General features: G+C 42.5%; 2 protein-coding genes across 12 annotated transcripts; both read left to right on the top strand.

Annotated features, from left to right (window-relative positions):
• The first annotated feature begins 6,905 nt into the window (after nt 1–6,905).
• On the top strand, nt 6,906–56,889 carry LOC139376044 (extended synaptotagmin-2-B-like). 11 transcript variants are annotated; one of them, XM_071118156.1, is made up of 25 exons: nt 6,928–7,099; nt 7,416–7,836; nt 21,905–21,946; nt 22,848–22,982; nt 23,383–23,459; nt 23,560–23,632; nt 28,129–28,218; nt 36,271–36,326; nt 45,872–45,992; nt 46,212–46,388; nt 46,626–46,711; nt 46,840–46,888; nt 46,990–47,079; nt 47,748–47,843; nt 48,611–48,712; nt 50,060–50,122; nt 51,365–51,439; nt 52,532–52,618; nt 52,873–53,022; nt 53,325–53,701; nt 53,881–53,976; nt 54,465–54,596; nt 54,702–54,807; nt 54,986–55,035; nt 55,204–56,889. In XM_071118156.1, the coding sequence occupies exons 2-25, from the start codon at nt 7,423–7,425 to the stop codon at nt 55,250–55,252; spliced, it is 2,793 nt and encodes a 930-aa protein (XP_070974257.1). In that variant the 5' UTR covers nt 6,928–7,099; nt 7,416–7,422; the 3' UTR covers nt 55,253–56,889. The 11 variants fall into 11 exon arrangements, with proteins under 11 accessions (XP_070974259.1, XP_070974257.1, XP_070974262.1 ...); XM_071118155.1 differs by having other exon boundaries at nt 6,950–7,214; XM_071118158.1 differs by lacking the exon at nt 50,060–50,122 and having other exon boundaries at nt 6,906–7,099.
• Nucleotides 56,890–58,529: 1,640 nt separating this feature from the next.
• Nucleotides 58,530–203,108, top strand: LOC139376045 (receptor-type tyrosine-protein phosphatase N2-like). Its single transcript, XM_071118167.1, has 25 exons — nt 58,530–58,781; nt 65,204–65,254; nt 82,031–82,150; nt 88,261–88,384; nt 89,111–89,255; nt 90,362–90,734; nt 91,271–91,383; nt 91,558–91,741; nt 92,044–92,090; nt 93,304–93,468; nt 93,834–94,051; nt 96,964–97,050; nt 102,626–102,705; nt 136,624–136,688; nt 161,436–161,648; nt 168,452–168,658; nt 173,313–173,460; nt 173,894–173,967; nt 185,335–185,412; nt 186,970–187,089; nt 187,461–187,627; nt 194,762–194,815; nt 197,693–197,757; nt 200,088–200,161; nt 201,110–203,108. The coding sequence occupies exons 1-25, from the start codon at nt 58,697–58,699 to the stop codon at nt 201,179–201,181; spliced, it is 3,129 nt and encodes a 1,042-aa protein (XP_070974268.1). The 5' UTR covers nt 58,530–58,696; the 3' UTR covers nt 201,182–203,108.
• The last annotated feature ends 28,519 nt before the right edge of the window (nt 203,109–231,627 follow it).

Genomic DNA, 231,627 nt, shown 5'->3' on the forward strand with positions numbered 1-231,627 from the left:
ATATAGACCACTACTTTTGATCAGGGCCCATAGGGCTCTGGTCAAAAGTAGTGCACTACATAGGCAATAGGGTGCCATTTGGGACGTAGGCGTGATGCAGCCAGGGCCCTAAATCCCAAGGTATTTGGATCTCATAAGCAGCAGGGGGGCTGTTCTGGATAATATTGCTGATCACAGATGGCAACGGGGGGGGGGGATAAAATAGAATAAAACAATATGACTGTTTTTTAATATCCAGAAGCATTTACATATATGGACGTCTAGGTTTGCAGTAGTACTGTAGGTCCAAATCCCTATACTACATTTAAAATCAGTGCACTCCTCCTCTCAATCATCTCCCAGGGTGCGGTAGTGAGCTGAGCCTTTCCAGACAGCACTCTGCAGGGGGGAAGCACTGATTATAGGAGGATGGAAACCTACTTTAAAGGCACAATCTGCAGCCAAACTGCAGCCCCACAACTTGGTTTTATATTGAATGAAGCTGAGGGTTGAGGCTGGAGAAAGGTAACCACTAAAGGTTGACACGGGAACAGGACTCCCACAGGTCTTGTGGGTCCCACAGGATTCCTGCAGGAACAGGAGTGAAAGTCAAGTTCGGAACAGGACCGGACACGAGCAACAGTCCACAGGGAAGGGCAGTACAATAATTATTTTAATCTGAGTTATTTTAGTTATAAGCAGTTTTAGGAGGACATACAGTGGCAAGAAAAAGAATGTGAACCTTTTGGAATTACCTGGATTTCTGCATAAATTTGACATAAAATTTGATCTGATCTTCATCTAAGTTACAACAATAGACAAACACAGTCTGCTTAAACTAATAATATACACGTTATTGTATTTCTCTTGTCTATATTGAATACATAATTTAAACATTCACAGTGTAGGTTGGAAAAAGTATGTGAACCCCTAGGCTAATGACTTCTCCAAAAGCTAATTGGAGTCAGGAGTCAACTAACCTGGAGTCGAATCAATGAGACGAGATTGGAGATTTTGGTTAGAGCTGCCCTGCCCCATAAAAAACACTCACAAAATTGGAGTTTGCTATTCACAAGAAGCATTGCCTGTTGTGATCCATGCCTCAAACAAAAGAGATCTCAGAAGACCTAAGATTAAGAATTGTTGCCTTGCATAAAGCTGAAAAAAAAAGTATCTCTAAAAGTCAGTCCACGGTAAGACAAATTGTCTATAAATGGAAAAATGTCAGCACTGTTGCTACTCTCCTTAGGTGTGGCCGTCCAGCAAAGATGTCTGCAAGAGCACAGCGCAGAATGTTCAATGAGGTCTGAATGCTCGTCATACTCTGTATTCTTGAAAAGCTTCCCATTCACCATTATCATACATGCAGTTTGCAAGACTGGATCTCCAATGTTGACTTTTACGTTGGCATTGTTCTTTGGTATAAAGATGAATACATAATGGAGAGATGAGTTGGTTTTAGTCATGTTTCTGTGTAGAATAACCAATGTAAAGGACTAGGGCTGCAAAATTCCTGGAACTTTCAATAACTTCCCTGGTTTTCCTGAAATCCTGGTTGGATGTTCCTGGAGTCAAATCAAATCAAAATCAAATCAAATGTTATTACAGTTAAATACAAACCCTTAACCTACACTGAGGGAATAAACAGGAAATCCGGAATCATCCAACCAGGATTTCTGGAAAACCAATTTTGCAACCCTATTCAGGACTATGTACTTTATACTCTGATGTTCCTCCTTTTATGTTATACAAATATAATTAGTAAAGTAGTACTGTTCGTGATCAATGTAGGCTATAGTCAATGTAAAGATAACAATTTTGTCATCAAAAATACCAAGATAAAGTGTCAGTGTAATGCATTCATGTATTCTGTACAGGACTTATGACGGTTAAATAAAATGTATGAGATGGTCTATGTGCAGAGCCTGTCCTTCAGAAAACTTCTCTATTCATTATTCAGCTTGATAATCTCTCTCATACTGACAGAAAAGTGATGTATCTTCTAAAATAGAATTTGAATGGGAATGCCTAGCATGTCTTTCACTGTCACATGGTGAGTCTCCATAGAACTCCATATAGATACCATGTGACTCTCATTGTTCCAGTAGCAACACTTTTACTTACATTAGAAGCTTACTTTACTTTTTTGCGTTTTCTGCTCAGTACGGTTCTCACAGCATCATGTTCTCATGAGCATTATGCTATGAATAAGCACAGAACACATTCATCAATTGCAATGTGAGAAACAGTGTTGTCTACTTGTGTAATTGTTCACTCGTCATCAACAGTAATACACAGAAGTGAAAGATCTAATAGTGTCCTATTGCATTTAATCACATTGTTATTTTCTTTAATAAAGAATGGGTCCTTCATCCCACAGGCAATCTAGTAACACACACACACACAGCCTAATTTACTATTCCATTTATGGAAACAATCCCCATTAAATTGTGCCAAACAAAAGTTACTCCCCCCCCACACACACTACTAGACAACACCTCCAGCTATGATAAAATGAACTCCAATTCAATCAGTCACAGGGCCCTTGAACTGCTCAGAGAGATCAGTGATGAACACAGTAAATTTTCCTTTGAAAAGGATGCAGCGTTTTACCAGGAAACCCTCAATGGTTAGGAAAGAACCCATAGAGATTCTATAATTCCATAAAAGAACCCCTAATAAATGTAGGCCTACAGGCAGGCAGATGGAATCTTTCCTCTACTCTTCTGCTGTGCTCCGCTGCTACCCTCATGGGTTGCATAATTCATAACAATATTGTTTTCAATGTTCTTTAGGAGACTGACTCCCAAATGAGCGAACTTGTTAATGTTTCATCCAACGTGTACACTCTTAGAAAAAAAGGTGCTATTTAGAAACTAAATGGGTTCTTCAGCTGTCCCCATAGGAGAAACCTTTGAAGAACCCATGTAAAACCCTTTCGACAGAGGGTTCTACATGGAACCCAAAAGGGTTCTACCTGGAACCGTAAAGGGTTATCCAATGGGGACAGCCGAATAAACCTTTTAATCATAATGGAGCGGGAGGGGATGGCCGCCGTTATACGGGCTCCTAACCAATTGTGCTATTTTGTGTGTTTTTTTGCATTGTTTGTAACTTATTTTGTACATAATGTTGATGCTACCATCTCTTATGCCTGAAAAGAGCTTCTGGAAATCAGAACAGCGATTACTCACCTCAAACTGGATAAAGATATTTCTTTAATGAGTCTGAAGCGAAGGATATAATGCTGCTCCCAGACAAGGCCCAAATCCCCATCATTCACATGAAGAAAAGAAGGAAATGCAGGGAGCCGGAGATCAGAATTCGTTGGCATGTAGATAACCCGTCTCTACCATCCGTTCTATTGGCCAACGTGTAATCGCTGGAGAATGAACTGGATGAGCTCCTTTCCAGACTATCCTACCAACAAGACATTAAAAACTGTAATATCTTATGTTTCACCGAGATGTGACTGAACAACGACACGGATATACAGTTGGTTGGATTTTCCATCCAATGGCAGGACAGAACAGTTACGTCCAGTAAGACAAGAGGTGGGGGTGTGTGTCTATTTGTCAATAACAGCTGATGCGCGATGTCTAATATTAAGGTAGTCTTGAGATATTGCTCACCTGAGGTAGAGTACCTCATGATAAGCTGTAGACCACACTATCTACCTAGAGAGTTTTCATCTGTATTTTTCGTTGCTGTAGATAAGAGTACCTCTTACCTCATGATAAGAGTACCTCATGATAAGCTGTAGAGAGAGAATGGCTGATGTTATATTTTGTTTGTTTTTTTTGCGTTGTTTGTACTTCTTTTTTAAACTTATTTTGTACATAATGTTGCTGCTACCGTCTTTTTTGACCAAAATAACTTCTGGACATCAGAACAGACTGGTAGAAGCTTTTTCCTTTAACGAGTCCGACGAGTCAGACTTGAAGGATATACTGCCTTCCCGGGAACAGTCCCACATCCCGTCATTTGCGTGAAGAGAAGACAGAGAAAAAGGAGGCGCAGGTCGGGCTGCCTTCTCAGAATTCGTAGGAAAGCGAGTAAAACCCCACTTCCATCCGTTCTATTGGCAAACATGCAATCATTGGAAAATAAAATTGATGACCTACGGGTAAGATTAAACTACCAATGGGACATTTAAAACTGTAATATCTCATGTTTCACCAAGTCGTGCATGAATGACGACATGAACATCATACAGCTGACGTGTTTTACACTGTATCGGCAGGATAGAACAGCAACCTCTGGTAAGACGAGGGGTGGCGGTCTATGTATATTTGTAAATAACAGCTGGTGCATGATATCTAAGGAAGTCTCAAGGTTTTGCTCACCTGATGTAGAGTATGTCATGATAGGCTGTAGACCACACTATTTACCTAGAGAGTTTTCATCTGTAAATTGTCATAGCTGTCTACATACCACCACAGACCGATGCTGGCACTAAGACTGCACTCAATGAGCTGTATACCGCCATAAGCAAACAGGAAAACGCTCATCCAGAGGCGGCGCTCCTAGTGGCCGGTGACTTTAATGCAGGGAAAATTAAATCCATTTTACCAAATTTCTATCAGCATGTTAAATGTACAACCAGAGGGGGAAAAAAACTCTAAACCACCTTTACTCCACACAGAGACGACTACAAAGGTCTCCCTTGCCCTCCATTTGGCAAATCTGACCATAATTCCATGCCCTCCATTTGGCAAATCTGACCATAATTCCATCCTCCTGATTCCTACTTACAAGCAAAAATTAAAGTAGGAAGCTTATATGCTCGCTTCGAGGCAAGCAACACTGAAACATGCATGAAAGCCTCAGCTGTTCCGGACGACTGTGTGATCACGCTCTCCACAACCGTTGTGAGTAAGACCTTTAAACAGGGCAACATTCACAGGACGTGTACTCCGAGCATGCGCTGACCAACTGGCAAGTGTCTTCACTGACATTTTCAACCTCTCCCTGTCTGAGTCTGTAATACCAACATGTCTCAAGCAGACCACCATAGTCCCTGTGCCCAAGAACACTAAGGCAACCTGCCCAAATGACGACCGACCAGAAGCACTCACGCTTGTAGCCATGAAGTGCTTTGAAATGGCTCACATCAACACCGTTATCCCAGAAACTCTAGACCCCTCCAATTCGCATACCGCCCCAACAGATCCACAGATTATGCAATCTCTATTGCACTCCACACTGCCCTTTCCCACCTCGATAAAATAAACACCTATGTGAGAATGCTATTCATTGAATACAGCTCAGTGTCCAACACCATAGTGCCCACAAAGCTCATCACTAAGCTAAGGACCCTGGGACTAAACACCTCCCTCTGCAACTGGATCCTGGACTTCCTGACGGGCCTCCCCCAGGTGGTAAGGGTAAGTAACAACACATCTGCCATGCTGATCCTCAACACAGGGGCCCCTCAGAGGTGTGTGCTTAGTCCCCTCCTGTACTCCCTGTTCACTCATGACTGCACGGCCAGGCACGACTCCAACACCACCATTAAGTTTGCCGATAACCCAACAGGTAGGCCTGATCACCGACAACGACGAGACAGCCTATAGGGAGGAGGTCAGAGACCTGGCCGTGTGGTGCCAGGACAACAACCTCTCACACAACGTGATCAAGACAAAGGAGATGATTGTGGACTACAGGAAAAGGAGGACCGAGCACACCCCATTCTCATTGACAGGGCTGCATTGGAGCAGGTTGAGAGCTTCAAGTTCCTTGGAACAAGCACACCAAGACAGTCGTGAAGAGGACACGACAAAACCTATTCCCCTCAGGAGACTGAAAAGATTTGGCATGGGTCCTCAGATCCTCAAAAGGTTTCACAGCTGCACCATCGATAGCATCCTGACTGGTTGCATCACTGTCTGGTATGGCAACACCTCGGTCTCCGACCGCAAGGCACTACAGAGTGTAATGAGTCCAGACTCTGTCGCAGCCGGCCGTGACCGGGAGACCCATGGGGCAGCCCACAATTGGCCCAGCATCGTCCGGGTTAGGGGAGGGTTTGGCCTGCAGGGATGTCCTTGTCCCATCGCGCAGTAGCGACTCATGTGGCGGGCGGGGCGCAGTGCACGCTGACACGGGTGTAAAGTGTTTCCTTCCACACATTGGTGCAGCTGGCTTCTGGGTTAAGTGGGCACTGCGCATATATATTTAATCCACTGCATCAGTCCTATGAGGGCTCTATTCAGGATGTCTATACCTATACTCTATCAGCTTCCATGTATGGTTAATGTAGCTGGAGATGTATACATTGTCATTTCAACATTTGAAGACCATCAGATTCTTTGACATATTGTATCATACATACTCTACCATTCAGGGACTGCTGTCCTGTCAACTATTTGAACTGATAGCCTATTCAAAATATCCTATATGGCATAGGCAATGGACTTTGTAGTGATACTATCACAGGGTCACTATATTGTAGCCTAGATCATTGGAATCTATCATTCTAATAATTTCAGTATGATTATACCTTGGTAATGAATTATCTGTTCCAACTACTATTATCCATGCAACTTACCAACTGGTAATTGGTACATTCAATAGTGCTTAGTTATAGGCTACAGCACAGTATCAAGTCTCTATTGGCATCTAGTGGACAACATACCTTAGTACATTGTTTTGTGCACGGTGTAATCATAGATGGCAGGTACAGTACACAATAAAAAGCCACTGCTGCATCCCATACTCTCTACTAGTTGTACTACCATACTTTTATAGCAACCCTAAATATTTGATGTTGGAAAATAGATTATTAGACTATTCTGTATGGTTCAGAATAATAATTAATTGCGCTGTACGAGTGTGCACGAGCCAAGTATCCACGAGATGGCGCTTGGAAATCCTATTTTTCAAAAATCCCTCCCTGTGTTTGACCTATCTTGACAATGACAATTTCCTGTTAGAAAAATTAGAAGGGGGCTGGTCATATTGTGTTGTGTGCGTGGAGAAGAGAAACGCACTCGAAAGCAGGATGTGGTGAAGGGATTGTTGGGCTACATTGGAAACTAAACCAGTCGAAGGAACCCATGCAGTGTACGGGACTGGTACACTGAATTCAAAGGATTACGGATGTCGAATACAGAAACGGGTGAGGAAGAGTATTTATGTTATTTAATAAAAAAGGTTAACACAAGTTTGGCGAAATAGCGGTTAATTTGCGACTGTTAGGAAACTCCTTCATAAACCACGATGCAGATTGACAGGTCGCTGAGCCCTTCGCTCTGAACTAACTACTATGATTACATCAATCATAATTATTCCAGCGGCTGTGGTTGCAACATTTTCACAGACATTAACGTTTGTCATCGTGTTGTTGTTACATTGTAGAATATACATTGTGTATGTAAAATGTTTTCTGTCTGTGTCGCTTATTCTGCTCTCTCTATTCTGAAACTTATTTGTAGAGTGGAAATGAGAAGAGCGGCAGCGGCAAACAGTGGAGCTCAAGGGGCGGATTCTGGAAAGACAATTTCCACAGGACCAACAACAGCCAAGGAAAATGGACCGACAACTCCGAGCCCTCCAGTCAGCCCTACGACCCCAATCGCCCCGGTGGATCTGGGAGATGAGCCACAGTCCTCCGTCACAGACGCCACTCGGATGTGGATGAAATTTGCCAAGACCTTCATCGTTATTTTTCCCATTTATGTTTTGGGATATTTTGAGTTCAGCTTCAGTTGGGTTCTAATAGGGCTTGCCATCTTTTTCTGGTGGAGAAGAAATCAAGGGCATAAAAACAACAGACTGACCCGTGCCTTAGCGTTCTTGGAGCATGAAGAGAAAACTGTCAAACAACATTTGTCGACCTCTGAGTTGCCACCATGGGTAAGAATGACATTGTTTTGTTTTATTGAGTTAAACATTTTAAAGCTTCTAACATAGCTAACAACTTTTTTTCCTGGTCAGGTGTTACAGATGAATAGTATTGTCAATGGTATCCCCCCATCCAGATTAGTGTTGCTAATCAACTTGATTGTTTCACAACTTCAAACAGCAGTTCATTTTCCCCACATCACTGTGGTTGACAGTATACTGCTCAACAGCCCTCATGGACAGTCGAATTGTAAACGGTCCATATAGCCCATGGCAATCAGAGTAGCTATCTAGATCTGTACTGACCCCTGTACCTGCTTTGTCAGAGTAGTTCTGAGATCCTTCTGAGGATGGCCTGGTTTACGTTACACTATAAGGGAGGGAGGAGATTATGGCTGAACTCCAAAAGATTGAGCTTCGGCAATATATCAATCAAGCAACAGTGTGACACTAAGAGGTGATCCACAGCTCCTTTTAACTGGCTTAAGTAAAAAATAAAAAAGTTTTATGCTCAAAATTTGTCACATGCATCATAAACAAAAGGTGTAGACTAACAGTGAATAGAAAGATACAATTAAAAAGTGATACATGGCTATATATACAGGGAGTAGGATTACTGAGTCGATGTGCAGGGGTACGAGGTAATTGAGGTAGCTATGCACATACAGTGCCTTGCCAAAGTATTTGGACCACTTGGATTTTTTCACATTTTGTGTTAAAAAGTGGGATTCAAATTGATTTAATTGTCATTTTTTTGTCATATATATATATATATGATGAATAAAAATGAAATAACTAAAATATAATTGTTGCATAAGTATTCAGCTACCCGTGTTGACAGAGGGAATTGAGGGGGGGGATAAGGACAAATATTACACAATCCAGGTGTGCAAATGTTAGAATCACCTTTGGCATCGATCAGCTGTAAGCCTTCTTAGGTGTCTAGAAGAGCTTTGCACACCTGGATTGTGTAATATTTGTCCTTATTTCCCCCCCCCCCCCCTCAATTCTTCAAGCTCTGTCAAGATGTTGGGGATTTTCAAACAGATTTAAGTCAAAACTGTAACTTGGCCACTGTCTTCTTGGTAAGCAACTTCAGTGAAGATTTGTCCTTGTGTTGTAGGTTATTGTCCTGCTGAAAGATTAATTCCTCTCCCAGTCCCTGGTATAAAGCAGGTTTTCTTCAAGGATTTTGCCTGTGTTTAGCTCTGTTTCTTTTTATTCTGCAAAAACTCTCCAGTATTTGCCGATGTCAAGCATACCCATACTGTACCATGTCAAGCATACCCATACTGTACCATGTCAAGCATACCCATACTGTACCATGTCAAGCATACCCATACTGTACCATGTCAAGCAGCCACCACCATGCTTGAAAATAAGGAGGCAGGTACTCAGTGATGTGTTGGATTTGCCCTCAAACATAAGGTTTTGCATTTAGGCCAAAAAGTGTATTCCTTTGCTGTGTTTTATTTAAAATAATTCACTATTACTTTAGTGCCTTGATGCATACAAGATGCAGGTTTTGGAATATTTTTTATTCTGAATATTTGTATTTTGTGCAGTCACTACAGTGTTATTTATCCATCCTCAGTTTTTTCCCATCACAGCCATTGAACTCGAGCTGTTTTAAAATCACCAATGCCCTCATGGTAACATAACTGAACAGTTCCTGTCCTGCAGCTCAGTTCAGAAGGAAGACTATCTTTGATGTGTCTGGGTGGTTTAATACATCATCCACAGCATCATTAACTTGACCATGCTTAAAGAGATATTCAATGTCTGATTTGTTTTTGTTACCCATCTACCAATCACTTGTCTTTGAGGCTTTTGAAAAGCTCCCTGGTCTTTGTAGTTGAATCTGGGCTTGAAATTCAATACTTGACACCTTACAGATGTTCTATGTATGGGGGACAGAGGAAGGGTTAGTCATTCAAAAATCTTGACAACCACGATTATTTCACACATTGATTCCATGTAACTTATTATGTGATTTGTTAAGCCACATTTTACTCCTGAATGAATTTAGGGTTGCCTAAACAAAGGGTCTGAATACTTATGCAGTGTGTGCATGCGCACGCTAGGGCTCTGATAGGCTATGTGATCTGATGGGATTATTACTTTCTATTCTCCCGAACCCACCTAATTTATTCAGGTATTCCTATGCCCTGTAATGGGTACTTATTGTAGATCTGACAAGTTTTGACATTTCACTCTAAGCTAGGGCAAGTACAGGCAGCTTTGGTTAAGTATATAGCACAATCAATTCCAGACACAACTTCTTGGTTATTGTCAGAAACCTGCTCCAGAGTCTGCCGTTTAAAAAATCAGTAGTAAGAAACCAGCACTGTCTGTCAGGAGTGGTGGCATGGATTGTGATGTGATCCACGATACAATTGTTGGAACTTTATTTTAAAAATGCAGCAGGCCTTGGTGTTGGTGAGCCATGCCCTCTGACTGTGTCCAAAATGGCACCCTATTCCCTACATAGTGCACTACATTTAACCAGAGTCCTATAGGCCCTGTGCATTACAAAAAAGGGAATAAGGTGCCACTTGGGACACAAGCATGCTAGTTGTTTCAGCAAATATGCCTGGAATGAGGCCTGGAATGTGTTAGTTTTGTGGACTGTTTTGTTAAAACAATTTGACAAAGAAGCACACACTTCCCAAGAACTGTATTTTCTGCCTAGAAGGCCAGCATCCTGGAGTCACCTCTTCACTATTGACATTGAGACTGGTTTTGCGGGTACTATTTAATGAAGCTGCCAGTTGAGGACTTGTGAGGCGTCTGTTTCTCAAACTAGACACACTAATGTACTTGTCCTCTTGCTTAGTTGTGCACCGGGGCCTCCCACTCCTCTTTCTATTCTGGTTAGGGCCAGTTTGTGCTGTTCTGTGAAGGGAGTAGTACATAGTGTTGTATGAGATCTTCAGTTTCTTGGCAATTTCTCACATGGAATAGCCTTCATTTCTCAGAACAAGAATAGACTGACGAGTTTCAAAAGAAAGTCTTTGTTTCTGGCCATTTTTGAGCCTGTAATCAAACCCACAAATGCTGATGCTCCAGATACTTAACCAGTCTAAAGAAGGCCAGTTTTATTGCTGCTTTAATCAGGACATCAGTTTCAGCTGTGCTAACATAATTGCAAAATGTTTTTCTAATGATCAATTAGCCTTTTAAAATGATAAACTTGGATTAGCTAACACAACGTGCCATTGGAACACAGGAGTGATGGTTGCTGATGACGGGCCTCTGTACGCCTATGTAGATATTCCATTAAAAAATCAGCCATTTCCAGCTACAATAGTCATTTGCAACATTAACAATGTCTACACTGTATTTCTGATCAATTTGATGTTATTTTAATGGACAAAAAATGTGTTTTTTTTTTTTTTTTTTTAAATGACATTTCTAAGTGACCCCAAACTAAATGGTAGTGTATATGTACAGTACATTTGAATATCATGTTAACATATTATAATATTGCTATTATACTATGAAGCTTTATGTTAGAATATTATGTTATCCTTCTGTGAACATAAGGCACAAAAGCAATGCAGGTAGTAGTTGGCAATCTTAAGATTGGCAAATTAGATTTCTGTCTTCACTAAACAATATGTTAAGATGATGTACACTGCACTCAAAGTTTGAGACCTTCTAAAAGGCAGACGATTGATATCTGAGGGCAGAGCTCAGGTCAGTATAAATCCGGTCATGACTGGCCTGTCTGTCCCTGGTTACTGGGCCTCAGTTCTTTTACAACAGGATCGCTGGACTGTAATTAGGTCAAACTGTCAAGGAGAAAAAAACTGTTAAAGTGTAGCAAAATACATCCTCCAAAATATAGGTCTAGTCTAGCGTTTCCCAAACTCTGTACTCGGGACCCCAAAGGGTGCAAATAATTCAAGTTGGATGATAATTTGAATCATCTTTGTAGTGCTAGGGCAAAAACCAAAACATCCACCACTTGGGGTTCCGTGTACCAAGTTTGGGAAACACTGGTCTAGTCAAATGGTCTATATGGAGTAGAGGTTTCTCTCGTTCTGTTATGCTCTCTAATGGTGTGTCATAATGGCCATGGATGGGGTCTCCCTCAGTGATGTGCCAAAGGGTGGGCCAATCAGTCCAGTGGAATGTAAAAAAATATATATATATTAAATAATTGTGTGTCGAACAGAGAGCCTTGTGCTGCTGTGCTCTGCCTCTGACTACAGGGAGAATAGGCCTTGTTTGATTCTTTCAAATATCCAGGTCCTGTGCTGTTTTATGACCGTGACTTCCTTCAGTCTCATGGGAGCAATGACTGTTGAACAGAGCATTGTGCTCTTGAGTTCTGCCTCTGACTAAAGGGAGTAGAGAATAAGCCCTGTTTAACTCGTTCAAACCTGCAGTCATGTGTTCAAACAGAGGTCGTGTACTGCTGTTGCATATGACCCAGACCCCCTCCACACACAGTCTCCTCTCATGGGAGTGATGAGACTGTCAGGGACTTTGGAGAAAAGGACAGTCCAGTCATCAGTGCTCGCTCACTGGATAATGTGACTGTGACAAGTTTATGGATGACGTCGGGAGAACACACTCAGCAAAATAGAGAGCTCTGACGAAAGCATCTCAAAGCTTTTACAGGCTTGAATTTGAGTTGATAACGGATAGATATTTGTATCACATTTCAAACGATCCAGTAGGTCTATCATGTTCTATTTGCTAGGCCTGTATTGTTAGCTTGTGGCACTGTGCTTTGTGACTTACCAAGAGCAGAGGTGTGTCACACACACTGTCTTCTAAGCAGGCAGGCAAATCAGTAACTTAAGCAAACAAATGAAAGTTTATCACTGAAGTGGAAGGGAGGACACTTAGACCTATGTGAAGTTAGTTTTACAAGGGGATTTAGATCCTTGTTAAATTAGCTATTTTACTATCTATCGTAAGCTTAAATCCCTTTCCTGGGTTGTCTGTATACAGCACAGTGCATTCGGGGAAGTATTCAGACCCCTTTACTTTTTCCACATTTTGTTACCTTAGTGCCTTATTCTAAAATTGATTTAAATTACATTATCCCCCATTTTTGAAAATGTATACAAAATAATTAACTAAAATACCATGTCTACATAAATATTCAGATCCTGCTATGAGACTTGAAATTGAGATCAGGTGCATCCTGTTTCCATTGATCATCCTTGATGTTTCTACAACTTGATTGGAGTCCACCTGTGGTAAATTCAATTGATTGGACGTGATTTGGAAAGGCACACACCTGTCTATAAAAGGTCCCACAGTTGACTGCATGTCGGATCAAAAACCAAGCCTTGAGTTCGAAGGAATTGTCCATAGAGCTCCGAGACAGGATTGTGTCGAGGCACAGTTTTGGGAAAATGACAAAAAAAATTCTGCAGCATTGAAGTCCAGTGGCCTTCATCTATCCTTCCTTCTTTATTAGAAAAAGTTTGGAACCACCAAGACTCTTCCTGTACAATCAGGGGAGAAGGTCCTTGGTCAGGGAGGTGACCAAGAACCTGATGGTCACTCTGGCAGAGCTCCAGAGTTCCTCTGTGGAGATGGGAGAACCTTCTAGAAGGACAACCATCTGTGCAGCACTCCACCAATCAGGTTTTTATGGTAGAGTGGCCAGACATAAGCTATTACTCAAAAAAAGGCACATGACAGCCAGGCTCCCGTGTGGCGCAACGGTCGAAGGCACTGCATCTCAGTGCTAGAGGTGTCACTACAGACCCTGGTTCGATTCCAACAAGATTCTCTGGTCTGATGAAAACAAGATTGAGCTCTTTGGCCTGAATGCCAAGTGTTATGTCTGGAAGAAACCTGGCACCATCCCTATGGTAAAGCATGGTGGTAGTAATATCATGCTGTGGGGATGTTTTTCAGCGGCAGGGACTGGGAAACTAGTCAGGATTGAGGGAAAGATGAATGGAGCAAAGTACAGAGAGATCCTTGAATCTGCTCAGAACCTCCGACTGGGGCACAGATTCACCTTCCAACAGAACAACGCAGGAGTGGCTTCGGGACAAGTCTCTGAACGTCCAGCCAGAGCCCGGACTTGAACCCTATCGAACGTCTTTGGAGAGACCTGAAAATTGCTGTGCAGTGACGCTCCCTATCCAACCTGACAGAGCTTGATAGGATCTGCGGAGAAGAATGTGAGAAACTCTCCAAATGTGTGCCAAGCTTGCAGCATCATACCCGAGGTTGTAATCGCTGCCAAAGGTGCTTCATCAAAGTTCAGAGTAAAGGGTCTGAATACTAATGTAAATGTGTTATTTCAGTTTTATTTGTAATAAATGTGCTAAAATGTCTAAAACCCTATTTTTGCTATGTCATTATCGGGTATTGTATGGTGATTGATTGGGGGGGGGGGGGACTATTTAATAAATGTTAGAATAAGGCTGTAATGTAACAATGTGGAAAAAGTCAAGGGGTCTGAATACTTTCCGAATGCATTGTTATGTTGTGTGTGTGTGATCTAGTTCTACTCCTGTTGCTCTAATGGCACGGTATGGTACATACTGGGCAATTCCACTGAGACTCAGATTTTTCACTCTAAAATGTTTGCTAAACAAAAACCATTGATTTCAACGTTTAACAAACCATACAACTCTATTTGCTTCTTAAAAAAACATTTACTGGAAAAATTATACGGATGCTATTGGTAATAGAATTATGGTAAAGTCTTCCTCAGTTTTATTCTGTTACAACTTTATCTGCACAGTTCTTCCTGTAAATGTGTTTTTCTAAAACTTTTAGTGTAAATTGATAAGTACTCATTGTGCATAGCGTTGTATGATTTTGATAAATCAGTGGTTTTTGTTTGGTATACATTTTAAAAATATAATCTCAATCTCTGCATAATTCTGTTACCATGTAATTGCCATGTAATTGCCATACTGTAGATCATGTACCACAAAGGCCCGTGAAGTTCTGCCTGTGATTTGATGCTCCCCACAATGGCTCTCTTTGGTTCCTGTGGTGATTATGGGTCCCGCCCCACCCTGAGGGCCTAAATATAGGTGGGAACAACTGTCTTGTGATATAGTATGTCTTGTCCTGCGCTATTGACCGTCCACCAATGATATATTGCTATCCGACTGGCCTGACTATTTTCCACGGTACAGAAATTGCTGAATGTGCACCTTCTGATTGAGTTTGGGAAGATTCTTTAATTGGTTTTGCGAACTCCTTCCTGTCCTTGCCTCTTTTTGAAAAATGTAATCGAATAGAGGAAACAAATGTGCTTGTATGTAATGGCTCTCCTTTTCCACTTGTGCGTCATCAGGCAAATTACATTTACAGGGGTGGAATACCAAAATAAATGTGTAAAATGATAAACAAATGTTCTGTAGGTAGTTGTGCAAGGCATTTTTAGCGTAAAACTTTTAAATGTGTGCGTGCTTTTCTCCTTTGACAACAGCTGATTTTTAAAGGGGATATGGATGATTATAAAACACTTCTGCGCTACCTGCCGTGAGGATACTGTTGTGAATCCTCTGAAGTAGGTAATGGAGGAGGGGAGCAGCCTCATTTGTTCGCCTATAAACGAATTGACTCTCTCCTCAACCACTTATCGGTTTCCGGGTCATGGAGGAGAGAGGACAAATGAGAATCTCCCTTGGAAGTTGAGCAGTCACCTTTGACCTGATGATCTGTAATGCCTCTGACACAGTTAGGGCTACTGACTTATGACCTTGTAACAGAACAGAATATATGAGTGTGTGTGTGTGATAGTTTCGTGGCACTAGGACCTTTATTTTGGTGAAGCCATGGCAATCGGATGTAATAATACTAGCCTCGTCTTAAGCTCGCGAGATCAGGATGGTTCGTACTAGGCTATAATAATACTGACCTCTGTCACAAATTCATTATTCTGAGGGCAACACCAGTCACATGTTCTGTTCTCTCCTACCCAACAAAATGTAAATAGCTGGTGAGAGCAAGACGGTTTGTATTGCCGTGTCTAGCCCTATACAATATTACAATTTCATTTTGTTATACTGTATAACAGAAATTAACTTGTAATATACTGTAAACTCGTAAATTACTCCTCTAATGGTAAATGTGCACTGATTAGCGTGGTATTGCATAGTGTTTGTGTGTGAGTGAAGGAGGCGATGACCCCTATCTGGCTGCCCTGGTCTGGATTTCTAAACAGCTGTTCTGTGGGATTGTGGTTCCACCAGTCCAGCACGACTCCCATGGGCTGTCAGAAGGGCTTCTTCCCAAATGGCACCCTATTCCTTATATAGTGCACTTGTTTTAACCAGGGCTCTACGCACAATATGGGAATAGGGTGCCATTTGGGAAACATCCCAGCTTGATTCTCCCATGAGCTGTCATAAGGAGAGGGATGACCACATTGCTCCACTTCATGGCTGCTGAGATGTGAGATTAGTATTATATTTACATACATTGATAAGACACAGCTCCATGAGCTATTCAGTATATTCATACTGGCTAAGATTAGTCAGGGTTGAATGAGCCTTCTAAATATCCGACAAGTTTCTGTTCAGAATCAGAAAGTTTTAGCAATTGCATTGTGACTTGTGTGACAGTTTTCTGTTATTCAGGCTACTCTGTTAACTGTGGTGTGTTGTCCGGGGTACTAAAGCTGACGCACTCTGAGTCTGTTGGTTGGAAACCATATTCCATCAGACTAACTGTTCAGTCAAACCAGGAAATAGCTTGACAATGAGTCAGAGCTGCTGGCTTTCCTCCTGTGAGGAATTACTGTGAACCTCTGCTTTTCTTTTCCACTAGCTGTGGGATCTCAAACTCTCAAGGCAGGCTGGAATATGCTGCTAGGCAACCTCTACTGTTCTACAGACCCTAAAAAGGAGTGAAAAGTGGTCTGGCAACGTGTAATTGAAGGGGGAACTATTTTTTTTAAATGTATCTGTGAAATGAATCGGTTTCCTTATTGTGTCACAGCATCGGAGTTGTCAAGGAAAACAAAGAAATGTCATTGTACAATATTATGCAGATTTAGGCCAGGCTATTTGGATTTGAGTTCATGGTATTGCGTTTTATAAACATGATCTAACAGCCAAATAAAAATAGCTTCTTAGCGAGAGCAATTTATCAAGCAAGAATTTGGTAGGACTGGGAGTGGTCTGAGTTGGGAGGGGGAAACAGAAAACAAGCTGTTATTGGCAGAGAGGTTTGGAACTCTCTTTAACTAATTTACCTACTGGTGTTGTCACCAGGCAGACCAAAACTGCATCCCACCAAAACAGGCTGAAATTAAAGGTGGTCTTTTCAAACAGCTCTTACACTAAAATGACATATATCATAATTTTCCCAATTTCTCATTATTCCAACCTCATCGTGTGGAAACAGAGTGTACAAAACATTAGGAACTATTTTTTTGACATAGACCAAGGATCATCAACTAGATTCAGCCGCGGGACGATTTTATTTATTTTTTCTTCTAATTTGTAGACTGGGCGTCTTGTAGTCAATTTGCAAACAGATGTAATGTTTCACTAAAACAAAATAATTTCAAACCTTGCTTAAATTTGTATACTGTCATGCCTCAATTATGCGTGGGAAGGCTTGGGAACAGATTTCTTAAATTAAAATCACTTGGAGCTGATTTCCTGGTGTTTTTATTCTTATGTCCAACAATAAATTCCACACCAACAAAATGTTTTTTTTTTTTTACTTTGGAAACTTGGGAAGGGGGCAAATAAAACCACCTTGCCTCGCGGGCTGCAAGTTGGGGAACACTGACATAGACGGACCAGGTGACTCCAGGTGAAAGCTATTGTCTCTTGTTGATGTTAAATCTACTTCAATCATTGTAGATGAAGGGTAGGAGACAGGTGAAAGAAGGATTTTTAAGCCTTGAGACATGGATTGTGTATGTGTGCTATTCTGAGGGTGAATGGGCAAGACAAAAGATGTAAGTGCCTTTGAATGGAGTATGGTAGTAGGTGCCAGGCATACTGGTTTGTGTGTTAAGAACTACAATGCTGCTGGGTTTTTCACACTCAACAATTTCCTGTGTGCCTCAAGAATGTTCCTTCAGCCAAAGGACATCCAACCAACTTGGCACAACAGTGTGAAGCATTGGAGTCAAGATTTAGATTTTATTTACCCTTTATTTAACTAGGCAAGTCAGTTAAGAACAAATTCTTATTTTCAATGGCGGCCTACCAAAAGTCAAAAGGCCTCCTGCGGGGACGGGGCTGGGATTAAAAACATGGGCCAACATGGGCCACCATCCCTGTGGAACGCTCTTGAGACCTTGTTGAGTCCATGCCCCAACGAACTGAGACTGTTCTGAGGGCAAAAGGGGTTGCAACTCAATATTAGTAAGGTCTTCCTAATGTTTTGTACACAGTGTATATAAACACAGGAATATCACTTTTTAATTTAAAAAAAATGTTTACCCCTTTTTCTCCCCAATTTCGTGGTTAGTCTAACTACCCAATTGATAGTTAGTCTTGTCTAATCGCTGCAACTCCCATACAGACTCAGGAGACGCGAAGGTCGAGAGCTGTGCGTCTTCCGAAACACAACCCAACCAAGCCGGACTGCTTCTTGACACAATGCCCACTTAACCCGGAAGGCAGCCGCACCAATGTGTCGGAGGAAACACCGTACACCTGGCAACCGTGTCAGCGTGTACTGCTCCCGGCCCACCAGTGCACGATTGGACAAGGACATCCCTTCCGGCCAAACCCTCCCCTAACCCGGACGATGCTGGTCCAATTGTGCGCCGCCCCATGGGTGTCCCAGTCACTGCGACAGAGCCTGGACTCTAACCCAGAATCTCTAGTGGCACAGCTGCCACTGCGATGCAGTGCCTTAGACCACTGCGCCACTCGGGATGCCGACTATCACGTTTTTGACTGCACTAGGCCTTTTAACCTTTATTTTGATAGGGAGTCATGCTGAGACTTGCATTGATGTGTATGTTTGGCTCATATGTTAGTTCAATGCTAACACTTCATCACTACTACTACAGTGCATTTGGAAAGTATTCAGACCCTTGACTTTTCCCCCATTTTTTTTACGTTAGCCTTATTCTCAAATGGAATGAATAAAACATTTCCTCATAAATCTACACACCATACCCCATAATGACATAGCGGGAAAAAAAATTGCGTAAGTATTCAGACCCTTTGCTATGAGACTCAAAATTGAGCTCTGAGTGCATTGATCATCCTTTGTTTCTACAACTTGATTGGAGTCCACTTGTGATAAATTATTTTGATTGGACATGATTTGGAAAGGCACACACCTGTCTATATAAGGTCACACATTTGACAGTGTGTGTCAGAGCAAAACCAAGCCATGAGGTTGAAGTAATTGTCCGTAAAGATCAGAGATGAGATTGTGTCGAGGCATAGATCTGGGGAAGAGTACCAGAAAATGTCTGCAGCATTGAAGGTCCCCAAGAACCCAGGGGCCTCCATAATTCTTAAATGGAAGACGTTTGGAACCACCAAGACTCTTCCTAGAGCTGTACACCCAGCCAAGCAATTGGGGGAGAAGGGTCAGTGAGTTAACCAAGAACCTGATGGTCACTCTGACAGAGCTCTGTGGAGATGGGAAAACCTTCCAGAAGGACAACCATCTCTGTAGAACTCCACCAATCAGGCCTTTATGGTCGAGTGGCCAGATGGAAGCCACTCCTCAGTAAAAGGCACATGACAGCCCGCTGGGAGACTGGGAGACTATTCAGCTTCAAGGAGAAGATGAACGGCGCATAGTACAGAGATCCTTGATGAAAACCTGCTCCAGAGTGCTCAGAACCTCAGACTGGGGCGAACGTTCACCTTCCAACAGGACAATGACCCTAAGCACACAGCCAAGACAATGCAGGACTGGCTTCAGGACATGTCTCTGAATGTCCTTGAGTGGCCCAGCCAGAGGCCGGACTTGAATCCGATCAAACATCTCTGGAGAGACCTGAAAATAGCTGTAGAGCAACGAGGAGAATGGGAGAAACTCCCGAAATACAGGTGTGCCAAGCTTGTAGTGCACTACCCAAGAAGACTCCAGGCTGTAATTGTTGCAAAAGGTGCTTCAACAAAGTACTGAGTGAAGGGTCTGAATACTTACAGTACCAGTAAAAATGTTGGACACACCTACTCATTCCATGGTTTTTCCTATTTTCTACATATGATATGATAACTGGCTCTCATGAGGACTGCCACAGGAAAGGAAGACCCAGAGTTACCTCTGCTGCAGAGGATAAGTTCATTAGATTTACCAGCCTCAGAAATTGCAGCCCAAATAAATGCTTCACAGAGTTCAAGTAACAGACACATCTCAACATCAACTGCTCAGAGGAGACTGCATGAATCAGGTCTTCATGGTTGAATTGCTGCAAAGAAACCACTACTAAAGGACACCAATAAAAGCGACTTGCTTGGGCCAAGAAACATCAGCGATGGACATTAGACCGGTGGAAATTTGTGCTTTGGTCTGAGTCCAAATTTGAGAATTTTGGTTCCAACCGCCGTGTCTTTGTGAGACGCAGAGTAGGTGAACGGAAGATCTCCGCATGTGTGGTTCCCACCGTGAAGCATGGAGGAAGAGGTGTGGGGGTGCTTTGCTGGGGACACTCAGTGATTTTCTTCGAATTCAAGGCACACTTAACCAGCATGGCTACCTACCACAGCATTCTGCAGCGATATGCCATCCCATCTGGTTTGCGCTTAGTGGGACTATCATTTGTTTTTCAACGGGACATTGACCCAAAACACACCTCCAGGCTGTGTAAGGGCTATTTGACCAAGAAAGAGAGTGATGGAGTGCTGCATCGGATGATCTGGCCTCCACAATCACCCAACCTCAACCCAATTGAGATGTTTTGGGATGGGTTGGACCGCAGAGTGAAGGCAAAGCAGCCAACAAGTGCTCAGCATATGTGGGAACTCCTTTAAGAATGTTGGAAAAGCGTTCCACATGAAGCTATTTGAGGGAATGCCAAGAATGTGCAAAGCTGTCATCAAGGCAAAGGGTGGCTATTTGAAGAATCTCAAATATAAAATATATTTATTTAACGCTTTTTTGTTTACTACATGATTACTTCCATATGTGTTATTTCATAGTTTTGATGTCTTCAATATTATTCTACAGTGTAGAAAATAGTTTTTTTTTAAATTAAAAAAAAAATACTTGAGTGAGTAGGTGTGTCCAAACTTTTGACTGGTACTGTATGTAAATGTGATATTTCAGTTTTAATTTTAAAACATTTGCAAATATGTCTTAAAAAAACACTTTTTGCTTTGTCCTTATGAGGTATTGTGTGTAGATTTTATGAGGGGGGAAACTATTGAGTCCATTATGGAATTAGGTTGTAACCTAACAAAATGTGGATAAATGAAATGGGCCTGAATACTTTCCGAATGCACTGTATTTAGGGAATTGTATACCCTTTGGGATTCAGCCTAAGCCTGCCTGCAGAAGCTCTGTCTGTCAGGTAGTTATGTAAATCCAACTGCTTATCTGTCACAGTCAACTCCCTGCCTCAGCTATCTCTGAGCGGCTTGGTGCTGTTCTCATACTGTCAGCCTGAGACCCCAAATACTGCAGCCTCGTCTTTGAATCAATGCACAGAATCAGCCCTTTCCTCTGAGCTTTAGACGTGCGGGTTTAGCACCATTCAACACTACTACCAAACCAAGGTGATATGTTGTTTCATATAGGTGTAATTAGACTGTATTAGTAGTATACAATCATCATACAACTCAAAGTACAGGTGTATCCCGTTTATGTAGCCAAGTTATCGTTACTCATTGTGTATGTATTCCTTGTATTAATGGAACTTTTTTTTCCTCTGCATTGTTAGGAAGGGCCCGTAAGTAAGCATTTCACTGTTAGTCTACACCTGTTGTTTACGAAGAATGTGACAGATTTGATTGACAGGATCAATCTGTCAGTTGCGTTACTCTCTATTGCCCCTATAGTCTTTATTGAATGTCTGTTTTAATGTCAAACTGTTGACCAACCTGTAATGACATTGTGACATTGTTTTCATCTACCCCACAGCATCTCTTCAGACAGCTCACATATTGAACGAATATGAACTGATCCATTATTCTCTTCATTCCAGGTTCATTTTCCAGATGTGGAGAGAGTGGAATGGCTCAACAAGGTACTGAACGTCTTCACTGCAGTGCGTTGTCCTACAGTACACCAACCAGACCTGGGTTCAAATACGATCTTTCAAATGCGTTGAAAATCGTTCAAATACTTTGTTTGATCTAGCCTGCCTAGAGTGCCAGATTAGTCCCAAAACTGCAAAACCCCACTATCGTATTGGTCCATCAAGCCAGGCAAGCTCAGTCAAGCACAGATAACATATTTGAAATGATTTCAAGTAGTATTTGAACCCTGTCCAATACCAACTTTCCCGGCAGCAGCACTTGCCCTGCTCTAGATAAGTGGTACAGTGTGGAGGCAGGGAAGCGGGCGGGAGGGCAGCAGCCTCTTATAAATAGGCCCTTATCTGGAGCTCTGCTAACCCAGCTCCAGTACCAGCCTCCCTGGGGACCCTTCTAACTCCAGGAACTGGGAGGAGTCATTACTCTTACAGTTACTGTAAAAAACAGACTTATGGGGATTTAGTCCACAATGTTTCAAAGACGCATTAGATAATAAAACGAGAGATTGAGCTCTATTTGTTTTGCAGGAGTGTTATAGATGCTATTGTTTTTGAAGTAGGTTTATGGGGTAAGGAGTTCATGCATCAGTACTTAAAGTAGAGCCCATAAACTACACTAGGGCCACACCCAAACCAAATAGATGTGTCAGTTGAGGTAATGTTATGTGTGTTGGGCAATTATGAGGGCATCTCCTACCTATTATCTATGACAAAATTATGCTAAGAATTTTCCCTCTGGGATTAATAAAGTATTTCTTATTTTAATTCAGTCTTATTCAATCAAACCATGCAGAGAACAGGGCCATTACCTATGTAGTGTCTCTGTCAGACATTGAGCTTTGAGAATATGACCTGTGTAACCCTGAGTCTTCCGCTCTGTCTCCCTCCCCAGACAGTGAAACAGATGTGGCCGTACATCTGTCAGTTTGTTGACAAGCTGTTCAGAGAGACCATCGAGCCGGCTGTGAAGGGGGCTAACGTTCACCTCAGCTCCTTCTGCTTCACCAAGATCGACATGGGGGACAAGGTTAGACTGAGGCATTTAGATATACATGTATGTTTCCAGTGATGAGTTCTGGGGTCAATGTTACTGTTGGTTAGGTTCCCACTGTTATGTCGAGCAGTGTGGAAAATGTTCTATATCTTCTTATATGTTGTAGGTGTTTATTCTGTATAATATAGTTCATAGGTGTTTGTTGTTTACCGTCATTAGCCGTATCAACAATGTCCAGCAATTTATTCCTGTGTGTAAGTTTTCAAACTTGTTAACCTTGTAAGGGAACTTAGGAAACGCATGCTTGAAGTATGGTTGGACAAGCGGTTTGGGTTTGAGCACACAGAGGCACCTGTCAACCATTGGGTCCTGCTTTGTCACCCTATCCTCTCTCCCACTCTCCCTCCATCTTTCTCTCCTTCTCTCTCTACAGCCTCTAAGGGTGAACGGGGTCAAAGTGTACACTGAGAATGTGGACAAACGACAGATTATAATGGACCTGGAGATTAGGTATAGTCACATGCACTGTGGTTCTATTTGGAGATACCTTTTTATATCATTACATATCAAGACTATATATATATATATTTATTTATTTTAATCTTTTCAGCTTTGTTGGAAATACAGAGATTGATGTTGACATCAAGAAATACTACTGCAGAGCTGGTATAAAAAGTATACAGGTAGTAATATTTTTATATCATACACATGCGTACACTACTTTCTATTGGGAAATGTTGTGACTTTCTCTGACTAAATCAAATCAAATCAAATCAAATTTTATTTGTCACATACACATGGTTAGCAGATGTTAATGCGAGTGTAGCGAAATGCTTGTGCTTCTAGTTCCGACAATGCAGTAATAACAAGTAATCTAACTAACAATTCCAAAACTACTGTCTTGTACACAGTGTAAGGGGATAAAGAATATGTACATAAGGATATATGAATGAGTGATGGTACAGAGCAGCATAGGCAAGATACAGTAGATGGTATCGGGTACAGTATGTACAAATGAGATGAGTATGTAAACAAAGTGGCATAGTATAGTATAAAGTGGCTAGTGATACATGTATTACATAAGGATACCGTCGATGATATAGAGTACAGTATATACGTATGCATATGAGATGAATAATGTAGGGTAAGTAACATTTATATAAGGTAGCATTGTTTAAAGTGGCTAGTGATATATTTACATCATTTCCCATCAATTCCCATTATTAAAGTGGCTGGAGTTGAGTCAGTGTCAGTGTGTTGGCAGCAGCCACTCAGTGTTAGTGGTGGCTGTTTAACAGTCTGATGGCCTTGAGATAGAAGCTGTTTTTCAGTCTCTCGGTCCCAGCTTTGATGCACCTGTACTGACCTCGCCTTCTGGATGATAGCGGGGTGAACAGGCAGTGGCTCGGGTGGTTGATGTCCTTGATGATCTTTATGGCCTTCCTGTGACATCGGGTGGTGTAGGTGTCCTGGAGGGCAGGTAGTTTGCCCCCGGTGATGCGTTGTGCAGACCTCACTACCCTCTGGAGAGCCTTACGGTTGAGGGCGGTGCAGTTGCCATACCAGGCGGTGATACAGCCCGCCAGGATGCTCTCGATTGTGCATCTGTAGAAGTTTGTGAGTGCTTTTGGTGACAAGCCGAATTTCTTCAGCCTCCTGAGGTTGAAGAGGCGCTGCTGCGCCTTCTTCACGATGCTGTCTGTGTGAGTGGACCAATTCAGTTTGTCTGTGATGTGTATGCCGAGGAACTTAAAACTTGCTACCCTCTCCACTACTGTTCCATCGATGTGGATAGGGGGGTGTTCCCTCTGCTGTTTCTTGAAGTCCACAATCATCTCCTTAGTTTTGTTGACGTTGAGTGTGAGGTTGTTTTCCTGACACCACACTCCGAGGGCCCTCACCTCCTCCCTGTAGGCCGTCTCATCGTTGTTGGTAATCAAGCCTACCACTGTTGTGTCGTCCGCAAACTTGATGATTGAGTTGGAGGCGTGCGTGGCCACGCAGTCGTGGGTGAACAGGGAGTACAGGAGAGGGCTCAGAACGCAACCTTGTGGGGCCCCAGTGTTGAGGATCAGCGGGGAGGAGATGTTGTTGCCTACCCTCACCACCTGGGGGCGGCCCGTCAGGAAGTCCAGTACCCAGTTGCACAGGGCGGGGTCGAGACCCAGGGTCTCGAGCTTGATGACGAGCTTGGAGGGTACTATGGTGTTGAATGCCGAGCTGTAGTCGATGAACAGCATTCTCACATAGGTATTCCTCTTGTCCAGATGGGTTAGGGCAGTGTGCAGTGTGGTTGAGATTGCATCGTCTGTGGACCTATTTGGGCGGTAAGCAAATTGGAGTGGGTCTAGGGTGTCAGGTAGGGTGGAGGTGATATGGTCCTTGACTAGTCTCTCAAAGCACTTCATGATGACGGATGTGAGTGCTACGGGGCGGTAGTCATTTAGCTCAGTTACCTTAGCTTTCTTGGGAACAGGAACAATGGTGGCCCTCTTGAAGCATGTGGGAACAGCAGACTGGTATAGGGATTGATTGAATATGTCCGTAAACACACCGGCCAGCTGGTCTGCGCATGCTCTGAGGGCGCGGCTGGGGATGCCATCTGGGCCTGCAGCCTTGCGAGGGTTAACACGTTTAAATGTCTTACTCACCTCGGCTGCAGTGAAGGAGAGACCGCATGTTTTCGTTGCAGGCCGTGTCAGTGGCACTGTATTGTCCTCAAAGCGGGCAAAAAAGTTATTTAGTCTGCCTGGGAGCAAGACATCCTGGTCCGTGACTGGGCTGGGTTTCTTCCTGTAGTCCGTGATTGACTGTAGACCCTGCCACATGCCTCTTGTGTCTGAGCCGTTGAATTGAGATTCTACTTTGTCTCTGTACTGGCGCTTAGCTTGTTTGATAGCCTTGCGGAGGGAATAGCTGCACTGTTTGTATTCGGTCATGTTACCAGACACCTTGCCCTGATTAAAAGCAGTGGTTCGCGCTTTCAGTTTCACACGAATGCTGCCATCAATCCACGGTTTCTGGTTAGGGAATGTTTTAATCGTTGCTATGGGAACGACATCTTCAACGCACGTTCTAATGAACTCGCACACCGAATCAGCGTATTCGTCAATGTTGTTATCTGACGCAATACGAAACATCTCCCAGTCCACGTGATGGAAGCAGTCTTGGAGTGTGGAGTCAGCTTGGTCGGACCAGCGTTGGACAGACCTCAGCGTGGGAGCCTCTTGTTTTAGTTTCTGTCTGTAGGCAGGGATCAACAAAATGGAGTCGTGGTCAGCTTTTCCGAAAGGGGGGCGGGGCAGGGCCTTATATGCGTCGCGGAAGTTAGAGTAACAATGGTCCAAGGTCTTTCCTCCCCTGGTTGCGCAATCGATATGCTGATAAAATTTGGGGAGTCTTGTTTTCAGATTAGCCTTGTTAAAATCCCCAGCTACAATGAATGCAGCCTCCGGATAAATTGTTTCCAGTTTGCAGAGAGTTAAATAAAGTTCGTTCAGAGCCATCGATGTGTCTGCTTGGGGGGGGATATATACGGCTGTGATTATAATCGAAGAGAATTCTCTTGGTAGATAATGCGGTCTACATTTGATTGTGAGGAATTCTAAATCAGGTGAACAGAAGGATTTGAGTTCCTGTATGTTTCTTTCATCGCACCATGTCACGTTAGTCATAAGGCATACGCCCCCGCCCCTCTTTTTACCAGAAAGATGTTTTTTCCTGTCTGCGCGATGCGTGGAGAAACCTGTTGGCTGCACCGCTTCGGATAGCGTCTCTCCAGTAAGCCACGTTTCCGTGAAGCAAAGAACGTTACAGTCTCTGATGTCCCTCTGGAATGCTACCCTTGCTCGGATTTCATCAACCTTGTTGTCAAGAGACTGGACATTGGCAAGAAGAATGCTAGGGAGTGGTGCGCGCTGTGCCCGTCTCCGGAGTCTGACCAGAAGACCGCCTCGTTTCCCTCTCTTTCGGAGTCGTTTTTTTGGGTCGCTGCATAGGATCCACTCCGTTGTCCTGTTTGTAAGGCAGAACACAGGATCCGCGTCGCGAAAAACATATTCTTGGTCGTACTGATGGTGAGTTGATGCTGATCTTATATTCAGTAGTTCTTCTCGACTGTATGTAATGAAACCTAAGATGACCTGGGGTACTAATGTAAGAAATAACACGTAAAAAAACAAAAAACTGCATAGTTTCCTAGGAACGCGAAGCGAGGCGGCCATCTCTGTCGGCGCCGGAAGTATTCAGTTGATATACCAGACCTCCTAAGCTTGATGAAAATCTGTCTGTTGCATGAGACGAACCATTAGCCACCGCCGTATTTGGCATTATGAAAATTAACGTTTTTTTTTTCAAAATGTTCTTTTTTTTTACATAATATGTTGACACTTCATAGATAAGGGTGAAGGTTGATTATACAACATTACAAGAGGTTGCCCTTGCAAACCACTAGCATATTTGCTGATCAGAGAGAGACAGTTGTATGCAGGGTAGTCTACAGTAATCATTGCGAACCCATTCTGATTGGCCAGGTTTGAGACTGCAGTCTCAGGTGGTCAATGTGTCCACTCTGGTAGGCTGTTTTGGAATCAGTCCAGATTTCATACGGTTTTGTTAGCTCCTAATAGATGGCTGGCTTTTCACTGTAACCATTTTTGTTCAGAATGAAGCTCTTAAATGTGGCAATCTGCAATCTCATATGTTTTGTTTTGATTCTGACCAAGCCACTGTTTTGAGTAAATGTGAGAATAAGACTACAGCAGTATGGTAATCAGTATGGCAGTATGGTTAATCAGTATGGCTAATCAGTATGGCAGTATGGTTAATCAGTATGGCAGTATGGTTATTGAAAATGTCAAATTTTTCCATTTCATGTTAAGGGATGTTTAATTGCTCGTCCTTGCAACCAAATTTGTAGCTCTAGGCAGTGTCTACATTTCTGAGTAAAGAGTCACTTCAGTCAGGATGGATACTAATAAAAGCAGTGGAACATTTAGTAATACAACTCAGGTCAGACTTTTCCTTGAGACAACAAGAAGACAGTCATGTAGAATTTGTCAAATAGATTAATCAAAAGTGTATTGTACCGTTGTTTCCTATGTAATAAGATAGAGACCTATAAATTGTATGTTACAATGATCTGCAATTGAAAAGTCACTGATTGGCATGTTTTCTGCAGCTTCACGGTGTCTTGAGGGTCATCATGGAGCCCCTGCTCGGAGACATGCCATTGATCGGAGCCCTGTCAGTTTTCTTCCTGAAGAAGCCTGTAAGTATTGGCAGCCATTTTGACTTATTCTAGAACTACTGCAGTGGTTGGAACCTCTGAGGAGGGAATGGTCAGCAGACCGCTGGATGTGAAGGATGTTGTATTGAGCTCCTGTTCCAGAAAACCCATTCCCACCAAGCTTAATTATAATTAGGCTTGCAACCCAAATGGCTACCAATTCCCTTTTATAGTGCACTACTTTTGATGGGCCCTGGACAAAAGTAGTTAAATTTATAGTGAATAGTGTGCTATTTGAGATTCAGCCTTAGTCCATACCCTGCTCTTTAGCAGCTGTCTTCCTGTGGGTCAGCATGTGTTATAGATTGAGGGTTTGATATGGGGTCCCTTAGGAGGAGGATACATTCCAGTAAAAGGACAATGAGGGGGCACTGTAGCTTCCTGCCGGATTCATTACAGCTGAAAAGATAATCAACTGGTGTACAATAGCTTGGATATATTTCCTAGATGGGTAATAATGCTCAGGTCTTATTTTAAACAGACCCAGTTTGGGGCGGTGTTGATTACCAGTCCAGTAGTCACACGTCATTTGTCTTTTTGACCATAGATGTTTTAGTGCTTATTTTTAGTGCTGTGAAGTTATGGGTCTCAAGGAGCATTGCTGTGCTGTTATTGTCAAGATATGGGTCGTATCGCCTCTGTGTCTCGGTCATATCGTCCCTGTGTCTCGGTCATATCGTCCCTGTGTCTCGGTCATATCGTCCCCATGTCTCGGTCATATCGCCTCTGTGTCTCGGTCATATCGTCCCTGTGTCTCGGTCATATCGTCCCTCGTCCCTGTGTCTCGGTCATATCGTCCCTGTGTCTCGGTCATATCGTCCCTGTGTCTCGGTCATATCGCCTCTGTGTCTCGGTCATATCGTCTCTGTGTCTCGGTCATATCGCCTCTGTGTCTCGGTCATATCGTCCCTGTGTCTCGGTCATATCGTCCCTGTGTCTCGGTCATATTGCCTCTGTGTCGGGGTGGGGAGAGCAGATTTGCTTTATCTTAAGCCTCCTCTGTGCTCTTTATGCTGTCGAGGCTGCGTCTTTCTCTCTGGGTAGGATTTATGTAGACTGTCCTCTATGCTCATTGCCTTGTTATTACTCGGTAAAGGTCTATGGTAAGTCAGCTGGACATCCAGTCTATACCATCTCATACAACTCTCCCCTCTTGGCCTAATACATCTTAACCCCTTAATGAACTACAGTCAGTTAGTGTTGGGCCAATGCTGTGAACGGAGTTGAATTATGTCTTGCCAGTTTAGTTAAATTTGATCATCTTCACACAGTCCAGTCCTGCTAGTCTTGATGACAACAATAGCATCCTGCATTTTCCCAGACAGTCTATAACGGTACGCTCATTGTAAAACATAATCCAATTCACTGTTAGTATCAGAGCTGTGATGCACTTACATAGTATAATACAGTACAGTTTGAATAGATATGTTGCATCAGGGATAGAGACTGTCATCATCCCTAGAAACACAGACCAGGCTGAGCCACAGTTATTTCCCCCTGGTGTAGTCAGAGGCCTGGTTAGAAGTCCTGGGATAAAGACTGGGGTGTAATGACAGTCCTTTAGAGTGACAGACAGCCATCCAAGTCTTATTTTAACTGGAGTTCTATCTCTCCTCAACTGGACTGTTTTTAACCTGGTCCAAGATCTGTTTGTGCTCTCTTGACAGATCTGGGACATTGTTCTTGTCCACAATGGCCTCTGACCTGTGGTCCAGTCATGGAGACCTTCTTAAGAATGAATGTAAGGTCTACCCTGTCTTGAATTTGTTTTTGAATTTACCGCCCCTTGAAGAAGGTATTACCTGTAAAGCGTTGTGCCTTCATACTCCTCCTGCCCTTCTACCCTGACAGACAGTCTATCTGTCCCCTGAGTTGTGTAGACGTTTGTTCTCAGAGTTACCATCAGTGGGGAAAGGCAGCCTATTCGACTGGCTGGTAAACAGTGCCCCGTCTGAGCTGGAGGCGAGGGAGGAGCGTGCCAAGAGTGTGGTGTAAATGTGAGCAGCGTTGCTGTGGCTACGTAGCGTAGCGGCTGTGTGTTTGAAAGTAGAGCAGAGCAGCCAGCCAGGATAAAAGGCCTCACCAGGACTGTTTGATGCTGCAGCATTCTCCTGCCATGCGGTCAAAACCAAAGAGGAAACCACCTTTTCTTTCCACTGACTAATGGATGATATTTGTTCAACCCAATGTAATTACAGTGAGATACCCATCATGTGCTCTCATTTATAAACATCACTGAATGTTGTTGTTAAAACAATTATCTTTGGATAATCAATGTTTTTTTTACTGGTACTTGGTTGTTGTTGATAGGAGTTATGACTTAGTTTGTACAGCCAGGTACAGTGTGTTACAGTGTTGTACAGAAGGCTTAGTGACAGGGTCTGTGCAGAAGCCCTTGCGTGTTCATGTTTGTCTGTTCCTGTAAGCGCTAGCACAGTGTGGTGGTGTGGCCTGTTCTGAAGACTAAGTGGTGCACACAGGAAGTGCACGCACACTCTGCCACCCCGCCCTGCCTCGCCAGATAAAAGCCGGCAGCGGTTCGTATCGCTGTGCAGCCTACGTGCCAGTCACTCTTTATATCAGTCAGGACAATGGAGCAGGCAGTAAAACTCATTTGTGTCAATATCTGGAGACAGGAAAATCATCATAAATGCCCTGCCCATGTCTTCAACAAATGATGAGAGCGTCATCACTTGATGTTCACAAGCTGATCTTCCTTCCCTTCATCACTATCTCACGTTCCTTCTTGTGTCCTGTTTTTATGTTGTGCATTTTGGGGTAAGGCATCATGTGCCACTCCTTGCATGACAAGACAATATACAGTGAGCTCCAAAAGTATTGGGACAGTGACAAATGTTTTGGCTCTGTACACCCGCACTTTGGATTTATATACATTTTTTATTTAACCTTTTATTTAACTAGGCAACTCAGTTAAGAACAACATTCTTATTTTACAATGACTGCCTACCCCGGCCAAACCCTCCCCTAACCCAGAAGACGCTGTGCCAATTGTTTTATATATTTATTTAGCTGTTATTTTACCAGGTAAGTTGACTGAGAACACGTTCTCATTTACAGTAAAGACCTGCCCTATGGGACTCCCGATCATGGCTGGTTGTGATACAGACCCGAGATCGAACCAGGGTCTGTAGTGACGCCTCTAGCACTGAGATGCTGTGCCTTAGACCACTGCGCCACTCGGGAGCCCAAATAGCTATGAGGTTAGCTTTAATTTTAGTGTATTTTCATTCATATCGGGTGAACCGTTTAGAAATTACAGCACTATTTGTACATAGTCCCCCCCATTTTAGGGGACCAAAAGTGTTGTTAAAAATTCACTTATGTGTATTCAAGTTGTAAAGAGTGAAGTATTAGGTCCCATATTCATAGCACGCAATAACGACATCAAGCTTGTGAATAATGAGTGAGAAAGTTAGACGAACAAAATTCATATGCTAACCTCTCACCATTACATTAACGGGGACGTTAGCATTTTGGGTGGGTATGACATTTGTGCGTCTATCCGTAATCATGGTAGCATCTATATTAATGTAGAAGTGTTTAGAAACATGTTCTATTCTTATTTACAATGAAAGTGACTCCAAAATGGCACATTATTTACCATTTAATTTCTATTGGGCACAAAACAATCTTAAACGAATTCAAAACAAACAGCAAATGCATCCAACAAATTTGTAGTCACAAGGTTAATGTAGCCATTGCGTGCTAAGTATATGGGACCAAATACTTGACTTTTTACTACTTAAATACACATGTAAGTGAATTTGTCCCAATACTTTTGGTCCTCTAAAATGGAAGGACTGTGTACAAAAAGTGATGTAATTTCTAAATGGTTCACCTGATATGGATGAAAATACCCTCAAATTAAAGCTGAAAGTCTGCACTTTAACCTGATAGTCATTGTATCACTTCAAATTGCTGGAGTACAAAGAAAAACAATACTTTTGGAGCTCACTGTAGGTGTGAATCGGCCTTTGTTCTCTGTGAAGTCGGTTCAGTTCACTCTTCCTGGTTGTATTCTGAACAAGTAGGCATGCTTCTCATTTAAACATTACTGGGTTGGCTTGGGCTTATGTTACCAGAATTCGGGATACCGGAGTTTATCCTGACATAGATCTCTGGATTGATTTTAGAAGTTGAATAACATGATCATTCTACCTGTTCACCTTGTGTAGCCTAGGGCTAGGTTATATTAGAGCTTTATGGGAAGGAATGTTGCTGTGTCGCAGTCAGAATATAATTGTGTCAAAGCTTGTGCCTGCAGCTCTTTACTTGTTAGAATGTGGGAGAATACATGTTTGAATGTCACCTCTGGTCTCTGGAAATGTTTCTTTGACAATTGAACAAACAGAAATGATTGACAAGCCTGAATTTAGCCATAGGCTATATCATGCGCTCTCGTTCCATAGCCACACACATTTAGACAGTATTTTTAAGGTGTACTTGAACAGCTTTATTCTTCATACTAAGTATGTCTGTGCTTATGGACGCTATAAGTCAAATCCTCATCTTAAATCACACAAATGTTGACATTCTGATTTGCTTAATGGCCTGTTGCTCAACTTTGCAGATATTCTTAAGTGAGCAGCTTAAACGTGAACAAAGTTAGAAACGTAATCTCACCCTGAGTCCCCTGACACACACACATCCCACAGTTCAGAGGCATATCCCTGACCACTGGCACATGAGACATGACATCATATTACCCCGTGTTTGGTTTACTTGTATTTTGTAACCATGACAACTGGTAGACTGTTGGAGCTAGGAACACAAGCATTTCGCTACACCCACAATAACATCTGCTAAATATGTGGATGCGAACAATAAAATGTGATTTGATTTGACTAATAAGTCCTTTTATGGTAAGTAGGTTTTGACTATCCTAAATGATGTGGTAGGAAACGTTAACGTGACAATGCCATGATTCCTTGCCTAGAATTGGGTTAGGCCTACCCTCCCTATTCAAACACCATGTCTGTCAATGTTTTTATTTTTAGATACAGAGAACACTGAGTTAATTTGATGTGCTAGGTAATAGTCGTAGATTGCTTAACTATCATTACATTTTCTTTATTGCAACCATGACTCATAAAGTAAGAGAGCATAGCCTAGATGGAGACATTCAGTGCCCTATGATTCAGTGGGCAGGACTCCTGGCTTGGTTACTGGCACAGAGAAAAACATGGGCTGCATCCCAAATGGATGGAAAAGTAATGCACAATACAGGGAATAGGGTGCCATTTGGGGTGCACAGACTAACGCTGTAACATAGCTAGCCAGGTCATGTTCCCATAGACTGTCACGACATAGCATTCTCAGAGTTTGATTCCTTCGGTTACGTCCCTGGAACACTGTCCAGTGCCTACTCATTCCTGAGCCTACTAAATGTTTACCATTGTGCTGAGTGGTTTTGCAGTCTGTGTAGTATTGTGATGCTTTAGTGCACTGTTGCTGCACACAGACTCTGGCATTGTCCTGAAAACTTCTAGTTGGCGTTACAGTATTTGTTTTGCTATCCAATCCGCACTAGGAATGTGTCCCATATGACACTTTATTCCCTGGTAAAAAACCCTGGTCAAAAGTAGTGAAAAGTACTACATATGGAAAGGGGTGCCATTTAGGATACAGACTATGCTTGCCACATACTGTACAGCCTACAGTCATCCCTTCCATAAAACCTGTGCAGAATGAACAGTTACTGATTCGGTATAGTTTGCCCTTAGTAGTGAGAATCTTAGAAGCCTTATGTCTGTCTCCTGGGCCTGTACTGTATTGCATTCTTTTTTCTTTTTTGAATGCTAATTTTCCTCAAGAAATTGCTTTCCGCTCTAGACTGTGTTTTTAAGGTTAATGTCCGTGTTCACTGTTCAGGTCAAAGTGATAACTGTCTTACCAGGTACTGGAGTGGTCATTGTAGCAGTCTTCAAAGATATGACATGATGAAAGTAGATAACATATTCTATTATAAAGTATAAATCAATGCTTTGCTTTGGAAATGTCAGTTAGAACCAATTCAAATGAATGTATTTTGGATAGTTAAAAAAAAATTCTGCTGTGAATCAGTGCATTGTTGTTTCATTAGGAAACTGTACTCCTCACGGGCTGAGAGCTTTCATTAGCTGTTGTTTCATTAGGAAACTGTACTCCTCACGGGCTGAGAGCTTTCATTAGCTGTTGTTTCATTAGGAAACTGTACTCCTCACGGGCTGAGAGCTTTCATTAGCTGTTGTTTCATTAGGAAACTGTCGTCCTCACGGACTGAGAGCTTTCATTAACTGTTGTTTCATTAGGAAACTGTACTCCTCACGGGCTGAGAGCTTTCATTAGCTGTTGTTTCATTAGGAAACTGTACTCCTCACGGGCTGAGAGCTTTCATTAGCTGTTGTTTCATTAGGAAACTGTACTCCTCACGGACAGAGCTTTCATTAGCTGTTGTTTCATTAGGAAACTGTACTCCTCACGGACAGAGCTTTCATTAGCTGTTGTTTCATTAGGAAACTGTACTCCTCACGGGCTGAGAGCTTTCATTAGCTGTTGTTTCATTAGGAAACTGTACTCACGGGCTGAGAGCTTTCAATAGCTGTTGTTTCATTAGGAAACTGTACTCCTCACGGGCTGAGCACTTTCATTAGCTGTTTCATTAGGAAACTGTATTCCTCACGGGCTGAGAGCTTTCATTAGCTGTTTCATTAGGAAACTGTACTCCTCACAGACAGAGCTTTCATTAGCTGTTGTTTCATTAGGAAACTGTACTCCTCACGGGCTGAGAGCTTTCATTAGCTGTTGTTTCATTAGGAAACTGTACTCCTCACGGGCTGAGAGCTTTCATTAGCTGTTGTTTCATTAGGAAACTGTACTCCTCACGGGCTGAGAGCTTTCATTAGCTGTTGTTTCATTAGGAAACTGTACTCCTCACGGGCTGAGAGCTTTCATTAGCTGTTGTTTCATTAGGAAACTGTACTCCTCACGGGCTGAGAGCTTTCATTAGCTGTTGTTTCATTAGGAAACTGTACTCCTCACGGGCTGAGAGCTTTCATTAGCTGTTGTTTCATTAGGAAACTGTACTCACGGGCTGAGAGCTTTCATTAGCTGTTGTTTCATTAGGAAACTGTACTCCTTACGGGCTGAGAGCTTTCATTAGCTGTTGTTTCATTAGGAAACTGTCGTCCTCACGGACTGAGAGCTTTCATTAACTGTTGTTTCATTAGGAAACTGTACTCCTTACGGGCTGAGAGCTTTCATTAGCTGTTGTTTCATTAGGAAACTGTACTCCTCACGGGCTGTGAGCTTTCATTAGCTGTTGAACTGCTTCCAAGTAACTGTATTTTAGCCATCGGAAATTCCTCTTCTCCTGATAATGAGTCACTGAGAACCGATCTTAAAGTGCTTTGAAATTACTCTCTTTGTTTGGACTTCGATTTACTATTTGCCTACTCTATTGCTTCCCGTATTAAAACAGAGCTAACTCATCAATATTGATTAGTCTCGATTTTCTCAGTTTTGCGAATGTTTCTGCTTTGTTAAACTTGTATGTAACAATTTGAAGTATTGCACTAATTGTCTCTTCTGTCCTCATTTCTAATCCGTTCATGACATTTTATGACGATGACTAGCTAGATGAGAACAGTAGCTGGACTAGAACCTCATAAAGATGTGCTGCAGTAGCTTTATCATTCAGTGCTTAGGAGCCCAGTGAGTGATGCAGACCAAGGCAGGAGACGCACAGAGCTAGAGCCTGCCCACCATACACATGTCCTCTCTGCATTGTACTGAAACAGAGTCTTATTGATTAGGAGTTCCATGGAGCAGGCTGCTGCCCTCTTAGTGAGAATGCTCTCCCTACGTTTAGAGGACAAAAGCTAGTTTTGGAGTCACTTTCTAAATTAAATGACTAATGAATTCAATGAAATAAAATGACTTGTGTTTGTGGTCCACGTGTGTTCCTTGTATGGGTTTATCAACGTTTAGTTTTTTTCTCTGTCATTCAAGGCATGTTTTCTTTTTTTCTTCCAGTTGCTGGATATAAACTGGACAGGCCTCACAAATATGTTGGACATTCCAGGATTGAAGTAAGTGACAACTGCAAGATTGCAAACCCTGCTTGTAATGGGTCTCGCTTACATAGCTTCTGTCAGCACTACCAAGCCCTTATCACTCTCTCTCACTCCAGATGGGTGGGGTGTAGGTTTGGGCCGATATACCGATTTTATTAGATTTAATCACATCATATTTGATATTGACGATTTATAGTGATGTGGAAGACTATACTCTATTTGAACTTTACAAATCAAAACTGTGCATATGTATCTGTTAGCCTCTATTAGTATGTTGAAAATGAAGTCTAAATGAATTAACTAAGCCTATTTTTCGCCATACAAAATATTATTTAATGAGAATGTGACCATAATATTGTGAATACGCACACAATTTTCACAGTCTGGAATGATTTTGTCATTAATGGTACAAATTATTATATCGGATATCTCGACATTTGGAGTAACATATCGTAGAAGAGGTCTCCCCAAATAGTTAGAACTGGCCTAACCCACAATATAGAGTGGAAAGTATTCAGATCCCTAGACTTTTCCCACATTTTATTATGCCTTATTCTAAAATTGTTCAAATTGTTTTTTTCCCTCAATCTACACACAATACCCCACAATGACAAAGCAAAAACAGGTTTTTTGAAATATTAGCAAATTTATTAAAAATCTAAAACTGAAATATCACATTTACATAAGTATTCAGACCCTTTACTCAGATCTTTGTTAAAGCACTTTTGGCAGTGATTACATCCTTGTCTTGAGTATGACGGTACAAGCTTGGCACACCTGTGTTTGGGGAGTGCCTCCTGTTCTTCTCTGAAGATCCTCTCAAGCTCTGTCAGGTTGGATGGGGAGCGTTGCTGCACAGCTATTTTCTGGTCTCTACAAAGATGCTCAATCAGGTTCAAGTCCGGACTCTGGCTGGGCCACTCAAGGACATTTAGAGAATTCTCCCTAAGCCACTCCTGTGTTGTTTTGGCTGTGTGCTTATGGTCGTTATCCTGTTGGAAGGTGAACCTTCGCCCCAGTCTGAGAACCTGCTCCAGAGCGCTCAGGACTTCATCAAGGATCTCTCTGTACTTTGCTCTGTTCATCTTTGCCTCGATCCTGACTGCCGCAGCCGCTGAAAAACATCCCCACAGCATGATGCTGCCAACACCATGCTTCACCATAGGGATGGTGCCAGGTTTCTTCCAGATGTGATGCTTGGCATTCAGGCCACATAGTTAAATCTTGGATTCATCTGACCAGAGAATTCTGTTGTTCCTGGTCTGAGAGTCTTCAGGTGCCTTTTGGCAAACTCCAAGCGGGCTGTCATGTGCCCGCTTTTATTGAGGAGTGGCTTTTGTCTGGCTGCTCTACCATAAAGGCCTGATTGGTGTCGTGCTACAGAGATGGTTGTCCTTCTGGAATGTTCTCCCATCTCTACAGAGGAACTCTGGAGCTCTGTCAGAGTGACCATGGGGTTATAGGTCACCTCCCTGACCAATGCCCTTCTCCACCGATTGCTCAGTTTGGCTGGGCGGACAGTCTTGGTGGTTCCAAACTTCTTCCATTTAAGAATGATGGAGGACACTGTGTTTTTGGGGACCTACAATGCTGCAGAAATGGTTTGGTACCCTTCTCCAGATATGTGCCTCGACACAATCCTGTCTCAGAGCTCCACGGAGAATTCCTTCAACCTCATGGCTTGCTTTTTGCTCTGACATGCACTGTCAACTGTGGGACCTTATGTAGACAGCTGTGTGCCTTTTACAAATCATGTCCAATCAATTTAATTTACCACAGGTGGACTCCAATTAATTTGTAGAAACATCTCAAGGGTGATCAATGGAAACAGGATGCACCTGAGCTCAATTTCTAGTATCATAGCAAAGGGTCTGAATACTTATGTAAATAAAGGTTTTAATTATTTATTTTTTTAACACATTTGCAAAAATCTCTATTTCGCTTTGTTATTATGGGGTATTGTGTGTAGATTTCTGAGGATAAAAAAAAACTAATACATTTCAGAATAAGGCTGTAACGCAACAAAATGTGGAAAAAGTCAGGGAGTCTGAATAGGGAAATTAGTTCTGGTATTTGTTTACTCAGAGGGTGTTGTTTACAGTTACAGTACACATTCATTGTAAATGGATATCTGTATTGCATCCCAAATGGCACCCTATTCCCGAGTGTGCACTATTTTTGTCCAGAGCTCTGAGTCCTGGTAAAACTATTGCACTATATAGGTAATATGTTGCCATTTTTGGACACACCTTGTTATCAGTCTAAATAGGCTAATAGATTAGAGGCAACCAGTTTTTTTAATGTGATCACCAATTACCAGGGATGAAGGGAGGAGGTAGAGAAGGGAAAGGTATCTATATCATGAAGTTCATTGTGTCAGTGAGAGCCTAAAGGCTAAGGTTTACTAGGCTGTTTACGGCTCCTGTGTTAGGCTTAAACAACTCTGTCCCTCCAGTGTTGACAGATCCTGGTCAAAAGTGTACACTATATAGGGAATTAGGATGCTATTTTGGACTCTACCCAGGCAGCACAAACAGACAGGCGCTAGGGGACATTAACATGAAGGCCTCATTTTTGTGGAGAGAGAGAGCCAGGTGGCAGCTTTCAGGGCTGGAGGGAGGGAGGGAGTGCACCCATATGCGCATGCCTGTGCTTGTATGGCACGCATATGCGTACGTGTTAGTATAGTAGCATTTTACTGTGTGTCGGTAATGACACCATGGCAGGTATAAATGACTAACAGCCAGTCCACTTTCTCAGACAGAGCTGCAGTCTGTGAGGGATAAGGAGAGAGAATGGTCAGCATAGCTCTCCCTGCTTGCATCCAAAATGACACCCTATTCCCTATATAGTGCACTACTTTTGCCCCGGGCCCATAGGGAATAAGGTGCCATTTGGGAAGCTGGTCCTGTAGCTGTGTGTTAAAAGTAGTCCTACACCACTGTGAGGTCATGCAAAGCAGCCATGTGGTGGAGGGCTGCAATTAGAGGACAAGAAGCCATCACATGGATATACTACTGGACCCCATAGCTTGTTTCAACATCTCACTCTTCAAGTTCTGTCAAATGCGGTCACTGTCCACATGTGATATGCTCACTTATCCCAAAAGTGGGATCAAATGAAACACAGCTAAATGGACCAATGGAAATACAGTGGTCAAGGGTAGTCTCCCTGAAAAATACTGTTAGAAGTCACATGAGAAAAGGAAATGAGCAACTAACTGGGCGGCCAGTAGCCTAGCGGGTAGGAGCGTAGGTTGTTGGATTGAATCCCAGAGCCGACAAGGTAAAAATCTGCTGTTCTGCCTTTGAGCAAGGCAGTTGACCCCCAACAACAACTGCTCCCTGGGCGCCGATGACATGATGTTGATTAACGCATCCCCATGTACCTCTCTGATTCAGAGATTCCCTAACCACACAGACAGGATCCCCATTGTAGTGATGTGGGCCCTCCATTTTCCTTTGTTTAATTTGATCTTTAAACTATAAATAGTCATCTAAACCGAGCTAGCCCTCCCCCTGAAAAGCCCCTGGAATCCCTTAGGGTGGCTATTGAAATGATTGAATTAATAGATTAGAATGGGGATTATAACTAGTTTATTTGATCTAAGTGTTGATATTTATAGAAGTTGATGATGGAATGGTCAGAGAAGTTGACATGTGATTCAATAGGTGGTTGTGTTTTGAAGCTTGGATGGGATCTGTGTTAAAATGCTACAGTGAATGTTTGGCCATTTGAATATACTAAATTCAATGAAGAGCCATGCAGAGATACAGGTAACTGCCAAAATACAGGAAACACTTGAGTAAATAAGGGATACAAAGTATATTAAAACCAGGTGCTCCCACACAAGTGTGGTTCCTGAGTTAAGCAATCATCATCCCATCATGCTTAAGGTCATGTATAAAAGTGCCCAGTTGCCCATATTTTTTTCTACCATGGCTAGAAGAAGAGATCTCAGTGACTTTGAAAGCGGGAACTCAAAATAGCATAGGGTGTTTAAAGGGTGCGTGTGTCAGTCACCAGATCAACCCAATTGAACACTTATGGGAGATTCTGGAGCGGCACCTGAGACAGCGTTTTCCACCACCATCAAACAAAACACCAAATGATGGAATTTTTCGTGGAAGAATGCTGTCACATCACGTCAGCAGAGTTCCAGACACTTGTAGAATCTATGCCAAGGTGTATTGAAGCTGTGGTGGCCTAATGCCCTGTTAAGACACTTCATGTTGGTGTTTCCTTTATTTTGTCAGTTACTGTATGTTTAGGCCTATATGGCAGTGGTTTGATAGTAAGTTAAGGTCCCTGATCGAGGTCCACAGTTAAACAAATAAGTATGGTGCCTGATGTATTTGTTTTTGTATGACACTCCTTCCTGTGAAATGTAGCCTTCCTCTTTATATGGGTTTGCAGGAAACAATTTGAAACCGGCCTTGCCTCAAACGCTCTCTCTCACACACACACACACACCCACCACACACACAGTTGCCCCCCCCCCCCCCCTCCTACACACAGACACGCTCTGAGTCTAAAGAGTCTGAAAAGTTTAATTGTAGCTTACCAGGAGAGAGAGTGTGTGTGTGTGTCTGAACAGACAGAGGATTCTGTGTAGGAGGCTCACATTTCCTCTGGTATGATTTGCATCTCACTCTCAAACAGCAGGCACCTCAGCTCACCCCTAAGTGTGTGTGTTTGGCCCCTGTCTGGGACCACTTTTTTCATTACTGGAATGGAAGTGGTCTCTCCTCCTCCCCCAACACACAGACCTGCTCTGAAGATATAAAGTCTGGAAAGTTGAACTGTAGCTTTGCTGATCTTTTCCTACAGACAAAAAGTATCAATTATAATTTAAGTCAATTGCAGTTGAACACCAGCAATAAATACATTCCTTCTGCAACAAACCCAGAAATGAGCGGGCTGGCCTCTACATATTTCGCATCCACACTTTTTTTCCCCAGCACCAAAAACAACCTCCTTTTATAGACAAGATAGAATATGTCGTAACCTCAGAGGAATCTTGAGGACGGGATGGGGGAGGCCCGGCTGCACCATTAAACCCAGCTCTGAGGGAGTAACACACCCACTTAGGGAGTTCTCCATTCACTACAAGGCTGCCATCTAGTGGGTGTTAGAGAAACGTAACATTGACTGTTGTTTTGATTCCCCGTTTACGATAAGCTTCGTCTTGGCTCCAGTTTAAATACAGGATATCCATTTTCCTGTAAGGATTAGTAGTGGAGCCATTGAAAGTTGTGGGATACTACACTGAGCCCATAAATAGACTATTAGGAAGTGGAGAAGTTTCTGTGTGTGCACACCACTGTCACATGTCTAGTTTCAACTTCAGACAGATGGTGCCAGCTGCAGATGGTAGTGTAATGTCTCTTGGCACAGGTCTATGGTATGAGTCAGGTGGGGGTGGGAGCAGGGAGGGAGGTTGGGCCTCTGGACTTCAGACTGTGACAGTGCCCTTGACTTCTGCTGTCAAACACAGTGACACATAGGGCTTGTTTCAAATGGCACCCTATTTCTAATATAGTGCACTACTTTTCACCAGGCCCCATTGGGTTCTGGTCAAAAGTAGTGCACTATAGGGGATAGGATGTCATTTGGGGCATAGACGGTGACCCCTCCCCCCTCCTCTACACCTGCCAATAGGTCAGAGTTGTATAGGGCTACACCCCCCAACTCCAACACTTTCCACCCATCCAATTTTCCCTCTAAGCTACCCTGTGTGTGCGCCGGCTCCCAGGGACTGCCATGCAGAAGAATTATCAGCCAGCGCAGAGAAACACGAGATTGAACTTCACTCAACTTTCTAGAGTTTTCCCCGTTAACACTTTCAACGTTTCCCTTTATTGTAGGAATTGTGATCGAATCAACACAATATTAGCCACTTTCAATGCAACATCCCGAAACAAAACAAACTATGCAGACTTAGTGTGCAAAACTAGCTATGCGAGAAATTTTGTCCAAGCAGAGCACATCAGAGTAGGATTTTTTTGCATTGAATAAGGCACACTCTGGCCCTTACTCTACACAGACTGGTGCACCATAACCAATCAGAGCCGTAATTAGGCCTATATGCAAATACACCATTGCCATATATGGATTTGTGCCATTCACTTTAAACTGGATGGTTTTACAGCATGAGCAGTCGCGATTGTTTTGAGATCAAAGCAAGAACTGCATGTAGCCACGTATGCACATTTGTTAATATTATTTGCTACTTATTAGCCCAGTTATAGCCCAAATATCACTAGGTGATGGGATTGCACCCCTCTCCACTATGGCCACATTTCTGCAAACATTTTGGAGAAAATTAATTAACATATTGGTCAATCTTAATGTATTTTTAAGAAGTGTCACTAGTACCGAACATCTAATATATCAAGAAATATGTCAAGTACGGTTTTGTGACTAAAATATGTTTGCTGGTATGTACATCTGTCCAAATGAAAGATAGCCAGCCATATGTTAGCTATGGGGAGTCTTATAAAGTCCAAAATAAATCAAAATGTTCACAACTGAGACAATTGACACTAGAGATAATGTATGTAGAGGTCTCATCTTTGTGTCTCTGCTATTAACGATTCTGTGACTGCGTGGGCAGCGCCATTGAGGCTATCTTCAATTTTATGTTGCATGAGCCATGCTCTACCTACTGAGCTACAGAGGACCACTGTGGGTAGTGGAAAAATGTAGAGTATTGAAATTCATAGCCAGCAGGGCTAAAGTCATAATTTACACATATAACATTGTTACGAATCCCTTTTGGCCCGACAGTCTAGGGGGGATGGTAATGAGACGCGTAACATAACTCATGCAAATTATAATTGTGACAAAGTAAAAGTGTGAACGTAATAACCAGGACAACTGAAATCTACCGTCAAACTCAAGGTTTATTTGATAAACACACGGTAATGGAGGGAGCAGGAAAAGGGGCTGAGCTGGACCCAAGGAAAGAAACAAATATGCAAAAACACCCCTAAGCTAGACTAGCCTACTTTAACAACAGCTAACTAACCAAAAATACAGTGGGTGGTCCGCCCAGTTCTAACTAGTGTTTTTAACAAAGTTTACCTACGGGTAGTGTATGCCCATGGGCGACTTGTCTTGGTTTCCCCTTTTCCCACCAGCAATTAAATACAAACACCATAACCAAAAACAATACTCACAGGTGATGACAAAGTGCTATGGAGGTGCTCAAACAAAAGGAGAGGTTTAAGCCACAAAAAGAGAGTGAAACACAGAGATCTACAAACATGGCATTTACAAAGAGATTGAGCTCCTGAAATCTACGAAGAACAGAGATCTACAAACATGGCATTTACAAAGAGATTGAGCTCCAGAGCAAACAAATGATGGGGTTTTTAAACCATGGGGAAGGAACTGTGATAGGGTAGGAAACAGGAGGAGGTGTGTCTTCAGATTGATGATTGATTGTTGACTGATTGGGGAGTGATGATTTTCACCTGTGAGGGGAGAAGGAGAGAAAAGAAACACACACACACACAGGATACACACACAGGATACCTGTATCCGTAACAAACATAAATAATTAGATGCTGTTAGGTTCTAATTTTCAATAACCCACGGACACTAGAGAAGCTTAACCAAGTTTAATTCTTCCCAAAGGGCCGATATACAGCTGTAATTCAGACACAGACATGGCTTCCCCTGTGGTGGTATTCATACCCCACATTGGGTGGTCTCCTCATCTCGAAACATTGCATCATTATTGTTGAGCAGGGAGCTAAGTGATATGATCCTTCAACAGTTTCTCCCCTTATCAGTACTGCCTCATGCGATCGTGTTCCCTGCACTCAGCCCCTCCAAAGCTTCATTATGGCTCCCCTCATGTCTCTTTCCTAACTGTTCCTATACTTCTGAGTATAACCATGTTCAGCGTTTCACCCAGAATCCAACAATGCATAAGTTATTAAATCAACAAGTTTCAGATTCATACAATCAATAATGAACATTTTACAGAAAACTCTCAATTAAATTTAAAGGTTTGGAAAGTCTGGTTAAAAATCATGTTTTTTACCATTTTTGTAAATTTTTGTATCCAAATGAAATTCATAAAATGAGTATTATAATAGGTTTATCAAAATGATCACTACTGTGCATGGTTTTCCCTTTTTATTGCAATTTGTAATTTTATTCAGTAATGTTTATGGGGTGGTAAGGAATTCAGGTAAATAGTTCAAATATGTAATCCAAAGTGTGTAAGTAGTATATACTGTATACTGTCTACCTGACGTACACGACATGACCAAAAGTGTGTGGACATGACACCTGCTTGTCGAACATCTCATTCCAAAATCATGGGCATTTAATATGGAGTTGGTCCCCCTTTGCTTCTATAACAGCCTCCGCTCTTCTGGGAAGGCTTTCCACTAGAACCATTGCTGCGGGGACTTGCTTCCATTCAGCCACGAGTATTAGTGAGGTTGGGCACTGATGTTGGGTGATTAGGCCTGGCTCGCAGTCGGTGTTCCAATTCATCCAAAGGTGTTTGGTGAGGTTGAGGTCAGGGCTCTGTGCAGGCCAGTCAAGTTCTTCCACACCGATCTCAACAAACCATTTCTGTATGGACCTCACTTTGTGCACGGGGGCATTGTCATGCTGAAACAGGAAAGTGTCTTCCCCAAACTGTTGCCACAAAGTTGGAAGTACATAATTGTCTAGAATGTCATTGTATGCTGTAGCATTAAGATTTCTCTACACTGGAACTAAGGGGCCTAACCCGAACCCTAACCCGAACCCCATGACAAGCCCCAGACCATTATTCCTCCTCCACCAAACTTTACAGTTGGCGCTGTGCATCGTCCATCATACTGCCAGATGGTGAAGCGTGATTCATCACTCCAGAGAAAGTGTTTCCACTGCTCGAGAGTCCAATGGCGGAGAGCTTTACTCAACTTCAGCCAAAGCTTTGCATTGTGCATGATGATTTTAGGCTTGTGTGAGGCTGCTCGGCCATGGAAACCGACGAAAAGTTCTTGAAGCTCCCGACGAACAGTTATTGTGCTGATGTTGCTTCCAGAGGCAGTTTGGAACTCGGTAGTGAGTGTTGTAAGTGAGGACAGGTGTTTTTTTTTTTTTTTTTTCGCTGTTTCAGCCATCATTTCCGCTTCACAATAACAGCATTTACTGTTGACCAGGGCAGCTCTAGCAGGGCAGGAATGTGACAAAAGGTGGCATCCTATGACGGTGCCACGTTGAAAGTCAATGAGCGCTTCAGTAAGGCCATTCTACTGCCAATGTTTCTATGGAGATTGCATGGCTGTGTGCTCGATTTTATACACTTGTATACACGTGTGCTGAAAGTTTGGGAAAAATAGGATACAAATGTGATAAAAAAATGTTTACCCCCAATTTACTCCACTTCTGTAGACCCATATAGGGATTAGAGTGCCATTTGAGATGCAGAATGTTGGTTGAAACAGGATGGAGGTAGCAGCAGCCTGAATGGAAGATAGATGTTTTCTATCAGTGTCCCCTGGACTGTGTGTCTTATAACCTATATACCTGTCTGTGTTCCCTGTTAGTGGCTTGTGTGATAACCTGATCCAAGACATCATCTACAGCTACCTGGTCCTGCCCAACCGCATCACCATTCCTCTGGTGGGAGAGGCTCAGCTGGCTCAGCTACGTTTCCCAATACCTAAAGTAGGGAGGATTCCCACTCACCACCGAAAGCAAAACACATATTCCACTATATGAAGCCAAGCCTGATAAATGAATCAATGTTTTTTCTACTGTTGTTATGTTCAAATGCAACCCATCCTTTGTGGCATTATTGAATTCCAATGTAAATGTAATACATGAAATCACTATGATATACAGTATGTATGAACTTAGTGTTTTGTCTTTCTCTCTCTCCTCTAGGGTGTCCTGAGGATTCACTTCCTGGAGGCCCAGGACCTGTTAGGGAAGGATAAGTTTCTGGGGGGTCTGATCAAGGGCAAGTCAGACCCGTACGGTGTCCTTCACATCGGCAACCAGCTGTTCCAGAGCAAGGTGGTCAAGGAGAACATCCATCCCAAGTGGAACGAAGTCTATGAGGTAGAGAACATTTTAAAGTGTCCACAGGGAGGTTTGAGAAGTGTTCTTAGGATGATTCTTATGTCGGCAGTATTAGAGAGAATGTCTTATTGAAGAAACTGAATGGGACTCTCTTACAATGTTGGAGTGGGTGGGTTGTCTGACATTAGAGACATTTTTACAGTACATTACCAATATGTTGTCCTGTATGCCACACAAAAGGTCTGTAAATACTGTATGTGTGAATGTGACCCTCAGGCTTTGGTGTATGAGCACTCAGGACCACAGAACCTGGAGATAGAGCTATTTGATGAGGACACGGACCAGGATGATTTCCTAGGAAGGTTAATGATAGATCCAAATCCTTTGGGGTCCTTCCTCAGCCATCAAAATCACTTGAACATCAAGCGTGACCTCTGCTGTTAGCCCCTCTCTCCAACGAAATCACAGCATTTGTATATTTCCCTTGCAGTTTACTGATAGATGTGGCTGAACTTCAGAAGGAACAGAAAGTTGATGAGGTAAAGTTTTATTTATTTTATGACTTCTTTCGTTCTTAATAAAAACACTCAATTGTTAAGACCGTATATGCGATCACCCAGCACAATGTGTTCCATTCCAGTGGTTTGTCATGGAGGAGGTGAACACCGGAAAGCTGCATTTAAAACTAGAGTGGCTGTCTCTGCTCCCCACTCCTGAAAAGCTGGATCAGGTACACCTTTATCAACTCTGCATCCAAAATGGCACCCTATTGCCCATGTAGTGCACTACTTTTGATCAGGTCAAAAGTAATGCACTATATAGTCTTTCTGAGTGCTACTTTAGATCAGTCTCTATGTTAACATTAATGGGTCTACATATTCCCCTTCTACATCCACGTGAGAGTGAGTAAATGAAACATGCAGATTAGAGGGATAGGTTGGGGAATCCAAGAGGGAGTGCTCACCCTGTTTGAACTAGTGCTGTGGTGCTTATTTAACATCTGTTCCATTAGTGCACTCACAGATCCCTGTAACACCTGATGCTGTGGGTGTTGCCCAAATGGTACCCTATTCCGGTCAAAAGTAACGCACTAAATAGGGAATAGGGTGCCATTTGGGACACACAATGCATTTCTGCAGTCCATTATATCAGCTCTGAAGCCAAGAATAGATAACTCGTATCATTCTATGTTTGACCAACAGTACAAATTGCACCTCCTACAGTATTGGCTAAAGCGCAGCATTCATTCTTTGTCTCCTATTTACTGCCTCTGTGCCTGTTTGAAGCACCGTTATAACCCTAATACCATTGTCCTAAGGGGACAAATACAGTTTGAATTGAGTGACAAACTGTAACTATTGATTATGGTCTGGTCCTCTTCCGCTCTCTCTCTGCTAGGTGCTGACCAGTATTAAGGCTGATAAAGGCCAGGCTAACGATGGCCTGTCGTCTGCCCTTCTGGTGGTCTACCTGGACTCAGCAAGGAACCTTCCAGTAAGTCACTTCACCTGTGGTAAACTCACTGTAAGAATAGGAAGAACGACAACAGCTACTATATCCTTAAGATTGATCATCCGTTCTGCTGGAGCCTATGTGTACAGTAGCAGAGCTTAAACATCAATCATTGGCCCCATTTTAAACTATAACTTGGATGGGAAAACGCACTACATTGCATTAACTCAGCACAGCTTCTTTAATGCGTTAGTTAGGAGATGGTAATGTAAAGTTTCCTCAAAGGCCATAAAACAAGGTATTATTGTGCCAGTCTACCAGTCATCAGACAGTATGAGCCTCCCAGTTCACCCCAGCTTCTCTCACCTGCCTCCTCTTTCTCCTCTTCTTCTGATTGTTCTCCTGCTTGAACTCTTTCCCTTCCCACTCTCATCTCCTCATGATAATGTTAATCTTTATCCTCGTTTCATGTTATTGATCCTCATGCTAATGTTAATATTTATCCTCGGGATCATGTACATTTTTATCCTCGTGATAATGTTAATATTTTTATCCTCGTGATAATGTTAATGTTTATTCTCTACCTCTCTTCCCTCCGTCTCAACTGGCCACTCACACTAATAGTCTGCCAAAGGGCTACATTATTGTAGCTGAAGTTGATATACTGTTCTATAATACCTGTGAGATCACAGAATTATTTTGGACTATTTTTGCATAAATGCATAGCATAGGCAAACCCTGCTTCACATGTCTTCTTTTCAGCCTCTTCTTCTTTGCTTTCTTCTCTCCGTTTCCCTCCTCCTCTGAAGAGTGTGTTCGAGGGGAACTTGGGTTCTGGCTACTTAAAAGAGAGGAGAGCTTCGGGCCTAGTCTTTTGTGAGAATACAGCCTCTCTCTATAGGACCTTATTTGTGAGTCCTCTGGTATTTTGCATCCTAGTTTTTTTTCACAGTGTGATTTTTGTTTGTAATTATGACGATTGAAATGAGAAAGAAATTCCAATAAGCATGTTGACTGTCGTATGAATGACTTATGCACGTATAAGTTCTTAATATTTTGCATAAAACATACAGTGAGGCTGTCAGTCATAACTATGAGGCTAGGACTTCGGTGAGAAAGATATCGGTGCAAAAGAGCCAGAGGCATGTTAGGAGGCTTGTCTGTAGATTGCTTTCCCTCCATCCCGCTCACCCAGCCATTACCTGCCCGTTAGTGGGTTGTTGCCCCAGCAACAAATGCTCTCTTACCTGTAACACGGGCGTCCTCAGGACACTGACCCTGCCCCGCCTTGTCTCAAACTCCAGACATAACCAGTCATCTCAAAGCATCTCCTGATGCCAGTCTCCTGTTACACATGCCTCCCACACTACTCAGTCCAAAAGCAATGGCATGACTTGTCAAGGCATGGTCTGCATCCCAAATGGCACCCTTTTCTTTATATAGGGATTAGTTTGCCATTTGGGAAGGAGTCAGTGACATGACCTGTCAAGACATGTTAACAATTCTCCAGAGATGTGTAGCTGACAACAAAAATATCATTTTTAACAACAGATAATGAATAACTAATGTGATACAGAATGCAAGGATATGCTACGTTCTAAATGAAATGCTTCGCTCTGTGGATGAACTGTAGATGTATTTGTTGATAGAAATGATGTTGTCTGTGTTGTACGAAAGTACTCATCAAGAGAATGACTCCATTCCATTTACCCATAAAGAGATGATAATGTATCTGGAATCTCATAGATAAAAAGTACAAACGTGAATATCCCCATTTGTGGTTGGAGGACTCACAGATTCCGTCCTATCCTTGGAATCCTCCAACTGGGATTTTTAGAAAACCTACGAATTTTGGGAAAGTTACTAGAATTTTGCAACCTTACCCCCAATTATTATTCTCTATTCACAAACACCATCTCACTCCTGTTACTGGACAGCCTTGTCAGGGTTGGAATGGTCCTTCTGTTTTCTCCATAATGAATGCTCCTCTTTATCTCCCATTGGGTTTTTCCTGGGTATGTCGTTGTCAATACACTTCATGATTTATTAACCTTGTGCTCATCATGTTGTTTTTGTCTCTGTCTCTACCTGTTGCCCTGGCGTCCTGGTTTTGGGGTCGTCTGGTGTGTGGTCTTCATCGTCGCTCCAATCATGATTTAACCTCCTCCTCTTCTTCCTCCTGCTCCTCCTCCTCCTTGCATGCTCTCTCCTAATAACCAACCTGGTGTGTTCATTCTCTCCTGCCCTGGGGGAAAAAGCGCAATCCTTTAGAATTCAACCATGACGGTTTGAAGAAGGCCTCAGTCAGTAAGGCCATCAAGGTAATGTAACAACCGAGCATGCAGAGCCATCCAGACAGACAGACAGAGGAAGAATAAAGGCCCTGTTAAATACTTTTAAATAAAAACACCCTTCCTGTAATACAGTAAGACTGGTGAAAGCAATGGGGTGGAAGCTATGTTTTCATCTGTGCACTCACTTATAGATCAGTGATTTAAGGATGAATTTAAGGTATTTGAACAGGGCCTAGAAACACACTGCTGTTTACCCTGTGACCAGAGAGTTCCACTGTAGTACGGGAAGCACGTAAAGTACTGTGCTTTTTCTATTAGGAAGTGGATTTAGTGAAAAGCAATTCAGTTTACCATTTGGCATCAACTGTATCGATTGATTCGATCCCCGTGAGTAATATTGCTTTCAAGTTGTTCCCCACCCATGTATTTCTACAGGAGCGCTGCTGGAGCATTAAAAATGCCTTGCAAGTTGATTTGCGTTCCTTGTTTTGTGAAATTAATTATTAAACTCTACTAATTGTGTTTGTGGACTAAAACTGCATCCCATGCACTATATTCTAATATTCTGATGTATATAAAAAAATGTGTTGTATGAGATGATTAATGCACCAAGAAAATATATCTTTATGTAAGCATTTCCTCTCTTACAATTTCAACTCTATTTCCTGTTATGGGGTTCTTCTATATACATTTATGTAACTTCAACACTTCCTGATCTCAAGTCTTTATGCTGCCATATTTAGCCAATGAGGGATCAATCCACATGGTTAGTTTTACAGAAATCACTTTGAACATAACCTTTATTTCACAAATATAGAGCATCTTCCTTATAAATACATTTGAATTATATTGTTGAGAATGTACCCATTCTACATAATGAAATATATTATTTAAGCTACAATTCTTAATTGGTGAAACTGCCACATCAGTTCGGGATATTACAACACCAAAGAAAAACTGCTAACAACTATTGTTAGTTTTTTTAGCTCGGAAATCATTGCACGTGTGATAGAACAGCAGAATATGTACTGCAATTTTTTCTACCATGCTGCTGGACACACTTCTGCATTTCATCAATAAAACAAAAACTGTAACAAAGGTATTGGGGGGCGAACAGTGGCGCTGTTTCCCCAAATGCGGAATTGATCTTTAAGTGATTAGATATTTAAATACTGAACTTGATACTAGGCTAGGGTGATACAGTTATGAAGTTAACATCTCACAGGGCTAGAGGTTATTATGTGTTTGAAACCTGTTCTTGTTTCACAGTCTGGTAAGAAAGTGAGCAGTGTCCCGAGTCCCTTTGTACAATTCACAGTCGGCCACAAAACCTATGAGAGTAAGGTAAGCTCAAGCAAAATAACACATTTTTTAGATCCTACATTTGTATGTTTACATTCAGTAAAAATACTTTAAAGTACTAAAGTATTTTGGGGAGGTATCTGTACTGTACTTTACTATTTATATTTTTGGAAACTTTTACTTCACTACATTCTTAAAATCTCTGAAGGACCTGTCCCTTTTTTTCAATTTTCTCCTAAATTGACATACCCAAATCTAACTGCCTGTAGCTCAGGTATTGAAGCAAGGATATGCATGTTCTTGATTTGAAAGGAAAAACTTTGAAGTTTGTGGAAATGTGAAATGAATGAAGGAGAATAACACATTAGATCTGTTAAAGAAAATACAAAAAAAAAAAAAAAATTGGGGGGGGGGGGTTACCACCTTTGAAATGCAAGAGAAAGGCTTATGTATTATTCCAGCCCAGGCTCAATTTAGATTTTGGCCACTAGATGGCAGCAGTGTATGGGCAAAGTTTTAGACTGATCCAATGAACCATTGCATTTCTGTTAAAAATGTTGTATCAAGACTGCCCAAATGTGCCTAATTGGTTTATTAATAACTTTTCAAGTTCATAACTATGCACTCTCCTCAAACAATAGCATGGAACTATTTCACTGTAATAGCTACTGTAAATTGGACAGTTCAGTTAGATTAACAAGAATTTAAGCTTTCTGACAATATCAGATATGTCTATGTCCTGGAAAATGTTATTGTTACTGACAACCTCAGGCTAATGCGATTAGCATATGTTAGCTCAACTGCCCTGTGGGGGTCCCACCGATCCTGAAGAAGTTAAAGAAAATAATGTAGTTTTTACTCCATACATTTTCCCTGACACCCAAAGGTACATAAGTATATTTAAAACCAAATACTTTTAGACTTTTACTCAAGTAGTATTTTACTGGGTGACACTTTTTTACTTGAGTAATTTTCTATTAAGGTATCTTTACTTTTACTCAAGTATGACAGTTGGGTACTTTTTCTACCACTGGTTACATTAACCATATAAAAATAGGTATTTCCAGTGCAATGTGAATAGAATATGTCCTTGCTGATATACAGTCTCTAACATTATCCTCCTTCCCTAACCAGACGAGGTATAAGACCAACGAGCCTGTATGGGAAGAGGCGTTTACTTTCCTCATCCACAACCCCAAATGCCAAGAGCTGGAGGTCGAGGTACATAAGCATGATTTCCCTCCTGAGGGACCTCAAAATGTCAGCTATTTAGTATGGCAAATGTGTCTGATTTAATCTCTGTGGCTATGATGTGAGATGGAGTTGATTTTGCCTGCTGTTTTAAATCACACTCAATGATTTTACTGTTTTAAGACATCTTTGCCTCTAGTTTGCCTCATTTAATTGTTTTGCTGTAAATTTGATGCAATTTGTGCTGTGGCTGTGTGATTGTGTGTCCCATTTCCTCTCCTCAGGTGAAGGATGAGAAACATGAGTGTTCTCTGGGGACTCTGAACCTGCCCCTGGTCCGTCTCCTAGAGGCTGAGGACATGACACTACACCAGCGCTTCCCTCTCAAGAACTCTGGGCCCAGCTGCACCCTCAAGATAAAGATTGCACTGAGGGTAAGGGTCCATGAGGGTCTGAATAGGGCTCTTTTACATTGTCTATGTCCCAAATGATCACCCTATTCCCTATATAGGGCGCTTCTGTTGTCCAGGCCTATGCAGGGAATAGGTTGCCATTTGGTACGTAGTCATATTCACATTAGTACTCTCCCTGCTAAATGTTTAACCTGACTGCAATTATTTTACATTTTTGCTTAAAAATAAAAAACGATATACTACACATTCTTCAATAAAGACAAGCAATGTGTCTCGTATGATTATTTTTAACCCTCTCCAACCTCTATGTCCCACTTGTGCAGGTTCTGTGTCTGGAGAAGCTGATAGCGTCAGACCAGACGTCCTCGGTGCAGGTTCGTAAGGCTAGCACTAGTAACCCCATCCCCATGAAGAGACCGTCAGTCTCCGAACCCCCCAACCCTGTCCCTGTCTTGGACCTCCCCAGCTCTGTGGCCACCTCCACCCAGGAGCTCCACAGGAGAGGGGGGGATGACGAGCCCTACTCAGGGGGACCGGTAGGCATCGGCCTGGCCGACGCAGGTAGGAGCACCTCCAACCTGGCCATCTCTGGTTCTCAGAAACACCTGGCACACAGGGGGTCAACCCCCAGCATCGCCTCAGACATCTCCAACCCCTACGCCACACAGGAGCTCCAGCAGAGGCTGAGAGAGCTGCAGAAGTAAGCATGCATGAAACCAAGCACACACAAAAACACATACACGCAGGCTTGTGCACATACACAACACATTGTGACATAATTAAAGCATAGAATACAGATTTATTGACTAACTTGCAGATTATATTACAGACCTAATGTGATCAGAACAAAGAGACTAATGTGTGTGTCTCTGTCCACAGTGGCTCAGCCAGTAATTTCCCCCTGGGTGAAGTGCAGTTGACTGTCAGACACAGCTCTCAGAGAAACAAGCTCATCGTGGTGGTGCACGCCTGTCGGTAAGTGACATGATGGGAGATTTAGGCCGAGTCCCAAATGGCACCATATTCCCTTTATAGTGCACTACTTTTGACCAGGGCAAATAGGGCTCTGGTTAAAAGTGGTGCACTTATATAGGGAATTAGGGTGCCATTTGGGACAGATACAGGACTGTAGTTAGTCTATACACTAAGTATTGGACAAGGCGTCGTTTGTATCAGCTTAATCCACTCTATTTTAAATGTACAGTACAAGCTTCTTTTTTTATTTTGATAGTTGTTTTCTGTTAACTCAAAGGATATGATCCAGCTAACTTAATTGTGTCAAACTACTCAGTTTGCAATAGGACATTGATTTACACTTCAGACTCCAGGAGGGCACATGTAATGAGATGACTGATGAGCTACAGTAGCCGCCCTGAATGGATCTATTCTATCCCTGGATCGTCCACGTTATCGGTCTGTCCTGCTCTATTCCTGTGTTTTCATGTCTCTCTCTCTCCCCACAGAAACCTGATTGCGTTCACAGATCACTTGTCAGATCCATACGTGCGGCTCTATCTTCTACCTGACAAGCGACGGTCTGGGAGGAGGAAAACCCACACGCACAAGAAGACACTGAACCCTGTCTACGACCAGATGTAAGTTTCGACATTCCTCTTTACTACTCTTACCATCGGACATCAATGGATTTACTGGTGGTGTACTGGTAATCATTGTGTAATTGTGTTTGTGTGTGTTGTCAGATTTGAGTTCAGTGTGTCGATCGTGGAGCTACACAGGAGGACTCTGGACGTGGCGGTAAAGAACGGAGGAAATATCTTCTCCAAACACAAAGGGCTGCTGGGAAAGGTGAGACTGGACCTGTCCTCTTACAACAGCACTGTGTCTATACATGCATACCTTGTCCATTATTGGATGACATAACTGTGACTATACATTATTGCTGATTCACAGGGAAACTTTGCAATCACTCTTTCTAATTTACCTGTCCATGTTTCACCCTTCCTCCTTCATGTCATCCTGACAGGTTCTAGTGGATCTGACTTATGAGGATATCGCAAAAGGATGGACACAATGGTTAGTGAAAATAACTGAAAAATACAGTCATGTTTACTTGTTCTCAAACAAATTGAGACATTATTTGCTCTCATCACATCATTTGAGGTACAAAGAATTAAGCGTAGTTAATGTAAAGGTGTGTTTGTTATTCCTGCTTTATAACAATGTGTCTGTCTTTGCCACTAGGTATGAGTTGAGTGAGGATGGTCTGAAAAAACCTCTTCAGCAGCTATAGACTACACCATGAGAGTTAAAGGAGGACCTAACCAAGTCTTCAACCATGTATCATTGCCACTAGAGTCCGTATGTGTCAAGCATCTCAGAGTAGTGCTGATTTAGGATCAGTTATGCCTTTTAGATCAGAATAAATAAGATAATATGGACATGAATCCATAATAAATAAGATTACATAGACAGGGGGGACATGATCGTAGATCAGCACTCCTACTCTGAGACACATGAGACATACATCCCAAATCTTTTACAAATGTAACTGCCTTTTCCATACAGTTGCTTTTAAGCCCGTGGGCAAATCTACTATTTGTTTTCCCTTTTTTAATTACGGTTATTATTATTTACATGACTCACAATTGTAAAAAAAAAAAAAAACTTTTGATATTCATTTATACACATCAGTTGCATCGTTATCGCTGCCCACTCGGAAACTCTCCAGTGCAATAGTAAGAAAGGGAGTATGTGGTGTTAAAATGAATGAAAAAAGAATTCCATATTTAAAGAGGAAATTATTGAGGACCGTAACAAAATATCTATTTTCCTGCTATGGCTGTGACAGCGGGTTTAACTGCCTTGGTTTATGTGGGGAATGTACAACATATATGTACAATGACAATGAGGACTAAAGATGTGGTTTATTATAGTGTTAGTTGAGGGAGGTTTCGCTTAGTCAAAATTACCATTTCATTTTTATAATTAAACAAACTACATATAAACTCTACAATCTAAAAATATTAACTTGGTCAGAGCATGGCGCTACAAGTTGACAGTCTCTCCTCTAAGTTAAATAGTACACCTAGTACAGTACTTGGCCACCAAAGACACAAGTGTTTCATTTTATTGCCTACATGGGGTTTTAACTAAGCCAAATATGTATGCATGTTTGCACAGTATTTGTTTCCTTATTTAAAGTCTTTCAAAGCATAGTGTTTAGGAACAGTAATAATAACAGAACTTGCTCTAGTTAACCTCAAATGAATATTCCAGCCTTCTTCAAGTCATTGTGGCTTATGGTAATTGATTTTCCAACTCTGAAATCAGGACAGATCAGTTATGTATGGTTGGTGAACTATATGTATCATGTTTGTGATCAATAAATATACCAGTCTTAATTCTGTTTTTGTATTACGAACACATTTCAGCATGCATATCTTATTAAAAGCTTCTCTTTAATGCAATCGCTTGCAAAAGAAAAACACATGATAAGAATTAAGGAATTGTTTTGGTTTACGTTGTGGGTATGACCATATTGTATCCGGTTACCACATTAATGATGCATATTAATGGAAAACATTTTAGATTGTACCATGTTTAGACTGTACCATATTGGCGTGTAACCTAATGTATTAGTTATGATTTGTGTTCTCAAACCTCTGTCCTTTTTTAAACTAGTTGGATGCCTACCTATGTGTAAGCCATCAAATGAAAACGGTCTCTGAAGTCAAGTTCCTGTCCTCTTGTTCTGAACTGGTTCGCCTTCTCCATGTACTTTATTTATCTTGTGCCTTAAATCCACAAATATTAAGATATTTTAAAGTATAAAGAAGCTGTTACGGTTTCCATGTTTGAGCATTTCTACTTATGTCTTTTAAATAATAAAGAGCTTTTGCTGTATGCACAGCAATAAGCTGTATATTACTTTGACTCCATGGACTTCATTCTAATGTCCCACTGTTATCAAACGTTTATTTCGCTGATTTTGCACTAATGCTTGTTTTCATTTATTTGCCTTGTTTTCATTCATTTAATCGTATTCGTGTTGTTTTCATCAAATCAATGTAGGTGTATTGATGCCATCTTGTGGGCCCTTTCAATAATGCACAAGCTTGCTCATCGCAAACGATGCTGTGTTCATGTCTCGTCTGAAACTCGGGACCTCCTAGTTAGTTTTAACGTAAGTTATTTGCTTAGGGCTTCCTGTTGGTGGATTCTGATACTTCCCAATTGGGACACTCGGCTATCATGTGCTGCGTTTACAGGCAACCCAATTCTGATATGTTTTCTCTAACTGGAAAGAGCTGCTTTGAAAATATCTGAAGTGATTAGTCAAAGATCAATTCGTGGGAACAACATGCAGAGTTGTGGTCCTGTGTAAACGTAGCGCTCTTTCTACAATGAGTAAGCAAGTAATATATTTCCAAATGTCCGATACGATGTGAACACGAGTCACAAGCGCCTTCAAAAATATGTAATGTGCAAACATTTCGAGGGATAGTTATTTGTAAATGGTGTGCTCACGATGACTGACTCCCTGATTGGATGACTCAACCATTGACGCACTTGTATTACCTTGGTTTACCTTGTCATTCATTTCAGGAAGATAGATATATCAGTCAACTCAAACCACCTGACTGTTCTCCATTCCCACATTCCTCAGCTCTCTCTTTTCAAAGTCTACAGTAGGTCTTCTAACCGAGGTAACGGTTCTATTCATCTTCATAGTCATGGCATGCTTGATTCAATAGCTATTGACGAGAGAAAACACATCTCCCGAATATCTTATATAAAACTAACTTGACCTTGGTCTTCTACAGAACGTAAGGTCTCAGATTGAAGAGGAAACCAAGGCAGGTCGCGCAAATAACAGATGTGGTATTGCATAATAGAGAGGGAACCTATGCGCTGCCACGGAACGATGATGGGGTGTCACACGCTGAGCTTAGGGTATGAGAGGGAGAGGGAATCATGCTAGAAAGGTATCTAATGTTCAAAGGGATTTCCTGGAACAAATGCTGTTCATTGGGATTTTCTCCACGTGCCCTCATAGTATACATGCAGTAGGCCAACTGGTTATACTTCCTATAGTACATCAGGTCCTTTAAAATTCAGGTCCTGGAGGGCCAAAACACTTGTTTTTTTCTACCTGGTAGTTAATTGCAACCACCTGGCGTCACAGGCCTGAATTAGTCCGTATTAGACGGAGAGGATGAAAACCAGAACTGTTTCTGGCCTTCAGGACCGGCATTGAATAACCCTGTCCTACATTATAACAGAAGGCGCATATTGGCAATTGGCACATATTAATTCGGCTGTTCTATACTTTTCAGGAACATTTTCACAAAGTGAAACAGTCTAGGTTACTTAGTACAGTACCAAACTACAATCATAATATCACTATTTTTATTATCAGTGGACATCTTCTATTGACATGTGCCTCTTATAATTGGTTAAAGACATTTAGGTAAGCTGTGTTATGGTGTACGCGCAGGTGCGCTTCTGCTTGGCGTCAGCTAGGAGGGGCCAACGCTTGTCTGTTCATAGTGCTGATCATCGTAGTGAGACTTACTGCAGGAGCCGAGACCAATAGAGCTGGCTGAATCGTCCTGCATCCTCCCCATACCTTCCAACCTCCATCTCTCTCCCTGATTCTGTCTCTCCTTTCATAAAACAAAACGAAACCATAGACATGGATTGTTAACTACCGCATGTGTGTCATGGATCAAGAATGAGAAACATGGATTCGATGTACATTATTCTCGTCCTCCTTGCTCCCCAACCCTATTTTTTAGCCTCTGCAGACAGGAAATTCGGTGAGTAGCCTACATTTATTTATCCGAAGGATCATAATGATCCCAAACTGCATCAGCTGCCAGGAGACGCACATACGGTTATTTTGGGTCTGTCAATATTGTATTGGGCAGCTGGGAAAGGCGCGGAATAGCCTACTGTACGACTGCAGCTCTTGTTTAAGAGATAGGCTAACAGCTATATCTATAATATGGGGGGGGGGGGGGGGGGGGGGGTTGTCGCTGTAATATAGAAAAATGTGCAAGAAATAGGCTATGATGTAGGCCTATATTATTGTTTAGACATGTTGTTTGCATGTACGTCTTTAACATGTGCAAGCTAAAACGCACCTATCAATGTCAAGTGTTTGCTACTTTTAACGATGACTATTTTCTAATGGAATGAATGCCATTATTTAGGATACAGCATAGCTATTTTGCAGGGAGAAATAGCAGAGAATCACGTTAGGCCACCGTGGTGCGTTTGCTGTCTAATGTCTTTCTATCACGAAGATGGTGAGAGTCAGTGAGGGAAAAAGCTGTGCTAGTACCCGAGGCCACATGCCTGCTATGTCGACCATTTGGGTAGCTATGCTCATTGGGAGGAAAACCAACACATTATTAGGCTCCAAACCCCATTAGTTTGTAGCCATATCTATGGTTAAAAAGAGACGCATTTTAATAAAAGAGATGTAAAGAAATCCGATTTTAAAACGCCTCCTCCTTTTAGTGTTAGGCTATGGGTGGACCATTTGTTATATAGTTTAAAGGCTTTATTTTTACTTACATAGCCTATACAGAATAGTAGCCTATGTAATGCAATACTCAGCCCTTAGAAACCATATTTTTCATATCAAACCGTGTCATATCAAACAGTGATTTCCCTTTATTTAAATTTCAGTTTGACACACAATAATTCAGGGAATTGTTCTAAATACTATATTATAAAGAGCAAGTACAGTAATAGCATACGGTGTTAGAAAAGTTGTTAATAAATATACACAATGCTATGGACTAATCTGCAACACTTAACATTATGCATCCGATTACACCTGTGTAATAACACTATTACCATATTAATATTGTATAAACATGTAGCCTTATAGCCATGTAGCCTAGTAATTACAGTGTTACTGCACAGGTACAAGAGCAGCCTTTGTATCACCAGCTCACTCTAGCTGTTCTACCCTCCATAGCATTTACTCTATTATGAACCCTATTGTACAATACTGCCTTGCCTGTATCACTTCCCACTGGTTTTATTGCATGGGATGTAGGGCCGTTTCCCAAGACACAGATTAAGTCTAGTCTTGGCCTAAAAACCCCTTTCATAGATAATCTCCATTGAGTCTGCCTTTTAGTCTAGGTTTTAGGGTCAGGGAAAGAGCCCCATAATTTTGAAAATGTTATTTTTGGTTGCAGTTAACGGAGTGGTCGGTCTGCCAGCACACTGAGAGGAGAACAATAACACACTGATTTAAAAGCTCCTGTGTTTATTTTTGGACGCCTGTGCTCCACTGGCTGAGTCACTTTCACTTCTTGCGTCAGTTGATCAAAAGCATTTCTTAATTGGCTGTAGTGTCACTTAAGTGCGATTGCTGATTTACAATCAGATGAAGAGGCCTACTGTTAAACTAAACCTATGTTGTTGTGTTGCTTCTTTAAGTAATGAGTTTCTTCCTGGATTGGTGGCTTAAGTTGAAAGCATACTTGGATCAATTCCCCAATGACAGCAGGGAGAAAGAAGAGAGGGCATTATCATCCCCACTGTAGCCATAGTGACTGGGAACCAACAGCCTACAGAGATGTAACTTGTCTGAGTACAGGGTTAAACTGGAAGGTGAAAAAAAATCAACTTTCAATTAGTCAATTTAGAGGGGTGCACAGATAGTGGTTTGGAATAGCAGTCCTGAAATTTGCTCCATTGTTTGTGGACCTTGACAGAACTACCGTGGAAAATAAAAGTTTCAATCAGGAGGTGTGCTCACACAAAGCTCCTTAAATTGATAGTAATCTCTGTGTGTTCGTGGTGCCTGACTAACTGCCCCCTGTAACACCCTCCTGCTCTCATCTCCTCCTCTCACATCCTGAGACTGACTGCTTGATCCAAAACTCCAGCATTGGTCCACCAGACTGGAGCATGGACACGATACACAAAGCTTTTCTCAATCCTCTGAAGTCTCAGCCAAAGCTTGTATCCACTGTTCACTTTTCTTGATCTCAAGGCACATTTATTCCCTTTTGCGTTCAGTTTTTAGTTGTTTGGTTTATGGATATTAAGCATTTCAACTCTATATTATTGGCATTAAATTGGCTCCATATATAACACTACCTGAGGAATCGGTAAAAGGCCTGTCCCAATAGGTAAGGGCATTTTCATATTGCTCAGACTGTTCTGCAGCTTTGGTATTTCATGAGGACAGTCTGTTGACATGCTGTGACGGGGTCATGTCAGGGTATCTCTTCCTGTCCATGTAGTTTCCCTGTATACACACACTGCAGCCAGGTGATGTCAGCCTCAATAGTCGTCAGTCGTGCCATATGCAACTGAACAATCAGCATGAACTAAAGATGTTAATACCTGTTTCTATGGACATGGGTGCACAGGCATGCATGGGAAGACCTTTTCCGAGGCCTTGGTGAGCTAATGATTGCAATATTTGATTTGGTTTCCCTCTATTCTAAGTATTTCTAGTCAGGGTGATGGGTTAAGATATTTGGAGTGTGTGACTCAATTTCCACAAAGATAATAACTTTAAACTTATGGACTGCGTCCCAAATGGCACTCTATTTTGAGGGAATACAGTGCCATTTGGGAAGTGGACTTGGACTCTTGTTTGTTCAGAGGCAAAATAGTTCCGTGTTAAAAACAAGAGAAAATGTAACAGGAACTGACATGGGTTGTAAACAAGGGCCCACCTCAGGGAAAAGGATGGCTACTATTAATACTTCTCTTTACAATAAGGGGTGGACATGAATGCAATGACTCAAACTAAATGTCAAGTGACAAATATGATGGAGAGGATGGGGAGGGTGGAGGGGGAGGGCGGAGGGGAGGGCGGAGGGGGAGGGCGGAGGGGAGGGCGGAGGGGAGGGTGGAGGGGGAGGGCGAAGGGGAGGGCGGAGGGGAGGGCGGAGGGGGAGGGCGGAGGGGAGGGCGGAGGGGGAGGGCGAAGGGGAGGGCGGAGGGGGAGGGCGGAGGGTGGAGGGGGAGGGCGGAGGGGGAGGGCGTTACTATTGTCTTTGTTTGATCTGCCTTGAATCGCAACAGCAGATGTAGTGGACAGGGGCGTACCGCAGAGCAGTTACCACAATGGTTACAGCTCCCCCTTGCAGAAAAACCACATGTGGAGAACCACATAATTTCACATGGAAAATAACATGACATTTCACATGAAACTTCACATGTGATCACATATTTTAACATGTGTAGTTTCATGTTATCACATGTTATTTTACATATTGTCACATGTTATCACATTAACTTCACATAGGATCCTGCGTTTCGTGAAATTCATGTGGTTTTTCCTTAAGGGCATACTTTACCCCCTGACGCTCTCCCTGTTCACTCCCTACACAGGTCTTATCAAGCTTGACAGTCAGTGGAAATATAGATGTTTTTATCATTTGTGACAGTAATGTGCACAGTATGACTTGTGGCAGCTTTTTTAATATAACTTTGTTTGGTAAAATATTCAGCAGCATCCAGTAACATTATTTGATCTCTTGATTAGCCTCTGTGTGTTCTGTAGGTGTAGCCATGGTGTGGCTACGCTCCTTCAGTCTTCAATAATAATTTAAGCTGATGTTGACAGTCAAGGAACACAGACACAGAATATATAGACACAGTGTATATGTCTGACAATGTCAATCAACAGGCGGCAGCCATTTGAGCAACAACGGCTGTAACGTATACGCTAGGAGTCAGGAAGCAGGTGCAGAAGGGGAGTTTAATAATGAGAATAAGCAGATGAACAAAACAGGAGAGGCATACTGAACGGGAAGAAAACCAATACTGCCTGAAGACTGAGGCTGCTAAGGGCTAAATAAAGGGGAAGTAATCTAGGTAATGATGAAGTCCAGGTGTGTGTAATGATGAAGTCCAGGTGTGCGTAATGTGGGTTGCCACCGGAGAGAGGGAACTGGAGTAGGCTTGACAACTGTCAGTATATTGGGATGAGATTTTTAATGCTCCTTTAAGATACTAATAAACATAGAGACATTCATCTGTCTTTTACACAGAGATCTAATTTTCCAGATGGACAAACTTTATTCCTTTGCAAGTAAAGAGCAAATCCAAGACAGCCATGTGGAAAGCCACCCACAGTTTTGTTAAATGGTTAATTTGTCAGAATTCCTTTTTTAGTAGCTTCATCCTTCACTTGTGTGTGCCTATAAAAATAACATATTGGTAATACTTTACTTAGTGTTGATATGTAGCATTCATAAAGCAGTCATAAAGCCTTTATATGCATGGCATATAGAGTCATAATGCCATATATCACCACTCTTAAGTAAAAATGTTATCAGCCTCACATTCAACTTCAGCTATCGCTTAGTTTCCCCCAAGGCTCATTAGGTTGATCAGAATGCCAGGCACACTCTTCTCTTGATGTTTGGTTTTGGTGCTGTGGCCTTCTGAGAAGTTTCTATTTTGCCTACGCACTACCAGCTCACTCCCAGACACAGGGAGGAGCAGAGTAAAGCAGACTCCTTCATCAGTAGCAGGGCCACGATGGAAGGAGTTTGAGTCTGTCTGTCTGTGTCTGACTAAGAATGAGTACGTGGGTCCCTTCTTAATCATACAAGTACACCCAAAATCGTTCAAACTCAACTTCAAAAGTACGCTATTTTTCAATATGCTAAAAAATGTCAATTTCAAAGACACACATACTATTTTTTGTCAGTATTGCTAGCATGTGTAATGCAGTCACATCAGCACCAAGGCTGTAGAAACCACTGCAGAAGGTGGTGACTTATGTTTGATGCACAGCACACATGTCTTTGCTCTCCATCATGTCAGAGTGCTAATTGGCCACGCCTCCCTGCCTGGGGTTTCCTATGGAGTGTGTCACCAGTGTTGCTGCTGTGGTATGACAGCAATGTGACATATTGAGCCCAAAACACCCCCAGAAACACTGCAGGGGATGGTGGGTGGGCTGGCTGAGTGTACTGTAAACCCAGGCCCTGACCCTTTCCTCAGCCTCCATCCGAGGACCACATGCTGTGACAAGACTGCTTTATATAGCATAGTATCCTAGACTGGCTCCCATATGGCAGCCTATTATCATAGGGGTCTGGTCAAAAGTAGTGCACTACATAGGGAATAGGGTGCCATTTGGGTCAGCAGCTCCCGACCGCAATAAACAGTGTATCTTCCTAAATCCCTTATGATGAAAACATGTGTTTAGGAACCACTAGGGAGAAAAGAAATCACTAAAAACCTAGAGATAACAAAACAATTATTTCTATAAACTTGAGGAAGGTGGATCCATGCAGCCGCCCACATCCCACTCTGTATAGCTGCTGTGGCCCTGGCCTGAGACCGATTTCATACTGCAGTTCAATTGGATATATGGACAGGGTTATAAATCGTGTCCTCTTAGTGAGGGTAAGGGGTTGTCAAATGTAGAGAGAACTTTGTGCCCTGTTAGGCCTGCTCTTCTCCTGGCTGTCCTCCTCTTCCCTCCTCTCATCTCCCCCTTCTCTCTTCTCCCCTTCTCATCTCCTCTCCCCCTTCTCTCTTCTCCACTTCTCATCTCCTCTCCCCCTTCTCTCTTCTCCACTTCTCATCTCCTCTCTCCCTCTCCCCTCCTCTAGTTGTATGTATGGTACAAAGATGTGCATTAAATGCCCTAAGGACAGTGTGTTCTGTCAGATCCCTGTTAAGCAGAAATTTCAGTTATGACCCGTTGCCGCTGCCGGAGCACCTAGTGAGATGGATACAGAAACAGCATCCCCCAGCAGCCTGCTCCTCTGTGTTGATGGATCACCCTGGAACACAGTGTCTCTGTGTCCCAAATGGAACCCTATTCCCTATTTAGTGCACTACTTTTTGGACCAGGGCCCATATGGTTCTGGTCAATCATTGTGCACTATGTAGGGAATAGGGTGCCATTTGGGAAACAGGCTGTGTTTTACGATTGGCCTAAATGTTAACTTAGAATAATGGCCCCGTGGCTGTGCTGTTTATCTGCTGTAGCTGTGAAACGCAGTGCTGCATGACATTGTAATCCATGACGCCTCACCCACGCAGGAAGTGGGACATTATATTGTATATCTGTTCTTTTTTTTTATAGATTCAGCTATAGCCTATAGAATAGCTGAATCTATAAAAAGCTGAGATGTACAATGCATGTATGTACAGTAGGCTATTGTTGATGGGTCTTAATATTATGATATTATAAATTATATTATAAAGTACAAATTGTTCTCTTCTCCAACAGGTTGTTTGTTTGAGAAGGAGTTGTGCACACCATACGAGATCTGTGTCAACGGTAAGCCATTTTCCTTTCATTCAGATATCATACAGCTATAAAGTAGAGCTCACAAATCAAAGCCATCTGTAGACACTGAAATATTCTGAATCTAAAAGGAAGTGGACATTCATGGCACAATATCAGCGAAAGTGATGACGATCAATTGGAGAAGAAAATCTATTGAACTGACTCTTTTCTCCTCACTTCTCCTCTTTGAACGGTTGGTTCAGAACACAGGACTAGAATTAGATTATATTTGTATGGTTTAGAATGCACAGGGTGCAACACCACAGGCAGTCAGTTTAGAATGCACAGGGTGCAACACCACAGGTAGTCAGTTCAGAATGCACAGGGTGCAACACCACAGGTGGTCAGTTCAGAATGCACAGGATGCAACACCACAGGTGGTCAGTTCAGAATGCATAGGGTACAACACCACAGGTGGTCAGTTCAGAATGCACAGGGTACAACACCACAGGTGGTCATTTCAGAATGCACAGGGTACAACACCACAGGTGGTCAGTTCAGAATGCACAGGGTACAACACCACAGGTGGTCAGTTCAGAATGCACAGGGTGCAACACCACAGGTGGTCATTTCAGAATGCACAGGGTACAACACCACAGGTGGTCAGTTCAGAATGCACAGGGTACAACACCACAGGTGGTCAGTTCAGAATGCACAGGGTGCAACACCACAGGTGGTCAGTTCAGAATGCACAGGGTGCAACACCACAGGTGGTCAGTTCAGAATGCACAGGGTGCAACACCACAGGTGGTCAGTTCAGAATGCACAGGGTGCAACACCACAGGTAGTCAGTTCAGAATGCACAGGTGCAACCACAAGAAAGAATAGATAAGGGAACGCCACAGACACAGCTGTTGAGATGGTGTCCACCTCTCTTCCTGTGTGCTTTCTTTGGGCCTCTGCTCCCTCAGAATTCATTAGTTTAGGTTGCGCCCCAAATGACACCTTATTCCCATTATAGTGCACTTCTTTTGACCAGAGCCCTTTCAGACTTGGTCAAAATTAGTGCACTATATAAGGAATAGGGTCCCATTTGGGACCTTTTCCTCATTTGAAATGTGGCCTTGTCTCTGATCTCATTGTGATAGGAATAAAACAATGCCCTGTGCTGCTGGGGAAAAATCATATTCATAGCTAAACTATTTTTGGCCCAGTTCAGTTCTCAGTCTGTGTTTAGTCTGCGCTGGTTGTCTCCTGGGTTATTACATTTAACAGGCCATGTGCCATAGGAACACACTCCTATGTCAGGGATTCATTCATTTCCAATGAGGAAAGTGCATACTGTCTGATGGGCTATATTAGATAGACACTATGTCCTTGAGGTGAACATAGTTTCATGAATATTGTTCTTCCCATGTAAATATAATCACTTGAATTGACATATCCTATCAGACCATCATTTGATGGCTCTGTTGACTATTATACATCTTTTCCACTTGCGGATATTGTTATTCGTTTTATGTAACTGATGACCTAGTAGGTATGCCAGGTGGGAGACATTTTTAAACATTTTTAAACTAACTAAAGTTATCTCAAAACGTGACTTTTATTCGTTCTGTGTGGGTTAAAGTACAGGGAGGTAGGTTGTATTGTAGGTGTTGCTGTGCACACCCTTCATAACACACTCAGTCACACTTACCAATGAGTCACCAACAGCACCAAAGTAGGTCTACACATCAAAGCAACACACTGTCCATATTTAGGTGATCCTTCTTTCAAAAGTAATTAAAGCTATACTGTATTGGTAATTGAGATCATATGAGCCATACAACTTTATTTAATGTGAACAACATCGCATACAGTATATTATTCCTGATATGGTACATATTTTTGCACCCTTCCTAATGGCTGAATATGGTTAACCTTCAGACAAAAAAAATGATCAGCGTAGGTTGACGTGCTGCCTAGCAACAGGGTGGAAGTGCTGCTTTGAGTGTATGCCAGCCACTCTGACGCGTTCGCTCTTTGACTACCTGTTTGAAGCTGCGACAATAACTGTCAACTGAGGTAAACTGAGCTGAGGTTTGGCTGACACGTTAGTTTTGGACCACGATGTGGAAAAGCTACAGTGAGTGAGCACCACCAGCTCAGCCTTTGTCTTTCTCTATGTGGTGTGTGCCAGTGACAGCAAGTCAGTGTTAATGACAGTTGTCAAATTACCCTGGGCCGCTGCCTGGTAGGCACATTGTCTGTCTGAGTGGCAGTATCAGGACACACATGCTCCCCAGGACAGAACCACAGCTAGAACTATAGACATCCCAAATGGCAACTTATTCCGTATATAGTGCACTACATTTGAGCAGGGCCCAAAAGGTGTGCCCTATATAGGGAATAGGGTGCCATTTGGCACAAACCCTAATACTGTTGTTTCCAGGCAGGGAAATGAGACGCACACTGAGAGGTTAATGGTTGATAATGGGACACAGCCCCACTTATCTCTTGCTTGTTGATAAGCTACTGGTGGTTTGCCAGCCCACGACTCTCAGTTGTTCTTGGTTTGTGCCCAACAGCTCAGTAGGCTACTATGTAATAATACAATGTTACAGGGTTACTACACAGGCATAAGAGCAACTTATTGTAAAACCGTTATAATTTGGTTATTTTGTGAAACAAATGAGGATTTGGAAAAACTGACAGATGAAATCACCACCAAGCTACAAAAATCCTTGTTTACCCTGAACATCAGCTTCTGATGAAGCTTCCTGGATCCTGAGATAGAGAGGCATATTAGTGGGTTTGGCCATTTGGATGTTCTAGATCACATCTCCCCACCAACAGGGGTGTTGATCAAAAGTAGTGCACTATAAATGGAATAGGGTGCCAATTGGGATGCACACCAGATTTGATATAGACACAAAAGGAAAGGGCAGTCTGAATAGTCGGTCGGCAGTGGAGAGGATAAGTTTGATCAGTGACTTGACATTTTCACTGTGATTTCACTGTGATGTGATCCTGAATTTGGAGCAGGATGACCTGTGACATTCCAGGCACATCTCATGATTCTCAGTTACCTGGCTTCAACAGCATGGATGGAGGCACGCCTGCACAGAGATATAATGGCAAGGAGGGGTTTGCAGTCAATATCTGACCCAAATGGCACCCTGTTCTCTATATAGTGCACTACTTTTGTCATTTGGGACCTAATTGTTGTTCTATAAACTGTTCACAGGTATTGTATGTGACCCAAGATTTTCAGTAGCCTATATCATTTTTTTACCCAAATGAGCAATTGACTGTCCTGTGACCCAAATCGTCCTTAAACTACCCAAATTAAGGAGAAACAGTGTGTGATTATAGATTTATTTTCACCTCTCACATGCTCAGGGCCTACTTTGGGTCCCCACTCTTAGTTTAAGAAACCCTGGCCTATATGACCAATGTTGCCAGGGCAGCTAAAAGCAGGGTGTTGGTTCTATCTAGGTGTTGGAGTGGTCAGGTCAGGTGCAAATAAGCTGTGGAAAATCAGCTTAGGTGGTGGAATGTGTGCACTATGCACACCCTATTTGCTTAACCCAGTTTCAGTTTGATGTAGTATGTGTGATGTTCCTATCAGATAACATATCTGAAGTACAGTGGTGGGAAAAAGTACCCAATTGTCATACTAATAGAAAATTACTCAAGTAAAAGTGAAAGTCACCCAGTAAAATCATACTTGAGTAAAAGTTTAAAGGTATTTGGTTTTAAATATACTTAAAAGTCAAAGTACAAATAATTTCAAATTCCTTATATTGAGCAAACCAGACAACATTTTTTTGTTGTATTTACGGATAGCCAGGGGCACACTCCAACAGTCATACTTCATTTACAAATGAAGCATTTGTGTTTAGGGAGTCCACCAGATCAGCGGCAGTAGCGATGACCAGAGATGATCGCTTTTTTCACCACGTTTTTCGTGATATCCAATTACGATCTTGTCTCATCGCCGCAACGGGCTCGGGAGAGGCGAAGGTCAAGACATGCCCCGCCAAGGCGCTCTGCTTCTAAACAACCGCTCTTTCGCTTAACCCGGAAGCCAGCCGCACCAATGTGTCAGAGGAAACGCCGTTCAACTGATGACAGCCTGCAGGCGCCCGGCCCGCCACAAGGAGTCACTAGAGCACGATGAGCCAAGGAAAGCCCCCCTGCCAAACTCGGACGGCGCTGGCCCTATGGCACTCCCGGTCACGGCCAGCTGTGACGCCTCAACACTGCGATGCAGTGCCTTAGACCACTGCGCCACTTGGGAGGCCCAGAGATGTTCTCTTGATAAGTGCATGAATTGGACCATTTTCCTGTCCTGCTAAGCTTTCAAAATGTAACGAGTACTTTTGGGTGTCAGGGAAAATGTATGGAGTAAAAAGTACATTATTTTCTTTAGGAATGTAGTGGAGTAAAAAGTACATTATTTTCTTTAGGAATGTAGTGGAGTAAAAGTAAAAGTTCTCAAAAATATATATACTAAAGTACAGATACCAAAAAACCAATTGCAGTAACCAGGTTTACATCCAACCTTTTTATGTGAGTAAAGTATGTTGAACAAAAAGGACACGACAGGCCTGATGGAAACAGCAAATTGGTAGGTAGACTTTCCGAATGTCAACAAAACAAAATACGATACACAAGATGGGATCTTTTTGTGTCTGTAAAATGAATTATGTGAGAAATGATTTTAATGTGCAAATATTGATATAATAACCATCATATCGAAGTAAACTTGGCGTCACATGATGACATGTTGTGTGCTCCTCCCCTTACGACTCGGGAAAGAATGCAGTTTATTAGGCTACATATAAAATAATATTATGATCTTCACAGGGTGATGAAAGTACAAGGTGATGAGCTTGATGCTTCTTTCCAATAAATATCGAGGGTCTCATTCTGGTGACATGATCATCGCTGCTTGCTTGGCTGCCGATGGACAAATTAAAATAATCTCACTCTTTTGTCCATAATAATCTCATCATGTAGGCTATACATGTACTGTATCTGCGAGCTGTTGGCTAGAGCGCACGTGCCAATACCAGAATGTGCATATTTGCTATATAATGCAACCTTTTCTGGGACAAAACCATCAGTAGAGCTGAAAATGCAATGGAAATCCATTTAACCTTTATGTCTTATTTGGTACATGGGAATTTAACCTCAAAAGTCATGTGTGCACTACACAAACATAGCTTTAGAAATACATCACGCACAGACTTTTATCCACAACAAGTCAATTTGATGAAAACACATCTCTGGGAAAATGTGCATATTTATGCAGATTTTAGAATATTTGCATGAAAATCTGTCCCAATTGGATGGAAACCTAACTAGTAAGAACTTCATTGTTAACCAGAAATGATTTGATATGGATATAAAAACTTCTGCATTTGAGGTGTTGTCTTATTTTAAATGCATCATTCTTGAGACTTTTAATGGTTTCTAAATGTACTGTATAGTCTTTGTTCATTTGGCATGTTATATTACTGTGACTGACTGTTGTCAAAACTCATTACTAAACATTTTCTAGTCAAGTGCAAGTTCACCCTAATCTCTTCTTGGATGTTTTCTGTTGATCATTGAGCCTTGAAATGGATTATCCTTCCGCTAGTGACGTGATTACACATGGAGGTCAAGGATAATTTTTCTGTTGCCAGTTTGCTAAAATGTTGTGCATGAGCAAACCCAAGGTTATCCAGGCTGTTGTAATACTTTCAGATGGGATACCAGACTCGAAATGTGTGGAAGACCATTCATCTTTTGGTTTGTTGGTTTGCTGGGTCCTGCTGTTTTATTTGCTTGACTGGGATTCTCATAAATGTGCCTTTCGGTTACTGGCGCAACGCTCTAACCACTAGGCTACCTGCCGCCAACAGGATCTGTGGTGAATAGGGTGATCTGTGCTACTTGAGAATGGATATTCATATTTATAAAATGACTGAATGCGTGGCAAACATAAGTAATGTGCAGCAACGGGAAATCCTCTTTTCTAGTACTCTCTAGGCTACAGCATTTGACACAATAAAGTTCACTTGTATGGTCAGTTAGTCTCCACCTAGTGGTGCAATTAAGTACTGTTTCATAAAATTAACAAAACACTCAAGACATATATATAGCAGGGCTCTCAAACCCTGCTCCTGGAGAGCTACCCTCCTGTAGGTTTTCACTCCAACCCTGCTCCTGGAGAGATAACCTCCTGTAGGTTTTCACTCCAACCCTGCTCCTGGAGAGCTAGCCTCCTGCAGGTTTTCACTCCAACCCCAGTTGTAAACTCAACAGATTCAGCTTATCAACCAGCAAATTATTAGAATCAGGTGCACTAGATTAAGGTTGGAGCAAAAACCTAGTGGACAGTAGCTCTCCAGGAGCAGAGTGGTTCTGGTTCTGAATTATTGCTACATGAATAGTTTATGTATAAATATATTCAATGATATTGAAAGTGTGCTGGATGTGTCTTGATTATTTTCCTCTGTTAGATACATTTCGCTGTAAATGTTAATCAGTTTCCTCGGCTGTATTGTGTACTGTGTGACTTATAATTTAATACTGGTAGTGCAGATCGCTTCCTCAGCATGTCTTCATTCCACAAGGAACACCCTCTGTGTGCTCAACAGTGAAATTGAAACATTGTGTTCCCTGATACAGGAAAGACTGTAGTCAATAAGTGTTCAGTAAAGTATATGCTTTGACTTTCCTTTTGGACATAGATGTGTACTAGGTGCTTTTTTTAAACATTGTTTATGGAGTCCTTTTGCAAAGCTTCAATGCAGAACTGATTTTAATGAAATCAATTAAGGTGTTGCTAGAATTAATACAATTGACCTCTTTTCCCAAGGTGAAGAAAGCCTTGGTAAGTTCATGCTTTCTTGGAATAATTTGAAGCAACATTGAAGTAAGGTAAAGTTGAGGTCTTGGTGTGGTTTTATCACTGTGAAGGTCAGGTCTTGGTGTGGTTTTATCATTGTGAAGAACAGGTCTTGGTGTAGTTTATTAACGGTGAAGGTCAGGTCTTGGTATGGTTTTATAACAGTGAAGAACAGGTCTTGGTGTGGTTTTATCACTGTGAAGGACAGGTCTTGGTGTGGTTTTATAACAGTGAAGAACAGGCCTTGGTGTGGTTTTATAACTTATATATTTATACTGTAGTTATTACATTAGGACCTATACATGTAGATCTCTCTGTTGCACCTGTCCATAGTTTTGCTGTCTTTGCAAGAAGATGGTTTTGGATTAGCCATTTATGTATGCTTAGCTTGCTTAAGAAGAAAAAACACATTTGCATAAAATGTTCAATCAGTCAAGTAGGATCACACACACACATAGACAATGTATTCTATCCTAACGAAGGAGAACCGTGGAAAGCAGATGTTCCACAATTTAGTGCCAATTATTTGATAATTTCCGTTTATTTATGATTAGTATAAAACCATAAATATTCTGCTAGTACAAGCGCATACTGTGATTTCCTTAGAAGTGCCTGAAGTTGGCTAGGTGAATCCAACCCTTCCCCCCTCTCAGTAAAACAATAGACTCTAGGTGCTCTTTGAGACGAGTAGGAAAAGAGGCATCAGATGTTGATGCCCGTTGAAAACCTGCTGGAGCACCACAGAAACAAAAGAGGATGCTCTGCTCTGTTCCAGCTCCTACTCTGATTAGCTAAAGGGGAGTAGGGAACCAACACATCACCATGGCAACTGGCGGAACAGGGAACAAAAGTAAATGGGCCCATTACTCAGCTGTGTCCTAGCATGTCTTCATCCAACATGTCGCAGACTTGATTCAGATTGCCGTGTGACTCCTCACAGCTACAGGTGTAAGCTCTTAACTTGACCTAGCTATCTGTATATTGTCACAGCAAAATAATCCTACAGCAACAGGATTTTAACGTTTAGTCCATAATGTTGCTTGATCGGTGGTTAGGCTATTAGCTGGCCAAAAGTAGGCTACATGAAAAGTGCAATACTGTTCATATAACTGTGTGTTAGTGTGGGTTTTCCGTGAATTCATGAAAATGACTGCAATGCAGGAACATTCTCAGCAAAGAAAGAGTGATTAAATTAAGATCTGTAGTAGGTTTTGGTCTCTGATAACAAGAAAGCCTGTTTGTCTCTACCAGCTCTAAATTTACCAACTCTTATAGTGATTAGATACATTTAAAAAAGGAAGGAACCACAGCTTCTCTTCATTTCCCATATAGAATCAAGCACTTAGTAACACTAGCCTGCTAGGGCGGAGGTGGAGGTAAGATGGCGGACTGTACACAGTGGTGCAGATTGCTTCAAGATAAAATTGTAATATTCAATATCTGTAAGTTAAATATTAGCACTTTATATACTCATGGGTAATAACCCGTCTGTACAACAACACATATGAACTCATACGGCTAGAGAAATGTATCGACAAATATTATTAAAACAAGCAACACGCAAACATGACGGAGTGTAAACAAGGAGAACCAATCTCCAAAAGAAAACGCGGACTCCCCGACGGATTTATGTTTTTGACCACCGGGACTGGTAAGGGTGGAAAGCGATCTGTTAAAGTCGATAAATGACAAACTGGGCATACTTGAATTAGTCAGTAAAGATATAAAGGAGTTGAAGGCCTCGAGATGAGTGACGAAAAAGCTGCGACAATGGAGAAGGAAACAATCAAGTTAAAAGGGACATTAATGAACTTAAAAAGGAGAACATCTTTCTGAGAGAAGCCTTACTTGACATACAAACTAGATCTATGAGAGAAAATCTGGTACTTACTAGTATACAAGAAAATGAAGGCAAAGTTTTTGAAAATGTGGTGATGGGAGTTCCTTCTTACAGCGCTTCTGAACCCACGCGAAGCAGTCAATAAAATCCAACTCGAATGTGTACACCGTTTTGGACAAAGAGGACAGAGATATGAGTGCCCAATTGTTGCCAAATTTGCTTTCTTTAAAGATAAAATAATGGTCAAATGCCTGGGTAAAAGACTTGCTGGCACAAGAATAGGCATGAATGATCAGTTCCCAAGGGAAATTGCAGACTGGGGCAAAGTTCTGTACCCAATCTTCAAGGAGAATAGATTAAAATGGACATGTGTATAATCTATAAACTTGATATTGAAAACCAAATGTTTCAAGACACAAAGATGGCTATTTTAAATATTACAAAAGTTCCCATAGAGGACTCGAATAATGGAACACCCAATACTAGTCATGGTAGGGATTGTAATATCAAATATATATAGAAAAGCAATCAAATTCAACAATTGTTAAAGAAAAAACTACAACTACACTATACCATTCTAGATAGGGAATGTTGGAAAACAATTAGTATTAGACTTTTCTTCTATTGTATTTTTATAAATTCATAAGACATTAGAAGAAAGGATAATTAGCTCAAGAATACATCTTCAAATATAAGGAACTGGAACACAGAAGTCCTCGATCAACATGGTAGAGATAAAAACACAAAGTGTGAGTGAAAAAGAAAAACGGTTGCAAATCCCAGAGCCCATATGTGTTTGTAAGCAGGGGTTGTGAGAGAGAGCTTTCAACTGTGTGCAGATATGGGATATAGATTTTTAAATAAATAATAAATATTGTTTATTTATTTTCCTATCATGATGGAACGGTCCCCAACCCTAATCCCTAGACAGCCACCTGAGCGACCCATACACTAAAGAGAAGTCCTTATCTGTTCTATGGGCCTGCTATAAATAGCCTATACGTAGTCAAATCAGAAATATGAATGCGGTCAGAGACCCACTAAAGCAGCACCGCTGATGCACCGTTGGTCCTACAATGTTCTCCCCTGATGAGCATTGTAGGACCAACTGATGGGAGAGCATAATATACAAGGAAATTCTCAAAGCTACTAATGAGAACCTAATGAGAACCAACACTTTTTTGGTTACTACATGATTCCATATGTGTTATTTCATAGTTGTGATGCCTTCACTATTATACAATTTAGAAAATAGTACAAAATGAAGAAAAACCCTTGAATGAGTAGGTGTGTCCAAACTTTTGACTGGTACTGTATATATTTTATATACAGTACCCACTATACTACCATTCAAAAGTTTGGGGTCACTAAGAAATGTTCTTGTTTTTAAAAGAAAAGCACATTTTTTGTCCATTAAAATAACATCAAATAGATCAGAAATACAGTGTAGACATTGTTAATGTTGTAAATTACTATTGTAGCTGGAAATGGCAGATTTTTTATGGAATATCTACTTAGACGTACAGAGGCCCATTATCAGCAACCATCACTCCTGTGTTCCAATGGCACGTTGTGTTAGCTAATCCAAGTTTATCATTTTAAAAGGCTAATTGATCATTAGAAAGCTCTTTTGCAATTATGTTGGCACAGCTGAAAACTGTTGTCCTGATTAAAGAAGCAATAAAACGGGCCTTCTTTAGACTAATGAGTATCTGGAGCATTTGTGGGTTTGATTACAGGCTCAAAATGTCCAGAAATAAAGAACTTTTTTCTGAAACTCATCAGTCTATTCTTGTTCTGAGAAATGAAGGCTATTCCATGCGAGAAATTGCCAAGAAACTGAAGATCTCATACAACGCTGTGTACTACTCCCATCACAGAACAGCGCAAACTGGCCTTAACCAGAATAGAAAGAGGAGTGGGAGGCCCCGGTGCACAACTGAGCAAGAGGCGGACGCCTCACAAGTCCTCAACTGGCAGCTTCATTAAATAGTACCCGCAAAACCAGTCTCAACATCAACAGTAAAGAGGCGACTCCGGGATGCTGGCCTTCTAGGCAGAGTTGCAAAGAAAAAGCCATATCTCAGACTGGCCAACAAAAATAAAAGATTAAGATGGGCAAAAGAACACAGACACTGGACAGAGGAAGATTGGAAAAAGTGTTATGGACAGACAAATCTAAGTTTGAGGTGTTCGGATCACAGAAGAACATTCATGAGACGCAGAAAAAATGAAAATATGTTGGAGGAGTGCTTGACGCTATCTGTCATGGTGGAGGCAATGTGATGGTCTGGGGGTGCTTTGGTGGTGGTAAAGTGGGAGATTTGGACAGGGTAAAAGGGATCTTGAAGAAGGAAGGCTATCACTCCATTTTACAACGCCATGCCATACCCTGTGGAATGCGCTTAATAAGAGGCAATTTCCTCCTACAACAGGACAATGACCCAAAGCACAGCTCCAAACTATGCAAGAACTATTTAGGGAAGAAGCAGTCGGCTGGTATTCTGTCGATAATGGAGTAGCCAGCACAGTCACCGGATCTCAACCCAATTGAGCTGTTGTGGGAGCAGCTTGACCGTATGGTACTTAAGAAGTGCCCATCAAGCCAAGCCAACTTGTGGGAGGTGCTTCAGGAAGCATGGGGTGAAATCTCTTCAGATTACCTCAACAAATTGATAACTAGAATGCCAAAGGTCTGCAAGGCTGATTCTTTGATGAAGCAAAGATTGAAGGACACAAATATTATTTCAATTCAAAATCATTATTTCTAACCTTGTCAACTTCTTGACTATATTTCCTATTCATTTTGCAACTCATTTCATGTATGTTTTCATGGAAAACAAGGACATTTCTAAGTGACCCCAAGCTTTTGAACGGGTGTGTGTGTGTGTGTGTGTGTGTGTGTGTGTGTGTGTGTGTGTGTGTGTGTGTGTGTGTGTGTGTGTGTGTGTGTGTGTGTGTGTGTGTGTGTGTGTGTGTGTGTGTGTGTGTGTGTGTGTGTGTGTGTGTGTGTACAATATATCACAAAAGTGAGTACACCCCTCACATTTTTGTAAATATTTGAGTATATCTTTTCATGTGACAACACTGAAGAAATGACACTTTGCTACAATGTAAAGTAGTGAGTGTACAGCTTGTATAACAGTGTAAATTTGCTGTCCCCTCAAAATAACTCAACACACAGCCATTCATGTCTAAACCGCTGGCAACAAAAGTGTGCACCCCTAAGTGAAAATGTCCAAATTGGGCCCAAAGTATCAATATTTTATGTGGCCACCATCATTTTCCAGCACTGCCTTAACCCTCTTGGGCATGGAGTTCACCAGAGCTTCACAGGTTGCCACTGGAGTCCTCTTCCACTCCTCCATGATGACATCACGGAGCTGGTGGATGTTAGAGACCTTGCACTCCTCCACCTTCCGTTTGAGGATGCCCCACAGATGCTCAATAGGGTTTAGGTCTGGAGACATGCTTGGCCAGTCATGCTTATCCTCAGCTTCTTTAGCAAGGCAGTGGTCGTCTTGGAGGTGTGTTTGGGGTCGTTATCATGTTGGAATACTGCCCTGCGTCCCAGTCTCCGAAGGGAGGGGATCATGCTGTGCTTCAGTATGTCACAGTACATGTTGGCATTCATGGTTCCCTCAATGAACTGTAGCTCCCCCGTGCCGGCAGCACTCATGCAGCCCCAGACCATGACACTCCCACCACCATGCTTGACTGCAGTCAAGACACACTTGTCTTTGTACTCCTCACCTGGTTGCCACCACACACGCTTGACACCATCTGAACCAAATAAGTTTCTCTTGGTCTCATCAGACCATAGGACATGGTTCCAGTAATCCATGTCCTTAGTCTGCTTGTCTTCAGCAAACAGTTTGCGAGCTTTCTTGTGCATCATCTTTAGAAGAGGCTTCCTTCTGGGACGACAGCCATGCAGACCAATTTGATGCAGTGTACGGCGTATGGTCTGAGCACTGACAGGCTGACCCCCCACCCCTTCAACCTCTGCAGCAATGCTGGCAGCACTCATACGTCTATTTCCCAAAGACAACCTCTGGATATGACGCTGAGCACATGCACTCAACTTCTTTGGTCGACCATAGCGAGGCCTGTTCTGAGTGGAACCTGTACAGTTAAACTGCTGTATGGTCTTGGCCACCGTGCTGCAGCTTAGTTTCAGGGTCTTGGCAAACTTCTTATAGCCCAGGCCATCTTTATGTAGAGCAACAATAATTTTTTTCAGATCCTGCTCTTGCTGTCACATTAAATGTTCTGTTATGAGAATTGTCATGCCAGCTCTGTGGTGAATGTGGTTTCTTGGATGCTCTGCTCATTAATGGGAAAATGCTTCAATGAACCACAGATGTAATGCTTTTTATTTAGCATGGAAAGCCTTCCGTTACCAAAACCCACCTCTGAAATCATCAGGAACCGAACATATTTGTTTAATCATTTACTATAGAGAGCCACCACAGCAGCAGACTCCAGCTGTTTTCCTGGCTGCTTGGTGTTGTGTTGAGTGTGGCTACTCTAATGTGGGATGTGGAGCTAGAAAAGAGCCCATGTCTGCATCCGTTATGGGCCCTGATCGAAAGTAGTGTACTATATAGGGAATACGAAATAGGGTGCCGTTTAGGACGCAGCCCTTATCTCTACACTGGAGCCTAATGACTTGGAACAAAATATTTTACCTGGCCAGCCCCTGAGGGCCAACCAGAGCCTGACCAGACTAGAGTCATACAGAGTCCCTCTTTTCCCAGACCACTCAACCAGATCGATTACTCTGGCCTCCCCCGGCACAATTTGACATGTTTATTAACACTGTCTACATACCAAATGGCGCTCTCTTCCCTACATAGTGCCCTTCTTTTGACCATACCCCAGGCTGGGCTCTGGTCAAAAGTAGTGCACTATATAGAGAAAGAACAGGGTTCCCTTTGGGATGCAGACACTGAGCTGGATGGGAAATAAAAGTCGTCCTCCTCTGGCAGCAGCTAGCATCACCATGGTCCATTAACTCACAGCCTCCCACTCAGAGAACCTTCTATTAGCTGTAGCATCACTCACAGTTGATTAGCTGCATGGACTGACGCCGTACATGGCTTTGGTCTACCACACACTGGAGGAACACCTGAAGTGTAGTGCAATGCAGAGATCTTTTTTTATATTTAGGTTTGAAGCATCATCTCTTTTTGTACAGGACAATCAGAATTCAGTGCACTTATCCACTTCCTGATCATTCATTTATTGGTTTACCCTTATCATTTTTGGTGATATCGTATAGATATATGGATTGGTGAAGTTGCATCCTATTGAATTGATTGAATATGGGAGTTGTTTACAGTTGCTCCAGCTGTACAGACCAGTGTTGCACAGCAAAACATGACCACTTGGCCACTTACAAGCAGAAATAATACATCAGGGACAATCCAACAAGGCATTTCTAGATTCCAACCAACGAGCATCTCCACAATCGTAATGCAAACCACTCCCATGACAAAGGCCTTTAAATTCTCGTTTGCTGTAATCCACGCCGTAAATCAAGTGGAAGAGAGGGGGCTCTGAAGCACAGCTCCAGATACAAGGGCGAAGATGGATGAGTGTCACGTTCGTCATAAGGAGTGGACCAAGATGCAGCGTGGTATGTTTCCATCCTTTATTTTGGAAATGAAAACTTCAAAGAACAAAACAACAAAACGAACAAACGAAACATGGAGCTAAATAATAATGCTCATATCTAGACAAGATCCCACAAAGCACAATGGGGAAAATGGCTACCTAAATATTATCCCCAATCAGAGACAACGATAAACAGCTGCCTCTGATTGGGAACCATATCAGGCCATCATAGAAATACAAATCGCCTAGATAACCCACCCTAAATCACACCCCGACCCAACCAACATAGAGAATAAACAGTTCTCTATGGTCAGGGCGTGACAATGAGAGAGAAGCTGTTCCTGACTTAAATATGGCCGGCGATACTGTAATTATGAGTAATAATTCAAACGCTGCCATAACTAGAGTACAGTACAGCAAACAGAAGATATGAAAAGGGGCTCCAAAGATGCAAGCCTGATACAACTGATGCTTTACTGAATGACATTGGATAGGATACAGTAGATTATTCTATGCTATGTTTTGTGAAAATAGACTGGATTAAATTAGATTAAATCATTTGTCATAAATTGTCAAAAACATGAAAGTCGTCTTCCTGGTCGTACAAAACATACATTACACAATATTGACAATACATACACTACAATAAAATGCGTCATTGCACAAGTAGAAGTGCTAAGTACATACAGTAGGTTTCAGTCTCTTATCTCTCAGGGACAGCACTCTGCAGCAGTTGGGCATGCAAATCTTCTCTATTGATTAGGCCTACGTTTTTAGACAATAACATAATTCTACCTAGGCTACAACAACATTGTTATCAAGTGAGCAAACAATTATTGGCTAGGTCTGTAGTTGGGGCGAAAGAGTTCCCAGTTATCTTGAATGCACTGAAGTCAGAATAATGAGATTTCCTAATTCCCAGTTGTTTTGAACGTGGCATTTCTACCACTGTTCTTGTTGCAGGCTAGCTTCCCATTTCATCGCAACAAGCGCGATTTGATTCGCCAGATACGCTACACGCCCACATTCTGGATATGCCAAGCACAAAGAGGGACTGATCAAATACTGATATTTAATCGATTACAAATTACATGAACCTCCCCTGGACTAAATTGCTTTAAAAAATCACAACAACAAAAAAGCAGTCTCTTACCAACATGGACCATTGCCAACATGTCTGCATTGCACTATTTGAATTGGATCTCACTTCGCGATGGAAGTGATATTTGTGAGCTAAAAACAATGATGAATTCAAAGATGTTGCAATGCAGTGTTACTCTACTGTCTCACATTATGCTGTTGTGCAGTATTATGACAATGTCTGTGTCCCAAATGGCTGCCATAGGGCTTTAATCAAAAGTAGTATATAGGGAATAGGGTGCCAATTGGAATGAATACACACTCCAATAAATGCTGGCTTTCTAATCTTGTCTAGATAGTGTGTTGTTGAAATATATGAATCCTGCTGTATTTGCTCCACAGAGTGCATCACCCCAGAGCCCATTGGTCACTGTCGAGCTCAGGGCCCAGTTGCATAAAACACCTTAAGTTAATTTTCCCCTTATCTTTTCCCTTAGTTTCCTTAACTTTAACAATGGAAGGTGCACAATCCATGGCTACAAAGCTAGCAGGCTAGTTAGCAAATTGAGAAAAAGTAACAAGTTGAGAAAAAGTAACTACAAAAACATGGTTGTTTATCTTCTGAAGCTATTTGTTCATCCTGTTTATCCGGTTCTATTTTGCTATCTCACAAAATGAAAGCGAGATATCTTTGATGGAGACTTTTAGTCAGTGAATCAGGCCATCTCCATGGTAACCAGCTACTCTTTCTGCCATACATGCCTTCAAACTACCGTAAAAACACTTAAGTATGCCCTTACCTAAGGAAATATTTGAGGGGCTCTATGCAACATCCTTAAACAATTCCCTTAGGTAAGGGGAAATGATTCCTTAAGGGAAACATTTAAGATGTTTTATGCAACTGGGCCCAGGCCCGCTGATATGGAGAGAAGGCTAGATGAACCTTCACTGATAACATCTCTCTATTGATGAGCTGGTGCTTATCATCATGCTGATAGCATCCCCTCTAAAGTGAGAAGCATTATCTCCCATTGAAGAATATCTAAATCTCTGACAAACGCTGCTGTTGCAGGGTTGGAACTGAAGGGAGAATGTTGTGCTTCTTGGTGAGAAGCTTTTATCAAAATAAATACGTTTTAAAAAGGCAACTCATAATAATGAATTGTATCAAAGTATTTTCATTGGTACCTAACATTATTCCTGTATGTAAGGCAGACTTTAGTAGTGGTCCTTTGTAGCTCAATAGGCTTATTACGCAAGGGTAGTGGGTTAAATTCCTGGGACCACCCATACCTAAAATGTATGCATGCATGACTGTAGGTCACTTTGGATAAATGGCTTATACTGTATATTACCATACTATACAGTATGTTCCTGACTCTCTTTGTCGTTCTTTCCCCAGATGGAATGTTCGGGAGGTGTCAATCCACACCCGTTCCGGTAGCAGAGGTGTATACGTATGATGTGTCTCCATCTGTGGTTCAGCGCTTCAGGACTCTACTGCAGAAACTCACCCACAGAGGTAAGATCAGTACACCAACGCTACCACTACAGTTTCTGCTGCTGCTGCCATCACTATCATCCACCCCTGAGTCATTAGTGTATGTCAATGTAACGTTGCCTGGCTACCCAGAGTCCTTGCTCCGGCCAAACACTACACAACGCTCACGGATGTTTGTTTCTTCTCCGCAATGAGTCAGGATCTGAGTACCTCCCCGACACCTTCACCGAATGCAAACACATTCGGGACCGTCTGATTGGTCCAGAAACCGATGGGTTGGGCCAGCGCCAGAACATACATTGGTAAAGCTGCAGTCTGAACGCTTTGATTCATTGACGGTCGTGTCATTTAAGATTAGGGAGGAATATTTATTTTTATGAGCATGGCTTTATTTCTATTACAGCATATTGGATGACTGTTGGATCACCCAGCTCAATGTAACATCGATAGGTTTAAAACTAAAGTTTATAACGTTGGTGCACATGTCGAGAGACAAATTGGAGTAATCAAGGTGACAGACAGTGACACATTCAATACCACCTTGCACACTCTTACCTGCATCTAACTGATCTAGGGTGTAATCACTACAAACAGTTGCAAAAATGTGTTTCTATTGGACAAATTCAGGTAGGTCTATCCCCGTTTTGTTCCGTTTGCTTCCGTTTAGGAAAGGTTTTTCAACAGAATCGGTGGAATGAATACACCCGTGATCAAATCAAATCACATTTTTTGGGTCGCATTCATATGTTCAGCAGATATTATTGCAGTTGTTGCGAAATGCTTGTGTTCCTAACGCCAACAGTGCAGTAATATCTAGCCATTCACAACAATACACACAAATCTAAAAGGAAATTAATGGAATTAAGAAATATATAAATATTAGGATGAGCAATGCCGGAGTGGCATTGACTAGAATACAGTATATACATATCAAATCAAAAATCGAATCAATCAAACTTTATTTGTCACATGCGCCGAGTGTAGACCTTACTGTGAAATGCTTACTTACAAGCCCTTAAGCAACAGTGTAGACCTTACTGTGAAATGCTTACTTACAAGCCCTTAAGCAACAGTGTAGACCTTACTGTGAAATGCTTACTTACAAGCCCTTAAGCAACAGTGTAGACCTTACTGTGAAATGCTTACTTACAAGCCCTTAACCAACAGTGTAGACCTTACTGTGAAATGCTTACTTACAAGCCCTTAACCAACAGTGCAGTTCAAGAAGAGTTAAGAAAATATTTACCAAATAGACTAAAGTAAAATAATAAAAAGTAACACAATAAGAATAAGAATAACGATGTATATACAGGGAGCACCGGTACCGAGTCAGTGTGTGGGGGTACAGGTTAGTTGAGGTAATTTGTACATGTAGGTGGGGGTGAAGTGACTATGCATAGATAATAAACAGCAAGTAGCAGCAGTGTACAAAACGGGGAGGTCAATGTAAATAGTCTGGTGCCAATTTTATTCAATGTTCAGCAGTCTAATGGCTTGGGGGTAGAACCTTTTGGTCCTAGACTTGGCGCTCCGGTACCACTTGCCGTGTGGTAGCAGAGAAAACACTCTATAACTTGGGTGACTGGAGTCTCTGACAATTTTATGGTCCTTCCTCTGACACCGCCTATTATATAGGTCCTGGGTGGCAGGAAGCTTGGCCCCAGTGATGTACTGGGCCGTACGCACTACCCTCTGTAGCGCCTTAGGGTCAGATGCTGAGCGGTTGCCATACCAGGCGGTGATGCAACCGGTCGGGATGCTCTCGATGGTGCAGCTGTAGAACCTTTTGAGGATCTGGGGACCCATGCCAAATCTTTTCAGTCTCCTGAGGGGGAAAAGTTGTTGTCGTGCCCTCTTCACGACTGTCTTGGTGTGTTTGGACCATGATAGTTTGTTGGTGATGTGGACACCACTTCAGCCCATTGATGTTAATGGGGGCCTGTTCGGGCTTCCTTTTCCTATAGTCCACGATCAGCTCCTTAGTCTTGCTCACATTGAGGGAGAGGTTGTTGTCCTGGCACAACTAATGTAGTTGGGGAACATATCAGGTACATTTCGTAAACCTTTAAGCATAACCTTAAAATTCATCCACTGACTTTTATTCCACAGACAAAGGTATACTGACAACAGGTTTTCTACAGAATGTGCTAGAATGCCATTAACTTCACACCCCAGACTGTGCTTCGCATATAGTGCTGTAATGACCATAAATGACCACCAGATGGTGATCAATGCCTGTGTATCATAGACCATATGTGCTGTGTATTCCATCCTCCCAACAGCAGTATGTTATTGATGTATAAAGACAGAAGAAAGGACATGTTCATACAGCACATGGAGAGCTAAATTCGAGAAATGGAGAAAGACGTGACTTTTGATGTTAAATCCTATTTTACACAGCAATCAAGTCATCATGTTTAATATTTACTGAACAATTGAAAAATTATAATAGTTGTTTTATATAGATCAAATACCATATCCTTTAGCAAGCCCTGGAAATCCACATACATTTCTAGAAATCCGCTCTAGACAAGCTGCATAATGATATTCAGATCCCATAGTGCACAGTGCTGATTCATTTTAGAGGGTTTATCAACCTATCCAGCTGAATTGAAATATGCTAATAGGTTATTTATCCTTGCTGTCTGAAAAACCATTAGGGGAACAAAACTGCAAAGAGCATCTGCATTTCAATCCCAAAACAGAGCACAGCAGAGCAACACGATGAGCAGAGCAGCACAAACCTAGATTGCATCCCAAAAGGCATCCTATTCCCTACACAGTGCATTACTTTTGACCAGATCCATATGGGCTCATAAGTAGTGAACAATGTAGGGAATAGTGTGCCATTTGGGATGAAGAACTAATGGCCTAGGAATATTCAACATAACGGCCACCACTGCCTCTGCTCTGACCCTCCAAGTGCTGGCCGGATAAAACAACAAAACAGAAAAAACTCCATATTTTCAAAGCTACCAAGATGCCTCTTGTTTCTCCTCATCACAAGAACATAAACCCTGCTGATGGAGCACAGCATTATGGGGCTTTAACTTAACACTGAGGTTTTCCAGAAATCTTGGTTGACGAGACTCCTTGATGTCCAGCTTATCCCTCATGATTGGTCATGATTTTCTGGAAAAGCTGGAAATTTGGGGAGTAACTGGAATTTTGCAACACTATTTCTGTTAAATCAGCCCCATAGTTTGTACATCTAATACCCTAACCCTGACCCCTTCCTTCTCACAGCTCTATCTCTGTTAACCCCAGATGCCCAACCAAGCGGACCTCTTCTTTATGTTCCATTGCTATGGACCCGTTTCGCCTGATGGTTGTGAAAACCTAAGCTGTGTGTGAATGTCTTGGCGGGGGTTACCGTTAATCAAGCTGCCGTGCCACATAACGTCTGCTCCTGTGAAAACACTGCCTGTGCTCTCCTCTCACACAGAAAGCCATCAGGACCCCCATTAAAGCCATCATTGAGCACAGTTATTTTCTGTGTTTGATAGTCCTCCGTGTTTTACTGAGCCAGGCACTGCTCTGAGAGGTGTGTGGCAGGCAGGCCAAGCAGTAGCAGCAGACAGCAGTATGGTGATTCCGAGTGTTCTATGTGTTCAGTGTGTTCCGCTGCTCCTCCCTCCTCAGGCTGTGGTGGATCTAGTGGCTGGCTGGGTTCCAGAACCCTGGCCTCTACCTTCTGTGCTCCGCTCAATAGCATCATGGGACGCACCCACCACCGAGAGATCTGCATTGCTTGATGCTCTCATCTGGTAGCCATGATAGCACATTTGCATACCTAAATATGTAAAGACGGAGAGATCATTTCAGACCACTGTGCCCATATCGATCCATACTTTCATTCCCTGGGATATTTTACTGATAGTTTTTACTGATTATACTACATTTTTAAGAATGATGACCCGTAACAATAGATGTTTTATATATATATATATTCAGTGCTTTCATCTAATTCAGCTCGTGAATATACTAAGTCCCTATTAAGTTCCAAATAAAGTAACACGGTTGACTGTAACATGGTTGACTGTAACACGGTTGACTGTAACACGGTTGACTGTAACACGGTTGACTGTAACATGGTTGACTGTAACATGGTTGACTGTAACACGGTTGACTGTAACATGGTTGACTGTAACACGGTTGACTGTAACACGGTTGACTGTAACATGGTTGACTTTAACATGGTTGACGATTTTGACAGGGCGAATTGACGCTTGTTGTGTGCAACAGGGTGTGGCAATTTAATGCAAGATGTCATTGTTTAAACATTTCTAGCATGTTTATCTATGCATAACAGGGCTGATGTGTTATGCTCAACCTGCACAGGTTTCCACCACATAATTCCCCAAAATGGCCAAAAAGAGTAGTACCAGCTCACCTGCTTTTACACTATGATTTGACTATTAGATTAGATTTTTATTTTATTTTAATTTTTCAATAATTTATAATTGGTTTGAGGTTGTTAAGTCATTGAAATTTAGAGCTATTTACCTTTTAAAATATTGTCCTAGTAGTACCAGCTGTGCAATTTGCTGATGGTCCCTAACTAGCCCCGAGGGGATATCAAATGTCAAACCAAATTGACCGTAAGCATTACGATTGGGTCGAGTGTATCTGCGCTCCGAATTGATGATTACTTGGGTGCTGCCAGGTGTGGGCATGTGGGCAGGATTAAAATAAACCCAACCCACGGAAAACTGTTACCGTACCGTTCATTCTGTGACGTACATTTTTTTCCTTATCCTTTCGCAAATGACCAAAATTATCCTATTTACACTTTATAGTCAATTTTGACACTAGAATAAATGTTTCTGTCTCATGTGGATGCCATATAGGCCACTTTCAAAACAAGAAGTTGCTTTTTTAGGGGCAATACCTCTTTAAAGGGAACTTAATTTAATATGACAGGCTTTTAACATTCAATAATGGTGTACAATTTCTACTTAAAAGTGACACTCTTTTTGTGGAATGACCCACATGCCTTATTGGGAAAATGTGATTTATATAAGCCAAGCATACCTAGCCAAAATGCTCACTTTAAACAGTAAGATGCACTGTGCAAGGTGACGTGTGATAATGATGTCATTGCAGATGCTATTTGCCAAGCATTCTAGTGTTGCTTGTATATTTCATGGATGCTGCCTCTCATCTGTGGAATGTCTCTATTGAATTGTTCAAGTGTGCGTGGCCATATTCTGGGTTATATTTGGTTCCGCCACCCCATCTGGTGTTGGCACCCGTTCTCAGTTCTGTTGCCAAAATGCGCTGTAGTTAAAGAAACAGAGGGGAATGCATATGTGGCTGATCATGTCGCCTTTAGCCTTGTACACCTACTAACATGATGAAAGAATATTACAGGATGAGAAGGACTTAGGTTGTGTCCCAAATGGCACCACATTACCTTGATAGTGCATTACTTTTGGCCAGAGCCCTAAAGGGAATAGGTTTCCTTTTGAGACACACCCTAAGTCATTCTCATCCTGCAGTATTCTCTCAGCATGTTAGTAGGTCTACGTGATGAGAGCCACATATGCATTCCCCTCTGCATCTTAGTGAACTTTGACCTTATCCACCAGGGATAACATGTTTAAACACCTCTTTCTCTGTTTCCCTTTGATATTAGTCACATGATGCAATATATAGTACATGTTCAACCACTTGATGAGCTGCTGGACCAACCACCAATTTTTCACCGGAAATGATTTCTTATGGGTACCTTCATGTCTGTGTAAAATATGACTGTTTTTGGATTTTCAATTAATAGATTTAGGTGTGTATTAAAATGTGTTTTTCTGCAAAATGCTTGTATCCAAGAATTGTTCTTTAAACAAAGCTAATTTACCAACATTTCTAAAAATGGATATACAGTGTAGCGTTTTAGAAAGAAACTCTTCATTTGTTCTAGTCATTCTATACATTGTGAGTGTTCCTTTTGATGTGTTGTGTGCAGGGTTGAACTGGGAGGATATAAATGTATTATCAGACACCTCAGACTAACCTGTCTTTTCTTCCTTCCATTGTTTGTCACATAATGAAATACATGCTCAATATATTTATATTAGCTGGTTCGAGTCTGACATTCTGAGTGTTATTCCTGTTAATGTGTTATGTTCCAGGGTTGACCTGGGAGGATGAGACTGCCCAGCAGATCCTGTCCAAGGAGCTGTCTAAGCTGAGGAAGATCCCCTACAGACGCCTACAGGACTCCAGCCCCCCTGTCTACAGCAGCAGCAAATCCAGGTCACTGTTCTGGCAGGCAGCACAATCCATTACACATGTGCATTCACACATGGACCAGTGGTGGCTGCTGAGGGGAGGGCGGCTCACAATAATGGCTGGAACAGAGCAAATGGAATGGCATCAAACACATGGGAACCATGTATTTGATACCATTCCACTTATTCCGCTCCAGCCATTACCAGGAGCCCGTCCTCCCCAATTAAAGTGCCACCAACCTCCTGTGACACGGACACACACCTACAGACGCAGACAGTCAGGCATGCACGTACGTATACACACACACACACACACACACACACACACAAACAAACAAACAAACAAACAAACATATAGTGCAGACCTCAATAGGACATTGATTTATGCTTCAGACTCCAGGAGGGCACATGCAATGAGATGACTGATGAGCTACAGTATCTGCCCTGCCCACCACTGGTTTAGGTCTGAATGGTCTAGTCTATCTCTGGATATTCCACGTTATCTGTCTGTGTCTTCATGTGTCTCTTTCTGTCTCTCTCTCGTTCTCTCATTCTCTCTTTCTCTCTTTATGTGTCATCATGTGTCTCTTTCTGTCTCTCTCTCGTTCTCTCATTCTCTCTTTCTCTCTCTCTTTCTGTGTCATCATGTGTCTCTTTCTGTCGCTCTCTTTCTCTATCTAGTTCTCGTTGTCTCTGTCGCACTCAGCCACACCACTCATTCTTACTCTCTAACTCTGCTTGTTTGGTCCAGGCCCTCTACCCAGGCTATGGACTTAGGACACCGGAGGATCAAGCCAGTGGAGGTGGAGCTCAGTAGAAACCTCCAGAACTACCTGCAGCGTCTGGGCCTCCTTCCCCAGGCCACCTCCCCCGCCAGACCCAAGAGCCCCAGTAAGGTGAGGGCCCCTGGGGGCCACTGACCATCCTCAGGCCCCTCCAGACCCCTCCTTGCACCTGCTTTAGCCTGCGATGAGCTGCTGGACCATGTTTTACTTCTACATGCATGGACATCTCTATACACACACACACACACACACACACTCATGTACACACACACTCATGTACACACACACACAGACACACACACACACACTCACAAACACACTAATGTACACACAGACACACGCACACACACACTCACAAACACGCTAATGTACACACACACACACACACACACACACACACAAACACACTAATGTACACACATAGACACACACACACACAAACTGACACAGCGGGAGCTGTGGATCCTCTTTAGTACTCTGTATCATTATCTATCCACTTCTGAAGGTTGGTGAATGAATGACTGTTGGTTGACCATTCACAGGGATAGCTTCCTGCTGGATTATTATGAGGGAGATAATGCCCACCGAGGGTTCAGGAGTTCACTTCCTTAATTAATAACGTCCACATGATGGGCTCTGTGTCATTTCTGTTCAGGGGGGTGACCAACATGGCCTAGCTGAATGAGAGGGCCAAACCCCTGCTGAGGGCCAGGCATTGAGGGGTTGGGAAGGGTACCCCTTTATTTATGAAGGATAGGGTTGATGGCAAACAAGGGGGAGTTGCCTTTTGTTTAAGACAAACGTACGGGAGATGGATGGATATTGGAATGTTGTTGACCCATCCCTATACTATACTTCAATAGTAGATCATATAGGCTTATTTTACTGTTAACATTATCAATTAACCTTTCATTTGATGCTGGTGTATTACCTGGGGATTTAAGTGAAGCACTAAGTAAAGACAAACACCTTTGATTTATTTGGTCACGGCACTTTCAATACCAGGATAGTGGGTTCGATTCCCGGGACCACCCATACTTACAATCTATGCATGCATGACTTTAAGTCACTTTGGATAAAAGGGTCTGCTAAATGGTATATATTATTATTAAATATTATTTGGTAACGCTTTCTATGAAGTACGTGTATTATGCTTTATAATGTAATTTATGATGCCTTATAATACACTTATAATGTGTTTATTTATTATCTTGCAGAGTGACCGTTACCCATCTGGGGTCTCCTCTGACTACTACTGGCCCAAGTCCCAGGGAGAGACAAACTTCTCCCCACTGACGTCCTTCCAGCCTCCCTACCAGGACAGATCTTCTGCGGGGGATGGAGACCTCCTTGTGGCTGCTCTCAGACACTACCTGTCTGGGCAGGTACCATCTCAGACCGGGGTGTCCACCAAGGGCCCGGTCCTGCCCTCCTTTCGCCTACGCCCCTCCTACAGCAACAGTATAGACAGTACTGGGCCTAAAGAGACCTCTCAATCTCAAACACCTAACCTGGACAGACTTCTACTCCTCCAGACAGCTGGAGCCAGCCAACTCTCTGCTCCCAAGGACCCCCTCAGTACAGTGGATGGTATGTGCCTCATTAAAAATGCTTTCTTCCTCTTTTACTGTACAAGTTGTTCCTCATTATTTCACTGTGAACAGATGATCACCATTAGTAGTCATGTATTCATCCACTGGAAATAATGGTATAGCATGCTATTAGTTGTTAAAGGAATAATCCACTCAAAATATGTTTTATTATTCCACTGTTGATACAGTCCCAAAATGTTTTGCATGTCAGCAATCATGATATAGAACTTTCAAAATGCTAATCGTCACTGCCGGTGTCGTGCATTTAGTATTTCTGCCTGCTTGAACGGCAATAGCTGAGACACACATGAAAACAGGAAATGTTTTCGATGGAACATCTCTCAGAGATGCACTAAAACGATATACCACGATACCAGCACCCTGGTCTATAGTAGTGTGTTATTGGGAATATACCTCCATTTGAGACACAACCATTTATATACTGTAGGTACTCTACCATAGTTATAACCCTTCCTCTCTCGAATCCCTCTTCTCTCCTCCTCTTATCCCCACTTCTCTTCCTCTCCTCCACAGAGGTGTTCATCCAGAAGGTTCTGAAGAACGTGGGCAGACACGACGTGGACGTGGACGACCTGAGTCCTAAAGACCTGGACCAACTCTCTGCGCTGATCACTGACGCCCTGCAGGTAGAATAAACAATAACGTCTCGATACTTGTCTTTCTTACTGTAATGCTCACACCTTTCTTACTTGATTTCACTGATTTAGCTGATTTCTGAGGAAGGTTTTACTTGGAATGAATGTGATATGTGGTTGCCTCACCTAGCTACCTTGTTGATAAAATAATACATGTAAATGCAGGTAGTGGATCAAGAACATACCCAAGCCCAGTCCAGAGCAGGACCCAGAGACCTGGGGGAGGAAGGGAACGAGGGGCCTGGAGGAGAAGGGCCTGGGGAACAGGAGGAGAAGAAGGAGAGTGTCCCTCCATCCACCACAGAGAAAACGGCGGAGAGCACTCCAGTAGAGGAGGCTGTGGTCCAAGGTACTTAACCCTGACCGACTGGGAGGAGCCCTCCATCTGTAGTATTATCCCATAGTTCTCTCCAACACCTTTATCTGCTGCTTGTCTATCGATGCCAACTTTAGGGTGACTGGTTCAGATTGGCTGTTCTGTTCATTTTAAATGCAGTCAGGCTTACTAGCAAAAAGTATCAGCTGAAAACGGTGAAAGGGAGAGTATACTGTATCTGCATGCTATTTGAGATATGCAAAGGTGGTGTGCTTTCTGCTTAATATTATTCTTGTTGTCAGTAAACATAGTAATTCTGTGTAATTTCCTGACAGAGCGACAAATGGAGGGAGACAGAGAGCCAGCAGACTCCAATGACAAGGTACCACATTTGGACTCTTAAAGAGATAAATGGTTTGACAGCTGAGTGTAAAATGTCAAACGGAAGACTTACATTCTAAACGGTAATTTTATACTGTGTGTAGGGTATCAATCATCCAGATAAGATGTTTTTCAAAAGGAGTTTAGTAATTTGATGTTACATCTGCAATGTAGACAGTAAACCAGTTGATATACACAACTTAGAGAAGAAGTAGATTTTTTAAAACTGATTAAAAGCTTTTCAAGTGTTGTGTTGACTTATTTTTCAACGGAGAAAGTTGATGCTGTCAATTTGCAGTCCTATCTTTCAGATTATGATTATTGACTTGTATCCTATCGCTCCATGTATTCTTAGACTTTGATGAGAGAAGCAAATCGCCTCTTCCCCTCTATCAAAACAGTTCCTTTATTCAGTACACAAGTACTATAAGAAAATATGTATCTCATCATGATCAAGATGAGAAAAAGCCATAGTGCAATTATTATTTGATTCGTATTTGTTCTCTTGGGATCACCATGACTTTAGATCACCATGACTTGGGATCACCATGACTTGGGATCACCATGGCCTGGGATCACCATGACCTGGGATCACCATGACCTGGGATCACCATGACTTGGGATCACCATGACTTGGGATCACCATGACTTGTGATCACCATGACCTGGGATCACCATGACTTGGGATCGCCATGACTTGGGATCACCATGACTTGGGATCACCATGACTTGTGATCACCATGACCTGGGATCACCATGACTTGGGATCGCCATGACTTGGGATCACCATGACCTGGGATCACCATGACCTGGGATCACCATGACCTGGGATCACCATGACTTGGGATCACCATGACTTGGGATCACCTGGTCTGGTATCACCATGACCTGGGATCACCATGACCTGGGATCACCATGACTTGGGATCACCATGACTTGGGATCACCATGACCTGGGATCACCATGACCTGGGATCACCATGACTTGGGATCACCATGACTTGGGATCACCATGACTTGGGATCACCATGACTTGGGATCGCCATGACTTGGGATCACCATGACCTGGGATCACCATGACCTGGGATCACCATGACCTGGGATCACCATGACTTGGGATCACCATGGCCTGGTATCACCATGACCTGGGATCAGGTCATAGCTAGATCACCATCTATAGCTAGATCATCGTGACATTGTTCTTTGTTATTTCAGCCCCAAGACGCCAGCAGCTTATTTGGCAAGCTGCTGGTGTACCTGGATAAGATTGAGTCCCCAGCCCAGAGAGAGTCCCCAGCCCGGGCTGGTGTGGGTGCAGGGCTGGGTGAGGGGAGAGGTGTTGGTCTGGAGAACGTACACAGCAGGACCACTCAGGCTGAGGTGAGGACCACAATGAGTAAGGGACTAAGCACAGAGGTAGACCAGCTTCAATATTGCAGATCGATTGTGGCTTCCATCAATGTAATTATCTGCATAATTTCCAATTCTCCATATATATAAAACATTTTTTAAATATATCTATATATTCTTTTATTTTCCCCTAACCTTACCATCCCTCCCCTAATCAGAGTAAACTAATGGACAACAACACTTAGGTTTCTACTTCCAGCTTATACATACAGTACTATATACATTTTTGTTGTTCCACTTTTTTGTTTTATCCTCAATTTCTTTAAATGCATTGTATCCAAATGTGTGGTTGAATTGTGTTTTTACAATGGTCAAATAAATCGAATCAAATCAAGGTGGCGGTGCAGAAGAAGTCGACACACTCAACGAACATGGAGGAGGTGGCTGCCGTGGAGGGCTGGATCCAGGCAATGGATCCTCCGGCTGCCCAGGTGGTCTACCAGGAGCCCCATAAGAAGAAAGGGAACGTCCAGGAGCTGCAGCTAGATGTCAAAGCAGCTGTGGCCACGAAGAAGACTGATGATGACTACGGTTATGTCATCACCAACACTGAGTGAGTAGTGCCTGTCATAAACAATGAATGAGGCAACCACAGCTAATCAATCAATGTTCTACAGTTTGTCTTTATGGAATTGCATTTAGTACAGGACAAAGAAGTCTTTTTTAGTCCAGGGTCATCTGTGGTGAGTTTACAGGTGTCAACATGTTGCGTTGCGTTGCTGTCTGATGAAAACTTCTATATTTTTTGTACATGACATTTAATGAAAGCAGTAACTCCCCTCGATGTACTCTGAACATGTCAGGACTCTAGGACCAAGGACATTTAATGAAAGCAGTAACTCCCCTCGATGTACTCTGAACATGTCAGGACTCTAGGACCAAGGACATTTAATGAAAGCAGTAACTCCCCTCGATGTACTCTGAACATGTCAGGACTCTAGGACCAAGGACATTTAATGAAAGCAGTAACTCCCCTCGATGTACTCTGAACATGTCAGGACTCTAGGACCAAGGACATTTAATGAAAGCAGTAACTCCCCTCGATGTACTCTGAACATGTCAGGACTCTAGGACCAAGGACATTTAATGAAAGCAGTAACTCCCGTCGATGTACTCTGAACATGTCAGGACTCTAGGACCAAGGACATTTAATGAAAGCAGTAACTCCCCTCGATGTACTCTGAACATGTCAGGACTCTAGGACCAAGGACATTTAATGAAAGCAGTAACTCCCCTCGATGTACTCTGAACATGTCAGGACTCTAGGACCAAGGACATTTAATGAAAGCAGTAACTCCCGTCGATGTACTCTGAACATGTCAGGACTCTAGGACCAAGGACATTTAATGAAAGCAGTAACTCCCCTCGATGTACTCTGAACATGTCAGGACTCTAGGACCAAGGACATTTAATGAAAGCAGTAACTCCCCTCGATGTACTCTGAACATGTCAGGACTCTAGGACCAAGGACATTTAATGAAAGCAGTAACTCCCATGTCGATGTACTCTGAACATGTCAGGACTCTAGGACCAAGGACATTTAATGAAAGCAGTAACTCCCCTCGATGTACTCTGAACATGTCAGGACTCTAGGACCAAGGACATTTAATGAAAGCAGTAACTCCCCTCGATGTACTCTGAACATGTCAGGACTCTAGGACCAAGGACATTTAATGAAAGCAGTAACTCCCCTCGATGTACTCTGAACATGTCAGGACTCTAGGACCAAGGACATTTAATGAAAGCAGTAACTCCCCTCGATGTACTCTGAACATGTCAGGACTCTAGGACCAAGGACATGTATTCAAAATAGCTTCTGAAGTCTCATAAATGTATGTTTGTTCGAATATGGTAATTTCCTGAAAAGTTTCTGTTTCATCAGACAGCGACAATTGGGTAAGTTTGATCAGCAGCAACAATTTGGCTCCATTGGTGCAGTTCTGTTTATACTTTTGATGGTCTTTTTGTTTTTGTTTTGAATAAGCATAGCTGAAGTTGCTGTAAAACCAACCATTACAAATGGAAACAGAAATGTGTTTTAGATGCTAGACAACCAGATGCCTGCTGTGACCCTGTGTCTGCCAACAGAGACGTTCTCATTACTCCACTCCTGCCCCCTATCCAACCTCGCGGTGCCCTGCATTTCCAAGGAACCATTTTGAAAATAAAACATTGGCATTTCTCATTCCTCATTTTAACAAAGTGTTTGTCACTTTTGGGAAAGTAATTCCATGATGTTTTCAAAAAAGTATATAGTACTCACGCTGTTTGACATACTGTATATTTGAATTTATTACCATATATTATTTTATATGTTTCAATACTGGACTCAATACAATGTTTATCATTCATTTTTTTAGTGTTTGCAATTTTATTTGAATTTATCAAGACCATACCCCAGTGTGGTATATCATATGCATGTATAATAAACATCTTACATGCGTATCATTCAGTAAATATTAGATCATGATGTGATGGTGTTCAGGTTCAAGCCCTTCTCCAGGGCACAGAACCCACAGTCCATCAGGCCACCCTGTAATGGAGCCCACGTCCTTTCACTGCTCCATAATTATCAGGTCTGCAGTACCTCCTCTCTCCACAGGGGGCTGTGGGTTCTGTGTGTATATGTATATAATGTCTCTAGAATTCTTGCTTTAATCTCCATACTCCTGTTATGTGATAAACGAGGACAGTATGGTTTATAGCTCTAAACGGTATGGCTTATCACCACCAACAGGAGGAAATATAATCGAGGAAAACTGAGACATGTACTGCTATACGGTACGCACAGTAGCCTGGTAGCAGGTACTCCTAATGGCCCTGGTCAAAAGTAGTGTACTACTATGTATAGTAGGGTATAGGGTGTCATTTGGGACTCCGACCCTATAAGCTATAGGCAGGGCTGAACTGAACCACTGTGGTGTGGCTACACCATTACACCTCCTCACCATCCCATCTGCACCTCTCTGTCTAGCCTGTAGTCTGAGAGAGGGCCTGTGTATCAAATTGCACCCTGTTCCCTATATAGTGCATTACTTTTGACCAGGGCTCTGGTAAAAAGTATTGCACTAGATATCGAATAGGGTGCCATTTTGGAACACATTCGGCGCACACAGGTGATTCATCATGCCAGAGGGAACTCCTGCTCCCCCAGCTCTCACACCTCACCCCCGCCTCATGTGCTCACTCTCTGTCTCTGTCTCCCTCTCCCTCAACTACCTATCTGGCCCTCTTGTCTTTGGCCCTCACTCCCTTCCCCCTCCCTCCTCTCCTCCCCCTCCCTCCCTCCATCCCCCTGACCTCCGTGCCTGTCTCCCCACTCATGTCCCCATTCCTCTCTTCTGTGTGTGACAGGAATGTAATGTGTGGGAGCGCTCACCCACACTTAACAGGCTTATGTATCAACTCTGTGGGGACCTTAAGGAGAAAGGCCAGTATTGATGAACTCTATTTTTCTCTCCACAGCGCATTGCAGACTGATGAGGGCCTCCACTTGATGGAGATTCTGACACGACGCGCCAAGCTGCAGATGACTGACTTCCTGGAGCTCTCGTACGTATTTTTGGTGGTGAATTATTTACACATTTTTCACACACTCAATACAAACAACAACCAGTACAGACCCAACCAACAGAGTCAACACCACTCGTGTATGTATTTAGCCTTTTTATGTAACTCTATTTATTTTTGGCTGCATGCTTAAAAGGCATGACTAGATTTCCCTCAGAAAGCTTATACGATTCAGGGCAGCGTCTAAAATTGTAATCTTTAAATACTAATTCCCTGTAGCAGGTACAGTGTATTCTGAAAGTATTGAGACCCCTTGACTTTTTCCACATTTTGTTACAGCCTTATTCTAAAATGGATTCCATTGGTTTTATTCCTCATAAATATACACACAATACCCCAACATTTATTTTTTATTTTTGAAAATGTATTACAAAAAACAGGTGTCACATTTACGTGCACCGGGCCTCCCACTCCCTTTTCTATTTTGGTTAGAGCCAGTTTGAGCTGTTCTGTGAAGGGAGTAGTACACAGTGTTGTATGAGATCTTCAGTTTCTTGGCAATTTCTCGCATGAAATAGCCTTTATTTGTTAGAACAAGAATATACTGACGAGTTTCAGAAGGAAGGTCTTTGTTTCTGGCCATTTTGACCCTGTAATTGAACCCACAAATGCTGATGCTCCAGATACTCAACTAGTCTAAAGAAGGCCAGTTTTATTGCTTCTTTAATCAGGACAACAGTTTTCAGCTGTGCTAACATAATTGCAAAAGGGTTTTCTAATGATCAATTAGCCTTTTAAAATGATAAACTTGGATTAGCTAACACAACGTGCCATTGTAACACAGGAGTGATGGTTGCTGATAATGGGCCTCTGTACGCCTATGTAGATATTCCATAAAAAGTCAGCCGTTTCCAGCTACAGTAGTCATTTACAACATTAACAATGTCTACACTGTATTTCTGATCAATTTGATGTTATGATCAATTTGATGTTATTTTAAAGGGTAAAAAATGTCCTTGTTTTTGAAAGAAAAGCACATATTTTCAAGCTCTGTCAGGTTGGATGGGGAGTGTCACTGCACAGCTATTTTCAGGTCTCTCCAGAGATGTTCGATCAGGTTCAAGTCCAGTCTCAAGCTGGGCCACTCAAGGACAGTCAGAGACTTCTCCCGGAGCCACTTAGCCCCAGTCTGAGCTCCTGAGCGCTCTGGAGCAGGTTTTTATCAAGGATCTCACTGTACCATTCTCCCAGTCCCTGCCGCTGAAAAACATCACCACAGCATGATGCTGCCACCTCCTTGCTTCACATTAGGGATGGTGCCAGGTTTCCTCCAGATGTGATGCTTGGCATTCAGGCCAAAGAGTTCAATCTTGGTTTTAACAGGCTCTTGTTTCTCATGGTCAGAGTCGATTAGGTGCCTTTTGGCAAACTCCAAGCCTGCTGTCATGTGCCTTTTACTGAGGAGTGGCTTCCGTTTTGCCACTCTACCATAAAGGCCTGATTGGTGGAGTGCTGCAGGAATGGTTGTCCTTCTGGGAGGTTCTCCTATCTCCTCAGAGGAACTCTGGGAGCTCTGTCACAGTGACCATTGGGTTTTTGGTCACCTTCCTGACCAAGGCACTTCTCCCCCGATTGCTCAGGTTGGCTGGGCGGCCAGCTCTAGGAAGAGTCTTGGTGGTTCCAAACTTCTTCAATTTAAGAATGATGGAGCTTCTGTCTTCTTGGGGACCTTTAATGCTGGAGACATTTTTGCTACCCTTCCCCAGATCTGTGCCTAGACACAATATTGTCTCGGAGCTCGACAGACAATTCCTTCGACCTCATGGCTTGGTATTTTCTCTGACATGTACTGTCAACTGTGGGACCTCATATAGACAGGTGTGTACCTTTCCAAATAATGTCCAATCAATTGAATTTACCACAGGTGGACTCCAATCAAGTTGTAGAAACATCTCAAAGATGATCAATGGAAACAAGATGCACTTGAGCTCAATTTTGTGTATCATAGCAAAGGGTCTGAATACTTATGTAAATAAGGTTTTTCTGTTTTTTATTTTTAATACATTTGCAAAAATGTCTAAAAACCTGTTTTCAATTTGTCATTATAGGTTATTGTGTGAAGATTGATACATTTTTTAATTTTATTGAATCCATTTAAGAACAAGACTGTAACATAACAACTTGTTGAAAAGGGGTCTGAATACTTTCCGAATGCACTGTAGATAGGAATACATCCACTGAATAATGCAGACTGAAGTGCAGAGCAGTGCGTGGAGAGAGTTTATACAATATACTGTAGAAAAATACCTAAAACCAAACAGCTATGTTTTAGGTGGCAAGTGCACCATGTCATGTCAAACGTTACCTCAGGGGCTTAAAAACTTTTATTGCCAAAAATAAATCAGTATAATAAAACAGGAACACTCAAATAATTTAAACCGTCTAACAGGTTGAAAGGCTAAGAAATGCACCCTTAGTGAGAAATAAGATATCCAGAGACACTTGTCTTATTCTGTAAACATTCGAGCTGGAGAGTGAAGATGGGAAACCTGCTCATGCACATTATTGACATGAGGCGCCATATACTTTAGAGTCGTGGCTGCAATCATTTATTAACGTGAATGAACTTTTCATGAACCTCCCTCACTTTCTCCAAAATCGTTATGTTTTTCCACGCAGGTATCTGACTTTGAACACGAAAAACTTGCTCACACGCACACATACACACACACACACACACACACACACACACACACACACACACACACATGCAATGAGGCTTTTAAAGCCATCCACAACAGAAATGAGAATCTACTGACATACTGTAATGGTCTGTGTGTTCAGTGGCATCTCTTTCAAATACTCTCACCAACAGCTACTCTTCACACATTTGACATACAAATGCACAGCTAGATATTGCACCGAAGCACATTAGTCAAAGATGACATTCAAAATAACATCAAAGAGAAAATCATATCCACGTTCTATAGAAACATGATGCCATAACCTGTCATATGTTTATTTCCCCAACCGTCATGCCCTGTACCCCACAACTACACACAGCTTTACAATGGACCACATTCTTCATGACTTATGCTCAAGTCTGACATTGTGGTCATTGTAATGCATTCATTCATCAAATGAACATACACTGCTATACTTAATAAGCGTAGCAGTATGTATGCAGCAACAATATACCGCCATAAATGCAATGGTGACGTAACATGCGGATGACAGGCATAAGAAAGAGAGTGTTGTATGGGCTGGCAGGCCCCCTTTGTGTCTTTCTAACTACTACGCTTGATTGTTGGCAGTACAAGTAGCGATTGGTCGCCTCTGTATCATGTGACCCTGTTTGTAAGGTTCTGAAAATGACATTGTTTCTGAAGCACCTCACGGCACTAGGGCGGTTTACACTGCTCATGGGTGGCCCTACAGGGTCGGACTAATGTACCTTTTGTCTTTATCCCTTTCTGGAGCTGAAAGGGCGTTGGTATGGGAGAGTGATAGATTGGGTGGGAGAGAGCCGGGGCCCTTTGTTAGAGCTCCGAGCCGGCCCAACAGGGGGCGCAGTCTGGACATTTTGTCGAGGCCGCCACGCTTATTTTATTTCCTGCTCCTTGCAGCTAACCGCTGCCACTCCTAGACCGCGACTCCACCTAGGAGCCTGGGAGAATGGCCCTCCCAGCATGGCTCCTCTCTCCCTTCCCGTTGACTCATTTGTGTAAGCATGACTTAGTCCTGTAGGGCTTTGAAATTAGTGTCTATCATGTTTTTCATATTGAAGGAAAATATAGATGCATACAAACAGGGTAATTCAATGTTCACGTAATACTAACACAGTATGCAAGACACAAGGCCAAACATTACACACACAAGTTAATCAATCATAATATCCATTATTATTTATTATGACTGATGATTGACAGAGGAGACTCTGCCAGAATCGTCTCATAATATCTGGAATTGATCATGTCAGGCCTGAGCGGTTGAAAGCAGAGACGTTAGTTTTGATGTGTCAATGTGGGTGGTTTGCTTCAGAACCATCTAGCATTAGTTCCCTCTGAATAATAGTTGTTGTGTAACCATTACTGACTTCGGTCAGACTCCAATTTGAAAAGACATGGGGGTGACGTAATGTCTGACTTCAGCTCATTTCAAAGAAAAACCACTAGGTGGGGAGCTGCATCTATGCTGGCTGCTTGTAATGTGGTCTATATAATACTGAACAGACATGAACTCATTTACTTTCACAGTAGAATCATAGATTATGATGGTTGATGAACAATGACTGACATTCCGATACTTGATGTTGTAATGTACAGTAACTGGCTAGTCAAAAATCCTGATTATATTTGTGTTCTAACAGACTAATATTGAGTGTTTCGCTTCGACAGTGGAGTAATAATATTGAGTGTTTCGCTTCGACAGTGGAGTAATACTGTACTAAAGAAAAGCATGAGCTTCAGTTTGAAAACCACAGTCATTTTTTACTTTTGCTGTGTTGAATTTTGAAAAAGGTGGCTGTGGCGTAGGTCAGGAAACATATCAATGTGTTATAAAGTCACAATGAGTGATATTCCTCTTCAACCGCTAATAGACCGCTATGGCAGGTTGATCTATCTCCTAATATATGTGATACATCTATACATCTAGAGCTTTACGGAGGTAAATATAATATTATGGTTGAATGGCTGGCTGCTGGTTGAGGTACTCTCCACACATTGCTAGAGATCTTAACCTCCTGGCTGAAGTCTTTGACTTCAACATACAGCAAAGCACTTTCTGTTCAATAAAATCTCCAGCATTTTATATTCGATATGTTGCCATTACCTGTTTTTATTCAGTGTGGTTCACCCATGCCCTAATTCATCACTTTGAGCCATTTTAAGCTCAATATAGTACCTGGCCAGTGTCCACCCTAGTTTTGCTCTTTGGAAAGACATTGTGAGGGGAAAATATAATTTGTACATTTTATTTGTACAGCACTTTTCATTACGCACAAAATTCATAAAGCTCTGTACATCAGAAATTGTCCCTATGACTGTCGGTGAAGGGACAAGCATTAGGTATGTCTATCTCATTGTAGACCAAAACCCCCGTCCTTGTCATTTGTTGTTTGTAAAATGCCTGGAGGCACATTGAGATTCACGAGGGTATCCGGCGGCTCCTGTGGCTACAGGGAATCTAACAGGCGGGGTGGCACATTGAGATTGAAGAGGGTATCCGGCGGCTCCTGTGGCTACAGGGAATCTAACAGGCGGGGGGGCACATTGAGATTGAAGAGGGTATCCGGCAGCTCCTGTGGCTACAGGGAATCTAACAGGCGGGAGGCACATTGAGATTCACGAGGGTATCCGGCGGCTCCTGTGGCTACAGGGAATCTAACAGGCGGGGGGGGGGCACATTGAGATTCAAGAGGGTGGGGAAGCCAGAGGTTAAATAATATTCAAGCACCGTGTGTGTAGGGCTCTGCTTTAATGACCTGAGATGCTTTTTTAAGACAAGACGGTAGAAAAACAATGCTTCACCACCATGAAAAATACATTCCTGCTTGTGTTTGGAGTGTCTCATCTCACTGTGTGTGTGTTTTATTTATTCATTAATTTTTTTACAGAGTGGTAGGCCCAGCTGTGACCTTCAGAGTGCGACCTAATGCCCAGAACATCAGCACCGCAGATGTGGCCAATGTAGCAGGTAGGTCAGAGCTTTTCTGATAGATAAATGTGATTTAATGTATGAAAATGCTATATATACAATTTCAAAAATTTTGGTAAATAAGCTTTTTTGTTTAAAAAACTTATAAAAGATATTGGTGTTAAATGACAGAAATGTATTGATTTGAAACCTATCACTAGATATTTTCATTTCAGAGAGACAAACAATCACATTTTGTTGCAAAACAAGATATATCCGCCTAACTCTCAGAGAAAATAGTAACACTTTTATTTTTTTTATTTAACTACCAATTCAGTTAAGAACAAATTCTTATTTACAATGTCGGCCTACCCCGGCCAAACACTGATGGCCCTATGGGACTCCCAATCACAGCCTGATGTGATACAGTTTGGATTCATACCAGGGACTGTAGTGACGCATCTTGCACTGAGATGCAGTGCCTTAGACCGCTGCGCCACTCGGAAGCCCTACATTTGTAACATCGTTATATACAAAAAAAATGCTCTGTAAAATAATTTGAGATCTCATCTGGGCTGTGGTCAAAAGTAGTGCACAATAGGGAATATGGTGTCATTTGGGACAAGGCCCAACTCTAATCATCAAGCACTATAGCATGAGGCTAGATTTATGATGTGTTGAATTTAAATGTATAGGACACGAACATTCCATTCCAGCTAAACAGTTGATATATAGAGTTTTGCAACAAAACCAATTGTTTTACACATCTAAAATCTATTAATAAATAATCTGAGGACAGTAATATTTTTTTACACACACATAAAGGTACCAATAAGCAATAATTTCTCATGAAAAAACACAAATGTGAAAAATTGTTGGATAAAGCATTTGGAAATAAACTCTTCATATATGACTTTACCAAAAAAAGGAAATCTCTTGTGCTTTAGTGGAGCATGTTGGATCTGAAATGGACATTTGACCTTTTGTCAAATATCCAAGGTTTTGATGTCATGTTGGATCTGAAATTAACATTTGACCTTTTATCAGATATCACAACGTTTAAGTTGTTTACTCTCGGAAATAAACATAGCAAAACAAGAAATGTCCTCTCACTGTGAACTGCGTTTATTTTCAGCAAACTTAGCATGTGTAAATATTTGTATGATCATAACAAGACTCAACAACTGAGACATGAACTGAACAAGTTCCACAGACATGTGACTAACAGAAATGGAATAATGTGTCCCTGAACAAAGGGGTGGTCAAAATCAAAAGTAACAGTCAGTATCTGGTGTGGCCACCAGCTGCATTAAGTACTGCAGTGCATCTCCTCCTCATGGACAGCACCAGATTTGTCAGTTCTTGCTGTGAGATGTTACCCCACTCTTCCACCCAGACACCTGCAAGTTCCTGGACATTTCTGGGGGGAATGGCCCTAGCCCTCACCCTCCGATCCAACAGGTCCCAGACGTGCTCAATGGGATTGAGATCTGAGCTCTTCGCTGGCCATGGCAGAACACTGACATTCCTGTCTTGCAGGAAATCACGCACAGAATGAGCAGTATAGCTGGTGGCATTGTCATGCTGGAGGGTCATGTCAGGATGAGCCTGCAGGAAGGGTACCACATGAGGGAGGAGGATGTCTTCCCAGTAACGCATAGCGTTGAGATTGCCTGCAACGACAACAAGCTCAGTCCGATGATGAAGTGCCACACCGCCCCAGACCATGATGGACCCTCCACCTCCAAATCGATCCTGCTCCAGAGTACAGGCCTCGGTGTAACGCTCATTACTTTGACGATAAACGCAAATCCGACCATATCCCCTGGTGAGACAAAACCGCGACTCGTCAGAGAAGAGCACTTTTTGCCAGTCCTGTCTGGTTCAGTGACGGCGACAATGATGTCTGGTGAGGACCTGCCTTACAACAGGCCTACAAGCCCTCAATCCAGCCTCTCTCAGCCTATTGCGGACAGTCTGAGCACTGATGGAGGGATTGTGCGTTCCTGGTGTAACTCAGGCAGTTGTTTTTACCATACTGTACCTGTCCGACAGGTGTGATGTTCAGATGTACCGATCCTGTGCAGCTGTTGTTACACGTGTTCTGCCACTGCGAGGACGATCAGCTGTCCGTCCTGTCGCCACGTAGCGCTGTGTTAGGCATATCACAGTACGGACATTGCAATTTATTTCCCTGGCCACATCTGCAGTCCTCATGCCTCCTTGCAGCATGCCTAAAGCACGTTCACGCAGATGAGCAGGCACCCTGGGCATCTTTCTTTTGGTGTTTTTCAGAGTCAGTAGAAAGGCCTATTTAGTGTCCTAAGTTTTCATAACCGTGACCTTAATTGCCTACCGTCTGTAAGCTCTTAGTGTCTTAACGACCGTTCCACAGGTGCATGTTCATTAATTGTTTATGGTTCATTGAACAAGCATGGGAAACAGTGTTTAAACCCTTTACAATGAAGATCTGTGAAGTTTTGGGGATTTTTACGAATTATCTTTGAAAGACAGGGTCCTGAAAAAGGGACGTTTCTTTTTTTATAGTATAGTTCACAGTTTTGATTGGTTCCTATTGAAAGCTCTCTGTAAAGACCACTGGTAATGGAGATGTGTCATTGAGAAGAAGACTAAAGTCAGAATGACGTCCATTAAGCGTTCTTAGGAAGCCTCCCTTCAGTGTAATCTGCTGTAGCTTTGACCTCTGTGCTATGCACCAATCACATTCCTCTATGGTGAATTAAGTACAGATATGTGTTGTCAAAGATTCCATGGAAATTAGAAAGATTAGCTATATTTGAGCTGTGCGTGGTTAGTAATACTGACAAACGTACAAGGCTGCTTCAACAGGTACCAGGGAAATATGGATATAAATATGAGAAGGTAATGTTTTTCCTGATTGTCTTAGATAAATATTACATGCTTACTATTATTGTATAGGACATTTTAGCTCTGGTCAAAAGTAGTGCGCACTGTAAAGGGAATAGCAATATAAATGGAATGTCATTCCCTGGGAGGGACCTGGCGAGATTCTCAAAATGATCCCTGGCTGGGGCCTGGCTGAGACTACCTCCTCCAAATCACCTACACACGCACACTCACAGACACACACACACAAGTTACATGAATAGCTAAACCTTGTTTTTTTTTCCTTATTGATGACAGCTTTGATAATTGAACTCCACAGTCCACACTCTTGATGATGTGATTATGTAATGGCTACTTCACCCACCTGTTTCGAAAGTGCTATTTTTCTTGTTCGCGCCCTCGTTTCTCATTTCCAGTGCTGCGACTAAGTTGTTTTGAGAGGTCATGGATGAGCCTTGATTGATATTAATGCTAACAGTTGACAGAACCACACTTCAAAATGAAATACTGTGGGTGAGCTGCTGTGTTTAAAGCATAATTTGTCATATTCAACAAGAATATCCCCATTTTCTGTTGTTTTTCTGAGACATTAAGCAATACAAGGCCATACTTTTATCATCATTTTACAGATTCTTCCAGATGCATTGGAGAAATATGTGTGCCCATTTTTTAAGCAATTTGAGACCCTTTTGACCAATGCCCTGGTCAAAAGTAGTGCACTATATAGGGAATTTAGGACACATCCTTGGACCGGCTGGACAAAGAAGTCAGCCTTATCATTCTTCTCCTTCATATGAACAATACTTGATCGATAAAGAGCCAGCCAGCAGGGCCATGGTGGAGGAGGGTGCTTGCTGTCTGACAAAGAGGTGCAGCAGCATGGCCCAATCTTCATCCCAAATTGCACCCTATTCTCTATATATTATGCACTACTTTTGACCAAGGCCCATAGGACTAGCACTATGGGCCCTGTTCAAAAGTAGTGCACAATATATAGGGAATAAGGTACCATTTGGGATGCAGCCCTGTATGGCCCTGACCTGCTGAGTAAAGAGCCCTGGAGTGGAGCTTCTGTCACGCGTACCCGACCATTGTGAGGCACCCAGGGCCAGGCGAGGGCCATTGTCAGGGGGGATGTCAAGATGGTGGGCAGCGGGGTGATGACCCTCATTGTCATTCCTATTCATGCGCACTACAATGTTGTGGAGTGGCAGGCCCAAAGGCCACTTCCAGTGGTGCGTCCCGGCCGTGAGAACCGGCCTTCTCTATGGGCTGGAGGTCAGGGTCAGGCCAGCCAGCAGCGTAATTAGCACTTTAAGCAGGAGGACACCAGCTGAGGACCACTGACACTAAAAAGCAGAAAGACACATACACACACCACCCTGCCGTGTATCTGAAACACAACCCTTATCAGCCTCAGATGGCTGCTGTAGATATGCATGTTGTTGTTAACAAACAGTGGAGTAAAACAAGTATGCTCATGAGGCGTGTTTAAGTTATATTCTTCAAGAATCAATAGCTAGATATCATTCATTTAAGAGCCTCAAAAAATCCAGAATATAATGCATGTGTTGTCTATAAACTGTCTCCACTTTGAATGTTATATATTTTTAAAGCGCCAAATGGTTTGACTGATTGTGCATTATTAACCATTAAACTGAGTCTCTTATGTTTTCTATGAAGAGGAGTACATGCATTGTCTTCCGTGACAATAGCTAGTTACTCATTCACTGGCTGAGTGTAATATCTGAGATGTGATTTGTGTTGACATAGAAATAAGTCTTTGTCACTGAGGTCACACACAGTTCAATAAGTTATAAAGGCAGTTTCCCATCGGTGAATGACTGAGTTTGTATGCTAATTGATGGAATGACCCCTTTCAAAAAGTCAAGAAATTGTGATCATTCTGATATTTTTCACATACATCTATCAAACCAGCTTTTCTTCTGTCAGTTCCTCACTTATGCAGACAGCTCTGTAGAGCTGTTGTGGTTTTGAATATGGTGTATCCAACACCGTTTTCCCACTTTAAACCTATACTTATTCACTTCCTATCTCTGGTAGCCTCTTGTCCTAACCTTGCCTTGAATCTCAATCACCTCATCCACTATGAACCATGAGTCATTTCTGATCACTGGTTAATACAGGAGTTGAAATGAGACCCCAATTCTGCTGATTATTACAAAGACTATTGGTTGTATTTTTTTCTCGTCTTTTCGCAGTTCAGTGGTTTAGCATAGATCTCATAATGCTGTCAAAATGTCAAATCGAATTACCTGGCTCTTTAAGAAAGAGTAATGTGGTTTATCTACCTAACTTATCTTCTCATTATTGATGTGGAGAAAGCCTTAGTGGTTAGCTTAATGGTTAGTCTTAGGGCGCTGACTAACACCTACATATGAAACATTATGGAGTATTCAAGGAGGCCTGGGTAAGGCCAAAATATCATAAAAATGCCAACTTTGATTCATTATTTCTCAATGATGCTTTGAAATACAAATGTGAAATGTACTGTATGTCAGAAAACCTTCCTCCAAACGACCATTCTATGGATTAAATGTTGTCTCCAACATCATGGTCTTTTTTTGTCCTGGTTTTGTGACAAATCTTCCATGCTGCTCTACAAAAAAAGGAATTTAATGTGTACCTGTTTAAGCTAATTTATTGTAATCCGTGTGACTCTGTAAACGTGCATGATGTTGATGCACAAAGGGAATTTGTGACATGACATTGCAAATCTTGTCGTAACGTTACATCACTATGGTTATCATCAGCAGCAGCTCAGCCTTTTGTGTTTTCTGAGAGAAGTCGCATGCCGACCATAAAAGTACCAAATACATTACATTTTGAGGTCTTCCTAAATCCCTGTATGCTTGTCTGTTTTGACCATACAACATTAGTGTATAAAAACACATTTTCCAGCTCCAAACTACTCCCCCCAAGCAGGCCAATCCTTGGTTCCCTTTCGCATAATCCTCATCAGTAGCAACAAGGCTGCATCCCAAATGGCACTCTATTCCCTATAGTGTACTACTTTTGATAAGAGCCCTATGGGCCCTGGTTAAAAGTAGTGCACTATATAAGGAATTGGGTGCCATTTGGGACGCACCCTGACAGTTTGTCATCAGCAATTTCTGTTTCGATTCAACTCTTAAATTGTCTCCATTGATTTCCTGTGTGATTGCATTGGAAGTCTCCCCAGTGGGACTATGGGCCCACTTAAGCCCTACAGGAGCCACCAGACCCAATGAAGTTAACTTCATGTAACTTCATGCCTGTTGATCAGTTCTCATCTAATGCTGAAGGATAGTCAATTCACGATTTTCTAGCTAGATTTTGGTCAAAATGTGCTCAAACCAAATTAGTGGAAAATAAAATGATGAAAATAGGGTTTCCTGTTGTTTATTCAATTAACAGGTTGGTGCTTCATCTTTATTCTCTATTATCGTATGGTGGTGGTTGTGTTTTGTGATTTCTGTGAAATCCCTTCTACCAAGACCCCGATCGTTTGTTTTCCCCATGGTTCAGTCACTTCAGAGAGAACTGGGAGGGTATGAGGTGTGTGGTGGCATCACCAGAGCTTTGGGAGCATCTGTGAGTCCTGCTGTAGAGAAGGTGGAACACAGGTGTTGTGTGGAAGCTGGGTTTGTTCAGCAGCAGTGGCAGTGCGGGCGTCATGGTCCTCAGCTAGCCCTCTCTGGGCAGGCCTCTCAGGGTCCAACTCTCACAGCTGACAGCTCTAATGTGGCTACGTCCCAAATGGCACAAAAAGTAGTGCACTATATAATAGGGTGCTATTTGGGATGCTGCTTCTGTATAGGCCCTGCTTCTGGACCTCCAGCTTCGGAACTCCTACAGATGGCACCCTATTTCCCTATATAGTGCACTATACAGGCAAAAGGATGCCATTTGAGCCTCAGCACTCCTACAGATGGCTTGATTGACTGGATCTCATGCTGGCTCTGCTGCCTGCATGGTTCCAGTCTTGCATCATTCTATGGCAGTCAGCAACTGGCTGGCTGGGAGAGAGAGAGAGGTAGAGGGAAAGCTTCCATTTTGCTGCGGTCTGTTTCTCTGTGCTAAAAAGGCAGTATGTGTGGGATGTGTGAATGGATGCTCTAAGCTTGGATGTAGGCCTAGCTCACATATGAAGATGATGGCATAACATAAGTAAGGGACAATCAATGAGGGGATATGCGTTCAATGGAAAATAATGATGTGGGAGGGGTGTTCGATGGCGCGCTAGCAGGGGGTGGAACTAACCTTCCAAGGAGTTGCAATATTTTCCAGAGAATGCATAGAGCCCCGAGTTGATTTTATACCATGGCTAAAATGTAGCACATTTGCCGCTAGAAATGTGTTAATTTGCAGGTAGAAATGTGTTCAACATCCACTGAAGTAACAAGCTAGCAAGTTTACTACATAGCTACAGTAGTTACCTTGGTAACCAAACAGACTTGCTAATTTAGCTAACCAAACCATCAGTCCTAGCTTGCTATTATGAAAATCGAATTCAGCAATGCCAGTAATGTTTTCAATTCGACTGTTGCTTTCAAAAACAGCTCAAACATAGAACATGTAAACCATTGAATTTTACCGTGCTGATATACAGTTAATTCGGAAAGTATTCAGACCCCTTCCCCTTTTCCACACTTTTTTACGCCTTTTTCTGAAATGTATCAAATAAAAAAACATCCTCATCAATCTACACACAATACCCCATAATGACAAAGCTACAGTAGATTTTTAGAAATGTTATAAAATGTATAAAAAAAACAAAAAACAGATACCTTATGTAAATAAGTATTCAGGCGCTTTCCTATGAGACTCAAAATGGAGCTCAGGTGCATCCTTTTTCCATTGATCATCCTTGAGATGTTTCTACAACTTGATTGGAGTTCACCTGTGATAAATTATTTTGATTGGACATGATTTGGAAAGGCTCACACCTGTTTAACAGCTGTCCACAGTTGACAGTGCATGTCAGAGCAAAAACTAAGTTGTGAGGTCGAAGGAATTGTCCGTAGCGCTCCGAGACAGGATTGTGTCGAGGCACAGATCTGGGGAAGGGTCCAAAAAATGTCTGCAGCATTGAAGGTCCTCAAGAACACAGTGTCCTCCATCATTCTTAAATGGAAGAATTTTGGAACAACCAAGACTCTTCCTAGAGTTGGCCGCCCGACTAAAATGAGCAAAAGGGGGTGAAGGGCCTTGACCACGGTCAGGGAGGTGACCAAGAACCCGATGGTCACTGACAGAGCTCCAGAGTTCCTCTGTGGCGATGGAAGAACCTTCCAGAAGGATAACCATCTCTGCAGCACTCTACCAATCAGGCCTTTATGGTAGAGTGGCCAGACGGAGGCCAGACGGAAGCCACTCCTCAGTAAAACGCACATGACAGCCCATTTTGGAGTTTGCCAAAATGATGCTAAAGGACTCTGACAGTGAGAAACAAGATTCTCTGGTCTGATGAAACCAAGATTGAACTCTTTGGCCTGAATGCCAAGCGTGACATCTGGAGGAAACCTGGCACCATCCCTACGGTGAAGCACAGTGGTGGCAGCATCATGCTGTGGGAATGTTTTTCAGCAGCAGGGACTGGGAGACTATTAAGGATCAAGCTAAAGATGAATGACGCAAAGTACAAAGAGATCCTTGATGAAAACCTGCTCTAGAAAACTCAGGAGCTCTGTCTGGAGCTAAGGTTCACCTTCCAACAGGACAACGACCCTAAGCACACAGCCAAGACAACGGAGGAGTGGCTTCTGGACAAGTCTCTGAATGTCCTTGAGTGGCCCAGCCTGAGCCCAACTGCTATCTGACTGTACACTGCACTGCAGGATTTAGTCCACGAGCGAAAGGAAAAGGTGAGAGGAGTAGAGAGTGTAGATAGTTGTGAGAAGGAATTATATATACAATGAGCAAAGTGATCATGCGTTTTTTATGTGGCTGCTATGAAAGTGAAATGTTTGCGTTTGATCAGGGGCATATTAATTCCGCCAATTCTGTTGAAAAAAGTCTCTTAAACGGTAGCAAACGGAACGAAACGTGGATAAACATACCTGAATATATACATACCTTGCAAGAGTGTGCAAGGTGGTATTGAATGTGTCACTGTCTTGTGATCTTGACTACTCAAAATTCTCTCGACCTGTGTACCTACGTTGTAAACTTTCGTTCATAAGCTAGGTTGTAGCAACCTCATAATGGGTATAGGGAACATTTGAGTGTCATGTAGTAGCCTAACCCTATCACTGTTACATTAAACTGGGTGAAAGAATATGAATGACAGTCATCCAATATGCTGTAATATAAATATGCCATGCTCATAAAAAAATGTCATCATCCTCCCTTATCTTAAACGGCACCGACCGCCACTGATGCCATGGAATAACATAACATTAATACGAGTGTTTCTGTAACCATTTGTATGACATTTTGTACTATTCCATCACTATGTTTTTACTGCAGGATGGTTAAAACACCATGCAGAGTCCCTTGTCACATCAGCCATGACAGTATTCTCTCTGGGTCAGTAAAAAAGCCATGTTCCTCCAAACTTCCTAGTCATGGTTCCTCTCTCTCTCTCTCGCTCTCTCGCTCTCTCGCGCTTTCTCTGCAGTGAAGAACATTATTAGAGGCTGTTGAAATGCTCCTGTTGTTCGCTCACCTTTAGTGGCCTGATCAGGCAGCAGCCCGCTACTCGTAGTGGGCTCTGAGATCCCTGATGAGAACAGAAGTAGACAGCTGAATTGATTGGCCCACTTCAGCGTATGGACCTTGATTACAGCCGCATTCAAGTGTTGTTCTGTTCTCTCCACAGCTCCTTCACTCATCAGAGCAGATAGAGGAGGAGAGAAAAGCAGACTGACTCACTAGGATTAGGCTGTCTGTCTGTCTGCATGCTGCATATAGCCAGCTAGCTGTGTTGCCCTTCGAAACATTAACACACAAACCAATGCAGTTCTCTGTAGTTGCACATAGGTAGGCTAAAGATTTAGGATAACGCCAAAGTATCTGTATGTACTGTTCTATTCCCAGAATAAGACATCTTTCTTTCAATTTCCTCATTTAGAAAAATGTTGATGCCTACCTTGAATACAGTGCCTTGCGAAAGTATTCGGCCCCCTTGAACTTTGCGACCTTTTGCCACATTTCAGGCTTCAAACATAAAGATATAAAACTGTATTTTTTTGTGAAGAATCAACAACAAGTGGGACACAATCATGAAGTGGAACGACATTTATTGGATATTTCAAACTTTTTTAACAAATCAAAAACTGAAAAATTGGGCGTGCAAAATTATTCAGCCCCTTTACTTTCAGTGCAGCAAACTCTCTCCAGAAGTTCAGTGAGGATCTCTGAATGATCCAATGTTGACCTAAATGACTAATGATGATAAATACAATCCACCTGTGTGTAATCAAGTCTCCGTATAAATGCACCTGCACTGTGATAGTCTCAGAGGTCCGTTAAAAGCGCAGAGAGCATCATGAAGAACAAGGAACACACCAGGCAGGTCCGAGATACTGTTGTGAAGAAGTTTAAAGACGGATTTGGATACAAAAAGATTTCCCAAGCTTTAAACATCCCAAGGAGCACTGTGCAAGCGATAATATTGAAATGGAAGGAGTATCAGACCACTGCAAATCAACCAAGACCTGGCCGTCCCTCTAAACTTTCAGCTCATACAAGGAGAAGACTGATCAGAGATGCAGCCAAGAGGCCCATGATCACTCTGGATGAACTGCAGAGATCTACAGCTGAGGTGGGAGACTCTGTCCATAGGACAACAATCAGTCGTATATTGCACAAATCTGGCCTTTATGGAAGAGTGGCAAGAAGAAAGCCATTTCTTAAAGATATCCATAAAAAGTGTTGTTTAAAGTTTGCCACAAGCCACCTGGAAGACACACCAAACATGTGGAAGAAGGTGCTCTGGTCAGATGAAACCAAAATTGAACTTTTTGGCAACAATGCAAAACGTTATGTTTGGCGTAAAAGCAACACAGCTGAACACACCATCTCCACTGTCAAACATGGTGGTGGCAGCATCATGGTTTGGGCCTGCTTTTCTTCAGCAGGGACAGGGAAGATGGTTAAAATTGATGGGAAGATGGATGGAGCCAAATACAGGACCATTCTGGAAGAAAACCTGATGGAGTCTGCAAAAGACCTGAGACTGGGACAGAGATTTGTCTTCCAACAAGACAATGATACAAAACATAAAGCAAAATCTACAATGGAATGGTTCAAAAATAAACATATCCAGGTGTTAGAATGGCCAAGTCAAAGTCCAGACCTGAATCCAATCGAGAATCTGTGGAAATAACTGAAAACTGCTGTTCACAAATGCTCTCCATCCAACCTCACTGAGCTCGAGCTGTTTTGCAAGGAGGAATGGGAAAAATGTCAGTCTCTCGATGTGCAAAACTGATAGAGACATACCCCAAGCGACTTACAGCTGTAATCGCAGCAAAAGGTGGCGCTACAAAGTATTAACTTAAGGGGGCTGAATAATTTTGCACGCCCAATTTTTCAGTTTTTGATTTGTTAAAAAAGTTGAAATATCCAATAAATGTCGTTCCACTTCATGATTGTGTCCCACTTGTTGTTGATTCTTCACAAAAAAATACAGTTTTATATCTTTATGTTTGAAGCCTGAAATGTGGCAAAAGGTCGCAAAGTTCAAGGGGGCCGAATACTTTCGCAAGGCACTGTAAGTAACATAACATATAGTGATTGATGGCTTCAACAATATGTTATTACTGTAGTTTTTATAAGTATGCACAGTATGTTCTACAGTGTGATTCACAAATGTCAACGTGTCCTGGCTGAGTGAGTGATAGAGAACGCTTGGTCCATACAATGGCTGTTCGCCACTGAAAGGTAGAGGTACTGTAGCTGTCTCCATAAGATTACAGTAGGAGGTGAAGAGCGTTTGATGGTTCGAGCCAACATGAAATGTCCCATTGAAACCCGTCTGGGGTTTCTGTCTGTCTGTTCTAGAGCGTTTTATGTATTCTAACAGAGAGACAAAGGCAGCCCAGGAACATCAAAGCTGCTGGGTGACATTTAAGGCTCTGCATCTTCAAAGGCCTGCTCCCTGCTTTTGTACTTTTTGTCTATAATTAATGTACTCCTTCTATTCCTCCTTTCTAATTCCAAGCGGGATTAGAGCGCCAGATTAGAATTGATCGTCCTCCTCATAATTTTAATTTGTATCCCAGAGACTAAGCACCAAATCACCAGGCACTGGGGGGATTTATTGATAGTGTCTTTGCATGATCTATTGATGGGACTAGTGTGTACAGTTGAAGTCGGAAGTTTACATACACATAGGTTGGAGTCATTAAAACTCGTTTTTCAACCACTCCACAAATTTCTTGTTAACAAACTATAGTTTTGGCAAGTCGGTTAGGACATCTACTTTGTGCATGACACAAGTCATTTTTACAATAATTGTTTACAGACAGATTATTTCACTTATCACAATTCCAGTGGGTCATAATTTTACATACACTAAGTTGACTGTGTCTTTAAACGGCTTGGAAAATTCCAGAAAATTATGTCATGGCTTTAGAAGCTTCTGATAGGCTAATTGACATAATTTGAGTTAATTGGAGGTGTACCTGTGGTTGTATTTCAAGGCCTACCTACAAACTCAGTGCCTCTTTGCTTGACGTCATGGGAAAATCAAAAGAAATCAGCCAAGACCTCAGAATTTTTTTTTGTAGACCTCCACAAGTCTAGTTCATCCTTGGGAGCAATTTGCAAATGCCTGAAGGTGCCACGTTCATCTGTACAAACAATAGTATGCAAGTATAAACACCATGGGACCACGCAGCCGTCATACTGCTCAGGAAGGAGATGCGTTCTGTCTCCTAGAGATGAATGTACTTTGGTGCGAAAAGTGCAAATCAATCCCAGAACAACAGCAAAGGACCTTGTGAAGATGCTGGAGGACGCAGGTACAAAAGTATCTATATCCACAGTAAAACGAGTCCTATATCGACATAACCTGAAAGGCCACTCAGCAAGGAAGAAGCCACTGCTCCAAAACCACAATAAAAAAGCCAGACTATGGTTGCAACTGCACATGGGGACAAAGATCGTACTTTTTGGAGAAATGTCCTCTAGTCTGATGAAACAAAAATAGAACTGTTTGGCCATAATGACCATCGTTATGTTTGGAGGGAAAAGGGGGAGGCTTGCAAGCCGAAGAACACCATCCCAACCGTGAAGCACGGGGGTGGTAGCATCATGTTGTGGGGTTGCTTTGCGGCAGGAGGGACTGGTGCACTTCACAAAATAGATGGCATCATAAGGAGGAAAATTATGTGGATATATTGAAGCAACATCTCAAGACATTAGTCAGCAAGTTAAAGCTTGATCGTAAATGTGTCTTCCAAATGGACAACGACCCCAAGCATACTTCCAAAGTAGTGGCAAAATGGCTTAAGGACAACAAAGTCAAGGCATTGGAGTGGCCATCACAAAACCCTGACCACAATCCTATAGAAAATTTGTGGGCAGAACTGAAAACGTGTATGCGAGCAAGGAGACCTACAAACCTGACTCAGTTACACCAGTTCTGTCATGAGAAATGGGCCAAAAGTCACCCAACTTATTGTGGGAAGCTTGTGGAAGGCTATCCGAAATGTTTGACCCAAGTTAAACAATTTAAAGGCAATGCTACCAAATACTAATTGAGTGTAAACTTCTGACCCGCTGGGAATGTGATGAAAGAAATTAAAGCTGAAATGAATCATTCTCTCTGCTATTATTCTAACATTTAACAATCTTAAAATACAGTGGTGATTGGTGATCCTAACTGACCTAACACAAGGAATTTTTACTAGGATTTAATGTCAGGAATTGTGAACTTCCGACTTCAACTGTATGTTACGATATGGACAAAAAGTCATATTATGATACATTTGAACTATTTTGCTCGATAAATACAAAGAAATACTGTATATTATTGTTTTATGGACAATTAGGCCTACTTACCATTAGTATGCAGTTTTTTTTCCAGTGCCAAGGCTATAGCCTACAGTATGATTAAAAAGTAAGCTATTTCATCTAACATGTCCAGGGAATGCGTGATTGATATTTTTATGTGCAAACTGTCAAAATAGGATCCAAATATTTTTGGCTCTTCAGAGATGAATTTGCCGACGACTATTGGCCTAGGTTATACTATTCACCACCTGAGGAAGTGGGAACTCAAAACACTTACCTAGATTGCTAACTCTAAATGTGATATAGTTGCTTGATAGCCATGTAAGCTAATTGATTAATCTATCAGTAAATGTAATGTCCAACAGAACTTTCCAGTACTACGCCTAGGCTACTTGATGTAGGCCTATTCGGCGCAAATGGCGCACTCCGCTCTGCAGGCGCATCATAACCATACTCCGGTTGTAAAGTGGTGCGATGAACTCAATTTTAAGAGGTAAGAAATACATTGTATACTCACAGAAAGCTGCGACTCTCTTCTCTGCAACTAAAACAACAGTACTTGCTTTAAAAACTGTCTTTGTCCAGCAATTGCATTTTGAGCAACAGTAATATGCTTGTGCAGAAAAGCATCTCTCCCTCCTGTGGGGAGAGGGCGTGAGTGGCTCGCTCACAAAGCAGCCAACAGTGAAACAGGGCCAGGCAGATACTTTCATAGCAGGAATCAACATACTGCATATGTATAGCTTCTGTCCCTCTCCTCGCCCCTACCTGGGCTCTGCACACATCAATAACTGACACCCACGAAGCTTCGTTACCCATCGCTCCACAAAAGTCTCGGCCTTTGCAGAGCAAGGTTGAACAACTACTTCAAGGTCTCAGAGCGAGTGACGTCACCGATTTAAACGTTATTAGCGTGCACCGCTAACTAGCTAGCCATTTTACATCGGTTACACACAGGCTATTACTGTTGTCCGAATAATGGTTTACGAAAACAGAAACATCTGCAGGAACGTTGTGTAGCAAAATCAGTGTTCGTCATTTTCGGTTTATCGTCCCAGCTCTAATTATGTATGTACAGTATGTATGTAGCTATAAATTAGGTTAAGGTAAGATTAGTCATTTATCTTATTGGTAACATCCATATTGATCCAATAATTTTATACATCACATGCATGTGCCCACAGCAGCCTAGGACCTGTATTTTTCTCATATGAGGTTGTACTGACTCAATGTGCCACTTATGTGTTTTCCTACCTGAACTATATGGACATTACTCTGTCTCATTCTGCGTGAATGGATCAAGTATTTTCCACTGGCAAGAACAGATCTGTTCATTCTTTTTTAATAGATCAAGTATTTTCCAAAGGGCAAGAACAGATCTGTCTGGAAATTGAAAGGGTTTATTTTTCTTCCCATCATGAAAGGAAGAAAGAAAGGGGTGAATTATGTATGGGTTATGAGAGACGAGTCTTCAGCTCATTCTCACCCCCTGGATCGAGGTTCAAATTGATCTGTATGTGGCCATGGGTGATGTAGGTCAATGTAGCTCACGTCCCTAATGCCACCCTATTCCTTGTGTAGTGCACTACTTTTGACTAGGGACCATAGGGCTGTGGGGAAAAGTAGTGCACTTTATAGAGAATTGGGTTCCATTTGGTACGCAGCCTATGGCTCACCTCAGGCCATATACCCCATTTCCCCTTCCTGCTGAAGGGATCAACATCACATGATGAAACTCATTCCTATCTCGTTCCTGATGTACAGCGGCTGCCAGGTGGTCTGACAAAAACAAAGGCTGCATTTGTTCAATGTAAAGTGCATCATATACTCTTTAAAAAAAGGTTTCCAAAACGGTTCTTTGGCTGTCCCCATAGGACACGTGTCAAACTCATTCCACGGAGAGCAGAGAGGCTGCGGGTTTTCGCTCTTCCCTTGTCCTTGACTGATGAATTAAGGTCACTGATTAGTAAGGAACTCCACTCACCTGGTTGTCTTAAGTCTTAATTGAAAGGAAAAAACAAAAACGATCAGACACTAGGCCCTCCATGGAATGCGTTTGACACCCATACCATAGGAGAGACCTTTTTGGTTCCAGGTAGAACCCTTTTTGGTTCCAGGTAGAACTCTTTTGGAAGGGTTCTACATGGAACTCAAAAGGGTTCTACCTGGAACCAAAATGGTTCTACCTGGAACTAAAAAGGGTTCTTCAAAGGGTTCTCCTATGGAAGGATGGAAGGGGTGTCAAACTCATTTCATGGAGGGCCTAGTGTCTGCAGGTTTGACATTTTTCCTTTCATTGAAGCCGTCGACAACAAGGTGTGTTCCTTAGTAGTCACCTTAATTCATCAATCATGTCCAAAGGAGGAGCAAAAGTCCGCAGGCACTCGGCCCTCCGTGGAATGAGTTTGACACCTGTGTCCAATGGGGACAGCTGAAGAACCCCTTTAGGTTCTAGATAGCACCTTTTTATCTAAGAATGTACAGATAGCATTTTTGGTCTTGATCCAACATCGTAGAGACAGGGAAGTTCCATAGTTACCTCAAATAATCTATGTGAAACTGAATGAACACCCGGCTCCAATGACTCTGTCCATCTGACTGGCTTTATTCAATATTCACCCCTAGAAACAAGAAACTGCCTATTAAAGTGAGCTTCAAATGGGTCTGCTTATCTTTTTAATTAGAGAGCCGGTTCAGAGGAAAACAATATTGTCCTGTTGGCTGATGTGTATGTAATGTTGAAAGGCTGCAGTCTTATTGACCATAGTAGAAGAGAAAGGAGGCTGTTGAAACGGCAATTAAACAATGATAATAATAATGATCCTAAACCTGGCGGAGGAATCGGATAAAACCTTTATAATGCACAACCATTGGGAAAGTACTAGCTAATTGTTTACTCTGACAGGCCTAGTGACATGATTTTACATAGAATTTGTGTCTGGCTTAACAAATAAAGAGTATTTTATTTATTGTTTATTTGCATGAACTGATTCATAGGGGTTTTGTCTAACTGATGACTGTTTATAATCTGTTTATAATCTTGTGGAGTTGTTTCTTCTGTTTTGGGAGCGTTAAATGACTATTACTCCTGTGTGAACTGCCCTCTTGTTACCACAGTGCAATAGAAAATATGAAGGCTATTTATACTTCAAGGTGCTCATGCAACACTTTCCAAATCTTATTACGGGAAAGAGGAATTACAACTCAAAGTGATATGACAACAATCCCCTGTCCCAGACAAGAGTGTGTCCCAAATTAAACCCTATTCCCATTATTGTGCAGCACTTTTGACAAGAGCCCTTTGGTAGTAGTAGATCCTTACAGTATGTAGTGCACTATATAGGGAATAGGATGCCATTTGAGATGCACAAATACACACTGACCTTTACAGCACACAATTACATTGTTGACTTAATTCCTGAACTGCATAACAAAAATGTAATTTAAGGCATGAAAATTACGCGATCACGCAAATCACGCGATCGAGAGAGAACTGAGTTCTGGATGAGTGATTTCAGATCTAATAACGGTCTTGTTGCAGTTTATCAGAACAGCAACAGCCGTGACAAACTGTGTTTGGTTTGTCATTTACTGTGGCCTGCAATTCAGTCATACACAGTGGGCTTAATTCAGTGAGGTTGAGGTGACCCGATATTCAAGTGTAGCCACCCCTCTGAGTCTGGTTCCTCCAGGTTTCTTCCTAGGTAGGTTCCTGCCTTCTAGGGTATTTTTTCCTAGCCACTGTGCTTCTACATCTGCATTGCTTGCTGTTTGGGGTTTTAGGCTGGGTATCTGTTAAGCACTTTGTGACCAATGCTGATGTCACGGCTGGCTAGGTGTGTAGCGAGGAATCAGGCGCAGAGAGCAGAGAGGTCCAGGGGAAAAGTGCACTTTAATACGGCACCGAAATGAAATGCCCAACACGCAGGGCGCAAACACTGACCAACCCAAAACAACGGGTAACACGGTCCAGAGCACGAACAACACCACCGATACAACGTGAACATCAAAATACTCCCGCACAACAAAGGGGCGGGTTCCATACGCTAAATAGGGAAGAAAATCAAGCACACACAAAATAGGAACAGGTGTAACAAATGAGACAAAACTAACCGAAAAGAAAAAGGGATCTGTGGCGGCTAGTAGGCCGGTGACGACGATCGCCGAGCACCACCCGAACAGGCGGTGGAGCCAACTTCGGCGGGAGTCGTGACAGCTGATGTAAGAAGGGCTTTATAAAATATTTTCGATTGATTAAGGGTGCCGTTTGGGCCACACATTGTGAATCCAGAAGAAGCCTGCCCTACCCGCTGTAGTGCTGTGATTTGGTTCAGCTGGAGTGCTGTGATTTGGTGCAAATAAAGTGCTGTGATTTGGTACAGTTGTAGTGCTGTGATATGGTTCAGCTGTAGTGCTGTGATTTGGTACAGCTGTAGTGCTGTGATATGGTTCAGCTGTAGTGCTGTGATTTGGTACAGCTGTAGTGCTGTGATATGGTTCAGCTGTAGTGCTGTGATTTGGTACAGCTGTAGTGCTGTGATTTGGTACAGCTGTAGTGCTGTGATTTTGTTCAGCTGTAGTGCTGTGATTTGGTACAGCTGTAGTGCTGTGATATGGTTCAGCTGTAGTGCTGTGATTTGGTACAGCTGTAGTGCTGTGATTTGGTACAGCTGTAGTGCTGTGATATGGTTCAGCTGTAGTGCTGTGATTTGGTACAGCTGTAGTGCTGTGATTTGGTACAGCTGTAGTGCTGTGATTTGGTACAGCTGTAGTGCTGTGATTTGGTACCGCTGTGGTGCTGTGTTTTGGTACAGCTGTAGTGCTATGATTTGGTGTAAATAAAGTGCTGTGATTTGGTACAGCTGTAGTGCTGTGATTTTGTACAGCTGTAGTGCTGTGATTTGGTACAGTTGTAGTGCTGTGATTTGGTACAGCTGTAGTGCTATGATTTGGTACAGCTGTAGTGCTGTGATTTGGTACAGCTGTAGTGCTGTGATTTGGTACAGCTATAGTGCTATGATTTGGTACAGCTGTAGTGCTGTGATTTGGTTCAGCTGTAGTGCTGTGATTTGGTACAGCTGTAGTGCTGTGATATGGTTCAGCTGTAGTGCTATGATTTGGTACAGCTGTAGTGCTGTGATTTGGTACAGCTGTAGTGCTGTGATATGGTTCAGCTGTAGTGCTGTGATTTGGTACAGCTGTAGTGCTGTGATTTGGTACAGCTGTAGTGCTGTGATTTGGTACAGCTGTAGTGCTGTGATTTGGTACAGCTGTGGTGCTGTGTTTTGGTACAGCTGTAGTGCTATGATTTGGTGTAAATAAAGTGCTGTGATTTGGTACAGCTATAGTGTATTGGATCTGTGATAACACATTCCTTAAGACACGTGTGCAGGCCATTGTATCCCCCTCTGCCACCTGATTCTCAGGAAGCTCGTTGGCAGGAGTGTGCCACCTGTCTTAGTGCCACCGCCATCACCCCTTCCCCTTTTAACCCAACACACTCACACACACACACACACGCAAACAAATGCAAGCATGCTCTCACACACACACACACATAAATACTCTGTGCATACAGTACCAGTCAAAAGTTTGGACTCCTACTCATTCAAGGGTTTTCTTTATTTTTACTATGTTCTACATTGTAGAATAATAGTGAAGACATCAGAACTATTAAATAACACATATGGAACCAAAATAGTGTTAAACAAATCAAAATATATATTCTATTTTAGATTCTTCAACATATCCACCCTTTGCCTTGATGAGAGCTTTGCACACTCTTGGCATTCTCTCAACCAGCTTCACCTGGAATGCTTTTCCAACAGTCTGGAAGGAGTTCCCACATATTCTGAGCACTTGTTGGCTGTTTTTCCTTCACTCTACAGTCCAACACATCCCAAACCATCTAAATTGGGTTGAGGTTGGGTGATTGTGGAGGCTAGATCATCTGATGCAGCACTCCCTCACTCTCCTTCTTAGTCAAATATCCCTTACACAGCCTGGAGGTGTGTTGGGTCATTGTCCTGTTGAAAAATAATGATAATTCCACTAAGTGCAAACCAGATAGGATGGCGTATCGCTGCAGAATTCTGTGGTAGCCATGCTGGTTAAGTGTGCCTTGAATTCTAAATAAATCACAGACAGTATCACCAGCAAAGCACCCCCACACCATCACATCTCCTCCTCCATGCTTCACGGTGGGAAACACACATACGGAGATCATCCGTTCACCTACTCTGCGTCTCACAAAGACACAGTGGTTGGAACCAAAAATCAGACCAAAGGACAGATTTCCACCGGTCTAATGTCCATTGCTTGTATTTCTTGGCCCAAGCAAGTCTCTTCTTATTGGTGTCCTTTTAGTAGTGGTTTCTTTGCAGCAATTCGACCATGAAGGCATGATTCACGCAGTCTCCTCTGAACAGTTAATGTTGAGAAGTGTCTGTTACTTGAACTCTGAAGCCTTTATTTGGGCAGCAATCTGAGGTGCAGTTAACTCTAATGAACTTGTCCTCTGCAGCAGAGGTAACTTTGGGTCTTCCTTTCATGTGGCGGTCCTCATGAGACCATGTTTCATCATAGCGCTTGATGGTTTTTGCGACTGGACTTGAAGAAACTTCCAAAGTTCTTGAAATTTTCCGCATTGACTGACCTTCATGTCTTAAAGTAATGATGGACTGTTGTTTCTCTTTGCTTATTTGAGCTGTTCTTGCCATAATATGGACTTGGCCTTTCGCCAAAAAAGGCTATCATCCTCTATACCACCCCTACCTTGTCACAACACAACTGATTGGCTAAACTGGATTAAGAAGGAAAGACATTTCACAAATTAACATTTAAGAAGGCACACCTGTTAATTGAAATGCATTCCAGGTGACTACCTCATGAAGCTGGTTGAGAGAATGTTATTTGGTTACTACATGATTCCATATGTGTTCTTTCATAGTTTTGATGTCTTCACTATTATTCTAATTTAGAAAATAGTAAAAATAAAGAAAAACCCTTGAATGAGTAGGTGTGTCCAAACTTTTGACTGGTAGTGTACATACATTCCACTTTGAAATGTCAGACTTGGATGTCCATTAATTATAATCCACATAATAATTCATATTTCCTGTTGCTGAAGGATAATTGTTCTGCTGTAGCAAACTGGCTCAAATTAAGATCCTACACCTGTACATACACACACGCACACACACACACACCCTCTCATGGCTCCACTGTTGGATGGCAGGAGAACAAGTAATGCATAATTGCTCAGCCAAGGCCAATATGTTAGCAAGTTAACTGCCAGGCTCTTACACTGCTGCTACCACACGCACATGCACACGCACGGATGCCCGCACACACGCACACATACACTGCTGCTTCAACAGGCAGAAGCCATGAACAGCTACAGCTACTACAGCCACTGAGCCCAGCAACCATGTATTCTTAGAACACCGCTGGCCTGGCTGTTCACTGCACAGTGTGAGTCACTGCAGTTGATTTAATATTTATATTTATTTATATAATTTATTTGAAACTAAATGTAGAAAATATGAAAAGTTACAACCATTTGCTCATTCTATTAAGTAACCTAAGTGCAATGGAAGATAGTTTCCACCTTCCCCTTTTCATGGATTTCAATGAGGTCATTCAGAGTTGTAATATATGTACATTTCCCCAGTTAAATTCAGCAGTAAAGCTCATAAGGTTGCTACTGTAATGTTGTAATACAGTAACAGTCAGTTTTTATGGAGTTTACAGTGATATATCACAGCATAGCCATTCTGGAGATCACAAGGTGCTGTGAAGACTGCCTAACTGTGTGATAAATAAACTCTCTGCTTGGCAGCCTAGAGGATCAGACAAAGTGTGTAACTTTATCAACCTTAGCTTATGAATGTAGCCGAGTGTTGATACAGCCTGGTCAGCTACGGGTCATCTGTGCCTTTCCTGGTTGCGTCCCAAATGGCAATCTACTCCCTACATAGTGCACTACTTTTGACCAGGGCGTAAAAGGTAGTGCACTATATAGGAAATAGGGTGCCATTTGGGACACAACTGTACTGTAGCTTAGCTCTGCCGGACAGAGAGATTTCCAACTGGAAAATGAGATCACAGATTCTTCTGACTCCAGGGTCACTGATCATGAGATGTCAGTAATGTCTGTCTCTACTGGTGTCTGCAGCGTCAGGGCTTCCTATTGGCTTCCTGGGTTTGAGTGGCACTGCGTGTGATTTATCATGACAACCGGAACAAATTCTGTTAATGAAGTCACCTTGGGTTCTATATCAACTGTCTGACTTCAAATGTTTCACAACCCACCATGTTAAGATGCGCCCCAAATGGCACCCTATTCTCTGCACTACTTTTGACTGCACAACTTGGGCTCTGGTCAAAAGTACTGCACTAAGTAGGGAATATGCGTGAATATGTGCCATTTCAGACATAGTCTTAGAGTCATCTAAATGAAAATGTAGTGTCTGCTGCTTGATAACGGGGAAAGGACAGAAACAGCGATAGCTGTCTACTGTCCTGGCTTGATATGTCTTCCTGTGGATTTTGATTTTTACCTTGTTTCCATCTTGAAATAGAAATATAATGTTTTCTAAGATTCTGTTTTCTATTTTGTATTCTTGTCTTTTCCCTTTTGTCTGTGAGCCCTTTCCTGACTCAGTTCTGAGGGTTAGAACGAGGGTGTGCTTCAGTATACAACTCTCTTCTACTGCCTTCTCTCCCATGGGCATCGGCAGGCTAGCTAATACCTTTGGCTGTGTGTGTGTGTGTGTGTGTGTGTGTGTGTGTGTGTGTGTGTGTGAGAGAGAGAGACAGAGAGAGAAAGACCCTCGTGTACAGCTCAGCTCACTGTCTGAACATATAAGTAGTGCCCACTTGCCGATGGGCAGACAGGGAACAGAGGCAGCTCATCTCAGCGTCTGAAAGCACACACACACTCCAGAAGAAATACCAGTGAAGGTGGGGCAGGAGAAGAGAAGCGTGGGGGAAGGGTATAGGGGACGTCAAATTATCCTAATGCAGAGAAGAATATTCATGAACATATTCACATTAAGTTCATGGAAAAATATGCTTTATGAATAATAATATTATCACAGTACAGTCACTGGACCAGAATAGATCTCTACTAGGATTCAACAGTGTAGTAAACTGGTTTCTCCTTTCCTGCAAGTGTAGCTAGGCCTTGGATATGTTATTCAGGGGGTATGAATCTCTGCTTCTCATCATTTGATACCATCTCACAGAGTTAGGTTGTTTACACTGAGTGGGCACTGCCTGCCTGCGATGTGCTGCCAGGGACTCACTTCACTGCCTGCCTGCGCTGTGCTGCCAGGGACTCACTTCACTGCCTGCCACCGCTGTGCTGCCAGGGGCTCACTTCACTGCCTGCCTGCGCTGTGATGCCAGGGACTCACTTCACTGCCTGCCTGCGCTGTGCTGCCAGGGACTCACTTCACTGCCTGCCACCGCTGTGCTGCCAGGGACTCACTTCACTGCCTGCGCTGTGCTGCCAGGGACTCACTTCATTGCCTGATGCAGATGTAGAAGCATGGTGGCTAGGAAAACCCCCCTAGAAAGTCAGGAACCTAGGACGAAACCTAGAGAGGAACCAGGCTCTGAGGGGTGGCCAGTCCTCTTCTGGCTGTGCCGAGTGGAGATTATAACAGAACAAGGCCAAGATGTTCAAATGTTCATAGATGACCAGCAGGGTCAGATAATAATAATAATCACAGTGGTTGTAGAGGGTGCAACAGGTCAGCACCTCAGAGCTCAGGTCCTCCAGGAGGGGAGGGAGAAGGAGAGGGAGCATACTTAAATTCACACAGGACACCTGATAAGACAGGAGAAATACTCCAGACATACTAGACTGACCCTAGCCCCCCGACATATAAACTATTGCAGCATAAATACTGGAGGCTGAGACTGGAGGGGTCGAGAGACACTGCAATGAACTACACTGAGGGAAAAGTACACTGTGCATTCAGCACCATGGACAGAACTCTTGTTAACAGGTATGCACAAAAACACAAGAAAGAGAGCGAACTACTCAATCAGTGTGAGGAGTGAAGTCTCTGATGGGCATTCACTACAGCAGTGAAGTCAGATACAGTTTCTGATGTCGCTATGCGCATGATTGCTTTGAGGTGAGAGCCAGTAAGAGATGATCCGTGCCTTGATTTCATCACTGAATGTCTGTTTGTACAAACAGTACAAACATCTTCTGAGCATGACTCATAATCTTTGGAAAGTTTTGTTCTTCGAGAAATGCATAGAACCTTATCAGTGACATTGTTTTGAATAGTTCTCCAATCACTGCATCAGACTGAAGATCGATAAGCTCAAGTTGCAGGTCAGTGGGAGCGTTATCCACATTGAAAGTGAAAGGAGAGGAAATCAACAGCATGTCATTTCCCAACACTTTGAAAAAACGGCGAGAAAGGTCACCGTTCAAATCACGCAGCGGAGATACTTCTGCCACTGGTCATCTAATAGGGAACAGACTAGTAGTGTTGGAAGATGGGTGAAATTGTTGGTTTATACTTGGCGGGTCGGGAGGAGTTATTTTCCCTTGAAGGCTTTGACAAGGCTCTACATCTGATGTGCAAAAAGGCCCTTCCCTTGTAGTTTGGAATTCAGTTCATTCATGAGGGCCATGATGTCCACGGTGAAGGAAAAATCAGCCAATCATTCTTTATCTTGCAGTTGAGGGAAATCCACATGTTTTCCTTTCATTTGCAAAAACTCAGCAATCTCTGACTTCAGGTCCCACACCTTTGTAAGCACCTTCCCCAAACTCCGTCATCTTACGTTTGTGTGGTAGGGGAGATCTGCATAACCCGACTCTGTCTCTTCCAACAGTGAGACAAATTGCCTGTGGTTTAAAGATTTTGCTCTTAGTTTACCACTTTAGTGACTGTATCCACATCATGGCTCATTTTCAGAACACATTTACAGAGCACCTCCTGATGAATAATGCAATGCAGGAAAATAATTTACTGATCTGGGTTCAGCTCAGCTACTTGATCTTGTATCCTTTTCCTGTTTGGGCACCCATCAGTGGTCACACTGGCTAACTTTTCAAAACTCAGTCCCAGCTTTGCCACACACTTATTAACCTCCTCCAATAAATATTTCCCTGTGGTTGTGCTCTTCATTTACTGCACTGAAGCAAGCTCCTCTGTAACTTCAAAGTCTGAGGTTATGCCTCATAAGAATATCAACAACTGCTTTGTGTCACGTGCATCACCGCCCTCATCCAGGGCCAAGGAGAAATAGGTGCAATCCTTTACCTTGTCTTTCAACTGTTGTTCCATATTCTCTGCGATGTCCTCAACACACTGGGTCAATGTTCGTCTTGACACTCTTGCTGGAACACCTTACATTCATTGTCTACTTTCCTTTTCTTTTAAAAATCTCATTTCTAGCTAGCTACTATTTGTAACTGTGACGTGTGTATTAGCCTGTCAGTCACTGTCTGTCCTCGTGCAGTTGTTATTTATACGTGCCTTCAAAATAAATGTCCCACAAGCGGTGGGAGTTAAATCATTACACAAAGGCGAGTATTCATTGGGCTTTTAATTTGAATAACAAATACATTTTTCAAAACTTTGCTATCGTAAAGAGATCTGAGCATGATTCCGCGGGCCATATTGGCCCTTTTCCCAAGCCTGCTCTAACCGTTCATACAGGCAGCGTCTGGCCAGTCTCCAGTTTCCCAAGCCTGCTCTAACCGTTCATACAGGCAGCGTCTGGCCAGTCTCCAGTTTCCCAAGCCTGCTCTAACCGTTCATACAGGCAGCGTCTGGCCAGTCTCCAGTTTCCCAAGCCTGCTCTAACCGTTCATACAGGCAGCGTCTGGCCAGTCTCCAGTTTCCCAAGCCTGCTCTAACCGTTCATACAGGCAGCGTCTGGCCAGTCTCCAGTTTCCCAAGCCTGCTCTAACCGTTCATACAGGCAGCGTCTGGCCAGTCTCCAGTTTCCCAAGCCTGCTCTAACCGTTCATACAGGCAGCGTCTGGCCAGTCTCCAGTTTCCCGTACCTCCTGGAGGCATTTATATGGTTTCAGGCTTTACAATTTTTCTTCTTCTTGGCTGCTGCATGTGGCGAAATAAAGTGACAGTCCTCCACTGATATCTCTTTACACAGATGTCCCTTGATAGTTCCATCCACCGCTGTCGGTTTTGGGGGGACTTTTCAACAGTCAATCAGAGGGTTCTCTTCTTCTTCGTCCAGCTAAGAGCCGGGTTTGTAATTACGTGCTGCAGGACAAGAGGACTTGTCCGTGGAGGATAGCATAGTGAAGTGAGGCCTCTCTTATCACAGATTTACCCATCAGCCCGTGTGTCCGTCTGTAGCCCTGGGCCGGGGTGATACAGGCATGCTCCGCTGCTGTCCTCCCAGCATAGTGACATTGTCATGGTCTCCTGGTGTCCACGCAACTGAGTGTGTACAGCTGTCCCAGGGTGCTAGGCTATTATTACTATGTTATTAGTAAAGGTATTTACTACAGGCAGTGCACTCACCTCCTCAGGACAATGGATGACTGTGCAAAAATACCAGTGAAATAATCTGGTTGGACTGGACATGCCAAGCATGTGTAACACCATTGTCTTGAGCCTTGAGCATTATGCAAGTTGAATGAATTCCTTCAGTGTTTATTTTCTTATTATCAAGTATTCTACTTTCAATCGTGTGCCAAAGCATTTTACAGCTTACCCCATCCTACCCACACATTCAGTCACATATTGATTATTTGACACAAAAGGTCATGGACACTTTAAAGACTGTCATACAGAATGGATTGTTTGTAATAAGCATCAGCCGATATACGCTGTCTGAAAAACCAAGCACAATTGACATAATACGAGTAATATGGAAAAACCCAGCACAATCTAAGAAATAGCCTGCATTGGGTATGGAGCTTCCAGTGCTTGGAAACAATGGAAAGTTCAAGGTTTTCACAGTATGTCAGCCCTTGTCCTCCCTGCAGCAGTAACAGGAGACTTCTCCTTCAAGTGGAGAGGCTCTGACTGCACTGCAGGCTCCCCAGTGAGATGGCCTTGACCATGGAACTGTGCTAGAAGGCTTTCAGTCCCCTCTCTGTTTCAGACACACGTGCACGCCCACGTACACCGGCACACACACACACACACACACATGTGCACACACACGCACGTAGCATGCACACAAACATGCCAACACCCACACACACACACACACACACACACACACACACAAAAGGATAAGCTACAAACACATTTGAAAGCACCAGATAACCTTGTGTAATGTTTTGTCCATTTTGCTGCTTACAACTGTGTATAACCTCTAAATTTTACTGAAAAAAATATGCAATCAACACACCGCAAGTTTTCTTACATTACAAATGAGCCATCTATCTAGCCTTTATTAAACTATTGACATGCATGGGGCTGTCAGAGAGTCTTTAAAATGCTTGAGTGATCATGCAGCAATCATATTTGAGCGAGCTGGAGCTGGCTGACGGCTGCTGCCAGCCGGTCGGTTGGTCCTCACTCACTCAGTCGGCTGGAGAGATGAGAGATGAGTCAGACGTAAAAGTCACCCCTTGGACGTGCTGAGAGGGAGGAGAGAGAACGAGAGAGAGAGAGAGAGAAAGCGTGGGAGGAGAGAGAAAGAGAGAGGGAGGAGAGCGAGCGAGGCGTTAAGTGTTGCCAGTCCGTGTGAATTTTCCTGTCATGAACAATAAGTGGTCTCTAATTTTTTCCACTACTCAGTTGGAAAGATACTGTACTGCACTGTGTCCCAGGCTATGGTGGCATCACAAATGGCACCCTATTCCCTTTGGACCCTGGTCAATAGTAGTGCACTATATAGGGAATATGATGCCATTTGGGATGCTTACTATCTCCCTCCTCCTCCCAGTATCTAACTGGGTCAGGCCTGGTTATGTGGGAAGTGGTGTGTTAATGGTTCCTGACAGTCGGGTGTCTAGGACAAACACTCCTGATAAGACCAAATGCTTTGTTTACATCCCAAATGACACCCTATTCCTTATATAGTGCACTACTTTTGACAAGGGCCCATAGGACTCTGGTCAAAAGGTAGTGCACTAAGTAGGGAATAGGGTGCCAGTCGGGATCCAGAACATTGCTTTACCAGGAGTCCCTATGGTCTAAATTCTACAGATGCTAGTGTACTGGAACTGGGTAACAGGCCAGACTGCTCTCTCTGTCACTTCCTTCTTATAAGCATGGTTTATGTTGCTGGTACTACCAGTGTTATGTTATATTTGACATTTTTATACTAAAAAAAGGGATTAACAGTAATGTTTTAAATGAGAGTACCTTGCGGAACACAGAAAAGGTTGACTTAATATTTGAAGTTGAAGATGCAGTGTCTTTAAGTTTCTCAATGTGAGCACCCCCTGGTGGTTCAGATCCCTGCTGTGGACGGGCTGATACTGTCTGTCCTGGCGGTTCAGATCCCTGCTGTGGACGGGCTGATACTGTCTGTCCTGGCGGTTAAGACACCTGCTGTGGACGGGCTGATACTGTCTGTCCTGGTGGTTCAGATCCCTGCTGTGGACGGGCTGATACTGTCTGTCCTGGCGGTTAAGATCCCTGCTGTGGACGGGCTGATACTGTCTGTCCTGGTGGTTCAGATCCCTGCTGTGGACGGGCTGATACTGTCTGTCCTGGCGGTTCAGATCCCTGCTGTGGACGGGCTGATACTGTCTGTCCTGGCGGTTCAGATCCCTGCTGTGGACAGGCTGATAGTGTCTGTCCCATTTTTTGTTGCTTTTCTGCTGCCAGAGAATTATCATTACCATCACTTATCAAACCTCTATGCCCAATCTCTCCCTCCCTTCAGCCCTCCCTCCATCTCTATTTCTCTCTTTCCCTCCCTCCCTCCCTCCCTCCCTCCCTCCCTCCCTCCCTCCCTCCCTCCCTCCCTCCCTCTCTGTCTCTCTCCTTCCATCCCCAGATAGGTGCAGTAAAATGTGTTATTTTACAGCAGGGATAATCAACTAGATTCAGCTGCGGAAGGTTTTTTTCTTGAGCGCATGGTCAGGTGGCCTGAACATAATTGCAAATAATTTGTAGTCTGTAAATTGACCACAAGAAGCCCAAACAGATATAATGATTGACTAAAGCATAATAATTTCAAACCTTGCTTACATTTGTATACGATCAAATCAAATGTTATTTGTCACATGCTTTGTAAACAACAGGTGTGGACTAACAGTGAAATGCTTACTTACGGGCCCTTCCCAAAAATGCAGAGAGAACAAAAAGAGAAATAATAACACAAGGAATAAATACATAATGAGTAACGATAACTTGGCTATATACGCGGGGTACCAGTATCAAGTCGATGTGCAGGGGTCCAAGGTAATTGAGGTAGATACTGTATGTACATATAGGTAGGGATGAAGTCACTAGGCAACAGATAGATAATAAACAGTAACAATAAACAGTAACAGCAGCGTATGTGATGAGTCAGCTTGGGCATACTTTGGAACAGATTTCCAAAATGTAAATCACTTGGAGCTGTTTTGCTGCTGTTTTTACAGTCTTTTATGTCTTGGGGGGCCAAATAAATTCACCTGAGGGCCAATTCTCCAGTTGGGGAACCCTGTTTTACATGGTCAGCCATAGTAGTGCAGAGCTCCTGGAGCAAATTGTCGGCTCGGGTATTCGAATCAGCGACCTTTCGGTTACTGCCCCAACACTCTAACCGCTAGGCTACCTGCCCACCATCCGTCCATCCCTCACACAAAGAAAAGAGAGACATCCCTATTCTGTGAACCATGATGGATGAGACAGATGGGCAGAATTCAGACGAGGACAGGGAGCCCACATGGACTCTGTGTAGACTAGACATTCTCTTACTTTTAAAGAGATCTTACTGTAGACTGTGAGATCCTTCATGAGAATGTATAGATATTCATAGATCTTTGGGCTTAGTTCTTATATAGCATTAGTGTGATGCATACATGTATTACTTGGTTCATTACCCATCACTCTATTCTTGGTTAAAAATTAGTTGACAGCGTTAACAGCACAGTATTAAAGCTTCCATTACAGATTGTAATATGATGCTGATTGCTGTTGAAAGTCGAGGCTGCGATGTCGTAGTCTGTATTACATGTTAGTGCAGTAACCTCAATTCATTTATGCAGGGTCATTAATTGTTGTTGGCAGGTGTTGTTGTTGTTTACCCTCTGTAGGAGGGTTGTTTGTGTCATAGGCTGAATCCTAAATGGCACCCTATTCCCTATAGTGCACTACTTTTAACCGGGGCCCATAAAATCAGATGTTTGTATACTGTACATTGTCATTGCAGTTTAGTACCTGCACCTGAATGCAACAGAAAAATAACTGCCAGTGTGGAGTGACAACATTACATAACATGTCACCATCTAATACCCAAATAAAATATGAACGGCAACATCTAATACCCAAATAAAATATGAACGGCAACATCTAATAATCAAATAAAATATGAACGGCAACATCTAATAATCAAATAAAATATGAACAACAACAAAACAAAAGTATTGTCTCAACAAAATTGTCGTGTTATGAAAATCAGTATCATTTTCATATTGAGACCAAGCACATTACACAACAAAAAAAATATATTCTTAGATATTTGGTATTATAACCGTTACTCAAAGTGGAACCATGTAACAGTAACATACAGTGTGTACATTTTGACATGAATATCATTCCATTCCCAGTGTTAGCCAGACTCTCCAAGCAGTGGAGAGTGATGATAAATGTTTCGATAGAGATGGAGCTTGTTTACCATTATTCAGCTGCCAGACAGTGGCTGCTTCCTATTCCCTACATAGTGCACTACCTTTGACCAAAGCCCTATGGCACTATAAAGGGAATATGGTGCCTATTTGGGATGCAGGCAGTGTATGATGGAGTGCTGCTCTCTCCCCTCCACAGAGAGGTAATGGCTCCTTGCCCCAGGTGGCCTGGGATGCCATTTCTCCCCCCTGCTTTTAATTTGATTACATATTGCATTGTCTTTGTGATGCTCTAAGTCGTCTCCCATTGCTCATTGCTTCATATTGCAGTGTAAATTACTGGAGGCAATAAGGCTAGGGTGTTGGAGATTGGTGAAAAACATCATTTGAAAGAGATTGAAGGCTGAAATGTTGATATCAGAAATCAAATTGATGCAAGTGAGACCTCCGAATACAATATGTAATTAAAAGCATTTGAAAAATGACTCTGGAATTGGTTTTGACAACTGGATGGTGACATGGTCTTTAGACACAAAATATTATAAATATTACTTATCAAGTCACCTTCCTTCTCACGCTGTCATATTTCAGAGAGCAGAAAACACACCACGATATATTAGATTATTTTCAGGGATCACTGTTATCATGATCAGGTAATGTGATTACATCTGTGTACTGTATCACAAAGTGATGGGGTTGTTATTCCCATCCAATGTGCTCAGAAGCAGTCCCCGGTGCGACACAGCATCCCATTCTGGGCTCTGAACTCATAGACATAGAACCAGGCCCTTTCCTTCAGTGAATGGTTAAATATTGAGAATTTTTTTGAATCCAGGCTGTTTTGTTCCCCTCAAGGTGCCTCTGATACATTGAGTTAACATAAAGCAGCACCCTGGACACGGGGTGACAAATGAAACTCCCATGTATATTCTCGAAGGGAAAAAGGCAGCTACTCGCTCATAGAGGGAGATCTTTCTTCCGCTGCTCACTGTTTCTTATACAACAATCTGGCCTGTGATACTGTGTAACAAAAGATGGAGCACACTGAAAAGGGTATATATAAAATGGAATGATGGGGATATGGAAATAATATAATACATGCAATGAAAACCTGTATCTAGTTTACTTTTGCAATGTGTATTCAAAATGTCTCATCATACCTCAGACATTTCGAAACCTGCAGGTATGCAAATTGTTAACAAAATAGCCAAATGACCCTTGCCCGCTTTGTAGTTTGTTGGTAGTTTCAAAGATCCATCCATGCAGGTTATGATTTGGGAATCACTCAGTGTGATACAAATGAACTTGCTCATTCTGGTGTTGAGTTGCCGTGCTCTAGTTAGGCAGCTGTTCATTAAGAGTCTGTGGAAGAGGAGAGGAGAATAGAGGAGAGGAGAGGAGAGGAGAGGAGAGGAGAGGAGGCTGGATGTGGGGAAGCCACGCTCCACAATGTGGTGTTGCGATGCCAAAAGTATTGTCTAATGAAAGACTGTCTGGCTGTAATTACATTCAAGCACCAGGAAGAGAAGTCCCGCTTGTTGCTGTGTACTTGTTGGATCCCTCCCATGGACAGCATTGGGAGTCTTTTCATGTTCATTTGTCTGTTTACTTGTTTGATTGTTTATTTTATACTCATCATGTTGCGATGTCTGGTTGTAGTTAATTGACTGTCTGGGTTTTTATGTCATTGTCTTTGTGGGCATGTTTCACTTGCTAAGGCAGTGCGTTACCACTGGCTGCACACAAGTTTCTGCTCTGCAAAGCATGTGCTGGACAGTGGCGTAATGGCTATGGAGTAGACTGACTCTAGTGGCTGTGGTTCAGTAGAAATGGCCCAGTGGTCATTACGTATGTGTGTAGCCCAGGTGGTCTGGCTCTGACAGCATTATTAAGACATCCTTTTTGACAGGCTGGTCCATGGCAGACATGGTGGTCACGCTCCCCTCCTCAGGTTCAGAGCTTAGTTCAGTTCAATCAAATCACCCATCTGAAGCCGCCCAGCGTAATTATACTGGATTCTGCATAAATTGACGAGAGCAAAGAATTACTGTGATAGATTAAAACACTCATTAGATAGGCTATTGGATGGATTTGGAGAACGTTATAGAGTTGAGTGTTATGTCTCAAATGGCATCCAATTCCCTACATAGTGCACTACTTTTGCTCTATAAGGCCCCGGTCAAAAATAATGTACAATAGGAAATAGGATGCCATTTGGCACCTAGAAGAGCTCTCCTCAGGTTATTTGCATATCCTTCATCTGCCGGATGTGTCAACAAAGGAGGTGCTTTCACATGGAAAACAAAGTGAATGCCAATTATGCACAGTTTTTCATAACATTTTGTTCTTCCTTTAATATTAGTCCTCCATGAATTTCAATTAAACCTCACAATTATTTCCTCTTAAGGCAGTGGAAGGAAAGAAGGAAGGAAGGTTTCAACGTGAGTTTTATAAATCTATTTCGGGTACGATTCGCCTTAATATATTCAACAGTTGCAAAAAGAGATGGAAATATAATTTACCAGTAAGAAAATATACATACGTTATTGCTAGTTCAATCACCAAGAGGTAAATAAACCTTGATTTTGCTTTTATATCAAATACCCTCAGGCCTATTTAAAATACACTCAATGCCTTAAGCACATTATTTAATCTAGTGCTAGTTATTAACCAATTGCGTAGAAATAGATAGACAGTGGTGATGTGTGTCCCAAATGACTCCCTATTCCCTATTGAGTGCCCTACTTTTGCCCTTGGTCAACAGTAGCGCACTATATTGGCATAGGGCACCATTTCGACATAGACTGTCTCTCCTTGGAGCAGCTCCTCTAACCACCTGCTTCACATATTCTACTATAAGAGAGATTGGCTGCCTTTCCTTCCAGTTCTCTGCTGCCAATGACTGGAAGGAATTGCAAAAATTGCTGAAGTTGGAGACTTATATCTCCCTCACTTACTTTAAACATCAGCTATCTGAGCAGCTTACCGATCACTGCAGCTGTACATAGCCAATCTGTAAATAGCCCACCCAATTTACCTACCTCATCCCCATATTGTTTTATTTTACTATTTTGCTATTTTGCACACCAGTATTTCTACTTGCACATCATCATCTGCACATCTATCACTCCAGTGTTAAATTGCTAAATTGTAATTACTTCGCTACTATGGCTTGTTTATTGCCTTACCTCCTTACTCCATTTGCACACTCTGTATATAGACTTTCTATTGTGTTATTGACTGTACTTTGGTTTGTCCGATGTGTAACTGTGTGTTGTTTTTGTCGCACTGCTTTACTTTCTCTTGGCCAGGTCTCAACTGGTTAAATGAAGGTGAAATATATTTTTTTTTAATTGACAGCAGTCTAGTCTCACACAAGCTCCTGTTTCTCCCGTTCCCAGTTCACCAGAAGGATGCAGTGGAGAAGGAGGCCAAGGTGATCATTCTGGAGGCTGGAATCACAGATGTAAGTTTCCTTCTTTCTATGGGCTGCATCTCAAATGGCACCCTATTTGTCCTTTCAGTTGTTGTCCTATGACATTGATTTGACTGGTTTCCTCATGGGCTGCTACAGCAAAGCATATTTGTGAGAGTGTCTGTTTTTCTGAGAGCATAAAGACATACTTTGACAGATTTTGTGTCGAAAATACATGTAAACAGCGAACATGACAGAGCAAATAAACTGGACAAACTCTTTATTTTCTGTGCTCAGCAGTCAGCAATATAAAGCACCTTTATGACGGTGGACGTGTCAGGTGAAACAGCACCGGCTGCCACTGAACCTCAATTTTCAGGACCCACGTTTAACTGGCTGGCTGGCTGGCTGGCTGGCTGGCTGGCTGGCTTTCCTGGGCTCATGTCGTGAACATTACCATTCTCTACCACGTCTCTATTAAATATACCATGGAGTGTCTCTCCTATCTGTGTTACTGATTTAGCAATGACTGTGTTACATTCAGGCCAATAAGAAAGAAAGAAAAAGAGAGAGAGAGAGAGAGAGAGAGAGAGAGATGTATACTTTGACAATGTACAGTATGTCATTTAACTTGCCATGTCTATAATCTATTGAATTGAGAGAGGGAGAGAGAATTAATTCAATACTAGAGGCCTGAATGCCTATTATCACCAATTGAACTACTGTTGTGAGAGGGAAGGGTATGTGTCCCAAATGGCACCCTATTCCCTATGTAGTGCACTACTTTTGACCATGGCCCATAGGGGTCTGATCACATTTCTTGGTATTTTAGCTGTTGCAGGAGCAGCAGCTACTCTTCCTGGGGTCCACATGAAACATAATACAGAACATTAATAGACAAGAACAGCTCAAGGACAGAACTACATAAAATATAAATAAAAGGCAGTCTACATATCAATACATACACACAAACTATCCAGGTCAAATAGGGGAGAGGCGTTGTGCTGTGAGGTGTTGCTTTATCTGTTTTTTGGAAAAAAACGTTTTTAAAAATTGAAGCATTTTGCATATGAGTGGCCCCAAATGTTTTTTATATTGCACTATGTAGGGCATAGGGTGCATTTGGGACACAAACAAGGCCTATTCAGATTATGTCTGGTGCTGCACTGCTACCTCAATCTTCTTTGCCTAGCCTGGGTCGGGTGGAGAGTGCTACTCCATTTCACAATTCTGCTCCGAAATGGATTCTCTGAGAACACTGAGATGGATCATGTCTACTGTAATCAGACAGAGACTGAGTTAAGTTTTTTCAAAGTGCCCTCCTTCAAGGTTTTTCTATTCTACATACTGTATGTTCTGCTGGATATACTATATTTTTCTCATTGTAGATTGTAGGAGTCAGAAAAGGTGATGACGGGTAGAGCACCCATTTAATTTGTCAATATCTGAGTTTGAAATAAAACAGAAAATCACATTTGATGTTATAGCTATACCATTAGACAACACGGGCATTGGTTGTTCCCCAAATGTCACCCTATTCCCTATATAGTGCTCAAGTTTTTAGCCAGAAGCATACCACCCTGCATACCACTGCTGGCTTGCTTCTGAAGCTAAGCAGGGTTGGTCCTGGTCAGTCCCTGGATGGGAGACCAGGTGCTGCTGGAAGTGGTGTTGGAGGGCCAGTAGGAGGCATTCTTTCCTCTGGTCTAAAAAGTGCCCCAGGGTAGTGATTGGGGACAATGCGTAGGGTGCTGTCTTTCGGATGGGTTGTTAAATGGGTGTCCTGACTCTCTGAGGTCATTAAAGATCCCCATGGCACTTGTTGTAAGAGTAGGGGTGTCAAACCCTGGCTAAATGCCCAATCTGGTTACCTAATAATCCCCAGTTTACAATTGGCTCATTCATCCCCCTGTAACTATTCCCCAGATCGTTGCTGTAAATGAGAATGTGTTCTCAGTCAATTTACCTGGTAAAATAACGGATAAATAAAAAAGGTTTTGACCTAAGCCCTGTAAGGGAACTATATACGGAATAGGTTATTATTTGGGAGACAGGCATTGTTGTTTCCAGACTTCTTCAACACAGGTCCAATTATGAGTAGTGTTATATAAGGAATCTGGGCAGAAGCCAGATTATAATTTTCCTGAAGTAGCTACCACTAATCCTAGTCAGTTCCCTGCGCTGCTTTGTTCAGCTTGAGTTGTTCTCCTTCCAATCTGTCCTCAAAACTGTGTTTTAGACAGTAAGGGGAAGGAATTAATCAAAAAGAAAACAGAAGCGTGGTTAGTGATTAGATAGCCCCACACAGCAATTTTAATTGATTACAACCATGGTGGCTACAAGTAACCTATCCTGGGAGAGATTGGTTGTGTCCCAAATGGCACCCTATTCCCTATGTAGTGCACTATTTTCGACCGAAGCCCTACAGGCCCCTGGTCAAAAGTAGTAAATTAAATAGGTTATAGGGTGCGGGACAAAACCACTGACTGCACAACTCTGTCTATAAAAAGGATTAAAGCTATCTGTTATGGTTTTACCGCTCTAAATACAATACGCTTTAATGCCTTTACTGTGTGGCTGCCTCCTGATGACATGTTATAATTGTTTTGATAGTAATAAACAGACAAACATTGATTTCATTTGAAATAAATGATTTATTATTATTTAATTATATGGCTGTTTAACCCATTTCACATAGATTGGAAATCAATCTCATGCCTAGATGCCCTATCAGAAACATTTGTTGATATTGTATAGGAATATTACAAAAGTTTAATTAATGTGAATGATGGAGCCCCATTTCAATGGATCAAGAAACAAATATATACAGTGCCTTGCGAAAGTATTCGGCCCCCTTGAACTTTGCGACCTTTTGCCACATTTCAGGCTTCAAAGATAAAGATATAAAACTGTATTTTTTGTGAAGAATCAACAACAAGTGGGACACAATCATGAAGTGGAACGACATTTATTGAATATTTCAAACTTTTTTAACAAAACAAAAACTGAAAAATTGGCCGTGCAAAATTATTCAGCCCCTTTACTTTCAGTGCAGCAAACTCTCTCCAGAAGTTCAGTGAGGATCTCTGAATGATCCAATGTTGACCTAAATGACTAATGATGATAAATACAATCCACCTGTGTGTAATCAAGTCTCCGTATCAATGCACCTGCACTGTGATAGTCTCAGAGGTCCGTTAAAAGCGCAGAGAGCATCATGAAGAACAAGGAACACACCAGGCAGGTCCGAGATACTGTTGTGAAGAAGTTTAAAGCCGGATTTGGATACAAAAATATTTCCCAAGCTTTAAACATCCCAAGGAGCACTGTGCAAGCAATAATATTGCAATGGAAGGAGTATCAGACCACTGCAAATCTACCAAGACCTGGCCATCCCTCTAAACTTTCAGCTCATACAAGGAGAAGACTGATCAGAGATGCAGCCAAGAGGCCCATGATCACTCTGGATGAACTGCAGAGATCTACAGCTGAGGTGGGAGACTCTGTCCATAGGACAACAATCAGTCGTATATTGCACAAATCTGGCCTTTATGGAAGAGTGGCAAGAAGAAAGCCATTTCTTAAAGATATCCATAAAAAGTGTCGTTTAAAGTTTGCCACAAGCCACCTGGGAGACACACCAAACATGTGGAAGAAGGTGCTCTGGTCAGATGAAACCAAAATTGAACTTTTTGGCAACAATGCAAGACGTTATGTTTGGCGTAAAAGCAACACAGCTCATCACCCTGAACACACCATCCCCACTGTCAAACATGGTGGTGGCAGCATCATGGTTTGGGCCTGCTTTTCTTCAGCAGGGACAGGGAAGATGGTTAAAATTGATGGGAAGATGGATGGAGCCAAATACAGGACCATTCTGGAAGAAAACCTGATGGAGTCTGCAAAAGACCTGAGACTGGGACGGAGATTTGTCTTCCAACAAGACAATGATCCAAAACATAAAGCAAAATCTACAATGGAATGGTTCAAAAATAAACATATCTAGGTGTTAGAATGGCCAAGTCAAAGTCCAGACCTGAATCCAATCGAGAATCTGTGGAAAGAACTGAAAACTGCTGTTCACAAATGCTCTCCATCCAACCTCACTGAGCTCGAGCTGTTTTGCAAGGAGGAATGGGAAAAATGTTCAGCCTCTCGATGTGCAAAACTGACCCCAAGCGACTTACAGCTGTAATCGCAGAAAAAGGTGGCGCTATAAAGTATTAACTTAAGGGGGCTGAATAATTTTGCACGCCCAATTTTTCAGTTTTTGATTTGTTAAAAAAGTTTGAAATATCCAATAAATGTCGTTCCACTTCATGATTGTGTCCCACTTGTTGTTGATTCTTCACAAAAAAATACAGTTTTATATCTTTTTGTTTGAAGCCTGAAATGTGGCAAAAGGTCGCAAAGTTCAAGGGGGCCAAATACTTTCGCAAGGCACTGTATATACAGTACCAGTCAAAGGTTTTATTTGTACTATTTTCTACATTGTAGAATAATAGTGAAGACATCAAAACTATGAAATAACACATATGGAATCATGTAGTAACCAGAAAAGTGTTAAACAAATCAAAATATATTTTATATTTCAGATTCTTCAAAGTAGCCACCCTTTGCCTTGATGACAGCTTTGCACAACCTTGGCATTCTCTCAACCAGCTTCATGAGGAATGCTTTTCCAACAGTCTTGAAGTAGTTCCCACATATGCTGAGCACTTGTTGGCTGATTTTCCTTCACTCTGCGGTCCAACTCATCCCAAACCATCTCAATTGGGTTGAGGTCGGGTGATTGTGGAGGCCAGGTCATCTGATGCAGCACTCCATCACTCGCCTTCTTGGTCAAACACAGCCTGTGGGATGGCGTCTCGCTGTAGAATGCTGTGGTATCCATGCTGGTTAAGTGTGCCTTGAATTCTAAATCAATCACAGACAGTGTCACCAACAAAGCACCCCCCACACCATCACACCTCCTCCTCCATGCTTCATGGTTGGAACCACACATGCAGAGATCATCCATTCACCTACTCTGCATCTCACAAGATACAGCGGTTGGAACCAAAAATCTCCAATTTGGACTCATCAGACCAAAGGACAGATTTCCACCGGTCTAATGTCCATTTTCCGCATTGACTGACCTTCATGTCTTAAAGTAATGATCGACTGTTGTTTTCTTTGCTTATTTGAGCTGTTCTTGCCATAATATTGACTTGGTATTTTACCAAATAGGGCTATCTTCTGTATACCACCCCTACCTTGTCACAACTGATTGGCTCAAACGCATTAAAAAGTAAAGACATTCCACAATTAACTTTTAACAAGGCACACCTGTTAATTGAAATGCATTCCAGGTGACTACCTCATGAAGCTGGTTGAGAGAATGCCAAGAGTGTGCAAAGCTGTCAAGGCAATGGGTGGCTACTTTGAAGAATCTCAAATATAAAATACACTTTTTTGTTACTACATGTGTTATGTCATAGTTTTGATGCCTTCACTATTAAATAAAGGTTAAATAAAAAATTATAAAAAATATTCTGTAGAAAATAGTAAAAATAAAGAAAAACCCTTGAATGAGCAGGTGTCCATACTTTTGACTGGTACTGTATATATTTTTATTGTCACATACACCAGATAGGTGCAGTGAAATGTGTTGTTTTACAGGGTCAGCCACAGTAGTACAGCACCCTTGGAGCAAATTAGGGGTAAGTGCCTTGCTCAATGGCACGTCAATAGATTTTTCACTTTGTTCAGCTCAGCTATTCAAACCAGCAGCCTTTCAGTTAGTGGCCCAACGCTCTAACCACTAGGCTACCTGCCGCCCACTACTAAGCTACCTGCCCAGAGAGAGAAGGCTTATCTGTTTACCGGCATACAGACATTATCCCAGCTCAAATTTCCTTTACAAAGAGAGAAAAATATTGGGACATCAGTGCTATGGAGAAAAATACATCTGCATCTATTGTAATAGATATTTAAATGTATCTGTGAAAATGTTATCAATAGGCTATTGAAGTACTACCTCTATTTTTATGCCCAATATATCAGCATCCACATGGGGTTTGATATGGTAATAAGGCCCAGCGTGCATGCAAAATGGCAACCCTTTCCCTATATAGTGCACAACTTTAGACCAGACCTCTATGGGCCTGGTCAAAGTAGTGCACCATATAGGGTGTCATTTGGGATGCATCCCCACTATGAGGCCTGTGGCCAGGGGCATGCTGGGATAGCGCTAGAGTTATTCACCAGATCAGATGCTGCTCTTGGACCGCTATGGTGCTGTTGCACATAACTATAAATACAACGGGTAGGTGACTCTCACAGTTCAAAACCAAACAGACTCACATATAGACTCTCGATCACAATCTCCATCTCTGTCTCAATCTCTGTCTGGTTTCTGTGCTATCACAGTATTTTAGAGCTGTAATGCAAAGAGCTGTACTGTATTAGTCGTGTTGTACCATCTCAGCCTCAGTGATCTCAGCAGGGACTCACTGTTGGTAGTGACATATGTGTTTTGGGTCTGTAGTGTGTAATGTATTGGTATGTACTCATAGGGTACATTTTTGGTCTTCTTAACAGCCCTCGCAACTCACTATTTTCATTATTGGGAGGGAGGGAGGGAGGGGCTGAGCAGTGTGAGTTAATTCCTGACCTTTAGAGCAGGTGGGTTCCCGGGGCTGTTGCGGTATGAGGAGACAGTTTGTTATCATCAACTCCTTCCCTTCTGCTTTGTGAACACATTAAGCATCATCATGTGACTCAGGAGGGGATCTCATCAGATGATTTCTGCAGAGACAAATATGAAAAAGACAATTTTTTTATACAAGTTTCTTTGGTATTTTTTGTATTTTATCAGGATCCCCATTAGCTGTTGCTATAGCAGCTGCTACTCTTCCTTGAGTCCATAGAAAACATGAAATAATACAGAACTTTATTAGAGAAGAACAGCTCATGGACAGAACTATATAAATGTAAAAGGTCACACATAGCCTACATGTGTGTACATACACACAATATCTAGGTCAAATGGGGGAGAGGCGTTGTCCGGTGAGGTGTTGCTTTATCTGTTTTTTGAGAGCAATCATGACATATATAATACTGTATGTTTTCTTGAATTTGTTCTGGATTTGGGGACTGTGAAAAGACCCCTGGTGGGGTAAGTGTGTGTCTCAGTACTGTGTGTAAGTTGACCATGCAAACAATTTGGACTTTTCATAACATGAATGTTTCTTATAAAAACAAGAAGGGATTGTTTTAGCCAAGAAAGACTGGCATGCGTAGTATTGATATTAGCCCTCTGATTACAGTGAAGAGCTGCACCTGACCTTCTTTGCAGCACCTGACCATATGACTGGGCAATAATCAAGATAAGGTCAAACTAGAGCTCTTTATCACAGACAGACCTCTCCCCAACTTCACAACCATTGAATCAATATGTTTTGACCATGACAGTTTGCACACCAAGTCATTTTGTAAAGTGTGCGCAGGGAGTCGGGAAGCAAGTTCAGGGAGTGAATAATTTAATAAATGAACGAAACATAATACAAAACAAGATATACGAACAACGCACAGACATGAAACAGAAACAATAATGCAGAGGAACCAAAACGGAGTGACATGCATAGGGCAGGTAATCAAGGAGGTGATGGGGTCCAGGTGACTGTCATGAGGTGCTGATGCATGTGACGAGGGTGGCAGGTGTGCGCAATAATCAGCAGCCTGGTTGACCTAGAGGCCAGAGAGGGAGCACACGTGACAAATTTAGTTTACTCAACTTGTTCAACAGCCACATTATTCATGATCAGATTCAGCTGAGGTCTAGAACTTAGGGAATGATCTGTACCAAGTACAATGCTCTTAGTTTAATAGATGTTCAGGAGTTTAATAGATGTTCAGGACTAGTATAATAGATGTTCAGGACTAGTTACTAGCCACCCATTCCTAAAACCGACAGCAAATCTCTGTTTAGGTTTGCAGTGATTTCTCTAGTTGTGATTGCTGATGCGTATAGGGTTTAATCATCAGCATGCATAGACACACAGACTGTTTAATGTCAATGGCAGGTCATTGGTTAAAAAAATTATGTTAAATAATTGACGACCAAGAGAGCTGCCCTGCGGTACAACACCCTTTACATGTTTAACATTAGATAAGCTTACATTAAAGAATACCCTATGTGTTCTATGACAGAGGTTGAAAAGCCATAACACAAACGTTTTTTCAACAGGTTATGGTCAATGATATCAAAGGCTGCACTGAAATCTAACAATACAGCTCCCACAATCTTCTTATTATCAATTTCTTTCAACCAATCATCAGTCATTTGTGTCAGTGCAGTACATGTTGAGTGCCCATTTCTATAAGAATGCTGAAAGTCTCTTGTTAATTTGTTTACAAAGAAATAGTATTGTATCAGGTCAAACACAATTTTTGAGTCAGCAACAGGCAGACAGCATTGTGTCGAGGCACAGAAATGGGGAAGGGTATCAAAAAATGTCTGCAGTATTGAATGTCCCCAAGAACACGGTGGCCTCTATCATTCTTAAATGGAAGAAGTTTGGAACCACCAAGACTATTCCTAGAGCTGGCCGCCTGACCAAACTGAGCAATCGGGGGAGAAGGGCCTTGGTTTAGCAGGTCACCAAGAATCTGATGGTCACTCTGACAGAGCTCTATAGTTCTTCTGTGGAGATGGGAGAACCTTCCAGAAGGACAACTATCTCTGCAACACTCCACCAATCAGGCCATTATGGTAGAGTGGCTAGACGGAAGCCACTCCTCAGTAAAAGGCACATGACAGCCCGCTTGGAGTTTGCCAAAAGGTACCTAAAGACTCTCAGACCATGAGAAACAAGATACTCTGATCTGATGAAACCAAAATTTAACTCATTAACCTGAATGCCAAGCGTCACGTCTAGATGAAACCTGGCACCATCCCTAATCTGAAGCATGGTGGTGGCAGCATCATGCTGTGGGGATGTTTTTCAGCAGGAGGGACTGGGAGACTAGGAAAAAATTAACTGAGCAAAGTATAGAGAGATCCTTGATGAAAACCTGCTGCAGAGCTCTCAGGACCTCAGACTGGGGTGAAGGTTCACCTTCCAACAGGACCACGACCCTAAGTAAACAGCCAAGACAACGCTTTGGGACAAGTCTCGGAATGTCCTTGAGTGGCCCAGCCAGAGCCCGGACTTGATACTGATCGAACATCTCTGGAGAGACCTGAAAATAGTTGTGCAGTGACGCTCCCCATCCAACCTGTCAGAGCTTGAGAGGATCTGCAGAGAAGAATGGGAGAAACTCCCCAAATACAGGTGTGCGAAGCTTGTAGCGTCATACCCAAGAAGACTAGAGGCTGTAATCGCTGCCAAAGGTCTTTCAACAAACTACTGAATAAAGGGACTGAATACTTATGTAAATGTGATATTTCCGTTTTTTTACAAACCTGTTTTTGCTTTGTCATTATGGGGTATTGTGTGTAGATTGATGAGAGAAAAAAAAACATTTGAATCTATTTTAGAATAATGCTGTAACGTTTCAAAATGTGGAAAAAGTCAAGGGGTCTGAATACTTTCCAATGTTTGTTTGTTTATTGTGTGTCTCTTCTTGGACTTCTATTTAATCTGCATGGCGGAAAGTTCAGTTTTACAGCGTGATTGAAATTGAAAGGCAAATTTCCTGCTTTTAGCGGAGACTTCATTCATGCTATGCGCTGGCTATGTCGGCTCAATCGGAAATTACCTTTACATTTCTATCACGGAATCTGTAACGCTTCAGCTTTACAGATTGAATAGAGCCCTTTGATTTAATAATCAACATTACAGCGTTGTCTTGCACAAATGTCTCATTATATTAATTTAATGTAATTGAAATCATAAAAGGTCAAGGTAACATTTGTTCAGTTGTAGGCTTATACTGGTATTGTTGCTCAGTTGCTCATATGCATTTAATACATTACTTTAGTAGTAATATTGTTGTTTGTCTTCCTCCTATACAGTGCATTGCGAAAGTATTTGGCCCCCTTGAACTTTGCAACCTTTTGCCACATTTCAGGCTTCAAACATAAAGATATAAAACTGTATTTTTTTTGTGAAGAATCAACAACAAGTGGGACACAATCATGAAGTGGAACGACATTTATTGGATATTTCAAACTTTTTTAACAAATCAAAAACTGAAAAATTGGGCATGCAAAATTATTCAGCCCCCTTAAGTTAATACTTTGTAGCGCCACCTTTTTCTGTGATTACAGCTGTAAGTCGCTTGGGGTATGTCTCTATCAGTTTTGCACATCGAGAGACTGACATTTTTTCCCATTCCTCCTTGCAAAACAGCTCGAGCTCAGTGAGGTTGGATGGAGAGCATTTGTGAACAGCAGTTTTCAGTTCTTTCCACAGATTCTCGATTGGATTCAGGTCTGGACTTTGACTTGGCCATTCTAACACCTGGATATGTTTATTTTTGAACCATTCCATTGTAGATTTTGCTTTATGTTTTGGATCATTGTCTTGTTGGGAGACAAATCTCCGTCCCAGTCTCAGGTCTTTTGCAGACTCCATCAGGTTTTCTTCCAGAATGGTCCTGTATTTGGCTCCATCCATCTTCCCATCAATTTTAACCATCTTCCCTGTCCCTGCTGAAGAAAAGCAGGCCCAAACCATGATGCTGCCACCACCATGTTTGACAGTGGGGATGGTGTGTTCAGGGTGATGAGCTGTGTTGCTTTTACGCTAAACATAACGTCTTGCATTGTTGCCAAAAAGTTCAATTTTGGTTTCATCTGACCAGAGCACCTTCTTCCACATGTTTGGTGTGTCTCCCAGGTGGCTTGTGGCAAACTTTAAACGACACTTTTTATGGATATCTTTAAGAAATGGCTTTCTTCTTGCCACTCTTCCATGAAGGCCAGATTTGTGCAATATACGACTGATTGTTGTCCTATGGACAGAGTCTCCCACCTCAGCTGTAGATCTCTGCAGTTCATCCAGAGTGATCATGGGCCTCTTGGCTGCATCTCTGATCAGTCTTCTCCTTGTATGAGGTGAAAGTTTAGAGGGACGGCCAGGTCTTGGTAGATTTGCAGTGGTCTGATACTCCTTCCATTTCAATATTATCGCTTACACAGTGCTCCTTGGGATGTTTAAAGCTTGGGAAATCTTTTTGTATCCAAATCCGGCTTTAAACTTCTTCACAACAGTATCTCGGACCTGCCTGGTGTGTTCCTTGTTCTTCATGATGCTCTCTGCGCTTTTAACGGATCTCTGAGACTATCACAGTGCAGGTGCATTTATACGGAGACTTGATTACACACAGGTGCATTGTATTTATCATAATTAGTCATTTAGGTCAACATTGGATCATTCAGAGATCCTCACTGAACTTCTGGAGAGAGTTTGCTGCACTGAAAGTAAAGGGGCTGAATAATTTTGCATGCCCAATTTTTCAGTTTTTGATTTGTTAAAAAAGTTTAAAATATCCAATAAATGTCGTTCCACTTCATGATTGTGTCCCACTTGTTGTTGATTCTTCACAAAAAAATACAGTTTTATATATTTATGTTTGAAGCCTGAAATGTGGCAAAAGGTCGCAAAGTTCAAGGGGGCCGAATACTTTCGCAATGCACTGTATCGGCAAATTGAGTTGTTTTTAATCGGATGCAGTGTATGCTGAACAATTAGCTGGAGTTAATTTTCCATTTAGTGTATTACTGGTTTCTGTTATATTCCCTACCTGATCAAACACAATAGGATGTCTACATCTATATTATGATTAGCAATTGGTACTTCCTGTGCCAGACATTTCACCAACATTTCACCAATAACTATAATTTTTTTCCAAAAACAATCTCTGCTGGAGAAGGGAAGACAGAAGCATTGGCAGAGAGAGAGAGAGCTAGAAAGAGCGAGAGAAGAGGTTGTTGGAGACCGAGAATAATAGAGAGAGAGCAATCTCCCATCGGATTGACCTTGGTAGCTTTTATCAACTAATTACTGAATAGATGTAATCATTTTGATGGCAATATAACTATTTACTGCTCACCACCAAACACTACATTTATCCTATCCCAGAGCAACAAAAAAACTGAACGATTTCACTTTGACAGATTTTTATCAAGTTTATCATTTGGATCACAGTGAAAAGATTTAAATGTTGATGTAGTTTTATCTGTTTCCTCTCAAAGGGCATCTTAACACACCCCTGCAGGATAGAAAGGTCTCTGTGGAGATCAGGCACTTTCACTACCAAGAGAGACATTTCAAATGAGTAACTGATAATTACATATTTTCATTTTAATACGCATAAACAACAAAAGTAGAACAGGCAGGCACCATGAAATGAGCACAAGCCCAAATGTAATGGATGAATACCTGTCGGAGGTATCTGTCTCAAGTGACTGATTGCATATCAATTATAAATGCATAAGGAAAAATTTGATTAGAATGTTTCTTAAATTAAAATAGAAGGTTCAGGAGTTTCCCTCATCACCTCCTCCCTTCTTCCCACAAATCCGTCAGTCAATGAGTAATAAAAGAGAGGCAACATTTATTTGGAATATTATTTGTTTTTCATTTTTGTTTGTAAACATATTTGAATTGCGCATTGCAGACCTGTGCAAGCGAGCTACTGTGCCGTAAAATGCAGGATCCTGTGCAATATAGAATGTAGTAGAACTCTTCATTACAAATTCACGTTTACTTACTTAAGGGTACAAAGTCTTCATGTAAAAATAATATCAAGCTCAGAAACAAATCCTGGTTTCTTATCCCAACACCCTGTCCTGACATTCCCCTGTGTTGCTACTTTGTGTGTGTGTGTGCCAACCCATTACCATTGGCCACACTTCCTCAGATTAGCACTAATTAAACTGTGAAATCAGAGCCATTGCCTTAAGTCACTCTGTACACCATGAGACACCATGAGACATGAGCCAGGCTGGCTGGCCAGAGAAAGGGGTGGCAGGGGAGGGGATGGCTCAGGTTCAAGCACCCTGGCCCACTGCCACTCTCCCCTCCCTAACCATCAGAGACATGGGGAAATGTACAGTATGCGTCTCAAATGGCACCCTATTTCATATATAGTGCACTATGCTCGGGTCAAAAGTAGTGCACTATGTAGGGGATAGAGAGCCTTTTGGGAAGCAGACATAAGTTGCTTGCCTGGAGGACATTTTCAGTTGAGAGCGGGTCACATTGGTGTTTGGTGTTTGAGCGGTGGGGTGGGGAGGGTGCTGTGGGGGTGGGGAATATTGTTGTCATGACAATGACATGGGCCTGGTCCAGAGGGGGTGCAGCTAATGATGAATAATTATGCAAGCTTTTAATGTTTTTTTTTTTCTCTCCTTCCCATTGTGGAAAATGTGACCTCACCCCCTTCCTGACTTGTAGTGTTTAAAAAAAAATAACATGACTTTGATAATGGCCACAAAATTGTTGTGAAAAATGTGCCACAATGTTACCCTCTGGCTGTGTAGCAGATTTTGTTACTAGTGCTCTCAGGTCTTCAGTGTTTAAAAGTCACCCAGTTGTCTGTTTTCTTCTTCAACTAATGTGGCTGATTAAACCCCACCAGAGCCACATTAACAACACTGTGAGGGTCGGGTGATGAATACATGTCTGTACCAAGGGGAAGGCCTATCCTATCTCAGTCACAGTACGAGAACGTTAAGTCAATATTGTATTCTCTTTCTTTGTTTCTGTAAGTTGAATTATATTTCAGTTCTTGTATTCCATGCTGTATTTCACTGAGACTCTTATATCTTTCCAATAGAATAGAATAACATCATTTTCCCTTAGGTTCTGTATAAAGTATATTGACGAACAGCTGTGGAAGACCACCTCCACTGACAACAGCACATCCCCAGCTAGCCACCTGTAACATTATGCCAGTGAAATGCATGCTCTCGGAGAGCAATCCCATTCAGTGGATAAGCGTTGAACATCCTGCTCGCTTAATTTCAAGGTTTCTTCATTCACCCCGGCAGATACACAGGTGGTCAGTCAAAAGACACTTGGGAGAGACGACGTCTCCTCCCAACAATAACTGTTTTCAGAATTCTAATTGTGTTTGTAGCATGCATAGATCTTTTCAACATAGAGCGCCCATGCGCGCTTGCACACACAACTGAGAATGCCTCAGAGTCTCCTGAATGAATTGGCTCTCTTTGTTCCTGGCAGGCTGAGGGGATTGTGATAACAATAAGGTCCCTGACAATTCTAGGCTTTTTTACATCTGGTAGTTCTTTGCTTTATGATGTACTTATGGAGCCAGACCTCAGTCTACTCAGTACCAGTCTACTACTACTCCTCTTCTTCTTATACTGTGTAGTGGAAGAAGGTGCTAAGTAACTGTACCTTATCTGAGCTACTCATTTCTTACACTCTCATGCACTAGCAGTTTTTTCTATTAATTAAAATCCTACATTCTGGATACAGTTGATGATTTTATAACCATGGGATAAGGGCTGTGACAGTAAGATGATCATTTGATTATTTATTTGAGAATTCATTGTGAGAAAATAACTAGAATACCTCAGTGGCATATTGAAGGGGTGGAGTATGTTTTCAGATGTAAATTAAAGCCTACCCATTTTAGCCCCTTTTTTAAAAAGGACTGATCACACTATTCTGCGACCAACCAAGGACTATGTGACCTGGGATGTGAAATCAAGCACACAGCATGAAATGCTCAATTTGGTGGAAATCCTGCAGACACCTGTCAGACTGCAGACAGAGCCTGAGCCCGGCCAGTCTCTCCGGCACGCACACACAGGCTGGTTATATGGGCTTGCTTGTCAAAAATGTTCCACCTTGTGAAGTGAGCTTACTCTGGTCAACAGCAATGTACTATATAGGGAATAGTGTGCCATTTGGGACGTAGCCTCTGTGTGGGCTGTCTGGACAGGTACAGCTTGAGCAGCGTGAAGAAGCACCCGGACTGCAGAGAAAATAGCCTTCCTTTGCTTGCTTATTCTCTCTGTGTCCAATCCTTTTCAATATCACTATAAATCCTCTCTGCCCTTATGAGTGCCTCGTCACAGTTTGTTTTTCAGCAGCAAAGAGAGGATGTGGAGGCGAGGTGTTATAAGTGCATAATGGTGTACTGCGGCCTATGTTGAGGGGATACGAAGGTTAACAATGGGCCTGGACAAAAGTAGTGGACTTTTTCGGGAATAGGGTGCCGTTTGAGACTCATCCAGGCTTTTGCGTTGCATGTTTGTTTTGTTCAGAATACCAAGAGACTTTGACAGGTGGAGAGATTAGTTTGGTGGGCTGCTACTGAATTTGTGCTCTCAGCTTGGCAAAAGAAGTTGCACTTATTTTTTCCCCATCTCTCATATCAAATGTATTGCCATAGCATCATGGACAAGAGAGGTCAGGGAACTCCCTGCAGTTGGTTTTATATTTGCACCTCATTCGGAGCGGAAGCTATGAATAGTAAATCAATATAAATGAATACATTCCAAACAACACGTTTTTTTTAAACTCCAACGATTAATCCACCATAGAGTCTTCTTGCTGTGTCCTGCCTTTTAAGATGCTGCTTAGAGTTAGAAAACCCCTGTGCTAGCCAGCCTATCCTAATGGAGAGTGTTTGCATGCTGCTAAAGGGGAAATGAGATATTGGAGCTGTAAGCTGTAGCTGGCTGTGGCATCCTTTCTGTTTGTCCGAGTGTGGCCCGGTGCACAGTGAAAGGGCCCTGTTTTGTTCAAGAGCTGAGCCTGTCACCTCCAGCTGTCACACAGGGGAACAATGGACCAACGAACGCAAGAGTGGGGCCTGAATAGAAAGATAAACTGAAGCGTCCCACCAAGACTTGTCATCTGCATTAGACAAGATCCCCTTATCTCCCCTATCTAAGTTTGCTTCCCAAATGGCACCCTGTTCTCTATGGACCCTGGTCAAAAGTAGTGCACTATATAGGGAACAGGGTGCCATTCAGGACACATACCTTCTTTAACTCTTTCTCTCCCGTCCACCGCTCCCCTCGTCCCCCTCCTGGTTTCTCAGACCCAGCAACCCAGCCTTCCTTCCCCCATGTTTGCTGCAGCTGTTGCCCTACATAGGAGCAGTCCTTTCTGGTGCTAATAACTAATTACCAGTATTTGTTGATTGTTTTTTGGGGGGATGTTTGTCCCTGTGTGTACTGTAGCAGACTAAGTCTCTGCTCCCTCTCTCTGCATATTGTGGTCTTTTGAGGGTAGGACATTGTGAGTCACTACTGCAGTTTATGGACATTGCTGACACCTCCAATACCAAACACCAGATACCTAGTTTTGTGTCTCAGCAGGACTGGCATAAGACAGCAAGAATGATGGTTGTCAGATTTTACTTTTTATGATGGCATTTTTGGGGGGAGCAGGTGAATGCTAAGGGATGATTTTCAACCCATAGATGTAAATTAATTCTATGGTTTCACCCCTTTGCTTCCATTCATTTGGTTGTTCCACGAAATGAGTGCCTTTTGTGGTAGTGTAACAAGGTGAAAGAAAACGTTGACATGCTGTCATGAAGAGCACATGTTCAATTTAATGAAAAACATATTTTACGATCTCAAGAGGTTCCATTTTTTTTTTAAATACGATAGTAAGTGCTTACTAAGTGACATAATGTAACAGGGTTGACCGTAACAGGGTTGACGATGTAATCTTAAATCTGCTATAAATCCCCTTTTGACAGAGTGAATGGAAGCTTGTTGTGTGCAACAGGGAGGGGCAATTGAATGCAAGCTTCACAAAAAATGTGACTTTGTAAAAAAATGTCTAGCCTGTCTATCTATGGGTAACAGGGTTGACATGTTATTGTTGACCCACAGTTTTCTGCCACAAAACACCAGAAAAGTGCTAAAAGAGTAGAACCAGCTCACCTGCTTTTACACTATGATTTGACTATAAGATGTTCAATGTTTCTTTTGAAGGAATAGTTTCACTATATATTTTTTTTTACCTTAAAATGAATCACTAGTCACATTAAATAAATAATTTACTTCAGAAATGAATTTGTCAAAGCAACACAATAACTAGGGCTTCACAAAGATGTGGAAAACTTGGAGAAATGTTGGTTGTTAAGGGGTTTAGAAATCTTCCTGGAAGTCACAGAGTGCACAGAAGGACTTGACACCAAGCTTCATTTGTATTCATATTAAACATCAGATTTATTACATTTTCCATGCGGTCTATATTAAAGGGCACTTCATTTAATATAACAGGCATTTAAAATTCAATATTGGTGCGTCATTTATACTTAAAATATCAGAGGGATGCAGAACGCATTAATTTCGTGGAATGACACAATTGGTAATCATGTCCAAGAAGGAAACAAAATAAATAGAAAGAAGTTTGGCTATTCCATCAACTAACCCTAAACAATTTTATAAATGAGAGGCAAGCAATTGCGCAGGGACCATTCATATTCCCGACAAGCTTTTCAACAGCCAGCTAGCTCTGAGCTCTACTCAAGCTTTCACTATGTTCACTGCACTGTCCGCAACATGTGGAGGCATCACCATAGCAACCAGTGGATGTGACGTGATGTGTTTCAGACACGGACTCGAGGACCGCTGAATATAAGGAGCCTCTCACTTTCTAGTCTTCCAAAGCGATAGAATCACCCACAGGCTTCTCCTTTTCACTGAAGCAGCTTTCAGCGTGCTGGTACAGTTGAGGCTTCTCTTACTTCAGAGTTTGTCGAGATAAAAAAAATATGTTGGTGTATTACATTTTTCTCCAAGCTTTCACCTCATTTGAGGAGTACGGAGCAGTGCAACCGCTGCCTTTGTCACAGATGAAATGAATGGAAGAGAGAGGCTGTGAACTTTTGAGAGACGAAAGACCAGAGTCATTCTTGCTGATGTCGCCGCAGCTGCTAGTGTCTGTGCTTCGGCTGCCGTGTCGCGCGTGCTCTCAGATGGAATAGGGAATAGCTGAAACTCAAGGAATCTCCGTAGCATCTCAACATGGATTTGGGTAAATACTCGCTTCTGATTACGCATTATTGCAACACCACTTGGCTTCACTTCTCTCTATCTCGAGATATCTCATGTTCAGCAGGCGTATGCTGTGTAGGGTATTGATTGATCATCATTTTGATTGTGCTTTGAGTTCATATGCTTATCTATTAACGTATTTTGTTTTGTCATGCATAGGCTATAGCTATAGCAGTAGTATACTGCTCAATATGGATAATTGCGCAACATGCATTGCGTTTTTGTATTTGATATGATGGCCATGCGTAATCCTCCTGTGGTAATATTGTATATTAATTAACCAAAGGCTGAAATCATAAAATAATATTTTAATTCATGTCTCTCACATTTTCGATCTATTTTGACAACACTTTTATAGCAATCAGAAGTTAGCGCGGTGCAGTACCTGGAGTTTACTTTACGCATCACGAAGATTTGATGGCTCACAGTTGCCAGGGGTGGACTCCGTGCATATGTCTGTAGCCTAGACAATCTAGATTATTTTATAAAAAATATTCATAACGTTATATGTATCAGGTATATTTTTGTCTAGTCTATTCAGTATTATCGGGTATTCTGATACATTGAAGTGAGCAGACCTTATTGAATATAGAACACTTATTATGCCTGCAATAGTGGCACTTCATGTTGTAATTTATATGGATAATTTACTTGTTTTAATGTTGTGTACATATCATTCATTTGGAGGACCATCATGAATCACAATATGAGTGCATTATATCAAAGTTAAAAAGCTATGTTTATCAGACAGAGATCCAAAGAACAGAATAAAATAGAAGCAACTTCCAGTAGAGTAGGCCTATATATATTTGATGTGTGAAAATTGTGTTACCAATTTATACACTCTTGAATTGTTAAATTGCTCTCTTGAAAAGTGGGCGTGGGTGTGTGTATGTGCGCACACGCCTGTTTGCTGAAAGGTTTTGTAAATGGGGTGAACTTTTCAAAGGCATTGTATTATCCGAGGTTAGGGAGAGATCATTGTTTCCTCACAAGTAGCTGGCTGGGAACAATAGTTAGGCGCCTCTCTCCCCCCTGACCTTTTTTCAATGAATTTGAGTAAGCCAGAGCTGTAGAAATCCATCTGCCTTTTATCTAAGGGAGCCCCCTAATCCGTCATGCCCCCTCACCAAGCCAACCAACATCCCTCAACTCAAGCCCTCTGTCTATGCCTTCTATTTCAAATTTAAGAATTGAAAAACATGTTGGATGGGATTTAGGAGGTCTCTAATTTTGCAAGAGAGAAGAAGAGACCTTTGTCTCAGTATGACTACGTTAAAATGAAGATGAAAATAAAGAGCCCGTTACTCAAATCCACCTCTGCATTTGTATTGCCCATGTTTTTCTGCCCATTTAATTCAAAGGTTTTAGTAACTTTATTTGGTATGTTTCGCTGTAGAACAGAATCCTAACAGTTTTCTCTCATCATACTGTAAACCTGTATAAACGATGGATTGTATGAGAAATACACTTGTCTTATATGGTGTCAATTTTGTGGCAAGAATACATCTATTTGAATGAATTTATCTGCATGAATTGAATGGTTTTTAATTAAGTATCCTTTCTCTCTCTTTCTTGAGATTATTGCAGCCTATAGGATATTCTTTCTCTCAGAAGAATCAGTGTTATTTTGGGCAGACTCGCCTACATCTGATATGTGTTGAAATGAAAAGCTTGAACCCATAGTGTGCAGCATCCATCCTTGACGGCTATGCTAATGTTTTTCTCCAATGCATGCTGAGGAGGAGCTGTGTATGTCAGATGACGTTTGCCTGTGTGATATGGAAATTTTCAAATACAATCACTTTAGGACAGACGAACAATAGACCTCTCGTCATAAAAGGAACTCCCTTCTCTTTTGCTCTCAGACATTATTTTCAGTTTATTCTATATATATTTTTTGCATTCCATTAAATATGGTTGAAACTAAATATTTGTTTCTTAAAATTGAGGTAGACAAATGTAAGTTAAAACCCAACAGTAGCCTAAATATTATGTAAAACATTAGATGTCAGACTACAAATGATCTTTATACCAATCACATTTGTTTTCAAGGAAATCTGTGTCAATTCATGGTTTAAAAAATATATATATTCATACTGGCACATATATTTTTTGTTAATCTATTTTTGACCAAACATAATTAAGAAATGCAAATGTTTCTGCATTTATTTCCATATATAATTTGATTCAGTCGTACACAGTCCTCTGTGCGTCAAGATGTTGCCATGTCATTTGATTGAAAGTGCTAAGCCTTTGGAGAGAGTTGTAGGAAATTAAGGCCCTGGAGTTGCAGTATTAAAGAGAAGATTCTGTCTGTCCGTCTGTATGTCTGTCTGGCCTGCCTGGTCATCTCTATTCTATGTTGCTTTTGTACCGAATATTATTTTGGTGTTCAATTTTATTTGTAAATGCATGAAGGGAAAAAATGTGTCCTTCAGATAATATATCTCACACACTGGCATATTTAGGCATATTTATTTGGAACGTTCTCCCTCTGCAAGCTTTTTGCTTTTCAATTATTATTATGTTTTTGCTCTATTCCATAGCATCTGGTTCTGTGGTTCTGCACCACAATCAGAACCTCAGCTCCTCATTTTTCATAGACGTGATTTAAAACGTCCCGACTTCACTGACAACCGCACCCAATGTTGATTAAGCAGAGGAAGTCAGGCTACATTTGTTTGAATCAATAGAAAGAGGGAGAGAGAGAGAGGCATAAGAAGGCAGCTATGAAGAAGAGAGTGAGTAAGTATTAGAAGCTAAAGCATCTGTCCAGTGAGGAATGAGTGAACAGTTACAGAGTTAAGACTAAATATGGCCATTACTATCCAAGCAAGATGCCATCAATCTTTCTCAATGAAATGTAATTTGACAAAACAAAAATACAAATGAAGTCATTTGATCTGCGTAAAAATATATTTTGCATTGGAATCAAAGCAAGTGTGTCATGCAGTTAAAATGTGTTATTAATGAGAGTGTTTACAATAAAAATTCTGCTCAGTTCATTTTGCAATATTGCTGTTAGCTACATCAGAGCGTTACATAATTTTTTTTCTCCCAGGGACTGAAAGAAGGTCAGTGGGAATAGAATGTTAAGAATCTTTTAGAGTGTAATCTTTAGAAATAATATAGTCTTTTTTGGATTCTACCTCCCAGACTGAGAAATGCTAGTTTTCATCATAGCACTGAGACAAGAGATAAGAGAGCTTTCCACTGTTTCCTTTTAACACCATCACATTACCATTCAACCAGGCTTTACAGTAGGACTTAATGCTCTCAGGCAAGTTGGACCCCACAAAGCATTGGGCAACTGTTGTCTCCCTTTGTGGGGCTTTCTGTGTCCATTCTTTCAAGGTGCTGAATACAGCCAGCTATGAATGAAATCAGGGGGAACAGATCTACACCGCTCAGTGTAGTGGTGGGGTACCCTGCTTCACAGCCTCACAACACAAGGCATTCCAGAACAATCCTTGTGCAGCGCTCGTTGGCCGCCCCTTCCCTTCCACCCTTCCACCTCCCAGGGGCTTACACGTCTGTGACAGGCAGGCAGGCCCAAGCAGAGCCCATCTCACAGGCCACGTCCCAAATTGCACCCTATTCCCTATATAGTGCACTACTTTTGACCAAAGCCTTGGTCAAAAGTAGTGCTTATATAGGGAATAGGATGTAATTTGGGATGCCATCACAGCCTCTTTCAACACATATTTCCATTAACTGGGATGCAGACTGGTCCGGCCCTAATCCCAATGACCCCTGGCCTGCCACCGACCGACCAGGTTCCACCGGGCCCTTTTCATTTTTTTTAGACCCACAATATTTGCTTGCCAGGTCTTTATGATGCAGAGATACAGAGCCTTCACTGTAAATGAGGGCCTTGCATTTCTGCAATGTAATACAGGGTAGAACATAGAATGTGGCATGCTGAATACATAGCATTACATTACTATTAGAACAAGATAATGAATAGCCTAGTGAGACATTTATAATTGTGAGAGAGAGGGCGGTTGGAAAATATATATTTATTGTAACACTACAAAGAGGATGTAAAAAAAAGAAGAAGAAGAAAAATGGGTTAAGGAATTATTCCCATCTTGTAGCAAGCAGCACAGAGTCAAGCCAAGCAACCAAGTCTTTCTCACTATTGATTTCTTTTGAAAATTCTGTAAAAAGGGGGAATTGTAGGTCTGGTAGTTGGGATTGCAATTTGCAGCTCTCGTCTCTTCATTCTTCCCACCGCTCCGTATTGTTGCTAACATCATTTATGCTGTCTCTAATGAGAGATAATTATCAGGCTATTGTTGATTTACTGTGGATGGGACTGTGTCCCAAATGGCACTCTATTTTTTTCCCCAAATGGGACCCTAGAGACCCTGTTCAAACGTAGTACACTATAAAGGAATAGGATGCCATTTGGAATGCATCCCAGTTTGAATGGAGCAGGGCCATTATCCATAGATCACTGGCCTCTGAAATGAATTCCATGTAGCAGTAAGACAGTATGCTTTTAATGAATAACATAATGAATATCCCTTCTCTAATATGTTTTTCTACATGTAATGCTTTTTCCATATGTAGCCTATTTGGGTGTAGGTTTATATGGTGTTTTAATTTAGCACTCTGTATATTGTTGGGCTTTCTTCCTAGCAATGTACTGTGCAAAATGAAGTAGGCTGTTTCACATCCAAATGTTTGCTTTTAGAGGTATTTTTCTTTGCAGTGGATTACGTGCTTGACAGGTTGTAGCTACTCAACTAGTCATTGGCTACGAGTCTCAGGTTCTACTTTCAATGATGTCATAGGAAAAATACAGCAGGGAAACTATTGTGTCCAATGAAGCAAACAGTGGTTGCGTTACTGATTTCAAAATATATAATTTTATTCAATTTGTTCCTAAATAATCTAGATTTAGTTTTTCTATTTGGGGAGTTTACATATTTAGTGCACTAATACGCACAGATGATGGAACAAAAACATGATCAGCTTTTTATCTGCAACATCGATGTGCATACTTACAGTTGAAGTCGGAAGTTTACATACACCTTAGCCAAACACATTTAAACTCAGTTTTTCACAATTCCTGACATTTAATCCTAGTAAAAATTCCCTGTTTTGGGTCAGTTATGATCACCACTTTATTTTAAGATTGTGAAATGTCAGAATAATAGTAGAGATAATTATTTAATTCGGCTTTTATTTCTTTCATCACCTTCCAAGTGGGTCAGAAGTTTACATACACTTAATTAGTATTTGGTAGCATTGCCTTTAAATTGTTTAACTTGGGTCAAACATTTTGGGTAGCCTTCCACAAGCTTCCCACAATAAGTTGGATGAATTTTGGCCCATTCCTCCTGACAGAGCTTGTGTAACTGAGTCAGGTTTGTAAGCCTCCTTGCTCACACACGCTTTTTCAGTTCTGCCCACATACGATTGAGGTCAGGGCTTTGTGATGGCCACTCCAATACCTTGACTTTGTTGTCCTTAAGCCATTTGCCACAACTTTGGAAGTATGCTTTGGGTCATTGTCCATTTGGAAGACCCATTTGCAACCAAGCTTTAACTTGCTGACTAATGTCTTGAGATGTTGCTTCAATATATCCACATAATTTTCTACCCTCATGATGCCATCTATTTTGTGAAGTGCACCAGTCCCTCCTGCAGCAAAGCAACCACACAACATGATGCTGCCACCCCCGTGCTCTATGGTTGGAATGGTGTTCTTCGGCTTGCAAGCCTCCCCCTTTTTCCTCCAAACATAACGATGGTCATTATGGCCAAACAGTTCTATTTTTGTTTCATCAGACCAGAGGACATTTCTCAAAAAAAATACGATATTTGTCCCCATGTGCAGTTGCAAATCTTAGTCTGGCTTTTTTATGGTGGTTTTGGAGCAGTGGCTTCTTCCTTGCTGAGCGGCCTTTCAGGTTATGTTGATATAGGACTCGTTTTACTGTGGATATAGATACTTTTGTAGCATCTTCACTTTTCCAGCATCTTCACAATGTCCTTTGCTGTTGTTCTGGGTTTGATTTGCACTTTTCGCACCAAAGAACGTTCATCTCTAGGAGACAGAACGCGCCTCCTTCCTGAGCGGTATGACGACTGCATGGTCCCATGGTGTTTATACTTGCGTACTATTGTTTGTACAGATGAACGTGGGACGTTCAGGCGTTTGGAAATTGCTCCCAAGGATGAACCAGACTTGTGGAGGTCTAAAAATGTTTTTCTGAGGTCTTGGCTGATTTCTTTTGATTTTCCTATGATGTCAAGCAAAGAGGCACTGAGTTTGAAGGTAGGCCTTGAAATACATCCGCAGGTACACCTCCAATTGACTCAAATTAGGTCAATTAGCCTATCCGAAGCTTCTAAAGCCATGACATCATTTTCTGGAATTTTTCCAAGCTGTTTAAAGGCACAGTCAACTTAGTGTATGTAAACTTCTGACCCACTGGAATTGTGATACAGTGAATTATAAGTGAAATAATCTGTCTGTAAACAATTGTTGGAAAAATGACTTGTGTCTTGCACAAAGTAGATGTCCTAACCGACTTGCCCAAACTATAGTTTGTTAACACAAAATTTGTGGACTGGTTGAAAAACAAGTTTTAATGACTCCAACCTAAGTGAATTATAACTTCCGACTTCAACTGTATGTCCAACCAAAACATAAACATTTTTAGATAAAGAAAATGTGTGAGGTCTTAAAACATCCTCTCATCATGTAATAATGTGTAATTCTCTCTCTCTCCCTCTCTCGCTCTCCCTCTCTCTCTCTCCCTCTATCTTCCACCCCTCTGTCCCCCTCCCTACAGAGAAGCCAGATAAACCAGATCCCTACCAAGTACAGCACGGCCGAGTCCACCAAGTACATGATCCTGACAGTGGTGTCTATCCTGTGTATCGTGGCTGTGCTGCTTGTCTCCGCTGTGGTCTACTGCCTCCGACACCGCTCTCACCACAAGCTCAAGGAGAAGCTCACCAACCTGGGAACAGACACAGGCAGCGATGCTACCTCCACCTATCAGGTAAAAGGATATATGTCAGACGTTAGTTAGTCTTTATTTAAATATCTACATCCCAAATGGCACCCTATCCCTATGGGCCCTGGTCAAAAGTAGTGCACTATTTTAGTGAATAGGGGACCAGTTGTGACGGACACAAAAAAAATACAGATGAGGTGATCTGTTTCGTCTTTTTTTTTTCATTCTGAATCTCAGTGTATGTTAGATTGTTTTGAGTGTGTACACTTGTTAATCTACTTGGATTGTATAATATATACATTTTATGTGGTGTAATTTATGTCTGTATTTGCCATTTTTCTTATTGTGGAGTAGATTCCATTCTGAGTGTTTGGGAATTGGGAAAATGTAAGATGATATGAACCCAACAGGTTTGCGGGTGACACTGTCTATCTGTGCTGGAAATCATTTAAATTCCCCTCTGGCGTAATTATCCAACGGCCTACAAGTCCAATTAATATAATACAATATTAAGTGCCTTTTTAAGCAAAGAGTTAGATTTACATTTCCACCACTGACCATTTCTCCCTTATGTTTTTAAATGAGGGCAGTCCGGTGAGCATTGATTTAAGAATGCCCTTCTCTTTAGTATTTACATTTACTGTAGGTGCTTTTCTCACGTCTTATTTCAATAAATAATACTAGTGTAGGTTATTCAATTTAGTTTGAATCTGCATTTACATTTGAGTCATATAGCAGACACTATTTTCCAGTGACTAACAGTTAGTGCATTCATCTTATGATAGCTAGGTGGGAAACAACATATCTCAGTCATATTAAGTACATTTTTTCACAGTAAAGTAGCTATCAGCGAAGTCAGTGCTAGTAGAAAAAAGCCAAGTGCTAGAGTTAGTTCACGATAGGCAAGGGTGGTAGTTCTTTTTGGAGTTTTCTTTCAGTGAGGGGGGATGGGGCTGTGCCGTGGGATTATTTAAGATACTCATTGAAGAGGTGGGGTTTCTACTTTGAAATTTATATGTTTTACTGTGACATTATAGGATGTATTTCATATTAACCAACAAGGTGGCTGGATAGTTTTATTAGTCTTAAATCATTTTCATGATCCACTTACTGCTGGGCTCCTGCACATTTCCACTTAATTGATGTTTACTGTGCCTTTCCACAATTCCAGTAGGAGTCAGTGGCTTTTCCTAATGCATTTACCACCTTGGCCATGCAACTAAAACGCAAATATTTTAAGTGTGTGTGTGTGTGTCTGTGTGTGTGTGTGTGTGTGTGTGGCCCAGTAGCAGGGGACTCTTTAGACCTACATGCAATTAAAGCAGAGGGGTAGCAGCGGGCAGCCTGACACACACACACACACACAGCCTTGCTGCATGCTAATGACCCAGGCCCTGGGTGCGTCTGTCTGAGGCCATGCTCACACACACTCATACACATCTATATACCCCCACACACAACACTCCCGTTGCGTTATTGTCCAACCAGATTTCTGTTTATCACAGAATCCTCTGAGCCTTAGCTAGGTCTCCAAGTTGTCAGGCATATTTTCCTGTGTTATGAAAGTATGATGTTGACACTGAGAGAGAAAAGCTTGATTGACAGGCTGCCTGTCGTACCTGAGTGCTTGCTGTTGGCTTTCATCTTGGGGGATATTGTGGATGATACCTCTCTGTCAGTCTCCTTCTCCCTTGATAGCCAAGCGAGACATGGGAACTGCCTGTCATACTGTTGAAGAGTCTACTGAGGCTTATGTTATGTTCTGGCCTTCCTCCTCTGTCCTCCTCCCTCACCCTCCCCTCTCTCTGCCCACCCGAAAACCCACCCACCCACTCTCTCTGCCCAGCCTCTCCCTCTCTCTATTCTCTCTCTCTCTCTCTCTCTCTCTCTCTCTCTCTCTCTATTCTCTCTCTCTCTCTCTCTCTCTATTCTCTCTCTCTCTCTCTCTCTCCCTCTCTCTCTCTCTCTCTCTCTCTCTCTCTCTCTCTCTATTCTCTCTCTCTCTCTCTCCCCCTCTCTCTCTCTCTCTCTCTCTCTCTCTCTCTCTCTCTCCTCTCTCTCTCTCTCTCTTTTTCTGTCTCTCCACCACATTGTGCCAGAGGGTTTGTTTGTTTGATTATTTGTTTTAGCATGATGGCAAAGCGGTGAGAATGTCCCCTACATTTGTTGGAGGGCGTGCAAACCCTGTGCTGTTGTAGCGTTGCTACCCTCTGCCACCCTCCCTATTAGCACTCTATTATAGATGGCCTACATCCCAAATGGCACCCTATTCCCTATATAATGCACACATTTGGGCCATAGCCCATTGGAATAGCGTTCCATTTGAGATGCAGCTATGGACTGGTGTTGGAGGCTCGCCCACACTGGCCACTCTTCACAGACGCTCCCAATGCCCAGGGTGATGTATGGGTGCCTCACAAATGGTACCATAATCCCTATTTTGTGCACTGCTTTTGACCAGAGCTCTATGGGAATAGGGTGCCATTTGGGAGTCACATGACTTATAGGCCTCTTGTGTCTTTGTCCATTTTTTTAATGTTATTATTTTATGTCAGGCCAGACTTTGTTTTGTGAGATAGCTAGTGCTTTCTGTATCGTCTGAACCAAACCAATTGGAATACATTTCCATCATGAAACATTTTTCTTCATTTCTACAATGTACACTTAAACAAAAAACATCTGTGTTCCATTACATATTTGTGTGTGAGAAATATAACATAACACAACCATAGCTTGTTTTCAAACATAATTTGTAAGCATGAAACATGAAACATCTTCTGTCTCTGGCTCACACTGGAGAACAGATGTATCTTTTGACGCAGGGTTTTTGTTTTCAACATTCCTCCACATCCTACAATACAACATGGTGATCAACCATATACAGTATAACAGACTGACACCAGGGTTGCGTGTTAAATGGTACCCTATTCCCTACATATTCCCCCTTGGGCCCTGGTCAAAAGCAGTGCACTAGAAAAGGAATATGGTGCCATTTGGAATGCAGAGGCATAAATTCCTGATTAAGTGTATAGATGAAAATCAATATCCCATAAATTAGGATACATCTGAACTGCATCTCAAATGGCACTCTATTCCAAATATAGTGCACTACTTTTGACCAGGTTTTGATCAAAAGTAATGCACTATATAGGGAATATGGTACTATTTGGGACACTGTTCATTTCTCCATTGCCTGGGCAGTGCCATACTGAAGCTGTAAATAATGTGTTATTCAATGTGAACCTGACCTTGGTGGAACGTTTTAAAAAAAATTCTCCTTGCCTGGTTCATTTGGGCTTTTTGCAGGCAGCTAATTGAATATCTCAGGAGAGGCCATTTTCATATGGGGATTTTTTTATTAAGACTTTTAACTGGTACAAAGTTTAGCATGTAGAGTTGTTCTAATGTGAATGTTAGAGCCTGCAGTAACGCTGTGGCTGTCTGGCTGTAATGGGGTTGTAGCAGGGGGATGGGGGAGAGGCAGGCCCTCCCTGGTGGCTGCGGGGACAGATAAGCGAGCTGGCTGGCAGACAGACAGACAGGCAGGAAGATAGATGGTCAAGCAAGCAGATAGACGGTCACGCAGACAGACAGACAGACAGAAAGGCAGGCAGGCAGGCAGGCAGATAGACGGTTACGCAGGCAGATAGACGGTCACGCAGGCAGACGGACAGACAGGCAGGCAGGCAGATAGACGGTCACGCAGGCAGACGGACAGACAGGCAGGCAGGCAGATAGATGGTCACGCAGACAGACGGACGGGCAGGCAGGCAGGCAGGCAGACGGAGAGATTTTTGTTGAATTGAGTGGTTATAAGCTACTAGACTTCTAGCATGTTAATAGAAATATGACTAGCTGGATTCCTGTATTTTTCTATAACGTTGCAGATATTGTGTGTGCTTACGCTGAAGCAGAGTGTAAGCACGCAATATATCCTTACCAGTTAATGGTACTAAGTGTATGGTTGCTGGTAAAACACAGACAGACCTAATTGCCTTGGTTATGGTTTAGACGGCAGCCAATAGATCAAGGTCAGAGGGAGAATGAGGAGTAGTGAGATAATGAAGGGATGGTGAAATGACTTGTGTTGTCACTCACAGCAAGTGTTAATCATGATTATCTCTCTCCTAAGGACTGGAGCATGTGTAACTCGACGTCCTCTGACATTAGCTAGGCTACATCACTGCTACCCCAACAGATATCCTCACTCAGCTGTGACTGAGAAAAAGTATAATTTGAACTCATTATTAGAGAAAATGTCATTCTATCGTCTGACTCTGGCTCACACTGGAGAACAGATGTATCACTGGAGAACAGATGTATCACTGGAGAACAGATGTATCACTGGAGAACAGATGTATCACTGGAGAACAGATGTATCACTGGAGAACAGATGTATCACTGGAGAACAGATGTATCACTGGAGAACAGATGTATCACTGGAGAACAGATGTATCACTGGAGAACAGATGTATCTTTTGACGCAGGGTTTTTGTTTTCAACATTCCTCCACATCCTACAATACAACATGGTGATCAACCATATACAGTATAACAGACTGACACCAGGGTTGCGTGTTAAATGGTACCCTATTCCCTACATATTCCCCCTTGGGCCCTGGTCAAAAGCAGTGCACTAGAAAAGGAATATGGTGCCATTTAGAATGCAGCCCAGATCATGAAGCAGAGAAAAATAATAATTTGAACACATTGTCTTGGAGAAAATGTCTTAACTATTTCAGTATTCCTTAAATATTCCTCTAATAATATTTCAGTATTACTGAAATAACAGGTTGAACACATGCTCGAGCACAAAATACTAAAATGACTCTACAGAAGGGCCTTTTATATAGGCCTTTTGTATTTTCATTAGATGTGCCAAGCCACCAACATCATGTAAGCTGAGAGTATGCAAACTGTAAATGTTAACGTGCGCAATAGCAAAAGTTATGTGCCATCAGTCAAACCCTCATTGGTTGTGAATGTGCACTCCTAAAGGTAGTGTATAATAGTGACGTAGATTTAGCGACGGCAACCGTTTCCTTGGAGGTGGTCATTAACATGGTCATTAACACCAAAACCGTTTGGAAGCAGGAAGCAGCCTATGACGCCTTAGGAACATCTAAACTCAGCAAAAAAAGAAATGTCCTCTCACTGTCAACTGCGTTTATTTTCAGAATACTTAACATGTGTAAATATTTGTATGAACATAACAAGATTCAACAACTGAGACATAAACTGAACAAGTTCCACAGACATGTGACTAAAAGAAATGGAATAATATGTCCCTGAATGAATCGGGGGTCAAAATCAAAAGTAACAGTCAGTATCTGGTGTGGCCACCAGCTGCATTAAGTGCTGCAATGCATCTCCTCCCCATGGACAGCACCAGATTTGCCAGTTCTTGCTGTGAGATGTTACCCCACTCTTCCACCAAGGCACCTGCAAGTTCCCGGACATTTCTGGGGGGAATGGCCCTAGCCCTCTGATCCAACAGATCCCAGACGTGCTCAATGGGATTGAGATCCGGGCTCTTCACTGGCCATGGCAGAACATTGACATTCCTGTCTTGCAGGAAATCACACACAGAACGAGCAGTATGGCTGGTGACATTGTCATGCTGGGGGGTCATGTCATGGTGAGCCTACAGGAAGGGTACCGCATGAGGGAGGAGGATGTCTTCCCAGTAACGTACAGCATTGAGATTGCCTGCAATGACAACAAGCTCAGTCCGATGATGCTGTGACACATCAATCCAGACCATGACGGACCCTCCACCTCCAATTCGATCCCGCTCCAGAGTATAGGCCTCGGTGTAACGCTCATTCCTTTGACGATAAACGCGAATCCGACCATCACCCGCGACTCGTCAGAGAAGAGCACTTTTTGCCAGTCCTGTCTGGCCCAGCGACGTTGTTGCCGGTGATGTCTGGTGAGGACCTGCCTTAGAAGAGGCATACAAGCCCTCAATCCAGTCTCTCTCAGCCTATTGCGGACAGTCTGAGCACTGATGAAGGGATTGTGCGTTCCTGGTGTAACTCAGGCAGTTGTTGTTGCCATCCTGTACCTGTCCCGCAGGTGTGATGTTCAGATGTACTGATCCTGTGCAGGTGTTGTTACACGTGGTCTGCCACTGCGAGGACGATCAGCTGTCCGTCCTGTCTCCCTGTGTCTTTGGCGTCTCACAGGGACATTGTCATTTATTGCCCTGGCCACATCTGCAGTCCCCATGCTTCCTTGCAGCATGCCTAAGGCACATTGACGCAGATGAGCAGGAACCCTGGGCATCTTTCTTTTTGTGTTTTTCAGAGTCAGTAGAAAGGCCTCTTTAGTGTCCTAACAACCGTTCCACAGGTACATGTTCATTAATTGTTTATGGTTCATTGAACAAGCATGGGAAGTTATTTGGATTTTTACGAATGATCTTTGAAAGACAGGGTCCTGAAAAGGGACATTTCTTTTTTTGCTGAGTTTATATTTTAAACAGCCTATTAATAATAAATTTAATGTATACCATAAAAATACCTTGATTCTGTATAGGTAGGTCTTAAGAAACATTAGGATATGAAAAACATGTATTTCACGGAATAAGTGAGTTTACTTTGTTACTGTTACTACTTTGTTACTTGGAGCGGCAGGTGGTTAGAGCTTTGGACGAGTAACCGAAAGGTTGCATGATCAAATCTCCGAGCTGTCGTTCTGCCTCTGAACAAGGTAGTTAACCCCTGTTCCTAGGCCGTCATTGAAAATAAGAATTTGCCCTTAACTGACTGGCCTAGTTAAATAAAGGTAAAATAAAAAAATAAAACTGTGCTTATGGTCTACCCCTGTCCCTCCTTCTGCTCCTAGGAGCTGTGTCGTCAGCGGATGTCGGTCAAGCCGCCGGCAGAGCGCCCAGAGCCGATGCACAGTGTGTCGTCACGGCTCAACAGTGTGTCGTCCCAATTCAGCGACGGGGGGCCCATGGTCAGCCCCTCGGCACGAAGCTCCACCTCCTCCTGGTCTGAGGAACCCGTCCACTCCAACATGGACATCTCCACTGGACACATGATCCTGGTAAACATCCTTATTTCTGACTGACTGCTTGTCTGTCTGTCTGTCGTTGTGTCTCATCTCTCTCTATCCCGTCTGTCTTTCTTTTTATTTCTCTCTCTTACACATAGTCTCTTTTTTCCTCTCCTCCTACTCTCTCTCTCTCTCTCCGGCACCATCTCTCTCTTTGTTTCTATTCATCTCATTATAGCCACATTTCCATGAGCAGGCTTGTTCCACATGTCTTATTTTCACACAGATTAAAATATCCATTGATTCTGAAAAACTCAGTCTACCATAATTGCAATACATAGCTATTCTTCACATAACTCTGTTCTCCTGCTCTGCGTCTACATGCATCATATGCTTCTCACAGTGATAGAAGGACCCTGGGATGTGTTCAATTAGCATGAAGCTCTTAATTGCCCCTGAGATTTACGCTGGGAGTATATGAGACACACAGACATGCACATGAACTTACACACACGCACACAACGGTTGACCCTCTGTCTGGCTGTGCTATTCTGACTGACTGGCAGTGAGTGGAGCAGCAGGGTAACATGAGAGAAAGCTCTGTGAGCTTCAGTACCTTGGACAACTCCCTGGCAGCAGATAGTAACATGTGCTGCTACTCAACTGAGCCCATTATCAATGGATCGGCCAAAATGTTTGTCCCGTCCTCCCACATACGCCAGTTTAAATATGAGAATGAACTGGGCCACGAGGCCGTCATTGGAGAGGTTCTGTTCAGTGTTCATGATACTGGGCCTTTGGTGGGTTGGTGCATATTGGAGCCAGCCAGGGCAGGGAAGCAAAGGCAAATTAATCAGGAGGTGTGAGCCACGCTCCCTGCCTTCCCACTGCGCCCCTGGTCCCGCCCCCCCATCCTGAATGCACTGCTTCATTACATACTGCAAGAGACGGGGGCAGATCCAGGGGCACGCATCTCTCTTCTCCTGCAATTCATCCCCCCTCTCCTCTCTCTCTCCTCCTCCCCCTTTCCTCTATCTTCTCTCCTCTTTCTCTCCTCTCCCACTCTTCTCTAAAATAAAAAAGAATGCCATCTTCTTGATAGAGAAGGGTTGATGTTTCCCTTTGTTTTTCCTGAAGCTTTCAGGTCAAGGGATACTTTTTCTTTGTTCAGTACTGTGTGTGATAAGCTTTTACTTGAAACGTTGTTAGTAGTCTGTATTTTAGTTTATGTTTTTTATGGTCTGTAATTTAGTTGATACGTTGTTAGTAGTCTGTATTTCAGTTGAAATGTTTTTAGTAGTCTGTATTTCAGTTGAAATGTTTTTAGTAGTCTGTATTTCAGTTGAAATGTTTTTAGTAGTCTGTATTTCAGTTGAAATGTTTTTAGAAGTCTGTATTTCAGTTGAAATATTTTTAGTAGTCTGTATTTCAGTTGAAATGTTTTTAGTAGTCTGTATTTCAGTTGAAATGTTTTTAGTAGTCTGTATTTTAGTTGATACGTTTTTAGTGGTCTGTATTCATTCCAAACACCATAGCAATTCTTATGGACATCAACACGGAAGTCCATAATGCCCTCAAATGCCCTTTCTTAAAAGTGATTGTTCATCTAGACACAGTAAATGTTCTGAGTAGTTTCCTCAGACATATCATATGACCAGAGTCAGATCAGCACTATTCTGAAATGATATTGAGTTTTCACAAGCAGTACTGAAAGACAGTACCAACAGTACGAGCTGCATACTTACAGTCCATTGTAGAGTGATTAAAACTGTGGGTGTCAGAAAAAAGCATAATTGCTTACTAAGTTTTTTACACTCAAAATGAATTGCCTTCTGTAAAGCTGCAAATCCCACAACATCATGATCCCCGACTGATTTTAATTTGAGAAATGGCTTGCACCATCTTATCTATGTTAATGTATTACTTTTTCCCATGTGACTCATTCAGAATATGACTCCATACAGAGACTTGGCTGTGCCTTAAACGGATTAACTTGCCCCATATATAAAGCACATTATCTTGTCTTTTGTTGTTGGCCCAGTAAGTGTTATAGATTATACTGCTTGGAGTCTATATAGATTAGGGGTTTGCGAAGCCGCCAAGTCTGAAGTTATTTTGAGTGTGAGGGTGTGTGTTGAGGTGTAATTTGGAGTGTTGATTTACACCACAATGTTGCAGGCACAATGTGTATATGAAGTAATATGTTGTTTAATCACTTTAAAACAGCACAGTGTCAGAGGAAAACCCTATCGGGAGCATTTATGTTGGAAAGCACAATATGTGTTCAGGAGCAGGTCTTAATCTTCCATGATACCCCCTATTCCATGGCTGTGTCCCAAATGGCACCCTGTTCCCTTTATAATGCACGCTCTTTGATGGGCTCTGGTCAAAAGTAGTGTCATCTGGGACATATCCCATATAAACTTAATCCAGGATTTTTTAAAACTTGCCTTATTAGAACCATGTGATACTGTAGCTACCTCACTGTACTGTGTAAGTTGCAGTTGTACGCTAGTTCCTTTTCCTGGCATCTCCATACCTACGTCCAAAATGGCCCCCTGTTCCCTATTTAGTGCACTCCATTTGATGGGCTCTGGTCAAAAGTAGTGCATTACAGTATAAAGGGAATAGGGTGCCATTTGTGAACCACCCCATCAGTGTAAAACTAAACCTGCTTATACACTATGTGCATATGTCCTTCTCCTACCCAGGTGCTCTATTCTAGTTCATTACGAGGCTCTAGCCCTGCCTCAATGTCATCGACAGCTCTGAGCAGCCCTGAGCCGAGCACTAGTTCCTCATCGAGCGTTATTTCATTCTGATTTTATTGAGCACCTTTGGCAGCTGTAAACCCAGCAGTAAGGGGATTAGCCAGTGTTTGCCTGACACATGGTGATCTCAGCACCTCCTGATTGGATTGCAATAATCCCTTTACACAGTACAAAACCCCATTACTCTGGCATTAGCACAGAGGAGAGTGTGTCTCTCTGATGCCCTGGCAGGTAGGGCTGGTGGAGGAGGGGGGATGCAGGGGTAGAGGAGGGGGTATTTGGGAAGGAGATAAGTATAGAATGAAGCTGCTATTCGATAAGGGGCTAAATCAAGGAAGGGCCATGAATTCGTGCCCTGCTAAAAAATGTAGCCCGTTTCCCAGACTGTGTTCAGTGTGTCAGCACATAATGCAATAAGTGTTGATATGATATGGAGACCGATGTGTACCGGGGTAGTGTGGGCAGAGATTAAAGTAGCATTGTTAAATGGAATGTGTGTGTGTGTGTGTGTGTGTGTGTGTGTGTGTGTGTGTGTGTGTGTGTGTGTGTGTGTGTGTGTGTGTGTGTGTGTGTGTGTGTGTGTGTGTGTGTGTGTCACACGCGCGCCTCTGTATGCTGTATTCCACTATGCTTTTTCAATATCATAGTGAGTAAGAGTCAGACAAGGATACATCCAAAATGGCACCCTATTCCCTAGTGTACTACAGTACTTTTGACCAGGGCCCATACGGCTCTGGTCAAAAGTAGTGCACTATACCCTGTTAAGAGAAAGTCTATTAAGCCCCTTTTGAGTAATGAACATGAATCCAGATTATGTACCTACTCATTTGTAACCTTATGTTATTAATAGAATTATATTAGGGTTGTGTCCAAAATGGCAGCCTATTACCTACTGTACACTGCTTTTGATGGTAGTAGTATACTACATAGGAAATAGGCTGTCATTTCTGACGCAGGCATTGAGTCCGTTTTAGGACACTATTTTATTTAATTAATACAAATTCTAATAGTTCACATAATTTAAGTTTGTGACAAAACAAGAAATGTAGAAAATCATTGTACCATCTAAAACGTTGTGAAATATCTTTCAATAACCAAAAATATTGTATTTTGAGCTGATTGAAACTGGTGTACAAAATCGAAAGCAAAAGGCGCAAAAACTCAATTTAAGATTGGGAAGCGTAGAATAAGCCCACATAGAACAGATCTACCATTTCTTAGACTTGTTTTCAATGAGAATGACAGATCTATAACTCAAATTTCTATGTGAATTTGGTTGGTTCGCCCAAAAAGTGACATAATGCAGCTTTAAAGAGACATTTCTGGTGATTGTTTCCTGCCTGTTTGTGAATGGACCCTGGATAATCATTGATGTCCAACAACCATCTCAGTCCAACTGTCCTCTATCAACAGAGAGGAACAATAGCTATTCTACCCGTTTGGCCCCTGTGCTAAAACATGCTACAGTAGGTTTCACATTTAGCTTTGACAATCTCATTAGCGGCAGTTAATCAAAGTCAGTGCTCCTGACTTAATGATGAATACAGTATGAGAGGTAATGGGCTCGGTTGAATGGCTTATCATTGTGAGGGAACTATTCCTGTTCCTGACTACAGATGTAGTTTCTTCATTTCCACCAGGAAAATAATCATGCAGCAACAGCCAATTTTAATTATTATGTGGATTATGATTAAAGATGCCTTAAGAATATTCTATTTTGAGTTGTTTGTATGTCTTTCTTTGCATTGCTCCTTCTTGGTCAGATCATTATTGTCAAAGAGAACGTCTTCTCAATTGACTTACCTGGTTAATATATTCTCTTTCCTCGACCTCCTTAGTCTTACATTGAGGAGGAATACACACCAACTGACATGATGGGTACAACTGTAGTTATTGAATGCATATTGACTCCATGTCTTCTTTTTCCTCCCTAGTCTTACATGGAGGACCACCTGAAGAACAAGAATCGTCTGGAGAAGGAGTGGGAGGCTCTGTGTGCGTATCAGGCTGAGCCCAACGCCTCCACTACAGGCCTGGGGGCAGGGAACACAAAGAAGAACCGCTCCAATGCAGTGGTGGCCTGTAAGTAATTATTCTGTTTTTAAAGGAGTGGGGCAGTCCCACTCCTTCTGTATTGTTCCATGTTTATTGGATAGAGAGGAAAGGTAGAAGAGAGTGTGCTAAAAGAACAGTGAATGGGATTTGAACCCATGCTCACAGCAGTACATCAGGCAGCAGCTTAGACCACTAGATCACCCCAGGTCACAAGGCCTGTAAGCTCTCCTCCTGTTAGATATCATGCTCCTGTCAATTGCACCCATCTGAGACTATTTCAAATAATAAGATATATGGAGCAGGTTTGCTTTAGGTTTGAGTAATAGCTTAAAGGTTATGTTTGAGGGTGTATTCTTGAGTATTTGAGCAGTCCAGTGCTTATAACACACTTCAGGCAGGCCTAGCACGGTGATGAGTCCTTGTTGAGTTGGTGCAATAAATTCCTCCATTTATATTTCAGATGATCACTCAAGAATTACCTTGAAGGTTGAAAACAGCCACAGCAATTCAGATTACATCAATGCCAGCCCAATTGTAAGTACCGTTTCAGTATACTAAACTCTGCTTTATAGTGTTGGGATGCTGTACTTTAGAACGAACTAAAGCAAAGCAGTGCTTTACAATATACAATTTGATGTAACAGATTGCTTAGCTTTAGTAAGATGCCTGGTATTGCTTATGCACACTGTTTTCATGCGTTGAATATTAATGATTGTTTTATTAGAAATAATGAGTGAATATTCACATGGGGAATGGGTGGGGAAGGGTAACGTGCATGATTCACCCTATTCATTCCCTCATTTTGAAAGCATAGTTGATCTGTGACTGTTATTGACCTTGAATTATGCTAATGTACTGTTTTTCACAGCTATGCAGTTCAGTTTTGTTGTGCTTTGATGTTGCCTATATACACTATGTACCTGTGTACAATTCATTCCATGACATAGACTGACCAGGTGAATGCTATGATCCCTTATTGATGTTACTTGTTAAATCCACTTCAATCAGTGTAGATTTTAAAATGTTTCTTTAACCTCTATTTTAACAGGGAAGACATATTGAGAGGTACAGTATGTCTCTTGTAAATGTGCCTTGTATAATACAACATAAATTTACACATTTACCCCAAATATACAGAACCAGTCACAAGTTTGGACACACCTACTCATTCAAGGCTTTTTCTTTATTTTTACTATTTTCCACGTTGTAGAAAAAATAGTGAAGACATCAAAACTATGAAATAACACATATGGAATCATGTAGTAACCAGAAAAGTGTTAAACAAATCAAAATATATTTTAGATTCTTGAAAGTAGCCACCCTTTGCCTTGATGTTGTTCCTAGATGTTTCCACTTAACAATAACAGCACTTACAGTTGACCGGGGCAGCTTTAGCAGGGCAGAAATTTGATGAACCGACTTTTTGGAAAGGTGGCATCCTATGACGGTGCCACGTTGGAAGTCACTGAGCTCTTCAGTAAGGCCTACTGACAATATTTGTCTATGAAGATTTCATGGCTGTGTACTCGATTGTATTTACCTGTCAACTACAGGTGTGGCTGAAATAGCCAAATCCACTCATTTGAAGGGGTGTCCACATACTTTTGTATACAGTACCAGTCAAAAGTTTGTACACACCTACTCATTCTAGGGTTTTTCTTTCTTTCTTTTTTAAAAATGTTTACTATTTTTCACTGTAGAGTAAAAGTGAAGACAGCAAAACTATAAAATAACACATGGAATCATATTTATATTTGTGTTACGGTTTTCTTCGGTTGAAGGAAAGTCAGACCAAAATGCAGCGGTGTTGATTCGATACATCTTTAATAAAGACGAAACAAAAACAATAAACGTGAAAACCTATACAGCCTATCCGGTGACAACAAACACAGAGACAGGAACAATCACCCACGAAACACTCAAAGAATATGGCTGCCTAAATATGGCTCCCAATCAGAGACAACGATAATCACCTGCCTCTAATTGAGAACCAATTCAGACAGCCATAGACTTACCTAGAAAACCCCACTAAGCCACGATCCCAATACCTACTAAAACCCCAAGACAAAACACACCACATAAATAAACCCATGTCACACCCTGGCCTGACCAAAATAATAAAGAAAACACAAAATACTACGACCAGGGCGTGACAATTTGAGATTTTTCAAAGTAGCCACCCTTTGCCTTCATGACAGCTTTGCACACTCTTGGCATTATCTCAACCAGCTTCATGAGGTAGGAATTTCTTTCCTTCTTAATGTGTTTGAGCCAATGAGTTGTCTTGTGACAAGGTAGGGTTGGTATACAGAAGATTTACCAAATAGGGCTAAGACCAAGTCCATTTTATGGCAAGAACAGCTCAAATTAGCAAGGAGAAACGACAGTCCATCATTACTTTAAGACATGAAGGTCAGTCAATGAGGAAAATTTCAAGAACTTTTAAAGTTTCTTTAAGTGCAATCGCAAAAACCATCAAGCGCTATGATGAAACTGGCTCTCATGAGGACTGCCACAGGAAAGGAAGACCCAGAGTTACCTCTGCTGCAGAGGACAATTTCATGATTGTTACCAGCCTCAGAAATTGCAGCCCAAATAAATGCTTCACAAAGTTCACAAAGACACATCTCAACATCAACTGTTCAGAAGAGACTGCATGAATCAGACCTTCATGGTCGAATTGCTGCAAAGAAACCACTACTAAAGGACACCAATAAGAAGAAAATTATTGATTGGGCCAACAAACACAAGCAATGGACATTAGACCAGTGGAAATCTGTGCTTTGGTCTGATGAGTCCAAATTTGAGATTTTTGGTTCCAACCGCTGTGTCTTTGTGAGACCCAGAGTAGGTGAATGGATGATCTCTGCATGTGTAGTTCCCACCGTGAAGCATGGAGGAGGAGGTGTGATGGTGTGGGGTGCTTTGCTGGTGACGCTGTCTGTGATTTATTTAGAATTCAATGCACACTTAACCAGCATGGCTACCACAGCATTCGGCAGCGATACGCCATCCCATCTGGTTTGCGCTTAGTGGGACTATAATTTATTTTTCAACAGGACAATGACCCAACACACCTCCGGGCTGTGTAAGGACTATTTGGCCAAGAAGAAGAGTGATGGAGTGCTGCATCAGATGACCTGGCCTCCACAATCACCCGACCTCAACCCAATTGACATGGTTTGGGATGAGTTGGGCCAAAGAGTGAAGGAAAAGCAGCCAACAAATGCTCAGCATATGTGGGAACTCCTTCAAGACTGTTGGAAAAGCTTTCCAGGTGAAGCTGGATGAGAGAATACCAAGAGTGTGCAAAGCTGTCATCAAGGCTTCTTTGAAGAATATACAATATAAAATATATACAGTTGAAGTCGGAAGTTTACAAACACTTAGGCTGGAGTCATTAAAACTCGTTTTTTAAACACTCCACACATTTCTTGTTAACAAACTATAGTTTTGGCAAGTCGGTTAGGACATCTACTTTGTGCAAGACACAAGTAATTTTTCCAACAATTGTTTACAGACAGATTATTGAACTTATAATTCACTGTATCACAATTCCAGTGGGTCAGAAGTTTACATACACTATGTTGACTGTGCCTTTAAACAGCTTGGGAAAAATTCCAGAAGATGATGTCATGGCTTTAGAAGCTTCTGATAGGCTAATTGACATCATTTGAGTCAATTGGAGGTGTACCTGTGGATGTATTTCAAGGCCTACCTTCAAAATCAGTGCCTCTTTGCTTGACATCATGGGAAAATCAAAAGAAATCAGCCAAGACCTCAGAAAACAAATTGTAGACCACCACATGTCTGGTTCATCCTTGGGAGAAATTTTCAAATGCCTGAAGGTACCACGTTCATCTGTACAAACAATAGTATGCAAGTATAAACACCATGGGACCACGCAGCCGCCATACCGGTCAGGAAGGAGACGCGTTCTGTCTCCTAGAGATTAACGTATTTTGGTGCGAAAAGTGCAAATCAATCCCAGAACAACAGCAAAGGACCTTGTGAAGATGCTGGAGGAAACAGGTACAAAAGTATCTATATCCAAAGTAAAATGAGTCCTATATCGACATAACCTGAAAGGCCGCTCAGTATGGAAGAAGCCACTGCTCCAAAACCGCCATAAAAAAGCCAGACTATGGTTTGCAACTGCACATGGGGACAAAGATCGTACTTTTTGGAGAAATGTTCTCTGGTCTGATGAAACAAAAATAGAACTGTTTAGCCATAATGGCCATCGTTATGTTTGGAAGGAAAAGGGGGAGGCTTGCAAGCTGAAGAACACCATTCCAACCGTGAAGCACGGGGGTGGCAGCATAATGTTGTGGGGGTGCTTTGCTGCAGGAGGGACTGGCGCACTTCACAAAATAGATGGCATCATGAGAATAGAAAAATCTGTGGATATATTGAAGCAACATCTCAAGACATCAGTCAGGAAGTTAACGCTTGGTCGCAAATGGGTCTTCCAAATGGACAATGACCCCAAGCATACTTCCAAAGTTGTGGCAAATGGCTTAAGGACAACAAAGTCAAGCTTTTGGAGTTGCCTTCACAAAGCCCTGACCTCAATCCCATAGGAAATGTGTGGGCAGAACTGAAAAAGCGTGTGCGAGCAAGGAGGCCTACAAACCTGACTCAGCTACACCAGCTCTGTCAAGAGGAATGGGCCAAAATTCACCCAACTTATTGTGGGAAGCTTGTGGAAGGCTACCTTAAACATTTGACTCAAGTTAAACAATTTAAAGGCATTGCTACCAAATACTAATTGAGTGTATGTAAACTTCTGACCCACTGGGAATGTGAAGAAAGAAATAAAAGCTGAAATAAATCATTCTCTCTAATATTATTCTAACATTTCACGTTCTTAAATTAAGTGGTGATCCTAACTGACCTAAAACCATTTTTACTAGGATTAAATGTCAGGAATTGTGAAAATCTGAGTTTAAATTTGTTTGGCTAAGGTGTATGTAAACTTCCAACTTCAACTGAATATTTGTTTAACACTTTTTTGGTTACTACATGATTCCCATATGTGTTATTTCATCATGTTGATGTCTTCACTATTATTCTGCAATGTATGAAATGACATTGAAATACAATAACATAGTCATGGGAAGCACAAAATAAAACAGCACAAATCACCCAGATAAACAGTTTAATTCATCCACAAATACGTCCCAAATCAATACTTTAAATTGCCCGAATGACACCAGAACATCAATATTAAAATGTATTTTGATTTTTGCCTAGCTCATTGGAGACGCTAGAAACCTCAAGAGTTAACCAATCCTGTGAATGGATTAGGCAACTCAGGTGTCTATACTTCAACAGCAAAGTTAGATAAGATGGAAGTTTATGAAGAAGGGGCTTGTAAACAAAAAGGGAGTAATGTAGTGATCTACGGGTCTTTAGCAAAGTCCAGCCAACCTGCAGGGATGAGTATCAATCCTGTAATAAACAAAGGGCACTATGATAGATGGCATCCAAAGGTTTAAGAGTTGTAGCAGTTGCACTTTGATAAATAATATCACCATAATCAAGAACAGATAAAAACGTTGACTGAAGGACTTGTTTCCTGAAGGCAGCATCTGTTGCTGTAGCTTCTTAACCAGCTCATCTATATGTTTTTTGAACGTTAAATCCACATCAATCCAAATGCCTAAATATTTATATGCGGGAACACTTTCGTTTGGAGAACCCTCTGAGTGAACATGTAGTTCATCGGAAACATTCTTATGAAATTTTAAAAACAACAATGTATTTTGTTTGGCCTGTATTAAGCACACATTTTAAATCAGGAATGGATTCCTGCATAGCTATAAAATCTGACTGTCGTTTTAACACAGCCAGATCAACAGTCGGGGCAGTAGCATACATAATATTATCATCCGCATATAGATTAAGTTTACAATTTTAAACAGATTGACCAATGGTGAATATATAAATAGTGAAGAGAACAGGTCCCAGAATCGACCCCTGTGGTACACCTTTATGGACTTCAAGAAATTCAGACTTAACCCCATCAATCACGATGGCTATGCCCAGGCCTAAACCCTGATTGGTTTACATTCAAAACATATTTCTCAGATAAAAAAAAAGAGAAAAGGTCTACATTTACCAAGGATTCAAGATACTTAGCAAGAAAAGGAAGTCTTGAAATGGAGAGATAATGATTAAGATCACTACTATCCCTGCGCTTGTGGAGTGGCAGAACAACAACAGAATTTCCATACTTTTGGAATATTTCCTGATAACAATGTTAAATAAATAAATAAAATTAAAAGCCTGTATACTGAAGTTTTTAAAGTTCCTCTTTGTGATAACATTAGGCTTAGATTTTTGTATTCTCACTTCTCTTAGACAAACAACATATATTTTGTTTGTCTGAAGCCTGCATTTCCCAATCATAATTTTGGTCACCCAGGATAATAACTTCGGATTTAATAAAATAATACAACAAACGAGTTAACTCTTCAAGTGCACAAAGGTTAGCCGATGAAGGACGGTAGGTAGACCCCTATAACAGTTATAGAAACATTTTTCCCCAGACAAAGGCTTAAATATAGTAGCTAAACATTTTTGGCAAGGGAAATAAATTTCAGTCAAGAGAGAGAAATTATTTTGAATAAGAATAGCCTCTCCACCACCTCTACCCTGTCTGTCAGCTCTGAACCAATTATAACACTCAATATGAATATCGGAGTCCAGAATATCCCCAGAGATCCAAGTTTCAGTCAATACTAGAATGTCAGAATTTGTCTGCGTAGCCCAGATCTTGATGTAATTAAGTTTAGGAAGTAAGCTCCTAGTGTTTAGACGCATCAACACAGTCAATACTAGAATGTCAGAATTTGTCTGCGTAGCCCAGATCTTGATGTAATTAAGTTTAGGAAGTAAGCTCCTAGTGTTTAGATGCATCAACACAGTCAATACTAGAATGTCAGAATTTGTCTGCGTAGCCCAGATCTTGGTGTAATTTAGTTTAGGAAGTAAGCTCCTAGTGTTTAGATGCATCAACACAGTCAATACTAGAATGTCAGAATTTGTCTGCGTAGCCCAGATCTTGATGTAATTAAGTTTAGGAAGTAAGCTCCTAGTGTTTAGACGCATCAACACAGTCAATACTAGAATGTCAGAATTTGTCTGCGTAGCCCAGATCTTGATGTAATTTAGTTTAGGAAGTAAGCTCCTAGTGTTTAGACGCATCAACACAGTCAATACTAGAATGTCAGAATTTGTCTGCGTAGCCCAGATCTTGATGTAATTAAGTTTAGGAAGTAAGCTCCTAGTGTTTAGACGCATCAACACAGTCAATACTAGAATGTCAGAATTTGTCTGCGTAGCCCAGATCTTGATGTAATTAAGTTTAGGAAGTATGCTCCTAGTGTTTAGATGCATCAACACAGTCAATACTAGAATGTCAGAATTTGTCTGCGTAGCCCAGATCTTGATGTAATTAAGTTTAGGAAGTAAGCTCCTAGTGTTTAGACGCATCAACACAGTCAATACTAGAATGTCAGAATTTGTCTGCGTAGCCCAGATCTTGATGTAATTAAGTTTAGGAAGTAAGCTCCTAGTGTTTAGACGCATCAACACAGTCAATACTAGAATGTCAGAATTTGTCTGCGTAGCCCAGATCTTGATGTAATTAAGTTTAGGAAGTATGCTCCTAGTGTTTAGATGCATCAACACAGTCAATACTAGAATGTCAGAATTTGTCTGCGTAGCCCAGATCTTGATGTAATTAAGTTTAGGAAGTAAGCTCCTAGTGTTTAGACGCATCAACACAGTCAATACTAGAATGTCAGAATTTGTCTGCGTAGCCCAGATCTTGATGTAATTAAGTTTAGGAAGTAAGCTCCTAGTGTTTAGATGCATCAACACAAGTCATTTACGATTTCTTAAGTCACATGGACTCTCCAACTCAAACAAGCTACATTCAATAGGTAGTTGCAGGTCCTGTCTGATGTTTTTTATTTTTTATTTTATTTAACTAGGCAAGTCAGTTAAAATTCTTATTTACAATGACGGCCTACCCTGGCAGAACCCGGACGACGCTGGGCCTATTGTGTGCCACCCTGTGGGACTCCCAATCACGGCCGGATGTGAGAGGCCTCTTGCACTGAGATGCAGTGCCTTTGACCGCTGCGCCACTCAGGAGCCCATTGATATAGTTGATAGAGATGAAGGGGAGGAGACAGGTTAAAGAAGGAGACAAGCCTTGAGACAATTGAGACATGGATGGTGTATCTGTGCCATTCAGAGGGTGAATGGGCAAGTGCCTTTGAACGGGGTATGGTAGTAGGCGCACCGGTTTGTGTCAACACTTTCCCATGTGTATTAAGAATGGTCCACCACCCAAAGGACATCCCGCCAACTTGACACAACTGTGGGAAGCATTGGAGTCAACATGGGCCAGCATCCCTGTGGAATGCTTTCGACACCTTGTAGATTCCATGCCCCGATGATTTGAGGCTGTTCTGAGGGCAGGTGGGGGGGAGGCAACTCAATATTAGGAAGGTGAGCTGTTTTGTAAACTCACTTAAAAATACTTCTATAACCTGTCTCCTCCCCTTCATGGACACTGATTGAAGTGGATTTAACAAGTGACATCTTTAAGGGATCATAGCTTTCACCTGGATTCACATGGTCAGTCTTTGTCATGTAAAGAGCAGGTGTTCCTAATGTTTTGTACACTCAGTGTATCTATTCAGGTTTAGTTAATTACATGTAAGCCTACACATTGGCAGCAGGGAATCAGCATGGGAGCTGATGCATTTATTTATACCGTTTCTACTGGTGCATTTTTAAAGGCTAAATCAGGAGTTTAATTAAAGACCCACTCCTTTGCCTCTCACAAATGACAACCAGTGTATAAATTGGGTAATTTACACACACTTAAGCATCAAACAATACATTTTGAGCAAATGTTTTTTTTACTCAACTGTGAATGTCCAAGAACCAAACATTTGTAAGAAAGAGAGAAATAGGAGCCATGTGAATTCAGGATCTGAGCATACCCATTTGAAAAAGGTGGTCAAATCAAATGCAGTTATCTTCCCCTGGAGGCAGATACAGAAGTATTCCATTATAAGAAACTGAAATGCTATGCATTTCAAATCCAAGGTCTTGTCCAAACTGGCACCCTGTTCCCTTCATAGTGCACTACCTTTGACCAGGGCTCATAGGGTTCAAAAGTAGTACACTATATAGGGAAAGGGGTGCCATTCGGGATACTGGCCCATTGTCGTTGCACCAAAGTGCCAGGATGTGACGACACAGAAGAGCCATTTCCTACACACCGAGCTGGATGGGTACAACTAGATATTTACAGAAATACCTCTGCTGCTGGCAATTTGATTTCCTCAACAACACTTACTGGCTCAGCGCAAAACATTGTTGTCGGCACTCTGGAGAATGTTTGTCTGCAAAGTAATACTGTGAATCACTGTAAAACTTATGACGATCTTATAAGAGGAATTGTGTAACTCCCTTGTGATTGTCGCTTTAAAGAGCCTATTATTTCTCTCGCTACTGTGGGATATCTGGCTTCAAGCTAATTGAGCTGTTATTGTATGGCTTCATTTCGAAGACAATACTGTTGGTGTTACATTGATGAAGTAGAGATTCTGTGGGCGCTCTAGATCGTCTTATGGACTCTTGCTTTCACATCATCACCACTAGCCCCTCACAATACATGGGAAACCTGTTCTTACACCTCTGAAATGAGGACCAGAACAGAAATGAATCTCCTGTGAGAGACACTCCCTGGTCTCACAGTGTGGTGGGTGAAACAAAGAGCTGACAAGCCTTGGTCCCCCACGGTGCAGTGGTGACAGACAACCAGAGGCAGAGCAGTGCTCTGCAATAACTACTGCTGCCACCGGTAGCCACTGGCCAGTAGGGAAGAAAGGCTGATAATTACAGCACACAGACCCTGGCTGGGCAGAACAAAACGGCCATGATTACACCTGTCACGTTGCCGCTTGCTCCTCATTAGGTCCCAGGGAAATCATCCACTGGTAAACAATGTTTCATCTCTCTCTCTCTCTCTCTCCCTCTGCAACTCCAACCAAGAAGTTGGGTGGTTGGAAGAGGGAGGGATGGACAAGGGACAATGGGTTCCTGGAGACCCATCAACAGCATTAGCCCCTCAGCCTACTGACGGCTGAATGGACGGACACACTCAAGAATGTCATTAGCACCAGTTCTTAGTTCAGAGACAGCAGACACTTGAAATTGTCAGGAAACATTGTGTCTCCAAGAGATTGGAGAGAGAGACAGAAGGGGAGCATCAGAGAGAGAGAGGTAGAGAGCGCTAGAGAGAGATATGTATACTTTGACAATGTACAGTATGTCATTTAACTTGCCATGTCTATGAGAGAGAGAGAGAGAGAGAGAGAGAATAGAGTGTCTCTGTACTGAGTGTACTGCAGACACTGAGTTTCTCTCAGTATTGAGTCTAGACCAATGACAGTCAGTTTCTCTGTTGCAGCAGCAGACCCTCTCCAGGGGTACAGCATCAAACACTAGACATTGTTGTATTTCTTTTTTCTGCCAAAGCTAAAATGTTTTACTTGTTGTTAGCATTCATCATTATTGACAATTATATAAAAGGACATAAAAGCACTCTCCCATTCACAGCCCCTCCTCTATTCTCCTCCATCTGTTAACAAATGCACTTTGCAGTGACAGTTTTTCCGTTTTAATTGAAATGCAAACCCCTTGTTAAAACTGTGCCTTTCTTTTCCCAGTTAATACATTTACGTTAAAAGCTTAATCTTCTGTGTAAACCCAAGTTTATTTAAAACATTCTATTATTTTAGTTCATAAAGCAACAGAAGGCTATTAAACACCATTTTCTGTGTGCAAGCCTTGGAATTATCTGTCTTTCCCATAATTGCTTCCAGATAAATTGGCCTATCCAATTATAACATTTTCCATACAATTTGCATGGTAATAGGTATGACTGACACTCAACTATTCTCTTCTCGCATTCGCCACACATTTCTGGACCACGCTTATTTTTTTAAGATGGCATTGCTCTCCAATTTGTGAGAGTTTAGCAGCCTTGTTGTTTTAAGCACTGCAGAATAAGAAATGACGGCACACAGACAACATTTGGGATTCATAGAAAGGATTTCTTCCACAAACATTTGGTTAACAATACATGGGAAAACTCTGATCTCATTCCCATTGAATACCTATTCAAACATATCCAAAATGAAAATCAGAACATAAGTGAATGGCTTTGCACACTGTATTGAACCTTGAACGCTTCACTGACCACCTACACTATTTCTCAGGGAGGGAAGAATAGGCAGTAATACTCTGAATTTCCTCTTTCTACAGCCAATGTGGGTGTTACTTTTAAAGCGGCAATAAGCGGTTGAAGCAATAGCGTTCTCCCCACCCCCGTTTCGGTAAAAAGCTGTGGGATGGGGCTGGAGAAACGTGACCACTCTCAAATTCATCGAAAGAGCTATGGATGCAACAACTGACCATCCATTACATCAAAATAATAGTTTTAACCATGTTTTTAGGCTACATGGTGTTTGTTTACAAACATTGGAGTATAACAAGCTTATATTTTGGGATCTGATGGGGTACGACAGTTGTTTTCTTCAAGAATCAATGGGTAAAGATCATACATTTATGAGTGGAATGTAGCAACTATGGATTGCCCCTTTATTTTTTTTATTTGACTTTAAGTTGGTATGTTTTTCACTATATCCAGTGTAAGAATATTGTTCTTTCTCAAAGCACTCACTAGGGTAAACCTTGTGGTCCTTTACTTGATCAATAATTAAGTAATAACATTGCTCTTTCTCTCAATCTCTCTCTCTCTCTCTCTCTCTGTCTCTCTCTGTCTCTGTCTCTCTGTCTCCCTCCCAGATGGATCATGACCCACGGAACCCAGCCTACATCGCTACTCAAGGCCCTCTTCCCTCCACGGTGGCTGATTTCTGGCAGGTACAGTCCTCTCTTTCATAAAATCAATATCTTCTTCAGACTTAAACAACAAGGGAACAGTGTTATTAGAAGTGTAAGTCAAACTGGAGACAAGTGCTTTTTGTAATCCCACCATGGCCCCATATATACCACTACACAATCTACTTGCAAATGATAATCAAATATTGCTGCACATTTTATGTATACAGATATGCCTGGTGGTGTCACACTATAGGAGAGAAAGGGAGGCTGTCTTGAATTATATTAGATGATTTTATGTAATTGATAAGGTGCATGATAATGGGAGAATTCCGAGGATGGAATTGTTCAGGGCGCATTCCAAATGGCACCCTATTCCATATAGTGCACTACTTTTTTCACCAGGGTGCATAGTGCTCTGGCCAAAAGTAGAGCACTATGTAGGGAATAGGGTGCCATTTAGGATGCATCCTCTGTCACCCGTGTGCTACTTGTAGGCACTACTTTTTTCACCAGGGTGCATAGTGCTCTGGCCAAAAGTAGAGCACTATGTAGGGAATAGGGTGCCATTTAGGATGCATGCGTGTGCTACATGAATTTTGTTACTGAGTGGATGGAATGTCTGGCCCAACATGACAACCAGAGTATGGGCCTCGGCCTGGGCCCCCTCTCTGCCTAATCCCTGTTTGGCTCTGAACAAACTCTGAGAGGGGGGGTGGAGGCTCTCTCCTCTCTTCTCCCTAATCTTCTCCCTCCTGTCTTAGTAAATTATACTTTTTTTAAAGTGCATTTTACATGGGTCACAACACACTCTACATCATTAAACTATATTAGAACTTTGTCAAGTGTGCTAAACTTTGTTCAATGTGCTAAACATTAGCAAATGCTCTTGGTAACTGTGAAATCATGAGCCATGGGTAAGAGAGCCCCCTGGTCATCTGATGAGTGTAACAATAATGTTTTATTAGCTTCATTAACCAGGCTGCTGTCTTTCTATCCTGCCAATGGCTCTCTAGAGCCTACCTACCTTCTGACCAGCGCCATCTAGAATGTATGTTAGCGAGAAAAATTCCCCCTAAACAGACACTCCTAGTTCTGGAAGGACACAATAGGGACAATAGTGTATTTATTTGTTAAGGGACAAATACAATTAAAACATTGATACATTGAATCGTCGATATGCTTTAGCTTGCGCTGATTTGCACCATCAGCCCCCCCCCCCCTACATATGAAGCTGTTAGTTTTTTAACCTAACTGTTTTACTATTGTTAAAGTTTACAAAAATACTTTTTAAGAATTTCACAGCGACAGCTAACAGTGTTTTCCCCAAGTATGGAAAGTAGATTGTACTGAAATTTAGATGCAGATGATTCAATAAGAAGGAATGGATGATAATTCATCATTTTAATCAAGCATTTTTTCCATATTCCTGTTTGTCATGTTTTGTCTTTTCCCTCTAATACTAGTAAATGGGCTCATACATAAACGTTTGAAGTGTGTGGGAGCGTCTCAATAGAATAGCGTGAGGGTGCATGTCACGAGGCAATTACCGGGTGTTGCCTTGTGACAAAATGGCCGTTCTCTGTCTTTTGTGTGCAGATGGTTTGGGAGAATGGCTGTGTGGTCATTGTCATGCTGACGCCCCTCACTGAGAGTGGAGTCAAACAGTGCTACCACTACTGGCCTGACGAGGGGTCCAACCTCTACCACATCTACGAGGTACCAGGCCTGGTTATCCAATGTCTGATGTTCGCTCAAAATGACAATTTTTTGTTTTTCTAGTCTTATCTATTGTTATTGCTCTAAATCGGAAATATGGTTATAGTCGTTTTTATTTTTAAATTCATGTGTAATTTCAGCATAATTTGGTTGCAAATGTACTCAGTTTTAATTGCATTCAACTGTTTACTTATATACTGTAAAAGCACAGTCAGCAATACCCGTTTTCTAACTTTTCTGTAAGGTGCACAGTGCACTGCATATTTAAAATCAAGTGCACATGTTTTACTGTGTATTCACGGATAACTTACAATAGAATAAGAATGAGAACTCATTATATTTATATGACTCTGACATAACTTCCTCTATAGGTGAACCTGGTGTCGGAGCACATCTGGTGTGATGACTTCTTGGTTCGTAGTTTCTACCTAAAGAACATGCAGACCAACGAGACTCGCACCGTCACACAGTTCCACTTCCTTACCTGGCTCAACCAGAATGTCCCTGAGTCCAGTCGGACACTCCTGGACTTCCGCAGGTAGGACTTCCTAGAGTCAGGGCTCCACAGGGCTGTCCTCACCACTATCTACAGTTGTAAAAATCTGCAAACTTTCAAAAAAATCCCAGGTTTTCCAGAAATCCTGATCGGAAGATTCCTCGGAAAACATGGATTTCTAGAAAATCTGGGAAAGTTACTAGACTTTTGCAACCCTATTGCTGTCAGATTGATATGGTAACAATAAGGTATTTTGTGGGATTACACCTTTAGTTTCCTTCTTTTCCTCTTACTTTATGTGCCAGTCTTCAGTCTTCTTAAGATATACTATGACTCAGTAAATCTCTTTATTGCTAACCTTGCTGCTCTCTTAGGCCCACTGAGGAATTTTTCAAATAACAGGACAAGTCTGAGTACTGTGATGTTATGTATCCTGGTGTTATTGTATTTGTGCTGCACACTTATGAGGTTAGATCTTCCGGGAAAGAGCAGGGCCAGAATATGTGGTGAAACACATCATACTGCCATCAAGCCACCAACTGTGGTCAGTGTAGGCATTTTTTTATCATGGGGTGAGGGAATGGTGAGGAGAAATACTAGGATTAAAAATGTGTTCTCGCTCAATTTCTTATCACATGCTATTGCAGTAACACTTGAATCTGAATCTTAGTTTGTGGTTTCGACAGCAATTATCACACTTGAGGGTTCGAGATCATAAACTGCGAGCTAATTCCTCTCTCTGTATGCCGCCATGTATTTAATGAACAAGTCTTACTTCTGATCGTGCAGCACTTTCTTTTATTTCTCAGTTTCATAGCTACCTACCTGTTTTGGTTTGTTTTCTTCCTTGTGTTATTTTGCCAGCTAATTAGCGGTTGCCAGTGTCATTTTTGTGATGTTGCAGCTAGTAATATGAGCCCAGTTGCATAGTCACAAAAGTGATCATTGGAAACTGTGACTCTGCAACCAGGGGCCTTGCGGAACCTCCCTGCTCCTCCTCTCTCTCCTCAGCCTCTCTTCCTCTCTCTAATGACCTCTCACCTTTTGCTTGCTCATGATTTGCTTGACTTCCTCTGAATGATACTCTATACGTTTAACTTATTTAAGGATCACCTCCCTCCTTTGAATTCCCCCACTTCCCCCCAACCCCCCATTGGTGATCTGCTGTTGTTCCTATGGTAATTTGGTTCATGGTGGGTTTGGTACTTCTGAATTGTGAATTGGTTTTTCGGTTTGTTGCGTAACATTTTCTGTCAATTTACTTTTGATCGATGAAGGAATACTATTAATTTAAATCCAGTTTCTTAAAGAGATAATCATTGGGGAATATAGTGAGAGCTTGAAATAAATCCCTAGGCATAAGTATTCAGTGTCCTGCCTAACATACAGTAATTGTATACAGTTGAAGTCGAAAGTTTACATACACTTAGGTTAGAGTCATTAAAACTCGTTTTTTCAACCACTCCACAAATTTCTTGTTAACAAACTATAGTTTTGGCAAGTCGGTTAGGACATCTACTTTGTGCAAGACACAAGTAATTTTTCCAAAAATTGTTTACAGACAGATTATTTCACTTATAATTCACTGTATCACAATTCCAGTGGGTCAGAAGTTTACATACACTATGTTGACTGTGCCTTTAAACAGCTTGGAAATTCCAGAAAATGCCTTTAGAAGCTTCTGATAGGCTACTTGACATAATTTGAGTCAATTGGAGGTGTACCTGTGGGTGTATTTCAATGCCTACCTTCAAACTCAGTGCCTCTTTGCTTGACATCATGGGAAAATCAAAAGAAATCAGCCAAGACCTCAGAAAAAAAATTGTAGACCTCCACAAGTCTGGTTCATCCTTGGGAGCAATTTCCAAATGCCTGAAGGTACCACGTTCATCTGTACAAACAATAGTATGCAAGTATAAACACCATGGGACCACGCAGCCGCCATACCGATCAGGAAGGAGACGCGTTCTGTCTCCTAGAGATGAACGTACTTTGGTGCGAAAAGTACAAATCAATCCCAGAACAACAGCAAAGGACCTTGTGAAGATGCTGGAGGAAATAGGTACAAAAGTATCTATATCCACAGTAAAACGAGTCCCATATCGGCATAACCTGAAAGGCCACTCAGCAAGGAAGAAGCCACTGCTCCAAAACCGCCATAAAAAAGCCAGATTGCGGTTTGCAACTGCACATGGGGACAAATATCGTACTTTTTGGTGAAATGTCCTCTGATGAAACAAAAATAAAACAGTTTGGCCATAAAGACCATCGTTATGTTTGAAGGAAAAAGGGGGAGGCTAGCCGAAGAACACCATTCCAACCGTGAAGCACAGGGGTGGCAGCATAATTTTGTGGGGGTGCTTTGCTGTAGAGGGACTGGTGCACTTCAGAAAATAGATGGCATCATGAGAGTAGAAAATTATGTGGATATATTGAAGCAACATCTCAAGGCATCAGTCAGGAAGTTAAAGCTTGGTTGCAAATGGGTCTTCCAAATGGACAATGACCCCAAGTATACTTCCAAAGGTGTGGCAAAATGGCTTAAGGACAACAAAGTCAAGGTATTGGAGTGGCCATCACAAAGCCCTGACATCAATCGTATAGAAAATGTGTGGGCAGAACTGAAAAAGCTTGTGCGAGCAAGGAGGCCTACAAACCTGACTCAGTTACACCAGCTCTGTCAGGAGGAATGGGCCAAAATTCACCCAACTTATTGTGGGAAGCTTGTGGAAGGCTAAACGTTTGACCTAAGTTAAACAATTTAAACGCAATGCTACCAAATACTAATTGAGTGTATGTAAACGTCTGACCCACTGGGGAATGTGATGAAAGAAATAAAAGCTGAAATAAATCATTCTCTCTACTATTATTCTGACATTTCAGATTCTTAAAATAAAGTGGTGATCCTAACTGACCTAAGGCAGGGAATTTTTACTAGGATTAAATGTTTAAATTTATTTTCGGCTAAGGTGTATGTAAACTTCCGATTTCAACTGTAAGTACTGTAGTAGGGTTGAATATTTTCCTGGTATTTTACAAATGTTACAACCTGAAAGTAAATCACTTTTCTCTCAGGTAAATCGGTATTTCCCGCCAAAACGGGAAGTGTCTTTCAAAAGAATTATAGAGCATACAAATATGTCTGGATTTGATTAGAGCTTTGATCAGGATGAAAAAATTAAACCATGATGCTACCTGAGCCTGATGAGTCATGTATTAAATAAAAATTGTATGATCCCTAGATAAATGACATTTAATGAGCCCAAGCCTAAAAAAGCCCAAATGATTGTGCCATTGTCCAATACATATAACCTATGATATAGGCTATGACATTACGCACAACAGAAAAACATAACAGCTCATAGATGTAGCTAGCTACAGTATATGAGCTCTTGGGTAAATAAATTAAACTAGCTCCAGTAGGCTAATCATTTTGAGTGTGAACTGTATTACCCTACTGTATTGTATTATACTGTATTATATGGGCTGGAATTACGCACATCATTCAAGCCATGATAAAGCAGAAGAGAACATGCAAATGTGGTGCAGCAAATGCGGTCTACAAAGTTACAAGTATAAGCTAGTGAATTTGATTTTAATTTTGAAATATAATAGAGCCTATTTGTATAATTAGTAGGCTGACGCATATATACCTTTCATAATATTTCCCATAATGTTATTAGCCTACCTCCTCTTTCTTTCTCTATTGTTGCTTCATTCCTTCCTCTCTTTCAACGGTTAAATGAAACAAGTTTTGTTGTACTTATCTTCATCATTCTAATGACATGCTTCAATAATATAGGACTTGAATTAGATGCAGAAGGCTTTCACTTCTCTTCATGAAGATTGAATGATTATCGGTCTGAATAAATAACTGCTTTAGCCTACCACCATCCCTCATTCCCTCTTCTTTCAAACTACCTGTGAGTTCTATTAGCTTCTGTATTTAACATTTAGCAAACAAGAGCTTGCATCCCTCTTCAAATAGTCTATTGGTATAAGAAATGCCCAAAATATTATGTCCAGCAAGCTATTCTAGTCTAGTTTTTCCTGCATGGAACTCCAAGAGCTAAGTAGCGTTTTTTTAAGGAGAGGCCATTGAAGCACAGGTGCTTGCGTATTGCGGCAAGAGACAGAGTTAAGAGTTAGAAGCTTATGATGCATAACCCATCATTCATTAACTAAATATAAGGCTAATACTGCATTGAATGTATTACTTGAAAGAGGGAAGCTAGGACATCTATATACAGTGCCTTGCGAAAGTATTCGGCCCCCTTGAACTTTGCGACCTTTTGCCACATTTCAGGCTTCAAACATAAAGATATAAAACTGTATTTTTTTGTGAAGAATCAACAACAAGTGGGACACAATCATCAAGTGGAACGACATTTATTGGATATTTCAAACTTTTTTAACAAATCAAAAACTGAAAAATTGGGCGTGCAAAATTATTCAGCCCCTTTACTTTCAGTGCAGCAAACTCTCTCCAGAAGTTCAGTGAGGATCTCTGAATGATCCAATGTTGACCTAAATGACTAATGATGATAAATACAATCCACCTGTGTGTAATCAAGTCTCCGTATAAATGCACCTGCACTGTGATAGTCTCAGAGGTCCGTTAAAAGCGCAGAGAGCATCATGAAGAACAAGGAACACACCAGGCATGTCCGAGATACTGTTGTGAAGAAGTTTAAAGCCGGATTTGGATACAAAAAGATTTCCCAAGCTTTAAACATCCCAAGGAGCACTGTGCAAGCGATAATATTGAAATGGAAGGAGTATCAGACCACTGCAAATCTACCAAGACCTGGCCGTCCCTCTAAACTTTCAGCTCATACAAGGAGAAGACTGATCAGAGATGCAGTCAAGAGGCCCATGACAACTCTGGATGAACTGCAGAGATCTACAGCTGAGGTGGGAGACTCTGTCCATAGGACAACAATCAGTCGTATATTGCACAAATCTGGCCTTTATGGAAGAGTGGCAAGAAGAAAGCCATTTCTTAAAGATATCCATAAAAAGTGTTGTTTAAAGTTTGCCACAAGCCACCTGGGAGACACACCAAACATGTGGAAGAAGGTGCTCTGGTCAGATGAAACCAAAATTGAACTTTTTGGCAACAATGCAAAACGTTATGTTTGGCGTAAAAGCAACACAGCTGAACACACCATCCCCACTGTCAAACATGGTGGTGGCAGCATCATGGTTTGGGCCTGCTTTTCTTCAGCAGGGACAGGGAAGATGGTTAAAATTGATGGGAAGATGGATGGAGCCAAATACAGGACCATTCTGGAATAAAACCTGATGGAGTCTGCAAAAGACCTGAGACTGGGACGGAGATTTGTCTTCCAACAAGACAATGATCCAAAACATAAAGCAAAATCTACAATGGAATGGTTCAAAAATAAACATATCAAGGTGTTAGAATGGCCAAGTCAAAGTCCAGACCTGAATCCAATCGAGAATCTGTGGAAAGAACTGAAAACTGCTGTTCACAAATGCTCTCCATCCAACCTCACTGAGCTCAAGCTGTTTTGCAAGGAGGAATGGGAAAAAATGTCAGTCTCTCGATGTGCAAAACTGATAGAGACATACCCCAAGCGACTTACAGCTGTAATCGCAGCAAAAGGTGGCGCTACAAAGTATTAACTTAAGGGGGCTGAATAATTTTGCACGCCCAATTTTTCTGTTTTTGATTTGTTAAAAAAGTTTGAAATATCCAATAAATGTCGTTCCACTTCATGATTGTGTCCCACTTGTTGTTGATTCTTCACAAAAAAATACAGTTTTATATCTTTATGTTTGAAGCCTGAAATGTGGCAAAAGGACGCAAAGTTCAAGGGGGCCGAATACTTTCGCAAGGCACTGTATAAGGCTATATATCAATCTAGAGCAGGATTAAACATTTTGGATGCAATTTGAATGGAGTTGATCGAGAGAGAGAGAAAGACTGCGAGAGAGTGCTCGCGCGTGCACTGATTTAAAGCAAGATATTCTAGTGACAGGCTGTTGTAAAACTCTGGAGCTGCAATTAAAAAACTAGATGACCCCAGAAAGCCAGATGGAGATGGGTAAATTAGACGTTCAGTCTTTATATTACTGTAGCATAGGCTATGTTGCAGCAAATGTAGGCCTACCTGTCACAAGAAAAACAGTTACCATGATGAGGAAATAGGTATACATGCATTGTGAAGTGCGCTCCATACTGAGATGGGCTGTCTGTCCCCACCCTGAGCGTTGATTCATCATGCGGAGGCCGTAGAGAAGCCAGATTTAGACACTGCATATAATTTAACTGTTCCATTTCATGCCATGTTCGTATAAATAATTTATTATAATTTACCGGTTTCTTGCAGTTATTTATCCTTGGAAAAGCGAGTGGTTTTGGGCAGTAAATTCTGGGTAAAGCTTGGTTACTGGGATTTCAACCCTATACATTCAACCCTACACTGTAGTATACATACAGATGGAAGTTGAATTCTTATTTAGTTCTAGAAGTTTCAGTAGATCATTAGCCTACTGCATGTACTTTTATGGGAGTGAGTGACCCCTTACCTCCACCACCCCCTTCCTTCCCCTTTAACATTTTAGTTCTTGCGTTCCATGATGAAAAGATCTGGTCCAACATAATTCCCCCCCCACAACAACAGCCAATTAACAATGTGAGGGCCGCTGTACGGTGCTGTTGGCAGGAGTGTGTCTTGCCACTGTGTAATGTCTTTAATTGTACAAGGTTAATGCATGGCAGACAAGGGGCTGCATCTCAAAATGGCACCCTGGTCAAAAGTAGAGCACTAATGTGTCATTTGAGATGCAGATACCCAGCAGCCACCACACCTCATTACCACAATCCAATATATCACCACTGCAATGGCATATCTTCATTAAATAGGTCTTCATTAATTATGGTTGTGAAATGTGGATTTATATATTTTTTTATAGATTGAGAAGGGATGTATCTTTTCAAAGTCCACAGTATCATTATAATATTTAACCTTGATGTATACTTGTTCTAGTCTTCAGGGCCTTATTAATATGAAAAGTGTTGACCAATTAAAACCGATCATAATGGGAATAAAATTGGTTCAATCACTGGGTGTACTCATTTGATCTCATTTTGATGTTGTGATTTGACATACGGTTTATGATGCTTTATGTCTGTCTGTTCTGTTGCAGAAAGGTTAACAAGTGCTACCGGGGAAGGTCTTGTCCTATAATAGTCCACTGCAGGCAAGTATAAACAGTATTGTACCTCAGTAGAGGAAGTCAATTATGTAATCACAGAATGCCATATGTCTAAGGTGGGTCTTACATCTATGATTATAACACCCCTCTCTCTCAGAGTCATACTATTATGCATAGATCTATTATGCATAGATCTACTGTGTTTTCCTTTCATATATATGCTCCAAACCACAGTTCCCAAAAATAGATCAACCCTGAAACCTGAAATAAATGGTTGGAATATAGTTTATACACTGAACAAAAATGTAAACACAAAATGAAAAGTGTTGGTCCCATGTTTCATGAGCTGAAATAAAAGATCCCAGAAATGTTCCATACGCACAAAAAACATATTTCTCTCACATTTTGTGCACAAATTTGTTTACATCCCTGTTCGTGAGCATTTCTCCTTTGTCAAGATAATCCATCCACCTGACAGGTGTGGCATATCAGGAAGCTGTTTAAACAGCATGATCATTACACAGGTGCACCTTGTGCTGGGGACAATAAAAGGCCACTCTAATATGTGCAGTTTTGTAACGCAACACAATGCCACAGATGTCTCAAGTTTTGAGAGAGCATGCAATTGGAATGCTGACTGCAGGAATGTCCACCAGAGCTGTTGCCAGATAATTTAATGTTCATTTCTCTATAAGCCACTTCCAATGTCAATTTAGATCATTTGGCAGTACGTCCAACCGGCCTCAAACCGAAGACTACGTGTAACCACGCCAGCCCAGGACCTCCACATCCAGCTTCTTCACCTGCGGGATCGTCAAGGACCAGCCACCTGGACAGCTGATGAAACTGTGGGTTTGCACAACTGAAGAATTTCTGCACAAACTGTCAGGAACCGTCTCAGGGAAGCTCAGCTGCGTGCTCGTCGTCCTCACCAGGGTCTTGACCTGACTGCAGTTCGGCGTATTAACCGACTTCAGTGGGAAAATGCTCACCTTCATTGGCCACTGGCACGCTGGAGAAATGTGCTCTTCGCGGATGAATCCTGGTTTTAACTGTAATGGGCACATGGCAGACAGCCTGTATGGCGTTGTGTGGGTGAGCAGATTGCTGATGTCAATGTTGTGAACAGTGTGCCTCATGGTGGTGGTAGGGTTATGGTATGGGCAGGCATAAGCTACAAACAACGAATACAATTGCATTTTATCATTGGCAATTTGAATGATGAGATACCGTGACAAGATCCTGAGGCCCATTGTCGTGTAATTTATCCACCTCCATCACCTCATGTTTCAGCGTGATAATACACGGCCCCATGTCGCAAGGATCAGTACACAATTCCAGGAAGCTGAAAATATCCCAGTTCTTCCATGGCCTGCATACTCAACAGACATGTCACCCATTGAGGATGCTCTGGATTGACGAGTACAACAGCGTGTTCCAGTTCCCGCTAATATCCAGCAACTTTGCACAGCCATTGACAACATTCTACAGGCCACAATCAACAGCCTGATCAACTCTATGCAAAGGAGATGTGTTGCGCTGCATGAGGCAATGGTAGTCACACCAGATACTGACTGGTTTTCTGATCCACGCCCTACCTTTTTTAAAGGTATCTGTGAACAGTCATGTGAAATCCATAGATTAGGGCCTAAATAAAGTATACGAGTTAACTGATTTCCTTATATGAACTGTAACTCAGTAAAATGTTTGATATTGTTGTATGTTGAGTTTATATTTTTGTTCAGTGTAGTTTAAAGCTTGTGTTTTCAGTTTTCATATAACCAATAGCACAAGCAACAACATTAGCATAGCTATAGCCTAGTAGACTATACAGAGGCACCTTGCAGATAAATCACAGGTCTCTATCTCAGCTCAGATCAGTTTAGCTCAGCTTTGAGTGGCTAGCCAGTCGAGGCCAGGCAGGCAAACAAACATCTTAAAATGTGTTTTCTGTGGCCCAGGGCTTTGTCCTCAGCCTTATCTTTGATCAGTTCATAATGACCCGTGCTAGGCGTTGCTAGGTATCGATACATACTGCAAACTGCAGACCTCAGATCCCAGACATAGATAGCAGTATTGCCCCGGAGTCCCTGTCTACGTTCCAAATGGCACCCTAGTCTATTCATAGTGGTACTATACCAGGCCCTAGTCAAAAGTTCTGCACTACAAAGGGATAAGGGGGCATTTGAGAAGCACATCCTGTATACTGTAGCGGGATTGTGCCCAATTATCTCTGCCTAGTTTGTTCAGATACACAACGGTGTGTTTACTGTGTGTGTATCTACACGTCTCGTGCTTTTTTAAGGGGATTTGGTGTCTTTTCTTTTTCTTTTACAGCACCAACACCAGATTTAGAAATGAAAAGACATAGATTAAAATAGTACTGCATCTCTATTCATCAAACTAAATGTTCAGTTTACCCCCTATTTTTTCTACATGTACGGAGTGTTTTTGTTAGTTTTTCACCAGCAATTTTAATCAAATAAATGTACTCTTCTTTGCATCATATTGCAGCTTTGCCACTTTTGAGAATGGTTTACTATTCCTGTTATTAAATTGAAACCCCAGAACAACCTTTTTATACAAAAATCATCATGGTTTGATGTCGTTCAGCCTCTCAAAATAGCGCTAGTAATTTTATATGCTTGGAATATTAAACCCTCCTCTATGTTGTCACTTGTTAAAAACAGCTCACATTTTTATAAGCTGATACAATATCAAACAACAAAAAATTGCATTCAAAATTAACAATTAATTTAGGGCAATAAGTAATAATTGTATTGACCAAAACGATAACACATTGAAATAGTCTTGTGTCTTTTAAGTCATGCCAATGACACCCCATCTCTCTCTCTGTCTCTCCTTCTCTCTCTCTGTCTCTCCTTCTCTCTCTCTGTCTCTCCTTCTCTCTCTCTCTTGCAGCAACGGCGCCGGGAGGAGTGGAACATACATTCTGATTGACATGGTTCTCAATAAGATGGCTAAAGGTGGGAGTCAGACAGCTTTTCTTTTCTCCTTACGCATGTTAAGCAGCATCGCCATGTCAACGTTAAAGCCATACTTTTTCAGCTGTCGGACTTTAAAAGAATTAGAGGGTGACTGGCTCGGGTGCAGCTTCCCTGAATTAATGATCGATGGGAGAGAAAAAAATATGGAGATATATATCAGTGTTCCTTTTCACATTGATGATTTCAGATGTAAATGTAGTTTAAGAATTCCTATTCTGGCAATTTATGTCAAGCAAATTGTAAATTTGTTCATGCAGATAAATTCATCCTCTTTATTGGAATTTAATGCCATTTCTTTTCAGCAAACAGTATACCTAATTGTGTTCATGTAGTCTCGCATGCACATTTGTTGAAATGTGTTCTTCCATTCAAATTGAAAGCACCTTACACCAATTGCTTCAGCATGGCATTCACACACACGCACGCATTTGTTCTTGACCTATTCTCCCCTTGGTTTGTCGTGGTATTGTGTGTGTGTGTGTGTGTGTGTGTGTGTGTGTGTGTGTGTGTGTGTGTGTGTGTGTGTGTGTGTGTGTGTGTGTGTGTGTGTGTGTTCACCCATGCATTTACATTTGTGTGTATTAGGCATGTCAATCTCCTGACCGGTGCTGTGGCACTGGCCTTAATGAAAGATCAAAGGCCAAAGCAGGCATCTTAGGCCTGCTGAGAGAGGCTTTTCCCAGGCTGTCACACTGTGAGGCAGCCCAAAGGCTTTTTTCTCTGTGCCGGGGAGGAATCTGTGCCCGGCCAGTTAGGGTTAGGGTCCTCTTTGTCTGTCTCCTGAGAAGCAGGAGGCCCAGGTTCCCTCAGCCTGATCAAAGACCTGTATGCCCTTGGACACAAAATCACTCTCCTCTCTTTTTTTTTTACCCTCTTTACCTTTCTCCCAAGGAATGAATTGTAAATTCGGAGGCTGAGAATTATGCCTTTTTTTTTACTTACTACCAAAGCCTCTTCTTTTTTTCTCCTGCTGTAGTGTTCGCTCTAACTTAAGAATCGGCAGCACAAGTGCAGGAGCTTTCAGCCCGGGGTCCAGCTGCTAGCCACAGCTCTGTCTCTTTCAGCCCGGGGTCCAGCTGCTAGCCACGGCTCTGTCTCTTTCACAACTCCCATAAGGACTTGGGGCTTTCTCTTGTTTCTTCTCAGAGCTCCCCTCCTTGAAGGGAACTTGCGAGGGAAACTCAAATGAGCCATTTATACTGTTCCTCCACAGTCTGGTTTATTACAACCAGCACAATAGCCTGGCTGTTGAGTCCTAGAAAATGAAGAACTTATTAGTGTGGTGCTCGTAGAACTGTGCAAGCGCCATTCTTGGGTGGGAGGAATAGACTTGAGTTACTCTATTGTAACTGTAGAGTAAAAACTGTCATTGAAAGAGAATGGCTTGAATAAGCTATTCTTGCTTATTCATTTTTTGATTTGTAAAACAAAGTTTGCTCTTTTGATACACAGGAAATATTTTCTGAGGAAAGTGTGGGAGTGGTTGATGTAGTTAGCTTTTTCCATTTTCCTCACCACTCCTCATTAATGTAATTTTGTTGTGTTTGTCTCCCTCGTTCTGTTACTTATTTATTTTCTCCAAAGGTTTCACAGTAGGCCTTCAGCGCCAGACAGGCGATCATGTAGTCTGCCCCCAACTCAAGGGCCTCAGATAGCCGTCTTCTTTGTGATCACAGCCGTGTTTGGTCGACAGGGGAGCATAGATCAGTGCCAACTGGGCATTGGGTCTGAGGGCAGGGCCAGCTGCCAGGCTGACTGGGCACTGGTGCTGCAGGGACAGGGAAGAGAGGCTTCTCCACTCTGCTTGCCCAGTATCCAACACATCTAGCTATTCACCTGGGTGGTAGCTTGCCAAGTAGGCAGGCAGAAATACAGACAGGCAAATAGGCAGGCAGACAGACACTCACCATCCCTCTCTGCTTGAGACTACGACAGCCTATGGGGCACCTTGGTTAGCTCACAAAGCAACAGGGGGGACAGGGCTTTGGTCAAAACTAATTCTTATTTGAAGTGTTTATTTTATTTTATCCTAGAATAATCCCTCTGATTCCTGTATCTTACATTTTGTGGTTTTACAAATACCTTTGCAAACATTCTCTTTCCCCACCCTCTCATTTTCATCTAGGCAACTAAAACAATCGGAGCCTTGTTTGTAGCATCTGTGTGGATATGGGATGAATGTAATAATTTTCAGTCGCTGTATGGCGGAGGTTCCAAAGGGAGCGAGTAAAAAGGAGATTGACAGACGCTGCCTGGATTATCTCCTGGCTTTGAACTCTGTCCAATTTGTTGTTGGTGTTGTGTTGCAGGTGCTAAGGAGATTGATATTGCTGCCACCCTAGAGCACTTGAGGGATCAGCGGCCGGCTATGGTCCAGACAAAGGTAATGTCCTCACCTCTGCTGGGAACTCTAATGGACTGTGATTTCTGAAAGGAGATGGAGGGAGGGTATGAAATGGGCTAGCTAGTTAGCGGTGTGCACTAGTAGCGTTCACATTTTCAAAGCCTTTGATTTAGTGCAGTGCAAGGTTTGTAGTGGGTGTATGGTGCTTCCCAAATAATTTTACAGAGAGAGAGAAAACTGGCAGGCTCAGTTAGTTGTCTTGCGATAGGTAACACAGGTCCACTCTGTGTCCTCAAGAAATGTGGAGCTTTTATGTCTGTTTCATGAGGCAGAGCTCTCTCTCCAGAGTATCAGCTCAAATGAGACCCAAGTTATTCCCCAACACTAAACACAAAGAATTAACAATATGTGATCTGGTCAGACAATCGACAGCCAGTTTGGAAACATCAATCATAGTGTGGATTCCCTGAGAATTATTAGATTGGTCCAGCAGTCACATCGATCCATTCTTTATTAAACCATGTATCCTCAATGAGTGACTCATCTTTTCACTATTATTGGTGATGAGAAAATGTTTTATTAGTATAAGTCTTGCTTTCTTCAATATCGTATAAGCTTATTGTATATAGTTTGATTTCATTAGTTAAGGGTTCTACATACATTGTAAATGTTTGTCATTTGTTTCGTTAGTAAGCGCTACATTTGTACTCCCCCTAGTCCTTGCTTATTGAATAACTTCTGTATCAAGTGACCAATCGCAGTGAAGTCATTGTTTTCTAGACTTCTTTCACATGATTCTCTATAGCTCTATAGCTGCTTTGTAAGTCTGATCTGTGTCTATTTCTGTATTGCAATTCATCTGGAAAGAACATTGGCATTAACTCTACAATGACTCTCTCCCCTCACTCTCTCCCCCTCCCCCACTCTCTCGCTCTCCCCCTTCCTCTATCTCTCTCTCCCTCTCCTCCCTCTCTTACTCCACCTCAGGAGCAGTTTGAGTTTGCATTGACAGCTGTTGCGGAGGAGGTGAACGCCATACTCAAAGCTCTTCCACAGTGAGAGGTTTACCCATTACCAAGCCTCAGCAGACCTCCCCAGGGACCTCCCTCCTGTTCTCCTTCTCTCGCCCACGCTTTCTTTCCCCCACTCCTTCTCTCCACCTCTCTGTCTTTGTGGATGTTGTGCGAGAGAGCATGACCTGATCTTAGTCGTGTATTAAAATAAAAAATATATATTGTGAACCTATGGAGCTTATTTCCAAACAGACAATTTAGTGCATCAAGACTTTTACTGATTGAAAAACATGTTTAAATTACTAGAATATATCAATGACAGAAATATTGTTTTTGTGTGTGTGTAAATTATTATGTTGGTCACAACATCTGTATCATATGGCATATTTAAGTTGAATATTTGTTTTTACTTTGATCCTATTATGCGGTGTACTAAATCATACCATGTAATGTATATTAAAAGGAAAACTGCTTAATTAGGTCAAGTGAACACTGATAACAATGATGCTGATGTTAATTCTAGTTACCATAGTGATAATTGCACCAAGCAATATGTGTTTCTTCAGCTTGTCCAGACCTGGACAAATAATTGTATGTTGTGGACATCGATTGTGAGTAAACTTAACTAATGTCAGTAAACTAAACTAGCTAATGCCTGCCTCAAGTAAAGCAGTTCTATGAATTGGTGTACTGTATGTACAATGAAAACGATATTGTCATTTTGTAAATAAAGCAGTTCATCTAATCTAGGGTCTGGATTCAATCCGTATCGCCAAAGTATCACAGAAGATCTGGGTTCAAATGTGAAGGTCATTTCTAATTTAGTCGACATATCCAGCGTTTACCGTGAATGCAGTTTTACCGTGAATGCAGCCTCCGCAACCGCGGGAACATTGCCTTTCATTTTCAATCATGCTATAAAGTGGATCATCAGTGCTACGGATTGAATAAAGCCCTAGATGTACATGTAGCATCAATGGCTTAAGTGTGAATATAAGCTGCCACTGGATGTCCCTGTGTCTTATTAACAACTGAGTCCATATCTGCGTTCCAAATGGCAACCCTTTCCTTATATACAATAGATAACTTCTTTTGACCAGAGCTCTGGTCAAAACAAGTGCACTATGTAGGGAATAGGTTGCCATTTTGGATGCTGACCAGGCAGGTTTGTCTGCACTACAGGAGTACTGTCAGCTAAATAATAATAATATATGCCATTTAGCAGACACTTGTATCCTGTACAGTCACGCGGGCCTACAGCTCTACCCCAACACTTTCTGCTTTGACTAGACTCATGCCATTAGATCACAAAATCTTGGGTCAAGCTTTCATGTTTGTCCATTGGATTCTGTTTTTTGTACACCCACTATTTTCTGAATTGCAGATGATATGACCTGTTTTTTTTAGCATACACTCACACATGGCTTTTTGAAACTATTATTCCCCAAATGTATCTTCTTCAGCCTCAAAATATATCATGTCACCATGACGAAAGCCAAGGATATGATTTACTATTTACTTTGACAAGCCAAGGATATATCATCATGCCATTTGAGACATTCATTTCTGAAGAATAGTAGTGCAAGTACAGAGGGGAAGATAGTGGATTGTTATATTACATATTGGCATAAACTTATTTTACCTATCACGGCTGTGCTTCCAAAATGGCACCTGATTCCCTTTCTATTACACTTCTTTTCCTTTGGTCCCTGGTCAAAGTAGTGCACTATAAAGGGGATAGGGTGCCATTTGGAAGACATTCAGAGTTAAAGCGGGCCATGTTATGTGTCCCATACTGTAACCACTGCAAAAAGCTTTCAACTAATTTTTTGCAAGAGATGGCTGGTTTGACCATTGATTTGTATATATATGATTATTAAAAAAACAACAGAAAATATTTTGTTCTATCAGTGAAGATAAACTATTGTGAATAAAGTCCCATTATTGATGGCGTGTTGTATTGCAACCTTGTACTCCCAGATGTTGTTCTTCTTTCCACCACACTATCTGCTGGGCAGTACGTATTTATTTTTTGCATTGTCTGATTAGGCAAGGAACCTCTATAAAGACCTGATCCTATTTCCCAATACCTCTAAAATGGTCTCAAAGAATCCTTAGTTTCTTTCTAAAATTCTAAGTTTCCTTCTGGTTCAAAGGTTCTTTCTTCTTTTCTTCTGAATGGCTGGGTGCTATTCTGATCTCCAATCTGCATGGTGATTCACATGGCTTGGCAGCTTCATGCTACTTCAGAGTGTAGATTATGCTATCAACACTTCCTACCAACCACACAGTAACAGGATGCAACACTGATTGTCTCCTGTCTCATAACCACACTCTCGCATGCACACACACACACACAGTATGAAGAAAAATACCATGAGCAATATCACAGGGATATTTTAAAACATATAAATAAAGAACAAGCTTCATAGACAGAAATGGTTCTGCTTTACATAGTAGAAAGTTCATTTAAAGAGATCGACAGGTGGCATGGTGAGATTGCAAACTAAATCTTCCCTTATGCCTCATCTTTGAGGGCCTACTGTAGTCTTTCAAGACATTGATGTGTTGTTTTATGCTTTCTAAGTCAACATCTCAGCCAGATACAATACGGTATGTACCTAGCTCAGGGATAGACTTTTCTCTCAATCATTAAGCTCTTGTTTTGACAGGATAAGCACACTAAATAAACAGTAGTCCTAACCTTGCTCCTTCGGTCCCTCTAAGAAGTGACACCTAGCTAATAACAATGACCGTGGTGTATTGCAACTTATACTCCCAGATGTTGCCTTATTTCCACCACTATCTGCTTGTGCTGTAACTATCACCACCAAAATAAAGTTATTATATTATATTCTTCTACCCTCCAAATTAGGAGCCTTTTCAGGACCATGGTCAACTCTCTTCCAAGCATGGGCTCTAGTCTAGTCTACTGCATGTTATGTAAGAGCAATCCAAAAGGTGTAAGTATCTCACTGGAATACTTGGAACAAGCACTTGTTAAATGTCAACCTGTTTACAGAAACACCACTGAGATTTGTCATTTGACAGCTAGCTACAGGTGCTGGTGGTTGACCCTGAAAACAGCCACTCCTCCTTGTTGGGATGTCATGTCAATATATATATACAGCTTCCGCCAATATATATATTGTGAATACTTGAAATAGAGCCTTGTTCAATGTCAACCTGTTTTCATCCTTATCTGATCATGTGAATGATGTGAGATTCCACACAGCGACCATGGTCTCATTTGCTATAGTGTAATGCAAAATGATCAACAGTTGTAGTTTGCTATTGGTCTGAGAGCCACAGTTAGGTTACAGCTTCAAGTCCATTGTATGGTTGCCTGTGTTATGTTTTGGGTTTTGAGTCCAGTCTCTGAATGAGGCTGGCTGCAGTGACGTAGGCTACAGATGTAGAACACAAGGCTGATGGATCTTCAGAGAGGTCAGTTGAATGAAACCGCCGTGGAATGTTTGAACGACTGTTGCTCCAACATCTCGGGGAATGAACAGGGGAAAGTCTGAGTCCCAAATGTCACCCTATCCCCTATATAGTGGACAACTTTTCAAATGTAGTGCACTATATGGTGATAGGTCCCATTTGGGACAAAACGACTCAGCCTCACTTCAATCACGATGGAAATCTTTTCTCATTACATCCAATCCAATTTGATTATTAATAGGCGTTGATGTGACCATGGCATTTCACTCTGTTTCATCTCGTCCCCCATGCGTCCGTACTGGACACTTCTGGCATTTAGTTGATCATTTTCATTGGTGTCATACGTGTGGTGACCCCAATATCGCATGGTGTCACTTATCATTAGGCCGTTTAACTATTTGCATACAAAAATTGCTTTCCTTCTGCATGGCATGAAAAGACTGCTTTGCATAATTACAAATGATACAGTGATCTCAGACAAACTGTGTACTGGGGAATCATAATGAAAAATATTACTATAATAGAAAAGAAAAGCTATACTACAAGACATGAGGAGAGGTCATGGAGAAATTCCTCTTGTTATTTAGGTCTATAAGTAAGCGTACCTCACACGCTGCTGGTAATCAGCTTGTTATTGCCCATTAGAATGAGTGGAATCATGTCAGAACATTGACCTCCATGCATGTTCTTTTCCTTAAGTTATTTTAATAGAATCTTAAAGGGCTCTTTGATCCTTTCTTTGGCTAAAAGCAAAAGGTCAAGTTGGAGCCGAGGATGGTTAACTTTTCTATTGTTGAAAGTATTATTTTAGGAGGGCAAAGAACTCTAATTATCTTATTGAAGGAAAGAATGAATGGTGTTTTGGTTGTATGATCTAAAAGAATTTGGACTGATTTGAAGAATAAATGTATAGAACAGCAGCTAAATAAAACCTAAGAGAAGAGTTCCAAAGAATTATAAGAATCAAACTACGTCTGATAGTTATTGGACTAGTGATTTGATTATTGATGAGTATTGCCCATTAAAGGTGATGTGTGTGTGTGTGGGGGGGGGACTTCAGTATTATAACAGTTGAAAAACAAAATAAATGTGATTTAAAGGATCAATTAATTAAAAGGCCATCTGGGAAAATTCATTAAAGGGACATTGGAGAAAATTCATGAAATTGAAAGCAAAAATGTAAAGATACATTTTTTTTAAATGTAAAGATACATAATTAGCTAACAACTGTAAATAAAGACTGAGTTGTAAAAATCACAGGAGATATGAACAAAATGAATAAATCACCAACAAAATGGAGACAGCTGGAGACAATGAGAAAAGTGTGACTGCAGCCTCTAACCCAGAACAGCCCGAGGCCTGGCTACACCTATTGATGAATAACATTTTTTGAAGAAGATGTAAAAAGCATTCATGACCTGGATCCAAAGCCCCATCATGGCCAGGAAAACAGTCAGCCTGGTAGTGATAGAATGGCACTCCAAACGAGTTTCTCCACATCTTCCCATGATGACTCCGCAAGGTAAACCCCCCCATCTAATCACATATGACACCTCATCAGCTTCTGCCAATGCTTCTCCAGACTTTGCCCCAGAGCTACAGATCATCCGACAACGGTCCCATACCTCAGCACCACCACGCCACACATGGAATCCTGAGTACCCAGACACAGAGCAGAGACACTGCAACACGGAGAGAAGAGGCGGAGCTCCGACCCCAACTATGGCCACTCCTCCTTCTACCAGCACCCACCTGTACATGTCGGTAGACAGAAAGATGACTTCAGTGGCTCTCATGGCACCTAACGCTCTGCCTCCTGCTGTTACAGCGCCAAACTCATCACCCCTTTTGATAGAAAAAAATGACTGGAACACCTTTTTCGTAACGCTCGACCGGAAGGATCAGAGACAGACATAGACTAGCGCGGAAAGAGTGGACAAACTTCATGAAAGACAGAGGCTTCGCCATCCACTTTGTCTGCTCTCTGCCGGAGCATGTCAGGTCACGATTTCCACCGATATACTTGAGTAAATACGTTGATCACTCATATCTGCTGTCCTGCGCCTGACTCTCTACACCAGCTACACACAGATCGATTACAGAATCACTCACCTCAAGAATGGAGTCAGCAGGAGCAGACGTCCTCCCTGTGGAGATAGAGGAGCGCGTCCAGCAGCACACGACCATATTGCAATCTGGGCACCGCCATAGATCGCGTGCTGCAGAAGATGGATCATTGGGACAGAGGAGGAGGTCGTCCAGTGCCTCCACCTGCCCCACTACAGAAGGTCCCACTGTCCACCCATCCCTCACCCGGTGCCAGCGGGATTCGGCTCGCGCTCCCGAGGAAGTATGATGGGATTGCTGCCGGATGCCAGGGGCTCCTACTCCAGCTGGAGCTCTACCTGGCGACACTCTCTTCGGGACGTGAGAGTGTGTCCGCCCTGCGTCTACCAGGAGTTTATCGCACAATCCCCCCGTCGATGCGATAAATTGTGCAATAAATCTCCTGGTAGACGCAGCACTTCCCAGGAGTCATGTGTATCCTATGTCACAGGAGGAAACGGTGGTTATGGAATGAATCCCTGGGACATGGATACATTCGGCCCTCCACTTCACCTGCCTCCTCGAGTTTCTTTTTTGTGAAGAAGGATGGGGGTCTGAGCCCGTGTATTGACTATCGAGGTATCTACCAAATCACTGTGAGGTACAGCTACCTGCTGCCTCTCATCGCCAGTGCGATCGAGTCAATGCACGGGGCGCGCTTCTTCACAAAATTGGATCTCAGGAGCGCTTACAACCTGGTGAGTATCCGGGAGTTGGACTAGTGGAAGACGGAATTTAGTACCACCTCAGGGCACTATGAGTACCTCGTCATTCCATACGGGTTGATGAATGCTCCATCAGTCTTCCAGGCCTTTGTTGACGAGATTTTCCGGGACCTGCATGGGCAGAGTGTAGTGGTGTATATCGACGACATTTTGATATACTCCGCTACACGCGCCGAGCATGTGTCCCTGGTGCGCAGGGTGCTTGGTCGACTGTTGGAGCATGACCTGTACATCAAGGCTGAGAAATGGCGAGGAGACTGAACCATCGCCAGGCAAAGTGGGCCATGTTCTTTATCCATTTTGTTTTCACTGGTTCCCAGAACACTAAGGCAGACGCACTGTCCCGGATGTATGACACAGAGGAGCGGTCCATGGATCACACTCCCATACCTCCGGCCTCTTGCCTGGTGGCACCGGTGGTGTGTGAGCTGGACGTGGACATAGAGCGGGCGTTACACACAGAGCCCACTCCCCCCCCCCCCAGTGTCCAGCTGGGTGCCTGTACGTTCCGTCTGCTGTCCGCAACCTTTTGATCTATTGGGCCCACACGTCACCCTCCTCTGGTCACCCTGGCATCGGTCGGACAGTTCGTTGCCTTAGTGGGAAGTACTGATGGTCCACCTTGGCCAAGGACGTGAGGGTTTATGTTTCCTCCTGCTCGGTGTGTGCACAGTGCAAGGCTCCCAGGCACCAGCCCAGACGGAAGTTACAACCCCTACCCGTTCCACAACGGCCGTGGACGCACCTGTCGGTGGACTTCCTGACAGATCTGCCTCCCTCACAGGGGAACACCACAATCCTGGTCGTTGTGGATCGGTTTTCTAAGTCCTGCCGTCTCCTCCCTTTGCCCGGTCTCCCTACGGCCCTACAGACTGCAGAGGCCCTGTTCACTCATGTCTTCCGGCACTACGGGGTGCCTGAGGATATAGTCTCTGATCGGGGTCCCCAGTTCACGTCCAGCGTCTGGAGAGCGTTCATGGAACGTCTGGGGGTCTCGGTCAGCCTCACCTCAGATTTTCACCCCAAGAGTAACGAGCAGGTGGAGAGTGTAATTTTTTATTTTTTTATTTTATTTCACCTTTATTTAACCAGGTAGGCTAGTTGAGAACAAGTTCTCATTTGCAACTGCGACCTGGCCAAGATAAGGCATAGCAGTGTGAACAGACAACACAGAGTTACACATGGAGTAAACAATTAACAAGTCAATAACACAGTAGAAAAAAGGGGAGTCTATATATACATTGTGTGCAAAAGGCATGAGAAGGTAGGCAAATAATTACAATTATGCAGATTAACACTGGAGTGATAAATGATCAGATGGTTATGTAAAGGTAGAGATATTGGTGTGCAAAAGAGCAGAAAAATAAATAAATAAAAACAGTATGGGGATGAGGTAGGTGAAAATGGGTGGGCTATTTACCAATAGACTATGTACAGCTGCAGCGATCGGTTAGCTGCTCAGATAGCAGATGTTTGAAGTTGGTGAGGGAGATAAAAGTCTCCAACTTCAGCGATTTTTGCAATTCGTTCCAATCACAGGCAGCAGAGAACTGGAACGAAAGGCGGCCAAATGAGGTGTTGGCTTTAGGGATGATCAGTGAGATACACCTGCTGGAGCGCGTGCTACGGATGGGTGTTGCCATCGTAACCAGTGAACTGAGATAAGGCGGAGCTTTACCTAGCATGGACTTGTAGATGAGCTGGAGCCAGTGGGTCTGGCGACGAATATGTAGCGAGGGCCAGCCGATTAGAGCATACAAGTCGCAGTGGTGGGTGGTATAAGGTGCTTTAGTGACAAAACGGATGGCACTGTGATAAACTGCATCCAGTTTGCTGAGTAGAGTGTTGGAAGCAATTTTGTAGATGACATCGCCGAAGTCGAGGATCGGTAGGATAGTCAGTTTTACTAGGGTAAGTTTGGCGGCGTGAGTGAAGGAGGCTTTGTTGCGGAATAGAAAGCCGACTCTTGATTTGATTTTCGATTGGAGATGTTTGATATGGGTCTGGAAGGAGAGTTTAGAGTCTAGCCAGACACCTAGGTACTTATAGATGTCCACATATTCAAGGTCGGAACCATCCAGGGTGGTGATGCTGGTCAGGCGTGCGGGTGCAGGCAGCGAACGGTTGAAAAGCATGCATTTGGTTTTACTAGCGTTTAAGAGCAGTTGGAGGCCACGGAAGGAGTGCTGTATGGCATTGAAGCTCGTTTGGAGGTTAGATAGCACAGTGTCCAAGGACGGGCCGGAAGTATATAGAATGGTGTCGTCTGCGTAGAGGTGGATCAGGGAATCGCCCGCAGCATGAGAAACATCATTGATATATACAGAGAAAAGAGTCGGCCCGAGAATTGAACCCTGTGGCACCCCCATAGAGACTGCCAGAGGACCGGACAGCATGCCCTCCGATTTGACACACTGAACTCTGTCTGCAAAGTAATTGGTGAACCAGGCAAGGCAGTCATCCGAAAAACCGAGGCTACTGAGTCTGCCAATAAGAATACGGTGATTGACAGAGTCGAAAGCCTTGGCAAGGTCTATGAAGACGGCTGCACAGTACTGTCTTTTATCGATGGCGGTTATGATATCGTTTAGTACCTTGAGCGTGGCTGAGGTACACCCGTGACCAGCTCGGAAACCAGATTGCACAGCGGAGAAGGTACGGTGGGATTCAAGATGGTCAGTGATCTGTTTGTTGACTTGGCTTTCGAAGACCTTAGATAGGCAGGGCAGGATGGATATTGGTCTGTAACAGTTTGGGTCCAGGGTGTCGCCCCCTTTGAAGAGGGGGATGACTGCGGCAGCTTTCCAATCCTTGGGGATCTCAGACGATATGAAAGAGAGGTTGAACAGGCTGGTAATAGGGGTTGCGACAATGGCGGCGGATAGTTTCAGGAATAGAGGGTCCAGATTGTCAAGCCCAGCTGATTTGTACGGGTCCAGGTTTTGCAGCTCTTTCAGAACATCTGCTATCTGGATTTGGGTAAAGGAGAACCTGGAGAGGCTTGGGCGAGTAGCTGCGGGGGGGGGGGGAGCTGTTGGACGAGGTTGGAGTAGCCAGGCGGAAGGCATGGCCAGCCGTTGAGAAATGCTTGTTGAAGTTTTCGATAATCATGGATTTATCGGTGGTGACCGTGTTACCTAGCCTCAGTGCAGTGGGCAGCTGGGAGGAGGTGCTCTTGTTCTCCATGGACTTCACAGTGTCCCAGAACTTTTTGGAGTTGGAGCTACAGGATGCAAACTTCTGCCTGAAGAAGTTGGCTTTAGCTTTCCTGACTGACTGTGTGTATTGGTTCCTGACTTCCCTGAACAGTTGCATATCGCGGGGACTGTTCGATGTTAGTGCAGTCCGCCACAGGATGTTTTTGTGCTGGTCGAGGGCAGTCAGGTCTGGAGTGAACCAGGGGCTATATCTGTTCTTAGTTCTGCATTTTTTGAACGGAGCATGCTTATCTAAAATGGTGAGGAAGTTACTTTTAAAGAAAGACCAGGCATCCTCAACTGACGGGATGAGGTCAATGTCCTTCCAGGATACCCGGGCCAGGTCGATTAGAAAGGCCTGCTCACAGAAGTGTTTTAGGGAGCGTTTGACAGTGATGAGGGGTGGTCGTTTGACTGCGGCTCCGTAGCGGATACAGGCAATGAGGCAGTGATCGCTGAGATCCTGGTTGAAGACAGCGGAGGTGTATTTGGAGGGCCAGTTGGTCAGGATGACGTCAATGAGGGTGCCCTTGTTTACAGAGTTAGGGTTGTACCTGGTGGGTTCCTTGATGATTTGAGTGAGATTGAGGGCATCTAGCTTAGATTGTAGGACTGCCGGGGTGTTAAGCATATCCCAGTTTAGGTCACCTAACAGAACAAACTCTGAAGCTAGATGGGGGGCGATCAATTCACAAATGGTGTCCAGGGCACAGCTGGGAGCTGAGGGGGGTCGGTAGCAGGCGGCAACAGTGAGAGACTTATTTCTGGAGAGAGTAATTTTCAAAATTAGTAGTTCGAACTGTTTGGGTATGGACCTGGAAAGTATGACATTACTTTGCAGGCTCTCTCTGCAGTAGACTGCAACTCCTCCTCCTTTGGCAGTTCTATCTTGACGGAAGATGTTATAGTTGGGTATGGAAATCTCCGAATTTTTGGTGGCCTTCCTGAGCCAGGATTCAGACACGGCAAGGACATCAGGGTTAGCAGAGTGTGCTAGAGCAGTGAGTAAGACAAACTTAGGGAGGAGGCTTCTGATGTTGACATGCATGAAACCAAGGCTTTTTCGATCACAGAAGTCAACAAATGAGGGTGCCTGGGGACATGCAGGGCCTGGGTTTACCTCCACATCACCCGCGGAACAGAGAAGGAGTAGTATGAGGGTGCGGCTGAAGGCTATCAAAACTGGTCGCCTAGGGCGTTGGGGACAGAGAATAAGAGGAGCAGGTTTCTGGGCATGGTAGAATATATTCAGGGCATAATGCGCAAACAGGGGTATGGTGGGGTGCGGGTACAGCGGAGGTAAGCCCAGGCACTGGGTGATGATGAGAGAGGTTGTATCTCTGGACATGCTGGTTGTAATGGGTGAGGTCACCGCATGTGTGGGGGGTGGGACAAAGGAGGTAACAGGGGTATAAAGAGTGGAACTAGGGGCTCCATTGTAAACTAAAACAATGATAACTAACCTGCACAACAGTATACAAGGCATATTGACATTTGAGAGAGACATACAGCAAGGCATACAGTAATCACAGGTGTTGAATTGGGAGAGCTAGCTAAAACAGTAGGTGAGACAACAGCTAATCAGCTAGCACAACAACAGCAGGTAGAATGGCGATTGATTAGGCAGAGGGTCGGATTAACTACACACAGAGCCTAAGTGCGGCTGGGGCCGACAGATAAAACATAAACAAGCAGAATGGATTACCGTGATTAATGGACAGTCCAGCATGCATCAGCTATGTAGCCAAGTGATCAGTGTCCAAGGGGCAGCGGTGGATGGGGCAGGGAAGCTGGACTGGCGAGTGTTATCCAGGTTAAAAAACTAACAATGACCAAATAGCTTGTAGCCAGTTAGCTGGTTAGCTTCTGGAGGTTCTTGAGTGTGTTCTAAAAATGTAAAGATAATAGCGGTTCCGTATCACATTGGGTGAGGCAGGTTACCGGAAGGTATAAACAAATTAAAAATCGAAAAGGGATAGAAAGTAAATATGGGTTCAGTGAGTGTTTGGGACGCGGCGATTCAGACGGTTAGCAGGCCTGTGCTAACAAGCTAACAGTTAGTAGACGGTGCTAAACACGGTAGCAGTTAGCGGACCGGGCTAAACAAGCTAGCAGTTAGCAGGCCGAATTTGCAAGCAAGGAGATAGCAAGGGCTAGAGAGTTAGCCTTTGGGGACGTCGCGATGGGGGTATCTGTTTATTCCTCTTCATGCAGTGACATCGATGGACCGGTCGTGGGTCTGGATATTGTAGCCCAGGAGCTCAAAATGTTCCGTTTGCGATGGGAATCCGGGGATGAAAAATAAAATAAAATAATAAATAGGTCCGTTATGCTCTGGTTAGAGTCGCGTTGTTCGAACTGGCGAGAGCTTTCCGAGCTAAAGGTTAGCTAAAGGTTAGCTGATGACCGGTTAGCTGAAGACCGCTAGCAATGTTTTGCTGAAGCTGGTAGTTCGTTGGCTAGCTTCAGTTGAGGGGTTCCAGGTCCGAAGTAAATATAAATACTTTAGGAAAAATAGCTACGTTGGGTGAGGCGGGTTGCAGGAGAGTATTTAGAAGAAGTTGAGGTTCAGCAAAAAGTTTTAAAGATATGTGAAGAAAAAAACGAAAACAAACGATATATACAAGGGACACTACACGACAATACGTCCTACTGCTACGCCATCTTGGACCGAAGGATGTGGGTAGGTTTCTGCGGTCATATTGCCAGGACCGGCCGGGGGAGTGGGTGGCGTTCATCCCCTGGGCAGAGATGGCCCAACACTCACTCCGCCACTCCTCCACTAACCTCTCTCCTTTCCAGTGCGTACTGGGGTATCAGCCAGTTCTGGCACCTTGGCATCAGAGCCAGATCGAAGCTCCTGCGGTGGATGAATGGTTTAAGCGCTCGGAGGAGACCTGGGACTCCGCCCATGTACACCTGCAACGGGCCGTGAGGCGGCAGAAGGCGAGCGCCGACCGCCACCGCAGTGAGGCGACCGGGTCTGGCTCTCGACCCTAAACCTGCCCCTCCGCCTGCCCTGCCGAAATCTGGGTCCGCGGTTTGTGGGGCCATTCAAAGTCCTGAGGAGACTGAACGAGGTATGCTGCAGGTTACAGCTTCCCCCAGATTACCGTATTAATCCCTCGTTCCATGTGTCTCTCCACAGGCAGGTGGTGGCTGGTCCAATCCAGGAGTCCGAGGTGCGGGAGGTTTTTTGTGCTTTTTTTTCTTTCTTTCTTTTACCTTTATTTAACTAGGCAATTCAGTTACGAACAAATTCTTATTTTCAATGACGGCCTAGGAACAGTGGGTTAACTGCCTTGTTCAGGGGCAGAACGACAGATTTGTACCTTGTCAGCTTGGGGATTTGAACTTGCAACCTTTCGGTTACTAGTCCAACGCTCTAACCACTAGGCTTTGTCTTTGTCTTACAAACCTGGCTTCAATTCGTCAATTACTTGTTCGTTATTTAACCCTCTGTTACCCCATGTTTGTTTGTGAGTGATTGTTTTTCTTGTATACAGTCCGTTATTGTTGGCTCGGTAATTTGTGTTGTATTTGTCGATTTACTTGAGTAAATACGTTGATTAGTCATATCTGCTGTCCTGCGCCTGACTCTCTACACCAGCTACACACAGATCGATTACAGTCAGAGAGGACTACACCCTCCCCATTGAGCAGCTAACAGCATTACGGGCAGATGTCTCCTCCTACCACTGTCTGTCACTGCCTGACTGAACTGCGCCAGCAAAAGGTGACCACTGCAGAGTTTTCAGAGGAAGTGGGACGCCTGGTAACATTGGCATACCCAGGGGTTGACCTTGAACTACAGGATCAGCTGAGCAACACTAGGGAGTGACAGACAACCGAGGCAAGATGAGGCGCATATCTTGGGCAGAAGACAATGTCACCATGGAAGTGTGGCCTACAATAGTGACTCCCCCAGTGACCCAAACAGACAGCTATGCTACCACCAACCAGCTGCTGTCCCTGATGGATAAAGTGAAAAGCTCCAAGTCACACTGGAAACTGTCATGACTGAAACAACTCTCCTGAGTCATGGATATACAGTAGGTCTTACAGCCTGAAACTGGAACCATCAAGAGGAAGGTCTCCCACACGCCAGCCCCATCTGAGGTAGTTGATTCCGGTCCCCAAGTCTCACAGCTGCTACTAAGAGACCTTCTTACTACTGTGGTGAGACTGAACACTACAAGCGTGTCTGTTCCAGGTCCACAAACCCTGCGGTTCTGGGAAATGAATAGAGGCCAGGTCCCATGGCCCGGGCCTGGCCGACAGTTCCAGCGGCTACACTCTCAAAGAGAACGGAAAAGCCAACAACTCACCAGTAGTTGCTTTAGGTAGGGGTACCAGTGCAGGGCAGAAGGATAATTGGTATAGATCCAAGAATTGGCCACCAACCTGTACACACAACTCATCCTCCTAAAACTTGAAAGCATTTTGCCATCTACTGGCATTTTCTACATGAAATCTGCCTTCAGAAATAAAAGCTTCTCCCAAGTGGGTGACACCTACTCCCATTGCCTGCTGCACTGCTGCTTGGATTCCACCTGGTGATCTGTTCACCGTCTGCCCTGGCCTGTCTCTCCTGTCTGGTACAGGTACCCCCACCACACTCTCTCTCCTGAGTTTTCACTCACCTCCAGCACACATGCAGTGTTGGGGCGAGTTACTCTGAACTTATAATGGCTAGCCCCAAGTCGTTATATATATATTTTTTTCTTGTGCAGTTTGCTATTTCGCTATTTGCCTCATGACTCCTGCATCATGCTTTGTTGACTACAAACGTTCTTTACCCAACCGTGGGACAGACTGTTTGTTCCCACACTCGGGACTCTGACTCTCTATTGGTTACACTTTTGGCCTCCCAGCCCATTCTAAATACCTGTCGCCGGCTTTGTATTCATGCTACCTGATGATGTATAACCTTTCTGGTTATAACCTTTTTCGGCAAGACATATCTTCCAAAGGTGGGGGAGTGGCAATCTTTACCAAGGATCACCTTCAGTGCTCGGTTGTCTCCAATAAGTCTGTTCCCAAACAATTTGATTTGCTGGTTTTGAGTATTAAACTTTCAAATAGCTCTTTGTTGACTGTTGCTGAGTGCTATCATCCTCCATCAGCACCGGCCTGTACCCTACCTGCCCTAAACTCTCTCCTGGCCCCTTACACCAAGTCTGAATTTGTCCTGCTAGGTGACCTAAACTGGGACATGCTTAAACTAACTGACCAAGTCCTAAAGCAATGGGACTCCCTAAATCTTTCTCAGATTATTACCAATCCCACAAGGTATGAATCCAAACACCCAGAAAAGGCTACTCTTCTTGATGTTATCCTCACAAATAATCCTCATAGGTATCAGTTTGGTGTTTTCTGTAATTACCTTAGTGATCATTGTTTTACAGCCTGTGTTCATAATGGCTGCTCAGTGAAACGTCCTGATTTGTCATAGAGGCTTGATAAAAAACTTTAATGAGCAAGCCTTCCTTCATGAACTGGCCTCTGTAAAATGGTATAATCAACTTGATCCCCTCTGTTGAAGACACTTGGAACTTATTTTTTGATATTTTCAGTGGTTTTGTTAACAAACACACCCCCATAAAGAAAATGAGAATTAAAAACAGGTTCAGCCTCTGGTTCGACCGTGATCTTGCAGAGTTACTCCACCTCAAGAATTGCATTTGGCGAAAGGCTCGGCACACGCATACTCAGGCTGACTGGCTCTCGTTCAGGCAAATGAGAAATAAGCACACTCAGGCTATCCGGAAGGCCAAAGTTAGTTACTTTAAGGAGCAGTTCTCTCTCTGTGGGTCTAACCCCAAGAAGTTCTGGAAAACGGTTAAAGATCTGGAGAATAAACCCTCCTCCTCACAGCTGCCCATGTCCCTTAATGTTGATGATGTGGTTTTTACTGACAAGAAGCACATGGCTGAGCTCTTTAATCACCACTTCCTTAAGTCAGGATTCCTATTTGACTCAGCCATGCCTCCTTGCCCGTCCAACATTTCCTAATCTCCCACCCCTTCTAATGTGACTATGCCCAATGCTTCTCCCTCTTTCCCCCCTGCCCCGCTACAAAGTTTCTCCCTGCAGGCAGTCACTGAGTCCAAGGTGCTAGAGGAGCACCTGAAACTTGACCCCAAAAAACATCCGGGTCAGATTATTTAGACCCTTTCATCTTTAAGGTTGCTGCCCCTATCATCCAATCTCTTTATTCTGTCTCTCCTTTCTGGGGAGGTTCCCATAGCCACGGTTCGTTCTTTATTTAAAGGGGAGATCAAGCTGATCCTCACTGTTATAAGCCTATTTCTATTTTGCCCTATTTAAAACTGACTGGCTTTCTTGATGTCTATTGTATTCTCTCTGGTATGCAATCTGGCTTCTGCTCAGGTTATGGATGTGTCACTGCAAACTTAAAGGTCCTCAATGATGTCACTATTGCCCTTGATTCTAAGCAATGTTGTGCTGCTATTTTTATTGACTTGGCCAAAGCTTTTGATACAGTAAACTATTCCATTATTGTGGGCCGGCTAAGGAATATTGGTGTCTCTGAGGGGTCTTTGGCCTGGTTTGCTAACTACCTCTCTCAAAGAGTGCAGTGTATAAAGTCAGAAAATCTGCTGTGTCAGCCACTGCCTGTCACCAGGGGAGTGCCCCAAGGCTCAATCCTAGGCCCCACGCTCTTCTCAATTTACATCAACCGCATAGCTCAGGCAGTAGGAAGCTCTCTCATTCATTTATATGTAGATGATACAGTCTTATACTCAGCTGGCCCCTGTCACGCCCTGGCCATAGAGAGGCTTTTATTCTCTATTTTGGTTAGGCCAGGGTGCGAGTAGGGTGGGCATTCTATGTTCATTTTCTATGTTTTGTATTTCTTTGTTGTTTGGCCGGGTGTGGTTCTCAATCAGAGGCAGCTGTCTATCGTTGTCTCTGATTGAGAACCATACTTAGGTAGCTTTTTCCCACATGGGTTTTGTGGGTAGTTGATTTCTGTTTAGTGTTTTTCACCTTTCAGGTCTGTTTCGGTTATTCCCTTTGTTATTTTTGTATTTAGTGTTCAGTGTCAATAAACAAACATGAACACGTACCACGCTGCACCTTGGTCCTTACCTTCTTCCACCAACAGCCGTTACAGCCCCTCCCCGGAGTTTGTGTTAAATGCTCTATGACAAAGCTTTCTTAGTGTCCAAGAAGCGTTCTCTACCCTTAACCTTGTTCTGAACACCTCCAAAACAAAGGTCATGTTGTTTGGTAAGAAGAATGCCCCTCTCCCCACAGGTGTGATTACTAACTCTAAGCGTTTAGAGTTTGAGTTAGTCACCTCATGCAAGTACTTGGGAGTATGGCTAGACAGTGCACTGTCCTTCTCTCAGCACATATCAAAGCTGCAGGCTAAGTTAAATCTAGACTTGGTTTCCTCTATCGTACTCGCTCCTCTTTCACCCCAGTTGCCGAACTAACCCTGATTCAGATGACCATCCTACCCATGCTAGATTACGGAGACATCATTTATAGATCGGCAGGTAAGGGTGCTCTTGAGCGGCTAGATGTTCTTTACCATTCGGTCATCAGATTTTCCACCAATGCTCCTTATAGGACACATCACTGCACTCTATACTACTCTGTAAACTGGTCATCTTTGTATACCCGTCGCAAGACTCACTGGTTGATGCTTATTTATACAACCCTCTTAGGCCTCACCTGAATCTGTCACGCCCTGATCTGTTTCACCTGTCTTTGTGATTGTCTCCCCCCACGTCCAGGTGTCTCCTGTTTTCCCTATTAGTCCCTGGTGTATTTATCCCTGTCTCGCTGTGCCAGTTCATCTTGTTTTGCCAAGTCAACCAGCGTTTCTCCTAGCTACTATTTTTCCCCAGTCTCTATTTTTGGTTTTGATCCTTTCCTGTCCTGGCACCGTATCCGCCGGCCTGACCACTCTTCCTGTTCTGACTTCGAGCCTGCCTATCCACTTGTACTGTTTGGACTCGGACCTGTTCACTGAACCCCTGCCTGTCCTGACCTCGAGCCTGCCTATCACCTGGTACTGTTTGGACTCTGACCTGGTTTATGAACTCTCGCCTGTCCCCGACCTGCCTTTTGCCTACCCCTTTTGGTATAATAAATATTGGTGCTCAACCATCTGTCTCCTGTGTCTGCTTTTGGGTCTCACCTTGTGCTCTTATAGAATCTGAAATTACCATACAGGCAGGAGGTAGAGTTGGCATTGCCGGTGAGCCAGTACCTAGCTATATCTTTGGAGGATCAGTTCAGACTCATGCAGTATCCTGAGTTCACCTACTTATCTCCTCAACCCTTACAACTCAAAGTGAATACCAGGTGTAGGGAGTTGTAGAAGACCCAAGGCCTGGAGTAGCAGTAGTTCTAGAGCCAGCAGCCTTAGCAGACAGGCTCTCGGGCAGTGTACTCATCGAAATGGATAAGCAGGTACTCATCTGTTTCTGTAACCTGTCTCCTGTTACCAGAGGGTACTTGCCCTGGAATCCTCATTGAGGCTGACCTCCAGCTCACAGAGTCGATTTCTGAAATAACAAGTGCACCCCAGCAGCAACTCCCCTCAGCAACAGATACAACGCTTCCAGCCAGTAAATGCTCTAGACCTACCTGATAACCTGCATGAGCTGTTCACTCCATCAAGAAAAGACTTAAGCGATACTCAACAAGAGAAATGCATCAGCCTACACCTGGAGTATCAGTCAGTCTTCGCCACCAGTGACAAAGATCTGGGTCACTTCATTACAGTCTCACATCGCATTGACACTAGAGATGCACGGCATGTGAGAGAACCAACACGGCGCACACCACTTGCATTCCAAGAAGAGGAAGGACAGCACCTTCAAGCAATGTTGGATAGTGGTGTTGTCAACCCTTCTACTTCAGTGTGGGCATCTCCAGTAGTGCTCGTCCGCAAAAAGGATGGAGGAGACAAGTGGTGCATAGACTAGCTGAATGAATTGACCTATAAGGATGCCTATCCGCTTCCAAAGATTGAAGAATGCTTGGACACACTAGGGGGTGCCACAGTTTTCTCCACCCTAGATTTGGAAAGCGGGTACTGGCAGATTGTCCATGAACAAGACTGCTGCAAGACTGCTTTCATAACAAGGTATGGGCTGTTTGAGTACACAATAATGCCTTTTGGGCTGTGTAACGCACTGTGTACATTCCAAAGAGCCAAGGAGATTGTTCTCTGGGGGTTGCAGTAGCAAAGTCTCCACATATACCTTGACGATGTGATCATACTAGGCAAAGGAGTTGAAGACAGTCTACAGAACCTAGCAGAAGTCTTCAGTCACATGAAACAGCAAGGATTCAACTGAAACCAAAAGTGCCATCTCCAGAAGGATGAAGTGCTCTTTCTTGGTCATGTGGTCAATGGTCAAGGTATCGGGCCAAACCCAAAGCTCATCCAGGATGCCAAGGAATGGAGCACACTCACCAACCTGCAGGAGCTGCAGGCATTTATGGGGCTCTGTAACTATTATCGCCAGCGTTCTCAGCGATCTGCAATTCATTGAATGAGCTCCAGAGAAAGGATGTGGATTTCCAGTGAGGTGAGGCACACCAGCAAGCTTTTGAGGAGCTCAAGGGCAGACATATAGCAGCTCCTATACTGTCATACCCTACATCTGAAGGACTGTTCATACTGAACACAGATGCCTCGAACTTCAGCATAGGGGCTGTCTTGTCTCAACTTCAAGAGGGGGAGGAGAAAGCATATGCCAGCTCCCACCTATTGAGCACCAATCAGCAATACTGTGTAATCAGGGGAGAGCTCCTATCAGTGGTGAAGTTCGCCAGGCAGTTCAGACACTACCTACTGGGTCCACGAATTGTCCTTCGCATGGTTCACAACAGCTTGGAGTGGCTGTTCCACTTCAAACACCCTGAATGGCAGCTAGCACGGTGGCTAGAGGAGCTCAGCCTGTATGACCGTCAGATAGGACGCAGAGCTGGAGCTCCGCATGGAAACGCTCATGCGTTGTCGCAGAAGGAACCAGACTCTGCATGTGACTGTTACCATGCAGGCAAACACGTGACCACGTTACCCTGCAGTGGATGTTCACATTGCCGAAGAGTATACCAGCAGTGGAAAATTAGGTTGACAGATTGGCTGACAGATGCACTGTGAGGTACGAAGAAGATCCACAAGTGGCAAGTTCAGACTCAGCTCATGACAACAAAAGCTCAGAGGATGGTCATGAAAGCTCAACTGAACACACACAAAGTAGACCAGGAGCCAACTGGACAGCGCAGCAGAGTAAAAGAGAGTTGGAGAAAAAGCAGAGGATGGATCCTTCTCTATTGGTGCTGGATCTGTGGAAAGATTCAGAGGAGCTACAGTTGAAGTCGGAAGTTTACCTTAGCCAAATACATTTAAACTCAGACTTTCACCATTCCTGACATTTAATCCTAGTAAAAATTCCCTGTCTTAGGTCAGTTGGGATCACCACTTTATTTTAAGAATTTGAAATGTAAAGAGTGATTTATTTCAGCTTTTGTTTATTTCATCACATTCCCAGTGGGTCAGAAGTTTACATACACTCAATTAGTATTTGGTAGCATTGCCTTTAAATTGTTTAACTTGGGTAGAAACGTTTTGGGTAGCCTTCCACAAGCTTCCCACAATAAGTTGGGTGAATTTTGGCCCATTCCTCCTGATGGAGCTGGAATAACTGAGTCAGGTTTGTAGGCCTCCTTGCTCGCACACGCTTTTTCAGTTCTGCCAACAAATGTTCTATGGGATTGAGGTCAGGGCTTTGTGATGGCCACTCAAATACCTTGACTTTGTTGTCCTTAAGCCATTTTGCCACAACTTTGGAAGTAAGCTTGGGGTCATTGTCCATTTGGAAGACCCATTTGCCACCAAGCTTTAACTTCCTGACTGATGTCTAGAGATGTTGCTTCAATATATCCACATAATATTCCTCCTTATGCTGCCATCTATTTTGTGAAGTGCACCAGTCCCTCCTGCAGCAAAGCACCCCCACAACTTGATGCTGCCAACCCCCGTGCTTCACTGTTGGGCGGGTGTTCTTCGGCTTGCAAGCCTCCCCTTTTTCCTCCAAACATAACGATGGTCATTATGGCCAAACAGTTATATTTTTGTTTCATCAGACCAGAGGACATTTCTCCAAAAAGTACGATCTTTGTCCCCATGTGCAGTTGCAAACAGTAGTCTGGCTTTTTTATGGCGGTTTTGGAGCAGTGGCATCTTCCTTGATGAGCGGCCTTTCAGGTTATGTCGATATAGGACTAATTTTTACTGTGTATATATATTTTTGTTGTACCTGTTTCCTCCAGCATCTTCACAAGGTCCTTTGCTGTTGTTCTGGGATGATTTGCACTTTTCTCATCAAAGTACGTTCATCTCTAGGAGACAGAACACGTCTCCTTCCTGAGCGGTATGATGGCTTCGTGGTCCCATAGTGTTTATACTTGCATACTATTGTTTGTACAGATGACCGTGGTACCTTCAGGTGTTTGGAAATTGCTCCCAAGGATGAACCAGACTTGGCTGATTTGATTTTCCCATGATGTCAAGCAAAGAGGTGGGTAGTAATGTCTCCGTAAATCAAATCAAATCAAGTTTATTTGTCACATGCGCCGAAAACAACAGTGCTTACTTACAGGCTCAAACAATGATGCGGAAAAAAAGGTATGTGTGTGTGTGTGTGTGTGTGTGTGTGTGTGTGTGTGTGTGTGTGTGTGTGTGTGTGTGTGTGTGTGTGTGTGTGTGTGTGTGTGTGTGTGTGTAGGTAAGTAAAGAAATAAAACAACAGTAAAAATACATTTGAAAAAAGAGTAGCAAGGCTATATACAGACACCTGTTTGTCAGGCTTATTGAGGTAGTATGTACATGTAGGTATCGTTAAAGTGACTATGCATATATGATGAACAGAGAGTAGCAGAAGCGTAAAAAGAGGGGTTGGCGGGTGGTGGGACACAATGCAGATAGCCCGGTTAGTGAATGTGTGGGAGCACTGGTTGGTCGGGCCAATTTAGGTAGTATGTACATGAATGTATATTTAAAGTGACTATGCATATAAGATAAACAGAGAGTAGCAGCAGCATAAAAGAGGGGTTGGGGGCAGGGGCACACAATGCAAATAGTCCGGGTAACCTGGTTACCTGTTCAGGAGTCTTATGGCTTGGGGGTAAAAACTGTTGAGAAGCCTTTTTTGTCCTAGACTTGGCACTCCGGTACCGCTTGCCATGCGGTAGTAGAGAGAACAGTCTATGACTGGGGTGGCTGGGGTCTTTGACAATTTTCAGGGCCTTCCTCTGACACCGCCTGGTGTCGAGGTCCTGGATGGCAGGCAGCTTTGCCCCAGTGATGTACTGGGCCATACGCACTACCCTCTGAAGTGCTTTGCGGTCGGAGGCCGAGCTATTACCGTACCAGGCAGTGATGCAACTGGTCAGGATGCTCTCGATGTTGCAGCTATAGAACCTTTTGAGGATCTCAGGGCCCATGCCAAATCATTTTAGTTTCCTGAGGGGGAATAGATTTTGTCGTGCCCTCTTCACAAATGTCTTGGTGTGTTTGGACCAATCTAGTTTGTTGTTGATGTGGACACCAAGGAATTTTAAGCTCTCAACCTGCTCCACTACAGCCCCGTCGATGAGAATGGGGATGTGCTCGGTGCTCCTTTTCCTGTAGTCCACAATCATCTCCTTAGTCTTGGTTGTGTTGTTATTCTGGCACCACCCGGCCAGGTCTCTGACCTCCTCCCTATAGGCTGTCTAGTCGTTGTTGGTGATCAGGCCTACCTACCACTGTTGTGTCGTCAGCAAACTTAATTATGGTGTTGGAGTCGTGCCTGGCCATGCAGTCGTGGGTGAACAGGGAGTACAGGAGGGGACTGAGCACGCACCCCTGGGGAGCTCCAGTGTTGAGGATCAGCGTGGCAGATGTGTTGCTACCTACCCTCACCACCTGGGGCGACCTGTCAGGAAGTCCAGGATCCACTGCAGAGGGAGGTGTTTAGTCCCAGGTTCCTTAGCTTGGTGATGAGCTTTGAGGGTACTATGGTGTTGAATGCTGAGCTGAAGTAAATAAGTCCTAACCGACTTGCCAAAACTATAGTTTGTTAACAATAAATGTGTGGTGTGGTTGAAAAACACGTTTTAATGACTCCAACCTAATTGTATGTAAACTTCCGACTTCAACTGTACCTACACAATAACAAGTCACAAGTCCCTGAAAATACTGGCTCTGCTGGCCTCAGAACGTTGTGATAGTATCCTGTAATAATGGCGCCGACAGACATGGCAGCTCTGCTTCTAGCTCCCAAGCAACTTTGCAGTATTTTGTTTTTACATACAGCTGGAAATAACTTTGGATATCAGAGCGAAGGTAACCCACGACGCTTAACGACCAGAAATACGACTTTCCCGAATTGGATCCTTTGTTCGTACCCTCCAGGGCAATGAACTTATCCCAGAAGCTGCTCCGAGAACCCGCCAGCGGAGAAAAGGTATTCGGAGTGGACTTCATACACCGCTTCCGAGTATAGTACTCGCTAATGTTCAGTCTCTGGGCAATAAAGTAGATGAGCTCAGGGCGAGGATCTCCTTCCAGAGAGACATCAGGGACTGTAACATACTCTGTTTCACCGAATCATGGTTTTCTCTGAATATGCTGTCCCCGTCCATACAGCCAGCTGGGTTCTCAGTACATCGCACAGACAGGAATAAAGAAGAAAGGTGGTGGTGTATATTTTCATGATTAACTACTCATGGTGTGATTGTGATAACGTGCAGAAACTCAAATCCTTTTGTTCACCCATCCTAGAATACCTCACAATCAAATGCTGACCGTATAACCTTCCAAAGGAATTATCTTCGGTTATAGCCACAGCCGTGTATATTCCCCATCATGCCGATACAAAGACGGCCCTCAAGGAACTACACTGGACTTTGCGCAAACTGGAAACCACATATCTCATAGGCCTCATTTATTGTAGCTGGGGATTTTAACAAGGCAAATTTGAGGAAAACGCCTCCTGTAGTACTCGAGCTGCAGAAATGCTCAACTATTGTTACTCCCCCTCCCGGGATGGCTACAAGGCCTTCCCCCGCCCTCCTTTCAGCCAATCAGATAAGGACTCCATTTTGCTCCTCCCTTCCTATAGGCAGAAACTCAAACAGGAAGTATCTGTGCTAAGGTCTATTCAACGCTGGTCTGACCCATCGGAATACATGCTTCAAGATTGTTTTGATCACGTGGACTGGGATTTGTTCCGGGTAGCCTCTGAGAATAACATTGACGTATACAGTGACACGTTGACTGAGTTCATCAGGGAGTTTATAGGGGATGTTGTTCCCACTGTGAATATTAAAACCTACCCAAACCAAAAAACGTGGATAGATGACAAAACTGAAAGCGTGAACCACTGCATTTAATCATGGCAAGATAACTGGGAATATGGTTGAATACAAATAGTGTTATTCCCTCCATAAGGCAATCAAACAGGCAAAACGCCAGTACAGAGACAAAGTCCTCAACACAGGATCAGTGAAGTGTACTCCCTGTTCACCCATGGCTGCGTGGCCACGCACGCCTCCAACTCAATCATCAAGTTTGCAGATGACACAACAGTAGTAGGCCTGATTTCCAACAATGATGAGACATCCTACTGGGAGGACGTGAGGGCGTGGTGCCAGGAAAATAACCTCTCCCTCAACGTCAATAAAACGAAGGAGATGATCGTGCACTTCAGGAAATAGCAGAGGGAGCACGCCCCTCTCGACATTGACAGGACTGCAGTGGAGAAGGTGAAAAGCTTCAGGTTCCTTGGCGTACAAGTCACTGACAATCTGAAATGGTCCACCCACACAAACAGTGTGGTGAAGAAGGCACAACAGCGCCTCTCCAACCTCAGGAGGCTGAAAAAATTTGACTTGGCCCCTAAGACCCTCACAAACTTTTACAGATGCAGAATTGAGAGCATCCTATCGTGCGGCAACTGCACCGCCCTCAACCGCAGGGCTCTCTAGAGCGTGGTGCGGTCTGCCCAACGTATCACAGGGGGCACACTGCCTGCCCTCCAGGACACCTACAGCACCCGATGTCACAGGAAGGCCATAAAGATCATCAAGGATATCAACGATGTCACGACTCCTACCGAAGGTGGCTCCCCTTCCCGTTCGGGTGGCGCTCGGCGGTCGTCGTCACCGGCCTACTAGCTGCCACTGATTCTTTCCTCCCCCTCCTTGTCTGTTTATTGGTAACACCTGTTGTATATTTGCTGATTAGTTGGGCTTTATTAGCCAGCCGGCCCGCCTGCTCTTTGAGCGGAATTGTTTCGTGTAACTTGTGTTACTTGTCTGTGGGTTACGTGTTTCCCATTTTGTGGGTTTTGCTGGACAGTTTAAGTCCCCGTGTTTGGGCGTTTGTTTTGTTGTACGCCCTGTGTTTTCGTGGGGTTGGCTTATGTTCGCCGTTTTGTGCATTAAATTAGCACTACCCTGAACTCTCTGCTTCCTGTGCCTGACTTCTCACCCACTACACCCAGAACGTGACAAACGACCCGAGCCACAGCCTGTTCACCCCGCTATTATCCAGAAGGCGAGGTCAGTACAGGTGCATCAAAGCTGGGACCAAGAGACTTAAAAACAGCTTCTATCTCAAGGCCGTCAGACTGTTAAATAGCCATCACTAGCCGGCTACCACCCGGTTACTCAACCCTGCACCTTAGAGACTGCTGTCCTATGTACATAGACATGGAATCACTGGTCACTGTAATTATGGAACACTAGTCACTTTAATAAGGTTTACATACTGCTTTACTCATTTCATATGTATATACTTTATTCTATTCTAATATATTTTAGTCAATGCCACTTGGACATTGCTCGTCCTAATATTTATATATTTCTTAATTCCATTATTTTACTTTTAGATGTGTGTGTATTGTTGTGAATTGTTAGACACTACTGCACTGTTGGAGCTAGGAAAAAAACAGGATTTTGCTACACCCGCAATAATATCTGCTAAATATGTCTTTGTGACAATACAATTTGATTTGATTTGTGCCCTTTTCCCCTCTCAAGTGCAGTAAACAAATACATACTGGTCATGATTGATCAGTTCACTCAATGGGTGGAGGCCTACCCCATTCCAGAACAAAGTGCAGAGACAACAGCCAAAAAGTGAGTGTATGAGTTCATTGACAGGTTTGGAGCTCCTCTGGAAATACACACAGACCAAGGCAGCAAACTCTTTGTACAAGTGTGTCATCTGCTACAGGTGACCAAGATGAGGACGACTCCATATCACCCCTCATCTAATGGGCTAATGGAGCATTTCAATAAGACGCTCCTTCAGATTGTCATGTGCTACGTGGATGGAAATCATAAAAACTTACCCTTACTGACAGCAGCATACCGGAACTCCCCACATCTCCACAGGGTTCCCACCAAACTGCATGTTGCTGGGATGAGAAACACACCAACCTCAGAATGTCTTGCTGGGCATCTAACCAGTGAAACCCTCTCAAAACCTGTAAGAGCAACTAAAACAAACATGAACTGGCTAGACAACACCTACAGTCCACACAGATAAGGCAAAATAAAATACATGCTCTATGGGTGAGAAAGAGAGCTTATAAAGTGGGTAACATAGTTTATATCAGGGACAGTGCCAAGAACAAGGGCCATAGCCCAAAGCAGAACCCCCCTAGAAGGGACCGTGTCTGGTCACAAAGTGCCTGGGTCGAGTCCTTTACCAGGTGTACGATCAGAAAACCACCATGACTGGTTGCTCTCTTGCTCCTCTGGCATCATACCTGGATGGATAAAGAGGCTGAGACACTCCCTGCTGGAAAGCAAAATGGACCACAAGGACCTGGAAAGAGACTCAGAAGCACCAGCCTCCACAAGCAAAGATGCACATGTAAGGTCTCCCAGTGTTTCTCCCTCCTGTTCCCACCCTGGTGTTATGGAAGGGCCTGCCACGCCTCACACGCTGGTGCCAAAGAGCAAAACCAAACTTGCAGCTCACAGTCCCAGCAGACTCTACATCTGAGTCTGAGAAAGAGACTGAAGGTATGGAGACAACGACTTTGAGAGGAAGGTCTATAAATAGACCTGCTCAGCTCCAGAGCTGACTCTTGACACAAAAAAACATAGACTGTTGACATACTTAATGGACACATTCTTTATTACACTGTAGGTCATGTTTACTGTTAAAAAGGAACAGCTCATGTTCAGGAGTTAGGACATTGCCTGTAGTGGAGCATTGTCTGTAGTCTATTATTTATATTTTTGCTGAAGGGACAGCACTGTTAAGGGGATAGTTTAGTGCTGGCCACCCAGTCACATATGCTAAGGTACTTTGAAAAAGGCAGCTATACATGCTTGTAATTTGGCTAGAGCGCAGGGCTGTTCACTATATTGTTGTGTTCCCAAGGTTGCCCATTGTTGGTTGGCTGGTAGCTCACTGCATGGATGCTGGCTCTCCCAGTTCTGTGCCCGAGATAGCTCACCTTACTAGCCCACACTCTGTATAAGACAGTTCTAGGGCTTTGTATTATTTACCTTGGAAGCTGATCATCAGTAAACCGCGTGAATGAATAGCCTTCTGATGGACTCAGTTTGTACCCACACACAGCAGCAGGACAGTTTGCTAATGAGGTTCGTTTTTATTGGAGGTCAGGTTTAGTATTGGATGTGGTCATTTTCAGAATAGTAGAGTTCATATGTATCAATCAATAAACATTTATTTTATAAATCCCTTTTTACATCTGCAGTTGTCACAAAGTACTTTACAGAGACGCAGCCTAAACCCGAAAGAGCAAGCAATGCCAGACTGGTCTCATAGATTAGACGTAACATAGTAAACAAAAATCCGATACATTCAAATTAGTATATTTTACGTTTGGTACTTAAGGCAAAAGCGAAAGGAGGGTGGTTGGTCGGATGGGTGGGTGGGTGGGTGGGCGCAGCGGCAGCCGCTGATTGGCTGAATGACCACTTCTGCAAATGCTGCCACTGTTTTGAACAGATTAGATTATACTCTTTTTAGAATGAGCAGACATCTCACAAAAGAGTGCACCAGGGAGAACGCAACAAGCATGCACACAATAAGTGAAAACACATTATCTAACTGGGGATAGCTAGTTAACATAATGTCACAAAGCATGATGCACTAGCCAGTTGGCTTTCATTCTGAAATAACGTAATATTTCCGAGTTAGATACTATACTGAACAACAACAATTCAATAAAATTGGCCATGCTTTTTGTCCTACCAGATATGCTTTTTGTCTGACCAGATCTGCAAGGAAATCCCGCCCGGCCAAACCCTCCCCTAACCCGGACGACGCTGGGCCAACTATGCGTCGCCTCATGGGTTTCTCGGTCATGGCCGGCTGTGACACAGCCTGGGATCAAACCCGGGCCTTAGACCGCTGCGCCACTTGGGAAGCACCTAAACAGCTTATTTAGAACAATATATTTTTGAAACAGCAACATTTACACATTTCCGCACTTATGAGCATTTAAAACAACCGTGAATAATATACAGTTGAAGTCTGAAGTTTTCATACACTTAGGATGGAGTCATTCAAACTTGTTTTTCAACCACTCCACACATTTCTTGTTAACAAACTCTAGTTTTGGCAAGTCGTTTAGGACATCTACTTTGTACACGAGACAAGTCATTTTTCCAACAATTGTTTACAGATTATTTCACTTATAATTCACTGTATCACAATTCCAGTGGGTCAGAAGTTTACATACACTAAGTTGACTGTGCCTTTAAACAGCTTGGAAAATTCCAGAAAATGATGTCATGGCTTTAGAAGCTTCTGATAGGCTAATTGACATCATTTGACACAATTGGAGGTGTACCTGCGGACGTATTTCAAGGCCAACCTTCAAACTCAGTGCCTCTTTGCTTGACATCATGGGAAAATCAAAAGAAATCAGCCAAGACCTCAGATTTTTTTTTGCAGACCTCCACAAGTCTGGTTCATCCTTGGGAGCAATTTTCAAATGCCTGAAGGTACCACGTTCATCTGTACAAACAACAGTACGCAAGTATTAACACCATGAGACGCGTTCTGTCTCCTAGAGATGAACGTACTTTGGTGCGAAAAGTGCAAATCAATCCCAGAACAACAGCAAAGAACCTTGTGAAGATGCTGGAGGAAACAGGTACTAAAGTATCTATATCCACAGTAAAATTAGTCCTATATCGACATCCTTGCTCAGCAAGGAAGAAGCCACTGCTCCAAAACCGCCATAAAAAAGCCAGACTACGGTTTGCAACTGCACATGGGGACAAAGATCGTACTTTTTGGAGAAATGTCCTCTGGTCTGATCCAATTAAATAGAACTGTTTGGCCATAATGACCATTGTTAAGTTTGGAGGAAAAAGGGGTACCTTGCAAGCCAAAGAACACCCTCCCAACCGTGAAGCATGGGGGTGGCAGCATCATGTTGTGGGGGTGCTTTGCTGCAGGAGGGACTGGTGCACTTCACAAAATAGACGGTATCACGAGGTAGGAAAATTATGTGGATATATTGAAGCAACATCTCAAGACATCAGTCAGGAAGTTAAAGCTTGGTGGCAAATGGGTCTTCCAAATGGACAATGACCCCAAGCATACTTCCAAAGTTGTGGCAAAATGGCTTAAGAACAACAAAGTCAAGGTATTGGAGTGGCCATCACAAAACCCTGACCTCAATCCTATAGAAAATTTGAAGGCTGAACTGAAAAAGCGTGTGCGAGCAAGGAGGCCTACAAACCTGACTCAGTTACACCAGCCCTGTCAGGAGGAATGGGTCAAAATTCACCCAAATTGTGGGGAGCTTGTGGAAGGCTAAACGTTTGACCCAAGTTAAACAATTTAAAGGCAATGCTACCAAATACTAATTGAGTGTATGTAAACTTCTGACCCACTGGGAATGGGATGAAAGAAATAAAAGCTGAAATAAATAATTCTCTCTAATATTATTCTGACATTTCACATTCTTAAAATAAAGTGGTGATCCTAACTGACCTAAGACAGGGAATGTTTACTCAGATTAAATGTCAGGAATTGTGAAAAACTGAGTTTAAATGTGTTTGGCTAAGGTGTATGTAAACTTCTGACTTCAACTGTACATACCATACCAATCATAACATATTATAGTAATTTCAGTGTCCCAGATGTTTGTTTACTACGTCTACCCCTGAGTCCAGGTTGGCAAGGCAGATTGCAACTCTGCCTAGAAGGCCAGCATCCCAGAGTCGCCTCTTCACTGTTGACATTGAGACTGGTGTTTGTTTTGCGGTTATTATTTATTGAAGCTGCCAATTCAACAGTAACTCTGAAATTAGTTGAATTTGATATGCAAGTATAAGGATATATTATTTGTTTTAAGCTCTTATGAACCTTCAATAATGTGTTATTATAAGGCTTATAATAGGTTATGTTGCTCAGTCCTTAGATATTGTTATATAAGGTAAATGACAGCTACTGCCACATTGACCATCAGGTAGAATCTGTTCATCTGGCATTCATTCTCCACATTGCTCTCACTGGCCACTTCCTGTGAGATAATGCCTCTTGTATTGTGGTTTTCTCTGCTGTGCTGCCAGTGTTTCGTCCCTCGGGAAGGGGGGGGTTGAGGGGATTGTTCTGAGTCATCATCCATGCAGAGACAAAAAAAACTATATTGACCTCTGACCTCTTTTTGCATTAGAATTGAATTGAATATCAATATTCTAGCGTACCGACAGCGGCAAATGGCTTTACACAATGGCCGGCTCCCGATTTCCAAACTCCTGATTTCTTTAATGAACCCAGAATAAAGTCTGTGTATTGGGAAAGCAGGGAGCGGAGGGTGGAGAGAGGGAAGAAAGAGAGGGAGGGAGGATTGAGCTCATCTGCATTTCAGATGAGGCCTCTATGAGAAAAATCAACCATCCATAATTCATTACGTTTTCTACAGAGCCTAGCGACAGAGGTGATCCTAGCAACAGAATCCTAGCAACAGCAACAA

Source organism: Oncorhynchus clarkii, chromosome 20 (assembly GCF_045791955.1).
Source record: "Oncorhynchus clarkii lewisi isolate Uvic-CL-2024 chromosome 20, UVic_Ocla_1.0, whole genome shotgun sequence".
Classification (NCBI taxonomy): Eukaryota; Metazoa; Chordata; class Actinopteri; order Salmoniformes; family Salmonidae; genus Oncorhynchus; species Oncorhynchus clarkii.

Bases quoted from the DNA above. Each gene is read 5' to 3' on its own strand.
- LOC139376044 (XM_071118155.1), top strand. The intron at 50,123-51,364 runs GTAATGTAACAA...CTTGTTTCACAG, and splicing joins CAGTCAGTAAGGCCATCAAG to TCTGGTAAGAAAGTGAGCAG. The intron at 53,977-54,464 runs GTAAGTGACATG...CTCTCCCCACAG, and splicing joins GTGGTGGTGCACGCCTGTCG to AAACCTGATTGCGTTCACAG.
- LOC139376045 (XM_071118167.1), top strand. From the start codon at position 58,697: ATGAGAAACATGGATTCGATGTACATTATTCTCGTCCTCCTTGCTCCC. The intron at 92,091-93,303 runs GTACCACATTTG...TTGTTATTTCAG, and splicing joins CAGCAGACTCCAATGACAAG to CCCCAAGACGCCAGCAGCTT. The intron at 185,413-186,969 runs GTACAGTCCTCT...TTTTGTGTGCAG, and splicing joins CGGTGGCTGATTTCTGGCAG to ATGGTTTGGGAGAATGGCTG.